We start from the raw sequence: 277,975 nt of genomic DNA, 5'->3' as shown, positions 1-277,975 counted from the left end.
GAGAGTTCTGATAGCGGCCTGTGCGTGTCATAGGAGTGGTCTGTTTGTGGCTGTTGCGGGTAGCCCATCCAGAAACCTGTTGTCTAGTTGGGGGGGAGCCAGTCTGCAGACTGGGAGTTCTGCAGGGATTTAGCAAATGTCAAGCAGATCTGTTCCCGTCTACTCTCCAGGGACATGATTCCCAGTGTTTCAATGGCTTCCCGGTGTAAGGGTGTAAGGGATAGTGCACCCAGATTACAAAATTACATATTTCCTTACCCTGTAAGCAGTCTAGGGACAAGGTATGACAGCATTCCATGCTTTGGTTTAGTTTCTCTGGCACTGTTTCCAAAGGCAAATGTATTAGCATTTGTGACACAAATCCAATTCAAGTCACGGGAACGATATGAGCAATTATCATGTCCAAATCATCCAAAAGTATCTAAAATGATAGTGAAGTTCACCAAATTCACTTATAGATAATTTAATCATGATGCACGAAAACTGCTAATATTGGTCCCATGACTAGAATAGGATTTGGGCCACAAATGCTAAAACGTTAGCATTTGGAAACAGTGCCAGGAAAACTAAACCAAAGCATGGATTGCTGTCTTACCTTGTAAATAGACTGCTTACATGGTAAGGAAACCAATGTGTATTTTTTTATTTGAATGAACTATCCCTTTAAGACTGGATCAAAATAATACTAGGAATACACTACACACTTTATACTGGACGGAAATACACTACAATACTGGAAATATACTACACACTTTATACTGGATGGAAATACATCACAATACTGGAAATATACTACACACTTTATACTGGATGGAAATACACCATAATACTGGAAATATACTACACACTTTATACTGGATGGAAATACATCACAATACTGGAAATATACTACACACTTTATACTGGATGGAAATACACCATAATACTGGAAATATACTACACACTTTATACTGGATGGAAATACATCACAATACTGGAAATATACTACACACTTTATACTGGATGGAAATAGTATTGTTACAGTATATTACATAGAGCAGTTCAAAGACTAATGTGAGGTTCGATAATGATGCTGTGCATGCAATATCTCTATCTCTGTCTATAGGCATTGTCCAGAGGATAACCAAGACAGACTATAACACCTCTTGTTAGAATGAGGAAGACCAGACCTCTAGCTCTCATTTGCCCTGCAGAAGGAAGGGCTTGATTAGATTTACAATCCTACCTGGAATGTCAGATCCGCAGTGTCATACTGGTACCCAGTGTCATACTGGTTCAGCAGTGTCATACTGCCAGGATAGAGCCTGAGGAATACAACCAGTTGTATTAGCCAACCAGCCACTGGAGAGCTGGTGTGTGCGTGCTGTGTGTGACGTATCGGTGGCTGTGTTTGTTTCTCCAGGCTGTCTCAGCTTGACAGCTCTCCTGCTAGACGTCAACCCTAAAGGCTGCCTGTCACAAACATAAACTGCCTATTGTCTCACTACCCATCTGGGGGAAAACTCCATTTGTAAAATCCACTCTACGCTTCTACCGTGCTTCTACACCTGCATTGCTTGCTGTTTGGGGTTTTAGGCTGGGTTTCTGTACAGCACTTTGAGATATCAGCTGATGTACGAAGGGCTATATAAATACATTTGATTTGATTTGATTTAATTTGAAGGCACCATGTCAGCATAGTCCAACGGTTATTGTGACTTTATATTTTTACTGCTACATTACCTTTTCTTACCCAGAACACCCTGTGTTTGTGTATTAGCCTGTTCACTTCCTGTTCGATGCAGTCATGTCATGTGAAAGATACAAGGCTGCTTGTATTTCCTTCTATGACACATGATTGACAGTTGGCCTCTTGCCCACTCCACTAATATTAATCACTTATTGATTTCCTATCACTGACTCTCACATGCTGTGAGTTCCAGACCTCTAGGAGAAAACAACCAACACACACACTGTGTCAGAGAGCGGTTTGTATGTGTCTGTTTAGCTGAAAACAAATATTTTGACGAAAGCAACATCTTCCTGTTGGCTTGGCTTAATGTTGATGCTAAAACACATACAGACCATGAACCAGTTGAGATGAGAAATGTCTGTGTTCTTCTAAATGACAGTGTCTACCTAATGAGTTCTGTACCGGTGTTTATTACCTTTATATGCATGGGTTGTTTTAAGCAGTGGTGGTGTATTGAGCTGCGGTAGAGGAGTAATGAATATGGTGTGTGTCCAGCAGTGGTCCTACCATTGATCTCATCAATACTAAGTGGCCTAGGGCCTATTTAGACCTGATGGGGGGAGGAGAGGAGAGACTTACTGAAGAGATGGTGATTGGGTCTCAATAGGCATTTGGTGATTGGGAGGCTAAATTCATTGTACTTCTCTTTAACTGCCATTTCCTGAATGTCAGACTCTTCCCACACGCCATCAGATTTTTCTCAGCCTCAGAAGCATCTGCGTTCACAAGATTTTGTGTGGTTACCCTTAGATATATTATCTAGACTTGTATAGAGAGAGTTGTTGTTATATTGTCAGATTTGGATTCTAGATAACATTTTATTTGGAAATATGCAGTGGTGTAAAGTACTTAAGTAAAAAAATACTTGAAAGTACTACTTATGTCGTTTTTTGGGGCATCTGTACTTTACTATAAATATTTTTGACAACTTTTACTTTTACTTTGGGCTTCTGAGTGGCGCAGCGGTCTAAGGCACTGCATCTCAGTGCTAGAGGTGTCACTACAGAATCGAAGCTGTATCACATTTGGCTGTGATTGGGAGTCCCATAGGGCGCCACACAATTGGCCCAGCATCGTCTCAGTTTGGTCGGTGTAGGCCGTCATTGTAAATAATAATTTGTTCTTAACTGACTTGCCAAGTTAAAGGGTTAAAAATAAAAAATAAATATACTTTACTACATTCCTAAAGAAAATGATGTACTTTCTACTCCATACATTTTCCCTGACACCCAAAAGTACTATTTTCATGTTGAATGCTTAACAGGACAGGAAAATGATCTAATTCACACACTTATCAAGAGAACATTCCTGGTCATCCCTACTGCCTCTGATCTGGCAGACTCAATAAACACATGCTTCGTTTGTAAATTATGTCTGAGTGTTGGAGCATGCCCCTAGCTATCCGTAACTTTAAAAAATAAGAAAATTGTGCCGTCTGGTTTGTTTAATATAAGGAATTTGAAATGATTTAAACTTTTACTTTTACTTTTGATACTTAAGTATATTTAAAACCAAATACTTTTACACTTTTATTCAAATAGGATTTTACTGGGTGACTTTCGCTTTTACGTGAGTCGTTTTCTATTAATAAGATACTGCATTTTTACTTTTACTCAAGTATGACAATTGGATACTTTTTCCACCACTGGAAATATGCGCCAAAAATTCAGTTTCCGTACATGTCTTTAGTATTTTACAGATAGAAAGATGAAAAAAGTATACTGTATATCCTCAATCTGCTCTATACAAATCCCGATCCTGGAGTGTCCAGAAAAATGTATTTGTGGTATATGCAAATATGCACATATTTAATGAGATAACGCCTAATTTGCATATTGTTATTGTAACGTCCGTCGTTAAATGTAGACTAAGGTGCAGCATGGTAGGTGTACATTTTCTTTTCATTTTAAATGTTCCACCAAAAACAATAAACAACTCAACGAACGTAAAGATTAGGAGTGTAAACACATGCAACACACAAAGACAAGATCCCACAACAGAAGGTGGGAAAAATGGCTGCCTAAGTATGATCCCCAATCAGAGACAAGGATAGACAGCTGCCTCTGATTGGGAACCATACTCGTTAAAAAAAGAAATATAAACATAGATTTCCCACCCTAGTCACACCCTGACCTACAAAATAGAGAATTTAAAGGATCTCTAAGGTCAGGGCAGGACAATTATACAATATTTCAAAAAAGTTGTGATACAAAAAAGTATTATATTGCTGTCTGTATTCATCTGGTTCATTGTGTTATGATTAAGGGCAAGAAATTACCCTATTCGGGTGTGGTACCTTACCTTGCTGGTGACTGTAGATGGTTTGTTAGGGTCTGTTAGGGACTCAAGGTAACGTCCTTTTCAATTAGGTTTTATTTAGCATTGTAAATAGATTGTTTAAACATCCACTGTGTCGAATAATACAATGATACAATGAAAACCGATGCATATAGTGAGCCTCCTCCAACGTCATGACACTCCCTTTCAGTAAAATAAACTCAACCATTGAATCGAAATCACTGAATTGTTAACACTAGTTGAAATAAACATCCCTCCCTATATCATCGGTCTCTGTTTCCATCTCTAACAGGCGCTGACTCGTCACGGCAACAACACTAGCAAGAGTAATGACTTGCCATGGTGCTGAAATCAGCTGACCTTCAATGAACAAATTACATTACGCAGGAGAGAGGAGGGGGCGGCCATCTTGGAAAGTGATTTAGGTAATGCCCGGCAGGCCAACTGGGAGGTGAGGGGGGGGGGGGGGGGGGGGGGGTAGGCCTTGGAGCGATGCCTGAGACATAGTGTTGGGAAGGAGTCTGTAGTAAATCAGATCACTTTCCACCTCACTGGTTCTGATAAAAAAATATAGCAGTTCTGGCAGCCAGGGGAATCAAATGTTTCCTAAAGATTGTGTCAATTTCTTCTTGTCTAACTCTACACTATCAAAAACAATAACATCACACAGTTGAGTCTCTCACACCGTTGATACGTCTCATTCATTCTCTCTCTCTCTCTCCTTCCTATCTCTTTCTTTCTCTCTCCTTCCTCTCGCTCTCTTTCTCTCTTCTTCCTCTCTCTCATTCCTCCCTCCCTTTTTCCTCTTTGCTCCTCTATACTCACCCTCTCTTTCTCTTTATAGTTCCAGGAGAGAAGAGAGAACCTGTTGCCAAAGTCGCTGTCTGTGTACTTACCTGCATCTGTAACTGATATTGGCTTCCTAGTCATTCTGTTCCAAGGGAAACACATTGTGAGAAAGCCTCATCCATCACACTAACAAACCCCTGGCAGCAGCGCAGCTCTCCGCACACTCGTAATGCTTTACGACATTGTCATTTAAAGATGACACATGATAGGGCAGGATTTAGCAGGATTTAGCCGGACAATACTCCCCTACACACTTACACTAGCACACATGCACACACACACTGTTGGTGCTGCTGAGGAGGCAGAGATTGATGGGCAGCTGCAGTGTGTGTGTGTGTTTGTGTGTGTTTGTGTGTGTGCTTGTGTGTCTGCGTGTGTGTGTGTGCACTGACCATTATAAGCGTGAAAAAGCTCTGTCTATTTCACACTGTGAGCTTCTTTACATAACAACCGGCACTGGTTATTTATTTGATTATTTTTGTCTCTCTGTTCTGTCAGAACTTACAGAGAGAGAGAGAGAGAGAGAGATAGAGAGAGAGAGAGAGAGAGAGAGAGAGAGAGATAGAGAGAGAGAGAGAGAGATAGAGAGAGAGAGAGAGAGAGATGGAAGTAGAGAGAGAGATAGAGAGAGAGAGAGAGAGAGAGAGAGAGAGAGAGAGAGAGATGGAAGTAGAGAGAGAGATAGAGAGAGAGAGAGAGAAAGATGGAAGTAGAGAGAGAGAGAGAGAGAGAGAGAGAGACAGAGAGAGAGAGAGACGGAAGGAGAGAGAGAGATACAGAGAGAGAGAGAGAGAGAGACAGAGAGAGAGAGAGAGAGAGAGAGAGAGAGAGAGAGAGAGCGAGAGAGAGAGAGAGAGACGGAAGGAGAGAGATGGAAGTAGAGAGAGAGATACAGAGAGAGACAGAGAGAGAGAGAGAGAGAGAGAGAGAGAGAGAGAGAGAGAGAGAGAGAGAGAGGCACAACTATGACAACATAACCAACAAAAACGGGTCACAACTCCTGCAGCTCTGTCGCACGCTGGGTATGTACATAGTCAACGGTAGGCTTCGAGGGGACTCCTATGGTAGGTACACCTATAGCTCATCTCTTGGCAGTAGTACTGTAGACTACTTTATCACTGACCTCAACCCAGAGTCTCTCAGAGCGTTCACAGTCAGCCCACTGACACCCCTATCAGACCACAGCAAAATCACAGTCTACTTAAACAGAGCAATAATCATTCATGAGGCATCAAAGCCAAAGGAACTGAATAACATTAAGAAATGCTATAGATGGAAGGAATGCAGTTTGGAAACCTACCAAAAAACAATTAGGCAACAACAAATTCAATCCCTTTTAGACAATTTCCTGGGTAAAACGTTCCACTGTAATAGTGAAGGTGTAAACTTGGCAGTAGAAAATCTTAACAGTATATTTGACCTCTCAGCTTCCCTATCAAATCTAAAAATCTCAAATAGAAAACCGAAAAAAATGAACAACAATGACAAATGGTTTGATGAAGAATGCAAAAATCTAAGAAAGAAATTGAGAAACCTGTCCAACCAAAAACATAGAGACCCGGAAAACCTGAGTCTACGCCTTCACTATGGTGAATCACTAAAACAATACAGAAATACACTACGGAAAAAGAAGGAACAGCATGTCAGAAATCAGCTCAATGCAATTGAAGAATCCATAGACTCTAACCACTTCTGGGAAAATTGGAAAACACTAAACAAACAACAACAAGAAGAATTATCTATCCAAAATGGAGATGTATGGGTAAACCACTTCTCCAATCTTTTTGGCTCTATAACAAAGAATAAAGAGCAAAAACATATACATGATCAAATACAGATCTTAGAATCAACTATTAAAGACTACCAGAACCCACTGGATTCTCCAATTACATTGAATGAGTTACAGGACAAAATAAAAACCCTCCAACCCAAAAAGGCCTGTGGTGTTGATGGTATCCTTAATGAAATGATCAAATATACAGACAACAAATTCCAATTGGCTATACTAAAACTCTTTAACATCATACTTAACTCTGGCATCTTCCCCAATATTTGGAACCAAGGACTGATCACCCCAATCCACAAAAGTGGAGACAAATTTGACCCCAATAACTACCGTGGAATATGTGTCAACAGTAACCTTGGGAAAATCCTCTGCATTATTATTAACAGCAGACTCGTACATTTCCTCAATGAAAACAATGTACTGAGCAAATGTCAAATTGGCTTTTTACCAAATTACCGTACAACAGACCATGTATTCCCCCTGCACACCCTAATTGACAACCAAACAAACCAAAACAAAGGCAAAGTCTTCTCATGCTTTGTTGATTTCAAAAAAGCCTTCGACTCAATCTGGCATGAGGGTCTGCTATACAAACTGATGGAAAGTGGTGTTGGGGGTAAAACATACGACATTATAAAATCCATGTACACAAACAACAAGTGTGCGGTTAAAATTGGCAAAAAACACACACATTTCTTCACACAGGGTCGTGGGGTTAGACAGGGATGCAGCTTAAGCCCCACCCTCTTCAACATATATATCAACGAATTGGCGCGGGCACTAGAAAAGTCTGCAGCACCCGGCCTCCCCCTGCTAGAATCCGAAGTCAAAATGTCTGCTGTTTGCCGATGATCTGGGGCTTCTGTCACCAACCAAGGAGGGCCTACAGCAGCACCTAGATCTTATGCACAGATTCTGTCAGACCTGGGCCCTGACAGTAAATCTCAGTAAGACCAAAATAATGGTGTTCCAAAAAAGGTCCAGTCACCAGGACCACAAATACAAATTCCATCTAGACACTGTTGCCCTAGAGCACACAAAAAACTATACATACCTTGGCCTAAACATCAGCGCCACAGGTAACTTCCACAAAGCTGTGAACGATCTGAGAGACAAGGCAAGAAGGGCATTCTATGCCATCAAAAGAAACATAAATTTCAACATACCAATTAGGATTTGGCTAAAAATACTTGAATCAGTCATAGAGCCCATTGCCCTTTATGGTTGTGAGGTCTGGGGTCCGCTCACCAACCAAGACTTCACAAAATGGGACAAACACCAAATTGAGACTCTGCACGCAGAATTCTGCAAAAATATCCTCCGTGTACAACGTAGAACACCAAATAATGCATGCAGAGCAGAATTAGGCCGATACCCACTAATTATCAAAATCCAGAAAAGAGCCGTCAAATTCTACAACCACCTAAAAGGAAGCGATTCACAAACCTTCCATAACAAAGCCATCACCTACAGAGAGATGAACCTGGAGAAGAGTCCCCTAAGCAAGCTGGTCCTGGGGCTCTGTTCACAAACACAAACACACCCTACAGAGCCCCAGGACAACAGCACATTAGACCCAACCAAATCATGAGAAAACAAAAAGATAATTACTTGACACATTGGAAAGAATTAACAAAAAAACAGAGCAAACTAGAATGCTATTTGGCCCTAAACAGAGAGTACACAGCGGCAGAATACCTGACCACTGTGACTGACCCAAAATTAAGGAAAGCTTTGACTATGTACAGACTCAGTGAGCATAGCCTTGCTATTGAGAAAGGCCGCCGTAGGCAGACATGGCTCTCAAGAGAAGACAGGCTATGTGCTCACTGCCCACAAAATGAGGTGGAAACTGAGCTGCACTTCCTAACCTCCTGCCCAATGTATGACCATATTAGAGATACATATTTCCCTCAGATTACACAGATCCACAAAGAATTCGAAAACAAATCCAAATTTGAAAAACTCCCATATCTACTGGGTGAAATTCCACAGTGTGCCATCACAGCAGCAAGATTTGTGACCTGTTGCCACGAGAAAAGGGCAACCATTGAAGAACACACACCATTGTAAATACAACCCATATTTATGCGTATTTATTTTATCTTGTGTCCTTTAACCATTTGTACATTGTTAAAACACTGTATATATATATATAATATGACATTTGTAATGTCTTTACTGTTTTGAAACCTCTGTATGTGTAATGTTTACTGTTCATTTTTGTTGTTTTTCACTTTATATATTCACTTTGTATGTTGTCTACCTCACTTGCTTTGGCAATGTTAACACATGTTTCCCATGCCAATAAAGCCCTTGAATTGAATTGAATTGAGAGAGAGAGAGAGAGAGAGAGAGACGGAAGGAGAGAGATGGAAGTAGAGAGAGAGATACAGAGAGAGACAGAGAGAGAAAGAGAGATAGAGAGACAGGGACATAGACCGTAGGACTGACCAGAGGTCTATAAGTCTGTGCTACCAGACAGGACATGTTGGCTCTAACTAACAGGACGTCTGCTCCTCCACCTCTCATTTACATATCTGACAATAATTAAGCTTCAAGAGACTACAGAGTTAGTGGCTGATGTCAGCTTTGCTCTGTAGAGGAGGACTGGACTGTTTTCATTTGTCATTGTGGTGTCAGAGGCAACTAGCTGGATTTATATGAAACAGAAAGTCCCAAGTCAATCTCTGTTTGATGGTTAAGGGCTGTTGTCTACAACTAGATCTCACAGTCTCAGTCAGAATCAGACGTTCATCCATGTTTCTTAAACGTCAAATTTCGAACTTCTTCCAATTTTGAAGTTCTTCCAAACGTTAAATTCTAAAAGTTTTTTAGGTTAAATTTAGGCATTAATTCCAAATCTCTAAAATCTCAAAAACAACAATATATCGCTGCATTCGAACATGCAACCTTTGGCACCAGAGGCAGATGCTTAAGTTTAGGCATGAACTCCGAATGGTTATGGTAAGGGTTAAAGTTTTGGATATGCTTAAAACAAAAATCTCGGGGGCCTCTCAAGTGGCGCAGCGGTCTAAGGCACTGCATCGCAGTGCTAGAGGCGTCACTACGATCCCGGGCTGTATCACAAGTATAGTAAAACAAACATGTGTGTGTTTGTTTTGGGTGTGGGAGTGGGCGTGTGTGTGTGTGTATTAGGGGACTCTATGAAGGAAGAATTCATTTTTCAGGTCCAGCTGCAGTGAAACATCTGGGCCCCTAGTGCCTCACCCCCTGGCCCCCCTGGCCACCAGTCCCTTAGATGATCTATAATTGATTAGACCATTAATTATGGATTCATTAATGAGAGAAAACGGAGCCCAGGTGCACAACACATTAACACACACTAATTATAAAGCTCAGCTGGAGGGATACACAAGGGAGGTAGCCCAGGGGTTAGAGCGTTGGGCCAGTAACCGAAAGGTCATTGGTTCATATACCGAAGCCGACAAAGGGGACAATTTGTCGATGTGACCTTGAGCAAGGCACTTAACCCTAATTTGCTTGAGGGGGTGTCGTACTACTATGGCTGACCCTGTAAAACAATATATTTTACTGCACCTATCTGGTGTATTTTACAATAAAACACACCCACCTACATATAATAGAAAGATACTGTTAATGTAGCCTCTCTGTATGCCAACTGTATTGCAGCCAATAGGTGGTAGTCCACATATCCCATAAATGCAGTCGTTGGTTAAACTAATGGGTTCTGAGGCTAATACAGTCTGATACCGTCTTCAAGCATGTTCGTGAAAGCAACATCATTAACTTCACTATAATAGGGAATAGAGCCATGCTACTGTCTTATGTAAGGCTCCGTTAGCTTGTTGGTGCCAGCCTAACCTCCTCCCCTCAGCCTCTTACTCTGACACTGCCAGGGGGGCAGTAACAGCTATGCAACTGTCGCTGACTCAAATGACATTCCCCATGTAATGGTCTTCTTTTGAACAGAGCCCATAGCCTTTACAAACATTATCCAGCCCTTTTCATACAGCCTTTACAAACATTATCTAGCCCTCTTCATACAACCTTCACAAACATTATCCAGCCCTCTTCATACAGTCTTTAAAAACATTATCCAGCCCTCTTCATACAACCTTTACAAACATTATCCAGCCCTCTTCATACAGCCTTTACAAACATTATCCAGCCCTCTTCATACAACCTTTACAAACATTACCCAGCCCTCTTCATACAGGCTTTACAAACATGATCCAGCCCTCTTCATACAGCCTTTACAAACATTATCCAGCCCTCTTCATACAACCTTTACAAACATTATCCAGCCCTCTTCATACAGCCTTTACAAACATGATCCAGCCCTCTTCATACAGCCTTTACAAACATGATCCAGCCCTTTTCATACAGCCTTTACAAACATTATCCAGCCCTCTTCATAAAACCTTTACAAACATTATCCAGCCCTCTTCATACAGGCTTTACAAACATGATCCAGCCCTCTTCATACAACCTTTACAAACATTACCCAGCCCTCTTCATACAGGCTTTACAAACATGATCCAGCCCTCTTCATACAGCCTTTACAAACATTATCCAGCCCTCTTCATACAACCTTTACACACATTATCCAGCCCTCTTCATACAGCCTTTACAAACATTATCCAGCCCTCTTCATACAGCCTTTACAAACATGATCCAGCCCTTTTCATACAGCCTTTACAAACATTATCCAGCCCTCTTCATAAAACCTTTACAAACATTATCCAGCCCTCTTCATACAGCCTTTACAAACATTATCCAGCCCTCTTAATACAACCTTTACAAACATTATCCAGCCCTCTTCATACAGCCTTTACAAACATTATCCAGCCCTCTTCATACAACCTTTACAAACATGATCCAGCCCTCTTCATACAGCCTTTACAAACATTATCCAGCCCTCTTCATACAGCCTTTACAAACATTATCCAGCCCTCTTCGTAAAACATTTACAAACATTATCCAGTCCTCTTCATACAATCTTTACAAACATTATCCAGCCCTCTTCATACAGCCTTTACAAACATTATCCAGCCCTCTTAATACAGCCTTTACAAACATTATCCAGCCCTCTTCATACAGCCTTTACAAACATTATCCAGCCCTCTTCATACAGCCTTTACAAACATGACCCAGCCCTCTTCATACAGCCTTTACAAACATGATCCAGCCCTCTTCATACAGCCTTTACATACATTATCCAGCCCTCTTCATACAAACTTTACAAACACTCTCCAGTCCTCTTCATACAATCTTTACAAACATTATCCAGCCCTCTTCATACAGCCTTTACAAACATTATCCAGCCCTCTTAATACAGCCTTTACAAACATTATCCAGCCCTATTCATACAGCCTTTACAAACATTATCCAGCCCTCTTCATACAACCTTTACAAACGTTATCCAGCCCTCTTCATACAGCCTTTACAAACATTATCCAGCTCTCTTCATACAGCCTTTACATACATTATCCAGCCCTCTTCATACAACCTTTACAAACATTATCCAGCCCTCTTCATACAGCCTTTACAAACATTATCCAGCAATCTTTATACAACCTTTACAAACATTATCCAGCCCTCTTCATACATCCTTTACAAACATTATCCAGCCCTCTTCATACAGCCTTTACAAACATTATCCAGCCCTCTTAATACAGCCTTTGCAAACATTACCCAGCCCTCTTCATACAGCCTTTACAAACATTATCCAGCCCTCTTCATACAACCTTTACAAACATTATCCAGCCCTCTTCATACAGCCTTTACAATCATTATCCATCCCTCTTCATACAGCCTTTACAAACATTATCCAGCCCTCTTCATACAGCCTTTACAAACATTATCTAGTCCTCTTCATACAATCTTTACAAACATTATCCAGTCCTCTTCATACAGCCTTTACAAACATTATCCAGCCCTCTTAATACAGCCTTTACAAACATTATCCAGCCCTCTTCATACAGCCTTTACAAACATGATCCAGCCCTCTTCATACAACCTTTACAAACATTATCCAGCCCTCTTCATACAGCCTTTACAAATATTTTCCAGCTCTCTTCATACAGCCTTTACATACATTATCCAGCCCTCTTCAAACAACCTTTACAAACATGATCCAGCCCTCTTCATACAGCCTTTACAAATATTATCCAGCCCTCTTCATACAGCCTTTACAAATATTATCCAGCCCTCTTCATACAGCCTTTACACACATTATCCAGCCCTCTTCATACAACCTTTACAAACATTATCCAGCCCTCTTCATACAACCTTTACAAACATTATCCAGCCCTCTTCATAAAGCCTGTACAAACATTATCCAGCCCTCTTCATACAGCCTTTACAAATATTATCCAGCCCTCTTCATACAACCTTTACAAATATTATCCAGCCCTCTTCATACAGCCTTTACAAACATTATCCAGCCCTCTTCATACAACCTTTACAATCACGATCCAGCCCTCTTCATACAACCTTTACAAACATTATCCAGCCCTCTTCATACAACCTTTACAAACATTATCCAGCCCCCTTCATACAACCTTTACAAACATTATCCAGCCCTCTTCATACAGCCTTTACAAACATTATCCAGCCCTCTTCATACAGCCTTTACAAATATTATCCAGCCCTCTTCATACAGCCTTTACAAACATTATCCAGCCCTCTTCATACAACCTTTACAAACATTATCCAGCCCTCTTCATACAACCTTTACAAACATTATCCAGCCCCCTTCATACAACCTTTACAAACATTATCCAGCCCCCTTCATACAGCCTTTACAAACATGATCCAGCCCTCTTCATACAGCCTTTACAAACATTATCCAGCCCTCTTCATACAGCCTTTACAAACATTATCCAGCCCCCTTCATACAACCTTTCCAAACATTATCCAGCCCTCTTCAGCCAAACTTCCTCAATGTCATAACACACAGAAGAGTGTATCTAAAGTGGTGCAGCAACCATCCATTTTATTAAGACAGTTTTCTGCCTGGTATAAAAACATATTGATTCAGAGTCATCTCATTCTGAGAAGCGGCCCATGCAGGGATGGAGAGAATATTTATGGTTTCCGTAAGTGATGTCTCCTATAATGTAATTACTGCATGGAGAGATAGAGAGAGAGAGCGACAGAGAGAGAGAGAGAGAAAGAAAGCGAGAGATAAAAAGAGAGAGAGGGTGGGTGGGTGGGTGGGTGGGACAGAATAGTTTGCACTCTCATGACTTCCACTCCTCTCTCATCCATCTCTCTCTCCTCTCTGTTCATCCCTCTCTCTTTTCGTTTACAGGAAGCCATGGATGTTAATCTGATTGCTGGTTCTGAACACAGAGAGATAATTCAATCTAACAGGGGCTAACCCAGTTACACGCATTGTTACGTATTGGGATAGCCTCCAGTCTGGCAGGTCCACGCACACGCACGCTCGCACGCACGCACGCACGCACACACACATGCAGAGGAATGGCTGTTTTTGCGTGTGTGTGTCTGAGGCAGACGGGGACACTGTAGGGGTGTGTGTGTCTGTGAGAGAGGGAGAGAGAGAGAGAGAGAGACAATGGGGGGGGGGGGGGGGGGGGGGTCCGGGATGGGGCTGCTCTAGATTTCTGCCTGTAGGGTTCTAATATTTGATGATATGTAGATAATGAGTACAAAACGACAAAGACTGGAAACCAGTTTAGGATATTTTATAACGACGTGGTTGTGGAACAGAACACTTATAAGCATAGAGTTCAAGATGTTTTTGTTTCAGCACACTATCTGAGCAGAACCCTATAGACCCAGGTAGTTAAAATTCAAATCACATTTTATTTGTCACATGCCGAATACAACATACCTTACCGTGAAATGCTTATTTACAAGTTATGACCAAGTAGAAAGGGCCCTGACATCTTCAGAAACCCACCATAGACAGGTTTGCATTGGACTGACAGGTCTGCTTCAAATAAACCAACAACAAATGTCTTCAAACACACAGAGAATAGTATTTACTGTCTCAAACCTTGTTATCCAAAGAAAGAGGAAGTGCTTGGTTTCCAGAAGCAGAGTGATACATCAACCAAATTGAATATGTAATAAAATCTACTTGTGTTTCATCAGCCTGTCAATGGTTTTTAAATATTTAATAGATAAACATGTCGTCTGAGCATTGATTTATTTGACAAAATGGCAAACATAAAAGAAAAGACGTCAAGGAGAGAGGGATGATGTTACATAACAGTGGTAGAAAAAGATGTCAGTATAATTCATACAGTACACACACTTTACCATGCATAACAGAGGGAACGCAGGGGAGAGAAAAGAAGAGAAGAAAATAAAAGAGAGGAAGGGGCAATCAAAGACATTGATCCAGGACTAAGATAACACTGGAAGCCAATGGGACCCCTTGCTGAATGAAACTCAATGGAACTAAATGAAACTACTGGACCAGTTGGCTCTAATGTCTACTTCCTGGTCTCTTTATGACACAAGCTACTGTCCAATCCCTCTTTGTATAATTTTATCTCAGGCCAAAGTAATACAGACTCAGTTGTGTCAATGAAAACATCAGTATGACACTCTTAGTATGTAGCTGTCTCTCTCTCTCTTTCCCTCACCATGCGAAATGAAATGAATTCCTTGAGAAAGGTGAAAGAGCTATTAGTCTCTCAGTCTAAAAATCACACGCACACACAGACACACACAGAGACTCACACAGCGACACACGCAGAGACACAGCGACACACACAGCGACACAAACAGGCTATTTGTGTCTCAGTCTAAAAATCGCACACACAGACACACACAGAGACAGAGACACACGCAGAGACACAGCGACACACACAGAGACACAAACAGGCTATTTGTCTCTCAGTCTAAAAATCACACGCACACACAGACACACACAGAGACTCACACAGAGACACACACACAGAGACACACACACAGAGACACACACGCACAGAGACACACACACAGAGAGACACATGCAGAGACACACGCAGAGACACAGCGACTCACACAGAGACACAAACAGGCTATTTGTATCTCAGTCTAAAGAGGCAGAGTAGGACTAGCAGATCAATACAGATATCTTTAGGCTGCTTATTGGAATAGATTTGGGCTGTGTGTGCACAGCGGTTTCTCTCGAACACAACACACTGGGGAGACAGACGGTGGTTAGGGATACACTGACAGGACGCCTTATGACTCATATACAGCTGCAGATAGTTATTATGGGTTACACTGAATGGCATGCCAAGATGATATATTGCAGGTATTATAAAAATGACTTATTTGTTCAATGAGAGGGACCCTGGCCACCCAAACCAACATTTCAGGAGCAATGAGCCTTCCATGAGCACAGCAGCTGCTCACAGTACAGTAGTGCCACATATGGGGAACCATACACAACACATCCGCCTTCTCTCATTATCTTTACCTGAGTGAAATAGTAACTAGAACTAGAATTCTCTTCAATAGGAAAAAGTAGGTGGTCAATTGGCCCAGACAAAGGACACACACACACACACACACACACACACACACACACACACACACACACACACACACACACACACACACACACACACACACACACACACACACACAGTTAGAAGACAGTAATGTACTGAACAAAAATGTAAACGCAACATAGAACAATTAACAAGTTACAGTTCATATAAGGAAATCAGTCAATTGAAATAAACTCATTAGGCCCTAATCTATGGATTTCACATGACTGGGCAGTGATGCAGCCATGGGTGGGCCTTGGAGGGCACAGACCCACCCACTGGGGAGCCATGCCTGGCCAATCACAATGAGTTTTTCCCCACAAAAAAAGGGCTTTATTACAGACAGAAATCATCCTCAGCACCCCACTGGATGTGAAGGTCCTGGGCTGGCGTGGTTACGTGGTCTGCGGTTGTGATGCCGGTTGGACGTCCTACCAAATTCTCTAATATGACATCGGAGGTAGAGAAATTAACATTAAATTCTCTAGCAACAGCTCTGGTGGACATTCCTGCAGTCAGCATGCCAATTGCACACTCCCTCAAAACGTGAGACCTCTGCGGCTTTGTGTTTTAATTTAATTTAGCTCATGAAACATGGGACCAACACTTTACATTTTGCGCTTATATTTTTGTTCAGTGTAGATAGATTCAGTGAAGGGAGAGCTCTGTTCAGCTGCTACTTATCATTGGCTGTTGATGCTAATTGGTGTTTCTGCCCGAGCACGTTCAGACAAACACAATAAGGAGCGGACATCATTATTTACCCAACACTAAGGTTCTCTTACTGACGTTCACTGGTGCTTAACAAATTCTCTGCGGTAGATAATTATGGAATCTATCTGTCCAACCACTACCAATGATACCATTGGATTACCACTACACAATGAGTCACAACAGATACTGTAGATTGATAATTTTTTTAAGGAGGACTGATTTTCACTCTCCCTCCCTTTACGGTTTCATCCATCTCTCTCTCCATCGCTCTCTTTTTATCCCTCCCTCCCTCCATCCATCCCTCCCTCCCTCCCTCCCACACTCTCTCTCTCTCTCTCTCTCTCTCTCTCTCTCTCTCGCTCTCTCTCTCTCTCCCTTTCTCTCTCCCTTTCTCTCCCTCCATCCATCTCTGTCTCTCTCCATATCTCTCTATCTATCAGGGTAATTTCACTAATGGAATGGTTTGTATTCAGGCCAGATTCCTGCCAGCCAGTAAGCGATGCTCCTTAACTGTATAAAGCAATATTGAATCCCTCTCCTGCTGAGGGGAAGTATACAGCTGTAGAAAAGTGGTGCAGGACCTTCCATTACAACTCGGTTATACCCCTGTATTTCCTGCTGGGTCATGAAGGGGTCGTGGTGACTGTGTGCATGCGTGCGTGAGTGTGTGTTAGGAGAGTCACTGGTCAGGAGAGTCACTGGTCAGGAGAACCACATGTCAGGAGAACCACTGATCAGGAGAGCCACTGGTCAGGAGAGTCACTGGTCAGTAGAAACACTGGTCAGAAGAGCCACTGGTCAGGAGAGTCACTGGTCAGGAGAGTCACTGGTCAGTAGAACCACTTGTCAGGAGAGTCACTGGTCAGGACAGTCACTGGTCAGTAGAACCACTGGTCAGGAGAGTCACTGGTCAGTAGAACCACTGGTCAGGAGAGTCACTGGTCAGTAGAACCACTGGTCAGGAGAGCCACTGGTCAGGAGAGTCACTGGTCAGTAGAACAACTGGTCAGGAGAGCCACTGGTCAGTAGAACCACTTGTCAGGAGAGTCACTGGTCAGGAGAGTCACTGGTCAGTAGAACCACTGGTCAGTAGAACCACTTGTCAGGAAGTCACTGGTCAGGAGAGTCACTGGTCAGGAGAGTCACTGGTCAGTAGAACCACTGGTCAGTAGAACCACTTGTCAGGAGAGTCACTGGTCAGGAGAGTCACTGGTCAGTAGAACCACTGGTCAGTAGAACCACTTGTCAGGAGAGTCACTGGTCAGGAGAGTCACTGGTCAGTAGAACCACTGGTCAGTAGAACCACTTGTCAGGAGAGTCACTGGTCAGGAGAGTCACTGGTCAGTAGAACCACTGGTCAGGAGAGTCACTGGTCAGTAGAACCACTGGTCAGGAGAGCCACTGGTCAGGATAGTCACTGATCAGCAGAACCACTGGTCAGGAGAACCACTGGTCAGGAGAGTCACTGGGCAGGAGAGTCACTGGTCAGGAGGGTCACTGGTCAGGAGAACCACTGATCAGGAGAGCCACTGGTCAGGAGAGTCACTGGTCAGTAGAACCACTGGTCAGGAGAGTCACTGGTCAGCAGAGCCACTGGTCAGGAGAGTCACTGGTCAGTAGAACCACTTGTCTGGAGAGTCACTGGTCAGGAGAGCCACTGGTCAGGAGAGTCACTGGTCAGGAGAGTCACTGGTCAGGAGAGTCACTGGTCAGTAGAACCACTGGTCAGTAGAACCACTGGTCAGGAGAACCACTTGTCAGGAGAGTCACTGGTCAGGAGAGTCACTGGTCAGTAGAACCACTGGTCAGTAGAACCACTTGTCAGGAAGTCACTGGTCAGGAGAGTCACTGGTCAGGAGAGTCACTGGTCAGTAGAACCACTGGTCAGTAGAACCACTTGTCAGGAGAGTCACTGGTCAGGAGAGTCACTGGTCAGTAGAACCACTGGTCAGTAGAACCACTTGTCAGGAGAGTCACTGGTCAGGAGAGTCACTGGTCAGTAGAACCACTGGTCAGTAGAACCACTTGTCAGGAGAGTCACTGGTCAGGAGAGTCACTGGTCAGTAGAACCACTGGTCAGGAGAGTCACTGGTCAGTAGAACCACTGGTCAGGAGAGCCACTGGTCAGGATAGTCACTGATCAGCAGAACCACTGGTCAGGAGAACCACTGGTCAGGAGAGTCACTGGGCAGGAGAGTCACTGGTCAGGAGGGTCACTGGTCAGGAGAACCACTGATCAGGAGAGCCACTGGTCAGGAGAGTCACTGGTCAGTAGAACCACTGGTCAGGAGAGTCACTGGTCAGCAGAGCCACTGGTCAGGAGAGTCACTGGTCAGTAGAACCACTTGTCTGGAGAGTCACTGGTCAGGAGAGCCACTGGTCAGGAGAGTCACTGGTCAGGAGAGTCACTGGTCAGGAGAGCCACTGGTCAGTAGAACCACTGGTCAGGAGAGTCACTGGTCCGTAGAACCACTGGTCAGTAGAACCACTTGTCAGGAGAGCCACTGGTTAGGAGAGTCACTGGTCAGGAGAGTCACTGGTCAGTAGAACCACTGGTCAGGAGAGTCACTGGTCAGAAGAGTCACTGGTCAGGAGAGTCACTGGTCAGGAGAGTCACTGGTCAGTAGAACCAATGGTCAGGAGAGTCACTGGTCGGAAGAGTCACTGGTCAGGAGAGTCACTGGTCAGTAGAACCACTGGTCAGGAGAGTCACTGGTCAGTAGAACCACTGGTCAGGAGAGTCACTGGTCAGGAGAGTCACTGGTCAGTAGAAACACGGGTCAGTAGAGCCACTGGTCAGGAGAGTCACTGGTCAGGAGAGTCACTGGTCAGTAGAACCACTGGTCAGGAGAGTCACTGGTCAGGAGAGTCACTGGTCAGGAGGGTCACTGGTCAGGAGAGTCACTGGTCAGGAGAGTCACTGGTCAGGAGGGTCACTGGTCAGTAGGGTCACTGGTCAGGAGAGTCACTGGTCAGGAGAGTCACTGGTCAGGAGGGTCACTGGTCAGGAGAGTCACTGGTCAGGAGGGTCACTGGTCAGTAGAGCCACTGGTCAGGAGAGTCACTGGTCAGGAGAGTCACTGGTCAGTAGAACCACTTGTCAGGAGAGTCACTGGTCAGGAGAGTCACTGGTCAGTAGAACCACTGGTCAGGAGAGTCACTGGTCAGGAGAGTCACTGGTCAGGAGGGTCACTGGTCAGTAGGGTCACTGGTCAGGAGAGTCACTGGTCAGGAGAACCACTGGTCAGGAGAGTCACTGGTCAGGAGGGTCACTGGTCAGGAGAGTCACTGGTCAGGAGAACCACTGGTCAGGAGAGTCACTGGTCAGGAGGGTCACTGGTCAGGAGAGTCACTGGTCAGGAGAACCACTGGTCAGCCAAGGTCTCAGTCTGATGAAATGCCTTTCACCAGCCAGACCAGCTGGATATATGAATACCTTCTGAATCATATACAAAATGTGTGTATGGAACTCTTCCAACACCACACCCACTCACATCCACCTCCTCTGCTCGTGTCTGTCAGTTCAACATCTTGGCTGGCAGAGTCCGTTTCTATACAAGAAGGACGGGATGGGGGCTTCCTGAGGCAGCTTACTGGCAGCACTTGGTTGGGGGGTTGGTCTGGTCTAGGCGCGGAGGGCTGGGAGGGGGGTGCTGGTGTTACTGAGACTGAAGTGAGTGTGTGCCAGTGGCTCCATTAACTGATTGAAGGTGAGGCAACACAGATTAAACTTTCAGTGAAGGTGAAGAGTTTCTGTCTGAGCTCATCAGACAGACACACACACACACACACACAAACAAACACAAACACACGTGTCTCTCACACGTGTCAGACACACACAGAGTTATGGGCTGACAGTCACATGCCAGCGCTTCATTGGATTGATGAAGAGAGAGAGCGAGAGAGAGGGGGGAGAGAAAGAGAGATGGAGAGAGAGAGAGAGAGAGAGAGAGAGAGAGAGAGAGAGAGAGAGAGAGAGAGAGAGAGAGAGAGATGGAGAGAGAGCGAGAGAGAGGATCTAAGCTCAGGTCTGTCAGGGCCCAATCCAGTAAAGAGAGCTACCCCCCTCCCCATGTCTCTCAACACACGATAACAACCATTACTCTGTGTGTGTATGTGTGTGGGTTTGTGTGTCATTTCAGGGTTGCATCACAGAAGTTACATGTTTATATGATATGATATCACCAAGGTGAATACAGGGGGAGTAATATAAAACATGTCAGGGAGGATGAAATACTATACAGGGCACTCAGTGCATTACAACCACCGATCTCTGAATCTATTGCGTGTATGGTAAAGAACATGGGACCGAAAACTTGTTCACAGTTAATCAGTCGTAAGAGTCAAACAAGGAAAAAATAGCTAATGTATTTGTGGAGTTAACGGTTCTGTCCATTCTAGCCTAGCCTAATAGTGACAACCACTTGATCAACAGTAGTGTGTGAGAGTGGTGACAGGATACAGACAGAGTGTAATGGGATCCTTGCAGTGATCCTGTCAATGGGTTAGACTACTGAGACTCACAATAGATTTGGTGACTCATGCCTCCATCAGGCTATCAGTGGGTTCTGTCTGTAAATGGAAAGAATAGAGAATGAAGAAAGACGGGAGAATGGTGGATGAATGAAGAGGGGAGAATGGTGGATTGCAGTAGAGCGGAGAATGGTGGATGGCAGTAGAGGGGAGAATGGTGGATGGCAGTAGAGGGGAGAATGGTGGATGGCAGTAGAGGGGAGAATGGTGGATGGCAGTAGAGGGGAGAATGGTGGATGGCAGTAGAGGGGAGAATGGTGGATGGCGGAGAAAATAAGAGGAACGTAGGAGGAACAAGAAAGATGGTAAGAAACTAGACAGTGTTTTTTACAATCAGGAAAGGGAGAATGGAGAAGAATGGAGCAGATGGAGGAATGTGAGGGGGAAGAGAGGATACGAGTAAAGGAAGTAGGGAAAAAGCTAGCCACAGGATGCCCTGTGTGTGTGCATGTGAGAAAGCGAGACAGCGTATGTGTAACACTCCAGTACTGCCCTAATTTGTTTGCAGAGGTGTCCTGCAGTCCACACGCCTCTAATGTCACATGGTCGCCTTCACACAGACAGCCTAGAGTTGATATAGCTGCTACCTTCCTTCTCCCAAATAGGTGAACACAACAGTGAGGATTTTTGACGGTTAAGTTTAGGCATTAATTCTGATTTGTTAAGGTTTAAGGTTTGGGATAGTGTTACGGTTTTCTTCTGTCGAAAAAGAGGACAAAAATGCAGCGTGGTTATTCATAAACATCTTTAATGAAAGATGAAAATACAAACAGTATACAAAAACAATAAACGTGAAAAACCAAAACAGCCCTATCTGGTGCAACAAACACAGAGACAGGAACAATCACCCACAAAACACTCAAAGAATATGGCTGCCTAAATATGGTTCCCAATCAGAGACAATGATAAACACCTGCCTCTGATTGAGAACCACTCTAGGCAACCATAGACTTACCTAGAATACTATACTAAACACAACCCCATTAATCTACAAAACCCCTAGACAAGACAAACACATAATCACCCATGTCACACCCTGGCCTAACCAAAATAATAAAGAAAACACAAAATACTAAGGCCAGGGTGTGACAGATAGGGTTAAGACTAAAATGACTGGATGGTTAGGTTTAGGCATTAATTCTGATTTGTTAAGGTTTAAGGTTTGGGATAGGGTTAAGACTAAAATGACTGGATGGTTAGGTTTAGGCATTAATTCTGATTTGTTAAGGTTTAAGGTTTGGGATAGGGTTAAGACTAAAACGACTGGATGGTTAGGTTTAGGCATTAATTCTGATTTGTTAAGGTTTAAGGTTTGGGATAGGGTTAAGACTAAAACAACTGGATGGTTAGGTTTAGGCATTAATTCCGAATGGTTAAAGTAAAGGTAATACATTTTTTTTTAAACGAACAGTGCCTAGCACTGGGATTGAACCCATGATCCTTGGAGCCGATCCCCACCCAAAACACCTTAGCAAGACATGAGCCTACTTGATGGTAATAGCGCTCACCGTTGCCCCCTAGTGGCCAGTATTTAAATAATCTCCGGAAGTCCCGAGGACCTGGACAAACCTCAAATATTGCATTGGATCTGAGATGCAGCTAGTTGCCAAACTACTGCCCTGTGGAAAGCCTCACCTGTGGTAACTTCTAACACCTTTGTTTCACATAGAGAAAAAGAGAGAGAGAGCTCTTTCTCTATCTCTTCATCTCTCTCCCTCTCCTATTTCCTCTAACTGCTGCTGCCTTGCTTATTAATAAGACCAACTGAATGGATCTTTAGAATTAGGATCTATCAGCAGAGAAAAGATTAGATAGTCCAGGAGAAGACCATCAGTAGTCTCCAGGGAGGGATATTGTGATCATTCATTACAGTAACATTCTCTCAGAGTGGCTATTGTGGGACATAAACCGTCTGAGTGGTTCAATTCCCTAGAAATACATTAAAATGTCACGACATAGCCAATTGGTTATTAATGGTCCTGCCAGGCGCAGGAAGAAAAATGCCAAGCTGGGAATAAATACAGAAGGCTTCAGAAAGAAAAGCATAGTTAGTTCTCAAGGAAAGTTCAGCGACGCCATACTGGGTAATGGAGTGAACGATGTAGCGATACTGGGTAATGGAGTGAACAATGTAGCCATACTGGGTAATGGAGTGAACGATGTAGCCATACTGGGTAATGGAGTGAACGATGTAGCCATACTGGGTAATGGGGTGAACGATGTAGCCATACTGGGTGATGGAGTGAACGATGTAGCCATACTGGGTAATGGGGTGAACTATGTAGCCATACTGGGTAATGGAGTGAACGATGTAGCCATACTGGGTAATGGGGTGAACGATGTAACCATACTGGGTAACGATGTAGCCATACTGGGTAACGGGGTGACGATGTAGCCATACTGGGTAATGGGGTGAACGATGTAGCCATACTGGGTAACGGGGTGACGATGTAGCCGTACTGGGTAACGGGGAGAACGATGTAACCATACTGGGTAACGGGGTGAACGATGTAGCCATACTGGGTAACGATGTAGCCATACTGGGTAATGGGATGAATGATTTAGCCATACTGGGTAACGATGTAGCCATACTGGGTAATGGGATGAATGATGTAGCCATACTGAGTAACGGGGTGAACGATGTAGCCATACTGGGTAACGGGGTGAACGATGTAGCCATACTGGGTAACGATGTAGCCATACTGGGTAACGGGGTGACGATGTAGCCATACTGGGTAACGATGTAGCCATACTGGGTAATGGGATGAATGATTTAGCCATACTGGGTAACGATGTAGCCATACTGGGTAATGGGATGAATGATGTAGCCATACTGAGTAACGGGGTGAACGATGTAGCCATACTGGGTAACGATGTAGCCATACTGGGTAATGGGATGAATGATGTAGCCATACTGGGTAATGGGATGAATGATGTAGCCATACTGGGTAACGGGGTGAACGATGTAGCCATACTGGGTAACGGGGTGAACGATGTAACCATACTGGGTAACGATGTAGCCATACTGGGTAACGATGTAGCCATAGAGGGTAATGGGGTGAACGATGTAGCCATACTGGGTAACGGGGTGACGATGTAGCCATACTGGGTAACGGGGTGAATGATGTAGCCATACTGGGTAACGATGTAGCCATACTGGGTAATGGGGTGAATGATGTAGCCATACTGGGTAACGATGTAGCCATACTGGGTAACGATGTAGCCATACTGGGTAATGGGGTGAACGATGTAGCCATACTGGGTAACGGGGTGAACGATGTAACCATACTGGGTAACGATGTAGCCATACTGGGTAACGATGTAGCCATACTGGGTAATGGGGTGAACGATGTAGCCATACTGGGTAACGGGGTGACGATGTAGCCATACTGGGTAACGGGGTGAATGATGTAGCCATACTGGGTAACGATGTAGCCATACTGGGTAATGGGGTGAATGATGTAGCCATACTGGGTAACGATGTAGCCATACTGGGTAACGATGTAGCCATACTGGGTAATGGGGTGAATGATGTAGCCATACTGGGTAATGGGGTGAACGATGTAGCGATGCTGGGTAATGATGTAGCCATACTGGGTAACGATGTAGCCATACTGGGTAACGATGTAGCCATACTGGGTAATGGGGTGAACGATGTAGCGATACTGGGTAATGGGGTGAACGTTGTAGCCATACTGGGTAATGGGGTGAACGATGTAGCCATGCTGGGTAATGGGGTGAACGATGTAGCCATACTGGGTAATGGGGTGAACGTTGTAGCCATACTGGGTAATGGGGTGAACGATGTAGCCATACTGGGTAATGGAGTGAACGATGTAGCCATACTGGGTAACGGGGTGAACGAATGTAGCCATACTGGGTAAAGGGGTGAACGATGTAGCCATACTGGGTAACGGGGTGACGATGTAGCCATACTGGGTAATGGGGTGAACGATGTAGCGATACTGGGTAATGGGGTGAACGATGTAGCCATACTGGGTAATGGGGTGAACGTTGTAGCCATACTGGGTAATGGGGTGAACGATGTAGCCATACTGGGTAATGGGGTGAACGATGTAGCCATACTAGGTAATGGAGTGAACGATGTAGCCATACTGGGTAATGGGGTGAACGATGTAGCCATACTGGGTAATGGGGTGAACGATGTAGCCCTACTGGGTAATGGAGTGAACGATGTAGCCATACTGGGTAATGGGGTGAACGATGTAGCCATACTAGGTAACGGGGTGAACGATGTAGCCATACTGGGTAATGGGGTGAACGATGTAGCCATACTGGGTAATGGGGTGAATGATGTAGCCATACTGGGTAAAGGGGTGAACGATGTAGCCATACTGGGTAATGGGGTGAACGATGTAGCCATACTGGTTAATGGGATGAATGATGTAGCCATACTGGGTAATGGGGTGAATGATGTAGCCATACTGGGTAATGGGGTGAATGATGTAGCCATACTGGGTAATGGGGTGAACGATGTAGCCTAGTGTTGCTGTACCAACACAAGTGAGTCTTTAGATTTCAGTCTAATTGACTACCATTCTCAGTAAAATAATGTTAAATTTCAACGTGTAAATTAAACATCGGCCTGCTGGTATAATAATGGTCGACCTTATTGTAGTCAAGAGCAACTCAATTACAATTAACCGATTTAACAATGAAACGAAAGTCAGTTAGGCTAATTTCTCATGGCTCGTCATAAGAAGATGATATTCAATGTCAAGAATACCAATCTAAGAAAAGACCCCTGGCAGTCCAGGATAGTACATGCTGACTGATTAACACTACAATCAGTGGATTGTGTGTGTTTCTGATTAAACCCCCAGCTAAGAAGAGTTGTTCCAATCACACAGCGTGGGGTCTGCTGTACCCTCTCAGGGGGAGAGGTTGGAAGGAGGGAGATGGAGGGGGGGAGGGGGGGGGGGGGGGGTCAAGCCCATCCATATACAGTGGGGAGAACAAGCATTTGATACACTGCCGATTTTGCAGGTATTCCTGCATGTAGAGGTCTGTAATTTTTTATCATAGGTACACTTCAACTGTGAGAGACGGAATCTAAAACAAAAATCCAGAAAATCACATCTACTGTTTGCTGATGATCTGGTGCTTTTGTCCCCAACCAAGGAGGGCCTACAGCAGCACTTAGATATTCTGTACAGATTCTGCCAGACCTGGGCCCTGAACAATAAATCTCAGTAAGACCAAAATAATGGTATTACAAAAAATATCCAGTTGCCAGGACCACAACTACAAATTCCATCGAGACACCGTTGCCAAAAAACTATACATACCTCGACCCAAACATCAGCGCCACAGGTAACTTCCACAAAGCTGTGAACGATCTGAGAGAAGGGCCTTCTATGCCATCAAAAGGAACATAAAATTCAACATACCAATTAGGATCTGGCAAAAAATACTTGAATCAGTTATAGAAGCCATTGCCCTTTATGGTTGTGAGGTCTGGGGTCTGCTCACCAACCAAGAATTAAGAATTCTACAAAAATATAATCTGTGTACAACGTAAAACACCAAATAATGCATGCAGAGCAGAATTAGGTGTTAAATTCTACAACCACCTAAAAGGAAGCGATACTCTAACCTTCCATAACAAAGCCATCACCTACAGAAAGATGAACCTGGAGAAGAGTCCCCTAAGCAAGCTGGTCCTGGGGCTCTGTTCACAAACACAAACAGACCCCACAGAGCCCCAGGACAGCAACAGAATTAGAACCAACCAAATCATCAGAAAACAAAAAGATAATTACTTGACACATTGGAAAGAATTTTAAAAAACGGAGTAAACTAGAATGCTATTTGGAGAATAGAATACCTGACCACTGTGAGTGACCCAAACCTAACGAAATCTTTCTATGTACAGACTCAGTGAGCATAGCCCTGCTATTGAGAAAGGCCGCCCAAGGCAGACTTGGCTCTCAAGAGAAGACAGGCTACGTGCACACTGCCCACAAAATGAGGTGGAAACTGAACTGCACTTCCTAACCTCCTGCCAAATGTATGACTATATTAGATACACATATTTCCCTCAGATTACACAGAGCCACAAAGAATTCAAAAACAAACCGCATTTTGATAAACTCCCATATCTACTGGGTGAAATGCCACAGTATGCCATCACAGCAGCAATATGTGAGACCTGTTGCCACAAGAAAAGGGCAATCAGTGAAGAACAAACACCATTGTAAATACAACCCATATTTATGTTGACTTATTTTCCCTTTTGTACTTTAACAATTTGCACACAATATGACATTTGAAATGTCTTTATTCTTTTGGAACTTTTGTGAGTGTTATGTTTACTGTCAAATTGTGTTTTATTGTTTATTTCACTTTAGTTTATTATCGATTTCACTTGCTTTGGCAATGTAAACATATGCCATGCCAACAAAACCCGTAAATTGAAATTGAGAGAGAGAGAGAGAGAGAGAGAGAGAGAGAGAGAGAGAGAGAGAGAGAGAGAGAGAAGGAGAGGAAAGGTAGGAGACTATATTTACTGAAGCATTAAATACACTACCAGTATGCTACTGTCTCAACTCTTAACAGTATAAAACACACTGCTTTACGACTCACAGCAGCGTACTGTCTACCAGAAGGGCTGCTTCCATTCCTCCATCTGCCTGAGCCTCTTCACTTAGAGAGAAAGTGTAGCCTTCCATGATGTTAGACACATAGCTGTTTGAGGAGACTAAAGTGCATCTCAATCTAAGCTGAAACAACTTCAACGCTGCCACTACTGCTGAGTGAGGAGCAGAGAGAAACACGTAGAGTGTCTGCTGCTACGGCTGATAGACCCAGGCACTACAGGCAGGGCCCTTCATTACACTCTAAAGACACAAACTGTCACTTCTATTACAGCCGACCACAGCCTGCCTGACTGAGTGGACAGAGAAAAATGGCACCAAAACATTATGAGTTCCTTGGAGATGGTGGGAGGGTGGGTGGAGCGGGATGGGGGAGAGAGGGGGTTGTGATGGATGCCTGTGTGACACAGGCGGACGGGGTGAGGAGGGGGTAAGGCAGGCGTGGGCTTTAATAGTTGAAAGCCGGTGTGTGTGTTCAGACTGTCGAGTCCAAGTCCATACGCGCACACACATGCAGACACCACCCCTTGACCCACCGACCAGAGCAGAGCGAGAATGAACACACACACTGAGCGAGACCATGCAGCCCAGTCGTGTCAAGCTGAGAGCGGCTCACTAAGGAGGTTCTGTCAGTGCTCCTTCGGCTCCATGTCAAAACAGACAGCCTCCATATTCAACAGATAAAGAAAGCTGCCCACGCAATGGGAATACACAAGCAGAGCCAGCCTGCCAATCTACTGAATTTAGCCCAGATTTGTCCAGCGACGTAATTTCAACAAAAATAATCAATGTGATGATGTCAAAGTGGAAAACTGATTGGATTTACAAAAAGTCTGCAATTTAAGGGCATTTCGTATTTTTTTCAGCAAACTTAACATTTTTATTTTATTTTACAGATACCCACAAGGAACATCCTACTGCATCCCTGTCTTCTAAGGTCTTTGAAAGCCAAGTTAACAAACAGATTACCGACCATTTCAAATCCCACCGTACCTTCTCCGCTATGCAATCTGGTTTCAGAGCTGGTCATGGATGCACCTCAGCCACGCTCAAGGTCCTAAAAGACATCATAACCACCATCAATAAGAGACATTGCTGTGCAGTCGTATTCATTGACCTGGCCAAGGCTTTCAATTCTGTCAATCATCACATTCTTATTGGCAGACTCGACAGCCTTGGTTTCTCAAATGATTGCCTCGCCTCGTTTACCAACTACTTCTCTGATAGAGTTCAATGTGTCAAATCAGAGGGCCTGTTGTCCGGACCTCTGGCAGTCTCTATGGGGGTGCCACAGGGTTCAATTCTCGGGCCGACTCTCTTCTCTGTCTCTTCTCTGTATACATGATGTTGCTCTTGCTGCTGGTGATTCTCTGATCCACCTCTACGCAGACGACACCATTCTGTATACTTCTGGCCCCTCTTTGGACACTGTGTTAACTAACCTCCAGACGAGCTTCAATGCCATACAACTCTCCTTCCGTGGCCTCCAACTGCTCTTAAATGCAAGTAAAACTAAATGCATACTATTCAATCGATCACTGCCTGCACCTGCCCGCCCGTCCAGCATCACTACTCTGGACGGCTCTGACTTAGATTACGTGGACAACTACAAATACCTAGGTGTCTGGTTAGACTGTAAAGTCTCCTTCCAGACTCACATTAAGCATCTCCAATCCAAAATGAAATCTAGAGTCGGCTTCCTATATCGCAACAAATCATCCTTCACTCATGCTGCCAAACATACCCTCATAAAACTGACCATCCTACTGATCCTCAACTTCGGCGATTTCATCTATAAAATCGCCACCAACACTCTACTCAACAAATTGGATGCAGTCTATCACAGTGCCATCCGTTTTGTCACCAAAGCCCCATACACTACCCACCACTGCGACCTGTACGCTCTCGTTGGTTGGCCCTCGCAACATACTAGTCGCCAAACCCACTGGCTACAGGTTATCTACAAGTCTCTGCTAGGTAAAGCCCCGCCTTATCTCAGCTCACTGGTCACCGTAGCAGCACCCACTCGTAGCACGCGCTCCAGCAGGTATATCTCACTGACCCCCGAAGCCAATTCCTCCTTTGGTCGCCTTTCCTTCCAGTTCTCTGCTGCTGATGACTGGAACGAACTGCAAAAATCACTGAAGCTGGAGACTCATATCTCCCTCACTAGCTTTAAGCACCAGCTCTCAAAGCAGCTCACAGATCACTGCACCTGTACATAGCCCATCTGTAAACAGCCCATCTATCTACCTCATCCCCATACTGTATTTATTTATCTTGCTCCTTTGCACCCCAGTATCTCTACTTGCACATTCATCTTCTGCACATCTACCATTCCAGTGTTTAATTGCTGTATTGTAATTACTTTGCCACCATGGCCTATTTAGTGCCTTAACTCCCTTATCTTACCTCATTTGCTCACACTATATGTACAATTTTTGTTTTATTTTTTTCTACTGTATTATTGACTATCTTTTGTTTATTCCATGTGTAACTCTGTGTTGTTGTATGGCTCGAACTGCTATGCTTTATCTTGGCCAGGTAGCAGTTGCAAATGAGAACCTGCCGAACTAGCCTACCTGGTTAAATAAAGGTGGAAAAAAAATCTTCCCCTCTCCGATGGACAAGAATTTAACATGCATAACCACGGAAGCATAACTGAAATGCAATTTGGAAACCAGTATTATTCTCTTTAACATGTTACTTCACATCCTGAAACATAATGAAAGCATGAAATTAAATAGTCTTTACTTCTTTGTGTTAACTTAGAGACGTACAGTCTCTTTTTGCTGGGAATGGTCCCCAACAGTATGTATTCTATTCACGTAACATAGTCTTTCAGCCACTCTGGTGGATTCACATCCCTTTTTGGGCGAGCTTGTGGCTCTGTGAGCATTCTCTCTCCTTCTCCCTCTTTCTGTGCGTTGTCTGTGGCCACCTCAGCCTGTGTGGCTGTTAGATCTGGATGACCTCTGAGGTGTTTTTTGTTCCTCCATGCCTCTTCTGAACCTGTGTCCACCACATAGGCATCTGAAGGGCATCCGCTTTTCTCAGCACTGTTGCTGGTGTCTTTGAATTTGTAATCCACACACGTTGATCTTCTGTCAGCTCTGGCCTCTCAGTAGCACGTTGTCTGCAATTAAAGTCTCCAGTTTGTGTTTGTTTCAGCCATTTGTCCCTCTCAGCGAAGGCCTTCTTGTTAGGCCATTGGGGTTTAAACTGAGCCGGCGAGACAGGCTATGGGGAGCGCAGCCTCCTGCTCATCAGGAGCTCGGCAGGTGACGGCCCATGATGCTGCGGTGTGACTTTGTAAGCTAATAGAGCCCTGTACGGATCCTTTTTTTCCAGAAATCTCTTGACTGTTTCCACACCTCTCTCTTCCTCACCGTTGCTCTGTGCATGGTAGGAAGAGAGGGAGGAGAGAGGGAGGGGGTATGGAGAGAGGAGGGGTGGAGGAGGGAGGTGGAGGGAGGAGAAGTCATATTCTGTGGCAAAAGCAGAAAAGGAGCTTGCAGAGAACTGGGGAGCGTTATCTGTAACCAGGCCCTCATCGACCACTTGCCTGGAAAGAATCAGATGTTATTGGTCACATACACATTTTTAACAGATGTTATTGCGGGTGTATCAAAATGCTTGTGTTCCTAGCTCCAACGGTGCAGTAATATCTAACAATTTACAGCATTACACACAAATCTAAAAGTAAAGAATGGGATTAAGAAACATAAATATTAGATTGAGCACTGTCGGAGTGGCATGGACTAAAATACAGTAGAATAGAATACAATATATACATATGAGATGAGTAAAGCAGTATGTAAACTTTATTTAAACATTATTAAAGTGACTAGTTTTCCATGATTAAAGTGGCCAGTGATTCCAAGTCTATGTATATAGGGCAGCAGCCTCTAAGGTGCAGGGTTGCGTAACCGTGTGGAAGCCGGCTAGTGATGGCTATTTAACAGTCTGATGGCCTTGAGATAGAAGCTGTTTTTCAGTCTCTCGGTCCCAGCTTTGATGCACCTGTACTGACCTCGCCTTCTGGATGACAGCTGGGTGAACAGGCCATGGCTCGGATGGTTGCTGTCCTTGATGATCTTTTTGGCCTTCTTGTGACATCGGGTGCTTCAGGTGTCCTGGAGGGCATGTAGTTTGACCCCAGTGATGCATTCGGCAGACCGTACCCCCCTCTGGAAAGCCCTGCATTTGTGGGCGTTTCAGTTGCCATACCAGGCTGTAATACTAATATTCTCAACTGTGCATCTGTAAAGGTTTGTGAGGATTTTAGGGGCCAAGCCAAATTTCTTTAGCTTACTGAGGTTGAAGAGGCGCTGTTGCGCCTTCTTCACCACACTGTCTGTTTGGGTGGACCATTTCAGATCGTCAGTGATGTGTACGCCGAGGAACTTGAGGCTCTTCTACCTTCTCCACTGAGGTCCTGTTGATGTGGATATGTGGTGCGTGCTCCCTCTGCTGTTTCCTGAAGTCCACGATCAGCTCCTTTGTTTTGTTGACATTGAGTGAGAGGTTATTTTTCTGGCATCACTTTCCCAGGGCTCTCACCTCCTCCCTGTAGGCTGTCTCCTCATTGTTGGTAATCAGGCCTACTATTGTTGTGTCGTCTCCAAACTTGATGATTGAGTTGGAGGCGTACATGGTCATGCAGTCATGGGTGAACAGGGAGTACAGGAGAGGACTGAGAAGGCACCCCTGTGCGGCCCCTGTGTTGAGGATCAGCGAAGTGGAGGTGTGGTTTCCTACCTTCACCAGCTGGGGGTGGCTGGTCAGGAAGTCCAGGACCCAGTTGCCCAGGGTGGGGTTCAGACCCAGGGCCCCAAGCTTAATGATGAGCTTGGAGGGTACAATGCTGTTGAATGCTGAGCTGTAGTCAATGAACAGAATTCTTACATATGTATTCCTCTTGTCCAGATGGGATAGGGCCATGTGCAGTGCAATGGCAATTGCATTGTCTGTGGATCTAATGGGGCGGTAAGGAAACTGAAGTGGGTCTAGGGTATCAGGTAAGGTAGAGGTGATATGATCCTTAACTAGCCTCTCAAAGCACTTCATGATGACAGAAGTGAGTGCTACGGAGCGATAATTATTTAGCTCAGTTAGCTTTGCTTTCTTGGGTACTGGAACAATGGTGGACATCTTGAAGCAAGTGGGGACAGCAGACTGGGATAGGGAGAGATGGAATATGTCCGTAAACACTCCAGCCAGCTGGTCTGCGCATGATCTGAGGACGTGGCTAGGGATGCCGTCTGGGCCGGCAGCCTTGCAAGGGTTAATACGATTGAGCCGTGTGTAGTCTTAACATTCTGTATACTGACCTGCCTTCACTAAACCCCTAAAATAAAGCAGCTTAATTGAATTTTAAACCCCAAATCTATTTTTCATGAAGAAACAACCTGTGATTCATCAAACTTTATGAATATCTGGGGTTTTCCTCTTTACATTGCAGAAAGACTGATCAGTGGACACCACTCACTTTGATTTCAACACACCTGTCATCATTGTTTTCTTTACTAAAGTAGAGCTTTATTATTATTATTGCCAAAGGTACTGCATAGGTGTAAACCATTTTTTTGCAAGAGATAGCGCCTGAATAGCCTAAGAAAGTAGTATGAATGTGCAGAAAGTTGTTTTGAATGCATTTTTTATTGAAGGGAAACAGTCAAGAACTTTATTTGCAACATAGTGATATATTCTTATATACTGTACAATGAGGAATTCAACTACAAAATACTAGTCTGCTCCCATTTTTTTTAACCATTGCCCCCACCTACAAGTTGTATAAGCAACAACAATAAATAATAATAAAATAAGATAATAGATACAAAACAAAAATGTGAAGAACAAAAATCAATCAACTCTAATTATCACATGTAGGACAGTATGCAAGTGTGTGTGCATGGACTTTGCAACTGTTTCCTCACATGTGAAGCACATAGTATTTTTTACAGTCCTTCTTGGGGGGGGGGGGGGGGGGGGGACAGAATTGGCATATCCTCCTCTTGCCTGCCCCAGCTGCAGCCTCAGGTAGATCAGGACAAGATTCAGCTCCCTGAACAGCTTTCACAAGTGCTGCAGAGGCTGCAAGGCGGGGGAGGCGCTCCATTCTTTGAAATTGTGGGGTTACAAGTGCCTTTCCCAGCTGCTCCAGGAACACCCTCTTGTTCCTCTTATCAGGCATACAGGTAGGGTTGATCTTGTTCCATATCACGAAGGCATTGTATGAGGACTCATCAATTATGTCATGGAAGATGACCAGGGGCCAGAGGGCAGTCATCCTCCTGCAGCTGTACGTTCCAAGCACCTTGTCCAGGTTGTCCACGCCTCTTTTGTTGTGGTTGTAATCCAGGATGATGGCTGGCTTCCTGTCCTCACAATCACTGATCTCAGCCGTTTTGTGCAGTGTGCTCAGGCAGACCACATTCTTGTTCCTCTTTGGGAGGTAAGAAACTAGAGTGGTGGTGGGGGTGAAGGCACACTTCGATGAGAAGGCCTCTCTCCCGCTTGTTACGAGGAGTGCAGGGGGGAGCTCAGGCTTGTTCTTTCTAACTGTGCCAACCATGGTGATCTTCCTCTTCAGGAGCTGCTGGCTGAGTTCATAAGAGGTGAAGAAATTGTCACGTGACATTGTGCCCCCTCAGTCCATGTGTCACATCAAACACAACCTGTATTCCCTGGTTCATCCGGGCCTCCAAGGATCAGCTTCCCTGTGTAGACTTGCATCTTCCAAGCGTAGCTGGATTGTGCGTCACAGGCCACCCATATCTTGATGCCATACTTTGCTAGCTTGCTGGGCATATACTGCCGGAAAGGACAGCAACATTTTGACAAAAGAGATTACTATCAGTAATTAGTATCAGCGTCACAATACTTTTGCACGCCCAATTTTTCAGTTTTTGATTTGTTAAAAAAGTTTGAAATATCCAATAAATGTCGTTCCACTTCATGATTGTGTCCCACTTGTTGTTGATTCTTCACAAAAAAATACAGTTTTATATCTTTATGTTTGAAGCCTGAAATGTGGCAAAAGGTCGCAAAGTTCAAGGGGGCCGAATACTTTCGCAAGGCACTGTAGCTGTCGTCTATATTAGCCTACATGCTACACTAGTAAAGTTATAAATGATATAACTGTCTGCTATATTAGCCTACATGCTACACTAGTAAAGTTATAAATGATATAACTGTCGTCTATATTAGCCTACATGCTACACTAGTAAAGTTATAAATGATATAACTGTCTGCTATATTAGCCTACATGCTACACTACTAAAGTTATAAATGATATAACTGTCTGCTATATTAGCCTACATGCTACACTAGTAAAGTTATAAATGATATAGCTGTCGTCTATATTAGCCTACATGCTACACTAGTAAAGTTATAAATGATATAACTGTCTGCTATATTAGCCTACATGCTACACTAGTAAAGTTATAAATGATATAGCTGTCGTCTATATTAGCCTACATGCTACACTAGTAAAGTTATAAATGATATAGCTGTCGTCTATATTAGCCTACATGCTACACTAGTAAAGTTATAAATGATATAACTGTCTGCTATATTAGCCTACATGCTACACTAGTAAAGTTATAAATGATATAGCTGTCGTCTATATTAGCCTACATGATACACTAGTAAAGTTATAAATGATATAGCTGTCGTCTATATTAGCCTACATGCTACACTAGTAAAGTTATAAATGATATAGCTGTCGTCTATATTAGCCTACATGATACACTAGTAAAGTTATAAATGATATAGCTGTCTCCTATATTAGCCTACATGCTACACTAGTAAAGTTATAAATGATATAGCTGTTGGCTATATTAGCCTACATGATACACTAGTAAAGTTATAAATGATATAGCTGTTGGCTATATTAGCCTACATGATACACTAGTAAAGTTATAAATGATATAGCTGTCGGCTATATTAGCCTACATGATACACTAGTAAAGTTATAAATGATATAGCTGTCTGCTATATTAGCCTCGACTTACCGTTCTTTGTGCAGCTTCTAATATAGAACAAAGATGGAAGTTGTTGCGCCTCCGTCTGTCATTTTCTTCCCACATGGTTTACAAGTTGCAGTCCGTTTTTTGTTGATACAGGTCATCTTCATATCCCAAAATAATAATTTGGGGTATCATCTTTCCAAGAGGTCCATCTGAATTCACCTGCCAACATTCCTCTGCACTGCCACGCACAACTCCAATTCAAACTGTAATCCATTAAATGAAGAGTTGATGCACTGCACACTTTTTTTAATAGCATAATTTTTATATTTGTGCTTGGGGAGGGTATCAAGTCAGGTCGAGTCATAAGGCTCAAGTCCAACTCAAGTCACAAGTCATTGGTATTAAAGTCAAAGTCGAGTTGCAAATCATCATATTTGTGACTCGAGTCTGACTCGAGTCCAAGTCATGTGACTTGAGTCTACCCCTCTGCAGATAGCTGTATGGGGGGGACAGTATATCCCGAGAGAGACATATTTCTATGAAACAGGGTATGTTACAATCCCTGATGTCTCTCTGGAAGGAGATCCTCATCCTGAGCTCTTCTACTTTATAATCCAGAGACTTAAGTAATATACTCTGAAACGGTGGATGGTGTGTACGCCACCTGAGTCAGACTAGAAGTCCACTCTGAATACCTTTTATCAGTGTTTTGGAGCAGCCTCTGGAATAAGTTCAATTGTCCAGGGGGGTACCAACAAAGAATACAATTCAGGAAAGTCGTATTCCTGGTCGTAATTCTGGTGAGTTACCGTCGCTCTGATATCCAAAAGTTATTTCCGGCTGTATGTAATAACAAAACAAAACATTCTGGGCTAATAATGTAAGAAATAACACACAAAAAAACAAAATACTGCAAAGTTGCTTAGCAGCTAGAAACAGAGCTGCCATATATGTCGGCGCCTTCTTACTTAACTGATAACACCAGCTGATGTGGTTATGGACGTCTTTGCTATTTCAATGTTCCACTAGCAGATACGTGTCATTTTTCCAATAGAATATATCTGTCCTTACCTTTTGCCATGGCCGTTTTGGCAGCTTTATTACCATCATTGGTTCAGGATGACAAGGTTGACATTTTGCACACGCCTCACACTGGGCCACCAGCTTGGCAATCTGAGTACTCAGACCATGCCACCACACCGACTGCGGAGCCCTCTGTCTGCATTGTGTTATCCCCATGTGTCTCTCATGCACTCTGTCTAGCATTTCCGGTTGTAGTGGAAGTCATTTCGGTTCACTCAATAAGGCTTCAGTAGCTTAGGCAGTTCCTCCTGCATGGGACATCCCTTTTTGCACTGCTGTACTATCTGTTGGCAGATGGGATCTCTCTGTTGCTCCTCTGCAATATGCTGCAGTTTGGTCTGAGATGCAGGAATAGGCTGTCTCTTACTGCATTAATGGACACATGTACCTCACCCTCTAGTCTAGAGATTGCTCCTCCTCTGTTAAAACCGCTTTAGTACCTGCCTCATTTTTTTGTTCTCTCCTAAAATGACATACTCAAATCTAACTTGCTGTAGCTCAGGACTTGAAGCAAGGATATGCATTTTCTTGATACCATTTGAAAGAAAAGTGTGTGGAAATGTGAAATTAATGTCGGAGAATATAACACATTTCTCTGACATGCACTGTAAACTGTGGGACCTCATTTTTTTGTTCTCTCCTAAAATGACATACTCAAATCTAACTGCCTGTAGCTCAGGACTTGAAGCAAGGATATGCATTTTCTTGATACCATTTGAAAGAAAAGTGTGTGGAAATGTGAAATTAATGTAGGAGAATATAACACATTGCTCTGAAATTAAAACATTTCAAATAAAATACAGTATAGCTTTACTCTGTGAACAGACAACACTGACCTTTTCTTGTATAGGTTACCCAGTGGTAATACGTAGTGACTGGATCGAGTGACTTCACTCCTGGAGCCTGCTGAATAGCATGTGTGACATACAGACAGGAAATGATTTAGTAGCTACAGTAACATAGTCATTTATGTGGAACATGTACCAATTCTGTTTAGCCTGAGAAAAAAACAGACCCTTTTTTAAAATTAAAACCTAGTCCCGTGTACAGAACATCAATAGTTTCTCGCATCCCAAACAATTACACACCTTCACTGATTGAATTGCACTAACGACTTAAAGTTAAAATAAAGTTAAGTTGTAGGAGTACTGTATTTAATGGGAATATTTAGGATGTACAGTATATGTTTAGCATATTACATATTGTCCCTTTCTGTAATTTACATGATTTCCAGTGTTCTGTTTGTAACACTCGATTCGATGGTCACTAGAACATATGCTATATGTTATGAATTAAACTAATATCTGTTTATACTAGTTATTTATGCCACACTGGATGCATAAAAACCCAGGACACACTGATTATTATTGTATTCTGTGTAACACTGTGTGATTCTGTAGCAGCTGACAAAGTCATTGCCTTTTGTTTTGACTTCCTACAAGCTTTTTGGCTGGTGATTACAGTATACTTTGTGCTGTCTGATTAGGACATAACGGGCCTGTTAGACATTTTCTCTGCTTCTGTGCTGGAGGTTATTGCTGGAGGTGTCTCCCTGTAGCAACTTGTAATTAATCTGATTGATTTATGATTGACTTTATCTGCGACTGCTCTTCTATTTTGTTCACCTGGAAATGGCTATTACAGGGTATAATTAACTAATGTTACTTTGAAACTAACTCAATTCTGCACTTTTTACTATTTGGTGAATTTGGTGAAGACTAATGTTCTGAATGGACAACAGTAGTATCGAAAACAGGAACAAAAAGGACATTGTCTGAAATTGGAGTGGATGCATTTGTTGAGAAAAGATGCATAAGTGGGAAACTCATTTGAGGTGTCAAAAATTGTGAAGTATGAGCTTGGAAAAGTGGGGTCTGTCGAGCAACCAGTAATGGTCTTATTTTTATTAATTGTATTGATTCATTGTATTTCAAAAGAATTCAGACAACAGTAGTTTTCTGTTTTGAACTTTGGAGTAGAGCACCCCTCAAAGGAGTCATCTCAGGGGTGACGACAGATGTTCAGGTTGAATACCTGAAGAGAATTCCTGGTGTGGTGGTGCCCGGTTATTGACCCGCTCGGTGAATGAAGAAATGCCACTTTAAAAAAAAAAACTGTGCAGCACTAGCTCTGGCTGCTGCAGAAATGTTTTTGGGACTCAAGGATTCTACACCTGAAGACATGCAAAAAGTACTGGCCCGGAAGACCCGCCCTACATATTTTTACAGAAAAGTTGTTTGATTTAGCTTATTTTATTTATCGATTTTTGGGGTCGTTTTTTTGTAGTTTATTTCGTTTTTGGGGGAATCCTGTTTCCATCCTGCATAGTAGGTGGCGGGATGCACATTCAATTGTGTGATCGCCAATATACCATCGATGAAGAAGATTTGACCTACGTTCGTTGTGACGTATGTACGTACGGACGTTGGTTGAAGCGGAAATGACCTGAAGCTTTAGACAGCACCAAAATATTGAAATCCTTTCGTTTTCAAATCGTACAGTAACACAGATTACCGATTTCGTTAACGATTGGGTACTTAAATTGCGTCGATCAAGATGGAGGTAAGTTTGGTCCAACGACAAGGAAGTGTTTGTAGCATGTTTGGCTAGCTGGCATAGCTAACACTAGAGATGAGAACTTAATCGCCATTGTAATAAACTATATGCGATACTACTGCCTACTGAGCTGCTAACAATACTTTTTAGTTCTCATACATCTTACCAAAATTACTGGCATAGTTAGCTAGCTATTAAGGTACTGTAACGTTAGCCATGGACAACTAACTAGTTGTTTCCTTATCCAGAAGTATTCACATGCTTTCAAATCACCAGGCAAAGAAATCTAGCTAACGTTAGATGAGTTTAGTTACGTGATACCTACTCGTCGCTTCTTTTAGGGGTTGCCTAAGCTGCAAAGGTGAGATTAGTGTGTGTGTGTGTGTGTGTGTGTGTGTGTGTGTGTGTGTGTGTGTGTGTGTGTGTGTGTGTGTGTGTGGCATTGTTCGAGAGCAGTGTCAAATCCGTAATGCATTGTAGTTAAATTATAGCTGACTGATTGATCTAGAAAATAATAATGAGTAGCTAGTAATGTATGATCAAATGTGATATGTAGATAATTCAGTTAGTTGGCAGTTGTATGGTGTGTATGTGTCATACCTGTATCCTGTTTTATGTCATTTTTTTCTCTACAACAGCAGGACACCAGCCCAGAGTCTGTGACCTCACCTCCTCCAGGTGCCGCCGCTAAGTCAAAGGTGCAGCACATAATGCTTTCTATGTCTTACTTTCTATGTGCTACCTCTTTGTCTTACTGGTACCTCTTTGTCTTACTGGTACCTCTTTGTCTTACTGGTACCTCTTTGTCTTACTGGTACCTCTTTGTCTTACTGGTACCTCTTTGTCTTACTGTTACCTCTTTGTCTTACTGGTACCTCTTTGTCTTACTGGTACCTCTTTGTCTTACCTCTTTGAAGTTGGACACGTTGTCCAAAGATGACCTCATCAAGTTTGCCAAGAAGCAGATGGCTGCCATACAGAAGATGAAGTCCAAATGTGCAGGTATTTGATGCATCTGTCATACATTGTTTAAATCAAATCACATTTTTATTGGTCACATAGACATATTTAGCAGATGTTATTGCAGGTGTAGCAAAATGCTTGTGTTCCTAGCTCCAACAGTGCAGTAGAATCTAACAATTCATGACTATAGACAAATCTAAAAGTAAAAGAATGGAATAAAGAAATATATAAATATTAGGATGAGCAATGTCGGAGTGGCATTGACTAAAATACAGTAGAATAGAGTACAGTATATACAGTTTTTAACATTTTATTTCACCTTTATTTAACCAGGTAGGCTAGTTGAGAACAAGTTCTCATTTGCAACTGCGACCTGGCCAAGATAAAACAAAGCAGTGTGACACAGACAACAACACAGAGTTACACATGGAGTAAACAATAAACAAGCCAATAAAACAATAAACAAGTCAATGACACAGTAGAAAAAAGAAAGTCTATATACAGTGTGTGCAAAAGGCATGAGGAGGTAGGCAATAAATAGGCCATAGGAGCGAATAATTACAATTTAGCAGATTAACACTGGAGTGATAAATGAGCAGATGATGATGTGCAAGTAGAGATACTGGTGTGCAAAAGAGCAGAAAAGTAAATAAAATAAAAACAGTATGGGGATGAGGTAGATAGATTGGGTGTGCTATTTACAGATGGACTATGTACAGCTGCAGCGATCGGTTAGCTGCTCAGATAGTTGATTTTTATTTCACCTTTATTTAACCAGGTAGGCTAGTTGAGAACAAGTTCTCATTTGCAACTGCGACCTGGCCAAGATAAAGCATAGCAGTGTGAGCAGACAACACAGAGTTACACATGGAGTAAACAATTAACAAGTCAATAACACAGTAGAAAACAAAGGGGGAGTCTATATACAATGTGTGCAAAAGGCATGAGGAGGTAGGCGAATAATTACAATTTTGCAGATTAATACTGGAGTGATAAATGATCAGATGGTCATGTACAGGTAGAGATATTGGTGTGCAAAAGAGCAGAAAAGTAAATAAATAAAAACAGTATGGGGATGAGGTAGGTGAAAATGGGTGGGCTATTTACCAATAGACTATGTACAGCTGCAGCGATCGGTTAGCTGCTCAGATAGCTGATGTTTGAAGTTGGTGAGGGAGATAAAAGTCTCCAACTTCAGCAATTTTTGCAATTCGTTCCAGTCACAGGCAGCAGAGTACTGGAACGAAAGGCGGCCAAATGAGGTGTTGGCTTTAGGGATGATCAGTGAGATACACCTGCTGGAGCGCGTGCTACGGATGGGTGTTGCCATCGTGACCAGTGAGCTGCGATAAGGCGGAGCTTTACCTAGCATGGACTTGTAGATGACCTGGAGCCAGTGGGTCTGGCGACGAATTTGTAGCGAGGGCCAGCCGACTAGAGCATACAAGTCGCAGTGGTGGGTGGTATAAGGTGCTTTAGGGACAAAACGGATGGCACTGTGATAGACTGCATCCAGTTTGCTGAGTAGAGTGTTGGAAGCCATTTTGTAGATGACATCGCCGAAGTCGAGGATCGGTAGGATAGTCAGTTTTACTAGGGTAAGCTTGGCGGCGTGAGTGAAGGAGGCTTTGTTGCGGAATAGAAAGCCGACTCTTGATTTGATTTTCGATTGGAGATGTTTGATATGAGTCTGGAAGGAGAGTTTGCAGTCTAGCCAGACACCTAGGTACTTATAGATGTCCACATATTCTAGGTCAGAACCATCCAGGGTGGTGATGCTAGTCGGGCATGCGGATGCAGGCAGCGATCGGTTGAAAAGCATGCATTTGGTTTTACTAGCGTTTAAGAGCAGTTGGAGGCCACGGAAGGAGTGTTGTATGGCATTGAAGCTTGTTTGGAGGTTAGATAGCACAATGTCCAATGACGGGCCGAAAGTATATAGAATGGTGTCGTCTGCGTAGAGGTGGATCAGGGAATCGCCCGCAGCAAGAGCAACATCATTGATGTATACAGAGAAAAGAGTCGGCCCGAGAATTGAACCCTGTGGCACCCCCATAGAGACTGCCAGAGGACCGGACAGCATGCCCTCCGATTTGACACACTGAACTCTGTCTGCAAAGTAATTGGTGAACCAGATGTTTAAAGTTGGTGAGGGAAATAAGTCTCCAACTTCAGTGATTTTTGCAATTCGTTCCAGTCACTGGCAGCAGAGAACTGCAGGTCGCAGTGGTGGGTGGTATAAGGTGATTTGGTAACAAAACGGATGGCACTGTGATAGACTGCATCCAGTTTGCTGAGTAGAGTGTTGGAAGTTATTTTGTAGATGACATCATCGAGGATCGGTAGGATAGTCAGTTTTACTAGGTTAAGTTTGGCGGCGTGACTGAAGGAGGCTTTTAAAAAAAATAGAAAGCAGATTCTAGATTGGATTTTGGATTGGAGATGTTTAATGAGTCTGGAAGGAGAGTTTACAGTCTAGCCAGACACCTAGGTATTTATAGTTGTCCACATATTCTAGGTTGGAACCGTCGAGGGTGGTAATGCTAGTCGGGCGGGCGGGTGCGGGCAGCGAACGGTTGATAAGCATACATTTGGTTTTCCTAGCGTTTAAGAGCAGTTGGAGGCCACGGAAGGAGTGTTGTATGGCATTGAAGCTCGTCTGGAGTTTAGTTAGCACAGTGTCCAAGGAAGGGCTAGAAGTATACAGAACCCAACGGAGCTAGTGTAACTGAGTCAGGTTTGTAGGCCTCTTTACTCACACACACTTTTTCAAATGTTCTATAGGATTGAGGTCAGGGCTTTGTGATGGCCACTTCAATACCTTTACTTTGTTGTCCTTAAGCCATTTTGCCAGAACTTTGGAAGTATGCTTGGGGGTCATTGTCTATTTGGAAGACCCATTTGCGACCAAGCTTTAACTTCCTGACTGATGTCTTGAGATGTTGCTTCAAAATATCCACCTAATTTTCTTTTTTTATGACGCCATCTATTTTGTGAAGTGCACCAGTCCCTCCTGCAGTAAAGCACCCCCACAACATGATGCTGCCACCCCCGTGCTTCACGGTCGGGATGGTGTTCTTCAGCCTGCAAGCCTCCCCCTTTTCCCTCCAAATATAACGATGGTCATTATGGCCAAACGGTTCTATTTTTGTTTCATCCGACCAGAAGACATTTCTTCAAAAAGTACGATCTTTGTCCCCATATGCAGTTGCAAGCCGTAGTATGGATTTTTTTATGGCGGTTTTGGAGCGGTGGCTCTTCCTTGCTGAGCGGCCTTTCATGTTATGTCGATGTAGGACTTGTTTTACTGTGGATGTAGATACTTTTGTACCTGTTTTCTCCAGCATCTTCAGAAGGTCCTTTGCTGTTGTTTTGGGATTGATTTGCACTTTTTGCACCAAAGCACGTTCATCTCTAGGAGACAGAACGCGTCTCCTTCCTGAGCGGTATGATGGCTGAGTGGTCCCCTGGTGTTTATACTTGCAGATTATTGTTTTACAGATGAACATGGTACCTTCAGGTGTTTGGAAATTGCTCCCAAGGATGAACCAGACTTGTGGAGGTCTACAATATTTTTTCTGAGGTCTTGGCTGATTTCTTTTGATTTCCCATGATGTCAAGCATAGAGGCACTGAGTTTGAAGGTAGGCCTTGAAATACATCCACAGGTACACCTCCACTTGACTCAAATGATGTCAATTAGCCTATCAGAAGCTTGTAAAAGCCATGACATAATTTTCTAGAATTTTCCAAGCTGTTTAAAGGCACAGTCAACTTAGTGTATGTAAACTTCTGACCCACTGGATTTGTGATACAGTGAAGTAATCTGTCTGTAAACAATTGTTGGAAAAATTACATGCACTAAGTAGATGTCCTAACCGACTTGCCAAAACTATAGTTTGTTAACAAAACATTTGTGGAGTGGTTGAAAAACAAGTTTTAATGACTCCAACCTAAGTGTATGTAAACTTACAATTTCAACTGTACATATAAGATGAGTAAAGCAGTATGTAAACATTATTAAAGTGATTACTGTTCCATTATTAAAATGGCCGGTGATTCCATATCTACGTACAGCACCAGGTTTAAAAAAACAAAACTATTTTCTACATTGTAGAATAGTAGTGAAGACATCGAAACTATGACATAACACATGGAATCATGTAGTAACCAAAAAGGTGTTAAATGTATCAAAATATGTTTTATATTTGAGATTCTTCAAAGTAGCCACCCTTTGCCTTGAGGACAGCTTTGCCCACTCTGTGACAAGGTAGCAGAAGAGAGCCATATTTGGTCCAAAAAAACCATGTCCATATTATGACAAGGATAGCTCAAATAAGCAAAGAGAAACAACAGTCCATCATTACTTTAAGACAAAGGTCAATACGGAAAATGTCAAGAACTTTGAAAATCCATCAAGCGCTATGATGAAACTGGCTCTCATGAGGACCGCAATAGGAAAGGAAGACCCAGAGTTACTTGTGCTGCAGAGGATAAGTTCATTAGAGTTAACTGCACCACAGATTGCAACCCAAATAAATGCTTCACAGAGTTCAAGTAACAGACACATCTAAACATCAACTGTTCAGTGGAGACTGCGTGAATCAGGCCATAATGGTCGAATTGCTGCAAAGAAACCACTACTAAAGAACACCAATAATAAGAAGATACTTGCTTTGGCCAAGAAACACAAGCATTGGACATTAGACCGGTGGAAATCTGTCCTTTGTTCTTACGAGTCCAAATGTGAGATTTTTGGTTCTAACCGCCGTGTCTTTGTGAGATGCGGAGTAGGTGAACGGATGATCTCCGCATGTGTGGTTCCCACCGTGAAACATGGAGGAGGAGGTGTGATGGTGTGGGGTGCTTTGCTGGTGACGCTGTCTGATTTATTTAGAATTCAATGCACACTTAGCCAGCATGGCAACCACAGCATTCTGCAGCGATACACCATCCCATCTGATTTGGGCTTAGTGGGACTATCATTTGTTTTTCAATAGGACAATGACCCAAAACACACCTCCAGGCTGTGTAAGGGCTATTTGACCAAGAAAGAGAGTGACGAAGTGCTGCATCAGATGACTTGGCCTCCACAATCACCCAACCTCAAACCAATTGAGATGGTTTGGGATGAGTTGGACCGCAGAGTGAAGGAAAAGCAGCCAACAAGTGCTCAGCATATGTGGGAACTCCTTCAAGACTGTTGGAAAAGCATTCCAGGTGAAGCTGGTTGAGAGAATGCCAAGCGTGTGCAAAGCTATCATCAAGGCAAAGGGTGGCTACTTTGAAGAATCTGACATTTTAAATTAATTTTTATAACTTTTTGTTGTTGTTGGTTACTACATTATTCCATATGTGTTATTTCATAGTTTGGATGTCTTTATTCTATAATGTAGAAAATAGTAAAAATAAAGAAAAACCCTTGAATGAGTAGGTGTGTCCAAACATTTGACTGGTACTGTATATAGGGCAGCAGCCTCAGGTGCAGGGTTGAGTAACCGGGTGGTAGCCGGCTAGTGATGGCTATTTAACAGTCTGATAGCCTTTAAACAGAGAGACTGAAAAACCTGTCTGAGCTTTGATGCACCTATACTGACTTCGCCTTCTGGATGATAGTGGGGTGAACGGGCTGTGGCTCGTGCCGTTGATGTCCTTGATGATCTTTTTGGCCTTCCTGTGACATCGTGTGCTGTAGGTGTCTTGGAGGGCAGGCAGTGTGCCCCCAGTGATGCGATGGGCAGACCGTACCACCCTCTGGAGAGCCCTGTGGTTGCGGGCGTGGAAGTTGCTGTACCTGGCGGTGATACAGCCTGACCGGATGCTCTCAATTGTGCATCTGTGAAAGTTTCTGAGGGTCTTAGGTGCCAAGCTGAATTTCTTCAGCCTCCTGAGGTTGAAGAGGCGCTGTTGCGCCTTCTTCACCACACTGTCTGTGTGGGTAGACCTTTTCAGATCGTCAGTGACGTGTACGACCAGGAACTTGAAGCTTTCCACCTTCTCTACTGCGGTCCCTTTGATGTGGATAGGGGCGTGCTCCTCCCTCTGCTGTTTCCCGAAGTCCACTTCGTTTTGTTGATGGAGAGTTTATTTTCCTGGCAAGACTCTGCCAGTGCCCTCACCTCCTCCCTGTAGGCTGTCTCCTCATTGTTGGTAATCAGGCTGTTGTGTCGTCTGCAAACTTGATGATTGAGTTGGTGTGCTTGGCCACAGTCGTGGGTGAACAGGGAGTACAGGAGGGGGATGAGCACACAACGTCATGGGGCCCCTGTGTTGAGGATCAGTGAAGTGGAGGTATTGTTTCCTACCTTCACCACCTGGGGGTGGCCCGTCAGGAAGTCCAGGACCCAGTTGCACAGGGCGAGGTTCAGACCTAGTGCCCCGAGCTTAATGGGTACTATGGTGTTGAATGCTGAGCTATAGTCAATGAACAGCATTCTGACGTAGGTATTCCTCAGATGGGATAGAGCAGTACAATGGCGATTGCATCGCCTGTGGATCTATTGGGGCGGTAAGCAAATGAGAGTGGATCTTGGGTGTCAGTGGAGGTGATATGATCCTTAACTAGCCTCTCAAAGCACTTCAAATCAAAGTTTATTTGTCACGTGTGCCGAAGTGAAATGCTTACTTACAGACTAACCAATAGTGCAAAAAAGGTATTAGGTGAACAATAGGTAGGTGGGTAAAGAAATAAAACAACAGTAAAAAGACAGGCTATATACAGTAGCGAGGCTATAAAAGTAGCGAGGCTACATACAGACACCGGTTTGTCAGACTGATTGAGGTAGTATGTACATGTAGATATGGTTAAAGTGACTATGCATATATGATGAACAGAGAGTAGCAGTAGCGTAAAAGAGGGGTTGGTGGGATACAATGCAGATTGCCCGGTTAGCCAATGTGCGGGAGCACTGGTTGGTCGGCCCAATTGAGGTAGTATGTACATGAACGTATAGTTAAAGTGACTATGCATATATGATAAACAGAGAGTAGCAGCAGCGTAAAAGAGGGGTTGGGGGGGTGATGACAGAAGTGAGTGTTACGGGGCAATAGTCTTTTAGTTCAGTAACCTTTGTATTCTTGGGTACAGGAACAGTGGTGGACATCCTGAAACAAGTGGGGTCAGTTGTAAAAACACTTCCGCCAGCTGGTCTGCACATGCTCTGAGGACGTGGCTAGGGATGCCGTCTGGGCTAGTGCATGCTTACATTTCTTACTCACATCGGCCACGGAGAACGAGAGCCCACAGTCCTTGGGGGCATGCCGCGTCGGTGGCACTGTGTTGTCCTCAAAACAGGCGAAGAAGGTGTTTAGCTTGTCTGGCAGCAAGAAGTTGGTGTCCGCGACGCAGCTGGTTTTCCCTTTGTAGTCCGTGATTGTAGACCCTGCCACATACAGTGGGGCAAAAAAAGTATTTAGTCAGCCACCAATTGTGCAAGTTCTCCCACTTAAAAAGATGAGAGAAGCCTGTCATTTTCATCATAGGTACACTTCAACTGTGACAGACAAAATGAGAAAAAAAATCCGGAAAATCACATTGTAGGATTTTTAATGAATTTATTTGCAAATTATGGTGGAAAATAAGTATTTGGTCACCTACAAAAAAACACTCATGATGAAATTACAGGCCTCTCTCATCTTTTTAAGTGGGAGAACTTGCACAATTGGTGGCTGACTAAATACTTTTTTGCCCCACTGTATGTCTCGTGTCTGAGCCGTTGAATTGCGACTCCACTTTCTCTCTGTACTGACGTTTTGCCTGTTTGATTTCCTTATGGAGGGAATAAATACATTGTTAGCATTCAACCATTTTCCCAGTCACCAGTCACCTGGGTAAATGCGGTGGTTTGCGCTTTCAGTTTTGTGCGAATGGTTTACCATTCAATGTTGTGATCGTTGATAATATTAATACAGTAGCTGGTTGGATTTCCTTTTTTAATAATTGCTGTCCTTTCTGTTTCTCTTTTTTTTTTTTTTTTTTTTACAGTTTTGGAAAAGGAGGTTGATACTCTCAAGTCTCAGCCAAAAGGCAATTCAGGTGACTCCATCATACAGGTTTGTGGTCTTAAAATCTTACATGAGAAAATGTATAATCTCATGCTGCTGAAGTGCAAAGGTGTTCTGCTCATTTCTATTTTATTAATGAGTGATTGTCAGTAATGTGTTTTCCATTCTGTTCTACTAGGAACTGACCGAGAGGATGAGTGCCTTGTTGCTGGAAAAGGCTGAGACCCAGCAGAGTGCGGTGTTGCTGCGGAAGGAGAATGAGAAGGTCAAGCACCGGGAACAGGTGAACTATAGTAGACCATGTCATCTGTCTGTGTAGGCCAGACCAGTAGTCACCCACCCTGGCCCTTGATAACTACAGGGTGTTTAGCCTTTTGTTCCAGTCCAGTTCTAACTTTGTTTTCTGTTGAATATGACCAGGATGCAGTAGAGAAACTGGCCACCCTGCTGGGAGAGTTGGACCAGGCCAAGGAAGACCACCAGAAGAAAATTGCAGCCTTGGAGAAGAGCTTAGACTCATCCCAAGCCAAACACAAAGAAGAAGTTGAATTTTTCCAGAGGCTTCTGAGGAAGAAAGAAGAGAATGACAGAGAGAAAGAGAGCGAAAGAGAGAAAGAAAAGCAGAGAGAAAGGGAACACACAAACCAGAGTGTAGAAGCCGTTAGCTGCAGCCTGGAGTCACAGATCCTGAGTCTGCAGACAGAGCTAGCTGCAGCCTTGGAGCGAAGCACCCAGGTGGCTTCAGCGCTGCAAGAAGACCACCAGAGGGCGCTGACAGAGGTTAGTTAAAAATTAGTGTATAAAAAATGTCACAAAAGAAAAACCGTTACACTGTTGTAAGCTGATAGTTGATGAAGACCACCTGCTTTAAATGTTGCAATAAAGTGTGTGTGTGTTTATTTTCCTTTCAGGCCCAGCAGGAAGTAGAGAACCTGAGAGAGGAGTTGGCTCAGCATAGTGTGCAACATGAAGAGGAGCTGAGAGCTCTGGAAGAGGACTTTGAGATGGAGAAAGAGAGACTGCTACTCCTCCAAGAGGAGCTCAGTGAGCAGCTGGCTCTCAAAGACAGGTGGGGCCTAGTGCTACACATTGGTGATGGATGAGCTAAGTCATACAATGTACAGTAAAATACTTTGAGCAGCTAGAAAAAGTGCTTTATTAATCCAATCTTCTACCTCTTGTTATGACAGCTTCCTGCAAGATGTGCAGGAAGGTGAGGAGGAGCCTAGCGGCCGCAGCTCAGGAATAGCCAGGATGTTGGAGCTGTCTGGTTTAAGTCTGATTGATGCCAGTGATGGAGAGACAGAGAGCGGACAGCTACGATCTGCCCTGGAGGACCAGCAATCCCAGAATACCATGCTGCAAGACGAGCTGACCTTCCTGGGGAATGTAAAGACTAAACTGGAGGCGGAGCTTGAGAGGGTGAGGGAGGAGTTTCATACAGAGAAGGAGGAACTACAGTTTAAAATCGAAGAGTTGCTGATGACCCGGGAGGTTGCGACCCCTAACCGTGACCTTCAGGAGGCTCAAGCTTTCACTCAGCTCCAGCAGAGCGGCCCACAGAGAGATTCAGTGGACGGCCTACCTGCCAGTCCTGCTAGCCCTTCCAGCCTCAGACAGAGCCTGTCCTGCCCTGTCCCTGGTGCAGCCCACCAGAGCCTGACCCTGCAAGAACAGCAGGGTCAGGCTCAGGAGCTGAGGTCCCAGTGTGAGTACCTAGACAGGAGCCAGGCGGTGGCTGAGTACGAACACACCAGAGACATCCTGAGAGGCCTGGAGACTGAGCTAGGTCAGAGGACCGGGGACGTCACCAGACAGTATGAAGCTATGAAGGAACATGCGGCTTCTGCAGTCCAGGAGCTACAGGAGAGCGTCAGAAGGCTTACTGAGGAGCGAGATGGTCTGGTGGAGAGGGTGAAAGGGTTCGATGAAGACAGAGACAGCCTGTTGGAAAAGGTCCAGGGCCTGGAGAAGAGGCTGGAGAGCTTCCTAAAGCAGACACAGGCAGCCGAGGGGCTGAAAGAGCAGCTGCAGACGTCTATGGAGGAGAAGACTGCGTTAGCCCTCAAGCTAAAGAACTCAGTAGAGGCGCAGACAGTGTTAGCGTCTGAGCTAAAAGCATCTCTTGAGGTGCAGACAGTGTTAGCTGTAGAGCTAAGGGCTTCAGTGGAGGATCTGAGCAAGCAGAACGGGGAGATCCTCTCTCAGCTACAGATGAAGGAGAGTGCTGTTCAGGAGTTAGAGGAAACAGTCGATGTGGTGAGCACAGAGAGAGACAGAACACTGTCAGCACTGCAGGACAGAGAGATGGAGGTGATGAGGCTGTGGGAGGAAAGAGAGAGGGAGGTGGAGGAGAGTCAAGGCCAAAGAGAGGAGGTGGTTGAGCTACAGGCTCGTATAGAGGAGTTAGAGAAGGAGAGGAGCCTGCTGAAGAGTAATCTAGAGGTGGTGCAGAGGGAGAGTTCTAAGAATGTGCAGGGGAGCCCAGGGGAGGAGGTGGAGGAGCTACAGGCTCGTATAGACGAGCTGGAGAAGGAGAGGAGCCTGCTGAAGAGTAATCTGGGGGAGGTGGTGGGAGATACTGAAGCTCTACAGAAAGACCTAAGAGAGATGAAACTGGCCAATGAGAAGATGAGAACAGAGAACCAAGAACTACTGACACAGGTCAGCCAGGCTACAGAGACACTGGTAGACAGAGAGAGGGAGGAAAAGGAGGGGAGAGAGACGGAGAGAGAGGAGGAGGAAGAACAGGCGAAGAAGGAGAGGAGAGAGCTACAACAGCAGCTAACAGAGAAGGACACAGTGATATCTCAGCTGAGAAGTGAGATGGCTGGCTTACTCGTAAGTACTTCTTCTGGCTTCTTTCCTTCAAAACATCTACACAACATCTAAAGGACATAAAGGGATTGCTTTTTTGCCCACCGCTTTTTTCTTAAGCCATGGTTTGTCAAAGTGACTGCTGTGGTATTTTTCATTAGTTCTACAGATTGACTTTTTCCTCCCTCTCTCTTTCCCCCCACCAGTCTTCAGCCCCGTCTCCTGTCTCAGAGGAGAACACAGCCAATGAGTTCACTGAGAAAATCGGTATGTTCCTAATTACTACTGTCCAATGTAGAACAGGAAACGCTGTGTAATAATACTATGACAGATGAGCAATACAAAACATGTAATTATTGTTTGTTTTGAGATGATCTTCCTCAATGTTTATTAAGCTCATTTAAGAATGACAGATACAAAGTGCCAATCATTGAGGGATACTGATTCCTCCAATGATCTGTGTGTGATGATGTCTCCTCCCTCCATCTCAGCCCTGCTGGAGAAGGAAAGCAAAGAGAAGGATGAGAGGATGAATAAGATCAAGGCGGTGGCTGTGAAAGCCAGGAAGGAGCTGGACACCAGCAGGAAAGAGGCTGTGTCGCTGAAGGAGGAAGTGGAGGTGTTGAAGGCTGAGAGAGAGAGAGTGACCAGCTCAATGAAAGACATCATCCATGGAGCAGAGGGATACAAGGTACTACTCACCCCTGACCCCTAGCCCAGACCCCTCACTACATCCCTACCGTATACAGAATGAACAACACAGAATAGTGAATTGCTTATTTAGCCGGTGGTACAAATCTGTTTTATTACAAAAAACACTTGAAGAGATGATGAGGAAAATAACAGTGGCTTTTCCCCCAATGCTCTAGCTTTCTGGCCATAGCTGCTAAGTGTGTCTGTTCAGCAGAGAGCTTTCTGTTTGTGTTTCAGTTAGTATAATGCACAACAGCCACATTAAATGGGATCAGACGGTTGTCTTTATGAATTGGCTCTGGAAGCCATTAGAGATCAAATCACTCTGCTGTGTTTAATGGGAGTTTTGTTCTAGACCTGAATGGATGACCGAAAATAACTTCTGGACATCAGAACAGCGATTACTCACCACGGACTGGAAGAAACGTTTTCCTTTAACGAGTCCGACGAGAAGGATATCCTGCTTTCACTGGATCGGGCCCAGGTCCCTGCCTTTTGCGTGAAGAAAAGACGCAGGAAAAGTGGCCGCAGATTGGGCAGCCTTCTGAGAATCCGTAGGCGAGCGAGTAAACTCCCACTGGCAGCCGTTCTTCTTGCTAACTTGCAATCATTGGAAAATAAAATTGATGACCTACGATTAAGATTATCCTACCAACGGGACAAAAACTGTAACATCTTGTGTTTCACCGAGACGTGGCTGAACAATGATACGGACAATATATAGCTAGCGGGATTTTCCATGCACCGGCAGAACAGAGACGCTACCTCTGGTAAGACAAGTTATTTGTCAATAACAGCTGGTGCTCGATGTCTAATATTAAAAAAGTCTCGAGGTATTGCTCACCTGAGGTAGAGTACCTTATGTTAAGCTGTAGACCGCACTATCTACCAAGAGAGTTCTTATCTATATTATTCGTAGCCGTCTATTTACTACCACGAAGCTGGCACTAAGACTGCTCTCAACCAACTCTAAGGCCATAAGCAAAGAAGAAAATGCTCACTCAGAAGTGGCTCTCCTAGTGGCCGGGGACTTTAATGCAGGCAAACTTAAATCGGTTTTACCAAATTTTTACCAGCATGTCACATGTGCAACCAGAGAAGAAAAAAATCCTAGACCACCAACACCATCATTAAGTTTGCTGACGACATAACAGTGATAGGCCTGATCACTGACAACGATGAGACGGCCTAGAGGTCAGAGAACTGGCAGTGTGTTGCCAGCACAACAATATCTCCCTCAATGTGTGCAAGACAAAGGAGCTGATCGTGGACTACAGGAAAAGGCGGGTCGAACAGGCCCCTATTAACATCGACGGGGCTGTAGTTGAGCGGGTCGAGAGTTTCAAGTTCCTTCGTGTCCACATCACCAATGAACTATTATGGTCCAAACATACCAAAACAGTCGAAGAGGGCACTACAAAACTTTTTCCCCCCTCAGGAGACCGAAAATATTTGGCATGGGTCCCCAGATCCTCAAAAGGTCCTACAGCTGCACCATTGAGAGCATCCTGACCATTTGCATCACCACCTGGTATGGCAACTGCTCGGCATCTGACCGTAAGATGCAACAGAGGGTAGTGCGAACAGCCCAGTACATCACTTTGGCCAAACTTCCTGCCATCCACGACCTATATACTAGCCGGTGTCACAGGAAAACCCATAAAATTGTCAGAGACTCCAGTCACCCAAGTTATAGACTGTTTTCTCTGCTACCGCACGGCAAGCGGTACCGGAGCGCCAAGGTTCGGAACAAAAGGCTCCTCAACAGTTACTACCCTCAAGCCATTAGATTGCTGAACAATTAATAACATCGCCACCGGACAATTTGCATTGACCCCCGCCCCCCTTTGTACACTGCTGCTACTCACTGTTTATTATCTGTGCATAGTCACTTCACCCCCACCTACATGTACACATTACCTCAACTAGCCTGTACCCCCGCACACTGACTCAGTACCAGTGCCCCCTGTATATAGCCTCGTTATTCTTATTGTGTTACTTTTTTACATTTTTTTTTTTTACTTTAGTCTACCTGGTAAATATTTTCTTAACTCTTCTTGAACTGCACTGTTGGTTAAGGGCTTGTAAGTAAGCATTTCAGGGTAAAGTCTGCACTTATTGTGTTCGGCGCATGTGAAGTTTGAATACCCTGTCGCTGTAGAACAGGCAGCTTGACATTCGAGCCCTGAATGCTGATTTTGCTGCATGCCGTGGTATATCAGACCCGATTTATAGAGAGAACATGTATTTTTAATGTTCTAATTACGTTGTTAACCAGTTTATAATAGCAATAAGGCTCCTCGGGGGTTTGTGTTATATGGCCAATATACCACGGCTAAGGGCTGTGTCTAGGCACTCCGTGTTGTGTCGTGCATAAAACATACCACACCACCTCGTGCCTCATTGCCTAATTAAGCTGCACAACGCCTATTCAATAGTGAATGTGTTTAATACTAAGTGTGTGTGTTGCAGAACTTGCAGCTGGACTACGACAGGCAGACAGAGCAGCTGGATAAGGAGAGAGAGACGGTGGAGGGAGCTGAGAAACAGATCTCTGAGCTGACCAAACGACTAAACAACGCAGTACAACAGGTAACACAGACACACACACAAATCATGCTCAGAAGTCATCCAGCGTGCTCAACCAAACTGACAATTTCCCCCTCGGTCCAAATACAAACTGTCCATTAGTTCATTATTTTCATTCCTCCTCTTCTTATGATTATATTTTCCTCTTCCTAATTGTCTGTTTCTTGTGAAGTAACGGAGTGTGTGTAAATTAACCAGTGGCTGGTTCCATCTGCTGTTGTGGTGTTGTCAGTCTACTGAGACAGATGCTGGTCTTGGCTGTGTGAGCCGAGAGCTCCCCTGGGACAATACAGACAGAGAAACTCATAACAGTGTCTGAGACATCCCTGGATGTCTTTATGTTAGATATGTTTACGTGATGTGATGTTATTGTTGAAGTGTTCTGTATCCCTGGTTGGCTGATTTATATGGCCAAGGGGACTGGTGTTTGCCAAGAACTCATGAGTGAAGTTTGATTGTGTGTGTGTTCTGTGTCCAGCATGAACAGCTGTGGTCGGAGAGAGAGGACCTGATGACCGAATTGGAGACTCTGAGGAATACGGTGAGACAGATGGAAGGACAGACAGCAGAACTACACAGACAGACAGACACCCTGAACAGAGACCTGCAGGCTGAGCGACTACTGAAGGAACAGAAGACAAAGGTGTGTGTGTGTGTGTGTGTGAGAACTATTTTTGTTCAATGCACTGATTGTAAGTCGCTCTGGATAAGAGCGTCTGCTAAATTACCTAAATGTGTGTACACGTTTTACTATTCTTCTGAGTACCAGAAGTCCTCACAAGAATTGTAAAGTAACAGAAATTCAGTGAGGACATTTTTTCCAGTCATCGCTTCTAAAAAGGCTATTTTAGACTTAAGGGGTATGTTTAAGGTTAGGGAAAATAGGATTTGGAATCAGTTGTTGGTCACCCAAAAATATAACCGTGTTTTGTGTCTCCAGGAGCTGTCATCGTTGCAGAAGGAGGTGGAGGAGTTGACAGTTCAGCTCCGCAGACAGAAGCAGCAGTCTCAGCAGACAACACAGGAGCTGGAGCAGCTACGCAAGGTACACAGTACCCCGCACACACACGCACAAACATGGCAAGGCCACTTAAATAAAGAGGTGGTAAAGCTCTTACTTATAACCTTCACTGGGAGCTGTGTGTCCTGATGTTGTGATGTGTGTCCTGATGTTGTGATGTGTGTCGTGGTGATGTGATGTGTGTCGTGATGTTGTGATGTCGTGATGTGTGTCGTGGTGTTGTGATGTGTGTCGTGGTGTTGTGATGTGTGTCGTGATGTTGTGATGTTGTGATGTGTGTCGTGATGTGTGCCGTGATGTTGTGTGCCGTGATGTCGTGATGTGTGCCGTGATGTTGTGTGCCGTGATGTTGTGTGCCGTGATGTTGTGTGCCGTGATGTTGTGTGCCGTGATGTCGTGATGTGTGCCGTGATGTGTGCCGTGATGTTGTGTGCCGTGATGTTGTGTGCCGTGATGTTGTGTGCCGTGATGTCGTGATGTGTGCCGTGATGTTGTGTGCCGTGATGTCGTGATGTGTGCCGTGATGTCGTGATGTGTGTCGTGATATTGTGTGTCGTGATGTTGTGTGCCGTGATGTCGTGATGTGTGCCGTGATGTGTGCCGTGATGTTGTGATGTGTGCCGTGATGTGTGTCGTGATGTGTGTCGTGATGTGTGTCGTGATGTTGTGTGTCGTGATGTTGTGTGCCGTGATGTCGTGATGTGTGCCGTGATGTGTGCCGTGATGTCGTGATGTGTGCCGTGATGTGTGTCGTGATGTTGTGTGTCGTGATGTCGTGATGTGTGCCGTGATGTCGTGATGTGTGCCGTGATGTGTGCCGTGATGTGTGCCGTGATGTCGTGATGTGTGCCGTGATGTGTGCCGTGATGTGTGTCGTGATGTGTGTCGTGATGTGTGTCGTGATGTTGTGTGTCGTGATGTCGTGATGTGTGCCGTGATGTGTGCCGTGATGTCGTGATGTGTGCCGTGATGTGTGCCGTGATGTGTGCCGTGATGTGTGCCGTGATGTCGTGATGTGTGTCGTGATGTGTGCCGTGATGTTGTGATGTGTGCCGTGATGTGTGCCGTGATGTCGTGATGTGTGTCGTGATGTGTGTCGTGATGTGTGTCGTGATGTGTGTCGTGATGTTGTGTGCCGTGATGTTGTGTGTCGTGATGTGTGTCGTGATGTGTGTCGTGATGTGTGTCGTGATGTGTGTCGTGATGTTGTGTGCCGTGATGTTGTGTGCCGTGATGTTGTGTGCCGTGATGTTGTGTGCCGTGATGTTGTGTGCCGTGATGTTGTGTGCCGTGATGTTGTGTGCCGTGATGTTGTGTGCCGTGATGTTGTGTGCCGTGATGCCGTGATGTTGTATGCCGTGATATTGTGTGCCGTGATGTTGTGTGCCGTGATGTCGTGATGTGTGCCGTGATATTGTGTGCCGTGATGTTGTGTGTCGTGATGTTGTGTGCCGTGATGTCGTGATGTGTGCCGTGATGTGTGTCGTGATGTGTGTCGTGATGTGTGTCGTGATGTTGTGTGTCGTGATGTTGTGTGCCGTGATGTCGTGATGTGTGCCGTGATGTGTGCCGTGATGTCGTGATGTGTGTCGTGATGTGTGTCGTGATGTTGTGTGTCGTGATGTTGTGTGCCGTGATGTCGTGATGTGTGCCGTGATGTGTGCCGTGATGTCGTGATGTGTGTCGTGATGTGTGCCGTGATGTGTGTCGTGATGTGTGTCGTGATATTGTGTGCCGTGATGTTGTGTGTCGTGATGTTGTGTGCCGTGATGCCGTGATGTGTGCCGTGATGTGTGCCGTGATGTCGTGATGTGTGCCGTGATGTGTGTCGTGATGTGTGTCGTGATGTGTGTCGCGATGTGTGTCGTGATGTGTGCCGGGATGTGTGCCGTGATGTGTGCCGTGATGTGTGCCGGGATGTGTGTCGTGTTGTCGCGATGTGTGTCGCGATGTGTGTCGCGATGTGTGTCGCGATGTTGTGTCGCGATGTCGTGATGTGTGTCGTGATGTGTGCCGTGATGTGTGCCGTGATGTGTGCCGTGATGTGTGCCGTGATGTGTGCCGTGTTGTCGCGATGTGTGTCGCGATGTGTGTCGCGATGTGTGCCGCGATGTGTGCCGCGTTGTTGTGATGTGTGTCGCGATGTGTGTCGCGATGTTGTGTCGCGATGTTGTGTTGTGATGTTGTAATGTGTGTCGTGTTGCCTCTAGTCCGAAAAAACAACACTCAGAATCTAGCAGGATGTCAAAGTAACACTGGAAGCTGCTTTTCCATTACTCATACTAAGATGTGTGTAGAAATGGGATTGTGTGTTTATATGTTACGATGCAGACAGTGTGTATCTTTATTTCACCTTTATTTAACCAGGTAGGCTAGTTGAGAACACCTTTATTTAACCAGGTAGGCTAGTTGAGAACACCTTTATTTAACCAGGTAGGCTAGTTGAGAACAAGTTCTCGTTTGCAACTGCGACCTGGCCAAGATAAAGCGTAGCAATTCAACATATACAACAACGCAGAGTTACACATGGAATAAACAAAACATACAGTCAATTATACAGTAGAACAAAAGATAACAAAAAGTCTATAAACAGTGAGTGCAAATTAGGTAAGTTAAGGAAATAAATAGGCCATGGTGGCGAAGTAATTACAATATAGCAATTAAACACAGGAATGGTAGATCGGTAGAAGATTAATGTGCAGGTAGAAATACTGGGGTGCAAAGGAGCAAAATAAATAAATAAATACCAGTATGGGGATGAGGTAGGTAGATAGATGGGCTGTTTACAGATGGGCTATGTACAGGTGCAGTGATCTGTAAGCTGCTCTGGTGCTTAAAGCTAGTGAGGGAGATTTTTGCAATTTGTTCCAGTCATGGGCAGCAGAGAACTGGAAGGAAAGACGACCAAAGGAGGAATTGGCTTTGGGAGTGACCAGTGAGATATACCTGATCTATATTGATCTGTTGTGAATGTGTGTGTGTCATTCTTCCAGGAGGCCCAGCAGAGCTCGTTGTTGGACATGGAGATGGCAGACTATGAACGCCTGGTCAAAGAACTCAACACCAAACTGTCAGAGAAGGACGTGTGTGTGGAGGAGCTGAAAACACAGATACACACACACACACAGAAAGAAGACACACTCAACCAGGAGATCGGTACCCACAAACACTGATCCCTACCATTTGCCCCACTGACATACTTTTACTTACTTTCCTAACGAAAGCACTAAATATTTTTTTACATTTAGTCAGTTGAGAACAAATTATTATTTACAATGGCAGCCAAACCCTCCCCTAACCCAGACGACCCGGGGCCAATTGTGCGCCACCCTATGCGAATCCCGATCATGGCCGGTTGTAATACAGCCTGGGATCGAACCCGGGTTTGTAGTGACGCCTCTAGCACGCCTTAGACTGCTGTGCCACTCAAGGAACCCCTAACAATCTAAGTTTACTGAAAATCAAAAGTGTATATGTCTCTATAATATGTTTAATTCATTATAACAATGGCCTTTCTACTGTTATCCATTCTTCTAACCTGTTTCTGTGTGTTCTCCCAGAGGTTCTGAAGTCCCAGATGGACCAGGGGGAGGATAAGAGCTCCAAGATGAAACAGCTGCTGGTGAAAACCAAGAAAGACCTGGCTGATGCCAAGAGACAGGTCAGACCCAAGGGACCTGGTTACCCGGACTACAGAGAGGGTTCCAGTGGACCTCTTCCTACATCACTACTTTAGTCAAATGAGTGTTTACAGTGTTCTGTAATACATTGGAGTTGGGGTTTCCTTGAATGTGTAGTGGCTGTGAAGGTAAGTAGTGTATTAAGTGTGTGTTTGTGTGTGTGTGTGTGCAGGAAGCCATTCAGATGATGACGCTGGCCTCTCTGAAGGGAGAGCTGGAGGCACATCAACAGCAACTAGAGAACAACAAGGTAAGATGGCAGACCCTGAACCCATTCAGACAGACTTAATCTGTTGTGAATGTATTGTAATGTTTTTAAAATTGTATAATTGCCTTAATTTTTCCTGGACCCCAGGAAGAGTATCTGCTGCCTTGGCAGCATCTAATGGGGATCTATAATAAATACAAATAGACATCTGAGCCTGCAACAAGACTGTGCTTTCAATGAAACACCTTCTGTCTGAAAGGGGTAATGGACGAGTACGTACTGTGTCACAATGTTATCTGTCCCTAAGTGTTGTATCAGTTATCAGTGGTTCTTGTATAGATCCAGTGCTGTGACCTGACTGCGGAGCGCCACAGACTACAGGAGCAGCTGAGGACTCTGACTGAACAACAGCAGAGAACAAGCAGCTCCCTGCAACAGAGACTGACCACACTACAGCAGGAGGCTAACACTGCCAAGGTAGGTACACGCATAATCATCATCCAGTTCTCTCCTCCCTCTCTCATCTTATTTTCTCTCTCTGCCTTCCCTTTATCTCTCGTCTCCGTTCCTCTACCCTAAACCCCATCTCTCTCTCTCTCATTCTCCCTCACCTTCTCTCTCAACTTCTCTCTCTCCTTCTCCCTCTCCTTCGCACTCCCTCTCCTTTCCTCTCTCCCTCTTCCAACCTCTGTCTGAACCAATGTCTCTCTCTTTCTCTCTCTCTCCATCCCCTCTCTCAGCTCAGGCAGTAGAAATGTCGCTATGGATTTCTCATCAGTTAAGTGTTAGTGTGCAGCTTTGCTAAATGGTTGGAACCAAACATTTTATTATGTGGGTGTCCCCCTGGGGTCCAGTGGGTGATGATGAATGGTACGGTCTGGCTCCACGTTAGAGGAAGTGCTGCTGGGTTTCCTACCTCAGGGACGTACACACTAACACTGTACTATTCATTACAATACTGATACATTGGCACACAATACACCATCATGTTAATGTACTGCTGGTCTGCAGAAACACAACTACATGCAGTTCAGGGTGAAAATAGAGATGTAATATGAAAACCGCTACCACCTAATATGTGCTTCTAAAATGTGTGCTTACAAACAGTTTGTTTGGCTTTTAATTAAGTAAAACATGAATTAATGTGTGATGTGAATGTTATTTCAAAGGCTGAGCTGTCATCTGTCACTGCTGAGTTTGACAGCTATAAGGTCAGAGTTCACAACGTCCTCAAACAACAGAAGAACAAAACCTCAGCACAGAGCGATGGAGACGCCACTAAACAGGAGAGGTATATCTACAGATACTGTGTGTGTCATATGATGATAATGTGTGTGTGTGTGTGGTGTGTGTCATATGATGATAATGTGTGTGTGACAGAGAGCAGACGGAGTCCTTGGTGGACCAGTATAAAGCCAAGCTGCAGGACAGTCAGCAGAGTCTGGCGGTGAGCACTGCAGAACTACAACAGCTCCAGATGGAACATGACACACTGCTGGAACGACACAACAAGATACTGCAGGAGACCGTTGCTAAAGAGGCCGAGCTCAGAGAGAGGTACGGGTTTATGTGTGCCTGAATACTTGTATTACCTCTCAGAGCTAATAGATTTTATCTCAGTCTGTTAACATTCAAGTCCACAGTAACAGCCTTAATCTGTTTGCCCCTCTCTCCTTTAATTCATACTCTCTCCCTCTCTCCTCTCTTCCCCTTCCCCCCCAGATTCATGTCTCTCCAGGCTGAGATTATGTCACTGCGAACAGAGCATGCTCAGACGGTGGGTCAGCTGACCTCGCAGGCCGTGGCCCAGCGCTCCGGGTTCAGGGAGCAGATCCGCCACCTTCAGGATGAACACAGAACTACAGTAGAGACCCTGCAGAACCAGATGACCAGGCTGGAGAACCAACTGTTTACACTGCAGAAACAGACCAGTAAGACGGGAGGGAGAGGAGAGTAGAGAGAGAGAACAGGATTGGGTTGATAGACGGAAAGAGGAGAGTGGGGTTTTGGAAAGGAGAGGAGACGGGGTGAGTGTTGGGTTAAAGAGGGAGAGTGGGAGATAGATAGAGACCAGGGGAAAGGTAGAGCAGGGGTGGTGAGTAGGGCTGTGGCAGTCATGCAGAAGACTGCCGGTCTCAAGGTAGTTGACCGTTAATTAACATAAACATGTTTTGCATCTCCAGACCTCCACACATACAAGCTACTGAGGTGCGCCTTTGGAACAAATCCATTTAATATACACCACCACAATAAATCCATTATTTATTTTAGTCAGGTCTAAAGAAACATGATATGAAGAAAATGTATTTCAAAACAACAGAATATGAGTTGGCCTACTGTGTTATCTGGCTATGCTCCATGCCATAGGCTATAGGATTGTACATTAAGCTGGCTAGATACTGTATGTTATCTGGCTATGCTCCATGCCATAGGCTATAGGATTGTACATTAAGCTGACAAGATAGGCTTATAAGTCCCGTGTCATTATTTTATAGTAAGAATATAATTGAACATAGCTGAATAAAAATATGAAGGATATTTGTCCCATTCCGGATCGAGTTCACATATGAAGGCTATGTTGAACATAAAAGTGATCATTTGAAACAGGTTCTATAGACAACGCTAGATTTAGAGTTATTTGGCAACTTTAGTTGTTAATGATACAAACCTTAGAATGTCTTAGAAATCCAAACATATGGGCTGCATGGTGCGACTATATGCTATTGATGATTTGAGAAAGTAGCAAAGAACTTCCGACTGTTCCTTTCCTCAGACTGCACAGCTGTTCTCTCAAGTGATTTTTACCCATCAGACTATTGTCTTTACTAATATGTAAAATTAGTTTTGATTTAGAATGGCCCCTTATCAAATGGTCAGGAACAGGGGCAGAGGAAGAATCCATGTCATCTGTATGCACTGGAATAGAGAATGAAGGCAGCACGCTTTCCTACCGTCTGGTTTTCAATGATGCCTGGTAGGCTACTTCGTTTTTATAGCAGATCATGTGCTTAATACATACTTCCGGTGCCGACAGAGATGGCCGCCTCGCTTCGCGTTCCTAGGAAACTATGCAGTTAATTTTTTTTTTACGTGTTATTTCTTACATTGGTACCCCAGGTAATCTTAGGTTTCATTACATACAGTTGAGAAGAACTACTGAACATAAGAGCAGTGTCAAGAATATGACTTTCGCGAAGCGGATCCTGTGTTCTGCCTTTCACCCAGGACAACGGAATGGATCCCAGCCGGCGACCCAAAAAAACGACTTCATAAAAGGGGGAAACGGAGCGGTCTTCTGGTCAGACTCCGGAGACGGGCACATCGTGCACCACTCCCTAGCATTCTTCTCGCCAATGTCCAGTCTCTTGACAACAAGGTTGATGAAATCCGAGCAAGGGTAGCATTCCAGAGGGACATGTTCTTTGCGTCACAGAAACATGGCTCACTGGAGAGACGCTATCGGAGTCGGTGCAGGCAGCTGGTTTCTCCACGCATCACGCAGACAGAAACAAACATCTTTCTGGTAAGAAGAGGGGCGGGGGCGTATGCTTCATGGTTACCGTGACGTGGTGTGATCATAACACCATACAGGTACTCAAGTCCTTCTGTTCACCTGATTTAGAATTCCTCACAATCAAATGTCGACCGCATTATCTACCAAGGGAATTCTCTTCGATTATAATCACAGCCGTACATATTCCCCCCCAAGCAGACACATCGATGGCTCTGAACGAACTTTATTTGACTCTTTGCAAACTGGAATCCATTTATCCGGAGGCTGCATTCATTGTAGCTGGGGATTTTAACAAGGCTAATCTGAAAACAAATTTTATCAGCATATCGATTGCGCAACCAGGGCTGGAAAAACCTTGGATCACTGCTATTCTAACTTCCGCGACGCATATAAGGCCCTGCCCCGCCCTCCTTTTGGAAAAGCTGACCACGACTCCATTTTGTTGATCCCTGCCTACAGACAGAAACTAAAACAAGAAGCTCCCGCGCTGAGGTCTGTTCAACGCTGGTCCGACCAATCTGATTCCACACTCCAAGACTGCTTCCATCACGTGGACTGGGATATGTTTCGTATTGTGTCAGACAACAACATTGACGAATACGTTGATTCGGTGAACAAGTTCATTAGAACGTGCGTTGAAGATGTCGTTCCCATAGCAACGATTAAAACATTCCCAAACCAGAAACCGTGGATTGATGGCAGCATTCGCGTGAAACTGAAAGCGCGAACCACTGCTTTTAATCAGGGCAAGGTGACCGGAAACATGACCGAATACAAACAGTGTAACTATTCCCTCCGCAAGGCAATCAAACAAGCTAAGCGTCAGTATAGAGACAAAGTAGAATCTCAATTCAACGGCTCAGACACAAGAGGCATGTGGCAGGGTCTACAGTCAATCACGGATTACAAAAAGAAAACCAGCCCAGTCACGGACCAGGATGTCTTGCTCCCAGGCAGACTAAATAACTGTTTTGCCCGCTTTGAGGACAATACAGTGCCACTGACACTGCCCGCAACTAAAACATGCGGACTCTCCTTCACTGCAGCCGACGTGAGGAAAACATTTAAACGTGTCAACCCTCGCAAGGCTGCAGGCCCAGACGGCATCCCCAGCCGCGCCCTCAGAGCATGCGCAGACCAGCTGGCTGGTGTGTTTACGGACATATTCAATCAATCCCTATCCCAGTCTGTTGTTCCCACATGCTTCAAGAGGGCCACCATTGTTCCTGTTCCCAAGAAAGCTAAGGTAACTAAGCTAAACGACTACCGCCCTGTAGCACTCACTTCCGTCATCATGAAGTGCTTTGAGAGACTAGCCAAGGACCATATCACCTCCACCCTACCTGACACCCTAGACCCACTCCAATTTGCTTACCGCCCAAATAGGTCCACAGACGATGCAATCTCAACCACACTGCACACTGCCCTAACCCATCTGGACAAGAGGAATACCTATGTGAGAATGCTGTTCATCGACTACGGCTCGGCATTTAACACCATAGTGCCCTCCAAGCTCGTCATCAAGCTTGAGACCCTGGGTCTCGACCCCGCCCTGTGCAACTGGGTACTGGACTTCTTGACGGGCCGCCCCCAGGTGGTGAGGGTAGGTAACAACATTTCCACCCCTCTGATCCTCAACACTGGGGCCCCACAAGGGTGCGTTCTGAGCCCTCTCCTGTACTCCCTGTTCACCCACGACTGCGTGGCCATGCACGCCTCTAACTCAATCATCAAGTTTGCGGACGACACAACAGTGGTAGGCTTGATTACCAACAACGACGAGACGGCCTACAGGGAGGAGGTGAGGGCCCTCGGAGTGTGGTGTCAGGAAAATAACCTCACACTCAACGTCAACAAAACTAAGGAGATGATTGTGGACTTCAGGAAACAGCAGAGGGAACACCCCCCTATCCACATCGATGGAACAGTAGTGGAGAGGGTAGTAAGTTTTAAGTTCCTCAGCGTACACATCACAGACAAACTGAATTGGTCCACCCACACAGACAGCATCGTGAAGAAGGCGCAGCAGCGCCTCTTCAACCTCAGGAGGCTGAAGAAATTCGGCTTGTCACCTAAAGCACTCACAAACTTCTACAGATGCACAATCGAGAGCATCCTGTCGGGCTGTATCACCGCCTGGTACGGCAACTGCTCCGCCCACAACCGTAAGGCTCTCCAGAGGGTAGTGAGGTCTGCACAACGCATCACCGGGGGCAAACTACCTGCCCTCCAGGACACGTACACCACCCGATGTCACAGGAAGGCCATAAAGATCATCAAGGACAACCACCACCCGAGCCACTGCCTGTTCACCCCGCTATCATCCAGAAGGCGAGGTCAGTACAGGTGCATCAAAGCTGGGACCGAGAGACTGAAAAACAGCTTCTATCTCAAGGCCATCAGACTGTTAAACAGCCACCACTAACATTGAGTGGCTGCTGCCAACACACTGACTCAACTCCAGCCACTTTAATAATGGGAATTGATGGGAAATGATGTAAAATATATCACTAGCCACTTTAAACAATGCTACCTAATATAATGTTACATACCCTACATTATTCATCTCATATGTATATACTGTACTCTATATCATCTACTGCATCTTTATGTAATACATGTATCACTAGCCACTTTAACTTTAACTATGCCACTTTGTTTACATACTAATCTCATATGTATATACTGCACTCAATACCATCTACTGTATCTTGCCTATGCCGCTCTGTACCATCACTCATTCATATATCTTTATGTACATATTCTTTATCCCCTTACACTTGTGTCTATAAGGTAGTAGTTTTGGAATTGTTAGCTAGATTACTTGTTGGTTATTACTGCATTGTCGGAACTAGAAGCACAAGCATTTCGCTACACTCGCATTAACATCTGCTAACCATGTGTATGTGACAAATAAAATTTGATTTGATTTAATATGAGCAGCTGACAAATAAATACAAAAACACTGACTTCACTCCACACATTAACCACCGTTTGAGGAGTCGGAGGATGCTCTCACTGCTATTCCACGCAAACTCTGTATGCAATGGGCTCTCCAGCCTTGTTCCTGCAGCTACCCAGTGCTTACTTTGGGAAACCAAGTGAAATCTGTTCAGGAACATCGATAGTAACATGTTTTTGCAACTAAACTGTTGACAGCCCCTCTGCATGTTGCAGAAAGGAATAAAGGAAAGGAGGAGATGGGATATTCATTATAGCTAAAGATCATGTGTTACCCAATTAATTATGAAAATATAAAATAAATCCCTATTACTCGGCTTTTCAAATACAAATTGACTAATTGTAGGCTAACTAATTGTAAGCCGTCCTGCACAATGAATCAACAGCAACCCCTAGGGTTATATGTTCTCTCCCAGACTCATGCGTTGACATGTTGGAGCGTAGCATAAGGTAACCAGTCCATCCAATATGCATAATTATACAGTCCTCACTCAAAGGCTAGACCAATTATGTATCAAAGACATCTTAAATCAGTTTAGTTTTATGTTTTTCTGCCATGCGTAATATGCGGTAGGCTATGTATTGTATAATGGCACAATCATCATTTTAATTAAGTGTTTTCTGGGGAGCCTATGCATGTGCTCTAATATGCATATGGGTGTTCTGAATGAATCATCACCTTAGAAAGCTCTGTCCATTTCGTTTACATTGTTTCAACCTGCTGTTGAACTTCTTTCTTCAAATTGATCATCACTGTGAGGTCAGTTTTAAAAGTATAATGGACTGCTTTGATTGTTTGTGATTTTCGATTGCATTTGCACTGTACTTAAGTGACTGCAAATGCAGTTATGCATGTAGTGCATCAAATCAAATCAAATTTTATTTGTCACATACACATGGTTAGCAGATGTTAATGCGAGTGTAGCGAAATGCTTGTGCTTCTAGTTCCGACAATGCAGTAATAACCAACAAGTAATCTAACTAACAATTCCAAAACTACTGTCTTGTACACAGTGTGAGGGGATAAAGAATATGTACATAAGGATATATGAATGAGTGATGGTACAGAGCAGCATAGGCAAGATACAGTAGATGGTATCGAGTACAGTATATACATATGAGATGAGTATGTAAACAAAGTGGCATAGTTAAAGTGGCTAGTGATACATGTATTACATAAGGATACAGTCGATGATATAGAGTACAGTATATACGTATGCATATGAGATGAATAATGTAGGGTAAGTAACATTATATAAGGTAGCATTGTTTAAAGTGGCTAGTGATATATTTACATCATTTCCCATCAATTCCCATTATTAAAGTGGCTGGAGTTGAGTCAGTGTCAGTGTGTTGGCAGCAGCCACTCAATGTTAGTGGTGGCTGTTTAACAGTCTGATGGCCTTGAGATAGAAGCTGTTTTTCAGTCTCTCGGTCCCAGCTTTGATGCACCTGTACTGACCTGGCCTTCTGGATGATAGCGGGGTGAACAGGCAGTGGCTCGGGTGGTTGATGTCCTTGATGATCTTTATGGCCTTCCTGTGACATCGGGTGGTGTAGGTGTCCTGGAGGGCAGGTAGATTGCCCCCGGTGATGCGTTGTGCAGACCTCACTACCCTCTGGAGAGCCTTACGGTTGAGGGCGGAGCAGTTGCCGTACCAGGCAGTGATACAGCCCGCCAGGATGCTCTCGATTGTGCATCTGTAGAAGTTTGTGAGTGCTTTTGGTGACAAGCCAAATTTCTTCAGCCTCCTGAGGTTGAAGAGGCGCTGCTGCGCCTTCTTCACGATGCTGTCTGTGTGGGTGGACCAATTCAGTTTGTCTGTGATGTGTACGCCGAGGAACTTAAAACTTACTACCCTCTCCACTACTGTTCCATCGATGTGGATAGGGGGGTGTTCCCTCTGCTGTTTCCTGAAGTCCACAATCATCTCCTTAGTTTTGTTGACGTTGAGTGTGAGGTTATTTTCCTGACACCACACTCCGAGGGCCCTCACCTCCTCCCTGTAGGCCGTCTCGTCGTTGTTGGTAATCAAGCCTACCACTGTTGTGTCGTCCGCAAACTTGATGATTGAGTTAGAGGCGTGCATGGCCACGCAGTCGTGGGTGAACAGGGAGTACAGGAGAGGGCTCAGAACGCACCCTTGTGGGGCCCCAGTGTTGAGGATCAGAGGGGTGGAAATGTTGTTACCTACCCTCACCACCTGGGGGCGGCCCGTCAAGAAGTCCAGTACCCAGTTGCACAGGGCGGGGTCGAGACCCAGGGTCTCAAGCTTGATGATGAGCTTGGAAGGCACTATGGTGTTAAATGCCGAGCCGTAGTCGATGAACAGCATTCTCACATAGGTATTCCTCTTGTCCAGATGCGTTAGGGCAGTGTGCAGTGTGGTTGAGATTGCATCGTCTGTGGACCTATTTGGGCGGTAAGCAAATTGGAGTGGGTCTAGGGTGTCAGGTAGGGTGGAGGTGATATGGTCCTTGACTAGTCTCTCAAAGCACTTCATGATGACGGAAGTGAGTGCTACGGGGCGGTAGTCGTTTAGCTCAGTTACCTTAGCTTTCTTGGGAACAGGAACAACGGTGGCCCTCTTGAAGCATGTGGGAACAGCAGACTGGTATAGGGATTAATTGAATATGTCCGTAAACACACCAGCCAGCTGGTCTGCGCATGCTCTGAGGGCGCGGCTGGGGATGCCGTCTGGGCCTGCAGCCTTGCGAGGGTTAACACGTTTAAATGTCTTACTCACCTCGGCTGCAGTGAAGGAGAGTCTGCATGTTTTCGTTGCAGGCCGTGTCAGTGGCACTGTATTGTCCTCAAAGCGGGCAAAAAAGTTATTTAGTCTGCCTGGGAGCAGGACATCCTGGTCCGTGACTGGGCTGGATTTCTTCCTGTAGTCCGTGATTGACTGTAGACCCTGCCACATGCCTCTTGTGTCTGAGCCGTTGAATTGAGATTCTACTTTGTCTCTGTACTGACGCTTAGCTTGTTTGATAGCCTTGCGGAGGGAATAGCTGCACTGTTTGTATTCGGTCATGTTACCAGACACCTTGCCCTGATTAAAAGCAGTGGTTCGCGCTTTCAGTTTCACGCGAATGCTGCCATCAATCCACGGTTTCTGGTTAGGGAATGTTTTAATCGTTGCTATGGGAACGACATCTTCAACGCACGTTCTAATGAACTCGCACACCGAATCAGCGTATTCGTCAATGTTGTTGTCTGACGCAATACGAAACATGTCCCAGTCCACGTGATGGAAGCAGTCTTGGAGTGTGGAGTCAGCTTGGTCGGACCAGCGTTGGACAGACCTCAGCGTGGGAGCCTCTTGTTTTAGTTTCTGTCTGTAGGCAGGGATCAACAAAATGGAGTCGTGGTCAGCTTTTCCGAAAGGGGGGCGGGGCAGGGCCTTATATGTGTCGCGGAAGTTAGAGTAACAATGATCCAAGGTCTTTCCACCCCTGGTTGCGCAATCGATATGCTGATAAAATTTAGGGAGTCTTGTTTTCAGATTAGCCTTGTTAAAATCCCCAGCTACAATGAATGCAGCCTCCGGATAAATGGTTTCCAGTTTGCAAAGAGTCAAATAAAGTTCAATCAGAGCCAACGATGTGTCTGCTTGGGGGGGGGTATATACGGCTGTGATTATAATCGAAGAGAATGCTCTTGGTAGATAATGCGGTCTACATTTGATTGTGAGGAATTCTAAATCAGGTGAACAGAAGGATTTGAGTTCCTGTATGTTTCTTTCATCACACCATGTCACGTTAGTCATAAGGCATACGCCCCCGCCCCTCTTCTTACCAGAAAGATGTTTGTTTCTGTCTGCGCGATGCGTGGAGAAACCTGTTGGCTGCACCGCCTCGGATAGCGTCTCTCCAGTAAGCCACGTTTCCGTGAAGCAAAGAACCTTAGTCTCTGATGTCCCTCTGGAATGCTACCCTTGCTCGGATTTCATCAACCTTGTTGTCAAGAGACTGGACATTGGCAAGAAGAATGCTAGGGAATGGTGCACACACCGTGCACCGACTCCCGACTCCCGACTCCGGAGTCTGACCAGAAGACCGCCTCGTTTCCCTCTTTTTCGGAGTCGTTTTTTTTTTAAGGCATGCGCTGCTTTATTATAAAGGTGTGTGTTTATGGTGAAAATTGTCTTCCCCAAACTTGAAACTCACCTGCAACCTATGTATGCCAGTTAAGCTCTACACCATTAGAAATCAGATGAATGTCTTTCATTTTAAGAAGTTATTTGGCCACTTTAGTTGTGATACAAACCTTATCAAAACGTATACTATAGGTCTATGGGCTAGGCTACATGAGGTGTGATACAAACCTTATCAAAACGTATACTATAGGTCTATGGGCTAGGCTACATGAGGTGTGATACAAACCTTATCAAAACGTATACTATAGGTCTATGGGCTAGGCTACATGAGGTGTGTGACTATGATTTGAAAACGTCGCAAAAAAAAGGCATGCGCTGTTTTTTTCCTTACTGCACAAGCTGGGCATCATTCACAAGTGATAATACATCATTCACTAAAATTGTCACCCATCAGACTATTCTTCAGTTAGTGTTGTCTTTACATATACTAAATAATATATGTGTGGAATTTGTTTTGATTTAGAATGGACCATTATCATGCACCAGTCTCGGGAACAGGGGCATGATTATTTAAAAATAACAAAAAATAAAACGACATCTGTGCACTTAAATAACAACTGGAGGACACTTTTCCCGTGGTTCATGTGCCAGCCAGGTAGGCTATACTGCTGTTGTAAAGTGAAGCATTGTGCTTAATATTAGGAAAGTTGATAAATAAATATAGTAAGCTGATGGGATGCTCCTCACTTTAATAGAGGCCATCAAAACTGTTTTTTTATCAAGCAAATGCATAGCCTATAGAAATGTTGCGCAACATGAGCTCATGGGCTCTCATGAAGTGTTTTGATTAGATTTTCAAATACATTTAGAGTGCCTATTACCAGGCAGTTAGAAAGTTTGGTAGGCTTCTAATGACCATCAGCAGCATCAGAGCTTGGAGAAGCCTAATTACCATGACTAAACGGTCACATAGAATTTGACTGCCGTCATGACTCGTGACCTCCGGTGTGGCACTAATACTGTCACCGTAACAGCCCTAGTTATGAGTTGAGTATGAGAGAGCAGAGCTGATAGCGATAATATATCACCTCCCATACACCTGCTCTCTGGAGCCACTTAGAGTAAACACATGCACTCTATTTTTGTCTCGCTCCCTCCCCCTCCCTCCCGCGGTCTGTCTTTTCATCTTACTCATCCAGTGTTGTAGTGCAGCTGTGTAAAGATGGTACACACTTCATCTCAGCAGCCTAGCCAGGTGTTAGTTAGTGTGAAGGGTACAGAGAGCCCATCCAGCCTTAACCAGCTCTGCTCTGCCCACCCCTCTGGGTGGCACTAGCACACTGGCATCTGGAGAACCTGGTCATTAGTGCCACCCTAACACACAGAGTTGGGCCAAGCAGTACTTCTGGAGACAGCAGGGCTGGATGCCTTCCTATAGTCATAAAAAGCTTCCTCTCCTTGTCTCCCTTCATCTGAACTGTAAAATGTTCTAGATTTGATTGAATCTGAAAGTACAGATTATAGTCAAAAGGTTCCAGAGACTGTGTGTGTGTGGGCACATTTTACTATACTTGTGAGTACCAGAAGTCCTCACCAGAAAAGTAAACCAACTAAAATTAAAAGAAGTGAGGACATTTTGCCGATCCTGACTTGTAAAAAAGCTATTTTTAGGTTTAGGGAAAATAGGATTTTTAATGGGAATCAATTGTTGGTCCCCAAAAAGTCCTAACAAGTATAGTAAGACAAAGCTGTGTGTGTTCTCTATGGTGTGAAGGGCAAGGTAGGCTGCAGGTGGTTCTACCCACAGGTTTCTCATGCTCTGTCCATCAATCAGACACTGTCTGCCCACCAGCACCTGCCATTTCTCTGCCTCTGTCTCTCACACACACACTCAAACACACCTACCTGTGGAATCTGCTCTTTTTCAGCACCTTTAAAAAAAATTTTTTTGTCTGTTTATAAATGTATCCCCCGGTCTTCTACACTTCTGGATTTCACACTTGTGAAATATGGAATGACATTGTTGCTCTCTGCCCCGCATGACTGTATGATATGTGTTGTCTCCCTCCAGGTCCAGCTCCAGTCCAGACCAGTCGTAAGTCAGCGGTGGACCGCCGGCCCGTGGACCAGGGGGGAACGGGGGGGCTGGGCCTCGGTGATCTCCAGTCCATGGCTAGAGAGGAGGGGGAGGGCATGGAGACCTCCGAGACAGAGTCCCTGTCATCCACATACCTACCCTCACTGGAGCAACTACTCACCTCCCCAGACCCCAAACAGGGTACGTGTGTATACATGCATGTCTCCAAAGGCTACGGAGTTGTTGGATTGATTCCCACAAGGGATACTTTTTTTATATACTGTGAACTGTCTTCGAATACAACTGTCTGCTAAAGGACCATTTTGTTTGTGTGACTGGTTGCAGAGCCGTTTGTGTGGCAGGTGGAGCCGACTAAAGAGGAGTTGAATCAGAAGTTGACCACAGCTACACGCAGTATGGAACACATGAACAGTCTACTGCATGAGACCGAAGCTACTAACGCTGTTCTGATGGAACAGGTTAATGTACGTACACACACACACAGTACTGATGAAACAGATATGCTCTCTTTCACAGATGCTGTCCCACTTTCAGACAGTGGTGATTTTAACTTATTAATCTTGAATCCAATCATTTGGATAAAGACATTAATGAGTGAGCTAGGACGGACGTAGTCAATATAACTATTTGTTCACCACTTTTGAAATGTACAGTGACATTAAGAACATGGGGGGGGGGGGGGGGGGGGTTGAATCATGATGACGTCCGTGATCTTCAGGTCGTAGCTCTAGAAAGAGGCCCACGTTCCGAATTGGATGAAAGTTCAAAGCGTATTTTCCCAGTCGTAGCTCATTTTTTTCCGAGTTCCCAGTTGTCTTGATCTCAGATTTTGCAGTTCTGTGTTAACAGTTGTTTTGAGCACGGCACATCATGCTTCACTGACAGCATGGTCAATGTTGAATGTTTATCATTTTAAACTCTGAAAAAATACCCATAATCTTATACTTTGGACCACACAGCCACTCCACTGAATAGCAGGCCAATGATTGATTTGCAATGCTTGCAGTTAGCCTCACTGATTCCTTCCAATCCACTCATTGTTGAATTTGCAATTTCCAACTTGTTGTGTAATGTTTATGTCCAATGGCCGATGAGCACTGAGACGTTTTATCTCAAATTTCTCTTCATTATTTATCTTCATATGACGAGGATTAAAAAGGATTTGCCAGTAGATTGTCGACTTGATTCATGATGATGACTGCTAGCTAAGATTTTGAAAGTATGATGGTGACATGATCAGGGCAATCAATGCTACTGTAGATATAATGTGATTTGATGTAATTTTATCTGTGGCCTATAACCTTGATCCTTCTCGGATGGACACTTCTAATGTAACTCTATGGCAGCACCCAATTTTCTAGTTCTACTTAGTGGAGACGTAGTGTCCCCATGAGTGACAGAACACTGAGCCAATCACTGCTCAAATACGGCTCAATCCGTATTTTCTGCTGGCTTGCACCACCGCCACAGAAAGCACTGAGCTAGCCTGAAACACCTGTATTTGGAGCTGCTTTACTCAAAACAAAAAAAGAGACCATGTTTGTATGCGGCTTTATTAACTCAGCGATATATATATATATATATATTTTTTTTTTTTTTTTTTTACATTATTGGCAAACTGATATGTGACACATATTAATGCCAAAATAACATGCAAAACATTGTTGCTAAAAATGTGGGGCTCAAAACAGGTGGGGCTCTGCCCTGAAAACGTACATATACAGTGCTCACACATTCATTCTTGTTTCTTTGTGTACTTGTTCGTTCTTCTGTAGCTGTTGAAGTCTGAAGTGCGTCGTCTGGAGCGTAACCATGAGAGAGAGAAGAGTGTAGCCAACCTGGAGTATCTGAAGAATGTCCTTTTACAGTTCATCTTCCTGCAGTCAGGCAGCGAGAGACAGGCTCTACTCCCTGTCATACACACCATGTTACAACTCAGCCCTGAGGAGAAGAATAAACTGGCTGCTATCGCAATGGGTAGGTACACACACACTGTAAACAAACACACATACACATACACTGTAAACAAGCAAACACACACACTGTAAACAAGCAAACACTCACACTCTGTAAACAAACAAACATATATACATACACACACACTGTAAACAAATACACAGACACTGTAAACAAACACATATATATATATATATATATATACACATACACACACACTGTAAACAAACAAACATATATACATACACACACACTGTAAACAAATACACAGACACTGTAAACAAACACACACACACATATATATATATATATATACATACACACACACACACTGTAAACAAGCACACACACACACACACACACACACACACTGTAAACAAACACACACATATATATATATATATATATATATATATATATACACACATACACACTGTAAACAAACACACATATATACATACACACACACTGTAAACAAACACACATATATATATATATATATATATATATATATATATATATATATATGCACACACACTGTAAACAAACACACATGCACACACCTTAAACAAACACACATATATACACATACACACTGTAAACAAACACACATATATACATACACACACACACTGTAAACAAACACACATACACATACACTGTAAACAAATACACATACACACACACACTGTAAACAAACACACACATATATACACACACACACACACACACACACTGTAAACAAACACGCATACACACACTGTAAACAAGCAAATATATATATATATATATATATATATATATATATACACACACACACTGTAAACAAACACACATACACACACTGTAAACAAACACACATATATACATACACACACACTGTAAACAAGCACATATACATACACACACACTGTAAACAAACACACACACACACACACTGTAAACAAGCACACACACATGTACACATACACTGTAAACAAACACACACATATATATATATACACACACACACACACTGTAAACAAGCACACACACACACACACACACACACACACACTGTAAACAAACACACATATATATATATATATATATATATATATATATATATATATATATATATACACACACATACACACTGTAAACAAACACACATATATACATACACACACACTGTAAACAAACACACATATATATATATATATATATATATATATATATATATATATATATATATATGCACACACACTGTAAACAAACACACATATATACATACACACACACACACTGTAAACAAACACACATGCACACACCTTAAACAAACACACATATATACACATACACACTGTAAACAAACACACATATATACATACACACACACACTGTAAACAAACACACATACACATACACTGTAAACAAATACACATACACACACACTGTAAACAAACACACACATATATACACACACACACACACACACACACTGTAAACAAACACGCATACACACACTGTAAACAAGCAAATATATATATATATATATATATATATATACACACACACACTGTAAACAAACACACATACACACACTGTAAACAAACACACATATATACATACACACACACTGTAAACAAGCACATATACATACACACACACTGTAAACAAACACACACACACACACTGTAAACAAGCACACACACATGTACACATACACTGTAAACAAACACACACATATATATATATACACACACACACACACTGTAAACATAAACACACACATATATACATACACACACACACACTGTAAACAAACAAACAAACATATATATATACACACACAGTGCTTTGCGAAAGTATTCGGCCCCTTGAACTTTGCGACCTTTTGCCACATTTCAGGCTTCAAACATAAAGATATAAAACTGTATTTTTTTGTGAAGAATCAACAACAAGTGGGACACAATCATGAAGTGGAACGACATTTATTGGATATTTCAAACTTTTTTAACAAATCAAAAACTGAAAAATTGGGCGTGCAAAATTATTCAGCCCCTTTACTTTCAATGCAGCAAACTCTCTCCAGAAGTTCAGTGAGGGTCTCTGAATGATCCAATGTTGACCTAAATGACTAATGATGATAAATACAATCCACCTGTGTGTAATCAAGTCTCCGTATAAATGCACCTGCACTGTGATAGTCTCAGAGGTCCGTCAAAAGCGCAGAGAGCATCATGAAGAACAAGGAACACACCAGGCAGGTCCGAGATACTGTTGTGAAGAAGTTTAAAGCCGGATTTGGATACAAAAAGATTTCCCAAGCTTTACACATCCCAAGGAGCACTGTGCAAGCAATAATATTGAAATGGAAGGAGTATCAGACCACTGCAAATCTACCAAGACCTGGCCGTCCCTCTAAACTTTCAGCTCATACAAGGAGAAGACTGATCAGAGATGCAGCCAAGAGGCCCATGATCACTCTGGATGAACTGCAGAGATCTACAGCTGAGGTGGGAGACTCTGTCCATAGGACAACAATCAGTCGTATATTGCACAAATCTGGCCTTTATGGAAGAGTGGCAAGAAGAAAGCCATTTCTTAAAGATATCCATAAAAAGTGTAGTTTAAAGTTTGCCACAAGCCACCTGGGAGACACACCAAACATGTGGAAGAAGGTGCTCTGGTCAGATGAAACCAAAATTGAACTTTTTGGCAACAATGCAAAACGTTTTGTTTGGCGTAAAAGCAACACAGCTGAACACCATCCCCACTGTCAAACATGGTGGTGGCAGCATCATGGTTTGGGTCTGCTTTTCTTCAGCAGGGACAGGGAAGATGGTTAAAATTTATGGGAAGATGGATGGAGCCAAATACAGGACCATTCTGGAAGAAAACCTGATGGAGTCTGCAAAAGACCTGAGACTGGGACGGAGATTTGTCTTCCAACAAGACAATGATCCAAAACATAAAGCAAAATCTACAATGGAATGGTTCAAAAATAAACATATCCAGGTGTTAGAATGGCCAAGTCAAAGTCCAGACCTGAATCCAATCGAGAATCTGTGGAAAGACCTAAAAACTGCTGTTCACAAATGCTCTCCATCCAACCTCACTGAGCTCGAGCTGTTTTGCAAGGAGGAATGGCAAAAAATGTCAGTCTCTCGATGTGCAAAACTGATAGAGACATACCCCAAGCGACTTACAGCTGTAATCGCAGCAAAAGGTGGCGCTACAAAGTATTAACTTAAGGGGGCTGAATAATTTTGCACGCCCAATTTTTCAGTTTTTGATTTGTTAAAAAAGTTTGAAATATCCAATAAATGTCGTTCCACTTCATGATTGTGTCCCACTTGTTGTTGATTCTTCACAAAAAAATACAGTTTTATATCTTTATGTTTGAAGCCTGAAATGTGGCAAAAGGTCGCAAAGTTCAAGGGGGCCGAATACTTTCGCAAGGCACTGTATACACACACACTGTAAACAAACACATATATATATATACATACACACACACTGTAAACAAACAAACACACACACACACACTGTAAACAAGCACACACATTTACACATACACTGTAAACAAACACACATATATACATATATACACATACACTGTAAACAAACACACATATATACATACACACACACTGTAAACAAACACACACACACACACACACTGTAAACAAGCACACACATATACACATACACTGTAAACAAACACACATATATACATATATACACATACACTGTAAACAAACATACATATATACATATACACACACTGTAAACAAACAAACAAACACACACACTGTAAAACACACACACACACACACATACCCATTGATTTCTCAGTGTTGTAAGTAGTAGTAAGGTCAGTGAAATTGCAAAGATATCGTCAACATTCTATGTAGGTCAACACTGGAGTTGAAATCGGAAGTTTACATACAGTTAGGTTGGAGTCATTAAAACTTGTTTTTCAACCACTCCACAAATTTCTTGTTAAAAAACTATAGTTTTGGCAAGTCGGTTAGGACATCTACTTTGTGCATGAATCAAGTAATTTTTCCAACAAATGATTTACAGACAGATTATTTCACTTATTCACTGTATCACAATTCCAGTGGGTTAGAAGTTTACATACGCTAAGTTGACTGTGCCTTTAAACAGCTTGGAAAATTCCAGGAAATTATGTCATGGCTTTAGAAGCTTCTGATAGGCTAATTAACATAATTTGAGTCAATTGGAGGTGTACCTGTGGATGTATTTCAAGGCCTACCTTCAAGCTCAGTGTATCTTTGCTTGACATCATGGTAAAATCAAGAAATCAGCAAAGACCTCCAAAACAAAGTGTAGACAAGTCTGGTTTATCTTTGGGAGCAAACGCCTGAAGGTACTACGTTCATCTGTACAAACAATAGTACGCAAGTATAAACACCATGGGACCACGCAGCCGTCATACCGCTCAGGAAGGAGACGTGCTCTGTCTCCTAAAGATTAACGTACTTTGGTGCAAAAAGTGCAAATCAATCCCAGAACAACAGCAAAGGACCTTGTGAAGATGCTGGAGGAAACGGTACAAAAGTTTCTATCCACAGTAAAACGAGTCCTATATCGACATAACCTGAAAGGCCGCTCAGCAAGGAAGAAGCTACTGTTCGAAAACCGCCATAAAAAAGCCAGACTACGGTTTGCAACTGCAGATGGGGACAACGATCGTATTTTTTTGGAGAAATGTCCTCTGGTCTGATGTAACAAAAATAGAACCGTTTGGCCATAATGACCATTGTTATGTTTGGAGGAAAAAGGGAGAGGTTTGCAAGCCGAAGAACACCATCCGAACTGTGAAGCACGGGGGTGGCAGCATCATGTTGTGGGGGTGCTTTGCTGCAGGGGGGACTGGTGCACTTCACAAAATAGATGGCGTCATGAGGAAGGAGGATGAAGGAAAATTAGGTGGATATATTGAAGCAACATCTCAAGACATCAGTCAGGAAGTTAAAGCTTGGTTGCAAATGGATCTTCCAAATGGACAATGACCCCAAGCATACTTCCAAAGATGTGGCAAAATGGCTTAAGGACAACAAAGTCAAGGTATTGGAGTGGCCATCACAAAGCCCTGACCTCAATCCTATAGAACATTTGTGGGCAGAACTGAAAAAGTGTGTGCGAGCAATGAGGCCGACACACCTGACTCAGTTGCACCAGCTCTGTCAGGAGGAATGGGCCATAATTCACCCAACTTATTGTGGGAAGCTTGTGGAAGGCTACCCGAAATGTTACACCCAAGTTAAACAATTTAAAGGCAATGCTACCAAATACTACTTGAGTGTATATAAACTTCTAACCCACTGGGAATGTCATTAAAGAAATCAAAGCTGAAATAAATCATTCTCTCTGCTATTATTCTGACATTTCACATTCTTAAAATAAAGTGGTGATCCTAACTGACCTAAAACAGGGAATTTTTACTCTGATCAAATGTCAGGAATTGTGAAAAACTGAGTTCAAATGTATTTGGCTAAGGAGTATGTAAACTTCCCACTTCAACTGTATATGAAATACTGTGTTGATACTGCAGTGTCTTCCCTGTATTTCTAACCCGGTCTCTTTCTGCTGCAGGTGAGGAGGAGGTGGGAGGAGCTAGAGGCTCAGGATGGACCTCCTACCTACACAGTTGGTCAGGCATCAGATGAACACACACACACATCAACCAATGTCCTCTTTCTACCTGCCTTCACTTTCATCTGGTCCATATGTCTGATCAACTGAGTAATTAAAAAGTCTTAATATATTGATGATCATCCATCTACTTGAAAAAAAGCCAGTAGTCAGCAATGCCAGTACTCTTTTGTTTTCTTTAGCTGATGGTACGTTACTGAACCATTTATGGTGGGTTAATTCACCAATACCTCAGTCATTACTGGGATTATTTTTATGAGATAGATTTTGTTGCTTGTAACAATCAATTCCAAGCAACACTTATGTTTTACAATAATTCATGAAGTGAACTATGACTGTTACAGATTTGACCATCTGTTTTCATTGCTCACTCATCATAGGTCTGATACAGGGCAGCGGGTAGCCTAGCAGTTACAAGGCGCTGTATGGTCAATCTGACATCTACATTTGCCTTGCAGCATTTATGGTGATATGGCCTCTGCAGAAGTCAGGTATTCATACTCATACGCTTCATACGCTTCGCAGAACTGTTGTGAAGGAAGTTGTCAATGAAGTGAGTTTGTGTTTATACAGGACCTACCGTCAACCAATTATGTCAATGCGGAGCTATACTGAGCCCTCCACATTGTTAATACATTTGGCAGGTGCACGGAAATGTGGTACGGAGCTCAGTTTGGCCTTTTCATGCCTCCGGAGGCTCTGCAATTGCATCACACCCTACATACGGAGCCTTTGGATCAACCACAAATTTGCTTTAAGAGTGTTGTGCCAGTAACCAAAAGGTCGGTGGTTCGAATCCCTGAGCCGACTAGGTGAAAAATATGTTGATGTGCCCTTGAGCAAGGCACTTAATTCGAATTGCTCCTGTAAGTCGCTCTGGATATGAGTGTCTGCTAAATTATAAAAACATATGTGATGAATTGACAATATTCACATGTTCAAATTCACACCTATTTAATTTATTTTGATGTATCAATATTACATACCAAAGGATGCTCTGGTAATATATAGGTACATAATCTGTAATTGGGAACAACTTAAATATATGTAAATATACATTGAGTGTACAAAACATTAAGAACACCTTCCTAATATTGAGTTGCACCATTTTTTGCCCTTAGAACAGCCTCAATTCATAGGGGCATGGACTCTACAAGAGATGCTGGTCCATTTTGACTCCAATGCTTCACACAGTTGTGTCAAATTGGCTGGATGTCCTTTAGGGTAGTGGACCATTCTTGATACACACGGCAAACTTGAGCGTGAAAAATAACAGTAGCGTTATTTTTTTACAATAACCCGTTCAAAACCTCTTAAATATTTTGTCTTACCCATTCACCCTCTAAATGGCACACATACACAATCCATGTATCAAGGCTTAAAAATCCTTCTTTAACATGTCTCCTCCCCTTCATCTACACTGATTGAAGTGGATTTAACAAGTGACATCAATATGAGATCATAGCTTTCACCTAGATTCACCTGGTCAGTCTGTCATGGAAAGAGCAGGTTTTCCCAATATTTTGTACTCTGTGTATATAGTAATTACTATGTATTTACTGTGTAATTACCATGTTTTTACAATGTGGGGCTGCGTCTTTTCCAACTTAACCAAACATGCAGAAATGGTTCTGGATATCAGTGGTTGGGTAAAATGCCAGTCTCTGCTTTGCTCTGTAGTCATATGGGAGTGCTTTATATCTGAAATTGCATCCTATTTCCCATATATTGGGAATAAGGGGGCAAACATGAACTGGCACATCTCTTACCCAGGGTGACATGCTAATATCATTGTTCTGTATCATTCCTAAGGCAGCTGCTTCTGCTTCTTATTAACGAACGAGGGAGGAATGGGGGGACCAGTAATACATGGGAATAACTGAATGTACTTTTAATTCATCATTAGGGAAAGTATTGTGTTAATGATGAACATTTTATTTTAAGAGATTTATTAGGCTATAGCCTAAGATTAAACATGGTTACTGATTTTTGTAGTACACTGGTGAGGGTTTCCAGTCCTCACAGTTTGGTTGAAGTTGATGTCTTGTAGTATTCTGGGTAAGAAGTGTTTTTACAAAAGGACAAATAAGTCCAAATATAAGCTTACGTTTTAGACCTACCATTTTATGAAGAGGAGACCTGCAATAAGGAGCCTAACCACAATCCTTATTATTTAACTGTGAATACACACGTCAATTGAAATAAATATTTACTGTGTTAAAGATTTTAGTTGATTAAATAAAGTGATCTGGAGTGAAAATGTCCCCATTATAACACACACTCATTATGTATCCTCTGTATTTCTAAGGGATAGCCTAGAGAAAGACCTTTCAGATGTTTTCCTCTTTTCTCATCCGGGAAATACTTCCTTTTAAGGAAATATATTCCCAGTTACATGACGTAAGCACAATGAGCACTAGTAGGCTATGTAGTTCAAAGTTATAGTCTACATTGGTGTCTATTTTATGGTTGAATTTCCTTTTTTGTTAATTTGATCGAACGCTTTTTAAAACATAAAATAGGCTACACTTTCGAGGAGCGCCCAACTGAGCCCCCGATGGCACACAATAATTATAACTTTGTAGCTCAAATTCCTGTGAAGTAGTTTGCCAAATATAATGTATTGTTTTACTGAAGGTGCTTCTGTGGAAAACCGGTGCTGCTCGGGAAGATTTCATCGCGCCATGTTTAGCGGGAAAATATGTTGGAAATAGACCTAAACAGCGCAATGAAATAAGAACAGTTAGTGCATGAGGGTTGACGGTTTCCATGAAATGTATTTCTAGGTAGGATATTAACCCCCTGATATGCATCTGTCTCGGTATTTACAGTAAAGGCTAGCCTACTGTGGTCCCAACATGGATGACTTGACTAAAATGTGAAGTTCCCGAGAGGGCGGGTCTAGTCCGGTTAAATGACATTTTAGCGCAGTAGCCAGATTGTACACTGATAGAGAAACAGGCGAGGCTCATTCGCCATTACAAAGAAAGTGTCTCTTGTTAACAGTAGTCTATCTAAAATACATCCCCTCGAGACCCAAACATCTGGGGGGAGAAAGGCCGGTGGAGACGAAACCCCTGCAGTCCAGAAGATGTTGGGGGTGGTAGAAGAAATGACCAACGGCAACGGGTGAGCACTGGACAGAAAATAACTGTATGATGGACCAAATCTGCTTCTATAAAGAGTTTGTAGAGTATCATTCGCCGTCTGTTGACTCTTGACAAACGAAATTGCAGCCTGTTGCATTCAATGACCTGGATCAGCGCTGTCTGCAGTCGCGCACAGAAGAATTGATGCCGTGTAGGGTGTGACCACTGGTGAAGTAATGTAACAATCACAACGCGGCCTACTTTCGTTTATAGGATAGACTACTGAACAACATGGAGTAATCTTAATCAATCTGGTTAGGCCTATTCACAATGAGATATATGAACAAACGTATTTTATTTGCTGCTCTGCAGGGGGCTACTTTGCTGACATTTATTCAAGCCTGAATTAGATTTTACAGTTGTAGACCTACTTGTTGCAAACTTCGGATGATATGTTACGAATTCATACAATATGTTAATAATTGAAATTAGTACAATATTTTAGGGAATTTGCTAAACGTAAGATATGTTACGAATTCCAATTTGTTGTCACGAACTTTAGCTAGGAGGCTAATGTTCGCGAGGGTAGGGGTTAAGGTTAGGCGTTAGGTTGAAGGCTTAGCTAACATGCTAAGTAGTTGCAAAGTAGAAAAAAAATGAAGTAGTTGCTAATTAGCTAAAGTTTACAGTGATGACATAAGAACACGCAACCTAGACGTTCACGTTATACGCCCACCCAGTCACCCCGACCAACCACCATACTTTAATTTTTGCCATAAATAGACTTCTGTTTTATGTAACCATACCACATGCAACATATACTAATTTGAGTGTCCCGGATTAACATTTACTATGTTACGTCTAGTATATGAGACTAGACTGAAGTAGCCTAGGCCTGGGACCATTTGACACCTTGTTGTGGTCATTAGGACAACAGTGTTTAGGCTGTGTTTACACAGGCAGCCCAATTCTGATTTTTTTTTTCACTAATAGTTTTTTTTGTCAATCAGATCTGATGTGATTGGTCAAGAGGGAAAATGTAAATGCAACCATAAAGGTCCAGACCTATGTCCATAGTATACTTACATACAGTACAGGGCAGGAGCTTCATATCCATGCTGTTCAGGTTTGACTCAGTGAATATGATGATGCTATCTCCCTCCGTCCAGTTGTTAGTGGTTACTGTACTTCCATTCTGCCCCATGAGACACGTTTCAGCAGATCCACTTCCTGGCTTGTTAATTCCCCCCCCCCCCCCCCCCATGTGTGTGTTACTTTATTTAGATCTGGGATCTCTGCTCCCATCAGGAAGGACAACGTTTTATACCGTACTCGTTCACCGGGCCACATTCACCCAACATAAGTACAACAGGCTCTGTGATGCATTTTGTCTCCCCTGCACTGTCTGCCCCCACAAACAAACATTCACACTCACTCCATATATAACTTCCTGTCCTGAGCTGCTGTTGGGGAGGGAGGGGGAGAGAGAGAGATCATGATGTGGAGAGCGGATGTCTCTAGTCTCCTGAGTCTCTCTCTCTGTCTTTCAGTGCTCCATCCTGACTAGGAATGAGCTCTGTGGGAACATTGGACATCAGAGCTACTGTCAATCAGATAGCTTCTGTAGCTGTCACACATATTTGTACATTTACACATTTGGTATACCTAGTTTTTTTACTGGAATTGTGCGTATTTGTACTTTCCCTGCCCAATTTATTAGCAGTTTTGACCTTTTAATATAGTAGAATTTCTGGCCAGAGCCTGAATAAACTAGGGCCATAGTAGTATGACAAGTCTTATCAGATTGTGGATTTAGACTGAATCATGTCTTTTTACACAATCAAGGCTTACCAGGCAGGTTCCCAGTCTCTGTCTTGCATTGGAATGGCATATAACATTATTGGTCACAAGTTTCTAGCATGACATTGAGACAATTGTATGAAATATTTCTGATGGTTTACCAAACCGTTTCATTTGCACTTACTTGGCTAACTCCCACATTTCAGTCTCCTATTCCGTCTGTGTGGGTTCATGTGTATATCGCCCTCTGGTGGTCACAGTAGACAACAGCAGTGGTGAAATGAGTTGAGAGGAGCAGTGGCTCTGCTTCCCAAATGTCTGTGTGGTATTGTGAGTGATCCAACACAAACCTATTCCTGGTATCTTCCTGTGACACACACAATAAACAAAGACAATATTTTGTAATGCACACAGCCCACTCCCTCCCTAGCCCCGACCCTACTCTAGCCCTGACTATGGCTGCAGTGATACATACAGCCAGCCCACTCCCTCCCTAGCCATTCTACTCTAGCCCTGACTATGGCTGCAGTGATACATACAGCCAGCTCGCTCCCTCCCTACCCCCTACCCTACTCTAGCCCTGACTATGGCTGCAGTGATACATACAGCCAGCTCGCTCCACCCTTATTCCTGTCCTCAATCACTGAACAGACTGCACCCTATGAGTCAGTCAGCCACCAACACTCAGCCACACACACATGAATGTATACACACAAACACACACGCTCCATCATCACGCCAACCACTGACAGGCCTTCCAGGCAGCCACATAGGAAGTGATGTGGGTGAGCAGAGGCAGAGATAACAACAGACACAGTAGGGACAGAGCAGTGACAACAACAGCAGCAACCTCACAGCAGCCTAACAAAATACTTTGGTAAGACATTAATATTTTACATTGTTCTGTTTCTTCAACATGCAACCTACACAATCTGCAGTATCAGATCTTCAGATCTTGATGGTTCAATAAAGTATTAGTGGGTTTGTAGCTCAGTAGCCCACTCTACATCTTAGTTATGTTAATTCAATGTCTCTTTGAAAGAAATGAACAAAAAAAATTCAATATTTTTATTTCAATATTTTATGGCTGCAAATCTGAGGGCAGCGTTGGTCTATAAGACTGCAGTACCTGTGATATCCAGAAAGTTGCAGTATCTTCATGTTTTGGTGGATTTGGACATTCATTTACTTGGCTTTCCTCCTCTGGCTGATACCACTCTTGTTTGTCTTGGGAAATCAATGCAGAAATCATGTGTTGTTCCATAGAAATAATTAATTATATCAACCAAGTAAATCTCACGGACAGTTGATCACAGTACTCAAATGTGTCAGTGTTGCAGTCAGTCAGTTAGAAAGTGGCTGGCGGCCTACACCCCAGCTCTACCCTCTAAACTAGGACTGGAATGTAGTGGCTACAAAGGCAGCATTAAGAGGACCCTAAGGGGAGGTGTGTGTGTGTAGTGAGTGTCTTTCAGCCAGTCGTCACATTCCTGCTGAACATGCTTCATTTTCGTACACAGCTGATATCCCTATAGCCTCTGGCCTCTCAGGATACTAAAGAGACTCTCACTAACTGTGAATGTTATTTTGGGCATTAGCCTACTCGAAAATAACGATCATAAGACACACTTTTATTATGATCAAATTACAGCAATCATCACCACCATCACATCTTCACCCCACAGGTTAGATATTTTATAGTGAGCCTGTTGCAGCTAGTTTGTCATATAAATGTAATAGTTGCATTCATGTTTGAATTTCATGTAATGTTGTGTGTGTCTGCTGGGTGTGTTGACTCTAGAGACACCCATGCCCTAAAGATAGAACTATCTCTTTACACGCACGCATTCACACACTTACCTCTCTCATTGTATTAGCCAATAACATTCTCTGAGCAAGAGGAACAATATCAAATGAAAGCATTTAGTCATAATGTGCTGAAGGCAGACTCACAAATCACATCAACACTGAGTAAAAGGCAAGTATACCACTTTATGGCATTTCAATATTCATTTTGGACAGTTGTGTTTTCCCTGTGTGGGTCATTTAGTTGCTGTAGACCCATACCGTCAAATGTTTTAGCCTTTCTAGTAGTCTGCTACACCAGGACCTGCCTGTGTCTCTGTCCTCTGTGTAGAACTATCTTTGCTCCTCTCTCTGTCTGTGTGTTTATTTGTTTGTGACAACTCTTTATTTGCTGTGATGTTACAGGTCGTGTATGGCTCTCTTACCCTAATGCAAGTGTTTGATTGGGTTGTTCTCATGTTGGTGTAGAGATTGACACTGGTCTGATATGGGTGGGGTTAGGGACTGTGATATTGGCTGCAGTAACATGAATGGACACACACACACACACACTAAAGTCCCAAACAGGAAGAGGAAAAGGTGTTATTGTGGGGTCAGAGCAGCCATCACTCTGTCACCACACCATAGTGACCATGTAAACTCTGAACTCTTCAGGCAAGGCTCTGGCCGTGTGTGTGTGTGTGTGTGCCCTGTGTGAAGAGTTCAGTGTACAGTTTTACAAATGTGCTTTGAGGGTGTGAATACATAGGAAGCTGAATACACAGTACACACACAGGTTGGATTGGTTCATTACTTGGGGCTCCAATGGCGCTGTTTGGTATCCTGAGGAAATCTGAGAGGATGAGAAGTTCTATTACGTAATAGTCCTTAGGAATAAATCTATATTGTCAGTTTAGTTCACCTCTGCTGATATTTATTAGTATTTAGTACAGATCCCAGGTCTGTGAAGGGGCCACTGACTGTATATGCTTTTATCAATTAACTGAACAATGGGCAGGAAACACACTGCCCTCTTCTATCACAGAGACTTCTCTCTTAGGCAGACTGATGCAGAGAGAGACTGGGGACAGAGAGAGAGAGAGAGAGAGAGACAACAGGAAAATAGAGGCTGAACTGTAGACAACTTATCAACAAGTTATCAACATATCAATATCAACTAAGCGTCATGTTGGATTGATCAGTGGAAGGGATCTCTTACGAAAATGAGTTTCTCTATTGGACAAGTTCAGTTAGGTCCCTCCCCGTTTCATTCCGTTTAAGAAATGTTTTGCAACGGAATCGGCGTAATGAATACGCACCTGCCTTAAGGCTGAGAATTTGGGCGGAGCGAGGAGCTGATAGGTGTGTTGGATCAGAGCCACACCCCTGATAGGTCATTCCTCTAGATGTGTGCCTTGAGGTGTGTGTTTGTCAGAGATAAAGGGAGTGTGGAATGTAGTAGCCGGCTGTTCCAGGAGAGCGTGTGGACTGTTCTGCCAAGGGCTTCCCAGGTGTGAGCTGCTGTTCTGGGCTTGGAGAGGAGACTGGTGGGGCTCAGTGCTGGTTGTCGTCCTGTCGAGCTTTGGAACTTACTGATCACACGAGGATTACTGACTGAGTTTGTATCCGTGCCCCGGTGGACGGTGGGAGGGAAGGAGGGATGAACTCTCTGCGGCTGAAGGAGTTATCTAACTCAGACCTGTACAGACGCAGACAGGAGAGACCTGACAGCTATGGAAGCATAGCTAGTAACAGCCTCAGGTGAGACTCCTCTCTCTCGCTCTGATTTCTCTCTATTTGACCAGACTGCAGAGAGAACAGACAGTAGGTCAGCAAAGTGTACTGTAGTGGGGGATGGTTAAGGTTAATACTGGGTACATTTGACAAGTCACCATCTGTTGGTGTCCTTTGTGTTGTAGAGAGGCAGACAACCTGGTCTGTGAGTATGAATGAGGTGAAGCCTGTGTATGTTAGCCTCAAAGATATCCGAGAGTGGAAGACTCCTTGTCTCTAACATGTAGGCTCACTTTTTGTGAACAGTCCCATCACTAGTCAGACTGTTGAATAAACTTCAAATGAACTTACTTTACCTGTTGTCTGCTGATTTTGTCCATATGTACGAGGTACACAGACAAAATATCCACAGAGTAGTGTTTGTAACCTAACTTTCAGTACGCTGGTCTGTATGTCGGTTTGTATTTCCAATGCTGACGTAATTCGCATGCGACTTGGACAATAAGTCAAAAATGGGCGAGTTTAACCGAAGCACAGTCCAAAGGCTGTCCCACGCAATCAGCTGGCAAATTTACCAAGCACTTCCAGCTGATTGTGAAGGAACACGCTTTGGTCCACAACTGTTGGTTACATTCGGCTATTGTTTACATATTGTTAATCATGTGAAATGCACCAGGAGATAAAAAAAAACAAGCAACAAAACTTACCGGCTCTGTAAAAAGTTGGGTAAGCATTACTTTCCTGTGGTTACCCTATATCTTCACTTCCTATCGCCAGATCCCAGGCCTGTAAAGGGGCCACTCTCCATATTCTGGTATATCGACTTTTTTACAGCGCCTTATTTCAGACTGATATTCATGGAGTAACCATGGTAACCGTCTGTTTAGACAACGTGTATGTACATTTTGGTAATGGGTTGTGTGCGGATCCTGTCTGAGGGGGGTTTAGAACAGCAACACGTTTTTCAGCGGAAACCGTTTACTCCAAACCTATAACATTTGCAAACAAAACAAGAGTTTCTATTGGACAAATTCGGGTAAGTCCCTTCCCGTTTTGTTCCGTTTGCTATGTGCTTCTTTTTGGTTCATAAAGTAAACGGTTTCCATTGCCAACCATTTTTCAACAGATAAAACATTTTGCATTGGAATGAGACTAATGAATGTCCTCACTGTTCCAACAACACCTACCGATAGGCATGTTCAAAGGGATGTTTTTAAAACAGGCTTCTACCTTCCCATAGAGTGGCAGGTGGCCTAGGGGTTAGTGTTGGGCCAGTAACCAAAAGGTCACTGGTTCAAATACTTGCGCCGACAAGGTGAAAAATCTGTCGATCTGCCCTTGAGCAAGGCACTTAACCCTAATTTGGTCCGGGGGCACCATACTACTATGGCTGACCCTGTAAAAAACGAATTTCACTGCACCTATCCTGTGTACGTGACGACAACACTTTTTTCCCTCTCCTTCAGTCTCTCTACCCACCCTCCCCCTTTCTTTGTCCCTGATCCTGCTGTGATTAGAGGTCTGCATCTCTCCCAAGGGTCAGAGAGACGTGTCATATCACAAACACACACACCAGCCTTCACCGCTAAACATGATGCACTGAAGTGCTTTGTCAGCAGAACTGAGCTAGTAACAGAACATGAGGTCACCTGGTCTCTATACTGTGACATCATTGGTTGTAGTGGTGTGTCCCTGCTATGTGTCCTTCACATATGACCCACAAACACACGGATCACATCCCAGGCTGCCACACATCCTCCCAAACCCTCCCTCCTCCTTTCGCTCAGCCCTCAGCAGGAAATTAAACTCTGAAATTATGCCAGTAGGGCAGAGGGGCAGGGCTGATGTTTTATGGACGTTGGGAACAATAGCAAAACAGGGAGGTTAATTTGTGAGATACTTTGCACAAAAATAACTAACATGTCTAAAAAGACCACCTACATTCTACTTTCTTCCACTTTTCTGTTCCGTTGGTTTGAGGTGCACAGCCACAGGTTTTTAACTTGTTGTGTAGCATGTAATGCCACTACAGCCTTTACATTTCTCCATTAGGGGAGAGTGGAGAAAGTTGAGACGCACTCGTTTCTAGGAAACCGTCCACCAAATTAATAATTTGACCAAATATTTATAAAGAGGTCATGATTTCACGGACTAAGTTGAGCTAGTGGCAAGTTGAGCAAATGTGTTTTCTTCCCAGGTGTAATGCAAGGGGCCTGGCCTGTGTTAAAAGTGTTTCAAAAAGTACAAAGTGTTTGTTAGGCGTTAAGCCTGTGTTCAAATTATTAAAAGACCAAAAAGCGATTATGTTGAATTGTGTTTGGGAAAAAAAGGTAGTGGTAATACTTAGAGTAAGTGGGAAGTTTACATACACCTTAGCCAAATACATTTAAACTCCATTTTTTCACAATTCCTGACATTTAATCCTAGTAAAAAGTCCCTGTATTAGGTCAGTTAGAATCACCACTTTTTATTTTAAGAATGTGAAATGTCAGAATAATAGTAGAGTGATTTATTTCAGCTTTTATTTCTTTCATCACATTCCCAGTGGGTCAGAAGTTTACATACAATCAATTAGAAATTTGGTAGCATTGCCTTTTTAAATTGTTTTACTTAGGTGAAACATTTCAGGTAGCCTTCCACAAGCTTCCCACAATAAGTTGGGTGAATTTTGGCCCATTCCTCCTGACAGAGCTAGTGTAACTGAGTCAGGTTTGTAGGCCTCCTTGCTCGCACACACTTTTTCAGTTCTGCCCTCAAATGTTCTATAGGATTGAGGTCAGGGCTTTGTGATGGCCACTTCAATACCTTGACTTTGATGTCCTTAAGCCATTTTGCCACAACTGTGGAAGTATGCTTGGGGTCATTGTCCATTTGGAAGACCCATTTGCGACCAAGCTTTAACTTCCTGACTGATGTCTTGAGATGTTGCTTCAATATATCCACATAATTTTCCTTTCCTCGTGATGCCATCTATTTTGTGAAGTGCACCAGTCCCTCCTGCAGCAAAGCACCCCCACAACATGATGCTGCCACCCCCGTGATTCACAGTTGGAATGATGTTCTTTGGCTTGTAAGCCTCCCCCTTTATCCTCCAAACATAACGATGGTCATTATGGCCAAACAGTCCTATTTTTGTTTCATCAGACCAGAGGACATTTCTCCAAAAAGTACGATCTTTGTCCCCATCTGCAGTTGCAAACCGTAGTCTGGCTTTTTTATGGTGGTTTTGGAGCAGTGGCTTCTTCCTTGCTGAGCGGCCTTTCAGGTTATGTTGATATAGGACTCGTTTTACTGTGGATATAGATACTTTTGTACCTGTTTCCTCCAGCATCTTCACAAGGTCCTTTACTGTTGTTCTGGGATTGACTTTTCGCACCAAAGTATGTTCATCTCTAGGAGACAGAACGCGTCTCCTTCCTGAGCGGTATGACGGCTGTGTGGTCCCATGGTGTTTATACTTACGTACTATTGTTTGTACAGATAAACGTGGTGCCTTCGTGGCTTTGGAAATTGCTCCCAAAGATGAACCAGACTTGTCTTGGCTGATTTCTTTTGATTTTCCCATTATGTCAAGCAAAGAGGCACTGAGTTTGAAGGTAGGCTGTGAAATACATCCACAAGTACACCTCCAACTGACTGAAATTATGTCAATTAGCCTATCAGAAGCTTATGAAGCCATGACACAATTTTCTGGAATTTTCCAAGCTGTTTAAAGGCACAGTCAATTTAGTGTCTGACCCACTAGAATTGTGATACAGTGAAATAATCTGTCTGTAAACAATTGTTGGAAAATGACTTGTGTCATGCACAAAGTAGATGTCCTAACCGACTTGCCAAAACTATAGTTTGTTAACAAGAAACCTGTGGAGTGGTTGTATGTAAACTTCTGACTTCAACTGTAATTCAGTTCTGAAATATGTAGGTGGCTTAACTTACCCATACCCAGGGTAATGTGTTACAAGCTATGTTTTTAGAAATGTTTACATGAATTCTGATTATTTCCATGGATACACAACATCCTGAAATATATGTAGATATTTTTGTTAGAAAGAATACTATATTTCTCTTAATGAAGTGATGCTTAATGTAAAAAATATTGCTCAACTTACCCCACTCTCCCCTACCATGTCTACTGTTGACACAGCCAGGGGAAGAGAGGGGTTTGTTTCGTTATCGTTCCCCTTAGTGCTAGCAGCCTTATTAGCCTGTAGCTCCAGTCTCATCTGTGTACGGAGCCCTCGCTTAGACATAACTGCCTCAGCTTTGTCTAGGAAACATACCTGTCAAACTCAACGTTCGCCTCTGGCAGGGAGGTCAAAGTACACAGTTACAGTTGTTTACAGTATGGCTATCGCAACTAAACAATAACTTTTGGTTTTAGAAATAATTAGCCTGGAAGATTCTTAGAGGATTCCTTGGGAGCCAGGGTTTGTAAGGTGGCCCGGGCCGACTGGGGAGGGGGCCTTGGGAGATCTGTGGCTGGGGTAGTTTGGATGGCCTGGCCTGGTGTTGCCAGGGAGTGTGTTTTGAAGGTATGGCATAACCCTGTCTCTGGCCCTGACCCAGGTGTGGAGTATTCTGGTTGAGCAATGAAACCTTGCAGCTGTGCTGTTGCACCAATTTCTCACCAACAGGAAATACCATGACCATAGTGATTTATACTGCTATTCGGTGTGACTTCGTAATACCATGCCTGTCTGACAACACATCTGTAAAATAATGTAGTTCCTTTATTCGTCCTACCAGTGCTGTGTGTGATCCTGTGTTACGTTGGCAATCAGAGTATTTACTCTAGAGCTTGACAAACTAAACCCAGAGAGACTGTTTGTAATACCTTCCCCTTCAAAATACCTAACTAAGCCTCTGTCTAAACTGTTATTCATCATGTATCCACAGCCTGGGTTAGTTTATATAGCCCAGAGGAGAAATGTTTATATTGGCTGTAAGATCAGACTGTCCCTATTCGGTCACAGCAAAGTCTTCCTTTGGCATTATCAGATGGTTGTATTATTGTATTATCTCTGTATTGATGTTAAACGCATCTAAAGCTGCTTTTCTCCATCATCATCATCATCATCATCACAACAAGATGCATTTTCTCACAGTGCAGTCTAAACCACTGCATCCTGTAATGTTTCTTGTCATCTCTCTTTACTGCAGACCCCCAGGTGGCAGGGTTTCTCTCTGTACTCCAGACCCCCAGGGGGCAGGGTTTCTCTCTTTACTGCAGACCCCCAGGTGGCAGGGTTTCTCTCTGTACTGCAGACCCCCAGGGGGCAGGGTTTCTCTCTGTACTGCAGACTCCCATGGGGCAGGGTTTCTCTCTGTACTTCAGACCCCCAGGGGGCAGGGTTTCTCTCTGTACTTCAGACCCCCAGGGGGCAGAGTTTCTCTCTGTACTTCAGACCCCCAGGGGGCAGGGTTTCTCTCTGTACTGCAGACCCCCAGGGGGCAGGGTTTCTCTCTGTACTTCAGACCCCCAGGGGGCAGGGTTTCTCTCTGTACTGCAGACCCCCAGGGGGCAGGGTTTCTCTCTGTACTTCAGACCCCCAGGTGGCAGGGTTTCTCTCTGTACTTCAGACCCCCAGGGGGCAGGGTTTCTCTCTGTACTGCAGACCCCCAGGTGGCAGGGTTTCTCTCTGTACTGCAAACCCCCAGGTGGCAGGGTTTCTCTCTGTACTTCAGTCCCCCAGGGGGCAGGGTTTCTCTCTGTACTTCAGACCCCCAGGGGGCAGGGTTTTTCTCTGTACTGCAGACCCCCAGGGGGCAGGGTTTCTCTCTGTACTTCAGACCCCCAGGTGGCAGGGTTTCTCTCTGTACTTCAGAACCCCAGGGGGCAGGGTTTCTCTCTGTACTGCAGACCCCCAGGTGGCAGGGTTTCTCTCTGTACTGCAGACCCCCAGGTGGCAGGGTTTCTCTCTGTACTTCAGTCCCCCAGGGGGCAGGGTTTCTCTCTGTACTTCAGACCCCCAGGGGGCAGGGTTTGTCTCTGTACTGCAGACCCCCAGGGGGCAGGGTTTCTCTCTGTACTTCAGACCCCCGGGAGGCAGGGTTTCTCTCTGTACTTCAGACCCAGGTGGCAGGGTTTCTCTCTGTACTGCAGACCCCCAGGGGGCAGGGTTTCTCTCTGTATTGCAGACCCCCAGGGGGCAGGGTTTGTCTCTGTACTGCAGACCCCCAGGTGGCAGGGTTTCTCTCTGTACTGCAGACCCCCAGGGGGCAGGGTTTCTCTCTGTATTGCAGACCCCCAGGGGGCAGGGTTTCTCTCTGTATTGCAGACCCCCAGGTGGCAGGGTTTCTCTCTGTACTGCAGACCCCCAGGGGGCAGGGTTTCTCTCTGTACTGCAGACCCCCAGGGGGCAGGGTTTCTCTCTGTACTGCAGACCCCCAGGTGGCAGGGTTTCTCTCTGTACTGCAGACCCCCAGGTGGCAGGGTTTCTCTCTGTACTTCAGTCCCCCAGGGGGCAGGGTTTCTCTCTGTACTTCAGACCCCCAGGGGGCAGGGTTTCTCTCTGTACTGCAGACCCCCAGGTGGCAGGGTTTCTCTCTGTACTGCAGACCCCCAGGGGGCAGGGTTTCTCTCTGTACTTCAGACCCCCGGGGGGCAGGGTTTCTCTCTGTACTTCAGACCCAGGTGGCAGGGTTTCTCTCTGTACTGCAGACCCCCAGGGGGCAGGGTTTCTCTCTGTATTGCAGACCCCCAGGGGGCAGGGTTTCTCTCTGTACTGCAGACCCCCAGGTGGCAGGGTTTCTCTCTGTACTTCAGACCCAGGTGGCAGGGTTTCTCTCTGTACTGCAGACCCCCAGGGGGCAGGGTTTCTCTCTGTATTGCAGACCCCCAGGGGGCAGGGTTTCTCTCTGTACTGCAGACCCCCAGGTGGCAGGGTTTCTCTCTGTACTTCAGACCCCCAGGTGGCAGGGTTTCTCTCTGTACTTCAGACCCCCAGGGGGCAGGGTTTCTCTCTGTACTGCAGACCCCCAGGGGGCAGGGTTTCTCTCTGTACTGCAGACCCAGGGGGCAGGGTTTCTCTCTGTACTTCAGACCCAGGGGGCAGGGTTTCTCTCTGTACTCCAGACCCCCAGGTGGCAGGGTTTCTCTCTGTACTGCAGACCCCCAGGGGGCAGGGTTTCTCTCTGTACTTCAGACCCCCATTGGGCAGGGTTTCTCTCTGTACTGCAGACCCCCAGGGGGCAGGGTTTCTCTCTGTACTGCAGACCCCCAGGGGGCAGGGTTTCTCTCTGTACTGCAGACCCCCAGGGGGCAGGGTTTCTCTCTGTACTTCAGACCCCCATTGGGCAGGGTTTCTCTCTGTACTGCAGACCCCCAGGGGGCAGGGTTTCTCTCTGTACTGCAGACCCCCATTGGGCAGGGTTTCTCTCTGTACTTCAGACCCCCATTGGGCAGGGTTTCTCTCTGTACTGCAGACCCCCAGGGGGCAGGGTTTCTCTCTGTACTGCAGACCCCCAGGGGGCAGGGTTTCTCTCTGTACTGCAGACCCCCAGGGGGCAGGGTTTCTCTCTGTACTTCAGACCCCCATTGGGCAGGGTTTCTCTCTGTACTGCAGACCCCCAGGGGGCAGGGTTTCTCTCTGTACTGCAGACCCCCATTGGGCAGGGTTTCTCTCTGTACTGCAGACCCCCAGGGGGCAGGGTTTCTCTCTGTACTGCAGACCCCCAGGGGGCAGGGTTTCTCTCTGTACTGCAGACCCCCAGGGGGCAGGGTTTCTCTCTGTACTCCAGACCCCCAGGGGGCAGGGTTTCTCTCTGTACTGCAGACCCCCATTGGGCAGGGTTTCTCTCTGTACTGCAGACCCCCAGGGGGCAGGGTTTCTCTCTGTACTGCAGACCCCCAGGTGGCAGGGTTTCTCTCAGATAAGTAATGTGCATGGATCTCAGGTCAGGATTCAGCACATTTAGTTTGTTTGTTAGAGGGTAAGACACTGTTCTTCAAGCATATTTGTTTTGTAAAATTTTCAGTAGACATTTTTGAAAGTAGTCCTGGTGCGTAGAGTTGTATGTTTTTTGTTAAATATTTGGTTTTTGTTTGCTCTCACCTTTTTAAAGTGAAGAATTGGAGTCTCATCATCATTCTGTTACCATGGCATCTCGTTAGAGTCCTGCAAAGCCATGTCCCAATGCAGAGAATGCACTCCAGAGCCACCCTGTCTGCTGGTGACAGTTGCTGAGGACATTTTTAGGCCCTAGCCCCTCTGGGTGGCCTCATTAATTGAATGCTACTGGTGAGGCCACACACACACTGATATCAAGTGAACACACAGACATTTATACATTCGCACACATCTTGGCTCATTCACACACACTCTCCCAGTCTGGATGTGTGTCAGTCAGATGCTGTATTTGTTTACTCTCCCCTATTGCCTCAGAAGAGGCTGTACTACAGGCACTAGCACAACGCAGGAGGTTGGTGGCACCTTAATTGGGGAGGGCGTGCTTCCGGTTACTAGTCCAACCCTCTAACCACTAGGCTACCCTGACGCCCCATATAGGCTTCATGGGAAATGCAGTGATTTGGCCCGCTGGAGGCTTTCTCTCTCTGTCCCTTTTCTCGCTCTCATTTTCCTCTCACCATCTTTCTGTCTCTCCCTCTCAGGAAACAGTCAGCGAGAGAGACGCTTCACCTGTTGTTGTAGAATGTAAACTGTGTTTTCAGGAATAGGCTAGGGCCTGAATGATGGAGACATGACCACATGGGAACACTCCTCTCTAGTCCTCTCCTCAGTATAATCCGTATGCTGTAATCAGGGTGGCAGCTTAGTGTTTCCTGTTTTGGTCCCGCCCTCCGTCCCATTGTCCTGTCAGTCAACACCAGTAGTTTCCTATGACCATTGTAATCCATTCTTTATCTGGATCAGTGGTGAGAATAGAAGGACCCATGTTGTGTATGAGTCTGAACCTGCTAGCAGTAAGTCACACACCAGCCGCTCTCACCAGGGACAGGAGGAGGTAAAGCTGGCCCCCCACATACACTGGGGCTGGCGCGTCAGCTGCCAGAACCTGGTTTGGAGATGAGACTTTCCCGGGCATCTATTTGTAGAATAATGGAAACACGCAGAAGATTTGAATAGCAGAGAGGAATGCCCTCCTGGTTTATGGTCTGACACTCTGTGGAGAGACACATGTCCACAGTACTCCATGCTAAAGTGACACAGGCTTACTACACACAGCATTGAGATTTGGAGCTGGGACACTGCCTTGGTTTTAAAGTCATTGAAGAGGTTTTCAGCTGGACATATAGTTTTTCTTACAGAGGATGAATAGTGTCTCCAGTAGATTTATTCTCCTGATCTTTTGGTGGTGTAGGAGTGTCATTCATTTAAGGAGGGCAGTCAGCTAGCTGTAAGATGTGATGAATTTAGCCACATAAACAACTATTAATCACTCTGATGGCATAGAGCAGATAATAACAATAACAATAATACTTAACATTTTTACAAGTGTTTATTCACAAGATTAGAAATGGCAGAGATGACTTTTATCTGTTCATAATGTTTTCATATGACAGAGCTCATCTCCCTTGAGCAAAACATTGAGTTTCTCAACTCCGCCTGTAGCGTTTCTGACTCGGATCCATGTGGTGAGCCAAACCACCTGTATCTCTCCTGGAACTGTGAAATCACAACGTATCTCTAGGTGACAATGTACAGAGAGAATGTGTGTGTTACGACCGGCCATTGTGTGGACAGTGTCAATGAAAGGAATTGCAGGACCACGTTGTCTCATGCGAATGTTGAGGGATATTTATTACAAATCCATGGCCCTCAGGCTGAAAATAACACACATTGTACACACACACACAGAGAGAGAGAACAAATGACAACACAAGATTATAACTCCCATTCATATTTAAGAAGAACAGATCAGGGTGTAATGATGAAAGTATGCATGTAACTGTATGATGATGAAATATGTATTATGATACCAATTTAGCAACTGAGCAGTGGAATAAAGGATAAACACTTAATAATATAAATTCATACATCAACTCATACTCTGCCCCTTTTAGATAGAGCTGACAGGCACCCCGTGAAGCCTCCCCTTCACTGTGTGTGGGTGTGTGTCCAGTCACCTCTGTCTGCTCTAGTCCACTGGCTGGATGAGCTCTTAGTTTGAAAGATACACCCCTTAATGGAGAGAGGGAGGGAGGAAGGGTGACACAGAGAGGTAGGGCAAGAGAGAGAGTATCTAGAGACAGGGTGTGTGCGTGAGAGAGTTGAGGGAGGGTGAAAGGGAATGAGAGAGAGTGAGCAAGGGAGAGAAAAAGAGGGAGGTAGATCAGGGATCTGTGTGAAGTCAGGTCAGTCAGTCTCAGTCTCAGTGCTGCTCAGACTCTCTGGATTAGTAATCCTGCCCTTTGGATTGGATTGTTCTGGGAGTGTTTGAGAAAGAGCCTGTATTTGAAGAATAGGCCTGGGGCAGGGTGTCTTGGACTGGGAGCGTGTACTAACTAGTATTTGGACTACCGAGTCGTGTCCTATGGAGGTTCAGGTCCAGAGTCGGCCACTGCCACCCACCATCCTGGAGAATGGGGCGGCCCCTGGCCCTGTACCCCACTCTGTTAACGGTCATCGTCATGCCAACAGTGGGGAGGCAGAGCTGCCTGTCTCCAAGTCTCAGAGGAGACGAAGCGATGTCAAAGTCTACAAGGAGTTCTGTGACTTCTACGCACGCTTGTAAGTCCTGGAGCCAAGATACATGTTACACACTGGGGAGGAGCTGTGTAACAGGATATAGTGATTCAGTGATAACATCTGACTAGGATACATTATTTTGGGATTAAACCCACTCAGTTTATTTATGGTTTAAGGTTATCACAATTAACTGTCATTGACCTTTGTTTGTGAAAGCGTATTAGAAATGTTAGGAATGAGAATAATTCTGGTATTAGGAACAGTTTGATAAGGAACAATTCTGGTATTAGGAACAGTTTGATGATTAGGAACAATTCTGGTATTAGGAAGTGAATAATTCTGGTATTACAGCAGTCTAAGGAACAGTTTGATGATCTGAATTCTCTAAAGTGTTATTTGACATGAACACACAGTTGGCTGGTTTCATGCTCCAGGTCATGGTACCATGGTGAGGTAGTAGACAGTGGCTCAGAGACCCTGTGCTATTTTAATGTTGGGGGAGTTTGTTATGCAAAGTGAAATATGCCAGAAGGCATGATAACTATGTGCCAGTGTGTGCGTGCATTCGTCTGTGTGTGTGAAAGGAAGGGATCTAGGGGATGAGGGCAGGCTAAATATATGTGAGCTTTTTTATGTTGTGCCCCTGTGAATAGTGAGAATGGGGGTTAGTCAGATAATGTTGGCCATTGGGGGTAATGTTGTCAGCATTAAAAGTATATTATCAGTGAAAATGTTTCACATTTCAAACAAGCTTAAGTCAGCGAATATGTCTGGAATGCTAATCATTAGCAAGTCTATAAGGAAGTGAGGGTCTCAGTTTGAAGCTTTGACTTATATGGGGAGGCTAAGTCGGATCCTTAGATGCCTCAGATACTCCAGCACAGACCATACAGTATCTTTCAACCATTGGGACAGAATAGCCATTAATACTCTAGTATGGCTAATCAAACAGAAGCTCTGACTTGTCACCCTCTGATGTGTGATGACAACCTGGTCATTTTATAAACATGAGCACTAGAGACAACGGGTGGGGGGGTGTCATAAGATCAAAACCCAGTGAAACATCATGATACTGCTCTGTCTCCCTCTCTCTCTCCCTGTGACACAAACTCACTAAGTTAGTATCATGAAGTATTTACCACTTAATAGTCGTTCTGTCTATGGGGAAATGCTTGAGTCTTTTGTCTCTTCCTTCCAGCAGGGCCAGAACAGGGAGTCTGAGTCCTTCCTTCTGTCACGTCAGGGTCCTGACAGTATGGCCCCCAAACGTACATACATTACATCAGACAGTGTGATGATAGCTGTAGAATAGCTTGACTGAGAGTCTGCATTGATTCCACATCTTGTGACAATACGTTCTGTGTGCTCTGGAATGTAGTGAGTTACTGTAGTGTTGATCCTGCTGTAGGATATACAGTTACTATATAATGAGAGCGGGAGGAAGAAAGACACGAGAGGGACACGAGATTGAGAGAAATAAGGTCAGGTGTCTCTCTGAGGGGAGAGCAGTGCCATATACACTGAACAAAAATAGAAACGCAACGACTTCAAAGTTACAGTTCATATAAGGAAATCAGTCAATTGAAATTCATTAGTCCCTAATCTATGGATTTCACATGACTGGGAATACAAATATACATCTGTTGGTCACAGATACCTTAACAATGTAGGGGTGTGGATCAGAAAACCAGTCAGTATCTGTTGTGACCACCATTTGCCTCATGCAGCGTGACATATCTCCTTTGCATAGAGTTGATAAGGCCCACTTCTCTTCGATGGATGTGTGAAGTTGCTGGATATTGGTGTGAACCGGAACACGTTGTCATACGCGTCGATCCAGAGCATCCCAAACATGCTCAATGGGTGACATGTCTGGTGAATATACAGGCCGTGGAGGAACTGGGACATTTTTAGCTTCCAGGAATTGTGTACAGATCCTTACGACATGGGGCTGTGCATTATCATGCTGAAACATGAGGTGATGGCGGTGGATGAATGGCACGCCAATGGGCCTCAGGATCTCGTTATGGTATCTCTGTGCATTCAAATTGCCATCGATAAAATGCAATTGTGTTTGTTGTCCGTAGTTTATGCCTGCCCATACCATAACCCCACTGCCACCATGGGGCACTCTGTTCACAACGTTGACATCAGCGAACCACTCGCCCACACAATGTCCTACAAGCTGTCTGTCATCTGCCCGGTACTGTTGAAACCAGGATTCATCCATGAAGAGCACTCTTCTCCAGCGTGCCAGTGGCCATCAAAGGTGAGTATATGCCCACTGAAGTCGATTACGACAACGAACTGCAGTCACGTCAAGACCCCGGTGAGGACAACGAGCACGCAGATGCGCTTCCCTGAGACGGTTTCTGACAGTTTGTGCAGAATCTGACCCGGTTGGCTGGTCTCAGACGATCCCTCAGGTGAAGAAGTTGGATGTGGAGGTCCTGGGCTGGCGTGGTTACAGGTGGTCTGCGGTTGTGAGGCCGGTTGAACGTACTGCCAAATTCTCTGGAGTCGGCTTATGGTAGTGGCATTTCTTTTTTTCAGCTCATGAAATATGTGATCATCACTTTACATGTTGCATTTATATCCACATTCAAAAGTATGGGGACACCCCTTAAAATGAGTGGATTCTGCTATTTCAGCAACACCCATTGCTGACTGGTTTATTGAAGAGCTCAGTGACTTTCAAAGTTCCTAACTTTTCTGACAATCTGTCCAAAATGTCTGCCCTGCTAAAGCTGCCCCGGTCAACTGTAAGTACTGTTATTGTGAAGAGGAAACATCAGCCGCAAAGTGGTAGGCCACGCAAAGCTCACAGAACGGGACCGCTGAGTGCTGAACCGCGTAGCGCGTATAAATAGTCTGTCCTCGGTTGCAACACTCACTACCGAGTTCCAAACTGCCTCTGGAACTAGCACAAGAACTATTAGCACAAGAACTGTTTGTCGGGAGCTTCATGAAATGGGTTTCCATGGCCCGAGAAGCCGCACACAAGCCTAAGATCAACATACGCAATGCCAAGTGTCGGCTGGAGTGGTGTAAAGCTAGGCGCCATTGAACACTGGAGCAGTGGAAACGTGTTCTCTGGAGTGATGAATCACGCTTCACCATCTGGCAGTCCGACGGAAGAATCTGGGTTTGGCGGATGCCAGGAGAGCGTTACCTGCCCCAATGCATAGCGCCAACTGTAAAGTTTGGCGGAGGATAAATAATGGTCTGGGGCTGTTTTTCATGGTTTGGGCTAGGCCCCTTAGTTCCACTGGAGGGAAATCTTAACGCTACAGCATACAATGACATTCTAGATGATTCTGTGCTTCCAACTTTGTGGCAACAGTTTGGGGAAGGCCCTTTCCTGTTTCAGCATGATAATGTCCCCGTGCACAGAGCGAGGTCAATACAGAAACGATTTGTCGAGATTGGTGTGGAAGAACTTGACTGGCCTGCACAGAGCCCTGACCTCAACCCAATCGAACACCTTTGGAATTAATTGGAATGACAAGTGGGAGCCAGGCCTAACCTCCCAGCATCTGGACCCAACCTATTGTGGCTGAATGGAAGCAAGTCCCCACAGCAGTGTTCCAACATCTACAGTTGAAGTCGGAAGTTTACATACACCTTAGCCAAATACATTCAAACTCAGTTTCACAATTCATGAAATTTAATCCTAGTAAAAATTCCCTGTCTTAGGTCAGTTAGGATCACCACTTTATTTTAAGAATGTAATGTCAGAATAATAGTAGAGAATGATTTATTCAGCTTTTATTTATTTCGTCACATTCCCAGTGGGTCAGAAGTTTACATACACTATTAGTATTTGGTAGCATTGCCTTTAAATTGTTTAACTTGGGTCAAACTTTTGGGTAGCCTTCCACAAGCTTCCCAAAATAAGTTGGGTGAATTTTGGCCCATTCCTCCTGACAGAACTGGTGTAACTGAGTCAGGTTTGTAGGCCTCCTTGCTCGCACACACTTTTTCAGTTCTGCCCACAAATGCTCTATAGGATTGAGATCAGGGCTTTGTGATGGTCACTCCATTACCTTGACTTTGTTGTCCTCGCCACAACTTGCCAAAACTTTGGAAGTATAAACCATAGTCTGGCTTTTTTATGGCGGTTTTGGAGCAGTGGCTTCTTCCTTGCTGAGCGGCCTTTCAGCTTATGTGGATATAGATACTTTTGTACCTGTGTCCTCCAGCATCTTCACAAGGTCCTTTGCTGTTGTTCTGGGATTGATTTCTACTTTTCGCACCAAAGTACATTCATCTCTAGGAGACAGAACGCGTCTCCTTCCTGAGCGGTATGACAGCTGCTTGGTCCCATGGTGTTTATACTTGCGTACTATTGTTTGTACAGATGAACGTGGTACCTTCAGTTATTTGGAAATTGCTCCCAAGGATGAACCAGACTTGTGGAGGTCTTGGCTGATTTCTTTAGATTTTCCCATGATTTCAAGCAAAGAAGAACTGAGTTTGAAGGTAGGCCTTGAAATACATCCACAAGTACACCTCCAATTGACTCCAATTATTTAAATTAGCCTATCAGAAGCTTGCAAAGCCATGACAATTTTCTGGAATTTTCCAAGTTGTTTAAAGGCACAGTCAATTTAGTGTATGTTAACTTCTGACCCACTGGAATTGTGATTCCGTGAATAAGTGAAATAATCTGTCTGTAAACAATTGTTGGAAAAATGTATTGTCATGCACAAAGTAGATGTCCTAACTGACTTGCCAAAACTATAGTTTGTTAACAAGAAATTTGTGGAGTGGTTGAAAAACGAGTTTTAATGACTCCAACCTAATTGTATGTAAACTTCTGACTTCAACTGTAGTGGGAAGCCTTCCTTGAAGAGTGGAGGTTGTTATAGCAGCAAGGGGGAGGGCAACTCCATTTTAATGCCCATGATTTTGGAATGAGACGTTCGACAAGCAGGTGTCCACATACTTTTGGTCATGTGGTGGGTGAGTTTGCGTTCTTGTGTGAGCATGTGTTTCTCCTGGACACACATTGGAATTCTGACCTTTTAAACAAAGCAGCCCTCCCTCCTCCTCTTGCCCCTCTCTCTGTCCTTTCATTTTGTTAAGTCTGACTAATAACAACAGGCTGTTTGGAGAGACAACTCCCTGGCTGTCATTGAAAACCCCCTAATTTACCCATTAAGTCTGGTGACATGAACGTGGGCTTGAGTTTGTGTGTGACCAGGAGTAACAGGCTGCCCTGTAGCTCTGAGATGGAGAGAGATGCCCTTATTTGAACTAATTCTCTCCTCTCTCCTCCCTGCACACACATACTGTACACAGAGTCTCTCACATACCTTTCACTATGGCTAAAAGTTTTTCAACCTGGTGTTCCTTGGCAGGGTTTGTGCAATATTGGCTCTGCTTGGGCCACTCACTCACTCACTCACTCACTCAGTGCTGTGACTATACAGCGTGCATCTCTGTTGATACAGTATGTGTTAATTAAGGACACATGGGAGGGCGCGTCTCCCTGTTTCTCAAAACACAGCATCTAGATTGTCCTGCTTTTCCTTCTTCGCCTGAAGCGATGGTGTGCAGAGACGGACCAACAAACACCAGGGGTTACTGTGGGAACTGACCTGAGAATCCATATGTGTGTGTGAGGGAATGTGTGTGATCTCAGCTCACTCATTTCCCCCACCCTGATATCCAAACCCTGAATACAGCCTCTAGCTGGGTGTGTTGTGTCAGAGAAAAACTATTATTTCTGTACGATGGGTGATGGATGTGCTTCAGCCGTGGTGTGGCTGCTGACAAAACCTTGCCAAGAGGGTTCTACATTGTGACTTTACTCAATTACCTGTTCTTTCCCTTTATTAGAAAAGAGAAAAGGGATACTCAAGATAACTCTCGCCCCCTTTCTCACCTCTCTCAGCAACATGGCCAATGCCCTGGCCAATGCGATGTGTGAGCGCTGTAAGAGTGGCTTTGCCCCGGCGGAGAAGATCGTCAATAGCAACGGGGAGCTGTACCATGAGGGATGCTTCGTCTGTGCTCAGTGCTTCCAACAGTTCCCCGAAGGTCTCTTCTATGAGGTGACATTCTCTTACGTTACCCCTCTCACCATCATACCCTCTCTCCCTTCTCCCCCTCTCACCATCATACCCTCTCTCCCTTCTCTCCCTATCACCATCATACCCTCTCTCCCTTCTCTCCCTATCACCATCATACCCTCTTTCCCTTCTCTCCCTCTCACCATCATACCCTCTCTCCCTTCTCTCCCTCTCACCATCATACCCTCTCTCCCTTCTCTCCCTCTCACCATCATACCCTCTCTCCCTTCTCCCCCTCTCACCATCATACCCTCTCTCCCTTCTCTCCCTCTCACCATCATACCCTCTCTCCCTTCTCTCCCTCTCACCATCATACCCTCTCTCCCTTCTCTCCCTCTCACCATCATACCCTCTCTCCCTTCTCTCCCTCTCACCATCATACCCTCTCTCCCTTCTCTCCCTCTCACCATCATACCCTCTCTCCCTTCTCTCCCTCTCACCATCATACCCTCTCTCCCTTCTCTCCCTCTCACCATCATACCCTCTCTCCCTTCTCTCCCTCTCACCATCATACCCTCTCTCCCTTCTCTCCCTCTCACCATCATACCCTCTCTCCCTTCTCTCCCTCTCACCATCATACCCTCTCTCCCTTCTCTCCCTCTCACCATCATACCCTCTCTCCCTTCTCTCCCTCTCACCATCATACCCTCTCTCCCTTCTCTCCCTCTCACCATCATATACATTGCCCAGCCTGAAATAAACCCTAAGCCCCTTGTCTTAGAGACAATTATTGCATTAGCCTCCCTCCTGTCACAAATTCGATATTAGGTATAGTGTATTAGCTGGATCGACTCCTAAACTCACAGCACTCCGCCCAATGCATTACTGGCCCATTAGAGGCTTGTCTGGCTGGTCAGTGGCCAGCAGAATAGACAGGAGGCCAGACACATCCAGCTGACCCTAGGGATCCCAGAGCTCTTCCCTGAAAGGGAGATCAAAGCCACAGACAGATCTGTAGAGGTACAGGTGTATCTATGCCTACCGTATGTTCTAATCAATGACTGGTTCTGATGCTTATGTTCTGTATTGATTGATCCAGAAACACATAGACTGTGACTACTAAAATAAGATGATCATGTATTTTCTGACTGTAAGACAACAGTTGCCTTCCCGGCAGCCCATCCAGACTACACCTAAACTACACTGCTCAAAAAAATAAAGGGAACACTTAAACAACACAATGTAACTCCAAGTCAATCACACTTCTGTGAAATCAAACTGTCCACTTAGGAAGCAACACTGATTGACAATAAATTTCACATGCTGTTGTGCAAATGCAATAGACAACAGGTGGAAATTATAGGCAATTAGCAAGACACCCCCAATAAAGGAGTGGTTCTGCAGGTGGTACCACAGACCACTTCTCAGTTCCTATGCTTCCTGGCTGATGTTTTGGTCACTTTTGAATGCTGGCGGTGCTTTCACTTTAGTGGTAGCATGAGACGGAGTCTACAACCCACACAAGTGGCTCAGGTAGTGCAGCTCATCCAGGATGGCACATCAATGCGAGCTGTAACAAGAAGGTTTGCTGTGTCTGTCAGCGTAGTGTCCAGAGCATGGAGGCGCTACCAGGAGACAGGCCAGTACATCAGGAGAGGTGGAGGAGGCCGTAGGAGGGCAACAACCCAGCAGCAGGACCGCTACCTCCGCCTTTGTGCAAGGAGGAGCACTGCCAGAGCCCTGCAAAATGACCTCCAGCAGGCCACAAATGTGCATGTGTCTGCTCAAACGGTCAGAAACAGACTCCATGAGGGTGGTATGAGGGCCCGACGTCCACAGGTGGGGGTTGTGCTTACAGCCCAACACTGTGCAGGATGTTTGGCATTTGCCAGAGAACACCAAGATTGGCAAATTCGCCACTGGCGCCCTGTGCTCTTCACAGATGAAAGCAGGTTTCCACTGAGCATGTGACAGAGTCTGGAGATGCCGTGGAGAACGTTCTGCTGCCTGCAACATCCTCCCGCATGACCGGTTTGGCGGCGGGTCAGTCATGGTGTGGGGTGGAATTTCTTTGGGGGGCTGCACAGCTCTCCATGTGCTCACCAGAGGTAGCCTGACTGCCATTAGGTACCGAGATGACATCCTCAGACCCCTTGTAAGACCATATGCTGGTGCGGTTGGCCCTGGGTTCCTCCTAATGCAAGACAATGCTAGACCTCATGTGGCTGGAGTGTGTCAGCAGTTCCTGCAAGAGGAAGGTATTGGTGCTATGGACTGGCCCGCCCGTTCCCCAGACCTGAATCCAATTGAGCACATCTGGGACATCATGTCTCACTCCATCCACCAACGCCACGTTGCACCACAGACTGTCCAGGAGTTGGCGGATGCTTTAGTGCAGGTCTGGGAGGAGATCCATCAGGAGACCATCCGCCACCTCATCAGGAGCATGCCCAGGCATTGTATGGAGGTCATACAGGCACGTGGAGGCCACACACACTACTGAGCCTCATTTTGACTTGTTTTAAGGACATTACATCAAAGTTGGATCAGCCTGTAGTGTGGTTTTCCACACATTTTTGTGTGATTTTGTTGTAAACGATTCAACTATGTAAAGAACAAAGTATTTAATAAGAATATTTCATTCATTCAGATCTAGGATGTGTTATTTTAGTGTTCCCTTTATTTTTTTGAGCATTGTATATTGAAACTAACTTTTTTCTTGCAGTTTGAGGGCAGGAAGTACTGTGAGCACGACTTCCAGATGTTGTTTGCTCCCTGCTGCCACCAATGTGGTGAGTACAGGAACTGCACCTACACAGCATCATTTGATTTGATTTTTATGTAGTCCCATGCACAGGGTTGCAGATGTAGTTGCAGTGTACAGTGAAATTCTTAAGCTCCAACAGTGCAGGTGTGAATGAAACAAAATAATATACAGTGGGGCAAAAAAGTATTTAGTCAGCCACCAATTGTGCAAGTTGAGAGGCCTGTAATTTTCATCATAGGTACACTTCAACTATGACAGACGAAATGAGAGAAAAAAAATCCAGAAAATCACATTGTAGGATTTTTAATGAATTTATTTGCAAATTATGGTGAAAAATAAGTATTTGGTCACCTACAAACAAGCAAGATTTCTGGCTCTCACAGACCTGTAACTTCTTCTTTAAGAGGCTCCTCTGTCCTCCACTGTATTAATGGCACCTGTTTGAACTTGTTATCAGTATAAAAGACACCTGTCCACAACCTCAAACAGTCACACTCTAAACTCCACTATGGCCAAGACCAAAGAGCTGTCAAAGGACACCAGAAACAAAATTGTAGACCTGCACCAGGCTGGGAAGACTGAATCTGCAATAGGTAAGCAGCTTGGTTTGAAGAAATCAACTGTGGGAGCAATTATTATGAAATGGAAGACATACAAGACCACTGATAATCTCCCTCGATCTGGGGCTCCACGCAAGATCTCACCAGGACCAGGACGACTGATCCGTGTAAAGGAAAGAATGAATGGGGCCATGTATCATGAGATTTTGAGTGAAAACCTCCTTCCATCAGCAAGGGCATTGAAGATTAAACGTGGCTGAGTCTTTCAGCATGACAATGATCCCAAACACACCGCCCGGGCAACGAAGGAGTGACTTCGTAGAAGCATTTCAAGGTCCTGGAGTGGCCTAGCCAGTCTCCAGATCTCAACCCCATAGATAATCTTTGGAGGGAGTTGAAAGTCTGTGTTGCCCAGCAACAGCCCCAAAACATCACTGCTCTAGAGGAGATCTGCATGGAGGAATGGTCCAAAATACCAGCAACAGTGTGTGAAAACCTTGTGAAGACTTACAGAAAACGTTTGACCTCTGTCATTGCCAACAAAGGGTATATAACAAAGTATTGAGATGAACTTTTGTTATTGACCAAATACTAATTTTCCACCATAATTTGCAAATAAATTCATTAAAAATCCTACAATGTGATTTTCTGGATTTCTTTTTCTAATTTTGTCTGTCATAGTTGAAGTGTACCTATGATGAATTACAGGCCTCTCTCATTTTTTTAAGTGGGAGAATTTGCACAATTGGTGGCTGACTAAGTACTTTTTTGCCACACTGTATATACTACCATTCAAAAGTTTGAGGTCACTTAGAAATGTCCTTGTTTTTTGTTTTTGTCAATTTAAAATCATATCAAATTGATCAGAAACACAGTCTAGACATTGTTAATGTTGTAAATGACCATTGTAGCTGGAAACGGCTGATTTTTAATGGAATATCTACATAGGCACACAGAGGCCCATTATCTGCAACCATCACTCCTGTGTTCCAATGGCACGTTGTGTTAGCTAATCCAAGTTTATAATTTTAAAAGGCTAATTGACCATTAGAAAACCATTTTGCAATTATGATAGCACAGCTGAAAACTGTTGTTCTGATTTAAAGAAGCAATAAAACGGGCCATCTATAGACTAGTTGAGTATTCTTTAGACTAGTTGAGACCCCGGTGCACAACTGAGAAAGAGGACAAGTACATTAGTGTCGAGTTTGAGAAACAGACACCTCACAAGCCCTCAACTGGCAGCTTCATTAAATAGTACCCGCAAAACACCAGTCTCAGCGTCAACAGTGATGGGATGCTGGCCTTCTAGGCAGAGTTGCAAAGAAAAAGCCACAGACTGGCCAATAAAAAGAGAAGATTAAGATGGGCAAAATAACAGACACTGGACAGAGGAACTCTGCCTAGAAGGCCAGCAAGGACTGTGTGTGTGTGTGTGTGTGTATGTGTGTGTGTGTGTGATATATATTACACACGTTTGTGTTGTGTGAAGGTCATGTTTGGTCTCCTTTTAACCCTGCTTCCCTCACCTTGAGCTCTAGACACAACTGTGTAGACTTCTACAGCCAGTTGTTTTTCTCTCTAAATGAACTTGGGCCGGGACAGTACCAGTATCGCAATATTTTTTTACTTGGCAAAAATGACAACACAAAGCAGACCAAACTTTTTGGTAATTTTAAAAGTCTGCTGTATGTAAAATAGTGTGTGTGCTTTAGCTTGGGGTAAAAATGGTTTGTTTCCAACATTAGGGCTGTTTTCCTAAATACATTTTCTACCATACTAACGTTTATTGCGATACTGGTATTGTCCCGGCCCTAACATTTACAGGTGGATATGTGTGTGAACGGGGGATGTTATAGCCTTGCCAGTGTGTTGTCCCTGACTTCCTTCTTCTCTTCCTCCTCCTCCCAGGGGAGTTTATCATTGGTCGTGTGATCAAGGCGATGAACAACAGTTGGCACCCTGACTGTTTCTGCTGTGACCTCTGCCAGGCCGTGCTGGCTGACGTGGGCTTCGTCAAGAACGCCGGCAGGTCAGTCCAGAGACTTGGGCTGGATCATTGATCAGCCATTACTGATCTAACACCAGGGGACAGCAACCTTTCCACTTCATAGCTTTTAGAAAGCAAGGAGAAATCCACACACTGTTTACACCCCACTATAGTTTTAATGTGGCCAGTAGCGGTGCGTGGGTGTAATCACTGGGGAATAGCCCCTGTATATAGCCTCGTTATTGTGTTACTTTTTTTTTGCTTTAGTTTATTTAGTAAATATTTTCTTAACTCTATTTCTCTAACTGCATTGTTGGTTAAGGGCTTGTAAGTAAGCATTTCACGGTAAGGTCTACCTACACATGTTGTGGTGCAACAATGTCATACTCTTTTGGACCAGACAGCATCAGATAGATGACCTACACATACAGAAACAGATGGGCGCTGTTTCGCTCGCTCAGATGCCTTCTCTGGTCAGATACATTGTCTCTTATGAATTGAAGGATAATTTTGAAACACACAGAGAGGAAGCCTGGCTTCCCTTGATATCCATGAATAAACACCACTGAGTGTAGCAACATAATTTCTCCCTCTGGGTCAGGCTGATCTCATTCTTTATTATCATGTATCTCTCTCCCTCAGACACCTGTGTCGCCCGTGTCATAACCGTGAGAAGGCCCGTGGTCTGGGGAAGTACATCTGTCAGAAGTGCCACGCCATCATTGAGGAGCAGCCGCTGCTGTTCAAGAACGACCCCTACCACCCCGACCACTTCAACTGCAACAACTGCGGGTACACATGCAAACAATATAGAAACAACCAGTGGTGAAAAAATTACCCAATTGTCATACTTGAGTAAAAGTAAAGATAACTTCATAGAAAATGACTCAAGTAAAAGTGAAAGTCACACTCCAACACTCTGACATCCATTTAGGGATGTTCTCTTGATAAGTGCGTGAATTGGACCATTTTCCTGTCATGCTAAGCATTCAAAATGTAATGAGTACTTTTGGGTGTCAGCAAAAATGTATGAAGTAAAAAGCACATTATTTTATTTAGGAATGTAGTAAAGTAAAAGTTGTCTATATAGAGTAGAGTAGAGTAGAGTAGAGTAGAGTACAGGTACCCCAAAAAATTACTTTAGTATTTTTACTTAAGTACTTTACACCACTTGAAACAACTCCACAAACTTTATATACAACCACTACACAACCAAAACACAATATTTATACAAGCTAAATCACCACACTAACTTAACACACCTGCTACAGAAACCTAGTGGTCTGTATATAACCACTAACTTATCTTTACTCAACTTCTACACAACCTAGTATAAACACAACTTCTACACTAACGTCTATGCAACCTATACATGTACTGTAGCCTGTCAGTGGTAGAAACTCAAGAGCTGTTATAGACAGGGTTTGTTCTCTGTTGCAGGGTGGGACTCCTCCGGGTTGGGTTCACTAGTGTTTACCCTTGTAAAGTCAGCCAAAGGGGAGACGAAAGGGAGGAAGAGGGCAGGGAGAGAGGGAGGAAGAGCAGAGAGGGAGTGAGTGACGATAGAAGAATGATTATCTGAGTAGCTCTTTTAGATGGCAGTTGAGAGGCAACTCCAATCTAACCAAACCTTTCCTGTAAGACTGTCTGTTCTTAAACAAACCTACAGCTGTCAGCCTGTCCCATGCTTGAGGCAGAGGTTGTGATAATGAGTGTTCAGTCAGGAAGTCAGTGCAGGCGACTCATTCCCCTCACTGCCACTGGGTTTGTGTTTTGAATACAGTGCACTTACTATCCCCTAGTAAGGTAGGACTCACCAAGACCAGAAAGCATAGAGGGGCACACTGTTGGCAGGATGCTAAACAAAAGAATCATAGTCAGCATCACACACAAACACACACCAGGGAACACCAGATTAGGCAAGGAGCTGGCTCTGTAATGACTCATACTAACACATTGAATATCACAAATTGAGAAGAGAGGTGTGGTCAGCAGCATTCCACTGTTACAATTCTTCACTACTCCGTTACTCAGGGGCTGCAATATCTACTGGTTTTAGATTTTATCACTTGCTTTTAGTCTTAATTTGAGCTATTCTACCTGGGTAACCTGGTGTCTCAGGTCACTAACATTAATTGATTGATCACTGTCAGTATTCAAAACGGAACTAGCTAAAGCAATATCTTTGTTCTCCAAAACGATGGGAAAGAGTGATGTAGTTAGTGATGATGTAATGGTCCCTCCTCTCCCCTGTAGTAAGGAGCTGACTGCTGATGCCAGGGAGCTGAAGGGAGAGCTGTACTGCCTGCCCTGCCATGACAAGATGGGTGTTCCCATCTGTGGTGCTTGCAGGAGACCCATCGAGGGCCGCGTGGTCAATGCCATGGGCAAGCAGTGGCACGTCGAGGTATGATGACATCACTCCTACAATATGGACCTATTCAGTAGTGATGGGAAGTTCGGCTCTTTATACTGACTCGTCTTTTCAACTTGTTATAAGAACAAATCTTTCGACTCAGTTGTAGGTCGGAGCACATCTCTGGAGCCGCAGGACCGGAGGAGTGTGTTTCAATCCTGCTGTAGGAGTCATTGCAGCCAGAAGGTCAAACCAATGCCAATTGAACAAGTTACTCTGAAAACGAATCATGGCTTTTGAGTCAGTAAAAAGAGTTAAAGGACAAATCGTTCACAAACTGCACATCACTACTGTTCTGAAGGTTGCAATGTTATAGAACAGAACATTTAGATTTAAATGTATTGTATATGATTATAGTATTTTGTAGCCATGACGTGATTATTACAAAGCAGAATACTTTTATATTCTTCGGTATGCCCTGCTTTCTTTCATTGTCTCTGAATAACTATAATTGCTCAGAACATCAAAGTAGAAATGTATTCAAGGGAGTTTGTATGTGGAATGAATGTTATTCTAGCCTCCTCTGTGGTATTTCTACCCTGCTCTCATATCATCTCTGTGGTCATGTTTAGACTATCTCAGAATGGAGGACATCCTTCCTCTTTCTTTCCCTCTGCCTCTCCTCTATTCATATCTCTGCTGCCTTCTTTCCTCTCTACTTTTCTCCTACTTGCTATCGCTCCTCCCTCCCTCCTGCAGCACCATGTGTGTGCTCTGTGTGAACGTCCATTTCACGGCCACCCGTATTATGAGCGTGGGGACCACGCCTACTGTGAAAAACACTTTAACATGGTAAGGGGTTAGTTAGGAGACCTGTTCTGGCTGCATCCTGTCCTGCTCTGTCTGTGCTCCATTCTGCCCCCTGGTGGAACCCCCCTCACACACAAACAAGGCTCCTGTCTGTCTGTAGGGGTGAGTGCTTCACAGGGGGGGCGCTCCTGCCCTGCTGCTGCCCTCTGAACCCACTAATCTCAGACTAGACTGGTCTGGTCTGACTCTTAATAGGTCTGAACTGAGCTAGACAGAACTGGATTGAACTGACCTGTGCTGGTCTGTCTGTACTAACCTGTTGTGTGGGGCCATGTTGTGTGTGTGTTTGCAGCATTTTGTGTGTGCTAAGTGTGAGAAACCCTTCCTGGGCCATCGCCACTACGAACGCAAAGGACTGGCCTACTGTGAGACTCACTACAACCAGGTAATGTAGGGGAAGGCTGCACAGCCCAAGGAAAGATAAGTCACACAATCACATCTCTACTCAGTAACTTTATCCAATCCAGGCACTGTAGTCTATTTATCTTTGAACAAATCTTTGAACATGAATAAGAGCCTGAGGAGAATGATTGCATCTTGCTGTATGTAATGTGAATGAGACCTCCAGTCTTGTTTAGTTCTATGGGACCATCTAGTGGTAGATGTATAAATGTACAGTATTTAGCTCTATATTATTGATACTAATGCATCAAAATACTGTAGACATTTAAGTCAATTGCATGGTTCTATTGAAAACACAGTAAAGAAATTGTCATTTGTAAACAAGTGATTTGTGAGGCCTTTGACTCCTCCCCTCCTCTTCTACAGCTCTTTGGAGATGTCTGCTACCACTGCAACCGTGTCATTGAGGGTGATGGTAGGATATTATGTTTCATCATCTAATATTGTTATATTAAAAATATTGTATAAATATTGTATGTCATGTTAGTGTATGCATTACTTGTTTGAAGTGCGTGTTTGTGTTGTGTGTTCCAGTGGTGTCAGCCCTGAACAAGGCATGGTGTGTCAACTGCTTCGCCTGCTCCACCTGCAACACCAAGCTCACCCTAAAGTAAGTCAGGCTGACTGTGTTAACATAGCAAAAACATCCTGTGATCCCACTGTTAAATTCTAAATAACACAGTTAAACTCAAACCAAGTTCATTCATCCACTGGGTCACACAGCTGCATAAGACAAAGACATGTTTCCACCAGCACAAGTATATATACTCTCCTTTAGGCGGAGTCCCCTGCTTTTCTCTGAACACTATCTTTGTTGCTAGGCAGGAAGTTCAGGGATGTGGGTAATAAACTGTTCCTTCTCCCTTCATATGACCTGACCTCGGCCCACCAGCTAATCCACAGCTACCCTTATTAGTGACTGCAACCATGTGATTGCCTTTTCCCTTACTTAGTAACGTTCCAGGCCCATGGCTCTTATCCAGCCTCCATTGACCCCACCATATACATTCCTCATACATGTAACCATTAACTTCTAGTATAGCAAGTATTTGAAACTAGAACCCAACACCAGACAGTGTAAAACCATGTAAGACGATATTTGAGAGGTTTCTGAAGCGTTAGCACTGTCCTTCTCTGTCTCTCATCTGTCTCTACTATACCTGTTACACTGTACCTGTAGCTTTTCCATCTACCTGTGTATTCCTATATTCTCTCTGTCCCTCTGTTTCACTTGTCCTGTTTGTCTGTCCATATCCTTCCTCCTCCTCTCTCCTTCCTCCTCCTCTCTCCTCCTCCCTCCTGGTCCTACCAGGGATAAGTTTGTAGAGGTGGATCTGAAGCCTGTGTGTAAACACTGCTACGAGCGCCTGCCAGACGACATGAAGCGCCGTCTTGCCAAACAAGAAAAAGAAAAGAAGAAGAGAATGCCCATGTGTCTGTAAACCCTTGCCCTTCCTTTCTCCTCACTTCCACTTTCCATTCATTGGTTAGTTTTTTTCCCATGTGTTGTGATTTTACTTTTTATGTTTTCATGTTTCCTATCTGTTTTTCATTTGTCCATTCTGACAAGTCAGTTGAAGGTTTTAGACACAGAGATCAAACATGTGTTAAACACTATCTTTGAATCATGCATTTTTGATTACATCACTTTCACCATCTCTGTAATTGATCCATTTTAGCGTAAGAACAATCAACAGAAGTAGAGATTAGCTACAGATCATAAATAATTGCCGGTACCGGTTGGTAAAATCGCCTAAGCTGTTCTTTGCGTCAGTTCCGGTTTCCCGTGCAATGTTGACCATATTTAGAAACTCTGCAGGAAATGGTTATTCTATATGGCCAGACACACTCATGGTTTATCGTAATGCTGTAATAATTGGACCAGAAGTTCAATCAGCTGGTCGAGGCTAGAGGCATGTACAGTATGGTAGTGTGTGTTTCCTCAGATCAGTGTAAAGATGAGGCTTTGTTCACCAGTTCCTGGTTGATGGTTAAAACACTAATCCTTTCCTGTCTCTGTGTACTGGATGTTTGACTTGCTGTCTGATTTTTTTCAGACGCCAATGTGTTTCACATGTGCTCTCCCTGCTAAAGCCTAAAACACTGTAGAGTTGAATATGCTCAAATGACCTCTTTCCAGGAGTAAGAGGGAGAGGGGGAAAGAGCATGCGGGAGTGGAGGGGAGGGAGTAGAAGGGGAAGAGAGGGAGCAGGAGAGAAAGTAGTGCTGGAGTGGAGGGGAGGGAGTAGAAGGGGAAGAGAGGGAGCAGGAGAGAAAGTAGTGCTGGAGTGGAGGGGAGGGAGTAGAAGGGGAAGAGAGGGAGCAGGAGAGAAAGTAGTGCTGGAGTGGAGGGGAGGGAGTAGAAGGGGAAGAGAGGGAGCAGGAGAGAAAGTAGTGCTGGAGTGGAGGGGAGGGAGTAGAAGGGGAAGAGAGGGAGCAGGAGAGAAAGTAGTGCTGGAGTGGAGGGGAGGGAGTAGAAGGGGAAGAGAGGGAGCAGGAGAGAAAGTAGTGCTGGAGTGGAGGGGAGGGAGTAGAAGGGGAAGAGAGGGAGCAGGAGAGAAAGTAGTGCTGGAGTGTAGGACTCTTTTTATTTCACCTTCACCTCTTGATATAGATCAATGAAAGTCAGAACCCTGCTCATACAGTATCTTTGTCTCTCCCTTATAGGAACAAGTTTGTGGAGTTTGACATGAAGCCGGTGTGTAAGAAGTGTTACGAGAAGTTTCCTCTGGAACTTAAGAAGAGGCTGAAGAAGCTGGCGGAGACGGTGGGCCGGAAGTAGACACAGACTGACCGAGAGAGACTGACCGAGAGAGACTGACCGAGAGAGACTGACCGAGAGAGACTGACCGAGAGAGACTGACCGAGAGAGACTGACCGAGAGAGGCTGACCGACAGACCCAGACAGACTGACAGACAGACCCAGACAGACTGACAGACAGACCCAGACAGACAGACCCAGACAAACTGACAGACAGACCCAGACAGACTGACAGACAGACCCAGACAGACTGACAGACCCAGACAGACTGACAGACAGACCCAGACAGACTGACAGACAGACCCAGACAGACTGACAGACAGACCCAGACAGACTGACAGACAGACCCAGACAGACCGGAAGCCTATAGTCACTAGATGGCCATGCTAGAATGGACAAAAGTGATATCATCAGAATGTTTGAGCAACCACATGAGCTATTTGTTCTTGGTGTAAGGTTAGGGATTAGGGTTATGTTGTTGATAAATTACATTTGCAGTTTCCTTCAATCTTTTCATGCTTGGCCAAATAGTGACAACCCATGAGCAGAGAGACCGACAGTACACAAAGAAGAGTCCTCGCCAAATCAGTGCCTTTGTCTAAAGACATATTCATATTATATTCATATTTATCCTTGATGCTAATATCATATATTTAATTGTTATTTTAGCTTAAAATGTCACTTCAAAACCCAACTTGTTTATTTAAGTATGCATCAGTGTCCTGGTATTTCATCATAAGAATGAAGAGTATTGATAAGGTTGTTACTGCCAGTGTGCTGGTCTGTTTCTGCCTTAGCCAACTACTTTATCATTGTCATGCCAAACAGACAGACACCTGGGCTATGTTACTGATGCTACTCTCAATCACATTACTGTGCAGCAGAACTGGGTTGAGAGTACCAGAGTAGAGAGTACCAGTCAAAAGTTTGGACACACCTACTCATTCCATGGTTTTTCTTTATTTTTACTATTTTCTACATTGTAGAATAATAGTAAAGACATCAACTCTGAAATAACACATGGAATCATGTAGTAACCCAAAAAAGTGTTAAACAAATGAAAATATATTTTATATTTGAGATTCTTCAAAGTAGCCACCCTTTGCCCTGATGGCAGCTTTGCACACTCTTGGCATTCTCTCAACCAGCTTCATGAGGAATGCTTTTCCAACTATCTTAAAGGAGTTGCATGGTAAATTGGAACGATTGGAATTGTGCCAAAAGTGCAAATTCTTGGCACCCTGCATACCGGTAAGCTAAATCAAGAACATGTCAAGTATTTTAAAGTATCTAATGTATGTACAGTGCTATTTGAGCCAGATCTGCTAGGCAGCTTCTTGAGCGAGAGAGTAGCCTCCATCCCAGCAGTTGAGGTCATATAGAGAAGTCAGATTCGTACCAGAGGTTTGTGTACATTTTTCAGGATGTATTGAAATATTATCCAAAGATAGTACTGAATAAGGTGACACGTGTATGCATATCTCATATAGAGCTTTTTGTGTGTCCACAACATTGTGTGTGGTGTTTATATTGTTCTATTCATATTATTTCACAATTGTTACATTTCCTTTGTGCTTTTATCACACAGACAGTAAAAATGTAAGACGTTATGTCACTGAAGGGTGTTTTGTAAACTTGGATAACAGATGTTTGTATGTTTTTGACAGTATTTTCAGAATAAACATAACCCACTTTTATCAACAGTAATGGAATCAAATAATATCTGGAAAATACTTTTCTCCATTCTTTACATGTCATGCATTACATTGTCTTTTAAAAGGGGGGATAAACATAACAGATACAAACAATTCCATTGATTTAGGATCTGCTTGTAACTGCAATGTTAATTTTTCCTTTTACTTTAGATGAAAGCGCATGTATGAGTACTGTAAGATGTGTGAATGTGTGTTTTTCCTAGGTGTAAGCTCAGCTATCCTCTTATGGCAGTGTGACTTCTATCTAGATGCTCCATAGGAAGTAGAGATCTGCCGGTTAGAGAGAAGCATTCTATCCCTGTAGAAAACATGAATTTAGAGTTTTAGTTTTCCGCGGTGTTAAACTTTACTTGGAAGAAATGTGTTTGGCATAGAGTGATACAATTCCACATTCCACTGCTAAATGGGAATTTTAAAACCCTGTTTTTCCTCTGTCGTACTACAATATAATATGCTATGCTACATTCAAAGCCTTGATTAGTGTTCGCCTTATGCTTGTTACTTTAATTTTGGTTTGTTTCTAATGTCATCATATTCAACTTATTGACTTCTGAATAATAAAAAAATCCTGCTACATGTTTCTTTGTGCATTTGATGTTTTAAAAAAAAGTATTTTCTTAATGTCTGTCTAAAAACGTATACGAAATCAAATATTGACCATCACATGAGATCCTACAGTAATTATATTTATTTAACCTTCAAGTCCGTTAAAGAACACATTCTTATTTACAATGTCGCCTACATCGGCCATATGGGATTCCCAATCACGGCCGGTTGTGATGCAGCCTGGATAACTACAGCCTACTAACGCGATTGTTTTTGTGCAATAACAAAAACAGATTGCATCTTTTCTCTATTTGTATTCAATATACTGAATTAGCCTTCGGCTAGTACACGTTCAGTGTGTACTTTTTCAAATGTGATTGGCTAAGTCTTGACCAATCACAGCTCGTGGTTGGAATCCACGTGAGTACCGCTGCCATTTGACGTTCTCATGGCTAGAGTGGAGAATAGGATTCCTGCCGATTTTTGTAATTCTGTGCAATTCTAGTTTTGAAATAACAAGAAAATACGCTTTACACAGCCATGCGGCGAAGTAAGGCCGAAGTGGAACGCTATATTTATTCAGTACAGAGTTCCTCTCCTTCACTCAAAGAGGTGAGTCCAACCGGCTTCACTTCATCCTGCGTGTATTAGCTAGCTAAGCTAACGGCCATGATGGCCTGGTATGATAGCTAGCAGTACTGCAAGCATTGAAAGTAACTAGCTAGCCACAGACTAAATCTGAAACAACAAGTAGCTAACGGATCCTTCATTTTGGATAACTAACGTTCGCTAACTACGCTGGCAAATGTGACACTTCTCAAGTTCATCCATCGCAGTGAAGAATTCCGTGTGTGGAAAACGCGCGGGCAACAGGGCTGGCTATATTTTGAAACATCTCATACATTAGTTGTGTCACTCTTCCTATGAAGATAGCCATGATCGCCTTTAAAAATAAAATTCTAGTTAGTTAGCAATTTTATATTTGAATGGATCTGACTAACAGGAAGCTGGTACGATTTTCGTATGCATTAGGCAACTAAGTTAGTTGGCTACCTAAGTTTTTAATGAACTTTAAAATACAATAGGTAACCATGTCTGTCTTCAGTAGTTGGCTAACTAGCTGTTATAACTATATATGAGTTTAACCTTATTTTAAACTAGGCCTTCATATGTTCTCTTTCCACAGAAACCAATTAAAGGATTTTTATTTGCTAAATTATACTTCGAGGCTAAGGAGTATGAACTTGCAAAAAGGTATGCCCTGAACACATTGACATATTGAAGTGGGATTCTACATATTTTGTGTGTTTATTCAGAATGTCTGGTCCCCTTTTTTTTAGACATGTTTCGGAATATCTGACTGTGGCTGAGAGAGATCCCAAAGCACACAAGTTCCTGGGCCAGCTTTATGAGAGGGAAGGAGATATCAACAAGGCCGTAGGATGTTACAAGGCAAGCTGATATTCCTGCCAGTTGCTCACTTACTTATTAATGTTCTAGTATCTTATTAGTCTGTCCATTAGGCTTTGTCAGTCATCCAGTTTTATATAATTTATTTGAAGAAACAGCTAAAGAAATGGGGTGATTGGAAATTATTACATTGATAGAAGTCATACTCTATCTGTAATATTAAAGCTAATCCCTAAAAAACAAAAACCGGCTATGCCGATTGCAAACCTAACTATCTGACAGTGTAAAGATGCTTTCAAGTCTTTAATTGTGTGTCCAGCGGTCTGTGGACCTGAACCCAGCCCAGAGGGACCTGGTTTTGAAGGTGGCTGAGCTGCTGGTCAGTAAGACAGAGAGAGACAGCAGAGCAGAGTTCTGGGTGGAGAAAGCTGCCAAGTTGCTGCCTGCAAATCCTGCTGTCTTCAACATCAAGGTAAGAACTCTAACACTGTATTGATTTCCTGTATTAAAAGCATTTTGGGCTTTTTGTAAATGGTGTGGCTAACCTGAAATAGTGTGTCAAGGTTAAAGACCGCCTGCATTGTGACTGGAGGATTGTTTAGAAACTTGTGGCACAGGGTTGACCTAAGATCACTACCTGCCTGTTGAGTTGGCAGCTGTTTGATGCATATTCCCTCCTCTCTCTCCCCTCAGGAACAGTTGTTGAGCAGCAGACTGGTCCTGGGGACTAGAAACTTCTGTTCAAAAAATAATCAGCTGTTTGATGCATATTCCCTCCTCTCTCTCCCCTCAGGAACAGTTGTTGAGCAGCAGACTGGTGCTGGGGACTAGAAACTTCTGTTCAAAAAATAATCAGCTGTTTAAAAAAAATCTGCTCTTTAACAATCCTTGCTAACTCTCCTTCTACCCCCTATAGGAGCGGCTACTGAATCGACAGGGCCAGCAGGGACGGAACCAGTTGTTTGACCTGCTGCAGGCAGAGCTGGCTATGAGACCTGGCGATGCCCATATCAACATAAAGCTGGTTCAGCTGTTCTCCTCTGATGGCAGGCTGGAGGAGGCTGTCAAACACTGTCTGGCTACAGAGAAGAGAGGCCTGCTTAGATCCAGCTTGGACTGGTACTCTACTGTAGTACACACTCTACAGGTCAGCAGGATGCTCACAAAATACAATATACACTTATGGAATTACATGTACAATGGTAAAGTGCTTAATTTGGTGTTTCTCAGGATTTCCTAGCCCAGCCCAGTGTTTCATCCAATGAGGAGATGAGTAGACATCTGCAGAGAGAGCTACTTTTGGCCCACTGCAGCCTGCTGAGACTGACCCTGTCGGGAAAAGGACTGCAGCCTAGCATCAAGGCCCTTGGGAGGTGTGTTTGTCAGAACCAGGCTAGGCAGGGAAACATGACTACTGGTACTGGCTATAGTTAATCCATGCTTAGTCTACCAACAGAGTTTCTGCATTAGAGCGTCACTCTGTAGAGTCCTACTAGATTAGTAGCAGTGTGTTCGAACCTTATTTAACACCTGTCTCGCTCTGTGTAGTTTTGACTGTGCGATGCAGGGCCTGAAGAAGACAGCGGGCAGTGTAACAGATGATCTGTCTGAGGTCTATGTGGAGATGAGGGGACATCTGTACCTGCATGCTGGCACTCTGCTGCTGAAGATGGCTCAGGAAAGAGAACAGCAGTGGAGGGCTGTCATTGACCTGGCTGCTCTCTGCTATCTACTGGCTTACCAGGTAATGCACACAAACTAGAAGCTTTGTATTTAGCAAATGACAGTGTCTTTCATGTTGTATCCAACTTCTTTTCATTCTTCCTATTTAGGTCCCGGGGCCGAAGAGCAAGGTGATTAAAGGGGACCAGTCTTCTCTTCAGCATCTGGAGCTGCTGGCCAGTGACAGACAGAGCCAGGCTGGACACATGCTGCTTAACCTCAATCCTGACACTCATACCTTTGTCAGAGACGTGGTGGAGGCGTTTGGTAACCGTAGTGGTCAGGGCTCTCTGTTTGAGCTTTTGTTTGGGCTTCAGGCTCCGGCCGGTACTTCCTTCATCGGCAACGACGACATCCGCTCCATCAACACACAGGCTCCAGCGATATCTGACCTCATCAAACGGGACAACGGTATGTGTGTGGGTCTACACAACCGGAGACAAGCTGATCTCACAAGTTCCCTGTGTAACCCTGCTCCTCCTGTCTTCAGGCTCCATCCAGCTCAAAGGAGGTGACCTCCAGCAGCTGTGTTGGCTGGGTCTCCAGTGGTCTCTCATGGCCCAGAGGCCTGCTCTGAGGGACTGGCTCAAACAGCTGTTCCCCAGGCTCATCCTGGAGACCTCCAAACTGGACACCAACACACCTGAGTCTATCTGCCTGCTAGACCTGGAGGTGGGTGTGGCTGGGGTGGCTCTACAATATCTGTCTCTACAAGGCTCAACAGCCTTGTAACAATCTTCTAATACTGTCCTTCGAATGATATCGTTTGTTTTCTTTTGCTTAATTTTTAATTTATACAAAGACCTTGAATGCTCTGAGACAGTGGTCACCAACCTTTTCTGAGTCAGGATCACTTTCTGAGTCAATGCATGCCGAGATCTACCACTGATTTTTTTTTATTTTTATTAACATAAAAAATGTAAGCCTATGCAAAATTAACCAATTAAAACAGTACTTTAGCAATGAGGTTTGTGGAGTATTGGGTCTACAGCTTACATTTTCACTGCATATTGGCTTTGCTTGAATTTACCTGCCAATGCATTGTTGTTCGGACATTTAAAAAAAATCATATTTCAAAATTTGAGGTAGGCTATATGATCACACCAGTAATAGATCAGTTGTTGTATTACTTGTGAGGCACAGCTGAGTAAGCATACATTTAAATCATTAGCTTTTTTATTTTACTGGGCTGATGGTGCCTGCATCTGCTGGTCAGTCTTAGCGGAGGGAGAGAGCAGCAGACTGAGGGTCCAACTGTCAACATCCCTCCGCTGACACTGACCAAAAAGGGACACCGTCTTCCAGCTGATGGCGGAACTCGAGTCGCACCACATTATTTCGGCCTCATGCACAAATTCATGTTGTGAACAGAGAAAGTAAAATATTCCTCAACGTAAAAAAAGACTCAAGCCACTAACAATAACGCAAGCTTATCGATACACTTTCCTACTCATTCATTACTGCTGCGCTGCTTGTTGTATCCCTGAGTGGTAAAAAGAACGCACGTTTTATTGGTTATAAAAGTGTCGAATACAAAGTGTTGACAGTGCTGAGTAAGAACTTAAACAACAACTCATAAAACCAGCAGCTCTGCTGTATTCGTTGACAGTCTCTCTCTAGTCATGGTTTTAAACATTTTGAAATCTCAGTATCAATTTTGCCGAGGATTTATATTATGCCTGCTACGTTACTGCAGACTCGGTCATCTGAGCAATCTGATTGGCCAGCGGTAGCGTAGTGCACTTTATTTCCTCTCCAGGCCCACCGGGAAGGCAGTTTGTACCTTCAGACACATGAAATGGCAACCGTTTGCCTACCCAGTGCGCAGGGCAGCTGAATTGGCTGCACCTACCACCAACAGCCCGAGACTAATAAAAAAGAAATAGGAACACAAGGATTAGTTGTTGGATTTTTTACAGAAATGTTTGGCGATGGACTAGAAATGCCTTGGAGATCGACAAGTCGAACGCGATCGACCGGTTGGTGACCACTGCTCTAAGAACTAATGCAATACACTGGGGTGATTCTCTCCTCTCTAGGTGTTCCTGTGTGGGGTGGTGTGGTGCAGTCACACACAGCTCCAGGAGAGGGCCAGGATCACTTCTACTGGTCAACAGCAACTCCATGAGCCCCGCTGCCTGCCCCTGCCCCTCCTCCGCCTCCTCTCCACAGACAGACAGAGGGAATGGTGGGACGCCGTCTACAGCCTCATACACAAACAAGCTGCGTGAGTCACTACGGGTTCATCGCTATACTTATATGATAGATGGCTGAAATCAAGCGTTTTACTACCCAAGCTAGCTCTGTAAAAGTTACCCAGACACCATTCCCTCCTCCCTCACTTGAACTGATCACAGATATTATATAAGTTGTGTTAAAATGTAAAGGCCCATGATGGAGAAATCAAGCTGACTGGTGACTCTGTGGTTAACATGACAATGATTCTGCTTCTGTCTTTTAAAAAAAAATATATATATTTTTTAAAATAGGCCTGGCATGTCAGCCAAACTGAGGATGACCGTTCAACATGGACTAAGCACCCTTCGAGCTGGAGAGAAACATGGCCTTCAACCAGCCCTGCCCATACACTGGGCCCAGCACCTCAGCTCAACGGTATGCACCTCGGCCAGACGGCAGACCTGCCTTTTTCTGTCACACACTACAGAAGTCTACATGCTAGGCGTCTGTCTGAAATGATTTCCCCCGCCATTAACTCAATAGTATTTATAACTTCCAATTAGTGTATGGTCATTATTTATAACTCTTGGTCTAGTCAGAATAGTACACATCAGCAATTTCCCTTTGGTACAGTAAATTATGTCTGCTTTAAACTACCTCTGAGAATGCGACTCAGAACGATGAGTGCTTCGTTATAATGGATGATTTGAAGCAATGCCATTTCTGCATTTAGATTTAACACCTGCTGTGTTGTTCCCAGGGGGTTGGTGTGAACTCCTACTATGACCAGAAGGAGTACATAGGGCGTAGTGTCCACTACTGGAAGGTGGTGCTCCCCCTGCTGGACAAGATCAAGCAAAGACGCAGCATCCCTGAACCCCTGGACCCTCTCTTCATACACTTTCCCTCGAGAGACATACAGGTGAGCGACCAACACAGCTGCTTCTCTGACCGACTGGATTAGAACCTAGCTTTCCACAATACTTGTTAGTCTGCTGAGTTAAAGCATTGACACGTGTAGACTTTTCATATCACTGATGCCAATTGTGAAAGTTGACAAGTCCAGGCTTAATCATGCATTGCTCTATTTTCATTGGTTAGTGAGGTTGCGTTTGTGTGTTAATCTCAGATCCCATCAGTGAAGGGCTTTGAGGAGGAGGCCATGATAGCATTTGCAACCCTCTTGGATGTCGAGGGGAGGACAGAGGAGGCTATTACTACTCTGGAGACCATCAACAACATCTCTTCTAACTGGCACCTAGCTAGGGTATGTAGTGAGGGGTTCACTGCTCTACCTTGCTCTGGTAGTCAATCCCCTGCACTTCTCCCACTCTGTGCTTTAGTGCCATGCCTTCTAGTGCAGCTGCCAGTAAAAAACAAAGTGTACAGGCAGCATTTGTTTTTTAATGTCTTACCATAAATGCATTTGTTATGAATTGTGCCTTTTGATATATCTGTGTGTGTAGATCTTCCAGCGTCTGTCTGAGGAGGCTGGTAGTGGGGTGGAGGAGACTCGGGACAGGTGTGTCATGTTCCTCAGGAAGTTCAGAACTTACCTGTCCAAGATCTACAATGCCAATGCTGACGACATGGACAAGGTTACACACTTCAATATACGGCATCCATACACATGACTATTTGCCAAAAATATGTAATCGAAGATTTAAGAGTTGGAAGCATGACATTCAATCATATTCACTGTGTGTTGTCCCAGCTGCCCGTCTCAATGGAAGCGGTGATGGATCTCCTGAACGATGTGAACCAGCAGCTAGGGGAGATTGGAGAAGCGATGGATGAAGAGGGCAGACCGGTCCACTTCAGCCCTCAGTTTACTGAGCCTGCTGCCTCAGTCGCTCACATCAAATTCGCCCCTTTAACCCCTTCCCCCAGCAAGAGCTTTGTCCCTTCCTCCAAAAGACACATGGTATGATAAATGTTGACTTGTAAACATACACTGAGTGTACAAAACATTAGGAATACCTTCGTAGCATTGAGTTGCACCCCATTTTGTCTTTAGAACATCCACAATTTGTCAGGACATGGACTCTACAAGGTGTCACGCGTACCACAAGGATGCTGGCCCATGTTAACTCCAATGCTTTCCACAGACGCAAGTTGGCTGGATGTCCTTGGGTGGTGAACCATTTTTGATACATACAGGGAAAGTGTTGAATGTGGAAAAACCCAGCGGCGTTGAAGTCCTTGACACACTCAAACCGGTGCACCTGGCTCTTACTACCATACCCCGTTCAAAGGCACTTAAAAATGTTATTGCCCATTCACACACCATCTCTCAATTGTCTCAAGGCTTAAAAATCCTTATTTAACCTGTCTCCTCCCCTTCATCTACACTGATTGAAGTGAATTTAACAGGTGACATCAATAAGGGATCATAGCTTTCACCAGGTCCGTGTGTCATGGAAAGGGCTGGTGTTCCTAATGTGTTGTACACTGAGACACTGATGCTCTTCCTATAGTTTTTAAACATGGACATTCATGTACTTCAGTTTTAGATTTACCGTACAGGTTTTTTTCTCATCTAAATAATAGAAATACTTTGACATGAAAAATATAATGGAAATGTTATTTTTCTCCTCCGCTTCCTGATTTCCCCAAGACACCACCTCATTGGGCAGAGCACCAGAAGTCCCTCCTGCAGATGCTCTGCCAGCAGGTGGAGGCCCTTAAGGTCAGCCCCTGGCTTCATTGTCTTTGATGATATGGGAGATGTTGCCCATGTCAAGTGTGCCTATTAATTAAATTCTAGATGTCCATGCATGGTTTCTGTGTTAAGTATTGTGTGGTTGGGTTGCAGAATGAGGTCCATGACCTGAGACATAACTCGTCAGACAGCATGGCGTCACCCCACCAAAGGATGTATGGAGATGGGTATGGGGCTGAGAGCATGCAGGAGGGCTACCCCCCAACACAGACCTTCCATGTAGCACCCCTCACCGGTAGGAACGCAGTACACAACTGAGTTGTGTAGTTTCGGGCTGTATTATTAGGAATACTGAAATAGCAATGTTGCTAGGATATTAAATTATGACTGTTGATTTGAACCTTTTCGCTTTTTGTTTACAGTTGCCACCACACAGGCCCCATCTATGTATTTCAATCAATCCCCTGCTTATAACTCCGGACAGTATCTCCTTCGTCCTGCAGCCAATGTTACCCCAACAAAGGTCGGTGTTTATACCTTGATTTTTTTTTTGAGCATTCAGAATGGTTTAGATACTTGGAAGTGGGGGAGTATTTTCCGTGACAAATTTGAATTAGGTTTGAATTAATTTTCCTTTTGTCTCAGGCTCCTGTGTATGGAGTCAACCGCCTGCCACCCCAGCAGCACATGTATACCTACCAGCAGCCCACTAACACTCCTCCCCTGCAGTCAACACCAGCCTGCATCTACCCTCCTCAAGACCAGGTCTTCGGCACCCCCCTCCACTTCGAGTCACCAGCAACCAGTCTACTCTCCCCATACAGCGAGGAATACTACGGCCACTCTCAGCCCACCACCAACCCTCCCCTCCCAGAGCCTGGCTACTTCACCAAGCCCTCAGTCGTACCTGTCCAACCACCAAAGAGCATTGAGGGGAAGCCTGTGGACTTTGGGAAGATCGCCTTTGGCCAGCAGGTCCCTGCTGAGCCTCTTAAGGTGCCTGGCTTTGGTGCTGGAGTAGTAGCCCAGTCCACTCCATCATCTGCTGCCTTTAAATTCAACTCCAACTTCAAATCCAACGATGGGGACTTTACCTTCAAAGCCAAAAACAGTGAGAACCTGTTGGGGCTTCTGACATCAGACATTCCCACCAAATCGGAGGGCCCCTCAGAGGTTGAGTCTCTTAGCCAGGGAGGGATATTTAGCTTTGGCACTAAAAGTGTGGCAGGCTTCTCCTTCACTGATGCATCCCAGAGTCGGGACAAACCAAACCTGTTTGAAAAAATTGAACAGCCATTTAGTTTCACTGATCAGACCAAGCCGGTATTTGGGCTGGAAAACACAGCGGTGGAGAAAGGACCGGAGAGCGATAACGACAGCACACATGTGGAGGAGGATGAGGATGGGCCTCACTTTGAGCCCATTGTGCCCCTCCCTGACAAAGTAGATGTGAAGACTGGAGAGGAGGAAGAAGAGGAGATGTTCTGTAACAGGTCCAAGCTATTCAGATTTGACGCAGAGACAAAGGAGTGGAAAGAGAGGGGGATCGGCATAGTCAAAATCCTAAAGCACAATACATCAGGGAAAGTGCGTCTGCTGATGAGGAGGGAGCAGGTTCTGAAGATCTGTGCTAACCACTACATCACGCCAGATATGCTCCTGAAACCAATTGCTGGCTCTGACAAGTCCTGGGTTTGGAATGCCATTGATTATGCAGATGAGGAACCAAGGCCTGAGCAACTGGCCATCCGGTATAAAACGGCAGACGAGGCATTGCTCTTCAAAACAAAGTTTGAAGAGGCTCAGAAGATAGTTCCCAAATCTCCAGAAAAGCAGCAAGATCAGCCAGATAGGAAAGCAACTTCTCCTAATTCATCTGCTCCTCAGGTGACAAACTTTGCTGCCCAGTTTGCAAAGAAGGACGGGGAGTGGCACTGCAATGTGTGTTATGTAAGAAATGCTGCTACAATTATGCAGTGTGTTGCCTGTCAGACTGCCAACCCTAATTCCCTGTCAGAGACAGACAGCAAACTGGCTACTGAAACCAAAGGCTTTACTAGTGGGGCAGCTTCAGTGAGAGGATTTACTTTTGGATTTGGAGCTGACTTGTCAAAAGACACCAGCAGCGCAGGATCTATTGGAAAGGGATTTGGGGCTTTTGGAGCTCAGATACCCTCCTCCTTTACATTTGGAACCAGTGGCACCACTTCTATACCTGTTGTTGGTTTTGGAGCCCAGTTTGGTAAGAATAAAGAAACCACAGCAGAAGTAGCAGCAGAATCAAAGCCCTCAACCATGCCATTTGGCTCTGGATTTGGTGCCCAGTTTGGCAAAAAGCCAGGGCAGTGGGACTGTGACGTGTGTGCTGTAAGAAACCAGGCCTCCTCAAACAGTTGTGTTTCTTGTCAAACTCCAAACCATGCAGCCAAAACTGTTGTAGATAGTGCAGCAGCATCAAAGCCCTTAACCAATCCATTAGGTTCTGGATTTGGTGCCCAGTTTAGCAAAAAGCCAGGGCAGTGGGACTGTGACGTGTGTGCTGTAAGAAACCAGGCCTCCTCAAATAGTTGTGTTTCTTGTCAAACTCCAAACCATGCAGCCAAAACTGTTGTAGATAGTGCAGCAGCATCAAAGCCCTTAACCAATCCATTAGGTTCTGGATTTGGTGCCCAGTTTAGCAAAAAGCCAGGGCAGTGGGACTGTGACATGTGTGCTGTAAGAAACCAGGCCTCCTCAAACAGTTGTGTTTCTTGTCAAACTCCAAATCCCTCAGCAAAATCAACAGTTGAGGTAGCACCACCACCAAAGCCAACAGTGTCGGGATTTGGTGATCTTTTTGCTAAGAGGGACAGACAATGGGACTGTGACACCTGTCTAGTGAGGAATGATGCATCAGTTTCTAAGTGTGTTTCCTGCCAGACACCCAACGCTAGCAACACCTCCTCTCTTGGGGCCATGTTTGCCAAACAGGGGGGACAGTGGGACTGTGACACATGTCTAGTCAGAAACGACAGCTCTGCTAGTCAATGTGTCTCCTGTCAGACACCCAACACTAAGAGCACAGCCACCCCCTCCAGCTCATCCTTCAGCTTTAGCCTTGGGAGTCAAAGTACATCTACTCAGCCTGTAGGCAATGTGTTTAAAGCAAACTTCAACAATGACAGCTCTTTTCAGTTTGGCACAAGCAAAGTTGATACATGTGCCCCTGCATCCTTCAAGTTTGAGACCCCTCAGGCTGAAAGCAGTGGCTCCAGTGCTGCAGGCTTCTCTTTCAATATGCCCGTCCCAGCAGGTGGCTTTAAGTTTGGCACACAAGATTCGGCAAAGGAAACCCCACCAGATGAAACTCAGACTCCTGCTTCAGGGTCTGCGTCCATGTTCCTGAAGAATATCGCAGAGCAGCACAGAGAAAAAGAGAAGGAATCTGGCGTCGGTATACCTGCATCAGTGCCTTCAGTGGACAACACCGATGAGAATGGCAAACCCAATGACTTCAGTTTTGCAGATTTGGCTAAGAACTCACAAGGAGACTTCAAGTTTGGACAGACCGATTCCAATTGCAAAGACTTCACCCACGGTGGCGAGCAGCTGTTCACATCCCTTCAGTCAAACCAGTGGGCAGACACTTCCGCTGACCAGGATGAAGAGGATGTATACAAAACAGAAGAGAATGATGATATCCAGTTTGAACCTGTGGTCCAGATGCCTGATAAAGTGGACCTGGTCACAGGAGAGGAGGATGAACAGGCACTTTACTCACAGAGAGTAAAGCTCTTCAGGTTTGACGGAGACATCAGCCAGTGGAAGGAGAGGGGTGTTGGAGTCCTCAAGTTCCTGAAGAATGCCACCAACGGCAGGCTGAGGGTGCTGATGAGGAGAGAACAGGTCCTGAAGGTGTGTGCCAACCACTGGATCACCACCACCATGAACTTGAAGCCCTTGGCTGGTTCCGACAAAGCTTGGATGTGGCTTGCTAATGACTTCTCAGAAGGAGATGCCAAACTGGAGCAACTCGCTGCCAAGTTTAAAACCCCTGAGCTGGCTGAGGAGTTCAAGCTTAAGTTTGAGGAGTGTCAGAGGCTCCTGTTGGACATCCCACTGCAGACTCCTCACAAGCTTGTTGACACAGGCAGAACTGCACATCTCATCCAGAAGGCAGAGGAGATGAAATCCGGTCTGAAAGACCTTAAATCCTTCCTGACTGATGACAAAACAAAGATCAAGGAGGACGACAGCCAAGCTAACATCACAACAGCCAGTAACACCTCAGGTCTGATCATCAAGCCCCACGTGGAGAGCACTGGTCCTACCTTAGAATGGGACAACTATGACCTGAGAGAGGAGGCTCTGGACGACAGTGCTGACACATCTGTCTACACCTCACCCCTAGCAAGCAGCCCTATCAGGAAGAACCTCTTCTGCTTTGGAGAATCCACAGCTGGCTTTAACTTCAGCTTCCAGCCTGTCATCAGTCCTACCAAGTCACCGGCCAAGCTGAACCAGAGCGGGGTGTCTGTGGACGAGGAGCAAGACATGACCCAGGAAGAGGAGAGGGATGGCCTGTACTTTGAGCCTGTGGTTCCCCTGCCAGACCTGGTGGAGATCTCCACTGGAGAGGAGAATGAAAATGTGTGTTTCAGCCACAGAGCAAAGCTGTACCGCTATGACAAAGACCTGAACCAGTGGAAGGAGAGGGGCATCGGAGACCTTAAGATACTGCAGAACTACGACACCAAACAGGTCAGACTTCTCATGAGGCGGGACCAAGTCCTGAAGATCTGCGCCAACCACTGGGTCACGTCTTCTATGAAGTTGGAGCCCATGAAGGGTGCTGAGAAGGCCTGGGTCTGGAGTGCCATTGACTTTGCTGAGGTAGCTGAGGGAAACGTGGAGCAGTTAGCAGTGCGGTTTAAACTGCAGGATGTGGCCAACTCTTTCAGAGACATCTTTGACGAGGCTAAAACCGCCCAAGAGAATGAGATTCTGGTCACGCCCATAGCCTCATGTGAGACCCTTCCTCAGGAGGTAGAAACAGCTCCAGGGATGACAGTGTGTGGACAGGCTGCTGTGGCCATCCTGGAGGAGACCACCAGAGAACGGACAGAGCTGTCTTCTGAGACTTTCCACACCCCTGACAGCAAGGCCTCAACTTCTACACCACACAGCCCTCTCAACCCCTCTAAGATGGTGATGTCTCCTCCCAAGTTCCTCTTCGGAACCGACTCTCTCCAGAAGATCTTTGGCAGCAGCCTCCTGTTGTCCAAGGAGGATGGTTCTTCAGAAAGCTCCAAGGCTAAAGACAGCGGTTGGACCTCCCAGTCCTCACCTGCATTCAAAATCCCAGAAAAGGGTAAGCCTGTTATTGTTATCCTTTCTTAGTTGATTTTGTTGATCTGGTGAACTGCTTGTTTTTGAATGGTGATTTCCCCCCCCCCCCACGATGGAGTTTTCACACAATTTGACCCCGTTGTGATTCCAGTCATGTCCCATTGGTTCATCTCATTGCTTCTTCCACCAGCCCACACTGTTGTTAGCACAAACTTAACCCAGTCACTCCCATTAGCCTAATTTACATCTACTTCCTCTCCCTTGTAATTTAATGATATAGTTTAAATATGATAGCAGATGTCATCAATTATATAATCGAGTACACTTGTACTGTACACTTGCCTAGTAATCAAATCCCCTAAGGATAATGCAGTCACTCCATTTTCAAAGAATTATAGTGGGCTACATCTTCATGAAGGCAGATGGAGACAGGACAGAATATAGAAAGATTTTAGAATCCATTACACTTAGATAATGAAATGATGTTCAACTTGAATCTTACTGAAGACTCATTTCAATACACTTTAATTTATTAATCCAACCCCCCCCAATTCCAGCTTGTCTCACCTGCCAACCATTATTTTGTAGGATTGGATTTTAGGCTTTTCAAAGATAACCCAATGGCTTTTTGGACCAGCACCTCATCCACCCAATTTGAGCCCCCAGGTACTCTGTCACTGCACTGTGTGTGTGCTGTGACACGTCACCTACACATTTGTCACCTGGCTGGGCCTGCTTTGTAGCCGGTCTTAACCCGCATGCAACGAGTGGAACATACAAACCTTTAGTACAACAACCTAACGAGCTGCATGCCATCTGATACTCAAGAGTTACTGTTACTCTAAAGCAGGGGTATTCAACGCTTACCTTACAAGATCCAGAGACTGCTGTTTTTTTTTCTTCTTCTACCTGATAATTAATTGCATACACCTGGTGTCCCAGGTCTAAATCAGTCCCTGATTATAGAGGGGGACATTGAAAAAATGCACTGGAACTGGCTTTGAGGTCCAGAGTTGCATTCGAGGGCACTCCTTGACAAGTGTCACTAAAGCTACAAGAGGGTGGAACACATTTCAAACTTTGCTTGTTAGGCTTACTGCAAATAAAAGTTAGGCAAGCTGTTTAGCTAATAGAAAGGTGAAAGGACTAAGTTCCTGGTAGCGGCCAGTGGAGTGTTGGCGATGATAGAGTTCTTCTCCCTCTGTTGAAAGGAGACACGGGGAGATTCCAGCCATGCTTCCTGACAGGAATGTACTGTCACACACACTCTTAAACGTCACACACATTTTTAGTCCAGGATGGGTAGCAACAGTGTGAAAGGCAACACCTTGTCTGGTCCGGTTCGTTCCAGAGATTTCCAGTATGTCTCAGATTTCAAACCCAGGTACAATGTGTATGTTACGAGCGTTCGTTTTTCTACCACCGGATGGTCATCTATTAAGGTCATACCAAAGATCATTTTATTTGATTTAGAATTTTATGCATTAGCCCCATACAAACACATAGAATAACAACTTTACTACATGGAACAATGTCTGTCCTGTATCTGAGAGAGATATGGATACTTTATTTTTATTTTTACATCTATTTAAACCCCTTATTTTTGGCCATATACTAATATTATTATTTTTCAACTGGTACCAGGGGACCTTCAGACAAGTCTTGTAAGGGCTGTGGCCATCCTAGAGCAAAAAAAACATGTTCCTGTTTCACCTTTCCATAGAGGGGTATATACTAGTATGTAGCCCAAACTTTCCGGACGCTACGTGCCACGTTGAAAGTCACTGAGCTCATCAGTACGGACCATTCTACTGCCAATGTTTGTAAATGAAGATTGCATGGCTTGGTACTCTATTTTTATACACCTGTCAAATGGGTGTGGCTGAAATCGCAAAATCCACTAAGTTGAAGCGGTGTCCACTCACTTTTGGTCACATACTTTTAGTGTCTCTGGCTTAAACTGATAGATTTTTATGGGGATGTTTGTATTAAGCTAATTGGCATATGAATTGGTTTTAGAAAACCAGTAGGAAATGGTAACTGGAATCCTATATGGTTGGCCTCGTGTACAGTATACTGTAGATCCATGGTTCTGATGTTTGATACCTTTTGAGATTCACTTCTGCCATAGTTAACGCATTCTCAGAGATATGAGACTGCTTGCTTGGTGTGGTGAAATGCATGATGTCAATATTTTTGAGATGCATGTGTTACGGTTTGGAACTAACCCTAGACATGCAACTACCTCCTTAGTAAAATGGTTTTGTGACTTTTTTAGCAGGTGAACCATTTTTAGGATATTAAATGTTAGCCTGTCTGCCCTACAGTACCAAACAACCTTGCAGCATAGTTGAGTCAAGTCTTAAAATGTTCTGTAGATCCATTTATTGTACAGTAATTTGGGATTATGTTATGCAAATTCACCTTGTAGGTTAATAAAGTTGTATCATTCTGTTACTGCCTTCAACGTCTCTGTTCTGTATACTCCTCTGTAGGAAGGGGTCTCCTGAGTTGTCTCACTCTTTGTGTTGTGTTATAGCACCCCCCCAGGCAAAGGCTGATGATGACAGTGAGGTGGAGGTGGTGTACGAGAGGCAGCCGACTGCGGAGCAGGCTGCTTTGGCCAGGGAACTCTTGCTGCCTCTCACCTTCTTCTGCTACCAGAACGAACCAGGAAACACTAGTGACGACCAGACGGACGGTGAGAAATGACACCAATGCTCTCTTGCAAAACTTTTCTACTTGTATGAGCAAAGGTTTACGCATTGTAGTTGACCGTGTTGCTAACGTTAGTTTGTGTTGCAGATGAGGACTTTGAGACTGCAGTTAAAGCGCTGAATGGAAAACTGTACCCGGATCCTCCTGAGAGAAAGGCTGCAAATTCTGGTAAGTTTCATAGCCAAACTGGCTATAGAGAGAGGTATGAATAGCCATTGATAGGTTGGTGATATTTCTTGCCAAATGTTGCCTCTCCAATAACCTTCTCCTCTCAGCAGCTCAGGCCGAGATAGGTGCTGAGGGTCTGTACCCGGAGGTTGAGGTGGTGTTGGAGAAGAGGTCTACTCCAGATGAGGAGCAGAAAGCCAAGCCGCTGCAGCTGCCTCCAACTTTTTCTGATGTAGTCAGCAAGGCAGAGAAAGACAAGCCAGAGGACTTCAAGACAGAGGTATGCAAAGCACAAGAGACTTCTATAATACACTGCTCCAAAAAATAAAGGGAACACTAAAATAACACATCCTAGATCTGAATGAATGAAATATTCTTATTAAATACTTTTTTCTTTACATAGTTGAATGTGCTGACAACAAAATCACACAAATTATCAATGGAAATCAAATGTATCAACCCATGGAGGTCTGGATTTGGAGTCACACTCAAAATTAAAAGTAGAAAACCACACTACAGGCTGATCCAACTTTGATGTAATGTCCTTAAAACAAGTCAAAATGAGGCTCAGTAGTGTGTGTGGCCTCCACGTGCCTGTATGACCTCCCTACAACGCCTGGGCATGCTCCTGATGAGGTGGCGGATGGTCTCCTGAGGGATCTCCTCCCAGACTTGCACTAAAGCATCCGCCAACTCCTGGACAGTCTGTGGTGCAACACAGATGGAGCGAGACGTGCTCAATTGGATTCAGGTCTGGGGAACGGGCGGGCCAGTCCATAGCATCAATGCCTTCCTCTTGCAGGAACTGCTGACACACTCCAGCCACATGCGGTCTAGCATTGTCTTGCAGTAGGAGGAACCCAGGGCCAACCGCACCAGCATATGGTCTCACAAGGGGTCTGAGGATGTCATCTCGGTACCTAATGGCAGTCAGGCTACCTCTGGCGAGCACATGGAGGGCGGCCCCCAAAGAAATGCCACCCCACACCATGACTGACCCACCGCCAAACCGGTCATGCTGGAGGATGTTGCAGGCAGCAGAACGTTCTCCACTGCGTCTCCAGACTGTCACGTCTGTCATGTGCTCAGTGTGAACCAGCTTTCATCTGTGAAGAGCACAGGGCGCCAGTGGTGAATTTGCCAATATTGGTGTTCTCTGGCAAATGCCAAACGTCCTGCACGGTGTTGGGCTGTAAGCACAACCCCCACCTGTGGACGTCGGGCCCTCATACCACCCTCATGGAGTCTGTTTCTGACTGTTTGAGCAGACACATACACATTTGTGACCTGCTGGAGGTAATTTTGCAGGGCTATGGCAGTGCTCCTCCTTGCACAAAGGCGGAGGTAGCGGTCCTGCTGCTGGGTTGTTGCCCTCCTACGGCCTCCTCCACGTCTCCTGATGTACTGGTCTGTCTCCTGGTAGCGCCTCCATGCTCTGGACACTACGCTGACAGACACAGCAAACCTTCTTGCCACAGCTCGCATTGATGTGCCATCCTGGATGAGCTGCACTACCTGAGCCACTTGTGTGGGTTGTAGACTCCGTCTCATGCTACAACTAAAGTGAAAGCACCGCCAGCATTCAAAAGTGACCAAAACATCAGCCAGGAAGCATAGGAACTGAGAAGTGGTCTGTGGTCACCACCTGCAGAACCACTCCTTTATTGGGGGTGTCTTGCTAATTGCCTATAATTTCCACCTGTTGTCTATTTCATTTGCACAACAGCATGTGATATTTATTGTCAATCAGTGTTGCTTCCTAAGTGGACAATTTGATTTCACAGAAGTGTGATTGACTTGGAGTTACATTGTGTTGTTTAAGTGTTCCCTTTGAGCAGTGTATATTAATTTGTTGGCACATGTAGATGAACATCTTATGTGGCATTAGGATATAAGAAATTAAAACTACTATAGTTCTCTCAAGCAAATATTGATGTTTTGGTTATGTTTCAGGATGCAGAGAGAAGCGCACACCCTGTTTCATCTGAGGCTGTGTCCTCCAGCACCGGCGATACAGTGCCAGAACAACAGTTCCTAGACCAGTCCCCCAGCAGCCAGGTACAGGTTCCAGATCTGTCTGAGGCAGAGGTTCAGTCCTCTGCAGCAGAGGCGGAGTTCCCAGCTCAGTCATTAACCATCCAGGAGGCAGAGGTCCAGCAGACTCCAGATCAGTCAGACTCCACTCCAACACAGTCTCAAACTGCGGTCTCCAGCAGCGGGGAGCAGGCTCAAACTTCAAACCCTTCAGCAAAACCTGTTGCTAGTGCCCCAGCTTTAGTGACTGCCTCATTTGGATTTGGTGCACAGTTTGTCAAAAAGCCAGGGCAGTGGGAGTGTGACGCATGTCTTGTTAGAAATGAGGGGTCTGCAAGCAGTTGTGTTTCTTGTCAAACTCCAAACCCTGCAGCCAGCAGTGGTAAGCAGGCTCCAGATCAGTCAGACTCTACTCCTGCAGCTACCAGCAGCAGCCCTATAGACCTGTCTACCAAGAAGACCTCGGAGCCGGACTCCACATCGACATTTACGACAACCATTACTCAGGGTATGAGATATTTATCATTGCAGAGCCCTTTGCATTCTACACTGATCAGGAAGAGCATGTCCCTCTTGTGAATACATTCTATGTACTCACAGCAGCACAGTCTCACTTGTGACACCAGTACAGCAACCCGTCTTCTCATCCTTTATTCATTTTCTCGTTTACAGATGCTCCAAACTCATTTGGCTCCTTGGGCTTCAGTGATCTGGGAGGGGAAGGGATCTCCTTCGCTGATCTGGCACAGAACACCGGGGGTGAATTCGCCTTCGGAAAACAAGGTTGGCACTTCTACATTTTCTGAATACAGTTGACTGAAGGAAATTCAATATGTGCTTAATTTTAAGGTTTTACAAGTTTCCATGACACAACTGTGAGCTATGTTTTAAGTGAAAACAAACATTTCAGTTTTAAAATGCTTCCTTCTTAGATTCTAACTTCTCGTGGGCGAATGCCGGGGCTACGTTGTTTGGAGCTGCAGCCCCACCCAAAGCTGAAGGAGGGGAGGAGAGGAGTCATGAAGAGGACGCTAATAATGTGGAAATTCACTTTGATCCCATAGTCACCCTACCAGAGGTACTTATCAATGCACTGCTACTAATCTAATTCCACTTAACCTTACTGGGAATGTCATCATTATAAAGTAAAATATCCTTGGCTTGTGCGAGCCGGAACAGCTCATAGGTTACAGGAGCCTATCACCTGTTTTCTGAAGCGTGATGCAGCTTAATGAACAAGTACACCCCCTCAACAGGACGCTAGGCTATTGCAGGGCCTTGCCCCCAATCTATCTCCTGAATTCCAAGCTGAGACTCCACGTCGTCATTATAATTGACTGTAAATGTGTTTTAGGTGGAGGCTTGGTCTAGAGCTGTCATGACTCCACATTCTGTCTGTGACAGAGAATCTTGCCTGTTCTATTTGATACATTTCTATACAAGTTATGTAAACTTACACCCTCCTGATTAATCTGCACGTAACTGTGTTGTCTAGGTGGAGACTAAGTCAGGGGAGGAGGATGAGGAGATCCTGTTTAAGGAGCGTACCAAGCTGTACCGCTGGGAGAGAGACCTGGGCCAGTGGAAGGAGAGGGGTGTGGGAGACATCAAGATCCTCTTCCACCCCGATAAGAGGTTCTACCGGGTGCTGATGAGGAGGGAGCAGGTGCTGAAGGTGTGTGCCAATCACACCATCTGCCAGAGCATGGAGCTCAAACCCATGAACACCTCCAACCAAGCCCTCGTCTGGACCGCTACCGACTTTGCAGGTAGGTCTACACACAGCTCCGCCAAACACAGCGCTATGTAAATATATTGATTCTTATATAGTTGCTCAATTGATAAATGTATTGATCCTGTGTTCTCTCCAGAGGGTGAGGGTAAGGTGGAGCAGTTGGCAGCCAAGTTCAAGACAGCAGAGCTGGCTGAGTGTTTCAGGAAGACCTTCTGTGAGTGTCAGAGCCGTATGAGCCCATCAGAGGCCTCGGCCCTCTCCCCCCAGATGTCCAGGGTCCAGGAACATTCCAGAGACGCCAACCCCCAGGTCAGCGCCTAGCCTGCGACTTTTGTCCCCTCCACCTAAAATCATTTGTTGGGTGTTTTACTAATATTATGGCCTGTAAAATAATCTATATGAAACTGCCCCCAGGTGTACCTCTCCATCTCCGCTGACGACGAGCCGCTGGGAATGGTCACCATAGAACTGTTCTCTCACATTGTCCCCAAGACGGCTGAGAACTTCAGAGCGCTGTGTACAGGACAGAAAGGCTTCGGGCTGCGCAACTCTGTCTTTCACAGGATCATACCGGACTTCATGTGTCAGGTGAGGGGGGAGTGTGGGGTTGGAAGGTTTCCATTAAATAACACAGCCACAAAGTCTAAATTGGCTATATTGTAAAAATTCATGGGAAAAAACATGCTTTTTTTTGTCTTAATATACGGTTGTTGTTGGGTTTAAAATCAGATTTTAAGAAGATGAGTTGTAGGAATATGTGTGGTTTATGACTTTGTCTGTTAACTAGTGATGACCAGGTTAAACTGAAACCAGACAATACTCAGAACCACCAATGTGCTTTCATAATCTTCAATACCATGTTTCCCAAATAGGTCAGTCAGTGCCTCTTGGAACACAAAACAGTTTGTAAACCACAGCTATATCTAATTTAGCTTGTATCTGTATCTTGATAGGGACACATCAGATAAGTCTTTGCTAACATCTTTCTGTCTGTACTCAGGGTGGCGACCTCACCAACCAGGACGGGACAGGAGGGAAGTCCATCTACGGGAACAAGTTTGAGGACGAAAACTTTGATGTGCGCCACACGGGTCCGGGGCTGCTGTCCATGGCCAACCATGGCCGAGACACCAACAACTCCCAGTTCTTCATCACATTGAAGAAGGCTGAGCACCTGGACTTTAAACACGTGGCCTTTGGCTTCGTCAGAGAGGGCATGGATGTGGTCCGCAGAATGGGAGAGCTGGGCACCAAGACTGGCAAACCCAGCAAGAAGATTGTCATCACCGAATGTGGACAACTGTAGAGCTTGAGCTTTGGTCACTGACTGGACAACTCCACTGTAGGGCTGAACATGTAGTCACTGACTGGATGGCAATGGGCCTTCACTCTGGTCATGGACTGGGGAGTTATAGCATTTCAAACTGAGCACAATTATAGTAGGCAGATATCAAATGATACCCTATTCCCCATATAGTGCACTCCACTTGGGGCTCAGCTTAAAAAGAGTGCACTGGTAGCCCAATATGGGGAGAATAGGCTTTAATTTAAGACCGGCCCAGTGTCTCCTTCTGATGAGTGTTGCACTTTCTCCCTGCCGCATCCTGAGGGTTGCATGTCCCAGTGTGAATCCCCAGACTCTTTGTGTGTGTATAATGTACATGGACTACATTTAGTCTTTTTTGTGCATGTGTTCCAATAAGAGTTGACAGCGCTGGTTCCTTCATAAGCTCCCTAACCCAATTTGTTTTGTGTAATTGTCTTAAGATTATTGCAACCTTTTTTTAAAACCAACCAATGTTCGTTTGGTACTGTGTTCCTCTTGCTGCCTGTGTATACTTTTTTAGGTGTGTTTTTTTGTTGTGTGTAGGCTATACATTGATTTCATAATGTGCAAATTGAGACTCTACACCTGTTTTAAACTAAAAGGTAGGAATATGAAGTCTGACAATTTGGGAGAGGTGACATACTAAATATATTTTATGGTCGGGTCACAATTGGGGTTAACAATTCTTATTGTCAATAAATAAATACAGGATGCTGGAGACTGTCTTTAAAAATAAAGTTGCTTTATAACTGAACCTTGTTCGATTTCAAATATACAGTACCAGTCAAGTTTGGACACACACTCATTCCAGGGTTTTAATTTATTTGTACTATTTTCTACATTCTAGAATAATAGTGAAGACAAACTATGAAATAATACATGGAATCATGTAGTAACCAAAAGTGTTAAACAAATCTACATTTTTGAGATTCTTTGACGTAGCCACCCGTTCGTTGCCTTGACAGCTTTGCCCACTCTTGGCATTCTCTCAAACAGCTTTGAGCTAGTTACCTGGAATGCATTTCAATTAACGGGTGTGGCTTGTTAATTTGTGGAATTTCTTTACTTCGTAATGCGTTAGAGCCAATCAGTTTTTGTGTGACACGGTAGGGTTGTTATACAGAAGGTATTTTACCAAATAGGGCTAAGTCCTTATTATGACAAGAACAGCTCAATTAAGCAAAGAGAAACGACAGAGTGCTGCATCAGATGACCTTGGCCTCCACAATCACCCAACCTACTTTAAGACATGAAGATCAGTCAATCTGGAGATTTTCTTCAAGTGCAGTTGCAAACAAAAGCGTTATGATGAAACTGTCTCTCATGAGGACCGCCACAGGAAAGACCCAGAGTTACCTCTGCTGCAGAGGATAAGTTCATTAGTTACCGGCCTCAGAAATTGCATCCCAAATAAATGCTTCACGGAGTTAAAGTAACAGACACATCTCAACATCAACTATTCAGAGGAGACTGTGTGAATTGCTGCAAAGAAACCACACCAATAAGAAGAGACTTGCTTGGGCCCAGAAACACAAGCAATAGACCACTGGAAAGCTGTCCTTTGGTCTGATGAGTCCAAATTTGAGATTTTTGGTTCCCACTGCCATGTCTTTGTGAGACGCAGAGTAGGTGAACAGATGATCTCTGCATGTGTGGCTCCCACTGACGTATGGAGGAGGAGGTGTGATTGAACTAGGCAAGTCAGTTAAGAACAAGTTCTTATTTACAATGACAGCCTACCCCAGCCAAACCCTAAACTCCGATGACGCTGGGCCAATTGTGCACCGCCCTATGGGACTCCCAATCACAGCCGGTTGTGACATAGCCTGGAATCGATCCTGGGTCTGTAGTGACGCCTCTAGCACTGAGATGCAGTGCCTTAAACCGCTGCGCCACTCGAGTGATAGTGTCATCAGCAAAGCATCCCCACACCGTCAGTGATTTATTTAGAATTCAAGGCACACTTAACCAGCATGGCTACCACAGCATTCTGCAGCGATACGCCATCCTATCTGGTTTGCGCTTAGTGGGACTATCATTTGTTTTACAACAGGACAATGACCCAAAACACACCTCCAGGCTTTGTAAAGGCTATTTGACCAAGCAGAGTGATGGAGTGCTGCATCAGATGACCTTGGCCTCCACAATCACACAACCTACTTTTGACTGGTACTGTATATTTAACGTATTTGTATTACAAGTGAACAGCTAAAGAGGTGTTTCAGAATTAAGCTTATTCACTTTTTTTACTGAACTTTACAAATGGGCCAAGTTGACGATAGGATGCACATAAAAGGCTGGCTGCCTGCAAAAAAATATATATCTGTATAATTAAAATACTGTTTGTCTATATTTTATACATGTATTTTATAAATGTGTTTAAAAAAAGCTATTGTGCTTGCGTTTTAATGAGCAACATGAATATCAAACAATGATTTGGAAATAGCTACTAGGGCTAGGTGAATACTGGTATGAAATCTGAATATAGCTACATTGTTTAGCTAGCTAGCTAGGCTAATATTTTAGCTAACATGCAACTAGGATATTGAGCAAGATGGTCAGCTAGCCACCAACAGCATTGACCCCGAGCCTAGCTAACAAACCTTGTCTGCGAAACTTTTTCAATTTTGGAGTCGGGGCCTAAAATAACATTTCTGGTCCATCAGCCACTGTATCAAGTAGATAATAATTTTTACCAGCCAAAATATTTTTGTTCACTAAAATTACACCAACAAAATGGATGAGCATGCTTTGTGATGTTTATAAAACAAATGTATAACGAGTAAAAAGTAGTGGTATATTGTTTTTTTGTTTTTTTAAATAGTATTTTACCCGAAAAATACTCACCTACCCCTTTAAGTTTTGGGAGGTTACCGTGGTAACGTGACTCGCGGAGGGTTGCCATGTTCCTGGTTTCACTGACATATTAGACTAAGATGCTGCAGTTGAAAATGTGTTGGTCGCGGGAGGCAGGTTTTTGGGCTACTTCTAAAGTGCACCGCGGCCGCCATGGCATTTCACTTTAAAAATGTGTATATATATATATATATATAATGATTTTTGATTGTCTTCAGCTGTTTTCGAATATTCATACTATTAGTGACGTTAATTTAGTATAGTATGCTTATCGGTCATAGTTAGTATGCCAAAAGTCCCCGTTTGACGAACTAAATTCGCCAAAATACGAAGTATACGTACAGTGGACACCAGTCACCACTAATACGCTGAGCTTCTCAGTCATTTTTATTTACCTCACAAAGTGGAAACATCATAAAATACCTTTCTTTCCCTTGCGCAAAAACAGCTGTCTGTACCGAGCTCACTGGCGCAGGGAACTCTGGACCTGGAATAGGCTAGTTGATCAAATGTTTCCTGTTCGCAAAAGACAGCTTCGGGAACAGATCCAGTTGATTGATTTGATACAATGTTGCACTTCACTAGTGATAAGTCAAATCAAGACAGATAGAGAGGAAGGAAGACAGGCTGAATAGAGACATGAATGTGATTGAAAGAACCAGGATTTACATCAGTATATTTTCTACTGTGTTTTTATTTGTTGGCTTGATAGGGTATTTTTTACTTACACCTGGATGTGCCTGGCCCAATCTCACCTGGCCCCACTCTACCTGCCTGTTGCGCCCCATGAAATCATTATAACAAAGCTACAGAAATGTGAGTGCACGTAGGCTACACACTACAGTTTGTCAAAGTTTACAGATTAACATGTTATATGCATTCAATGTAAACAAACCAAACTTGTGGCTGAACCCCCGCAGTTGTACCGAGGTAAAGACCGTTTAAAATGGGATATTCGACGGATATTTGCACTTTCAAACCTCAATAGCTTTCAAACCACTTGAGCCACAGACTGCAAATAAGTATCATGATGTTGGAAAAATTGCACACATCATTACACAGGTCTTATTTTCACGATTTTGACATTTATTCGCTTTCCAAAGATAACAAACATGTGAAAATGTGAGCAGCATTTTGTATTCCTAGTTGAATTAGTTAGGGAGCATAAACAAAGTACAAACTTTTTTTACATTTGAATTTCAATAGCTCCTTGGTCATGTGACCTAATGATCTCAAACAAGGTTCAGAATGTACACTCAGTGTGCCTACACATTGCGCACCCTTTATAGTTTGTCAATTTTTATCTCTCACGTTTTTACATTCATTTTTCAAACTTTTGAATTTCAATAGCTTCTTGGTCATGTAACCTGTCCCCAACCAAGGTTCAGAATGTCCACTGACTACCCTTCTATATTGCACACTCTTTAGTTTGTCCATTTTCATCTCATAAGATTTTACATGACTTTTTCAAACTTCCTAATTTCAATAGCTCCTTGGTCATGTGACCTACTGAACTCAACCAAGGTTCAGAATGTACACACAGTGGGCCTACACATTGCACACCCTTTAGTTTGTTAATTTTAATATCACGTGGTTTTACATGAATTTTTTTACTTTTTACATTTCAATAGTTCCCTGGTCATGTGACCTACAACCCTTAAACTACTTTCAGAATATCTACTGGCTAGCCTTATACATGGCAAACCCTTTTGTTTGTCCATTTTCATCTCACATGATTTTACATTAATTGCCTGCTGTTCCCCTGAAGGACAGTGTCACTCACACACCTATTCACTTGGGCCTTCTCCCTGGGGCCTTCCTGACCTCCAGGCAGGCCCCCATTGACCTGGTGACCTTTGACTCCAGGCCTCTAGGCCTACACTCCCTGCCCGCCTGCCTGCCCTCTCCCTGGGCCTGAGAGTGTATAGCTTACTCCCTGGAACTATAGACCTCCAGGCCTCCACACCTACTCTCCCTACCCAGTCAATACCCCTCTCACTGGGCATCACTCATCACCGCGTCCCGGCCGGGGCTCAGCCATCTCCATAACCTTGCCCACCAGGTAAACCAGGGCACCCGCACCCCTCCCCGGACACTAACACGTCTATATTCCTGCTGTCAGGAACCACATGCACCTGGTAACCCAAAACAGACTCTGTGCACCTGGTAACCCAAAACAGACTCTGTGCACCTGGTAACCCAAAACAGACTCTGTGCGCCTGGTAACTTGAAACGCACCTGGTAACCTGAAACAGGCTCTGTGCACCTGGTGACCCGCCCGCTTTATTCCACTCAGAGACTAAGTCCTCACTCCAACCCAGAGTCCGGCCGCCCTTGCTCGGACTCTGAGTTCCCCCCGCCTTGGAGGCTTCCTTGTGCACCTGGTGACCCTTTGACTTCTACAGAGAGTCCCAACCTGACTCACAGTCCCACCAGAGGACGGGCCCCGGCAGATGGGCGACCACCACCTAGTCCCCTACCTATCCAGAGCCCCATGTCAATGTCTTATGCCTTCTACCCGCCTGCCTGGGCTCTCTCACATTCTGTGTCTGGCCTCTGGACCCTGGCCCTTCTGCGTGCACCTGGTAACCCATAAGTAAAGAAGGAGGAAGATGCCTTCTGTCCCGGACAAAAGCTTGGACCGAGTGCTGACTTTCAATCGATCGCAGCGAGTGTGCTGCTCTGCTACGTACAAAACCCTGACCCAGAATCAGGTCGTCTACGAGTGATTTAGCACCAGGTTCCCCACAAACATGCAGTGCGCATCAGGAGAGGGGCGGCAAGAAGAGCTCCCACATAGAATGTGTAGAGTCCCGCACCCAGGCGGTGGTGAGACCTGGCAGTGTCCATAACTGCTAAGCACATTCCATCTCTTTTTAGTGCTCCACTGTTAGCGGGTCCAGCCGAAGCCAGCATTCGATTCAAACCTGTTAGCGGTTTAGAGTTAGCTAAATATACGAGTGATTAAACGTTTCACCACAGCTGCTCTGTGATCAGACTGATGCCAGTAGGACACTTTCATCAGCCGTCTCCCAGGACAACTCCTCCTCCCAGCCAAAGCCAGGGATGCGTTCGAGCCATAATTCTCTAATTGGCTTCCTGTCAAGGTCATGATTAATTTACAAGAGCCCCGCTATTAGCTTTGGAAATGTCCAAAATGTGGAAATAAGACCAGTGCAATTTTTCCAACATCATGACACTTATTTGGAGTCTGTGGCTCAAGTGGTTTGAAAGATATTGAGGTTTGAAAGCACAAATATCCGTTGAATATCCAACCTGAATCTGTCTTTACCTCGGGCGCGTTTGTCTAACATTGTGAGGTTATTTACACATATGTTTACATGCACAGTAATACTTATATTAAACTGATTATGGCAGTAAGCATCCTTTGTTTGCAGTGTCCCTTTTTGAGTTTATTCTTATTGTTTCATTTAATGCTAAAACAAACGTGCTGTATGATAGATAGATGGTGAACTGTTGACAGACTGCTGATATTAATGTATTTGTCAGAAGTCATTGGTTTTGTCTGTTATTTTCACAAATCCAGTACCTCCAGGAACGATGCATTCCCTACCCGGGGATATAACAGTGCTGAAAGTAAAAACAATCAGACATTGTCCCTTGTTTGAAAATAATTGAACTACTCACAATCAAATTATTGGCTCTTTGCAATGTCATTGCACAAAAATATCGGCCTAGAGAACATTTTATTGCAACAACGAAACAGAAGATTGGGCCAGCTAAAATACTCAGTATTCAAATGATGAAAAATATTCTGGTGGTCGTAAACCACCCAGTGGTCAATGGTGTAATTGCAACATGTTTTGCTGAGCACAGAACACTCGCTTCAGGAAGACGAAATACCTACAATTCCTTGAATACTATGAAACACCAGACATAGTTGGTGTCATTCGTTTGGATATATGTGCACGAACGTGATTTCAGCATTTTGGTGCATCGCATACGTTTGTGATAACAGACAAACGTGTAGATATTAAAACGTCAACGTAAACATAATTTCTACCGTGTTGCATGATGGGAAAATGGTCCGACAGTGATATAACCAAGTAAAACAAAAATTAATCGCTTCTCCACAACTGTATTCATAACCGTGATGCCTGATTATCAGAGGCCAAAGTGGTAACCGTCAGCCAAAAATATTTGCCCTAGAATGAGGCTAAAGTGGTAACCGTCAGCCAAAAACATTTGCCCTAGAAGCCTCCACCGGTGTATTTTAAAAAAAAATGTATTTCACCTTTATTTAACCAGGTAGGCTAGTTGAGAACAACTTCTCATTTACAACTGCGACCTGGCCAAGATAAAGCATAGCAGTGTGAACAGACAACACAGAGTTGCACATCGAGTAAACAATTAACAAGCCAATAACACAGTAGAAAAAAAAGAGAGTCTATATACATTGTGTGCAAAAGGCATGAGGAGGTAGGCGAATAATTACAATTCTGGAGTGATAAATGATCAGATGGTCATGTGCAGGTAGAGATATTGGTGTGCAAAAGAGCAGAAAAGTAAATAAATATAAACAGTATGGGGATGAGGTAGGTAAAATTGGGTGGGCTATTTACCGATGGACTATGTACAGCTGCAGCGATCGGTTAGCTGCTCAGATAGCAGATGTTTGAAGTTGGTGAGGGAGATAAAAGTCCCCAACTTCAGCGATTTTTGCAATTCGTTCCAGTCACAGGCAGCAGAGAACTGGAACGAAAGGCGGCCAAATGAGGTGTTGGCTTTAGGGACGATCAGTGAGATACACCTGCTGGAGCGCGTGCTACGATGGGTGTTGCCATCGTGACCAGTGAACTGAGATAAGGCGGAGCTTTACCGAGCATGGACTTGTAGATGACCTGGAGCCAGTGGGTCTGGCGACGAATATGTAGCGAGGGTCAGCCGACTAGAGCATACAGGTCGCAGTGGTGTGTGGTATAAGGTGCTTTAGTAACAAAACGGATGGCACTGTGATAAACTGCATCCAGTTTGCTGAGTAGAGTATTGGAAGCTATTTTGTAGATGACATCGCCGAAGTCGAGGATCGGTAGGATAGTCAGTTTTACTAGGGTAAGTTTGGCGGCGTGAGTGAAGGAGGCTTTGTTGCGGAATAGAAAGCCGACTCTAGATTTGATTTTAGATTGGAGATGTTGGAGATGGAGATTGGAGATGATATAAGTCTGGAAGGAGAGTTTACAGTCTAGCCAGACACCTAGGTACAGGCAGCGAACGGTTGAAAAGCATGCATTTGGTTTTACTAGCGTTTAAGACCAGTTGGAGGCCACGGAAGGAGTGTTGTATGGCATTGAAGCTCGTTTGGAGGTTAGACAGCACAGTGTCCAAGGACGGGCCGGAAGTATACAGAATGGTGTCGTCTGCGTAGAGGTGGATCAGGGAATCGCCCGCAGCAAGAGCAACATCATTGATATATACAGAGAAAAGAGTCGGCCCGAGAATTGAACCCTGTGGCACCCCCATAGAGACTGCCAGAGGACCGGACAGCATGCCCTCCGATTTGGCACACTGAACTCTGTCTGCAAAGTAGTTGGTGAACCAGGCAAGGCAGTCATTAGAAAAAACGAGGCTACTGAGTCTGCCGATAAGAATATGGTGATTGACAGAGTCGAAAGCCTTGGCAAGGTCGATGAAGACGGCTGCACAGTACTGCCTTTTATCGATGGCGGTTATGATATCGTTTAGTACCTTGAGCGTGGCTGAGGTGCACCCATGACCGGCTCGGAAACCAGATTGCACAGCAGAGAAGGTACAGTGGGATTAGAGACGGTCAGTTTGTATACAACACATACTTTTTTATTTATTTTACCTTTATTTAAACAGGCAAGTCAGTTAAGAACAAATTCTTATTTTCAATGACGGCCCAGGGACCTGTGGAAGGAACAGTGGGTTAACTGCCTGTTCAGGGGCAGAACGACAGATTTGTACAATGTCAGCTTGGGGGTTTGATCTTGCAACCTTCCAGTTACTAGTCCAATGTTCTAACCACTAGGCTATCCTGCTGTAACTGGAGTGGGATCATGGGGACAGTAAGACAGAGACTGGGTTTTTGGGGACCACGACAGCTGACTTTTGAGAGCAAGGTTTTAATCATTAAAGCTGTGATTTTACCTGTGCTTTTATTAATCAGTTCTGTTTTTATTCCCCCTCAAATGAGTATTTTAGCCCTGGAGCGGATGCTTTTTTACTTCCTGTGGGGAGGCAAGTAGGAGAGGCTCTCTTCTCTCTCTTGTGCAGGAACGGGAACCAGTGTGTCCAGTGCGCGAGCCCACAACGGTCTGGCGCAACGTGGCCCATCCTGCTCTCCTGAATCGGCATCGGGACCTGTCCTGGATGATTGCCCATGAGATCCTCCCGGTCAGGGTCGTTATGCACTCACAGGGCATGGTGAGGACATCCTCGTGCCCCCGACCAGGCTGCGGCCAAGAAGAGTTGGTGAGGCACATGCTCTGGGAGTGCAGAGCTGCCAGGGACCTGTGGAAGGAAGCAGGCCCCCTGATCACCCCGTGTCTGCCAGCAGGGGAGGACCTAACACCTCAGCTCGTGCTGTATGGGGTGGGCCGAAGGCCTATTCCATCAAAGGCCTTTACCAAGTTCTGGCCCACCCTCACGTGCTTGAAGGAAGCACTGTGGTCCTCCCGCAACCTGCTGGTAGCGAAAAGCGTAGAGACCACCCCCCAGGCAGTTGCCATGGTAGCCACGGAAGCCCTGGAGTGGTACGGAAGGAAGGGGGCCTCGACCCCAGGTGAAGGGTCCCCCACAACACCCTAGGTCCCGGCAGCCACGGCCTGACAGCGATGCAGCGCCTAGGGCGATTCGCCTAGGGGAGGGATCTCCTCTGGGCCCCGAAGGACGGGATGGTAATCTATTCAGAGGAGCAGGATGAGGCGAGTTTGAGAAGGACTCACCCCGTTCCTGTCCAGAGGATCGAAGACAGCTTTTTAACAAAGTGACCTTTTAACATGTTTTTCATGTCTTAGAACATTTCTATCTTGTTAAATCATTTGTACACATTTTAAATGGCTTTTACAGATTTCATGTTTTTTACAATGAAAAGTACTTTTATTCATGGTTGTTTTTATTGGTTTTGACAACATTTACTTTTTAACTAATTTAAATGTAATCGTCAAATGCTGTGTTTTTATGCTTGTATGCCGTTATGTGTAAAAAATGATGTAAAAAGTATATGAGCTGTTTTTAAAGGAAATGTGTCAACAAAACATTTCCAAAAGAAAAAAACTTACCTGGCAAGGGAGATACCGTGATCAAGAAGGCGGTTCACCCAGGGTGAATCGTCAATTTTCACCTCTGAAGGTGTCTGAGTAATCCTCAGTCATTGCACTCCCGCTGTGCTGACCCCTGCGAATTTCCCAAATGTGGAAATCTCGATTGCATAATTTCTGGTAGTGGGGGACTGCGTTCGCGCTCTCCCCTGATCTCGGTGTCTAATAACAATAGTTTTAATGTTTGTCACAGATCAGAGGTTTGAATCTGAGATGAGTTGAGCTATGTAGGGTATGTCTGCATTTACTTTGGCTTTCCTTCTTCATTGGATGAATGCTTTCAGAATTACAGATTTCAAAGCAAACTAGTCCTACTACTACCACTGTAGATTCATTTTCTCTTCGAAATAGGCTGAATGTCTGTGATTTGTTATTGTAGCACTTGTGGACGTCGGGCCCTCATACCACCCTCATGGAGTCTGTTTCTGACTGTTTGAGCAGACACATACACATTTGTGACCTGCTGGAGGTAATTTTGCAGGGCTATGGCAGTGCTCCTCCTTGCACAAAGGCGGAGGTAGCGGTCCTGCTGCTGGGTTGTTGCCCTCCTACGGCCTCCTCCACGTCTCCTGATGTACTGGTCTGTCTCCTGGTAGCGCCTCCATGCTCTGGACACTACGCTGACAGACACAGCAAACCTTCTTGCCACAGCTCGCATTGATGTGCCATCCTGGATGAGCTGCACTACCTGAGCCACTTGTGTGGGTTGTAGACTCCGTCTCATGCTACAACTAAAGTGAAAGCACCGCCAGCATTCAAAAGTGACCAAAACATCAGCCAGGAAGCATAGGAACTGAGAAGTGGTCTGTGGTCACCACCTGCAGAACCACTCCTTTATTGGGGGTGTCTTGCTAATTGCCTATAATTTCCACCTGTTGTCTATTTCATTTGCACAACAGCATGTGATATTTATTGTCAATCAGTGTTGCTTCCTAAGTGGACAATTTGATTTCACAGAAGTGTGATTGACTTGGAGTTACATTGTGTTGTTTAAGTGTTCCCTTTGAGCAGTGTATATTAATTTGTTGGCACATGTAGATGAACATCTTATGTGGCATTAGGATATAAGAAATTAAAACTACTATAGTTCTCTCAAGCAAATATTGATGTTTTGGTTATGTTTCAGGATGCAGAGAGAAGCGCACACCCTGTTTCATCTGAGGCTGTGTCCTCCAGCACCGGCGATACAGTGCCAGAACAACAGTTCCTAGACCAGTCCCCCAGCAGCCAGGTACAGGTTCCAGATCTGTCTGAGGCAGAGGTTCAGTCCTCTGCAGCAGAGGCGGAGTTCCCAGCTCAGTCATTAACCATCCAGGAGGCAGAGGTCCAGCAGACTCCAGATCAGTCAGACTCCACTCCAACACAGTCTCAAACTGCGGTCTCCAGCAGCGGGGAGCAGGCTCAAACTTCAAACCCTTCAGCAAAACCTGTTGCTAGTGCCCCAGCTTTAGTGACTGCCTCATTTGGATTTGGTGCACAGTTTGTCAAAAAGCCAGGGCAGTGGGAGTGTGACGCATGTCTTGTTAGAAATGAGGGGTCTGCAAGCAGTTGTGTTTCTTGTCAAACTCCAAACCCTGCAGCCAGCAGTGGTAAGCAGGCTCCAGATCAGTCAGACTCTACTCCTGCAGCTACCAGCAGCAGCCCTATAGACCTGTCTACCAAGAAGACCTCGGAGCCGGACTCCACATCGACATTTACGACAACCATTACTCAGGGTATGAGATATTTATCATTGCAGAGCCCTTTGCATTCTACACTGATCAGGAAGAGCATGTCCCTCTTGTGAATACATTCTATGTACTCACAGCAGCACAGTCTCACTTGTGACACCAGTACAGCAACCCGTCTTCTCATCCTTTATTCATTTTCTCGTTTACAGATGCTCCAAACTCATTTGGCTCCTTGGGCTTCAGTGATCTGGGAGGGGAAGGGATCTCCTTCGCTGATCTGGCACAGAACACCGGGGGTGAATTCGCCTTCGGAAAACAAGGTTGGCACTTCTACATTTTCTGAATACAGTTGACTGAAGGAAATTCAATATGTGCTTAATTTTAAGGTTTTACAAGTTTCCATGACACAACTGTGAGCTATGTTTTAAGTGAAAACAAACATTTCAGTTTTAAAATGCTTCCTTCTTAGATTCTAACTTCTCGTGGGCGAATGCCGGGGCTACGTTGTTTGGAGCTGCAGCCCCACCCAAAGCTGAAGGAGGGGAGGAGAGGAGTCATGAAGAGGACGCTAATAATGTGGAAATTCACTTTGATCCCATAGTCACCCTACCAGAGGTACTTATCAATGCACTGCTACTAATCTAATTCCACTTAACCTTACTGGGAATGTCATCATTATAAAGTAAAATATCCTTGGCTTGTGCGAGCCGGAACAGCTCATAGGTTACAGGAGCCTATCACCTGTTTTCTGAAGCGTGATGCAGCTTAATGAACAAGTACACCCCCTCAACAGGACGCTAGGCTATTGCAGGGCCTTGCCCCCAATCTATCTCCTGAATTCCAAGCTGAGACTCCACGTCGTCATTATAATTGACTGTAAATGTGTTTTAGGTGGAGGCTTGGTCTAGAGCTGTCATGACTCCACATTCTGTCTGTGACAGAGAATCTTGCCTGTTCTATTTGATACATTTCTATACAAGTTATGTAAACTTACACCCTCCTGATTAATCTGCACGTAACTGTGTTGTCTAGGTGGAGACTAAGTCAGGGGAGGAGGATGAGGAGATCCTGTTTAAGGAGCGTACCAAGCTGTACCGCTGGGAGAGAGACCTGGGCCAGTGGAAGGAGAGGGGTGTGGGAGACATCAAGATCCTCTTCCACCCCGATAAGAGGTTCTACCGGGTGCTGATGAGGAGGGAGCAGGTGCTGAAGGTGTGTGCCAATCACACCATCTGCCAGAGCATGGAGCTCAAACCCATGAACACCTCCAACCAAGCCCTCGTCTGGACCGCTACCGACTTTGCAGGTAGGTCTACACACAGCTCCGCCAAACACAGCGCTATGTAAATATATTGATTCTTATATAGTTGCTCAATTGATAAATGTATTGATCCTGTGTTCTCTCCAGAGGGTGAGGGTAAGGTGGAGCAGTTGGCAGCCAAGTTCAAGACAGCAGAGCTGGCTGAGTGTTTCAGGAAGACCTTCTGTGAGTGTCAGAGCCGTATGAGCCCATCAGAGGCCTCGGCCCTCTCCCCCCAGATGTCCAGGGTCCAGGAACATTCCAGAGACGCCAACCCCCAGGTCAGCGCCTAGCCTGCGACTTTTGTCCCCTCCACCTAAAATCATTTGTTGGGTGTTTTACTAATATTATGGCCTGTAAAATAATCTATATGAAACTGCCCCCAGGTGTACCTCTCCATCTCCGCTGACGACGAGCCGCTGGGAATGGTCACCATAGAACTGTTCTCTCACATTGTCCCCAAGACGGCTGAGAACTTCAGAGCGCTGTGTACAGGACAGAAAGGCTTCGGGCTGCGCAACTCTGTCTTTCACAGGATCATACCGGACTTCATGTGTCAGGTGAGGGGGGAGTGTGGGGTTGGAAGGTTTCCATTAAATAACACAGCCACAAAGTCTAAATTGGCTATATTGTAAAAATTCATGGGAAAAAACATGCTTTTTTTTGTCTTAATATACGGTTGTTGTTGGGTTTAAAATCAGATTTTAAGAAGATGAGTTGTAGGAATATGTGTGGTTTATGACTTTGTCTGTTAACTAGTGATGACCAGGTTAAACTGAAACCAGACAATACTCAGAACCACCAATGTGCTTTCATAATCTTCAATACCATGTTTCCCAAATAGGTCAGTCAGTGCCTCTTGGAACACAAAACAGTTTGTAAACCACAGCTATATCTAATTTAGCTTGTATCTGTATCTTGATAGGGACACATCAGATAAGTCTTTGCTAACATCTTTCTGTCTGTACTCAGGGTGGCGACCTCACCAACCAGGACGGGACAGGAGGGAAGTCCATCTACGGGAACAAGTTTGAGGACGAAAACTTTGATGTGCGCCACACGGGTCCGGGGCTGCTGTCCATGGCCAACCATGGCCGAGACACCAACAACTCCCAGTTCTTCATCACATTGAAGAAGGCTGAGCACCTGGACTTTAAACACGTGGCCTTTGGCTTCGTCAGAGAGGGCATGGATGTGGTCCGCAGAATGGGAGAGCTGGGCACCAAGACTGGCAAACCCAGCAAGAAGATTGTCATCACCGAATGTGGACAACTGTAGAGCTTGAGCTTTGGTCACTGACTGGACAACTCCACTGTAGGGCTGAACATGTAGTCACTGACTGGATGGCAATGGGCCTTCACTCTGGTCATGGACTGGGGAGTTATAGCATTTCAAACTGAGCACAATTATAGTAGGCAGATATCAAATGATACCCTATTCCCCATATAGTGCACTCCACTTGGGGCTCAGCTTAAAAAGAGTGCACTGGTAGCCCAATATGGGGAGAATAGGCTTTAATTTAAGACCGGCCCAGTGTCTCCTTCTGATGAGTGTTGCACTTTCTCCCTGCCGCATCCTGAGGGTTGCATGTCCCAGTGTGAATCCCCAGACTCTTTGTGTGTGTATAATGTACATGGACTACATTTAGTCTTTTTTGTGCATGTGTTCCAATAAGAGTTGACAGCGCTGGTTCCTTCATAAGCTCCCTAACCCAATTTGTTTTGTGTAATTGTCTTAAGATTATTGCAACCTTTTTTTAAAACCAACCAATGTTCGTTTGGTACTGTGTTCCTCTTGCTGCCTGTGTATACTTTTTTAGGTGTGTTTTTTTGTTGTGTGTAGGCTATACATTGATTTCATAATGTGCAAATTGAGACTCTACACCTGTTTTAAACTAAAAGGTAGGAATATGAAGTCTGACAATTTGGGAGAGGTGACATACTAAATATATTTTATGGTCGGGTCACAATTGGGGTTAACAATTCTTATTGTCAATAAATAAATACAGGATGCTGGAGACTGTCTTTAAAAATAAAGTTGCTTTATAACTGAACCTTGTTCGATTTCAAATATACAGTACCAGTCAAGTTTGGACACACACTCATTCCAGGGTTTTAATTTATTTGTACTATTTTCTACATTCTAGAATAATAGTGAAGACAAACTATGAAATAATACATGGAATCATGTAGTAACCAAAAGTGTTAAACAAATCTACATTTTTGAGATTCTTTGACGTAGCCACCCGTTCGTTGCCTTGACAGCTTTGCCCACTCTTGGCATTCTCTCAAACAGCTTTGAGCTAGTTACCTGGAATGCATTTCAATTAACGGGTGTGGCTTGTTAATTTGTGGAATTTCTTTACTTCGTAATGCGTTAGAGCCAATCAGTTTTTGTGTGACACGGTAGGGTTGTTATACAGAAGGTATTTTACCAAATAGGGCTAAGTCCTTATTATGACAAGAACAGCTCAATTAAGCAAAGAGAAACGACAGAGTGCTGCATCAGATGACCTTGGCCTCCACAATCACCCAACCTACTTTAAGACATGAAGATCAGTCAATCTGGAGATTTTCTTCAAGTGCAGTTGCAAACAAAAGCGTTATGATGAAACTGTCTCTCATGAGGACCGCCACAGGAAAGACCCAGAGTTACCTCTGCTGCAGAGGATAAGTTCATTAGTTACCGGCCTCAGAAATTGCATCCCAAATAAATGCTTCACGGAGTTAAAGTAACAGACACATCTCAACATCAACTATTCAGAGGAGACTGTGTGAATTGCTGCAAAGAAACCACACCAATAAGAAGAGACTTGCTTGGGCCCAGAAACACAAGCAATAGACCACTGGAAAGCTGTCCTTTGGTCTGATGAGTCCAAATTTGAGATTTTTGGTTCCCACTGCCATGTCTTTGTGAGACGCAGAGTAGGTGAACAGATGATCTCTGCATGTGTGGCTCCCACTGACGTATGGAGGAGGAGGTGTGATTGAACTAGGCAAGTCAGTTAAGAACAAGTTCTTATTTACAATGACAGCCTACCCCAGCCAAACCCTAAACTCCGATGACGCTGGGCCAATTGTGCACCGCCCTATGGGACTCCCAATCACAGCCGGTTGTGACATAGCCTGGAATCGATCCTGGGTCTGTAGTGACGCCTCTAGCACTGAGATGCAGTGCCTTAAACCGCTGCGCCACTCGAGTGATAGTGTCATCAGCAAAGCATCCCCACACCGTCAGTGATTTATTTAGAATTCAAGGCACACTTAACCAGCATGGCTACCACAGCATTCTGCAGCGATACGCCATCCTATCTGGTTTGCGCTTAGTGGGACTATCATTTGTTTTACAACAGGACAATGACCCAAAACACACCTCCAGGCTTTGTAAAGGCTATTTGACCAAGCAGAGTGATGGAGTGCTGCATCAGATGACCTTGGCCTCCACAATCACACAACCTACTTTTGACTGGTACTGTATATTTAACGTATTTGTATTACAAGTGAACAGCTAAAGAGGTGTTTCAGAATTAAGCTTATTCACTTTTTTTACTGAACTTTACAAATGGGCCAAGTTGACGATAGGATGCACATAAAAGGCTGGCTGCCTGCAAAAAAATATATATCTGTATAATTAAAATACTGTTTGTCTATATTTTATACATGTATTTTATAAATGTGTTTAAAAAAAGCTATTGTGCTTGCGTTTTAATGAGCAACATGAATATCAAACAATGATTTGGAAATAGCTACTAGGGCTAGGTGAATACTGGTATGAAATCTGAATATAGCTACATTGTTTAGCTAGCTAGCTAGGCTAATATTTTAGCTAACATGCAACTAGGATATTGAGCAAGATGGTCAGCTAGCCACCAACAGCATTGACCCCGAGCCTAGCTAACAAACCTTGTCTGCGAAACTTTTTCAATTTTGGAGTCGGGGCCTAAAATAACATTTCTGGTCCATCAGCCACTGTATCAAGTAGATAATAATTTTTACCAGCCAAAATATTTTTGTTCACTAAAATTACACCAACAAAATGGATGAGCATGCTTTGTGATGTTTATAAAACAAATGTATAACGAGTAAAAAGTAGTGGTATATTGTTTTTTTGTTTTTTTAAATAGTATTTTACCCGAAAAATACTCACCTACCCCTTTAAGTTTTGGGAGGTTACCGTGGTAACGTGACTCGCGGAGGGTTGCCATGTTCCTGGTTTCACTGACATATTAGACTAAGATGCTGCAGTTGAAAATGTGTTGGTCGCGGGAGGCAGGTTTTTGGGCTACTTCTAAAGTGCACCGCGGCCGCCATGGCATTTCACTTTAAAAATGTGTATATATATATATATATATAATGATTTTTGATTGTCTTCAGCTGTTTTCGAATATTCATACTATTAGTGACGTTAATTTAGTATAGTATGCTTATCGGTCATAGTTAGTATGCCAAAAGTCCCCGTTTGACGAACTAAATTCGCCAAAATACGAAGTATACGTACAGTGGACACCAGTCACCACTAATACGCTGAGCTTCTCAGTCATTTTTATTTACCTCACAAAGTGGAAACATCATAAAATACCTTTCTTTCCCTTGCGCAAAAACAGCTGTCTGTACCGAGCTCACTGGCGCAGGGAACTCTGGACCTGGAATAGGCTAGTTGATCAAATGTTTCCTGTTCGCAAAAGACAGCTTCGGGAACAGATCCAGTTGATTGATTTGATACAATGTTGCACTTCACTAGTGATAAGTCAAATCAAGACAGATAGAGAGGAAGGAAGACAGGCTGAATAGAGACATGAATGTGATTGAAAGAACCAGGATTTACATCAGTATATTTTCTACTGTGTTTTTATTTGTTGGCTTGATAGGGTATTTTTTACTTACACCTGGATGTGCCTGGCCCAATCTCACCTGGCCCCACTCTACCTGCCTGTTGCGCCCCATGAAATCATTATAACAAAGCTACAGAAATGTGAGTGCACGTAGGCTACACACTACAGTTTGTCAAAGTTTACAGATTAACATGTTATATGCATTCAATGTAAACAAACCAAACTTGTGGCTGAACCCCCGCAGTTGTACCGAGGTAAAGACCGTTTAAAATGGGATATTCGACGGATATTTGCACTTTCAAACCTCAATAGCTTTCAAACCACTTGAGCCACAGACTGCAAATAAGTATCATGATGTTGGAAAAATTGCACACATCATTACACAGGTCTTATTTTCACGATTTTGACATTTATTCGCTTTCCAAAGATAACAAACATGTGAAAATGTGAGCAGCATTTTGTATTCCTAGTTGAATTAGTTAGGGAGCATAAACAAAGTACAAACTTTTTTTACATTTGAATTTCAATAGCTCCTTGGTCATGTGACCTAATGATCTCAAACAAGGTTCAGAATGTACACTCAGTGTGCCTACACATTGCGCACCCTTTATAGTTTGTCAATTTTTATCTCTCACGTTTTTACATTCATTTTTCAAACTTTTGAATTTCAATAGCTTCTTGGTCATGTAACCTGTCCCCAACCAAGGTTCAGAATGTCCACTGACTACCCTTCTATATTGCACACTCTTTAGTTTGTCCATTTTCATCTCATAAGATTTTACATGACTTTTTCAAACTTCCTAATTTCAATAGCTCCTTGGTCATGTGACCTACTGAACTCAACCAAGGTTCAGAATGTACACACAGTGGGCCTACACATTGCACACCCTTTAGTTTGTTAATTTTAATATCACGTGGTTTTACATGAATTTTTTTACTTTTTACATTTCAATAGTTCCCTGGTCATGTGACCTACAACCCTTAAACTACTTTCAGAATATCTACTGGCTAGCCTTATACATGGCAAACCCTTTTGTTTGTCCATTTTCATCTCACATGATTTTACATTAATTGCCTGCTGTTCCCCTGAAGGACAGTGTCACTCACACACCTATTCACTTGGGCCTTCTCCCTGGGGCCTTCCTGACCTCCAGGCAGGCCCCCATTGACCTGGTGACCTTTGACTCCAGGCCTCTAGGCCTACACTCCCTGCCCGCCTGCCTGCCCTCTCCCTGGGCCTGAGAGTGTATAGCTTACTCCCTGGAACTATAGACCTCCAGGCCTCCACACCTACTCTCCCTACCCAGTCAATACCCCTCTCACTGGGCATCACTCATCACCGCGTCCCGGCCGGGGCTCAGCCATCTCCATAACCTTGCCCACCAGGTAAACCAGGGCACCCGCACCCCTCCCCGGACACTAACACGTCTATATTCCTGCTGTCAGGAACCACATGCACCTGGTAACCCAAAACAGACTCTGTGCACCTGGTAACCCAAAACAGACTCTGTGCACCTGGTAACCCAAAACAGACTCTGTGCGCCTGGTAACTTGAAACGCACCTGGTAACCTGAAACAGGCTCTGTGCACCTGGTGACCCGCCCGCTTTATTCCACTCAGAGACTAAGTCCTCACTCCAACCCAGAGTCCGGCCGCCCTTGCTCGGACTCTGAGTTCCCCCCGCCTTGGAGGCTTCCTTGTGCACCTGGTGACCCTTTGACTTCTACAGAGAGTCCCAACCTGACTCACAGTCCCACCAGAGGACGGGCCCCGGCAGATGGGCGACCACCACCTAGTCCCCTACCTATCCAGAGCCCCATGTCAATGTCTTATGCCTTCTACCCGCCTGCCTGGGCTCTCTCACATTCTGTGTCTGGCCTCTGGACCCTGGCCCTTCTGCGTGCACCTGGTAACCCATAAGTAAAGAAGGAGGAAGATGCCTTCTGTCCCGGACAAAAGCTTGGACCGAGTGCTGACTTTCAATCGATCGCAGCGAGTGTGCTGCTCTGCTACGTACAAAACCCTGACCCAGAATCAGGTCGTCTACGAGTGATTTAGCACCAGGTTCCCCACAAACATGCAGTGCGCATCAGGAGAGGGGCGGCAAGAAGAGCTCCCACATAGAATGTGTAGAGTCCCGCACCCAGGCGGTGGTGAGACCTGGCAGTGTCCATAACTGCTAAGCACATTCCATCTCTTTTTAGTGCTCCACTGTTAGCGGGTCCAGCCGAAGCCAGCATTCGATTCAAACCTGTTAGCGGTTTAGAGTTAGCTAAATATACGAGTGATTAAACGTTTCACCACAGCTGCTCTGTGATCAGACTGATGCCAGTAGGACACTTTCATCAGCCGTCTCCCAGGACAACTCCTCCTCCCAGCCAAAGCCAGGGATGCGTTCGAGCCATAATTCTCTAATTGGCTTCCTGTCAAGGTCATGATTAATTTACAAGAGCCCCGCTATTAGCTTTGGAAATGTCCAAAATGTGGAAATAAGACCAGTGCAATTTTTCCAACATCATGACACTTATTTGGAGTCTGTGGCTCAAGTGGTTTGAAAGATATTGAGGTTTGAAAGCACAAATATCCGTTGAATATCCAACCTGAATCTGTCTTTACCTCGGGCGCGTTTGTCTAACATTGTGAGGTTATTTACACATATGTTTACATGCACAGTAATACTTATATTAAACTGATTATGGCAGTAAGCATCCTTTGTTTGCAGTGTCCCTTTTTGAGTTTATTCTTATTGTTTCATTTAATGCTAAAACAAACGTGCTGTATGATAGATAGATGGTGAACTGTTGACAGACTGCTGATATTAATGTATTTGTCAGAAGTCATTGGTTTTGTCTGTTATTTTCACAAATCCAGTACCTCCAGGAACGATGCATTCCCTACCCGGGGATATAACAGTGCTGAAAGTAAAAACAATCAGACATTGTCCCTTGTTTGAAAATAATTGAACTACTCACAATCAAATTATTGGCTCTTTGCAATGTCATTGCACAAAAATATCGGCCTAGAGAACATTTTATTGCAACAACGAAACAGAAGATTGGGCCAGCTAAAATACTCAGTATTCAAATGATGAAAAATATTCTGGTGGTCGTAAACCACCCAGTGGTCAATGGTGTAATTGCAACATGTTTTGCTGAGCACAGAACACTCGCTTCAGGAAGACGAAATACCTACAATTCCTTGAATACTATGAAACACCAGACATAGTTGGTGTCATTCGTTTGGATATATGTGCACGAACGTGATTTCAGCATTTTGGTGCATCGCATACGTTTGTGATAACAGACAAACGTGTAGATATTAAAACGTCAACGTAAACATAATTTCTACCGTGTTGCATGATGGGAAAATGGTCCGACAGTGATATAACCAAGTAAAACAAAAATTAATCGCTTCTCCACAACTGTATTCATAACCGTGATGCCTGATTATCAGAGGCCAAAGTGGTAACCGTCAGCCAAAAATATTTGCCCTAGAATGAGGCTAAAGTGGTAACCGTCAGCCAAAAACATTTGCCCTAGAAGCCTCCACCGGTGTATTTTAAAAAAAAATGTATTTCACCTTTATTTAACCAGGTAGGCTAGTTGAGAACAACTTCTCATTTACAACTGCGACCTGGCCAAGATAAAGCATAGCAGTGTGAACAGACAACACAGAGTTGCACATCGAGTAAACAATTAACAAGCCAATAACACAGTAGAAAAAAAAGAGAGTCTATATACATTGTGTGCAAAAGGCATGAGGAGGTAGGCGAATAATTACAATTCTGGAGTGATAAATGATCAGATGGTCATGTGCAGGTAGAGATATTGGTGTGCAAAAGAGCAGAAAAGTAAATAAATATAAACAGTATGGGGATGAGGTAGGTAAAATTGGGTGGGCTATTTACCGATGGACTATGTACAGCTGCAGCGATCGGTTAGCTGCTCAGATAGCAGATGTTTGAAGTTGGTGAGGGAGATAAAAGTCCCCAACTTCAGCGATTTTTGCAATTCGTTCCAGTCACAGGCAGCAGAGAACTGGAACGAAAGGCGGCCAAATGAGGTGTTGGCTTTAGGGACGATCAGTGAGATACACCTGCTGGAGCGCGTGCTACGATGGGTGTTGCCATCGTGACCAGTGAACTGAGATAAGGCGGAGCTTTACCGAGCATGGACTTGTAGATGACCTGGAGCCAGTGGGTCTGGCGACGAATATGTAGCGAGGGTCAGCCGACTAGAGCATACAGGTCGCAGTGGTGTGTGGTATAAGGTGCTTTAGTAACAAAACGGATGGCACTGTGATAAACTGCATCCAGTTTGCTGAGTAGAGTATTGGAAGCTATTTTGTAGATGACATCGCCGAAGTCGAGGATCGGTAGGATAGTCAGTTTTACTAGGGTAAGTTTGGCGGCGTGAGTGAAGGAGGCTTTGTTGCGGAATAGAAAGCCGACTCTAGATTTGATTTTAGATTGGAGATGTTGGAGATGGAGATTGGAGATGATATAAGTCTGGAAGGAGAGTTTACAGTCTAGCCAGACACCTAGGTACAGGCAGCGAACGGTTGAAAAGCATGCATTTGGTTTTACTAGCGTTTAAGACCAGTTGGAGGCCACGGAAGGAGTGTTGTATGGCATTGAAGCTCGTTTGGAGGTTAGACAGCACAGTGTCCAAGGACGGGCCGGAAGTATACAGAATGGTGTCGTCTGCGTAGAGGTGGATCAGGGAATCGCCCGCAGCAAGAGCAACATCATTGATATATACAGAGAAAAGAGTCTGCCCGAGAATTGAACCCTGTGGCACCCCCATAGAGACTGCCAGAGGACCGGACAGCATGCCCTCCGATTTGGCACACTGAACTCTGTCTGCAAAGTAGTTGGTGAACCAGGCAAGGCAGTCATTAGAAAAAACGAGGCTACTGAGTCTGCCGATAAGAATATGGTGATTGACAGAGTCGAAAGCCTTGGCAAGGTCGATGAAGACGGCTGCACAGTACTGCCTTTTATCGATGGCGGTTATGATATCGTTTAGTACCTTGAGCGTGGCTGAGGTGCACCCATGACCGGCTCGGAAACCAGATTGCACAGCAGAGAAGGTACAGTGGGATTAGAGACGGTCAGTTTGTATACAACACATACTTTTTTATTTATTTTACCTTTATTTAAACAGGCAAGTCAGTTAAGAACAAATTCTTATTTTCAATGACGGCCCAGGGACCTGTGGAAGGAACAGTGGGTTAACTGCCTGTTCAGGGGCAGAACGACAGATTTGTACAATGTCAGCTTGGGGGTTTGATCTTGCAACCTTCCAGTTACTAGTCCAATGTTCTAACCACTAGGCTATCCTGCTGTAACTGGAGTGGGATCATGGGGACAGTAAGACAGAGACTGGGTTTTTGGGGACCACGACAGCTGACTTTTGAGAGCAAGGTTTTAATCATTAAAGCTGTGATTTTACCTGTGCTTTTATTAATCAGTTCTGTTTTTATTCCCCCTCAAATGAGTATTTTAGCCCTGGAGCGGATGCTTTTTTACTTCCTGTGGGGAGGCAAGTAGGAGAGGCTCTCTTCTCTCTCTTGTGCAGGAACGGGAACCAGTGTGTCCAGTGCGCGAGCCCACAACGGTCTGGCGCAACGTGGCCCATCCTGCTCTCCTGAATCGGCATCGGGACCTGTCCTGGATGATTGCCCATGAGATCCTCCCGGTCAGGGTCGTTATGCACTCACAGGGCATGGTGAGGACATCCTCGTGCCCCCGACCAGGCTGCGGCCAAGAAGAGTTGGTGAGGCACATGCTCTGGGAGTGCAGAGCTGCCAGGGACCTGTGGAAGGAAGCAGGCCCCCTGATCACCCCGTGTCTGCCAGCAGGGGAGGACCTAACACCTCAGCTCGTGCTGTATGGGGTGGGCCGAAGGCCTATTCCATCAAAGGCCTTTACCAAGTTCTGGCCCACCCTCACGTGCTTGAAGGAAGCACTGTGGTCCTCCCGCAACCTGCTGGTAGCGAAAAGCGTAGAGACCACCCCCCAGGCAGTTGCCATGGTAGCCACGGAAGCCCTGGAGTGGTACGGAAGGAAGGGGGCCTCGACCCCAGGTGAAGGGTCCCCCACAACACCCTAGGTCCCGGCAGCCACGGCCTGACAGCGATGCAGCGCCTAGGGCGATTCGCCTAGGGGAGGGATCTCCTCTGGGCCCCGAAGGACGGGATGGTAATCTATTCAGAGGAGCAGGATGAGGCGAGTTTGAGAAGGACTCACCCCGTTCCTGTCCAGAGGATCGAAGACAGCTTTTTAACAAAGTGACCTTTTAACATGTTTTTCATGTCTTAGAACATTTCTATCTTGTTAAATCATTTGTACACATTTTAAATGGCTTTTACAGATTTCATGTTTTTTACAATGAAAAGTACTTTTATTCATGGTTGTTTTTATTGGTTTTGACAACATTTACTTTTTAACTAATTTAAATGTAATCGTCAAATGCTGTGTTTTTATGCTTGTATGCCGTTATGTGTAAAAAATGATGTAAAAAGTATATGAGCTGTTTTTAAAGGAAATGTGTCAACAAAACATTTCCAAAAGAAAAAAACTTACCTGGCAAGGGAGATACCGTGATCAAGAAGGCGGTTCACCCAGGGTGAATCGTCAATTTTCACCTCTGAAGGTGTCTGAGTAATCCTCAGTCATTGCACTCCCGCTGTGCTGACCCCTGCGAATTTCCCAAATGTGGAAATCTCGATTGCATAATTTCTGGTAGTGGGGGACTGCGTTCGCGCTCTCCCCTGATCTCGGTGTCTAATAACAATAGTTTTAATGTTTGTCACAGATCAGAGGTTTGAATCTGAGATGAGTTGAGCTATGTAGGGTATGTCTGCATTTACTTTGGCTTTCCTTCTTCATTGGATGAATGCTTTCAGAATTACAGATTTCAAAGCAAACTAGTCCTACTACTACCACTGTAGATTCATTTTCTCTTCGAAATAGGCTGAATGTCTGTGATTTGTTATTGTAGCACTTGTTTTAATGCCTATAAATGTGCTGATAATATATGGGACAAGGTGTACTTGTGAATACAGGGCCGGTCCTAGCCTTTTGGGGGCCTGTCATGCCAAATAATGTCCCCCTCTACGTCACAATGGGATTACATGAGTCCTAATTTCTGTTGCTAGGGGTGTTGCTAGAACTTGCAACATTATGATCTGTTTACGTAATGAACCAACGCGTCCGTTGCTATGCTGGTTGCTCGGCTACCTTGTAGAGGTAGGAGGACGCAGGAAGTTATTTTTCACCTCAGAAGCGCTAGCTCAGTAGCAAGCGGTAAATTGCCGCTTAGGCCGGCCAGAGTGGCTCGCTTGTGGGCATGCTGGCATCATATGGGAGCATATAGCAACACCATCAGTTGTGCGTCAAGAATTGAGCATAGCAAGTCTGTATGGAGGTCTCAAATCAAATCAATCAAATCAAATGTTATTTGTCACATACACATGGTTAGCAGATGTTAATGCGAGTGTAGCGAAATGCTTGTGCTTCTAGTTCCGACAATGCAGTAATAACCAACGAGTAATCTAACTAACAATTCCAAAACTACTACACTGCGTGAGAAAAGGTAAGAAGGTGGCCCGGTGCAGGAGATGCGGCAAGCATTTTCATGTGTCTTGTTTGTCTCATGTTGTCAATGTGCATGAATTTGTCTGTTCATCGTGTCTATCGTCTGTCATCTGTTTTGTCTGTTTTCCCCACCCTTGTTTCCACTGCTTGGCCGGCTCCCCACCTCAACACGGTAGGTATTTTACTACATTGCATCTTGTTGTATATTTTATATGTTATTGTAAATAACCTGTTATACAAATTTAAAACAATATTACAAATACGTTTTTTTGCAGACATTGGCTGTGAAGTTGGTAAGTATATAGAATATGTATTTGTCTTGTATTCCAAGTCACGTTTACAAGCATGTAAATATTTGTATATTTTTTCCATTTGTTTGCTGGCAAATATTTGAAACTTGTCAGCTGACATGGCTAATTGAGTGACTGTCAGTGACTGACAAAGATCTTGTGTATTCTACTATTTTAACTCTCAACAGTAAGTAACACTGAGTTTCTATTTTTTATAGATTTTTTGGGGTCAGGCCCTAAGCGACTGTTTATCAAATGTTATTGGTCACATACACATATTTAGCAGATGTTATTGGTCACATACACATATTTAGCAGATGTTATTGGTCACATACACATATTTAGCAGATGTTATTGGTCACATACACATATTTAGCAGATGTTATTGGTCACATACACATATTTATCAGATGTTATTGGTCATATACACATATTTAGCAGATGTTATTGGTCACATACACATATTTATCAGATGTTATTGGTCATATACACATATTTAACAGATGTTATTGGTCACATACACATATTTATCAGATGTTATTGGTCATATACACATATTTAGCAGATGTTATTGGTCACATACACATATTTAACAGATGTTATTGGTCACATACACATATTTAGCAGATGTTATTGGTCACATACACATATTTATCAGATGTTATTGGTCATATACACATATTTAACAGATGTTATTGGTCCATACACATATTTAACAGATGTTATTGGTCCATACACATATTTAACAGATGTTATTGGTCATATACACATATTTAGCAGATGTTATTGGTCACATACACATATTTATCAGATGTTATTGGTCATATACACATATTTAACAGATGTTATTGGTCATATACACATATTTAGCAGATGTTATTGGTCACATACACATATTTAACAGATGTTATTGCTTACATACACATATTTAACAGATGTTATTGGTCCATACACATATTTAACAGATGTTATTGGTCATATACACATATTTAGCAGATGTTATTGGTCACATACACATATTTATCAGATGTTATTGGTCATATACACATATTTAACAGATGTTATTGGTCCATACACATATTTAACAGATGTTATTGGTCACATACACATATTTAGCAGATGTTATTGGTCACATACACATATTTATCAGATGTTATTGGTCATATACACATATTTAGCAGATGTTATTGGTCACATACACATATTTATCAGATGTTATTGGTCACATACACATATTTAGCAGATGTTATTGGTCACATACACATATTTAACAGATGTTATTGGTCCATACACATATTTAACATATGTTATTGGTCCATACACATATTTAGCAGATGTTATTGGTCCATACACATATTTATCAGATGTTATTGGTCCATACACATATTTAGCAGATGTTATTGGTCATATACACATATTTAACAGATGTTATTGGTCACATACACATATTTAGCAGATGTTATTGGTCCATACACATATTTAGCAGATGTTATTGGTCATATACACATATTTATCAGATGTTATTGGTCCATACACATATTTAGCAGATGTTATTGGTCCATACACATATTTAGCAGATGTTATTGGTCACATACACATATTTAACAGATGTTATTGGTCCATACACATATTTAACAGATGTTATTGGTCCACACACATATTTAACAGATGTTATTGGTCCATACACATATTTAGCAGATGTTATTGGTCCATACACATATTTATCAGATGTTATTGGTCCATACACATATTTAGCAGATGTTATTGGTCATATACACATATTTAACAGATGTTATTGCCGGTGTAAACTGCTGTTACTCATCTCATAAAGCAGTATGTAAACATTATTAAAGTGACTAGTGATCCGCTCCTGTTTTTCCCACTTTTCATTTAAAATGACATACCCAAATCTAACTGTCTGTAGCTCAGGACCTGAAACAAAGATATGCATGTTCTGGATACCATTTGAAAGAAAACACTTTTAAGTTTGTGGAAATGTTAAATGAATGTAGTAGGAGAATATAACACATTAGATCTGGTGGCTTATTTAACAGTCTGATGGCCTTGAGATAGAAGCTGTTTTTCAGTCTCTCTGTCCCAGCTTTGATGCACCTGTACTGACCTCACCTTCTGGATGATAGCGGGGTGAACAGGCAGTGGCTCGGGTTGTTGATGTCCTTGATGATCTTTTTGTCCTTCCTGTGACATTGGGTGCTGTAGGTGTCCTGTAGGGCAGGGTAGTTTGCCCCCAGTGATGCATTGGGCAGACTGCACCACCCTCTGGAGAGCCCTGCGGTTGCGGGTGGTGCAGTTGCCGTACCAGGCAGTGATACAGCCCGATAGGTTGTGCTCAATTGCGCATCTGTAAAAGTTTGAGGGTTTTAGGGGCCTGTGTGAATGGATTGTTTTGGATCTCAAACTGAATGGATGGATTGGGGTGTTTTATTTGCTTAGATAAAATATAGAACCGTTTGTAATTGAAACCCACAAAGAATAGATTAATGTTCATTCTAACAGAAATTCATTACATGTGTATACTGCTATGGTTAGTTCATTTGATTTTTTTAAATGAGGGAGAAAATTGAATTGAACACAATTTGGCAGCGATGACACCATAGAGTCTTCTTGGGTATGATGCTACATTTTTATTTATTTAATACATTTTAGAATAAGGCTCTAATGTAACAAAATATGGAAAAAGTCAAGGGGTCTGAATACTTTCCAAAATCACTGTATTTCCATATTGGCTGTTATTGTTCACTTAATGATCATTCAAATGAAATGATACAATCCATATTGCTCGTCTTGGTGTTAAGGTTTAGTTTTATTAGAAACACTTTACTGACAATTCACTGATAACCAATATCCGTTGCTGATATTTACTGAAGTACTGCTGCCACATTGCAGCCAACTCATCCAAATCTGATAATTTGATGTCCTACATTAAGAACAAATTAAGTTCAGCCATTATCATTTAAGTAGAACTACATGAAATAAGGCTTCCCATCCACTGTATTAAGTGACAGCTCCACTTCTGGGAACTGCACCTTCTTAGTGACTTATCGAATTTCAAATGCATTGATCCTAGAACTAGATTCATTAGTCCTAGGCTCTCCAACCCTGTTCCTGGAGAGCTACCTTCCTGTAAGTTTTCAATCCTACCTCAGTTGTAACTAACCTCATTAATATTAATATATGAATATTAAGCAGGTAATTATTCCTACGTTCAAAATGAATGACCGTGTTAAATTATTATGTGACGTGGAGTCATATTCAGGTCCTGATTGGTAAAGAAGCTTATTTGACGTGTCAACTAGTGTTATTTGACGTGTATCTTTTAGACACGCAAAGATCCAAACGGTGTTCCATACTGAATAGACAAGTGTAACGTTAGTGTTTGTAATGCAAGATTGAGGAGAATCGATCTCATTAGAGATCACTTTTATTTTGGGAGATTTCAAAATATGACCTTTTCATTCAAGACAGGATAAATATATTGTTTCAGATGATAATAAAACATGTTTTGTTTAGTTACTTTTTTTCTCACATCGACCTAGCTAAAGTTAGCTAGCTAAAAGCTAGGTTGAATACACAACTGTAGCTAGTGACCTCCATCACAATGAACTTAAACGGGAGGCAACAGTCATATAATATAATTGGCTTAGCATTTAATGTGTAATAATTAACATTACCAATAAAATAGTACTCACTTATAGTAATAGGTAATTGTTTAGAAGTTGCTAGTATGAGGATTCTGTGTTATGCACTATAGCCCGTTACCATATACGTGATTGACTATTATCTGCTGTTGGCTTATTACCAATAAAATAGTACTCACTTATAGTAATAGGTAATTGTTTAGAAGTTGCTAGTATGAGGATTCTGTGTTATGCACTATAGTCCGTTACCATATACGTGATTGACTATTATCTGCTGTTGGCTTGTGTGGATGTATGTGTTATGCAACATAGCTGACTTGAAACATTGTTAACAGTTTCAGGGCCATGGGCCTTACTCATGATGGAAAAATACAGAATAACATAAATACGGACACGTACAGAACGTAGTGTAGCAAACCACAGACTGTTTTTTTGTTAGAACTCAAACTTAACAATAACAGAAACCAGATATGTGATAACGGTATCTAGGGAATGAGCGCATAGATACTCGACAGAGCAAGTTACATCTATCAATTGGAGCGCCCGGGGGCACCACGCCCAGGCTGGGTGAGTCAAGAACAAGTTAGTTCTCTGTTTGCCCTGCGAGGTGGGACAGAGAGCCGTATATACGAAAATTGCATTTACCACTTATTGCTTAGCTAATAAAAAATACATAGTATACAATCGGTGACTCTTTGTCATATTTATCCTGATACCAGATCCCCTCTCGACTTTTCATAACTAAATGAACTTGGCAAGCTTTTGCCAGTTGATGTATTGTTAGTGACAGAGCTGGCCAAAAGTTGGCTTACATAAGCCATTATTTTTGCCTCAATCAAACTAGACCTCAATACAACCATCGGCCAAACAATTGAAGATTGATATTACGTTTTTTCATTGCAATGTGCGTTGTATTAGTCAGTATGTCAATATAACGTGATTGATCTGTCAATTTCCCTAGATAATTCCCTACTTTTCACACTGACACAGTAATAAACAGCTCAACATTTTACAGGCTTCACTGTCATGGTGCACAGTAGAAGTCTGTGCGGGACCGATTTCTTCATGCAGCTCCACCCGCTACCGCAAGAACTGGTCCCTAACCCTACCGCATTTATTTTCGGCGTATGTGACGCAGCTCATTTGCAGCCGTAGTCCAAGCAATTTTGCGCCATATAAGCAATATCAAATCCGCACACATAATGTAAGAAAATCGTTATATTACCAGATTCACAAATGGCCCTTACATAGTATTACTGGGTTGTATCAGCCAATATGCTATATGTAGTTTGAAGAGAGCAGAATTGGAGAGACTTGCAATTTCTCTTGAGCTTTTTTTTTTATAGTCTACCTTTTAGGAGTGGGATAACGGAGAAAATGGGTGATCAATATTTGGGCCTATTTCTAGGAAATATAATAAACTATAGCCTAGACATAGGCATATTTAGGAAGTGCATTTCCCAGGAAAGATAACTGGCCCGTGATTCTCCGCCCATGTATACATAGGCTATAGCCAACTCTATTTAATTGAGACCACATGCGCAGCTGATATCGCGGGTATGGCTACTGAACTGGAGGCAGCAAGAATGATGACAGCGACCCTTGCTACGTTTTGCATAGTCCTATAGGATGTAGCCTACCTTTCAGGAGGACGATTTGCAGGCAGAGACAAATCAATGGATAATCTATACTCTTTGAAAATGAAAAGGCGCAACGCTGTCTCACCATAGTAGCCTATGTGGGCGTTGTGCCTTTTCCTTTTAAATTATGATTATGTTTTGATTGCACTTCGATTCACATTAGTTGAGCGCCCTACACTTCTTTTCATTATCAATATTTATTTACAGACACTGTAGTAAACTACAGTCTAATCATATTAAAATTATTTTCATATTCAAGTTAACTTCCACGTGATTCTTCGCCCAAGTAGACAGCCTACTATATTTCAATGAGACCACACATACTAGCCGCACTTGAACGCTCACGCCCAACAAAGACAGGTGGGCTACTGAAGTTGAAGCAGCGAATTCTGTGTGTAGGAAAAATGTGATTTTAATACAATAGGTAGGCTAACGCATAGAAAGCAGAAAGAGGACCGTTTCAAAATAAATAGTGTTCATGTCTTAGCAGGATCAGATGGTGACAGCACAGGGTCAGACAGCCAGGGAAGACAAGTCTACGGAGCTCAGGTGAATTTTGCAGTATATTCAGTGAATGATCAAAGTTCCATCTTGATTTGATGGGTTGACCTACAGGACAGCAGCTTAAAGCTACAGTCTGGGATCTGGAAATAATGGTCATTTTAATTATTGAACCATTGATTCTATTCTCGGATAATAAAATGTATCAATGTACACCAAGGTAATTCTTTGACATGCCTCCTTTTAGGGGGATCAGATTGTGACAGCGGTCTCAGCAGGGTCAGGCAGCCAGGGAATACCAGTCTGACAGAGGTGAGGTGAATTTTTGCAGATACAATTATTATCTCGGTCCAGCAAACACTGAACAAGCCAGATGTTATTTTAAGGCTGTCTGACAAACCCCCAAAGTTGATTTCCAAACTGTATCAAGGGTTGATTGAGGTTTTCCCGATTACATAACATGATGAATGGATACAGATATGTTAGAATGCTCCATCATGTTCATATAATCTCAGACATAAATGACTGCAGTTTAAGACCATCCATAGAACGTACTATATGCCTGTGAAACTGAATATCATGCACTCAGAAGTTGTATTCTGTTGGAGGTGTAAAGCACAAAAGGGGACATATTTGCATATGTTGTCTTGTGAAGGCTGGCTGAATTCTGGCAAAGAGGATGTTCTTTTATCTCAGCAATTCTACAGATTCTCCATTCTTGCTGTCTTTGTTTGCTTGGAAATGTTCATACTGGAAACTTATCAGAGGAAACTGTGTAACCTAGCATTTATAGTGGCTAACAAATGCATTGGCCTTAATTGGAAGGTTGATTATCCTCCCACAATGTATGGAAGAAATGTCAAGTTATGTTCAGCATCACTAGATTTGTTTTAAGATTAAGGGTATATTGTGCAACTTTCATAAGGTTAAAAAACAAGTTTTAATGACTCAAACCTGTGTTTGTGAGTAAAAATACTTTCAATTACTACTTAAGTAGTTTTTGGGGGGTATTTATATTTGACTACTTTTACTCCACTACATTCCTAAAGAAATTAAGAAAATTGTGCCATTTGGATTTCCTAATAAAGTCATTTGAAATTGTTTATACTTATATACACAAATATATATATATATATTTACAAAAAATATATGGGTGATTGGAAATGATGCAGACAATTACATTGATGGAAGCCACAATCTGCAATATTAAAGCTGATCTACCCCCCGATTTGTTGTAAATGCATTTTTATTATGTCCCCTCCACTTCCAAAACCAACGTTGCGCGCCTGTAGGTGTATAACTTTACCATAATGACCAGCAACTTATTTGTAATGTGGAACCCATTAAACATAATGAGTTCATATCTACTGCATTGTCTCTAGAGCTGGAGGAGGGAGATGTGGTCTACATGCGTTTCCCCTTAGGCCATGGACTTTGTAATGATTCTCTTAACCATAACATATTCAGTGGCTTCCTGCTCTTCCCTATGTGAAGAGAACAACCATTTTAATTCTGTAATGATGAACTCTGCTTTCTGATGTAAGCTGTACCTGGGCTAAACTCGTACAATGTTCCTTTCTAACCAATAAATTGAAAAGCAAACATGACTCCAGTCTCAGTTGTATTAAGACAAAAGGTTACAAAATGTTTGAAAATTAACTAGTTGGAATTTTACAACATAGCATCTATCATTTGAATCATTGAAATGCATTTATCGTTCTGTAGATATATTTCTCTCCGCCAGAGGGCACAAACATAAATTAGATCATCACCAAACAGCACAGAAGACCGCGTAGGACACGTGATGCTATTTTCTGATAAATTCCAAACTTCAAACCGACAAAATTATCATCTACAAGGACATCATCACTGGTATGGACAAATATATCGAATGCCAATGAATGTCTTTCCTTGAAATTATGCTGTATCATGGTATCTATTCAGAATTAACTGATGGGGTCTTTCATGGTTCCCAGTGCTGTGAAACCAAAGGCAAAGGCCTTGCACAGGCCCACACGTAACCTCAGTTGTGTATGATTTTACCATAACCTATTTTACACTAATACACCAGCTGACTACAGGAAAAGCAGGGCCGAGTACGCCCCCATTCTCATCGACGGGGCTGTAGTGGAGCAGGTTGAGAGCTTCAAGTTCCATCAGCGAAATGTCATGGTCCAAACACACGAGAGAGCACGACAACGCCTATTCTCCCTCAGAAGACTGAAAAGATTTGCCATTGGTCCTCAGATCCTCAAAAAGTTATACTGCTGCACCAGAGATCACCCTGACTGGTTGCATCACCGCCTGGTATGGCAACTGCTCGGCCTCCGACTGCAAGGCACTACTTTAGGGTAGTGGTAAGGCCCAGTACATTCCTGGGACCAAGCTTCCTACCATCCAGGACCTCTATACTAGGCGGTGTCAGAGGAAGGCCCTAAAAATGGTCAAAGACTCCAGCCACCCTAGTCATAGACTGTTCTCTCTGCTACTGCACGGCAAGCGGTACCGGAGCGCCAAGTCTAGGACCAAAAGGCTTCTTAACAGCTTTACCCCCAAGCCATAAGACTCCTGAACAACTGACTAAATAGCTACCCGGACTATTTGCATTGACCCCCCCTCCCCATTTTTACGCTGCTGCTACTCTCTTTTTATTATCTATGTATAATCACTTTTCCTCTACCTACATGTACATATTTAGTGGTGTAAAGTACTTAAGTAAAAATACTTTAAAGTACTACTTTGGGGTGGTGTCCGTTTTGGGTGTCTGTACTTTACTATTTATATTTGACAACTTATACTTCACTACATTCCTAAATAAAATATTGTACTTTTTACTCCATATATTTTTCTTGACACCAAAAGTACTCGTTACATTTTGAATGCTTAGCAGGACAGGAAAATTGTCCAATTCACGCACTAATCAAGATAACACTCACTCAGTCATCCCTACTGCCTCTGGGCTGGCTGACTCACTAAACACAAATGCATTGTTTGTAAATATTGTCAGTGTTGGAGTGTGCCCCTGGCTAGCCGTACATTTAAAAAACAAGAAAATAGGCCCGTCTGCTTTGCTTAATATAAGGATTTTTAAACGATTAATACTTTTACTTTTGATACTTAAGTATATTTTAGCAATTACATTTAGTTTTGATACTTAAGTATATTTAAAACCAAATACTTTTAGATTTTTACTCAAGTAGTATTTTAATGGGTGACTTTCACTTTTGTGAGTAACTTTCTATTAAGGTATCTATATTTTTACTCAATTATGACAATTGGTTACTTTTTCCACCACTATACATATTACCTAAATTACCTCGACTAACCTTTGCCCCCGCACATTGACTCTGTACCAGTACACCATGTATATAGCCTCGTTACTGTTATTTTATTGTTGCTCTTTAGTTATTTTAAATTTTTCTATTTTATTAATTTTTATTTATTTATTCAAATTTACGCTTTTATCAAAGATAAACTTCACTGTAAGGTCTACACTTGTATTCAGCGCATGTGACAAAATGTGATTTGATTTTTGGGGCTTTTAATAAAGGGGACCCATTTGGTTTGGTAATGTAAACGGTGAATATTTACTTATCGTGAAGGCTAGGAGCTAGGTCGTGCACGTCCTATAATAAACTAAACAGGTGCAGCTAACGGTACAAGGCATACCGGTATGTGGATATTAGCTTGTTCAGTAGCCAGTCTGCAGCTGCTTTCCATGTGCACGCTGTCAAAAGGCACTGTCAACTAACACCAAAACACTCAATCGCTGTACTTTCGACTTTCCACCCACAGGTCATTTGCACACATACTATTAGTTTAATGGTATGCTTCTAATCCAGTTATGTTAGCTTTGCAAATCTAGCAGCTCTTGCTAGTACCACAGCAGCGTCTGTAGTCTGTCTGTCAGCCATCTAACAAATAGTGGGCAAGCTCAGCTATGTTACCGGCGGCAGCAGGGCTTGGCCCTAGCCTGGGGAAAGTTTGTACAAGGTCTGAGGCAAACCAAATGTAACTTTAACTGTGAACTATTAATGTGGTTTCAATTCATTCTGTTCTTATTGCAGGGGATGAAATGTTCAGACATTTACAAGATCAAATAATCACCAAATGGGATCGTGTTCGAAGTTCAGGGAAAGGATGCGTCTCCAATGCAGGTATGTGCTCTATGAGATTTGGGGCTGACAGATGAGGTGTATCAGGATTTGGAGCCAGTAATTAAGTTGGGTATTGTCTCATAGCTTTGCACTAAAACAGAGTTTATGAAGACTAGTACAATAAGGTGTTTTATTTCGTGGTATCCAATTGGTAGTTACAGTCTTGGCTCATCGCTGCAACTCCCATATGGACTCGGGAGAGGTAAAGGGCCCGGTCCTCCACAGGAGTCGCTAGAGTGAGATGGGACAAGGACATCCTTGTCAGCCAAACACTGCCCTAACCTGGACGACGCTGGGCCAATTGTGCGCCGCCCCATGGGTCGTGGCCGGCTGCAACAGTGCCTGGACTCAAACCAGGATCTCTAGTGGCACAGCTAGCAACTGCAATACAGTGCCTTAGACCCCTGCGCCACTAGGGAGGCCACAATAAGGTGTTTGACAGTATTGAGACCCAACCACTGAGTGACTCAGCACTCACTCTCTTCCCTTCCCTCCCTCCCCCCTCCCTCTCTCCCCTCCTATCTTCCTCCGGTCCTCCCTTCAGATGGTCAGTAGAACATTGATGACTCTTTGCTGGGGGTGAATGCGTCGGCAGAAGTGCAGGATGACGTCTGTGAGTCCAGGACGGTCAATGGAGTGGACATCGTTCTCAACCACAGACTGCAAGAGACATCCTTCACCAAGGACTCATACAAAGGATATATCAAGGACTACATGAAGGTGTGAGTGTGTTAGTAAGGGGTGTATGTGTGATGTTAGGTTAGCCCTATCAATCCCCCTTTGCACCCCGCAAAGCTGTAATTGTACATTTAAAACAGTCACTATTTGAAATTAAACACAGTTTAAGGTGCGTGTGTGCGCACATGATCAAGGCTAAGCTGGAGGAGAACAACCCAGATGGAGTGAAGCCCTTCACGACTGGAGCTCAGGAGGAGATCAAGATGATCATGGGCAACATGAAGAACTACCAGGTAACCAACTACATCTACTACCGCCTAATAGCCCAGTTAGTTACACATGTTCTACCCGAGCTTGCTGGGTATTCCTAGACTTGAGGAGAACCTGGGGTGTATTCATTATGCCGATTCTCTTTCACTCATTTGGTCTCGCCCTTATCTCCTTGTTTCTGTTTACCCAATCTCCCTCCCTCACTCTCCACCCCTCTCTACCCTCCTGCTCCCACCCCTCACTCTGCCCTCCTGCTCCCACCTCACCCTCCACCCCTCACTCTACCCTCCTGCTCCCACCTCACTCTACCCTCCTGCTCCCACCTCATTCGCCACCCCTCACTCTACCCTCTTGCTCCCACCTCACTCTCCACCTTCCTGCTCCCACCTCACTCTACCCTCCTGCTCCCACCTCACTCTCTACCCTCCTGCTCCCACCTCACTCTCCACCCCTCACTCTACCCTCCTGCTCCCACCTCACTCTACCTTCCTGCTCCCACCTCACTCTACCCTCCTGCTCCCACCTCATTCTCCACCCCTCACTCTACCCTCCTGCTCCCACCTCACTCTCCACCCCTCACTCTACCCTCCTGCTCCCACCTCACTCTACCCTCCTGCTCCCACCTCACTCTCCACCCCTCTCTACCCTCCTGCTCCCACCTCACTCTCCACCCCTCTCTACCCTCCTGCTCCCACCTCACTCTCCACCCCTCACTCTACCCTCCTGCTCCCACCTCACTCTACCCTCCTGCTCCCACCTCACTCTACCCTCCTGCTCCCACCTCACTCTACCCTCCTGCTCCCACCTCACTCTCCACCCCTCTCTACCCTCCTGCTCCCACCTCACTCTCCACCCCTCACTCTACCCTCCTGCTCCCACCTCACTCTACCCTCCTGCTCCCACCTCACTCTCCACCCCTCTCTACCCTCCTGCTCCCACCTCACTCTCCACCCCTCACTCTACCCTCCTGCTCCCACCTCACTCTACCCTCCTGCTCCCACCTCACTCTCCACCCCTCTCTACCCTCCTGCTCCCACCTCACTCTCCACCCCTCACTCTACCCTCCTGCTCCCACCTCACTCTACCTTCCTGCTCCCACCTCACTCTCCACCCCTCACTCTACCCTCCTGCTCCCACCTCACTCTCCACCCCTCTCTACCCTCCTGCTCCCACCTCACTCTCCACCCCTCTCTACCCTCCTGCTCCCACCTCACTCTCCACCCCTCTCTACCCTCCTGCTCCCACCTCACTCTCCACCCCTCACTCTACCCTCCTGCTCCCACCTCACTCTACCTTCCTGCTCCCACCTCACTCTACCCTCCTGCTCCCACCTCATTCTCCACCCCTCACTCTACCCTCCTGCTCCCACCTCACTCTCCACCCCTCACTCTACCCTCCTGCTCCCACCTCACTCTACCCTCCTGCTCCCACCTCACTCTCCACCCCTCTCTACCCTCCTGCTCCCACCTCACTCTCCACCCCTCTCTACCCTCCTGCTCCCACCTCACTTTCCACCCCTCACTCTACCCTCCTGCTCCCACCCCACTCTACCCTCCTGCTCCCACCCCTCTCTACCCTCCTGCTCCCACCTCACTCTACCCTCCTGCTCCCCACCCCTCACTCTACCCTCCTGCTCCCACCTCACTCTACCCTCCTGCTCCCACCTCACTCTACCCTCCTGCTCCCACCTCACTCTACCCTCCTGCTCCCACCTCACTCTACCCTCCTGCTCCCACCTCACTCTACCCTCCTGCTCCCACCTCACTCTACCCTCCTGCTCCCACCTCACTCTACCCTCCTGCTCCCACCTCACTCTACCCTCCTGCTCCCACCTCACTCTCCACCCCTCACTCGACCCTTCTGCTCCCACCTCACTCTACCCTCCTGCTCCCACCTCACTCCACCCTCCTGCTCCCACCCCTCACTCCACCCTCCTGCTCCCACCTCACTCCACCCTCCTGCTCCCACCTCACTCTCCACCTCTCTCACCATCCTCCCTCCCACTGTAGTTTTTTTATTTTACAGGTGAGTCTATGAACCCAGATGGTATGGTTGGTCTGCTGGACATCCGTAAGGACGGCATCACTCCCTTCAAAGACGGCCTGGAGATGGAGAAATGCCCAAGACCCTTTAGTTCAGTCTACTTGTGTAATAATAACACTTGTTATAACCACTGCCCTTCCTCCTCTCTTTCATAGTAATACTCAGGTCTCAGAACTTTGTTTCTATTAGCTGCTGCATCTCACCTGACCCACGACCAGGGACCAACCAGACCACGACTCTGCATTACGTTTGGAATGGAAGTATTATATGATGCCCAAACCAAGTCATGTCTATGGGGTTGACAGAAAGGGTGCTGTGACAGTGTTAAGGTATGGATCTTATTGATTATGGTGTTCAACTTTGAGTATTGCAGTGTTCTGTTAACTGGTATCAAATTTGCAGCTGCACACAAGCCTAACTGACTTGTTGGAAAGGTGGCATCCTATGACGGTCAGAGCTCTTCAGTAAGGCCATTCTACTGTCAATGTTTGTCCGTGGAGATTGTATGGCTTTCCACTTCATACATCTGTCAGCAACGGGTGTGGCTTAAATGTCAGAATCCACTCATTTGTATGCATGTATATATGTGTAGTTTACCTCAAAAGCTTGTTGTCACATTCATTGAAAGAAAATGTCAAATATTCCAAAACCGGTAGTTACATTATTTTATAAATGATTTACAAATGATAGTGCAAACTTTCAGCTTCTGTAAGTAGAGTGAAGAAAACAAATATTACAATTTCTATAAGCTGCACCAAACAACATAAAAAAGAAGCCATCCAAAAGAGTGTTGCTTTAAGGCAAGTGTTTCACACAGTCTGGTTCATAGTGCACGATCCCCACACACCATCCCACCAACAGCTGATGAAAGGTAGACCCTTTGTGATCATGTCGTTTTGGGTATCAGAATTAGATAAAGTGAAAGACAAAATAACAAAGACTTCTGTGATGGTAGGCCCTCAGGTCAATGTCTGTATCCCAGCCAGGGTGCTCTGTTCTGGGCTAGTCACCCTTTATCTCCTCCTCTCCTCCCTGGTAGTGGCGGTACTCTGGCTTCAGTTCCCATGTACTCTTGTGCGTCCCTTTAGTGTTGTACACTCCTATCTCCCTCAGGATCTCCTTCAAGTAGGTCTACAGGAAACACACAGACAAACATCTCTCAGAATCTCCTTTATATATGTCTATAGGAGAGAGGCTCTTTCTACAGTGTCCATTGTCACACAGCTACAGCCTGCACCCTTACTCTGAAAACTAGAAGCATCTACCAGTGAGGCGAGTCTACCTGTTATTCTTAGTGTCAAAAGCCATTTGTTGTAGTTGATAATGTCCACCAGATGTCAATAGTGGGTAATGGTTGACATTCCTCCTCCAGATACAGGTCTACAGTATGTGTTCTGATCCTGTTCAACTTATTAAGTATGACTAATCAGGCCTCAGGTTACTATAGTTCACTCTGACATGCTGTTCTCCCTGTGAAGCACCCTGGAGAAGGTTACAGTGGTGGAGTCTAATCGATCCTAGAGAGAGAGAGGGTTACAGTGGTGGAGTCTAATCGATCCTAGAGAGAGAGGGTTACCGTGGTGGAGTGTAATCGATCCTGGAGAGAGAGAGGGTTACAGTGGTGGAGTCTAATCGATCCTAGAGAGAGAGGGTTACAGTGGTGGAGTCTAATCGATCCTGGAGAGAGAGGGTTACAGTGGTGGAGTGTAATCGATCCTAGAGAGAGAGGGTTACTATGGTGGAATGTAATCGATCCTAGAGAGAGAGGGTTACAGTGGTGGAGTCTAATCGATCCTGGAGAGAGAGGGTTACCGTGGTGGAGTGTAATTGATCCTAGAGAGAGAGGGTTACAGTGGTGGAGTCTAATCGATCCTGGGGAGAGAGGGTTACAGTGGTGGAGTCTAATCGATCCTGGAGAGAGAGGGTTACAGTGGTGGAGTCTAATCGATCCTGGAGAGAGAGGGTTACCGTGGTGGAGTGTAATCGATCCTGGAGAGAGAGAGGGTTACAGTGGTGGAGTCTAATCGATCCTGGAGAGAGAGTGTTACCGTGGTGGAGTGTAATCGATCCTGGAAGGAGAGGGTTACAGTGGTGGAGTCTAATCGATCCTAGAGAGAGAGGGTTACAGTGGTGGAGTCTAATCGATCCTGGGGAGAGAGGGTTACAGTGGTGGAGTCTAATCGATCCTGGGGAGAGAGGGTTACAGTGGTGGAGTCTAATCGATCCTGGGGAGAGAGGGTTACAGTGGTGGAGTGTAATCGATCCTGGAGAGAGAGGGTTACAGTGGTGGAGTCTAATCGATCCTGGGGAGAGAGGGTTACAGTGGTGGAGTCTAATCGATCCTGGGGAGAGAGGGTTACAGTGGTGGAGTGTAATCGATCCTAGAGAGAGAGGGTTACAGTGGTGGAGTCTAATCGATCCTGGGGAGAGAGGGTTACAGTGGTGGAGTCTAATCGATCCTGGGGAGAGAGGGTTACAGTGGTGGAGTCTAATCGATCCTGGGGAGAGAGGGTTACAGTGGTGGAGTCTAATCGATCCTGGGGAGAGAGGGTTACAGTGGTGGAGTCTAATCGATCCTGGGGAGAGAGGGTTACAGTGGTGGAGTCTAATCGATCCTGGGGAGAGAGGGTTACCGTGGTGGAGTCTAATCGATCCTGGGGAGAGAGGGTTACAGTGGTGGAGTCTAATCGATCCTAGAGAGAGAGGGTTACAGTGGTGGAGTCTAATCGATCCTGGGGAGAGAGGGTTACAGTGGTGGAGTCTAATCGATCCTGGGGAGAGAGGGTTACAGTGGTGGAGTCTAATCGATCCTGGGGAGAGAGGGTTACAGTGGTGGAGTCTAATCGATCCTAGAGAGAGAGGGTTACAGTGGTGGAGTCTAATCGATCCTGGGGAGAGAGGGTTACAGTGGTGGAGTGGTGGAGTGGAATCTATCCTGGGGAAAGAGGGCTACAGTGGTGGAGTGGTGGAGTGGAATCTATCCTGGGGAAAGAGGGCTACAGTGGTGGAGTGGTGGAGTGGTGGAGTGGAATCTATCCTGGGGAAAGAGGGCTACAGTGGTGGAGTGGTGGAGTGGAATCTATCCTGGGGAAAGAGGGCTACAGTGGTGGAGTGGAATCTATCTTGGAAGGCTGAGCAGAACCGCTCGCAGCGCATACTCACTTATGGTAATGAAATCAGACAGGACAGTGAACAGGTTGCTGTTTGTGTGACTAACCACAGGTTGCTTGGTGACCTCCACCAGGTCTTTGATGTTGTAGTACTGGTGTTTCTCAAAGGCGGAGAAGAGCATGTCCATCACCTGCTGTCTGTCTGCCCTCACCATCCTACCTTCAGCCCTCTTCTTCTTCTCATACTCCACCTACACAAAACAACCCACGGAAAACCCACACAGGGGCAAGGAGGGAGCATGGTAGAAGTGCACATTACAGTTCCAAATGTATATTGATCCAACACTACAAAGATATGGAACCTTCAGGAGCATGCAAGTAGACACGCACTGATTTTAACATGTGATATGGTAGTGTTCTTACGTTAGCAACATGGTTGGACACAGGCTTGAAGTTGTTAGTGACAGCCCTGTCCATCTGCTCGGTCAGACGCTGGGGCTTGGTAGACACCTCAATCTGTAATCTGAGGAGAGGAGGATACATTCTAGAACACTGTCACAGAACTGTTTGAGAGAACCTGAGAAATAATTAAAATGAATGAAGACAGGGTCTTATTGAGAGAAGCAACCCAGTGGGCAGAGCACTGAATATAACAAAAGGCAGAACAGTAGTATCCACTATGCTGTACAATGGTTGAATAACACATATAGCCATTCAGTATAATGTACAGTACTGGCACTGCTGTGCACATACAGACACCAAGGCAGACATGCATGTGCTCAAACACACAGGGAGAGGCTCTACCCAAAATTACAATCAACTAATTGCACCATTACCGCAAAAATGGAAGAAGCAAGTTGAAGGGGGAACAGAAAAGAACTTGTCGGTATATCAGTTTAATATAAAGGTACTTTTTTTTGTAAGTTTTTTAAAAATTTTTTTACAGCTGTGCCAATTAGATGGCAAAATAGTTAGGAAGAGATTTTTGATGCCACATGGTTTATGAATTGATACGCAAAATGGCAACTTAAAAAGAAGATTTTTCAATTTAAATGATTATAAAAATTATTGCAACCAATAGAATGTATATACAGTTGAAGTGGGAAGTTTACATACACCTTAGCAAAATACATTTAAACTCAGTTTCACAATTCCTGACATTTAATCCTAGTAAAGATACCCTGTTTTAGGTCAGTTAGGATCACCACTTTATTTTAAGAATGTGAAATGTCAGAATAATAGTAGAGTGATTTATTTCAGTTTTTATTTCTTTCATCACATTCCCAGTGGGTCAGAAGTTTACATACACTCAATTAGTGTTCGGTAGCGTTGCCTTTAAATTGTTTAACTTAGGCCAAACCATTCAGGTAGCCTTCCACAAGCTTCCCACAATAAGTTGGGTGAATTTTGGTCCATTCCTCCTGACAGCTGGTGTAACTGAGTCAGGTTTGTAAGGCCTCCTTGCTCGCACACACTTTTTCAGTTCTGCCCACAAATTTTCTATAGAATTGAGTACAGGGCTTTGTGATGGCCACTCCAATACCTTGACTTTGTTGTCCTTAAGCCATTTTGCCACAGCTTTGGAAGTATGCTTGGGGTCATTGTCCACTTGGAAGACCCATTTGCGACCAAGCTTTAACTTCCTGACTGATGTCTTGAGATGTTGCTTCAATATATCCACATAATTTTCCTTTCCTCATGATGCCATCTATTTTGTGAAGAGCACCAGTCCCTCCTGCAGTAAAGCACCCCCACAACATGATGCTGCCACCCCTTCCTTCACGGTTGGGATGGTGTTCTTCGGCTTGCAAGCCTCCCCCTTTTTCGTCCAAACATAATGATGGTCATTATGGCCAAACAGTTCTATTTTTGTTTCATCAGACCAGAGGACATTTCTCCAAAAAGTATGATCTTTGTTCCCATGTGCAGTTGCAAACCGTAGTGGCTTTTTTATGGCGGTTTTGGAGCAGTGGCTTCTTCACAAGGTCCTTTGCCGTTGTTCTGGGATTGATTTGCACCAAAGTACTTTCATCTCTAGGAGACAGAACACATCACCTTCCTGAGCCGTATGACATCTGCGTGGTCCCATGGTGTTTATACTTGCGTACTATTGTTTGTACATATGAATGTGGTATCTTCAGGGGATTGGAAATGGCTACCAATGGTGAACCAATGTTGTGGAGGTCTAGAATTTCGCTGATTTCTTTAGATTTTCCCATGATGTCAAGCAAAGAGGCACTGAGTTTTGAAGGTAGGCCTTGAAATACATCCACAGGTACACCTCCAATTGACTCAAATTATGTCAATTAGCCTATCAGAAGCTTCTATAGCCATGACATAATTTTCTGGAATTTCACAAGCTGTTTAAAGACAGTCAACTTAGTGTATGTAAACTTCTGACCCACTGGAATTGTGATACAGTGCATTTTAAAATGAAATAATCTGTCTGTAAACAATTGTTGGAAAAATTACTTGTGTCATGCACAAAGTAGATGTCCTAACCAACTTGCCAAAACTATAGTTAGTTAACAAGACATTTGTGGAGTGGTTGAAAAACGGGTTTTAATGACTCCAACCTGAACTGTATATGGGGGATACAACCATCCCAGCTCTGCAGAGTTTGCTGCGAAGAGACAATCCTTAAAATAATTTGTTTTGGTGCTGTCCACATGTAGCTTTTTTTGGTCACAGGTCCAGGAATGGCTGAAGAATTGCAACATTTACCTGGAGCTAACTGAAAAGTCATAGTCAATCGATCAATAATACTTTTAGCAAAATTGTTATCTTTAATTTACAATCTGTAGAAACTATGAGAATAGAAAGGTTCAGAACTTTTGTGAAACATCACAGCACAGTTGAAAAATATATAGCAAATAGAAATCCAAACTGGATGGTGTTAAGAGATAGACGGGAGGGGTTGAGTGGAGCTGAAGGGTGGGAATAATAACAACAAGATAACTGTTGTAAAATATACTGTGTCCATAAAATGTATAAAGGTTCAGAACTTTTGTGAAACAGCACATTTTAAAAAATATGGCAAATAAAAATGTAACTGGATGGTCTTCAGAAATAGAAGGAAGGGGTTGAGGGTAGCTTAAAAACAAACAAAACATAACTGTCTGGAAAATGTATTAGGCATGTATAAGCTTAAGAGTTGTTGTCCATTAGTTTACTCCAATTAGGGTAGGGTTAGGGGAAAATAATAAAGGAAAATATTTTTTTTAATAAAAATGTATATATACAGTGCCTTCGGAAAGTATTCAGACCACTTGACTTTTTCCACATTGTTACATTAGACTTATTCTAAAATTGATTCAATGTTTCCCTCCCCCCCCCTCAATCTACACACAATATCCCATAAAAAAAACAGGTTTTTAGAATTTTTTGCTAATTTATAAAAAGTAAAACCCTGAAATAATGCATTTGAGACTATCAGTTGAGTTGTGACAAGCTATGCATGGTATACAGAAGATGACCCTATTTGGTAAAAATCCAAGTCCATATTATGACAAAAACAACTCAAATAAGCAAAAATAAACAACAGTCCATCATTACTTTAAGACATTAAGGTTAGTCAATCCGAAACATTTCAAGAACTTTGAAAGTGTCTTCCAAGTGGAGTCGCAAAATCCATCAAGCGCTATGATGAAACTGGCGCTCATGAAGACCACCACAGGAAAGGAAGACCCAGAGTTACCTCTGCTGCAGAGGATAAGTTCATTAGAGTTACCAGTCTCAGAAATTGCAGCCCAAATAAATGCTTCACAGAGTTCAAGTAACAGACATCTCAACATCAACTGTTCAGAGGAGACTGTGTGAATCGGGCCTTCATGGTTGAATTGCTGCAAAGAAACCACTACTAAAGGACACCAATAAGAAGAAGAGACTTGCTTGGGCCAAGAAACTCTCAGCAATGGACATTAGACCGGCGGAAATCTGTCCTTTGGTTTGATGAGTCCAAATTTGAGATTTTCGGTTCCAATCGCGTGTCTTTGTGAGACGCAGAGCACGGATGTGTGGTTCCCACTGTGAAGCATGGAGGAGGTGGTGTGATGTGTGAGGTGCTTTAATGCTAACACCGTCTGTGATTTGTTTAGAATTCAAGGCACACTTAACCAGCATAGCTACCACAGCATACTGCAGCGATACGCCATCCCATCTGGTTTGCGCTTAGTGGGACTATCATTTGTTTATCAATAGGACAATGACCCAAAACACCTCCAGGCTGTGTAAGGGCTATTTGACCAAGAAGGAGAGTGATGGAGTGCTGCATCAGATGTCCTGGCCTCCACAATCACCCGACCTCAACCCAATTGAGATGGTTTAGGATGAGTTGGACCGTGGAGTGAAGGAAAAGCAGCCAACAAGTGCTCAACATATGTGGGAAAGAAGGTTGGAAAAGCATACCTCATGAAGCTGGTTGAAAGAATGCCAAGAGTGTGCACAGCTGTCAGCAAGGCACAGGGTGGCTACTTTAAAGAAACACTTTTTTGGTTACTACATGATTCCATATGTGTTATTTTATAGTTGATGTCTTAACTATTATTCTACAATGTAGAACATTGTGAAAATAAACAATGAATGAGTTGGTGTCCAAACTTTTGCCTGGTACTGTAAAAAAAAAGAAGATATATATATATATATATATATATAAATAAATAAATAACTAACTAACTATTATATATATTTTTTGTTTTGTTTTATATATATCTATATATATATATATACATATGGAAATACATACATATGGAGGATTGGAAATGATGCAGACAATTACATTGATGGAAGCTACACTCTATCTGCAATATGAAAGCAGATCTACCCCTAATACATAAAAAAATTAAAATAACACACAGGAGAGAGAATAGTTGCCATAGCACACAAGGAACAGTTGCTATAGCAATCCCTGCCAACCTCTGCTCCCATAAAACTGAATTGAGAACAGTTATACGCCATTATTAGATATTATCTTGGAGTTCGCTATGGCTACTGTTCCTCCCACATCTACTAATCTCACTCAGAAATGAAACCAGGAGAAATAGCCTATTGGTGATGCTTTATTTTACTGTCACCTAATTACAGTACCAGTCAAAAGTTTGTACACACATTCTCATTCAATGGTTTTTATTTATTTTTACTATTTTCTACATTGTAAAACAATAGTGAAGACATAACTATGAAATAACATATATAGAATCATGTAGTATATTTGATATATTTGAGATTCTTCAAAGTAGTCACCGTTTGCCTTGGTGTCAGCTTTGCACACTCTTGGCATTCTCTCAACCAGCTTCACGTGGAATGCTTTTCCAACAGTCTTGAAGGAGTTCCCACATATGCTGAGCACATGTTTGCCGCTTTTCCTTCACTCTGCAGTGCAACTCATCCCAAACCATCTCAATTGGGTTGACGTTGGGTGATTGTGGAGGCCAGGTCAGCTGACGCAGCACTCCATCACTCTCCGGCTTGGTCAAACAGTCCTTACACAACCTGTAGGTGTGCCTTGAATTCTAAAGAAAATCACAGACAGTGTCCTTAGCAAAGCACCCCCACACCTCCTCCTCCATGCTTCACGGTGGGAACCACACATGCAGAGATCATCTGTTCACCTACTCTGCATCTCACAAAGACACGGCGGTTGGAACCAAAAATCTCAAATTTGGATTTCCACCAGTTTAATGTCCATTGCTCGTGTTTCTTGCCCCAAGCAAGCCTCTTCTTATTGGTGTTCTTTAGTAGTGGTTTCTTTGCAACAATTTGACCATGAAGGCCTGATTCAGGTAGTCTCCTCTGAACAGTTGATGTTGAGATGTGTCTGTTACTTGAACTCTGTGAAGTATTTATTTGGGCTGCAATTTCTGAGGCTGGTAACTCTGGGTCTTCTTTTCCTGTGGCGGTCCTCATGAGAGCCAGTTTCATCATTGTTTATTTGATTTATTTAACCAGGAAGGGCTCATTGAGATTTAAAATCTCTTTTTCAAGAGCGTCCTGGCCAAGATAGGCAGCACCAAGTCATTACAAAAATTACAGACAAACATGAAAAACTACAAGTAATCTAGTAAAAACCATAGAATTCACAAGAGTATAACAAAATCAAAAACATCAAATTAAAAACATTGACAGGTCAGGGAATCAGTCTCAAGATCATTCATCAGTGATTTAAAAACACCAATTGGGACAAGTTCTTCCAGTTTAAAAGTATTTTGTAAGGCGTTCCAAGACGATGGCGCAGAGTACATAAAGCCCTTTTACCAAATTCAGTTCGGACATTTGGAACAGTTAGCAGTCCAGCGAACGAAGAGAGTACCCACCACATTTCTGAACAATAAAAATGCCCAAATAAAAAGGTAGTAAACCCAAAATGGCTTTGTAAATAAAAGTATACCAGTGCCTGAGCCTACGAGTGACTAGAGAAGGCCAGCCAACCCTCGTATACAAAGTGCAGTGGTGCGTAAGGGTTTTGCAGTTTAAAATAAATCTTAAAGTGCCATGGTAAAGGGTGTCAATTGATCTCAAACACTTCATATATAAAATATCCCCATAGTCTAGTAAAGGCATAAATGTAGCTGATACTAGCCTCCTGGCTTCAAAAGAAAAACAGGCCTTATTCCTAAAATAAAATCTCAATGTTTTTTGTAAGTTGTTGAATATGCAATTTAAAAGAGAGGCCGTCATCAATTAAAATTCCAATATATTTATATGAGGTTACAACCTCAATCTCCTTGCCCTGACAGGTAGTAATAGGTGAAAGGTTCAGAGGTCTATTTCTTGCTTTAGAAAACACCATAAGTTTAGTTTTGTCAGCATTGAGGATAAGCTTCAATTGACACAAGGTATGTTCAACAGTATAAAAAGCAGTTTGCAAGTTCTGGAACGCTTTTGTAAGAGACGAGGCACAACAGTAAATAACAGTATCATCAACATAAAAATAAGTTGCGCATTTTGGACTTTTTTGTCTAAATCATTTATATAAATAGTGAATAAGAGAGGGCCAAGTACAGAGCCTTGGGGCACACCATTATTAACAGACATAAGCCCATCAAATTGAGTTGTATATAGACAGATAGTTAGCAAACCATGCAACTGCATTCTCTGAAAGACCTACACTCGACAATCTCTGCCTTAGTATAGCATGATCAACTGTATCAAAAGCCTTAGAGAGATCAATAAAAAGTGAGACACAGTGCTGTTTTTTTGTCAAGGGCTTCAGTGATATAATTTAAAACCTTCATGGCTGCTGTAATTGCATATTTGAGCTGTTCTTGCCATAATATGGACTTGTTTTTTTACCAAATAGGGCTGTGTTCTGTATACCACCCCTACCTTGTCACAACACAACTAATTGGCTCAAACACATTAAGAAGGAAAGAAATTCCACAAATTAACTTTCAATAATGCACATCTGTTAATTGAAATGCATTCCAGGTTCATGAAGCTGGTTGCGAGAATGCCAAGAGTGTGCAAAGCTGTCATCAAGGCAAAGGGTGCCTACTTTGAAGAATCTCGTATATGAAACATATTTTTCATTTGTTTAACACCTTTTTGGTTACTACATGATTCCATGTGTGTTATTTTATAGTTGTTACGTCTTCACTATTATTCTACAATGTAGAAAATAGTCCAAATAAAGAAAAACCCTGAAATGAGTAGCTGTGTCCAAACTTTTGACTGGTACTGTATATTGAAATTGTAATGCATTTAGTTTCACTCACTTCTTCAGTTTCATATAGTTTTCATTGACGGCTGGTCTGCACTCCGCTCTCTGTACCACCATGCCCTCCAGACTGATCTTATCTGAAACAAAGACAATACGTTTCCTTTAAGGACCCACACACATCAATAGCAGAATGCTGTTTTAAATCACAGTCTATTATTTTTTTCAATACAACAGGCCTAAGTGTTATTTCATATTCTTCAGCACAGTACTAAACATGCAGCCCAAATTATATTTGACTGAACTGAATCACTTGACTGAATCAGTAGAGAAACAGGTGAAATAGGTGGAACCACCCAAGTTGAGTACTCCACAGCCCACACTCCAAATCTCCATTAACTGCCACTGGACTGCTCATCAACAGCTTGCCATTTCAAAATGTAGTGATTCATCTATTTGGCGTTTTCTTTGTCATTGTGTGTGTGTTTGTGTAACTATCCTTGTGGGTACCAGAAGTCCTCACAACGATAGTAAAACAAGGAAAATTCAGACAAATAGGGAGGCATAGTTTTATGGGGTTAAGGTTAGGCTTAAGGTTATGGTTAGGTTAAGAAAAATTTGATTTTGGATGGGAATCAATTATTTGGTCCCTACAAGGATAGCAAAACAAAATTGTGTGTGTGTGTGTATGTGTGTGTCTAACAAGGGGGCCAGGATAGGTTCACACAATTGTATTAGACACGGTCATACAGAGATAAATAGTACACTCTGTCCAGACTGTCCAACAAACGCCAAAGAACAGCCAACAACCACTGAAGTCCAGTTGGTTGGTGTCTGTTTGTTGGCTAATCAGGTTTTGTTCTACTGAGAAAATGTCCAGTTAGCGTTTGTTGGTGCAATTAAAAATCTGTGCACTTTTACCAAGTGGCTCCAGAGAAATCACGTCAGTCAATCCAATGTCACAGATCTCACGCACTCACTAATATCCATTCCTCATCTTTTTTCACAAATGGATGCATTATGTGCAATTATTGCATGATAAGGGCTGAAACACTTGTCGGCGCATCTCCCTAAACACACTTACACACAAACGCATTTCTCAACTTCAGAGCAGCCTGCCTCCATCTCCCCCTCTAGTCACTCACAGGCCCCTGGCAGGGATCATCTGGGTCAGGGCCGTATGGGAGAGAATAGTATACTGTAGATCTCCCCTCTATCTCCCTTACTCTCTTCCAGTTCTCTTTTTCAACCTATCCCCTACTCTATACCTCTCTCACCAGTCTGCTCATGCCTCTTCTCCTGTAGGGTTGTATAAGACTGGGAGTGTTGAGGGTTTATGTCTGTTTAGTGTGGAATGAATTAGGATAAAACTTGCAGGTCCCAAGGGACACTGGTATGTAGGAGAGCAAAGCTGCACATGCAGAGATGGAGACAGAGATGGAAGGAAGCAGAAAGAGAAGAGAACAGAATGAGAGGAGGAGGAGGGCACAGTGAGAGGTGGAATGGCCACAGCATTTGTTGCTCAAGGCTGTCGTGCTAAGAGGGAGAGGAACAGGAGGAAAGAGAACAGGAGGAGAGAGGAGGAGAAAGAAGGGTGAGAAGGTCAAGCTACCGCCCACTCATCTTCTCCCACCATCTCTAACCTCTTACCTTCTATAAGGACCCTCCATCTAAAAAGCACACACACTCACCCCCCACTCCCACTGATATTCCCTAGACACTTCCCTCTGTATCTGAATATTCCAGGAGCCTTCAGATTTCTCAAGCCTCTGGTGAATTTCAGATAGACGCTAGACTACCAAAAACCCTCAGATAGAAAAGTGGCTATGGGAGGAGGAATGTGTTCGTAAATTGCAGTCCTCATCCTTGAGGGGACAGAACAGCGACAAAGCCTGTAAAAAAAGAAAAAGAGAGACAGAGGAGAGAGAAAGAATGGAGAGTGAGAACCTGCGAGGAAACCTGTTGACTAGATCGACTACTACTATCAGCCTGCGTACAGGAATCTTTCAGACCACCACGGTAGTCTCTAAACTTAACCTTACGTCAAAAACAAACACCTTATGAACCTGCTCATTAATGATGGCCCCATTGCGGTTTTTGTCCTATTGATAATCCACACCACACTTTTACTATACCACACAACACAGCCTTGGAAAAGCAGCCAAACATGTCTCAATAGTGGAGGAGATGTAAGCTGACTGCATGCCCAAAGCCATCTCCCTGTGACCACCAGATCTATAAATGACTTCCCATGTGGGGGGGGGGGGTATGATTAGATATGATGAGGATACGTAATACTATAGAACCACTAATCTCTCCACAGCCTGGTAGGGCATTCAGCAGGGAGAGAGAAGACATCTTTATCAACAATCTGTTGTGAGGGGTTATTCATTTACTTCATTACCTGTATAAAACCCACCGGAGGATATTTTCAGCACCGTTAGTGGAGATATTTGCCCAAATATAACCAACATCAAAGTGTTTTGACATAGAGAACACATGTGACTAATTGGGTTTGAACCCGGGTTGTCTGTACAGCCCTAAACCATGTTAGCCTGCTGAGCTAAAGGCCAGGCATTAGCTTAGGGAGCCTTATGCAAGTCTACAGGTCTCAGGCAAGGTTACCTAACCACCTCTGCCACACACACACCATCTATGTTCCTCAAGGCTACTGTTGCTATGCCAGCTTCACTGCAGTTTGTGATATAACGTTACAGCTCTGACTTGGCCAGCAGCATTATGAATAACTCAACATCTTTAATGAATAGAGACAGTGATTTTACTGATGGAAATCCCCATTACTGCGCTCATTACTGCTCTCATTAAAAATAAAAAGAAATCAAATAGATTCCGACATGATGTTGAACAATTATCTCAGGTAATGATGGTGTGGATAGGGCTGAGAAGGAGCGCAGGTCATCCACCCACCCACCCACCCACCCACCATCCCCTCTCCGCTGTTCCACTGCCTCGTTTGCAATTCTAATGCAGGGATGATTCCATTAATCACATCATGATTAAAAAGCACCACGATACGGTCGAGCCGCCTCGTTGATCGCCGATGTGTCACAGACGTCACCGTGGTGAGCCATCACTCTGGGATCATAGGCTCATTTGCTACTTTCAAGACAACTCGGAACCTCCCAATTAAAATTAAATGTTTTTTTGCATAATGCTTCCTATTGGTTGATTCTGATACTCTGAGCTAAATCTTTCTTCAACGAGTTTAAGTCGAAAATGTCACCGTTATCGATTTATACACACACACAATTAACTGAATGGAAAGGTTTGTCAGACTGCCACACTGATTGTCCACAGGTACATCTATTTAAGGGGTTGAGTGAATGGAAGTTGTGCCTCCACTTCTGGAGACAGCAGAGAGTGGTATTCTATTGGATAGGTTGTCTCTCTGTCGAGAGTGTGTGGGGAATGCTCTACACCTGGATTCTGGGGTGATTGCTTGGTTTAATTTAAATTTGAACACCAGCATTCACACACCAGAGCTTTATGTATAACTATAGACAGCCCCCCAAAACAGACTTCACACTGAGAGAAAATACATCCCCCTTGTTAGATACACACACACACAACCTGACATCGATGTCACTATTTACTTCAATTAGACTTCTGCCCCCAAGGTAGAGTGTATGTGTGTGATAGATGAAGGAAGAGAGAAGAGGGGGTCCAGTAACATCACTGTCTGACTGACAGCCCATCACCTGCAGGACACACGCACTCCCTCTGTTTCTCTCTCTCCCTCTCCTCAGGGACCAAACTGTCAATAAACACCCCCCCCCCCCTACACTCTTAGATACCATGAGTGACATGAGTATACATTGTCCAGGCAGTTTGCCACAGTCAGCCCATGTAGAAAGAAACATTGTACTTACTTTTGGTCATGTAGTGTGTAATACAGTATGTGGACACCTGCTCGTTGAACATCCAAAATCATGGGAATTAATATGGCGTTGTTCCCCCCTTTGCTGCTATAACAGCCTCCACTCTTCTGGGAAGGCTTTCCACTAGATGTTGGAACATTGCTGCGGGGACTTGCTTCCATTCAGCCACAAGAGCATTAGTGAGGTCAGGCACTGACGTTGGGCGATTAGGCCTGGCTCACAGTCGGCATTCAAATTCATCCCAAAAGGTGTTCGATTGGGTTGAGGTCAGAGCTCTGTGCAGGCCAGTCAAGCTCTTCCACACAGATCTTGACAAACCATTTCTGTATAGACCTTGCTTTGTGCATGGGGGCATTGTCATGCTGAAACAGGAAGGGCCTTCCCCAAACTGTTGCCACAGAGTTGGAAGCACAGAAACGTCTAGAATGTCATTGCATGCTGTAGCGTTAAGATTTCCCTTCACTGGAGATAAGGGGCCTAGCCCTAACCATGAAAAACAACCCCAGACCTATATTTCTCCCCTACCAAACTTTAAAGTTGGCACTATGCATTGGGGCAGGTAGTGTTCTCCTGGCATCCGCCAAACCCATATTCGTTCGCAGGACTGCCAGATGGTGAAGCGTGATTCATCGCTCCAGAAAACTCTATCCACTGCGCCAGAGTCGAATGGCGGCTAGCTTTACACCACTCCAGCCGATGCTTGGCATTGCGCATGGTGATCTTAGGCTTGTGTGTTGTCGCTCCGAGACATTTCCACTCCACAATAACAGCACTTACAGTTGACCGGGGCAGCTCTAGCAGAGCATAAATTTGAGAAACTGACTTGTTGGAAAGGTTGCATCCTATGACGGTGCAATGTTAAAAGTCACTGAGCTCTTCAATAAGGCCATTCTACTGCCGATGTTTGTCTATGGAGATTGCATGGCAGTGTTCTCAATTTTATACACCTGTCACCAATGGGTAGGGTTGCAAAGGGTCGGAAATTTTCCGGTAAATTTCCTGAATATTTCCGGCAATTTTCCATGGGAAGTTAAGCACAGGAATTTGGGGAATTTTGTTTAAATTCATCCAAAAAGTTAGCTTATAACAGTGAACCTTTTTTATGGGATACACATCAGGCAATTCTAGGTCTTGTGGCATATTTTGGTTAAACAATCCCCAATTCAATGGAATTGCAACTCTCTGCATGCACAGTGCATTCTTCCATCACATGTACAGTTGATTCTCAAGCTCTTGCACACTAATGAGACGCTATCGAGCCCACACTACCACACTGTCTGTGCCAAGGACTATATGCTTTCTGCTAAGTTTGATTGCAATACTGGGTGGGGTGAATATATTTTATAGGACATACATTATTTTTTGTTAACTAGTAAATAGTAGCCTACAGCAAAGTGTGTTTAAATCATTTCTAACTTGTTAACAATTTCTGCTAGTTAGTTTTTGCTACCATGTGGGTTTTAGCTTGCTTGATTGAGCCTGCTAACTGAGGAGTGTTAATTCACCTGTTTCCATACATGTTTTATTTTAAAACATTTAACTTACAAAGGAGTTGTTTAATCTAACTGATTAGCTATTTATATGTACATGGAATTTTATTTGTTATTTTTTTTACAAAAAATATATTCTAATCTTTATAGGAAAATGCAACGGGGACTATCTGATATGTGGAGACATTTCACTGCAGCTATTGTAGAATGAAAAGCTGTGTACATCTGCAAATACTGTGCCAAATCATATGTGAAGAATGCAGTATCATCTGGCCAAATGCATAAAGTTCCCTCAGTGCTCACAACACGCAACCTCTGACAAAAGTCCCTCTACTTTTATTCGAGGTGAAAATGATGAATCAGACACCTTATCGATAGCAACAACTCATGGTCCTCCTGGAATCAGAAGTATTTTTGACTCAATGGAGGAACGTAGTCAGAGAAATGCTGATGAATGTCTTGCTCGAGCTGTGTATGCAACTGGTTCACCTCTGATGCTCACAGGCAATGTGTATTGGAAGAGATTTCTGAATGTTCTTTGCCCAGCATACACCCCTCCAACCCGACATGCTTTATCTACTCATTTGCTGGATGTAGAGTTCAACAAAGTTCAAGTGAAGGTCAAGCAAATCCTAGAGAAAGCAGACTGTGTTGCAATCATCTACGATGGGTGGTTGAATGTTTGTGGGCAGGGAATAATTAACTACATAGTCTCCACCCCTCAACCAGTATTCTACAAGAGCACAGACACACCGGTCTCTACATTGCAGATGAGCTGAAGGCAGTCATCAATGACCTTGGACCACAGAAGGTATTTGCACTGGTGACAGACAATGCTGCAAACATAAAAGGCTGCTTGGTCTAAAATGGGAGTCCTACCCTCACACCACACCCAATGGCTGTACTGCTCATGCATTGAATCTGCTCCTCAAGGACATCATGGCACTGAAAACAATGGATACACTACAAGAGAGCCAAGGAAATGGTTAGATATGTGAAGGGTCATCAAGTTATAGCAGCAATCTACCTCACCAAGCAAAGTGAGAAGAATAAGAGCACCACATTGAAGATGCCCAGCAACACCCATTGGGGTGGTGTTGTCATCATGTTTGACAGCCTCCTGGAGGGGAAGGAGTCTCTCAAGAAATGGCCATATCACAGTCTGCCGATATGGACAGCCCCATCAAGAGGATCCTCCTCGATGATGCATTTTGGGAGAAAGTGGTAAGCAGCCTGAAACCTATAGCAGTAGCCATTGCACGGATTGAGGGAGACAATGCCATCCTGTCTGATGTTCTGATTCTGCTTGCATATGTATGAGAAGAAATCTGTACCTCCCTGCCCACTTCACTGTTGTTCCAAGCAGAGGAAACTGCAGTAATGAAACACAGTGGGGCAAAAAAGTATTTAGTCAGCCACCAATTGTGCAAGTTCTCCCACTTAAAAAGATGAGAGGCCTGTAATTTTCATTATAGGTACACTTCAACTATGACAGACAAAATGAGGAAAAAAATCCAGAAAATCCCATTGTAGGATTTTTAATGAATTTATTTGCAAATTATGGTGGAAAATAAGTATTTGGTCAATAACAAAAGTTTACCTCAATACTTTGTTATATACCCTTTGTTGGCAATGACAGAGGTCAAACGTTTTCTGTAAGTCTTCACAAGGTTTTCACACACTGTTGCTGGTATTTTGGCCCATTCCTCGATGCAGATCTCCTCTAGAGCAGTGATGTTTTGGGGCTGTTGCTGGGCAACACGGACTTTCAACTCCCTCCAAAGATGTTCTATGGGGTTGAGATCTGGAGACTAGCTAGACCACTCCAGGACCTTGAAATGCTTCTTACGAAGCCACTCCTTCGTTGCCCGGGCGGTGTGTTTGGGATCATTGTCATGCTGAAAGACCCAGCCACGTTTCATCTTCAATGCCCTTGCTGATGGAAGGAGGTTTTCACTCAAAATCTCACGAAACATGGCCCTATTCATTCTTTCCTTTACACGGATCAGTCTTCCTGGTCCCTTTGCAGAAAAACAGCCCCAAAGCATGATGCAACTCAGCATTCTTTGTCCTCCAAACACAAGTTGAGCTTTTACCAAAAAGTTATATTTTGGTTTCATCTGACCATATGACATTCTCCCAATCTTCTTCTGGATCATCCAAATGCTCTCTAGCAAACTTCAGACGGGCCTGGACATGTACTGGCTTAAGCAGGGGGACACGTATGGCACTGCAGGATTTGAGTCCCTGGCGGCGTAGTGTGTTACTGATGGTAGGCTTTGTTACTTTGGTCCCAGCTCTCTGCAGGTCATTCACTAGGTCCCTCCGTGTGGTTCTTGTGATCATTTTGACCCCGCGGGGTGAGATCTTGCGTGGAGCCCCAGATCGAGGGAGATTATCAGTGGTCTTGTATGTCTTCCATTTCCTAATAATTGCTCCCACAGTTGATTTCTTCAAACCAAGCTGCTTACCTATTGCAGATTCAGTCTTCCCAGCCTGGTGCAGGTCTACAATTTTGTTTCTGGTGTCCTTTGACAGCTCTTTGGTCTTGGCCATAGTGGAGTTTGGAGTGTGACTGTTTGAGGTTGTGGACAGGTGTCTTTTATACTGATAACAAGTTCAAACAGGTGCCATTAATACAGGTAACGAGTGGAGGACAGAGGAGCCTCTTAAAGAAGAAGTTACAGGTCTGTGAGAGCCAGAAATCTTGCTTGTTTGTAGGTGTCCAAATACTTATTTTCCACCATAATTTGCAAATAAATTCATTAAAAATCCTACAATATGATTTTCTGGATTTTTTAATCATTTTGTCTGTCATAGCTGAAGTGTAACTATGATGAAAATTACGGGCCTCTCTCATCTTTTTAAGTGGGAGAACTTGCACAATTGGTGGCTGACTAAATACTTTTTTGCCCCACTGTACATCAAAAAGCGTGAAGACTTCTGCCTGAAGCCCATTCACGCTCCAGCGTACATGTTGGAACCCAAGTATGCTGCAAGAGCATCCTGTCTGGTGCAGAGCTCAACAAGGCCTATGGTGTCATCACTACCGTGTCTCGCCACCTTGGCCTGGATGAGGGCAAGGTTCTTAGCAGTCTGGCGATGTATACTTCCAAGCAAGGGCTTTGTGATGGAGATGCAATATGGCAGTCGTCCCAACATAGCTCATCAGCCACCTGGTAGAAGGGACTTTGTGGGTCTGAGGCTCTTTCCCCTGTTGCCTACATCATCCTCCAAATCCCACCAACATCAGCCGCCTCACAGCGCAACTGGTCCTTGTTTGGGAACACACACACCAAAGCACACAACAGGCTGACCAATACAACGGTTGAAAAAATGGTGGCCATCCGGGCAAATTCTAGGCTTTTTGAGCCTGACAACGAGCCATCCTCAACAAGGTTGTTAAGTGACAGTGAAGATGAGGCCTCAGAGTCTGATGTTCAAGAGGTGGACATTGAGGAGGTCCAGGGAGAAGACATGGAAGCCTGAGAGGAAAACAACCAAAGCTTTAGTTTCTAGACTATCATTTTACAGATGTTGAAAATGTTTTTGGGAGATGCGATGGATCATTGGGGATCATTCAATATTCCCTTTCTCTTGTTGTTCAGTGAAATCATCCCATGTGAAGAGTCAACTCATTTAATTAAAGTTAAATTCGTAACTAAATTGTTTCTCTAAATGTATTTATATTGGAAGGATTTAATAATTTGCAATTATGTCTACTTAAGATAAGGTAAAAGGTTTATGTTTGTCTCCATATGATATACTTTTGATATATATAGTGTACATTACTGATTAAGCCCCTTGCTCCATGCTCTGGAGGCTAACACTACAAGTCTATGACCATAATAACAAACAAGCATCGGTCTTCCTTATAGAGCAGTAACAGAGACTGTTGGCATAGTAACAGAGACACGACACTCGGTTTAGACCCAATTACCTTCCAGTCAACTGGATACAAGGAAGATGTGGACAAATCAAAGACCCTGCCTGCATTCACCAGTAATTGGGCTGTTCCCACAAAAACACACAGGGAGATCTTAACCAACTGTACGCAATCTTGGAGAGAGAAATCAGGTCATCTGCCCACTTATCCCTATCTCTCCATCACACTGCCAGCGAATGTGCCCACCATGCTGCCAGTAATGCCACCCTGAACAAAGCTGTAAACACAGTCTAACATATATCTGACTGCAGTAAGTCTCTATAACAGAGATACTGCCACCTCCCCTCTCTCAGTCTAGGGGTTGGGGAGAGAGGTTTGTTATCCAAGTTCCCAGCCAGGACAACGTCATGTGTGTGTGTGTGTGTGAGAGTGTGTGTGTGTGTGTGTGTGTGTTGGTAGGAGGTTGGTGTGTATCTGCAAGCGTATATAAAGCGTGTGTGTTCAGGGCCTCCTTTGCTCTCACGTGCAGAAGCACAGCTGAGGAAACTTTTCATCAGCGAGAGGAGAGGGCTAATTATGAAGACTGGGAGAGAGAAGAGTAGAGAGAGTTGGAAGAAAGAGAGAGGGGGGCTGGATGAGAGGTGGGATAAGGGAAGATGGAGAGAAATAGAAAAAGAGAGGGGGATGAGAGGAAGGAGAAAGAGGGGAAAGAGAAAGGACAGGGAGATTTAGAGAGGAAGGAGAGAGAGGGGAAAGAGAAAGGACAGGGAGATTTAGAGAGGAAGGAGAGAGAGGGGAAAGAAAGGACAGGGAGATTTAGAGAGGAAGGAGAGAGAGGGGAAAGAGAAAGGACAGGGAGATTTAGAGAGGAAGGAGAGAGAGGGGAAAGAGAAAGGACAGGGAGATTTAGAGAGGAAGGAGAGAGAGGGGAAAGAGAAAGGACAGGGAGATTTAGAGAGGATGAGAGAGGGGAAAGAGAAAGGACAGGGAGATTTAGAGAGGATGAGAGAGGGGAAAGAGAAAGGACAGGGAGATTTAGAGAGGATGAGAGAGGGGAAAGAGAAAGGACAGGGAGATTTAGAGAGGAAGGAGAGAGAGGGGAAAGAGAAAGGACAGGGAGATTTAGAGAGGAAGGAGAGAGAGGGGAAAGAGAAAGGACAGGGAGATTTAGAGAGGAAGGAAAGAGAGGGGAAAGAAAGGACAGGGAGATTTAGAGAGGATGAGAGAGGGGCAAGGAGTGCACCTGCCACTCTTTCTACTCTGTTGTTTTCTCTCTCTCTAAAGCACACACACTCTCTCCTCCCACCCTATGACGGAGGATGGCACTGGCCCCCTCTCTTCCTCCAACACACAGAGAGAGAGAGAGTGAGAGAGTGAGGGAGGGATGTAGAGGGAGGAGAGAGAGACAAATAGAAGCAGACTCATTCTGTTACCAGTGCGCTCTGCACTCCTCTCTATGCCAGTACCTCTCCGTGACGCTCCCATACGCTAACACACACACACACACTTTGTTACTGCACGCTACACACTTATCCTGAGGACACACACACAGACAAAAAGACTGTGCGGTTGTTGAGCGGGAGCGGCATGGAATGGAACCTCAGAAGGATGGACAGTGAACTGAGACAGATCAACACAGACCTGCTGCAGCCCAGCAAGAGCATCAAGAAGCCCTCCTCAGGCACCATCACTCTCAACGTGGGGGGCTTTCTCTATGCCGCACACCGCACCACCCTCAGCCGCCACCAGGGGTCAGTGTTGGAGGAGCTGGCCAGCGGCAGGAAGCCCATCCAGCACACTGACTCCATGGGCAACCCCTTCATCGACCGCGACGGCCCCGTGTTCAGACACATCCTCAACTTCCTGCGGACCGGAGACCTGCAGCTGCCCGACGACTTCCGAGAGGTGGGCCTTCTGAGAGGAGAAGCAGAGTTCTACCGCCTCAGCGGATTGGTGGAGGCTATTTCAGAGTGGGAGGGGATGCGGGCGGCGCAACGGGAGCCCGCCTTCCTGGAGGTGACTGACGAGAGGTCGCAGGGCTTCAAGGTGTACTGCAGCGACCCCTCCTTCATCGACAAGATCAAAGGGCGCCTGGTTCAGATCTCAAAGAGCCGACTGGACGGCTTCCCGGAGGAGTTTGAGGTGTCGTCCAACGTGATCCAGTTCCGCCACTTCATCAAGTCGGACCCTGGCTCCAGGCTGGTGCTGAAACAGGACAGTACCTTCCTGTGTACCCTGGAGTGTCTGAAGCTAGAGACGGTGATGCTGGCCCTGAAGGCTGGCTTCTCTCTAATCAGCTCTCTGGACAGCAGCAAGGGATCTGTGGTGGCCGCAGAGGCTCTGCACTTTGTCAAGTAAGAGAGGGTGGGGAGAGGCAGGGAAGAGGGAAAGATGGGGGAGCAGGATCAGGAAGGGAATGAACAGGGAGGTGGATAGAGGGGAAGACTGGGAGAGAGGGGGGCAGGTACAGTAGGTAGTGAGGGAAACAAGAGGGAGACGAAGGGATGAGGGAAGGAGAAAGGTGTCTGATTCCAGATTGACACCTAGCCCCTAGATTGAAACTGACGCAGGACAGTCATTTCTGTGCACTTTGTCTGGAGTCCAACCTCAGAGTCAAGAGAGAGATCATCCACCCTCACTGCTGCAGGACAGAACACAACCTCTCAGAGGACCAGTCCCCTACTGAATTACGCATACATAAGCTGCTGTTTCCATCCAGGCTGCTTCCCCTTCAAACCAGCCTTAGTGCACCGTGAGGTATTACATTGTGTGTTTTCGGTTGCTGTGTTTTGAGTGGAGTTGTGTGACCAAGCCTTTCTCTGGATTCTGAGGGGAGACTGGGGAGAGGTACAGTTGAACACTATACCTCTGACTGACTGTTGCTGATCATTGGACAAAAAAACTATTGTTTAATTGCAGTAACTTGCCTGACTAGATGGAAGGGAGGTCAGTGTGAATGCCCTGCAGCAGAGAAGCACAGAGAGTTTAGACCCAAAGGTTCAAATCTAGCATGATGCATGTGCAGTGAAGATTTTCAAATCAGACACCAACATTGTGATTGTAAGTGCTGTGAGTGAGTATGTGACAATGTGTGTTATTTTGGAAATGTGAATGTTTTGTTTCACACAAAATAAAAGTCATGAATATCGGCATGATTATATTATCTAATATTTTCCACAAGTCATGCTGGCATTTGTGTCTACTCTATTATATACAGTACAAGGGGACTTGTATATCATATTTAATTGCATCAACATTATGACAGTTGATTAAGGCAGACAGAGCTGACCATAGCGCTTTAATAGAATAGACTGGGAACTAATGTATCAGACGTAGAACTGTAACAGAGTTAGCTTAGTTAGTTAACTTAGAAAGTCAGCTTAGTGTACTGGAACATGCATCCGTGCCCAACATCCCAGAGCAGTCACCTCAAACCAAACATACAGATTTAGGATCTTAATCACCGTTGCAGAACCTTCTTTCATTCAGGAAAAGTAAAACATGAAGTGTATTTGAGGCTTAAAAAAAAGCTTCTGAAGTTTATAATTTCCACTTTGAAATTTCAGACTTGTATCAACCCGTACAAAAATGTAAATTATTTATAATCCATATAATAATTCACATTTCCTGTTTCTAAAGGATTATTTTCCTGCTGTAGCAAACTGGCTCAAATTAAGATCCTACATCTGTAATGTAATAACCTACCAGGAGGGATCATAATCAAATCTGAACTCCTATATTAAATCTCTTTTCCCATTTCACTACATTTATCATTTTTTTACATTATTTTTATTTAACCTTTATTTAACTGGGCAAGTCAGTTAAGAACAAATTCTTATTTACAATGACGGCCAAACCCGGCCAAACCTGGATGACGCTGGGCCAATTGTGCACCGTCCTATGGGACTCCCAATCACGGCCAGACATGATACAGGCTGGACTCGAACCAGGGACTGTAATGACGCCTGAAATGCAGTGCTTTAGACCGCTGCGCCACTCGGGAGCCCAATGTTATAAGCCAACATTTCATATAGGAAGTGATCACTGGTGAGTGAGGTTAGTGATTGACAGCTGTGCAGGTGTCTTCATCCCAGGGCCTCTAGGATTTATGCTCCCCAGACCATGGAGACTATTGATATTTTAAGAAGTGGGTCAGGAAGGTAATTCAATAAACACTGCTCTCTTCCCTCAAGGTGTACCTCTTTTTACAATCATATCTCAACCTTTTAAATGTGTAGTACTATCAATTATTTCACTATGCATTTAGGCTAATACTACATTCCACAACAAGACTAAACATATTGAATCAATAATTGTGTAGTTATTTCCCAAAACTCTGCTAAAGGGGTTGTTGTTGAGCAGTGGGTCAGTATTCCATGAAATGTTTGTACCGAGTACTGGTGGTAGAGTATGATACGGTGCACCTCTGACTAAGCAGACACGTTTCCTTTAGTTTGGACAGAGTCCCCTGCCTCCCAGGCTAATTGTTTTACCACCTTGTAATTCATCTCTGACAACAAGGCAACAGATGGTGCGAGAACAGAATATTAGTTACTAAAACAACCAAACTCAGTCTATGCTTTAAGTACAGTAGCTGTAGTGTTGACCACATTATACACCCACCTCGACTTAGCCTGTGTCTCAAACCCCCCGGAAACCATCTGTTGTAGCACACTCCTTCTTCAGACCTACAGCCCCCTACTCATGACACACACAGTGAACACTGTCTCTATGTTTCATACTACTGAACACATCCCTTCTGATCGACCACAGCAGACTCAAGCTCCACGCACGCACGCACACTCTCTTCTGGCATTGGAGAAAATACGAGGCTCCCAGAGCCAGCAGTATGCTGAGGGGGACATCAAACCTAAGAGCTTTTTAATTGCAGATAAGGCCCATCCATATTTGATAAGGTACCACTGTGCCTATTAGCTGTTAGCTCAGACTGGTGAACATCTCAGCCACAGGTGGCAGAGAGAGTGAGAAAGAGATGGAGGAAGAGGGGTAGAGGAAGAAGCAGTGGGATCAGGGAGAGAGGGGTGGGGATTAATACAGAACAAGAGAACAACAGAGAGAGGAAAAGACAGAAATACAGAGAGCATACAGCTTATTAAAAAACAGAGGCAACCCATTAACTGATTATTATTCAGATTAATATTCACTGTTTGTCTCCACACTGACTTTCTTCCCTCTAATATACACACACACACCGAGCTTGTTCCTTATGGCATTAGGTGTCTCCATGTCTATGCGTAACTAAGGGAAACAACTAACATTCCTAACTATCCTTTTACCCCTGGAATGATTCTAATGGACGGATCAACTACAGCCAACCTAGACTGACAAGAGGCCAAGGCTAGAGGGGGAAGAGGGCTAGAGGGGAAAGAGGGCTAGAGGGGAAAGAGGGATAGAGGGGAAAGAGGGCTAGAGGGGAAAGAGGGCTAGAGGGGAAAGAGGGCTAGAGGGGAAAGAGGGCTAGAGGGGGAAGAGGCAGAGAGAAAGAGGGGGCAGAGAGAAAGAGGGGGAAGAGGCAGAGATGGGAGAGGAGGCAGAGAGAAGGGAGAGGGGGAAGAGGAGAGAGGCAGAAAGAGGGTAGAGGAGGAAGAGGCAGAGAGGGGGGTGAGGGGGAAGAGCCCGAGAGAGGGAGGCATAGAGAAAGAGAGAGAAAGGGAGAGAGAAAAAGGCAAGGGGAGAGAGGAGCCATATGAATGGCAGAGAAAGAAAGGCAGATGAAGAGAAAGATGACAGGGAGAGAAAGAAAGGCAGATGAAGAGAAAGATGACAGGGAGAGAAAGAAAGGCAGATGAAGAGAAAGATGACAGGGAGAGAAAGAAAGGCAGATGAAAAGAGAAAGATGGTGATCTTAGGCTTGTGTGTTGTCGCTCCGAGACATTTCCACTCCACAATAACAGCACTTACAGTTGACCGGGGCAGCTCTAGCAGAGCATAAATTTGAGAAACTGACTTGTTGGAAAGGTTGCATCCTATGACGGTGCAATGTTAAAAGTCACTGAGCTCTTCAATAAGGCCATTCTACTGCCGATGTTTGTCTATGGAGATTGCATGGCAGTGTTCTCAATTTTATACACCTGTCACCAATGGGTAGGGTTGCAAAGGGTCGGAAATTTTCCGGTAAATTTCCTGAATATTTCCGGCAATTTTCCATGGGAAGTTAAGCACAGGAATTTGGGGAATTTTGTTTAAATTCATCCAAAAAGTTAGCTTATAACAGTGAACCTTTTTTATGGGATACACATCAGGCAATTCTAGGTCTTGTGGCATATTTTGGTTAAACAATCCCCAATTCAATGGAATTGCAACTCTCTGCATGCACAGTGCATTCTTCCATCACATGTACAGTTGATTCTCAAGCTCTTGCACACTAATGAGACGCTATCGAGCCCACACTACCACACTGTCTGTGCCAAGGACTATATGCTTTCTGCTAAGTTTGATTGCAATACTGGGTGGGGTGAATATATTTTATAGGACATACATTATTTTTTGTTAACTAGTAAATAGTAGCCTACAGCAAAGTGTGTTTAAATCATTTCTAACTTGTTAACAATTTCTGCTAGTTAGTTTTTGCTACCATGTGGGTTTTAGCTTGCTTGATTGAGCCTGCTAACTGAGGAGTGTTAATTCACCTGTTTCCATACATGTTTTATTTTAAAACATTTAACTTACAAAGGAGTTGTTTAATCTAACTGATTAGCTATTTATATGTACATGGAATTTTATTTGTTATTTTTTTTACAAAAAATATATTCTAATCTTTATAGGAAAATGCAACGGGGACTATCTGATATGTGGAGACATTTCACTGCAGCTATTGTAGAATGAAAAGCTGTGTACATCTGCAAATACTGTGCCAAATCATATGTGAAGAATGCAGTATCATCTGGCCAAATGCATAAAGTTCCCTCAGTGCTCACAACAAGCAACCTCTGACAAAAGTCCCTCTACTTTTATTCGAGGTGAAAATGATGAATCAGACACCTTATCGATAGCAACAACTCATGGTCCTCCTGGAATCAGAAGTATTTTTGACTCAATGGAGGAACGTAGTCAGAGAAATGCTGATGAATGTCTTGCTCGAGCTGTGTATGCAACTGGTTCACCTCTGATGCTCACAGGCAATGTGTATTGGAAGAGATTTCTGAATGTTCTTTGCCCAGCATACACCCCTCCAACCCGACATGCTTTATCTACTCATTTGCTGGATGTAGAGTTCAACAAAGTTCAAGTGAAGGTCAAGCAAATCCTAGAGAAAGCAGACTGTGTTGCAATCATCTACGATGGGTGGTTGAATGTTTGTGGGCAGGGAATAATTAACTACATAGTCTCCACCCCTCAACCAGTATTCTACAAGAGCACAGACACACCGGTCTCTACATTGCAGATGAGCTGAAGGCAGTCATCAATGACCTTGGACCACAGAAGGTATTTGCACTGGTGACAGACAATGCTGCAAACATAAAAGGCTGCTTGGTCTAAAATGGGAGTCCTACCCTCACACCACACCCAATGGCTGTACTGCTCATGCATTGAATCTGCTCCTCAAGGACATCATGGCACTGAAAACAATGGATACACTACAAGAGAGCCAAGGAAATGGTTAGATATGTGAAGGGTCATCAAGTTATAGCAGCAATCTACCTCACCAAGCAAAGTGAGAAGAATAAGAGCACCACATTGAAGATGCCCAGCAACACCCATTGGGGTGGTGTTGTCATCATGTTTGACAGCCTCCTGGAGGGGAAGGAGTCTCTCAAGAAATGGCCATATCACAGTCTGCCGATATGGACAGCCCCATCAAGAGGATCCTCCTCGATGATGCATTTTGGGAGAAAGTGGTAAGCAGCCTGAAACCTATAGCAGTAGCCATTGCACGGATTGAGGGAGACAATGCCATCCTGTCTGATGTTCTGATTCTGCTTGCATATGTATGAGAAGAAATCTGTACCTCCCTGCCCACTTCACTGTTGTTCCAAGCAGAGGAAACTGCAGTAATGAAACACAGTGGGGCAAAAAAGTATTTAGTCAGCCACCAATTGTGCAAGTTCTCCCACTTAAAAAGATGAGAGGCCTGTAATTTTCATTATAGGTACACTTCAACTATGACAGACAAAATGAGGAAAAAAATCCAGAAAATCCCATTGTAGGATTTTTAATGAATTTATTTGCAAATTATGGTGGAAAATAAGTATTTGGTCAATAACAAAAGTTTACCTCAATACTTTGTTATATACCCTTTGTTGGCAATGACAGAGGTCAAACGTTTTCTGTAAGTCTTCACAAGGTTTTCACACACTGTTGCTGGTATTTTGGCCCATTCCTCGATGCAGATCTCCTCTAGAGCAGTGATGTTTTGGGGCTGTTGCTGGGCAACACGGACTTTCAACTCCCTCCAAAGATGTTCTATGGGGTTGAGATCTGGAGACTAGCTAGACCACTCCAGGACCTTGAAATGCTTCTTACGAAGCCACTCCTTCGTTGCCCGGGCGGTGTGTTTGGGATCATTGTCATGCTGAAAGACCCAGCCACGTTTCATCTTCAATGCCCTTGCTGATGGAAGGAGGTTTTCACTCAAAATCTCACGAAACATGGCCCTATTCATTCTTTCCTTTACACGGATCAGTCTTCCTGGTCCCTTTGCAGAAAAACAGCCCCAAAGCATGATGCAACTCAGCATTCTTTGTCCTCCAAACACAAGTTGAGCTTTTACCAAAAAGTTATATTTTGGTTTCATCTGACCATATGACATTCTCCCAATCTTCTTCTGGATCATCCAAATGCTCTCTAGCAAACTTCAGACGGGCCTGGACATGTACTGGCTTAAGCAGGGGGACACGTATGGCACTGCAGGATTTGAGTCCCTGGCGGCGTAGTGTGTTACTGATGGTAGGCTTTGTTACTTTGGTCCCAGCTCTCTGCAGGTCATTCACTAGGTCCCTCCGTGTGGTTCTTGTGATCATTTTGACCCCGCGGGGTGAGATCTTGCGTGGAGCCCCAGATCGAGGGAGATTATCAGTGGTCTTGTATGTCTTCCATTTCCTAATAATTGCTCCCACAGTTGATTTCTTCAAACCAAGCTGCTTACCTATTGCAGATTCAGTCTTCCCAGCCTGGTGCAGGTCTACAATTTTGTTTCTGGTGTCCTTTGACAGCTCTTTGGTCTTGGCCATAGTGGAGTTTGGAGTGTGACTGTTTGAGGTTGTGGACAGGTGTCTTTTATACTGATAACAAGTTCAAACAGGTGCCATTAATACAGGTAACGAGTGGAGGACAGAGGAGCCTCTTAAAGAAGAAGTTACAGGTCTGTGAGAGCCAGAAATCTTGCTTGTTTGTAGGTGTCCAAATACTTATTTTCCACCATAATTTGCAAATAAATTCATTAAAAATCCTACAATATGATTTTCTGGATTTTTTAATCATTTTGTCTGTCATAGCTGAAGTGTAACTATGATGAAAATTACGGGCCTCTCTCATCTTTTTAAGTGGGAGAACTTGCACAATTGGTGGCTGACTAAATACTTTTTTGCCCCACTGTACATCAAAAAGCGTGAAGACTTCTGCCTGAAGCCCATTCACGCTCCAGCGTACATGTTGGAACCCAAGTATGCTGCAAGAGCATCCTGTCTGGTGCAGAGCTCAACAAGGCCTATGGTGTCATCACTACCGTGTCTCGCCACCTTGGCCTGGATGAGGGCAAGGTTCTTAGCAGTCTGGCGATGTATACTTCCAAGCAAGGGCTTTGTGATGGAGATGCAATATGGCAGTCGTCCCAACATAGCTCATCAGCCACCTGGTAGAAGGGACTTTGTGGGTCTGAGGCTCTTTCCCCTGTTGCCTACATCATCCTCCAAATCCCACCAACATCAGCCGCCTCACAGCGCAACTGGTCCTTGTTTGGGAACACACACACCAAAGCACACAACAGGCTGACCAATACAACGGTTGAAAAAATGGTGGCCATCCGGGCAAATTCTAGGCTTTTTGAGCCTGACAACGAGCCATCCTCAACAAGGTTGTTAAGTGACAGTGAAGATGAGGCCTCAGAGTCTGATGTTCAAGAGGTGGACATTGAGGAGGTCCAGGGAGAAGACATGGAAGCCTGAGAGGAAAACAACCAAAGCTTTAGTTTCTAGACTATCATTTTACAGATGTTGAAAATGTTTTTGGGAGATGCGATGGATCATTGGGGATCATTCAATATTCCCTTTCTCTTGTTGTTCAGTGAAATCATCCCATGTGCAGAGTCAACTCATTTAATTAAAGTTAAATTCGTAACTAAATTGTTTCTCTAAATGTATTTATATTGGAAGGATTTAATAATTTGCAATTATGTCTACTTAAGATAAGGTAAAAGGTTTATGTTTGTCTCCATATGATATACTTTTGATATATATAGTGTACATTACTGATTAAGCCCCTTGCTCCATGCTCTGGAGGCTAACACTACAAGTCTATGACCATAATAACAAACAAGCATCGGTCTTCCTTATAGAGCAGTAACAGAGACTGTTGGCATAGTAACAGAGACACGACACTCGGTTTAGACCCAATTACCTTCCAGTCAACTGGATACAAGGAAGATGTGGACAAATCAAAGACCCTGCCTGCATTCACCAGTAATTGGGCTGTTCCCACAAAAACACACAGGGAGATCTTAACCAACTGTACGCAATCTTGGAGAGAGAAATCAGGTCATCTGCCCACTTATCCCTATCTCTCCATCACACTGCCAGCGAATGTGCCCACCATGCTGCCAGTAATGCCACCCTGAACAAAGCTGTAAACACAGTCTAACATATATCTGACTGCAGTAAGTCTCTATAACAGAGATACTGCCACCTCCCCTCTCTCAGTCTAGGGGTTGGGGAGAGAGGTTTGTTATCCAAGTTCCCAGCCAGGACAACGTCATGTGTGTGTGTGTGTGTGAGAGTGTGTGTGTGTGTGTGTGTGTGTTGGTAGGAGGTTGGTGTGTATCTGCAAGCGTATATAAAGCGTGTGTGTTCAGGGCCTCCTTTGCTCTCACGTGCAGAAGCACAGCTGAGGAAACTTTTCATCAGCGAGAGGAGAGGGCTAATTATGAAGACTGGGAGAGAGAAGAGTAGAGAGAGTTGGAAGAAAGAGAGAGGGGGGCTGGATGAGAGGTGGGATAAGGGAAGATGGAGAGAAATAGAAAAAGAGAGGGGGATGAGAGGAAGGAGAAAGAGGGGAAAGAGAAAGGACAGGGAGATTTAGAGAGGAAGGAGAGAGAGGGGAAAGAGAAAGGACAGGGAGATTTAGAGAGGAAGGAGAGAGAGGGGAAAGAAAGGACAGGGAGATTTAGAGAGGAAGGAGAGAGAGGGGAAAGAGAAAGGACAGGGAGATTTAGAGAGGAAGGAGAGAGAGGGGAAAGAGAAAGGACAGGGAGATTTAGAGAGGAAGGAGAGAGAGGGGAAAGAGAAAGGACAGGGAGATTTAGAGAGGATGAGAGAGGGGAAAGAGAAAGGACAGGGAGATTTAGAGAGGATGAGAGAGGGGAAAGAGAAAGGACAGGGAGATTTAGAGAGGATGAGAGAGGGGAAAGAGAAAGGACAGGGAGATTTAGAGAGGAAGGAGAGAGAGGGGAAAGAGAAAGGACAGGGAGATTTAGAGAGGAAGGAGAGAGAGGGGAAAGAGAAAGGACAGGGAGATTTAGAGAGGAAGGAAAGAGAGGGGAAAGAAAGGACAGGGAGATTTAGAGAGGATGAGAGAGGGGCAAGGAGTGCACCTGCCACTCTTTCTACTCTGTTGTTTTCTCTCTCTCTAAAGCACACACACTCTCTCCTCCCACCCTATGACGGAGGATGGCACTGGCCCCCTCTCTTCCTCCAACACACAGAGAGAGAGAGAGTGAGAGAGTGAGGGAGGGATGTAGAGGGAGGAGAGAGAGACAAATAGAAGCAGACTCATTCTGTTACCAGTGCGCTCTGCACTCCTCTCTATGCCAGTACCTCTCCGTGACGCTCCCATACGCTAACACACACACACACACTTTGTTACTGCACGCTACACACTTATCCTGAGGACACACACACAGACAAAAAGACTGTGCGGTTGTTGAGCGGGAGCGGCATGGAATGGAACCTCAGAAGGATGGACAGTGAACTGAGACAGATCAACACAGACCTGCTGCAGCCCAGCAAGAGCATCAAGAAGCCCTCCTCAGGCACCATCACTCTCAACGTGGGGGGCTTTCTCTATGCCGCACACCGCACCACCCTCAGCCGCCACCAGGGGTCAGTGTTGGAGGAGCTGGCCAGCGGCAGGAAGCCCATCCAGCACACTGACTCCATGGGCAACCCCTTCATCGACCGCGACGGCCCCGTGTTCAGACACATCCTCAACTTCCTGCGGACCGGAGACCTGCAGCTGCCCGACGACTTCCGAGAGGTGGGCCTTCTGAGAGGAGAAGCAGAGTTCTACCGCCTCAGCGGATTGGTGGAGGCTATTTCAGAGTGGGAGGGGATGCGGGCGGCGCAACGGGAGCCCGCCTTCCTGGAGGTGACTGACGAGAGGTCGCAGGGCTTCAAGGTGTACTGCAGCGACCCCTCCTTCATCGACAAGATCAAAGGGCGCCTGGTTCAGATCTCAAAGAGCCGACTGGACGGCTTCCCGGAGGAGTTTGAGGTGTCGTCCAACGTGATCCAGTTCCGCCACTTCATCAAGTCGGACCCTGGCTCCAGGCTGGTGCTGAAACAGGACAGTACCTTCCTGTGTACCCTGGAGTGTCTGAAGCTAGAGACGGTGATGCTGGCCCTGAAGGCTGGCTTCTCTCTAATCAGCTCTCTGGACAGCAGCAAGGGATCTGTGGTGGCCGCAGAGGCTCTGCACTTTGTCAAGTAAGAGAGGGTGGGGAGAGGCAGGGAAGAGGGAAAGATGGGGGAGCAGGATCAGGAAGGGAATGAACAGGGAGGTGGATAGAGGGGAAGACTGGGAGAGAGGGGGGCAGGTACAGTAGGTAGTGAGGGAAACAAGAGGGAGACGAAGGGATGAGGGAAGGAGAAAGGTGTCTGATTCCAGATTGACACCTAGCCCCTAGATTGAAACTGACGCAGGACAGTCATTTCTGTGCACTTTGTCTGGAGTCCAACCTCAGAGTCAAGAGAGAGATCATCCACCCTCACTGCTGCAGGACAGAACACAACCTCTCAGAGGACCAGTCCCCTACTGAATTACGCATACATAAGCTGCTGTTTCCATCCAGGCTGCTTCCCCTTCAAACCAGCCTTAGTGCACCGTGAGGTATTACATTGTGTGTTTTCGGTTGCTGTGTTTTGAGTGGAGTTGTGTGACCAAGCCTTTCTCTGGATTCTGAGGGGAGACTGGGGAGAGGTACAGTTGAACACTATACCTCTGACTGACTGTTGCTGATCATTGGACAAAAAAACTATTGTTTAATTGCAGTAACTTGCCTGACTAGATGGAAGGGAGGTCAGTGTGAATGCCCTGCAGCAGAGAAGCACAGAGAGTTTAGACCCAAAGGTTCAAATCTAGCATGATGCATGTGCAGTGAAGATTTTCAAATCAGACACCAACATTGTGATTGTAAGTGCTGTGAGTGAGTATGTGACAATGTGTGTTATTTTGGAAATGTGAATGTTTTGTTTCACACAAAATAAAAGTCATGAATATCGGCATGATTATATTATCTAATATTTTCCACAAGTCATGCTGGCATTTGTGTCTACTCTATTATATACAGTACAAGGGGACTTGTATATCATATTTAATTGCATCAACATTATGACAGTTGATTAAGGCAGACAGAGCTGACCATAGCGCTTTAATAGAATAGACTGGGAACTAATGTATCAGACGTAGAACTGTAACAGAGTTAGCTTAGTTAGTTAACTTAGAAAGTCAGCTTAGTGTACTGGAACATGCATCCGTGCCCAACATCCCAGAGCAGTCACCTCAAACCAAACATACAGATTTAGGATCTTAATCACCGTTGCAGAACCTTCTTTCATTCAGGAAAAGTAAAACATGAAGTGTATTTGAGGCTTAAAAAAAAGCTTCTGAAGTTTATAATTTCCACTTTGAAATTTCAGACTTGTATCAACCCGTACAAAAATGTAAATTATTTATAATCCATATAATAATTCACATTTCCTGTTTCTAAAGGATTATTTTCCTGCTGTAGCAAACTGGCTCAAATTAAGATCCTACATCTGTAATGTAATAACCTACCAGGAGGGATCATAATCAAATCTGAACTCCTATATTAAATCTCTTTTCCCATTTCACTACATTTATCATTTTTTTACATTATTTTTATTTAACCTTTATTTAACTGGGCAAGTCAGTTAAGAACAAATTCTTATTTACAATGACGGCCAAACCCGGCCAAACCTGGATGACGCTGGGCCAATTGTGCACCGTCCTATGGGACTCCCAATCACGGCCAGACATGATACAGGCTGGACTCGAACCAGGGACTGTAATGACGCCTGAAATGCAGTGCTTTAGACCGCTGCGCCACTCGGGAGCCCAATGTTATAAGCCAACATTTCATATAGGAAGTGATCACTGGTGAGTGAGGTTAGTGATTGACAGCTGTGCAGGTGTCTTCATCCCAGGGCCTCTAGGATTTATGCTCCCCAGACCATGGAGACTATTGATATTTTAAGAAGTGGGTCAGGAAGGTAATTCAATAAACACTGCTCTCTTCCCTCAAGGTGTACCTCTTTTTACAATCATATCTCAACCTTTTAAATGTGTAGTACTATCAATTATTTCACTATGCATTTAGGCTAATACTACATTCCACAACAAGACTAAACATATTGAATCAATAATTGTGTAGTTATTTCCCAAAACTCTGCTAAAGGGGTTGTTGTTGAGCAGTGGGTCAGTATTCCATGAAATGTTTGTACCGAGTACTGGTGGTAGAGTATGATACGGTGCACCTCTGACTAAGCAGACACGTTTCCTTTAGTTTGGACAGAGTCCCCTGCCTCCCAGGCTAATTGTTTTACCACCTTGTAATTCATCTCTGACAACAAGGCAACAGATGGTGCGAGAACAGAATATTAGTTACTAAAACAACCAAACTCAGTCTATGCTTTAAGTACAGTAGCTGTAGTGTTGACCACATTATACACCCACCTCGACTTAGCCTGTGTCTCAAACCCCCCGGAAACCATCTGTTGTAGCACACTCCTTCTTCAGACCTACAGCCCCCTACTCATGACACACACAGTGAACACTGTCTCTATGTTTCATACTACTGAACACATCCCTTCTGATCGACCACAGCAGACTCAAGCTCCACGCACGCACGCACACTCTCTTCTGGCATTGGAGAAAATACGAGGCTCCCAGAGCCAGCAGTATGCTGAGGGGGACATCAAACCTAAGAGCTTTTTAATTGCAGATAAGGCCCATCCATATTTGATAAGGTACCACTGTGCCTATTAGCTGTTAGCTCAGACTGGTGAACATCTCAGCCACAGGTGGCAGAGAGAGTGAGAAAGAGATGGAGGAAGAGGGGTAGAGGAAGAAGCAGTGGGATCAGGGAGAGAGGGGTGGGGATTAATACAGAACAAGAGAACAACAGAGAGAGGAAAAGACAGAAATACAGAGAGCATACAGCTTATTAAAAAACAGAGGCAACCCATTAACTGATTATTATTCAGATTAATATTCACTGTTTGTCTCCACACTGACTTTCTTCCCTCTAATATACACACACACACCGAGCTTGTTCCTTATGGCATTAGGTGTCTCCATGTCTATGCGTAACTAAGGGAAACAACTAACATTCCTAACTATCCTTTTACCCCTGGAATGATTCTAATGGACGGATCAACTACAGCCAACCTAGACTGACAAGAGGCCAAGGCTAGAGGGGGAAGAGGGCTAGAGGGGAAAGAGGGCTAGAGGGGAAAGAGGGATAGAGGGGAAAGAGGGCTAGAGGGGAAAGAGGGCTAGAGGGGAAAGAGGGCTAGAGGGGAAAGAGGGCTAGAGGGGGAAGAGGCAGAGAGAAAGAGGGGGCAGAGAGAAAGAGGGGGAAGAGGCAGAGATGGGAGAGGAGGCAGAGAGAAGGGAGAGGGGGAAGAGGAGAGAGGCAGAAAGAGGGTAGAGGAGGAAGAGGCAGAGAGGGGGGTGAGGGGGAAGAGCCCGAGAGAGGGAGGCATAGAGAAAGAGAGAGAAAGGGAGAGAGAAAAAGGCAAGGGGAGAGAGGAGCCATATGAATGGCAGAGAAAGAAAGGCAGATGAAGAGAAAGATGACAGGGAGAGAAAGAAAGGCAGATGAAGAGAAAGATGACAGGGAGAGAAAGAAAGGCAGATGAAGAGAAAGATGACAGGGAGAGAAAGAAAGGCAGATGAAAAGAGAAAGATGACAGGGAGAGAAAGAAAGGCAGATGAAAAGAGAAAGATGACAGGGAGAGAAAGAAAGGCAGATGAAGAGAAAGATGACAGGGAGAGAAAGAAAGGCAGATGAAAAGAGAAAGATGACAGGGAGAGAAAGAAAGGCAGATGAAAAGAGAAAGATGACAGGGAGAGAAAGAAAGGCAAATGAAAGAGACACACAAACACACACAGCCGAATCAATCACTTTGTAAAGGAGCTGAGCCACATGCTGCGGTCTCTCTCAAATAAATCACCAGCCTTCAGTAAGCACTAAATAACCTAGAAACCTTGATATTCGAAAGGAATCTGTACATTCTAAAGAATATTTTTATGTTCTACACAGGCCCAATATATACACACACTTGTACATTATCTATGTAGTACATACACTCCCCTCCACATGTATTTGGACAGTAAAGCTACATTTTAAAATGTGTCTCTACAAAGCATTTCATATTTTAGAAGTAACTGTTCATAATAGGTGACAGTTCAGAATGTCTGTTTTTATTTGAGGGTATGTTTATACACATGTTTTACATTTTTAGAAATAAAGCACTATGTATCTAGTCCCCCAATTTGAAGAAGTCATAAGTAAGCTAATTGGACAAATTCCCTTACAGTGTAGGATATTACGCTATGTACGGTGCATTCAGAAAGTACTCAGACACTTTTTTGTAAAAATTTGGATTGATTTACCAGTTTCCCCCCCCTCAATCTACACACAGTACCTCATAATAACAAAGCAAAATCAGGTTTTAGAAATTTTACAAAATGTATTCAGACCCGTTACTCAGTACTTTGTTGCACCTTTGGCAGCGATAACATCTTAGAGTCTGCTTTGGTATAACACTACAAGCTTGGCACACCTGTATTTGTGGAGTTTCTCCCAGTCTTCTCTGTAGATCCTCTCAAGCTCTGTCAGGTTGAATTGGGAGCGTCGTTGCACAGCTATTTTCAGGTCTCTCCAGAGATGTTAGATCGGGTTCAAGTCAGTGCTCTAGCTGGGCCACTCAAGGATATTCAGAGACTTGTCCCGAAGCCACTCCTGCATTGTCTTGGCTGTGTGCTTAGGGTCGTTGTCCTGTTGGAAGGTGAACCTTCGCCCCAGTCTGAGGTCCTGAGCACTCTGGAGCAGGTTTTCATCAAGGACCTCTCTGTACTGTGCTCCGTTCATCTTTTCCCTCGATCCTGACTAATCTCCCAGTCCCTGCCGCTGAAAAACATCCCCACAGCATCATGATGCCACCACCATGCTTCACCGTAGGGATGGTTTCCTCCAGACGTGACACTTGGCATTCAGGCCAAAGAGTTTAATCTTGGTTTCATCAGACCGGAGAATCTTGTTTTTCATGGTCTGTGTCCTTTAGGTGCCTATTGACAAACTCAAAGCAGGCGGTCATGTGCTGCAGAGATGCTTGTCCTTATGGAAGGTTCTCCCACCTCCACAGAGGAACTCTGAAGCTCTGTCAGAGTGACCATTGGGTTCTTGGTCACCTCCCTGACCTAGGCCCTTCTCCCCCGATTGCACAGTTTGGCCGGGCGGCTAGCTCTAGGAAGAGTCTTGGTGGTTCCAAACTTCTTCCATTTAAGAATGATGGAGGCCACTGTGTTCTAGGGGACCTTCCATGCTGCAGACATTTTTTGGTACCTTTCCCCAAATCTGTGCCTCGACACAATCCTGTCTCGGAGCTCTACGGACAAATCCTTCAACCTCATGGCTGAGTTTTTGCTCTGACATGTAGTCAAATGTGGGACCTTATATTGACAGGTGTGTGCCTTTCCAAATCCTGTCCAATCAATTGAAATAACCACAAGTGAACTCCAATCAAGTTGTAGAAACATCAAGAATGATCAATGAAAATAGGATGCACCTGAGCTCAATTTCAAGTCTCATAGCAAAGGGTCTGAATACTTATATAAATAAGGTATTTTTTATTTGTAATACATTTTCTAAAATCTGTTTTCGCTTTGTCATTATGGGGTAGTGAGTGTAGATTGATGAGGATATTTTTTTTACAATTTAATACATTTTAGAATCAGGCTGTAATGTAATAGAATGTGGAAAAAGAGGAAGAAAAACTCTGGACCACCTATACTCCACACACAGAGTATACAAAGCTCTCCCTCGCCCTCCATTTGGCAAATCTGACAATAATTCTATCCTCCTGATTCCTGGTTACATGCAAAAAATAAAGCAGGAGGCACCAGTGACTAGATCAATAAAAAAGTGGTCAGATGAAGCAGATGATAAGCTACAGGACTGTTTTACTAGCACAGACTGGAATATGTTCTGGGATTCCTCCGATGGCATTGAGGAGCACACCCCATCAGTCATTGGCTTCATCAATAAGTACATTGATGACGTCATCTCCACAGTGACCGTACGTACATACCCCAACCAGAAGCCATGGATTACAGGCAGCAGCGGCACTGAACTAAAGCCTAGAGCTGCCGCTTTCAAGGAGTGGGACTCTCACCCGGAAGCTTATAAGAAATCCTGCTATGCCCCCCTGACAAACCATCAAACAGGCAAAGCGTCAATACAGGACTAAGATCTAATCATACTACACTGGCTCCGACGCTCGTTGGATGTGGCAGGGCTTGCAAACCATTACAGACTACAAAAGGGAAGCACAGCCGAGAGCTGCCCAGTGACACGAGCCTGTCAAAACAAGCCAAACTACTTCTATGCTCACTTCGAGGCAAATAACACAAACATGCATGAGAGCACCAGTTGTTCCAGGAAGACTGTGATCACGCTCGCCGCAGCCGATGTGAGTAAGACCTTTAAACAGGTCAACATTCACAAGGCCGCAGGGCCAGACGGATTACAGGATGTGTACTGTGAGCATGGGCTGACCAACTGGCAAGTGTCTTCACTGACATGTTCAACCTCTCCCTGCCCAAGTCTAATACCAACATGTTTTAAGCAGACCACCATAGTCTTCGTGCCCAAGAACATTAAGGTAACCTGCCGAAATGACTATCAACCCGTAGCACTCACATTTGTAGCCATGAAGTGCTTTGAAAGGCTGGTCATGGCTCACATCAACACCATCATCCCAGAAACCCTAGACCCATTCCAATTTGCATACCGCAGATCCACAGATGATGCAATCTCTATTGCACTCAGGACCGCCCTTTCCCACCTGGACAAAATGAACACCTATGTGAGAATGCTATTCATTGACTACAGCTCAGCGTTCAACACCATTGTGCCCTCAAAGTTCATCAATAAGCTAAGGACCCTGGGAGTAAACACCTCCCTCCGCAACTGGATCCTGGATTACTGACGGGCCGCCCCCAGGTGGTAAGGGTAGGAAACAACACATCCGCCACGTTGATCCTCAACACAGGGGCCCCTCGGGGGTGCGTGCTCAGTCCACTCCTGTACTCCGTTCACTCATGACTGCACGGCCAGGCACAACTCCAACACCATCATTACGTTTGCCGATGACACAACAGTGGTAGGCCTGATCACCGACAACGACGAGACAGCCTATAGGAAGAAGGTCAGAGACCTGGCCGTGTGGTGCCAGGACAACAACCTCACCCTCAACGTGATCAAGAAAAAAGAGATGATTGTGGACTACAGGAAAAAGAGGGCCGAGCATGCCCCCATTCTCATCGACGAGGCTGTAGTGGAGCAGGTTGAGAGCTTCGAGTTCCTTGGTGTCCACATCCCCAACGAATTACCATGGTCCAAGCACACCAAGACAGTCGTGAAGAGGGCATGACAAAGCCTATTCCCCTTCAGGAGACTTGGAATGGGTCCTCAGATCCTCAAAAGGTTCTACAGCTGCACCATTGAGAGCATCCTGACTGGTTGCATCACTGCCTGGTATGGAACTGAGCGGCCTCCGACTGCAAGACTGGGGCCAAGCTACCTGCCATCCAGGACCTCTATACCATGTGGTGTCAGAGGAAGGCCCTAAAAATTGCCAAAGACTCCAGCCACCCTAGTCATAGAGTGGCTGGAGCTACCGCACGGAAAGCGGTACCGGAGCACCAAGTCTAGGTCCAAGAGGCTTCTAAACATCTAATCAAATGGCTAGCCAGACTATTTGCATTGCCCTACCCCCCCCCCCTCCCCCACCGCTGCTACTCTGTTATAATCTATGCATAGTCACTTATCTCTACCTACATGTACAAATGACCTCCATTACTTTGACTAACTGGTGCCCCCGCATATTGACTCTGTACCGGTACCCCCCTGTATATAGTCTCGCTATTGTTATTTTACTGCTGCTCTTTAATTACTTGTTACTTTTATTTCTTATTCATATTTTTTTTTAACTGCGTTGTTGGTTAGGGGCTCCTAAGTAAGCATTTCACTGTAAGGTGAAATACCTGTTGTATTTGGTGCATGTGACAAATACAATTTGATATACCATAGGTGGATGTAGTGTACCTGCTCTTTATATGACATAGACTGACCAGGTGAATCTATGTGAAAGCTATGATCCCCTTATTGATGTCAAATGTTAAATCCACTTCAAATCAGTGTAGATGAATGGACGGAGACAGGTTGAAGAAGGATTTCTGAGACATGGATTGCGTGTGTGCTATTCAGAGGGTGAATGGGTAAGACAAAAAATGTAAGTCCTCCCTTTGAACGGGGTATGGTAGTAGGTGCAAGGCGCACCGGTTTGAGTGTGTCAAGAACTGCAACGCTGCTGGGTTTTTCACACTCAACAGTTTCCCGTTTGTATCAAGAATGATCCACCACCTAAAAGACATCCAGCCAACTTGACACAACTGTGGGAAGCATTGCTGTCAGCATGGTCCAGCATCCCTGTGGAATGCTTTTGACGCCTTGTAGTCTATGACCTGGCGACTTGAGGCTGTTCTAAGGGAAAAAGAGGATGCAATTCAATATTAGGAAGTTGTTCCTAATGTTTTGTACACTCAGGGTATATCAACGCAGACAGCGCTAATTGCGTCCATTAATGATGTCATTCCTACAAAAGCCATGCGCGGAATGTCAGTAGTAGTTGGTTCATGTAATTTTATGTCTAAGTGTTTTATTTTTTTCTGCGTTCTGCACAGCTCTGGCATGCAGCAGGTATTGATTAAGAGGTTGCTTAGCAACAGGCTACAGAAGCTGGCAGTGAATAGGCTCAGCTGCAAGTACTGTTAGAAAGCCATTCCTCCCTCTTGCTCTCTTTCTCTCACCCCCCCAACCAGCTCTCTTTTTTCTCTTTCTCTCCCCCCCAACCAGCTCTCTTTTTTCTCTTTCTCTCCCCCCCCCAACCAGCTCTCTTTTTTCTCTTTCTCTCCCCCTCTCCTCTCTCCCGCTTGCTTCCTCGCTCTTCGTCTCTCTCCCACTCCTACAGGTTGTGGTTCTCTCAGTAAGTTTTTAATTGCAATTGGTCAGGGGTGAAACTACTTCCATCTAATGTTCCAGTAGTTTCAGAAGCTACAGTAAACAGAGCAGCCAGGTCTGGTGAGCAGAGCATAGAGATTCTCCCTGTAGAGAAAGAGACAGATCATTTTTTAATAACACTCTGTACTCTGCTATTACTGCAGACACGCAGTCAGCCAAGACCCCTTTGACTCTGTCTGGAGATAATCATACTGCATTACACACAGCAGAAAGAGCCCACCTGTTGTGGAGTGGATGAGTGATGCTGATATACAGTACACAAATCCAGGCTGTCTCCTGAGTGCATCTAATTGCTTTGAGCAAAATTCCCCGCTGTCATGTTCTTTGTCGGTTTGTCTGTCTTCGCTGCCTCCATCTCTCGTAGGCTCATATGCAGCTTGTAAGAAATGTAGCAGTCTGAATCCGAGGCAGTGAGCACGTTTGGGCCATCAGAGAGGTTACATTTTAGAGGCAGCCATCTTGGCACTATAGAAAAAGCTAATTTCCTGCAATTATACACCTTTCTCCATGGAGCTGAGATTTTATTTAGCAGTTTTAAAGCAAATTTACTACAATTATATACATTTTGCCATGTAGCTGAGGAAATGTGACAGTTTTAAAGTTAGTTTCCTGCAATTCTATGCATTTTTCCTTGGATAATGCTGTGTTCTTTTGCTCAAACAAAATGAACACTGCTAAATGTGATTTTTCTATTCTCCCTGACAGTCAAGCTTTTCTTTAGGTGAAAAATCCCTGATAAAGTGATACCATTTCAAGCCCAAAGTTTCATGTTCTCATTTTGGACCGGATTCATCACCGTGCCTGTTGTGTACAGTAGCCTACAGTATTCTAGGAAAAGGTCTTACCTAGCCCCATTCACCAAAAGTTCTGCAGTCAACACAATTATATTAACTACAAAGATCAAAGAGAGCCAAACCCCCTCAGACCTGCTCAGTTCTCTCTCTCCAGTCTCTCTACTGGAGCTGTCATGTAATTATTGCCAGGCAGAGAACTGAGCTCTAGATAGAAGACCTCATTCAATTCATCAAGCAAGGGCTGTTGCTGGAATAGAACAAATATGCAGTGTCTGATGGGCTGAGAAGCTGGGTGGATGTGCCAAGGTTGGTGAGAAAGCTACCAGCCCAGGTCCAGATGGACATCATCCAGCCAGAAGTGGCAGCAGCGTATTGTTCAGGCAGGAAAAGTCCTTGTTTCTCAGAGAGACGGTCGCCTTTTGCTCTGCTCTCTCACAAAGGAGGCAAGTGTTGCCAGGAATAATCAGCAGGAAATGTTCACACACAGAGTCCGCTGACTGAATAACTGCCTGCCTACTGTTCCACTATGCCCTCGATGGAATGTACACAGACCTTTAGCATATACAGGTGAATTCGTAAAATATTCAGACCCCTTCACTTTTCAATTCAAATTTTATTAGTCACATGCGCCGAATACAACAGGTGTAGACAGAGTGAAATGCTTACTTACAGTGCCTTGCGAAAGTATTCGGCCCCCTTGAACTTTGCGACCTTTTGCCACATTTCAGGCTTCAAACATAAAGATATAAAACTGTTTTTGTTTGTGAAGAATCAACAACAAGTGGGACACAATCATGAAGTGGAACGACATTTATTGGATATTTCAAACTTTTTTAACAAATCAAAAACTGAAAAATTGGGCGTGCAAAATTATTCAGCCCCCTTAAGTTAATACTTTGTAGCGCCACCTTTTGCTGCGATTACAGCTGTAAGTCGCTTGGGGTATGTCTCTATCAGTTTTGCACATCGAGAGACTGACATTTTTTCCCCATTCCTCCTTGCAAAACAGCTCGAGCTCAGTGAGGTTGGATGGAGAGCATTTGTGAACAGCAGTTTTCAGTTCTTTCCACAGATTCTCGATTGGATTCAGGTCTGGACTTTGACTTGGCCATTCTAACACCTGAATATGTTTATTTTTGAACCATTCCATTGTAGATTTTGCTTTATGTTTTGGATCATTGTCTTGTTGGAAGACAAATCTCCGTCCCAGTCTCAGGTCTTTTGCAGACTCCATCAGGTTTTCTTCCAGAATGGTCCTGTATTTGGCTCTATCCATCTTCCCATCAATTTTAACCATCTTCCCTGTCCCTGCTGAAGAAAAGCAGGCCCAAACCATGATGCTGCCACCACCATGTTTGACAGCGGGGATGGTGTGTTCAGCTGTGTTGCTTTTACGCCAAACATAACGTTTTGCATTGGTGTGTCTCCCAGGTGGCTTGTGGCAAACTTTAAACAACACTTTTTATGGATATCTTTAAGAAATGGCTTTCTTCTTGCCACTCTTCCATAAAGGCCAGATTTGTGCAATATACGACTGATTGTTGTCCTATGGACAGAGTCTCCCACCTCAGCTGTAGATCTCTGCAGTTCATCCAGAGTGATCATGGGCCTCTTGGCTGCATCTCTGATCAGTCTTCTCCTTGTATGAGCTGAAAGTTTAGAGGGACGGCCAGGTCTTGGTAGATTTGCAGTGGTCTGATACTCCTTCCATTTCAATATTATCGCTTGCACAGTGCTCCTTGGGATGTTTAAAGCTTGGGAAATCTTTTTGTATCCAAATCCGGCTTTAAACTTCTTCACAACAGTATCTCGGACCTGCCTGGTGTGGTCCTTGTTCTTCATGATGCTCTCTGCGCTTTTAACGGACCTCTGAGACTATCACAGTGCAGGTGCATTTATACGGAGACTTGATTACACACAGGTGGATTGTATTTATCATCATTAGTTATTTAGGTCAACATTGGATCATTCAGAGATCCTCACTGAACTTCTGGAGAGAGTTTGCTGCACTGAAAGTAAAGGGGCTGAATAATTTTGCACGCCCAATTTTTCAGTTTTTGATTTGTTAAAAAAGTTTGAAATATCCAATAAATGTCGTTCCACTTCATGATTGTGTCCCACTTGTTGTTGATTCTTCACAAAAAAAAATACAGTTTTATATCTTTATGTTTGAAGCCTGAAATGTGGCAAAAGGTCGCAAAGTTCAAGGGGGCCGAATACTTTCGCAAGGCACTGTACGAGCAACCAACCAACAATGCAGTTTCAAAATATACGGACAAGAATAAGAGACAAAAGTAACAAGTAATTAAAGAGCAGCAGTTAAACAACAATACCGAGACTATATACAGGGGGGTAACCAGTACAGAGTCAATGTGCACCGGTTAGTTGAGGTAGTATGTACATGAAGGTAGAGTTATTGAAGTGACTACGCATAGATGACAACAACAACAGAGAGTAGCAGCGGTGTAAAGAGGGGTGGCAATGCAAATAGCCTGGGTAGCCATTTGATTAGATGTTCAGGAGTCTTATGGCTTGGGGGTAGAAGCTGTTTAGAAGACTCTTGGACCTAGACTTGGCGCTCTGGTACTGCTTGCCATGCTGTAGCAGAGAGAACAGTCTATGACTAGGGTGGATGTAGTCTGACAATTTTTACGGCCTTCTGACACCGCCTGGTATAGAGTTCCTGGATGTCAGGTTGCTTGGCTCCAGTGATGTACTGGGCCGTAAGCACTACCCTCTGTAGTGCCTTTCGGTAGGAGGCCGAGCAGTTGCCATACCAGACAGTGATGCAGCCAGTCAGGATGCTCTCGATAGTGCAGCTGTAGAACCTTTTGAGGACCTGAAGACCCATGCCAAATCTTTTCAGTCTCTGAGGGGGCAATAGGTTTTGTCGTGCCCTCGTCACGACTGTCTTGGTGTGCTTGGACCATGATAGTTTGTTGGGGATGTGGACACCAAGGAACTTAAAGCTCTCAACCTGCTCCATTGCAGCCGCCAGGATGGCGGCGTGCTCGGTCGTCTTTTATCTGTGGTCCACAATCATCTCTTTTGTCTTGGTCACGTTGAGGGAGAGGTTGTTGTCCTGGCACCTCTCTGACCTCCTCCCTATAGGCTGTTTCGTCGTTGTCGGTGATCAGGCCTACCACCGTTGTGTCATCGGCAAACGTAATGACGGTGTTGGAGTTGTGCCTGGCCGTGCAGTCATGAGTGAACAGGGAGTACAGGAGGGGACTGAGCACGCACCCCCGAGGGGCCCCTGTGTTGAGTATCAGCGTGGCGGATGTGTTTCCTTCCCTTACCACCTGGGGGCGGCCCGTCAGTAAGTCCAGGATCCAATTGCGGAGGGAGGTGTTTACTCCCAGGGTCCTTAGCTTATTGATGAGCTTTGAGGGCATTATGGTGTCAAACGCTGAGCTGTAGTCAATGAATAGCATTCTCACATAGGTGTTCCTTTTGTCCAGGTGGGAAAGGGCTGTGTGGAGTGCAATAGAGATTGCGTCATCTGTGGATCTGTTAGGGAGGTATGCAAATTGAAGTGGGTCTAGGGTTTCTGGGATAATGGTGTTGATGTGAACCATGACCAGCCTTTTAAAGCATTTCTTGGTTACAGACGTGTTCAGCCTTTCAAAGCATTTCTTGGTTACCTTAGTGTTCTTGGGCACAAAGATTATGGTGGTCTGCTTAAAACATGTTGGTATTACAGACTTGGGCAGGGAGAGGTTGAAAATGTCAGTGATGACACTTGCCAGTCAGCGCATGCTCGCAGTACACATCCTGGTAATCCGTCTGGCCCTGCGGTGTTGTGAATGTTCACCTGTTTGAAGGTCTTACGCACATCGGCTGTGGAGCACATGATCACACAGTCTTCCGGAACAGCTGGTGCTCTCATGCATGTTTCAGTGTTATTTGCCTCGAATCGAGCATAGAAGTAGTTTAGCTCGTCTGGTAGGCTTGTGTCACTGGGCAGCTCTCGGCTGTGCTTCCCTTTGTAGTCTAATGGTTTGCAAGCCCTGCCACATCCGACGAGTGTTAGAGCTGGTGTAGTACGATTAGATCTTAGTCCTGTATTGATGCTTTGCCTGTTTGAAGGTTCGGCAGAGGGAATAGCGGGATTTCTTATAAGATTCCGGGTGAGAGTCCCACTCCTTGAAAGTGGCAGCTCTAGCCTTTAGCTCAGTGCAGATGTTGCATGCAATCCATGGCTTCTGGTTGGGGTATGTACGTACGGTCACTGTGGGGACGACGTCAGTGATGCACTTATTGATGAAGCCAGTGACTGATGTGGTGTGCTCCTCAATGCCATCGGAAGAACCCCGGAACATATTCCAGTCTGTGCTAGAAAAACTGTCCTGTAGCTTAGCATCGGTTTCATTTGACCAGTCACTGGTGCTTCCTGCTTTAACTTTTGCTTGTAAGCAGGAATGAGGAGGATAGAATTATGGAACAGATTTTGCCAAATGGAGGGTGAGGGAGAGCTTTGTATGCGTCTCTGTGTGTGGAGTATAGGTGGTCTAGAGTTATTTTCTTCTGATTGAACATTTAACATGCTGATAGAAATTTGGTAAGACGGATTTAAGTTTCCCTGCATTAAAATCCCCAGCCACTAGAAGCACAGCCTCTGGGTGAGTGTTTTCCTGTTTGCTTATGGCGGAATACAGCTCATTGAGTGCAGTCTTAGTGCCAGCATCAGTCTGTGGTGGTATGTGGACAGCTACGAAAAATACAAATGAAAACTCTCTAGGTAGATAGTGTGGTCTACAGCTTACCATGAGATACTCTACCTCAGGCAAGCATTACCTTAAGACATCCTTAGATATCATGCACCAGCTGTTATTTACAAAAATACATAGTCCGCTGCCTCATGTCTTACCAGATGCCGCTGTTCTATCCTGCCGATACAGCATATAACCAGCCAGCTGTATGTTGATAATGTTTTCGTTCAGCTACGACTTCGTGAAGCATAAGATATTACTGTTTATATTGTCCCGTTGGTAGTTTAACTTTTCTTGTGTATGTGGGACGCTAGCGTCCCACCTGGCCAACATCCAGTGAGATTGCAGAGCGCCAAATTCAAATACAGAAATACTCATTATAAAAATTCTGAAAAGATACAACTATTTTACATTGGTTTAAAGATTAACTTCTTGTGAATCCAACCACGGTGTCAGATTTCAAAAATGCTTTACGGCAAAAGCATACCTTACAATTATTTGAGAACATAGCCCAGCAGACAAATCATTACAAACAGTAACCAGCCAAGAAGAAGAGTTACACAAGTCAGAAATAGAAATAAAATGAATCCCTTACCTTTGATGATCTTCATATGGTGGCACTCAGAAGACATTCATTTATTCAATAAATGTTCCTTTTGTTCGATAAAGTCTCTCTTTATATCCGAAAACCTCTGTTTTGTTAGCGCATTTTCTTCAGTAATCCACAGGCTCAAACACAGTCACAACAGGCAGTCAAATCCAAATTGTATCCGTAAAGTTCATAGAAACATGTCAAACGATGTTTATATTCAATCCTCATGTTGTTTTTAGCCTAAATAATCTATAATATTTCAACCGGACAATAACGTCGTCAACATAAAAGGTAAACAAGAAAGGCACTCTCTGGTCGCGCGCATGAAAAAGCTCTGTGACACGGCAGGGTCCACTCATTCAGACTGCTCTTACTCCCTCATTTTTCAGAATACAAGCCTGAAACAATTTCTAAAGACTGTTGACATCTAGTGGATGGCATAGGAACTGCAATTTGAGTCAACGGATAATGTAATGGCATTGAATAAAACATAATTTTTTAAAATCCTATTTCCTGAATGAATTTCTCTCAGGTTTTCGCCTGTCAAATCAGTTATGTTATACTCAGACATTATTTTAACAGTTATGGAAACTTTAGAGTGTTTTCTATCCAACTCTACTAATTATATGCATATCCTATCTTCTGGGCCTGAGTAGAAAGCTGTTTAATTTAGGCATGCTTTTCAACCAACGTTCCAAATGCTGCCCCCTACCCTAGAGAAGTTAATCTTCCGTGTAGGTCATCGATTTTATTTTCTTAAGATCGCACGTTTGCTAGCAGAACGGAAGGTAGTGGGGGCTTATTCGATCGACTTCAAATTCTCAGAAGGCAGCTCGACCTCCGGCCCCTTTTTCTCCACCTTCTCTTCACGCAAATGAGGAGGATTTGGGCCTGTTCCCGGGAAAGCAGTATGTCATTCACGTCGGACTCGTTAGGGAAAAAAAGGATTCTACCAGTTCGTGGTGAGTAATCACTGTTCTGATGTCCAGAAGTTATGTTCAGTCATAAGAGACAGCAGCAGCAACATTATTTACAAAATAAGTACACAAATAAGTTACAAACAACGCAAAGAAACAACAAAACAAAAAAACACAATTGGTTAGGAACACCGGCGCCATCTTAAATCGACCTGTGGATGTGCCCTCTCTGTGTTCTTTGAGAATCCTCCAATAGATCATTAACTTGTTTGGGATAGGGTGCAGCATTTTCACTTTTGGATGAATAGCATGCCCAGAGTGAACTGCCTCCTACTCAGTCCCAAATGCTAATATATGCATATTATTATTAGTATTGGATAAAAAAAAAACACTCTGAAGTTTCTAAAACTGTTTGAATGATGTCTGTGAGTATAACAGAACTCATATGGCAGGCAAAAACCTGAGAAAAAAATCCAAACAGGAAGTGAGAAATCTGAGGTTTGTAGTTTTTGAACTCACCCCTATCGAATACACAGTGGGATATGGGTTATTTTGCACTTCCTAAGGCTTCCACTAGATGTTAACAGTCTTTAGAACGTTGTTTCAGAACGTTGTTTTTAGAGTCCAGACTTGAACCCGATGGAACATCTCTATGTAGCGTCATACCCAAGAAGACTCCAGGCTGTAAATCGCGGGCAAAAGAGCTTCAACAAAGTACAGGCTAAAGGGTCTGAATACTTATGTAAATTTGATTTAATTTTAAATTTGCTTAGACATTATGGAGTATTGTGTGTAGATTGATGAGGGGGAAAAACGATTTAATCCATTTTGTAATAAGGATAACGTAACAAAATGTGGAAAAAGTCCCTGCCCACCCTAGGTTAACGTGCTACTACACGTTACCAAAAGTCCACAAGGTTCCTCATAAACCTCCTGGAAGGCCCATCAGCAACAATAACATTACATCAGAGCCTGCCTCCAAGTATATTGATTTCTACATTAAGCCTTTTTGTGGCAAACTTCCATCTTTCCTTCAAGATACCACTCATACTCTTAACAAGCTATCTGAGCTCAAAGATGTTGGATCTTCCTACTTGGTAACGATGGATGTTGAATCCCTTTACACCAATATTGTACACAATGAAGATCTGGAAGCTTCAAAGCATTATCTCAAACATAGGCCATAGGAAAATATGCTCCCTGCTGACTTTCTTCAATTAACAGAGTGGAACTAAACAAGAGAAGGAGACTGCTATGAGGGCTTGCTTTGAACTACCCAAACTTATTATGGGGACTTTGGGAAGAGAAGTTTATTCTCTGTTCTGCTAAGAGAGTGAACATTATTTATAATAAAGGGTTACATGGAGAAAATCGGACTTCTCTGAAATGAAAAAGTATATTTTACCTAAACCCCCCCCTGAAAGCTTAAAAAAAAAACAGGTGAACCTCCCCTATACCTAAAATAATAATTAAAACAAGTGAACCTCCCCTATACCTAAAATAACAATTAAAACAAGTGAACCTCCCCTATACCTAAAATAATAATTAAAACAAAGTAGATAGCAGAGAACATGTCTACAGCTTCAGCTCACTTCTTGCACAGACCTGAGCCTTAGATATGCAGTTTTAGAAACTGTTCTTCATCCTGTAAGCATTACATGGCAACACAGGAATTTTGATAGCACACAGGGCTGCGGGTCAGAAGGTTGTGGAATCGCAGACCACTGTGGACAAGAGTAGGGATGGAGAGATCTCCTTTATAGTAAACGCATTGCATGAATCTATTATCCTATTTGCAGTTCTGAGGAAAAATATTGCCTTGTATAAAAATGTCAAGCAATTCTACGTCATTTTATGTAGATTTAGCAGAATATTTTTTAGCATCACACAAATGACTGAAATTACAGGCCAAGAATTTCATCATCTTTCTCCAATGCCAAATCAATTTGTCTTGTTTGCCCACGAAACTGTCCGTTTGCAAATAATTTAAAATCGGCGACGTCATTAGGAATCTGAACATGGCACTTTCACAAGTTATGCCTACCTTTCCTCCCCAGACAGAGTAGGCCTACCTTTCCTCCCCAGACAGAGTAGGCCTACCTTTCCACCCCAGACAGAGTAGGCCTACCTTTCCACCCCAGACAGAGTAGACCCTACCTTTCCACCCCAGACAGAGTAGGCCTACCTTTCCTCCCCACACAGAGTAGGCCTACCTTTCCTCCGCAGACAGAGTAGGCCTACCTTTCCTCCCCAGACAGAGTAGGCCTACCAACGCAGAACACTGTAGGCTTTAACTGCTGGCTACTCGTCTTCCGTGGCTTAACCCAACGAGAGAAGGTCACAAGTGATCCCCATAAAGCTGTCTGGGTTTAAACATCCACTCTACAGAAAGTGAATAGTTTAATCAATTGATAGTGACAGATTTCTTCAAAGTCTTAAGCTAACAAGCAGTAGGTCTGTGCTTTTTTGCCATTTTCTTTCAGAAAAGGCAGGCCTATGGCATACCCTTGCATACCCCCTCAGTTCGAGTCTTGATTTTAACATAACAGCCCTTCACTGACACGGAGGTAGGCTATTTAAAAAGTGCATGGTGGGTGGAGTTGACCAACAGATCTATGGATATAGTAGCCTATAGCCTAATTTAGTCTGTCAAACAGGTAGGCCCATCTAATTTCTTAAATAGGAATAATCAGGCTCTAACACAAAGCCCACTTGTTGTTAGTAAAGTCTAATTAAAATAAAGACTTGAAATTAATTATGCCTACTCGAATTTGCCTACTTTTAGCACAGCCATTGATTAGGCAGCACATAAAAAAGTTTGATCAACAAGAGACGGGGCAAGACGGGGCTCAGGGTTGGAATATCCACTGCAGTGTGTAATGCAGCCTAGTTTAATTTACACCAGCCCAGCAGCTGTCTTATAAATATAATTTTGATCTATGCTTCTCTGAGCATGGACTTCGTAGGCTATGGATCATTTGATTGAGACCACACTAAATAGCCTATAGGCGCACTTGAGATTGCGCGCCCAGCAGAGAATCACAGATGAGGTGCCGCATCGGGCACACAACGATATATAGCCAAAAAGCGAACTCATTCTAAAACACTGACAAATATTAAACATTTCATCAATTACATGACCCTCCGCTGGACTAGATAAAAAAATGTTTTAAATAAACCCTCCCTTGACTGAAATTGAGAAAGCATGACCCTCCCGCATTTCCTACAGGTAACCATTCCGTAAATATTGATCCATCCCCAACCGTTTTTTAAATTGTATGGTATGGCAGATACATTGATGACATCCTTTTAGTGCTATCTAGATTAGAAAGCTAATTATTAGAATTCAAATCTGTCAATTCCCTCAATGAGAATTTGAAGGCGAGTTTTCTGGATTTGAAAATCTTAACTCAGAATGGCTCACTCCACATCACCATTTACAGGAAACGTACGGGCCACAATATCCTCAGGGTGGACAGTTTTCACTCCGCAACGCCGTATTTTTGACAGGAAGGAGGATTTTGAGGAAAAAGCTGTGAAAATGTATTCTAGGTCTCAGCAACGGGGATACAAACCAAGAATGTTAAACCAGTCTCTCACCAAAGCAAAATCTCTGGAAAGAGAAAGTCTTCTCAAAACACACCCACAGGCCTAAAAAACCCAAGCAAAATTATTCTGTGCAGATCCTCTCAAGCTCTGGCAGGTTGGATGGGAGCATTGCTGCACAGTTATTTTCAGGTCTCTACAGAGATGTTTGATCGGGTTCAAGTCCTGGCTCTAGCTGGGCCACTCAAGGATATTCAGAGACTTGTCCCGAAGCCACTCCTGCATTCTTTTGGCTGTGTGCTTAGGGTCGTTGTCCTGTTGGAAGTTGAACCTTCATCCCAGTCTGAGGTCCTGAGCACTCTGGAGCAGGTTTTCATCAAGGACCTCTCTGTACTGTGCTCCGTTCATCTTTGCCTCAATCCTGATTAATCTCCCAGTCCCTGAAAAACATCCCCACAGCATGATGCTTCCACCACAATACTTTACAATAGGGATGGTGCCATGTTTCCTCCAGACATGACGCTTGGCATTCAGGCAAAATAGTTTCATCTTGGATTCATCAGACCAGAGAATCTTGTTTCTCATGGTCTGAGAGTCTTTGGGTGCCTTTTGGCAAAATGAAAGCGGGCTGTCATCTTCCTTTTATTGAGGAGTGGCTTGTGTCTGGCCACTCTACCATAAAGACATGATTGGTGGAGCGCTGCAGAGATGGTTGTCCTTCTGGAAGGTTCTCCCATTTCCACAGAGGAAATCTAGAGCTCTGCCAGAGGGACCATCGGGTTCTTGGTCGCTTGGTGGTTCCAGTCTTGGTGGTTCCAAACTTCTTCCATTTAGAATGATGGAGGCCACTGTGTTCTTGCGGACCTTCAATGCTGCAGAAATGTTTTGGTACTCTTCCCCAGATCTGTGCCTTGACACAATCCTGTCTCAGAGCTCTACGGACAATTCCTTTGACCTCCTGGCTTGGTTTTGCTCAGACATGCACAGTCAACTGTGGGACCTTATATAGACAGGTGTGTGCCTTTCCAAATCATGTCCAATCAATTTAATTTACCACATGTGGATGCCAATCAAGTTGTAGAAACATCTCAAGGATGATCAATGGAAACAGTATGCACTTGAGCTCAATTTATAATCTCATAGCAAAGGGTTTGAATACTCATGTAAATAAGGTATTTCAGTTTTTTATTTGCAAAAAAAATGTAAAAACCCATTTTCATTTTGTCATTATGGGGTATTCTGAGTAGATTGCTGAGGATTTGTATTTTATTTTTTAAATACATTTTAAAAGAGTGTAATGTAAGGGGTCTGAATACTTTCTGAAGGCACTATGTGAAAATGGTGTGTTTCTATGTTTCTCTGTGACATCACAAGGTAGGATTCAGTAAATAAAAAAAAATATTCACTTTTGATGATGTCATTGGGTAGAACTTTTTAACGTTATTTTTTTTCTTCTACAAAACGTAAAAATGCAAATTTTTACATAGTACCAGTCAAAGGTTTGGTGTGAGTTGGTATATACACACCTGTTTTTCCACTATTCTTTGTCACCCTGATGAAGGCCGTTGTAGCCGCAACACATTGGTGCGTTTTTTTATTCTTGCATAAGCAGAAAACAAAGGCTTTCAAAATGTTTCACTACATTGTTTACTATCCAGCTGACAAAGGTCGTTGTAGTCGCAATGCATTGGTGCACCACAAGCCTATGTCTCATGAGGGCAGCAGGTGGCCTAGCAATTAGAGAGGCGAGCCAGCAACCGAAAGGCTGCCAGTTCCAATCCCAGGTCTGACGGGGAAAATCTGTTGGGAAGTGAGTTGGCAGGCAGAAGGGTTGCTGATATCAAATCCTATACACCACTACCTGTTGTTGTGCCCTTTAACAAACCCCACACAACAACAGCCCAATGGGAGCCCAGTGTGGCAGCCCCCTGCACCTTTACAAAAACCTGAAACTGTGTCTTTCAGGGGTTAAAAGTACAAGTCAAATGTCAGTTTGACCAACAAAGTGATCTTAATCAATTTATCTTTGTTCTATATTATTTCATCCAATGATCAAAGAGAACCTCATGGATTAACTATAAACCAAAGAAGCACACCTCTCCTGTGTCTCTACAGTAGGCTGTTTAAAATAAAGTTGGGTATATCTATTTGATGAGCATTGTTTTATATAACATTTTAAAGGGTTAAAACATTAATAAGTCAGTGCATTAGAGTAATCGTAATAACTCTGTCTACAATAGAGCAAGGCAAAAACAGGAGTATAAAATAGTCTGTCGACATTTCAGCTACAGCTTTTAAGACAAGTCAACTGAAATAGGCCAAACGAGAAGTCTTGATGATGAATCTCTCCATTGCTTGAGAATGACGACCCAAAACTAATCCGATTAATCTCAAGGAGTCTCATCTCTTGAATATTTATGATTCACCAACCCAAAAGGCACCATATACCGTCAACTCAAAATGAAACATATCTCCATGGTGTTTTACCAGTACTAGAGCAGAGCAGGGCAGTAGTCTTACCTGCAGAGGTCTCAGTGAACACAGCCAGGGTCTGCCCCCCCACACTATGCATGGTGAATGGGTGGTCCCGGGGAGCTCGTACAGACGCTGCCTTCTCTCCCAGGGCAGACAGGCTGGTTAGGTCCTCATTCAGGGTGAACGACACCTAAAGGAAACACCACAGATCTTTGGATCCGCTAACATCCCAGCATGGATGCAGGCTTTTGTTCAAACCAAGCAGTTAAACCTCTGATTCAACTAATCATAGTCTATGAATCTATAAACATGACTTCCAATAATGAAAATTATGTTCTAATAATACAGCTACTGTTTTCTAGAATGCTTCCAAAAGTTTGAGGTATTACTGAGGACAAGGAACAGTGTATGGGTTTACAGTGACACCTTGTGGCAACAAATAACATACTTACATCTGCTTTTCCTTGTTTCCTATGAGGGGGGGAAATGCATTTACTTTCAGTTAACTACAACATAGGCTACACTAATTGTCTCATTAGACAGCTGATTCCTGAAGAACCATGTTACTGAATTTCGGACCATTTATAACTAGCATCACCAACTACAAAATTGAGCATGATGTCCACTGCAAAAGTCAACATTTCTATGTCTGGTAGTGTTGAACCCCTCTGAAAAGCAGTCATATGTTTTCAGTAATAAACAGATGTGGAGTTATAGCTAATGGTCAGTGTTTACTTTACAATCTTGAGCTTTCCAATTTCTCCTTTTCCGGATGCTTTGGCCCACTGCTGGGCCAAGTACTTGGGAACCTGATCAGGTCAAACAAAAGTTAAAAAGAGACCGGAGGTTTTAATTTAGCTAGCCAAATGCTAGGCTATTCCTCAACAAAACCGTCAGGTGTGACCAATATGTGTATGGATATGACTTACCGTTTAATTAGATTTTAGGCAACATACCTTTACCAGCCATACACCGGTGTTTTGCTTAACTCCGGTTAAATCAACCTCCGTTTTTTCAGACATAGCGGCAGAACCTTTGATGAGGTTCTTCAGGACACGTGAAGTTGCTAACAGTGGAGTCACAGACAGGTAGGTTACAGGAAATACAACGCATGAGAAACCTCACTTCGATCAATGAAGAGCACACTACACAGCGGTGATGGATAATACAATCTGAATAACATTGTGCAAATGTGAAATTATTTTATGGTGAATTTTGTAAATTTTATTTATTAGCCTATTGGTAAGGTTGTAACTATACGTGGCCCAGAATATTTGATCCCACTGGAATTCACAAATGTTTTATAAAAATATAGTATAAATCAGAGGTGGCACCAAGTCACTATTATTCGAGTCACACGCAAATTTCAAGTGACAAGGTCCCGAGTCTCAAGTCGAGTCCCAAGTAGAACGGGTCAAAAAAAAGTCAAGTCCAAGTCGTGCATTCTAAGAGCCCAGTCACAAGTTTTCAAGTCAGGTCTCAAGTCAAGTAAAAAAAAATCTATACATGCAACAACTTGTTCAACTACAAAACATTGTTGTCTATTTACTGAGGCTACCAGACAGCCCTTTTCATTATTTTGTCTACAACACATTTTGATTTGCCTATGTTATTGTAAAATAGGGACCTTGTGGCAGTTGTAAGGGCATGAAATCAGCAGAAGGCAAGGCAGGTTGACATGCTCAGTGTATATTTATTTACAGGTCTTGGTGAACACGGGTTATATTTAATTAAGCAATAAGGCCCGAGGGGGTGTGCTATATGGCCAAAATACAAGGTCTGTTCTTGATTACGAAGCAACGTGGAGTGCCTGGACACAGCCCTTAGCCATGGTATATTGGCCATGTACCACAAACCCCCGGGGTGCCTTATTGCTATTATAAACTGGTTACCAATGTAATTAGAGCAGTAAAAATGGTCATACCTGTGGTATACGGTAGATTGACCAAATATACAGAGCCAATAGACCAAAATAAATAGCCTCTGTATCAGGCTTAACCTGTTCTATCTGAGCAGACACAAGTAGAGGGCAAGACTGTAACCTCCCATTGAAAAACCAAATCAAGTCAGGCAAACAGGTAGGCCTAAATAATATAAGCTCATGGCCCCCAGGACCATACAATTACCCAATTGGCAATTACAACCAATAACCTGGTACTACAATGTAAAAGGCAATTTCCACATCCATTGTTACATTCGTCTTATTCAGACTTAATGATTATTCATGATATTTCAACACCATACATCATTTTCTCTTATTCAACGTTCTGACTCCAAAGCGTGGAGCGCAGGCCACGTAGCCTATTTGGGCGCGCGCGCTCCTATTACGCACAACCAGAATGACAGAGACATAGGACAAATGCCACGTTCAAAACAACTGGAAACTCGGACGTCATGGTTTGATTTCGTATTTTTCCGAGTTCCCAGTTGTTTTGAACGTAGCAACGGAACTCCGACATAACCTGTGAAACATGAACAAAGCAGTGGCGGTGTTGCCATTTATGATGTGGGAGGATGATCATGAGCATGGCCTTATTTATATTACAGCATAATGGATGACTGTCATTCATATTCCATTCACCCAGGTTAACATAACATCGATAGGTTTAAGGTACTACATGATAATCAAATTTTCCCTATGCCCATCATGAGGTTGCTAGCTACAACTTAGCCTATGAATCGAAGTTTACAACGTAGGTTGATAGAAATTTGAGTAATCAAGATGACAGACATTGACACATTCAATACCGCCTTGCACACTCTTGCCAGCATATAGCTGATCTAGGGTGTATTCATTAGTCTAACAGTTGGAAACAAGAGATTCTACTGGACAAATTCAGGTAAGTTTATCCCCGTTTCGTTACGTTTGCTTCTATTTCAAAATCGTTAGCAGAAAATATTTATCAAATAAACTAAAGTAAAAAATAATAAAAAGTAACAATAAAATAACAATAACGAGGCTATATACAGGGGGTACTGGTACAGAGTCAATGTGAGGGGGTGCAGATTAGTCGAGGTAATTTGTAGTTAGGGGTGAAGTGATTATGCAAAGATAATAAACAGCGAGTAGCAGCACTGTACTTAACAAATGGGGGGGGGCGATATAAATAGTCTGGTGGCCATTTGATTAATTGTTCAGCAGTTTTATGGCTTGGGGGTAGAAGCTATTAAGGAGCCTTTCGGTCCTAGACTTGGCGCTCCGGTACCACTTGCCATGCGGTAGCAGAGAAAAGAGTCTATGACGGGTGACCCAATTTTTGGGTCTGACACCGCCTAGTATATAGGTCCTGGATGTCAGGAAGCTCGGCCCCAGTTATCTACTGGGCCGTACGCACTCCCCTCTGTAGCGCCTTATGGTCAGATGCCGAGCAGTTGCCATACCAGGTGGTGATTTAACCGGTCAGCATACTCTCGATGGTGCAGCTGTAGAACTTTTTGAGGATCTGGTGACCCCTGCCAAATCTTTTCAGTCTCCTGAGGGGGAAAAGGTATTGCCATGCCCTCTTCATGACTGTCTTGGTGTGTTTGGATCACAATCGTTCGTTGGTGATGTGGACACCAAGGAACTTGAAACTCTCGACCCGCTCCAATATAGCTCGTCGATGCTAACGGGGGCCTGTTCAGCCTGCCTTTTTCTTTAATACACGATCAGCTCCTTTGTCTTGCTCACATTGAGGGAGATGTTGTTGTCCTGGCACCACACTGCCAGGTCTCTGACCTCCTCCCTATAGGCAGTCTCATCGTTGTCGGTGATAAGTCCTACCACTGTTGTGTCGTCAGCAAACTTAATGATGGTGTTGGAGTCGTGTTTGGCCATGCAGTCATAGGTGAGTAGGGAGTACAGGAGGGGACTAAGTACACACCCCTGAGGGGACCCAGTATTGAGGATCAGCGTGGCAGACGTGTTGTTGCCTACCCTTACCATCTGGGGGCAGCACAGCAGGAAGTCCAGGATCCAGTTGCAGAGGTGTTTAGTCCCAGGGTCCTTAGCTTAGTGATGAGCTTCATGGGCACTATGGTGTTGAACGCTGAGCTGTAGTCAGTGAATAGCACTCTCTCATAGGTGTTCCTTCTGTCCAGGTGGGAAAATGCAGTGTGGGGTGCAATTAAGATTGTGTCATCTGTGGATCTGTTGGAGCAGTATACGAATTGGTGTGGTCTAGGGTATCCGGGAGGATGCTGTTGATGTGAGCCATGACCAGCCTTTCAAAGCACTTCATGGTTACCGACGTGAGTGTCACGGGGCGGTAATCATTTAGGCAGGTTACATTCGCTTCCTTGGCCACAAGGACTATGGTGGTCTGCTTGAAACTGTAGGTATTACAGACTCGGTCATTGAAGACACTTGCCAATTAGTCTGCGCATGCTTTGAGTACACGTCCTGGTAATTAATCTGGCCCCGCCTCTTTGTGAATATTGACCTGTTGAAAGTTCTTGCTCAAAGAGAGAGTTGTCAGACAGTCATCCAGAACAGCTGGTGCTCTCGCTGCTTCAGTGTTTCTTTCCTCGAAGCGAGCAAAAAAGGTATTTAGCTCGTCTGGTCGGCTCGCGTCACTGAGTAGCTCGCGTCTGGGTTTCCCTTTGTAGTCCGTAATCGTTTTCAAGCCCTGCCACATCCGAAGAGCTTCAGAGCCGGTGCAGTAGGATTCAATCTTAATCCTTTATTTACGCTTTGCTCGTTTGATGGTTCGTCTGAGGGCATAGCGGGATTTCTTATCGCTTATAAAAAGCGGCAGGTCTGGCCTTAGTTCGATGCGGATGTTGCCTGCACTCCATGGCTTCTTGTTCGGGACATATAGGTACGGTCACTGTGTGGACTACGTCGTAGATACACTTACTGATGAAGCCGATGACCGAGGTGGTGTACTCCTCAGTGCCATTAGATGAATCCTGGAACATATTCCAGTCTGTGCTAGCAAAACTGTCCTGTAGCGTAGCATCTGCGTCCTCTTACCACTTCTGTATTGAGCGAGTCACTGGCACTTCCTGCTTTAGTTTTTGCTTGTAAGCAGCAATCAGGAGGATAGAATAATGGTCAGATTTGCCAAATGGAGGGCGTGGGAGAGCTTTGTATTCATCTCCGTGTGTGGAGTAAAGGTGACCTAGAGTTTTTTTCCCCTCTGGTTGCAAATGTGACATGCTGGTAGAAATGAAGTAAAAACGGATTTAAGTATGCCTGCATTGAAGCCCCCGGCCACTAGGAGCGCCGCGTTTGGATGAGCATCTTCTTGTTTGCTTATGGCCTTATAGTTGGTTGAGTGCGGTCTTCGTGCCAGCATCGGTTTGTGGCGGTAAATAGATGGCTACGAATAATACAGATGAGAACTCTCTTGGTATATAGTGTGGTCTACAGCTTATCATACGGTACTCTACCTCAGGCGAGCAATATACCTCGAGACTTCTTTTCTCTTCGCTTGTGGATAGCTTTCTGTGACCAGGCGAAAAATTGCTTTCCAAGCCAAACCTTCATATCATAACTGCTACACACAGCTTACATCATCCTACATTGTTGTCACCATATTAACATTGTAGTCAACATAACTACTAGAACTAACGCGCTTAAACCCGCTACAATCAGTACAGTATACAGTCAGCAGCAAGCAGTTTAGCAGTTACACCGGCGGGTCCCGGTGGCAATAAATTATTCACAGAGGAGGATGGTCCTCCCCTTCCTCCTCTGAGGAACCTCCACTGGAACAAAGGAAACCATGCATTGAATGAAATAAACAGAACTTCTACCTCATGAGTCTTGTGAATATTCATGAGCACAATAAAAAAAGCACTCTCCACTGGCGGGAGTTTGTAGAGCGCAGGTGAAAAGCCGCGCCTGTGGTGCATCTTTGCCACAGTGATAATTCATTTGAAACCAATTCCAAATGCATTAAATGATCAATTTCAAGCAGTTGTTACATACCAAAATACCAGTAGACCTATGCTAGTAATTGTTGCCCTATTGCTGATGAGCTTGCAAAGTATTCTTGATCACCAAACAGTTTTTTGGCGCTGCATATTAATTTATTATGGCAATCCTTTCGTCCTATAATTTGAAGTTTGCGCTGCACCCGATCGATCCTATATCCGTACAGCAAATCATCAATCTGTTTGCTTGTTTACCACCCTACCTGTGTTGATTGACAGTTTATTGGTCCAATCAGAGTGCAGAGTGTAAGTTTCACTAGCCAATTTGTTTCAGTTTTGTTGCAAGGGCATTGCTGCGGCTACTGTCTTTGGCAGCATATGGAGTATTCCACGTTGACTGTGTGCAACAAAATGAGTGATAAAACATTACAAAACATGGACAGGTAAATTAAAGTAATCAGTCTCAAGTCAAAGTTAAGTCCCAAATCTCGAGGCTCCAAGTCCAAATCAAGTCTCAAGTTATGTTATTGTCTATCAATTCCAGTCTCATCAAAACATTTGTGACTGGAGTCAGACTCCAGTCCAAGTCATGTGATTCAAGTCCACAACTCTGGTATAAATACAGTTCAACTCCAGATGTTCACTCTGATTTAAGGACATTAGCTAATTTACCACTAGATAGAGCTGTTCCACATGACTAGATTAAGGGAAGGGAGCAACTTCAATCACAATTGGGTTACTGAGGCAGATATGTAGGCCTGCCTGTATGTCTGTAGGGTATTTATGTGGATAACCTGAACATTGGAGTTCTCAACTATAACTATTTTGAGCTTAGACCACCAGGTCAACACTATCACCTGTTGCTCCTGATGTTGTTGACTAGGCACATTTCCTCTATTCCTCAGAGATCTCTCACCACATTGTGACCCAGTAGCACCATGTCCTGGTCCACACAAACCTCTGACTCCTAAAGGACTGATCTCAGAGCCTCTCGCCTGCCTACCTTTCACCACCTTAACATTTACCTCAGAACCCTTCACCACATCAGGGCACTTCCCCCACAGACTTCCCTCAGCCTGGCAGGTCTTACCTTCGTTATGGGAGTGTGTCGAAAGGCTATAAACAAGGACAGAGGCCGACAGATCATGCAGTTACTGTACAGTAGCATCCACACAGGCACACACTCAAGCTCAAGCACATACACATGAATGTATGCACAAACATGCATACATACAGTACAATTGCAAGATACACGCTTTCAGGACCAGTCAGGGTTATACAACATAGTGTGATTGGCAGTACTATGGAGAATACCTGGCGTATACTCAAGAGTTCCTACTCAGTAGATTCTCCACACCTTATTCTCAGGGCTCAGATTTCACTCTGGCTGTCTCTGTGGTTTTTCTTCAGACCTGAGAGAAGTGTTGAAAGACCTCCTCTAACCCTAAATTAACACTGCCATGGTCATGACTCAGGGCTTTGATTCCCCTGTCAGGGTCAACGTTACTTTGAGGTTTGCATTTATGTAATTGCGAGAGAGAGCGAGAGGATTTTGCTTCATTCACCACTCTATTGTTGCTTCGGTTCATAAACTCTCTATTTTCCTATCACTCACTGCAGGATGAGAAGGATTGACCATTCATAAACATGATTAGATTCAGTTAGCTAGGCAGTGTAGCTACATGATGCAATACTTCCCAGACTCATAAATCTATATATGAAGGGCCAAATGAAATCATACTATGGTCGCTTAACTTACTGTTAAGTTTTCAAAGAAAGAGAGCAATGTTGTTTTACACAGAACTGCATATTTGTGTAAAGTACGCTGGTTGGCACTGTATACTGTAGTAGTCTTGTTAATTTGAAAGACTATCAGTCAGATATTTTTTTATTTTTCCTTGCTGTCAAGTCAGTGATATCTGTGAAATGTATAAGTGCTACTCTATCAGCTGTAACTGAGATGTGTGTTTAGGAAGTGGCGCCACGGAGGAGCTTGAACAGGTTGTTTCAGATGTGTTTAACATACCTCTATTGATTGATCATCTAACAGAGATGTAATATGTCCCTGTCTCTGTCACTCGGATCAGCCTCTGCCCTCCTTTCTCCTCTGGACTAGAAAGACAGGTCCAAGGAGCAGGATCAGAACAGTATGGCTAACTGACTGGTCATGTACTGGTGATCACTGTGGGGACAATAGACTCCACAATAGCATAAGTATTGGTTGAAACTCAATGTCAAATTCAAATCTCCCTACCATCATATCTAAACCAATGTGACAACAATGTCGATGAACATTTGCAAATCAACTAGACTGGAGGTACACAACACACCCGCCTCTCGCTATAAGCCATCCGTCCGTTACAGAGAACCACATACCAGATTATTGAACAGGATTTTGAACAGGGTCGTTAGCATTAGGAAAAAATGACAATTCTTGCCCGACCTAGCTCAATATCTAAACTTCCGATAAGGACACTACAGCATCTGGTGACTACAGTGACCGAAACATGAACGAATACAAACAGTGTAGCTATTCCCTCCGCAAGGCAATCAAACAAGCTAAGCGTCAGTATAGAAACAAAGTAGAGTTGCAATTCAACGGCTCAGACACGAGAGGTATGTGGCAGGGCCTACAGTCAATCACGGACTACAAAAGGAAAACCAGCCCCGTCGCGGACCACGATGTCTTGCTCCCAGACAAACTAAACAACTTCTTTGCTCGCTTTGAGGATAATACAGTGCCACTGACACAGCCCGCTACCAAAACCTGTGGGCTCTCCTTCACTGCAGCCAATGTGAGTAAAACATTTAAACGTGTTGACCCTCGCAAGGCTGCCGGCCCAGACGACATCCCCAGCCGCGTCCTCAGAGCATGCGCAGACCAGCTGGCTGGTGTGTTTACGGACATATTCAATCAATACTTGTCCCAGTCTGCTGTTCCCACATGCTTCAAGAGGGCAACCATTGTTCCTATTCCCAAGAAGGCTAAGGTAACTGAGCTGAATTACTATCGCCCCGTAGCACTCACTTCCGTCAACCTGAAGTGCTTTGAGAGACTAGTCAAGGACAATATCACCTCCACCCTACCTGACACCCTAGACCCACTCCAATTTGCTTACTACCCCGATAGGTCCACAGACAACGCAATCACACTGCACACTGCTCTAACCCGTCTGGACAAGAGGAATACCTATGTAAGAATGCTGTTCATCGACTACAGCTCAGCATTTAACACCATAGTACCCTCCAAACTCATCATTAAGCTCGAGACCCCGCCCTGTGCAACTGGGTCCTGGACTTCCTGACGGGCCACCACCAGGTGGTGAGGGTAGGAAACAATATCTCCCCCCCGCTGATCCTCAACACTGGGTCCCCACAAGGGTGCGTTCTCAGCCCTCTCCTGTACTCCCTGTTCACCCATGACTGCGTGGCCATGCACGCCTCCAACTCAATCATCAAGTTTGCAGACGACACTACAGTGGTAGGCTTGATTACCAACAACAATGAGACAGTCTACAGGGAAAGGTCAGGGCCCTCGGAATGTGGTAATAACCTCACACTCAATGTCAACAAAACAAAGGAGATGATCATGGACTTCAGGAAACAGCAGAGGGAGCAGCCCCCTATCCACATCGACGGGACAGTAGTGTAGAAGGTGGAAAGTTGAATTTTTTGGGGGGCTTCCTCTGACACCGCCTAGTCTTTAGGTCCTGGACAGCAGGAAGCTTTGCCCCAGTGTAGTACTGGGCCATACGCACTACCCTCTGTAGCTCCTTATGGTCAAATGTTGAGCAGTTGCCATAACAGGCAGTGATGCATCAGGTCAAGATGCTCTCTATGGTGCAGCTGTAGTACTTTTCAGTCTCCCCTGTCGTGCCATCTTCACAACTGTCTTGGTGTGTTTGGACCAGGATAGTTTGTTGGTGATGTGGACATCAAGGAACTCTCGACCCGCTCCATTTCAACCCCGTTGTTGTTTGTCTTGCTCGCATTGAGGGAGAGGTTGTTGTCCTGGCACCACACTGCCAGGTCTCTTACCTCCTCCTTATAGGCTGTCGCATCATTGTCGGTGATCAGGCGTGTCGTCAGCAAACTTAATGATGGTGTAGGAGACGTGCTTGGCCACGCAGTCGTGGGTAAACCGGGAGTACAGGAGGGGACTAAGTACACACCCCTGAAGTGCTCCAGTGTTGAGGATCGGGTGGCAGATGTGTTGTTGCCTACCCTTACCACGTGGGGGAGGCCCGTCAGGAAGTCTTGGATCCAGTTGAAGAACGAGGTGTTTAGTCCCAGGTCCTTAGCTTAGTGATGAGCTTTGTGGATACTATGGTGTTGAACACTGAGCTGTAGTCAATGAACAGCATTCTCACATACAGTGGGGAGAACAAGTATTTGATAACCTGCAAAATCGGCAGTGTTTCCTACTTACAAAGCATGTAGAGGTCTGTCATTTTTATCATAGGTACACTTCAACTGTGAGACGGAATCTAAAACAAAAATCCAGAAAATCACATTGTATGATTTTTAAGTACTTTATTTGTATTTTATTGCATGCCATAAGTATTTGATACATCAGAAAAGCAGAACTTAATATTAGGTACAGAAACCTTTGTTTGCAATTACAGAGATCATACGTTTCCTGTAGTTCTTGGCCAGGTTTGCACACACTGCAGCAGGGATTTTGGCCCACTCCTCCATACAGACCTTCTCCAGATCCTTCAGGTTTCCCATTCCTCCTCTGGATCATCCAGATGGTCATTGGCAAACTTCAGACGGGCCTGGACATGCGCTGGCTTGGGCAGGGGGACCTTGTGTGCGCTGCAGGATTTTAATCCATGACGGCGTAGTGTGTTACTAATGGTTTTCTTTGAGACTGTGGTCCCAGCTCTCTTCAGGTCATTGACCAGGTCCTGCCGTGTACTTCTGGGCTGACCCCTCACCTTCCTCATGATCATTGATGCCCCACGAGGTGAGATCTTGCATGGAGCCCCAGACCAAGGGTGATTGACCGTCATCTTGAACTTCTTCCATTTTCTAGTAATTGCGCCAACAGTTGCCGCCTCCTCACCAAGCTGCTTGCCTATTGTCCTGTAGCTCATCCCGGCCTTGTGCAGGTCTACAATTTTATCTCTGATGTCCTTATACAGCTCTCTAGTCTTGGCCATTGTGGAGAGGTTGGAGTCTGCTTGATTGAGTGTGTGGACATGTGTCTTTTATACAGGTAACGAGTTCAAACAGGTGCAGTTAATACAGGTCATGAGTGGAGAACAGGAGGGCTTCTTAAAGAAAAACTAACACGTCTGTAAGAGCCGGAATTCTTACTGGTTGGTAGGTGATCAAATAATTATGTCATGCAATAAAATGAAAATTAATTACTTAAAAATCATACAATGTGATTTTCTGAATTTTTGTTTTAGATTCCGTCTCTCACAGTTGAAGTGTACCTATGATACAAAATTACAGACTTTGTAAGTAGGAGAAAATGCTAAATCGGCAGTGTATCAAATACTTGTTCTCCCCACTGTAGGTCTGTAGCAGTTGGGGTCTAGACTGTCTCCCCTTTGAAGAGGGGGATGACCGCGGCAGCTTTCCAATCTTTGGGGATCTCAGACGATACGACAGAGAGGTTGAACAGGCTAGTAATTGGGGTTGCAACAATTAATTTTAGAAAGAGAGGGTCCAGATTATCTAGCCCGGCTGATTTGTAGGGGTCCAGATTTTGCAGCTCTTTCAGAACATCAGCTTTCTGGATTTGGGTGAAGGAGAAATGGGGGAGGCTTGGGCAAGTTGCTGTGGGGGTGCAGGGCTGTTGACCGGGGTAGGGGTAGCCCGGTGGAAAGCATGGCCAGCCTTAGACAAATGCTTATTAAAATTCTCAATTATCGTTGATTTATCGGTGGTGACGTTGTTTCCTAGCCTCAGTGGGCAGCTGGGAGGAGGTGCTCTTACTCTCTATGGACGTAACAGTGTCCCAGAACGTTTTTGAGTTTGTCCTACAGGAAGCAAATTTCTGTTTGAAAAAGCTAGCCTTTTCTTTCCTATATGCCTGTGTATATTGGTTCCTAACTTCCCTGAAAAGTTGCATATCTCGGGGGCTATTCGATGCTAATGTAGTACACCACAGGATTTCTTTGTGCTGTTCAAGGGCAGTCAGGTCTGGAGTGAACCAAGGGCTATATCTGTTCCTGGTTCTACATTTTTTTTGCTTATTTAAGATGGTGAGGAAAGCCCTTTTAAAGAATAACCAGGCATCCTCTACTGACAGAATGAGGTCAATATCCTTCCAGGATACCCGGGCCAGGTCGATTAGAAAGGCCTGCTCTCTGAAGTGTTTCAGGGAGAGTTTCACAGTGATGAGCGGTTGTTGTTTGACCGCAGATAATATATCAAATTTCCCGTGGGCATCCACAGACACATCAGGGATGCAACTGTGTGGGTCCTTATCCAATTCCGAGGCGCATATTGAAGATGTCGGAAGAAATGTCCACATTTACTTTTCGTCAGCCAACAAGATGAGTAGGCCTAACGAACAGCAAAATCACTAGCCTATGACAATCTACTATCCCCCATAGTACAACAGTTGACCTATTCTATACTGTGCGAGAAATAAATATTCCAAACATAGACTGGGACAGTTTTGGGATGCGATAGATCCCAAATGAATACAACCACTAGCATCAAAAACAGATGCAACAGATCAGAACGCATAGCTGAACATTTTTGTAAACTATTAGGTTATTTCTTCACATTATAGGCGCAGCAATGCGCAAATGTTCCATTAGAGGAAAACACAATTTTTAAAAGTGACAGAAAATGCGATTATGCATGTAATGCTTTATTATAAAGGTGCATTTTATGGTGAAAATTATCTTCCCTAAATTTTAAACTCACTCACCGCCTATGTTGGCCAGTTAGGCTCTACACACATTGTAAAGCAGATTAATGTGCTTTATTTTAAGAAGTTATTTGGCCACTTTAGTTGTGACACAAACCTTACCAAAACATATAGGCCTATGGGTATGTGACTATAATTTGAAAAAGTCACAGAAAAAGGCAAGTGCTGTTTCTTGCCTTACTGCATACAAGCTGGGCATCATTCATTCATCATTCAAGTCATTCAAGTCATTGGCTAATATTGTCACCCATCAGAAGACTATTCTTGATTTAATCTTGTCTTTACATATTCTAAATAATATATGTGTGAAATTTGTTTTGATTTAGAATGGACCATTATCATGCACCTGCCTCGAAACAGGGTCAGGGGGAAGAAATACATGTCATCTATGCACTTAAATAGCAAATGAAGGACGTGTTTTCCGTGGTTCATTTTCATGCCAGTCAGGTAGGCTATACTTCTGCTGTAAAGAGAAGAAATGTGCTTAATATTAGGAAAGTTGAGAAATAAATATAGTGTAGCACCCCGTATTATTGGCAATTTCAACAGCCTTTAACAAATACAGTGGGGCAAAAAAGTATTTAGTCAGCCACCAATTGTGCAAGTTCTCCCACTTAAAAAGATGAGAGAGGCCTGTAATTTTCATCATAGGTACACTTCAACTATGACAGACAAAATGAGAAAAAAAATCCAAAAAATCCCATTGTAGGATTTTTAATGAATTTATTTGCAAATTATGGTGGAAAATAAATATTTGGTCAATAACAAAAGTTTATGTCAATACTTTGTTATATACCCTTTGTTGGCAATGACAGAGGTCAAATGTTTTCTGTAAGTCTTCAGAAGGTTTTCACACACTGTTTCTGGTATTTTGGCCCATTCCTCCATGCAGATCTCCTCTAGAGCAGTGATGTTTTGGGGCGGTTGCTGGGCAACACGGACTTTCAACTCCCTCCAAAGATTTTCTATGGGGTTGAGATCTGGAAACTGGCTAGGCCACTCCAGGACCTTGAAATGCTTCTTACGAAGCCACTCCTTCATTGCCCGGGCGGTGTTTGGGATCATTGTCATGCTGAAAGACCCAGCCACGTTTCATCTTCAATGCCCTTGCTGATGGAAGGAGGTTTTCAATCAAAATCTCATGATACATGGCCCCATTCATTCTTTCCTTTACATGGATCAGTCTTCCTGGTCCCTTTGCAGAAAAACAGCCCCAAAGCATGATGTTTCCCCCCCCATGCTTCACAGTAGATATGGTGTTCTTTGGATGCAACTCAGCATTCTTTGTCCTCCAAACACGACGAGTTGAGTTTTTACCAAAAAGTTATATTTTGGTTTCATCTGACCATATGACATTCTCCCAATCTTCTTCTGGATCATCCAAATGTTCTCTAGCAAACTTCAGGCGGGCATGGACATGTACTGGCTTAAGCAGGGGGACACATCTGGCACTGCAGGATTCGAGTCCCTGGCGGCGTAGTGTGTTACTGATGGTAGGCTTTGTTACTTTGGTCCCAGCTCTCTGCAGGTCATTCACTAGGTCCCCCTGTGTGGTTCTGGGATTTTTGCTCACCGTTCTTGTGATCATTTTGACCCCACGGGGTGAGATCTTGCGTGGAGCCCCAGATCGAGGGAGATTATCAGGGGTCTTCCATTTCCTAATAATTGCTCCCACAGTTGATTTCTTCAAACCAAGCTGCTTATCTATTGCAGATTCAGTCTTCCCAGCCTGGTGCAGGTCTACACTTTTGTTTCTGGTGTCCTTTGACAGCTCTTTGGTCTTGGCCATAGTGGAGTTTGGAGTGTGACTGTTTGAGGTTGTGGACAGGTGTCTTTTATACTGATAACAAGTTCAAACAGGTGCCATTAATACAGGTAACGAGTGGAGGACAGAGGAGCCTCTTAAAGAAGAAGTTACAGGTCTGTGAGAGTCAGAAATCTTGCTTGTTTGTAGGTGACCAAATACTAATTTTCCACCATAATTTGCAAATGAATTAATTAAAAATCCTACAATGGGATTTTCTGGATTTTTTCCCCACATTTCGTCTGTCATAGTTAGTGTATCTATGATGAATTTACAGGCCTCTCTCATCTTTTTAAGTGGGAGAACGTGCACAATTGGTGGCTGACTAAATACTTTTTTTGCCCCACTGTATGTTACCTTCAACAGTGTTCTCGTTATCAAGCCATCAATGTTTTGTGATTATTGGTGTCGTAAAAATGGTTAGCTAACGGGTTAGCAATTAGCATGTTTGACATTTAAGTGGAAATACTACTACTATCAGCTGTTTGATAAGCGGATTATCAAAAAAAATATGTCCCGTATTATCGACACAGTTATTGGCCACCTTACTATTTTGTTCAAAAAAGAGACACCGACCTTGTATCCGAAGTGTTTACTAGATACAGTGCCTTGCAAAAGTATTCATCCCCCTTGGCATCTTTCCTATTTTGTTGCATTACAACCTGTAATTTAAATAGATTTTTATTTGGATTTCATGTAATGGACATACAAAAAAATTGTCCAAATTGGTGAAGTGAAATGTTAAAAATAACTTGTTTCAAAAAATGATATATATATATATATAAAAAAAAAATGGAAAAGTGGTGCGTGCATATGTATTCACCCTCTTTGCTATGAAGCCCCTAAATAAGATCTGGTGCAACCAATTACATTCAGAAGTCACATAATTAGTTAAATAAAGTCCACCTGTGTGCAATCTAAGTGTCACATGATCTGTCACATGATCTCAGTTTATATACACACCTGTTCTGAAAGGCCCCTGAGTCTGCAACAACACTAAGCAAGGGGCACCACCAAACAAGCGGCACCATCTCCAAACAGGTCAGGGACAAAGTTGTGGAGAAGTACGGATCAGGGTTGGGTTATAAAAAAATATCAGAAACTTTGAACATCCCATGGAGCACCATTAAATCCATTATTAAAAAATTTAAAGAATATGGCACCACAACAAAACCTGCCAAGAGAGGGCCGCCCACCAAGACTCACAGACCAGGCAATGAGGGCATTAATCAGAGAGGCTGCAAAGAGACCAAAGATAACCCTGAAGGAGATGCAAAGCTCCACAGCAGAGATTGGAGTATCTGTCCATAGGACCACTTTAAGCCGTACACTCCACAGAGCTGGGCTTTATAGAAGAGTGGCCAGAAAAAAAGCCATTGTTTAAAGAAAAAAATATGCAAACACGTTTGGTGTTCGCCAAAAGGCATGTGGGAGACTCCCCAAAAATATGGAAGAAGGTGCTCTGGTCAGATAAGACTAAAATTGAACTTTTTGGCCAAAAAGGAAAACACTATGTCTGGCGCAAACCCAACACCTCTCATCACCCTGAGAACACCATCCCCACAGTGAAGCATGGTGGTGTGGGGATGTTTTTCATCAGCAGGGACTGGGAAACTGGTCAGAATTGAAGGAATGATGGATGGTGCTAAATACAGGGATATTCTTGAGGGAAACCTGTTTCAGTCTTCCAGAGATTTGAGACTGGGACGGAGGTTCACCTTCCAGCAGGACAATGACCCTAAGCATACTGCTAAAGCAACACTCGAGTGATTTAAGGGGAAACATTTAAAGGTCTTGGAATGGCCTAGTCAAAGCCCAGAACTCAATCTAATTGAGAATCTGTGGTATGACTTAAAGGTTGCTGTACACCAGCGGAACCCATTCAACTGGAGCAGCTTTGCCTTAAGGAATGGGCAAAACTAGGCAAGTTAACTAGGCAAGTCAGTTAAGAACAAATTCTTATTTTCAATGACAGCCTAAGAACAGTGGGTTAACTTCCTTGTTCAGGGGTAGAACAACAGGTTTTTACCTTGTCAGCTCGGGGATTCAATCTTGCAACCTTTCGGTTACGAGTCAAGCGCTCTAACCTGCCGCCCCAAGACACATATCCCAAGAGATTATAGAGACATACCCCAAGAGACTTGTGGCTATAATTGCTGCAAAAGGTGGCTCTACAAAGTATTGATTTAGGGGAGGAGTGAATAGCTATGCACACTCAAGTTTTCTGGGTTTTTTTTGTCTTATTTCTTGTTTGTTTCACAATAAAAAATATTTTGCATTTTCAAAGTGGTAGGTGTGTTGTGTAAATCAAATGATACAAAGTCCCCAAAAATACATAAAGAAATATATATTTAAAATACCTAGTACAGCATATACATTTTCTGGTAGGAGTACTGTCCAACAAAAATAAGCAATTGGTTCCCATTAGGAGCGAGGAAACACATACACACAGGGGGCTGAGTGGACAAAAGGCCCAGATAGAGGGCCTGGGACCGGCACAGACACTCCACCCCACATCATTGGGCATGGCCCACTCCTCTACTGGCCCTAAGCCCCTGTTGTTTCAGTAATTCCTGCTCTGTTCACCTGTCACCAGCATGCTGCACTGAACTACATTTACATCAGCCTCCTTAATGTCAAGAGCTGTGAAACACAGCATGGCCTATTGGTTTGCTTTTGAGTTAGGGTTTTATTATGTTATACACCATCCAATGAAATGCTGAGTCTTCACAGTGTTTGGAAAACATATAACAAGTTGTTACAATTTGAATATCCGTGACTGATTTCTATGAATTTATGTGCCAGATTACGCCCATGTGAATGCATATTGATCAATAGCGGCCATGTTGTTTTAGTTACAAGTCTGGAAAATATTGGGTTGGGAGAACTTTGTCCATAGATGCCACATATCACATTTCGTGGCAGAAGGGTCATTCAGTGCCAGAAGAGTAGCGTTTTAAGTGTTTTTCACAAAATTCAAAATGGCAAAAAATCCATCATGAGGGGCATAACCTTTCAAAGCTTGCATTTTCAATTGCTTTGTTATAGCGCCACCATCTGGCCAATTGTCATGGCATTGCATGAGAGGGTGTGGCCCTTGGCCCTTGGCCCTTCACCGTTATGCAAGTTGCACCTTGCGCCTTTCCATTTCATGGGAATTTGCATGTGAATGTGCCATTACGGAAGAAGAGGAATAATAATCAACGGCAACAAATACAGCTTTGCTGTTGAACCCCTAATAATAAAATATAAGAATACGAACATAAAGTAAATGGCTCAGTAGAATAGAGTAAATATTTTGGCATAAATACACTGAACGAAAATATAAACACAACATGTAACGTTGTAACGGAGAAGCAGGATGCAGGTGCAGTCGGTGAGTTTAATAGGAACGAATATGGAGTGAATACAAAAACAGGAGAAGCGTCAGGCTTCCAGAGTGGCACATCGGCAGTGCTTGATGTGTCACTACAAACCGGGTTCGATCTCAGGCTGTGCCGCAGCCGGGCATGCCCAGGAGACCCATGAAGCGGCGCACAATAGGCCCAGCGTCATCTGGGTTAAGGGAGGATTTGGCCGGCTGGGATGTCCTTATCCCATGTTTTTTTTTTTTTTTTACCCCTTTTTCTCCCCAATTTCGTGGTATCCAATTGTTTTTTAGTAGCTACTATCTTGTCTCATCGCTACAACTCCCGTACGGGCTCGGGAGAGACGAAAGTTGAAAGTCATGCGTCCTCCGATACACAACCCAACCAAGCCACACTGCTTTTTAACACAGCGCGCATCCAACCCGGAAGCCAGACGCACCAATGTGTCAGAGGAAACACCATGCACCTGGCAACCTTGGTTAGAGTGCACTGCGCCCGGCCCGCCACAGGAGTCGCTGGTGCGCGATGAGACAAGGATTTCCCTACCGGCCAAACCTTACCTAACATGGACGACGCTAGGCCAATTATGCTTCGCCCCACGGACCTCCCAGTCGTGGCCGGTTACGACAGAGCCTGGGCGCGAACCCAGTCTCTGGTGGCACAGAAAAAAATTACAGTTGACAGGAATATGTTAGTTAATGTAGAGAGAAACGATTAAGCATATTTTTTTATCATAAAGTTAATTTACAAAAATTGCGATTTAGCAAGCTAGCTGACTAGCTAACATTAGCCAGCTAGCTGGCTAGCTTTGTGGGTGTTGTGACATGAGAATGAAATTGTAATTCTGGATGTTTCATGTTTTAGGGACTCCTGAAACAACCAGCAAACCAGGCTGTTGTCTTGTAAAACAGTGGATGTAAAGAATCTAGCTAGCTAAAGCATTTACTGTAAATAGAATTTACAATTTTGTAAGCTTGCCTTGCTGATATTTGCCATGCAATGCAGATAGATTAAATAACAGAGCTAGCTAGCTATGTTCTTTCTTATGGTGCAGTGGAGGATAAAAATACCTGTATGCCTATGGATGTGTAGCTAGCTATCTAGCCGATCTGTGTATAGACCCAAGCGTTTGGTATACATATTAGTTCAGAACTTGGCTATGAACCTCCGCTATCATAGCCTTTGTATCAACTTCAGAGCAGTCTGAATGACATTAATGATATCTATGGATTGAGTAGAATATAATATAACTTTGTGCCAAGAATGCAAGACGTATATACATGTAGTTATTACCATGCATGAGGTCCCCACATTGTAGTCCGTACATTAAATATATTCACTGATCATGTACTCTACCTTGGCAAATAAAGGTGCAGTTCAGGTATGGATGTCTTTGAGATAATTTTTCAGTCATATCCAATACCAAGAGTATCAATTTCCAGTCTTTGAATGATGCTGTGTCTGCATGTATGTATTACAACTATACACTTCAACAGTGTTTACCAATCTTGGTCCTGGGACATCAATGGTTACACATTGTAACCAATAGACTTGAAACAAGATTTAACTAGTTAAAGGCTGATTTGTAATTCATATAAACAGTACACTACACTTCCTATGCATCATGTAAATACTCTAAAACCGGTTCATCTCAATATCTAATGCCCTTCATCTGCATTGATCTGATAATCACAGGATAGCTTCAATGCACATCTGTTGTGCATTATAAAGACAGAGGAAGAAAGAGGTGGCAGCGAGAAAGGTGTAAAAGACAGAAAGGGTAAGAACATAGGAGCAGGGAAGGGAGCATATGATTAATGAATCAGTGCTACCCGAATATTCTCTCAGTTCATCACAACTACATAATAGTGTCTCTGGTCGGCCCGAAGGTTATCTTAAAAGCGGGTGAGGTGGTGAGGATGGGACTGGGGGTTGGCATCCTCTCACATCAAAACATACAGTATCTGCAGACGAGAGAGAGAGAGAGAGCATGTTTAAGCCTTGTTTTTATTTTTTATTCTAACATTGTTAGTCATCATAATAATCAGGAGGAGAAATTCAAAACTGACCTTGGATCATTAACTCTGTGACTATTGCATCTATATCTGTATTTCAATTTAAAGACTTTCTTTAATAATACTTCCTGTTAATCTGACCAAGTGACCTCTCTCCTCTGATCATGCTGTGCACTCCATGTAGCCAGTTCAGATGTGGGAGGGATTCACCGACACAGCTGATTTAACCTAGAGGATTTAGGGAGAAGAGGAGAGAGGGATGAAGTGAAGGAGAGAGACTGTTATTGAGAAAATAAGGTCGTTAAAGTGACAGTGTTCAACAGAAATCTGTGTGTGTGGCCTCACCTGGTGTCCACACCACACTAAGTGGCTGCAGAGTACTTTATGCCGAAAAACATGAACGGACACATGAGGACAAACAATATAGCGTAGTTATAGAAATAATGAAGTGTTATACTATTCTCCATGGTTGGTCCTCTTGCCTATTCTTTGAAGGTGGAAGGAGCCAGTTATACACCGAGCCTATTAAATTCCTTTATGTTTTATTTAACCAATTCAATGAAACACTCTGCCCACTCCTAAGAATTTGTAAGATCCTTATTTGCATAAAATGGACAGAGACCAGTCTCAAAATCAATCTGTAGCGTTTATTCTCGAGAGTACTGAACACGATACAATTTACCAGAGGTTATAAACTGAAAATGACGTCATTCGTTTTCGAACTGTCCCGTCTCTTCTCCACTCTGGTACAATGGCAGTATAGTTCTCAAGCCTTCCCGCATCGTCACCCACCAATTTAGATAATTTATGACCGAGCCAAGGTCTTCCTGTGTAGATAAGCATTCTAGCCAGTCTGACGATAAGTTCATTCATTTCTACCAATGAACAGACAGTCTTTGTTCTAATTCTTTATTATAATTACACACATCATATTCAGTACTGGGATTACATCTATACAGTAACATAATAGTATTCTGATTAGTCAGTCCTGATTGAAATGTATACATAATTAGTCATTATTGATAAAACAAATCCCTTAACAGCCTGCTTAGGTGCACAATCCATAAATCAGATTGATATATGAGTGTGTAGATGTGGGTTATAGGGTGTCCAATTGTTATTTTTTTAAATGTTTATATGGTTGATGTAAAGTAGCCTGTTTTGTTTTTGTACAGACATCACACCCTTACCTAAACAGCACCCTCACCTGAGAGGTAGAAATCAAAGGGAGATAAACTGGAAATGTATAACTGCAGTTGACATAGCTAAGTAAATGGAAGTGTACTCTTACAGCAATACGAATGGCTCTTAAAATAGCCTTTGGTCGTGCACAGTGTTGTCTATGGTGTTGCCAGGGAACAGCACCCTCTTCAAAGAAGTAGGAGGTGAAGATCTCCCGCACACGGACTGCCTCTCTTGCTGCATTGTTGGACCCCATCCTTGAAACATCCTGCAGAGCAGCAAACTTCTCATCTGGCACATGGCGGCGAGCTGCAGAACCCCTCCTGGTCCTCCTGTGTATCCTCATGAAGTTATGCAGGACACCAGTAGCCTTCACACACATGAATTCCTCCAGGAGGCAGTCCCAGATGGCCCTGGTCACCCAACCTTGCAGTGCCCTACATGTTAACTGTAGGCAATCATTTTGAAGGAATTTCCAGTTACAAGGTAACTGTAGGAATATGGAAGACAATGTAATTGTTAGACGTTTAAATCACCAGGTCATTGTGGAATAGTAATGTATAATATCCCTGATAACAAATCATGGTAACATTGGATTGATAGATGCATGGGCACACATACAGTGCCTTGCGAAAGTATTCGGCCCCCTTGAACTTTGCGACCTTTTGCCACATTTCAGGCTTCAAACATAAAGATATAAAACTGTATTTTTTTTGTGAAGAATCAACAACAAGTGGGACACAATCATGAAGTGGAACGACATTTATTGGATATTTCAAACTTTTTTAACAAATCAAAAACTGAAAAATTGGGCGTGCAAAATTATTCAGTCTTCTCCTTGTATGAGCTGAAAGTTAAGAGGGACGGCCAGGTCTTGGTAGATTTGCAGTGGTCTGATACTCCTTCCATTTCAATATTATCGCTTGCACAGTGCTCCTTGGGATGTTTAAAGCTTGGGAAATCTTTTTGTATCCAAATCCGGCTTTAAACTTCTTCACAACAGTATCTCGGACCTGCCTGGTGTGTTCCTTGTTCTTCATGATGCTCTCTGCGCTTTTAACGGACCTCTGAGACTATCACAGTGCAGGTGCATTTATACGGAGACTTGATTACACACAGGTGGATTGTATTTATCATCATTAGTCATTTAGGTCAACATTGGATCATTCAGAGATCCTCACTGAACTTCTGGAGAGAGTTTGCTGCACTGAAAGTAAAGGGGCTGAATAATTTTGCACGCCCAATTTTTCAGTTTTTGTTTTGTTAAAAAAGTTTGAAATATCCAATAAATGTCGTTCCACTTCATGATTGTGTCCCACTTGTTGTTGATTCTTCACAAAAAAATACAGTTTTATATCTTTATGTTTGAAGCCTGAAATGTGGCAAAAGGTCGCAAAGTTCAAGGGGGCCGAATACTTTCGCAAGGCACTGTATGTGCATGTGTAGCATGTGACAATAACAGGATCATATCAGGGATAGCATCACAAATGAATATATAAATACCACTTGAAGCTTGATGATGAGTTGGTCATTTGAATCAGCCGTGCAGTGCTAAGACAAAATGTGCACCCCTTTGAGTTCCCACGACCAGGACTGAGAACCACTGCTCTTCATTGGGACCTCTTCATATGTAGACAGGCTTTCATAGCCCTCTTTATCTGAGGACAGAAAACCCGGATGTGGAGGTCCTGGGCAAGTCGTGGTTACACACGGTCTGCGGTTGTGAGGCAGGTTGGACGTACTGCCAAATTCTCTAAAATGACATTGGAGGTGGCTTATGGTAGAGAAATTAACATTAAATTCTCTGCCAACACCTCTTGTGGACATTCCTGCAGTCAGCATTGCAATTGCATGCTCCCTCAAAACTTTAGAAATCTGTGGCATTGTGTTGTGTGACAAACTGCACATTTTAGAGTGGCCTTTTATTGTCCCCAGCACAAGTTGCACCTGTATAATGATCGTGCTGTTTAATCAGCTTCTTGATATGCCACACCTGTCAGGTGGATGGATTATCTTGACAAAGGCCAAAACGCTCACTAACAGGGATGTAAACAAATTTCTGCACACAATTTGAGAGAAATAGTATTTTTGTGCATATGGAACATTTCTTGGATCTTTTATTTCAGGTCATGAAACATGGGACCAGCACTTTACATGTTGCATTTATATTTTTGTTCAGTGTAGATAATGACTGTTAGTACTTGGTGGCCAATAGCAACACCCCAAAATAAAAGGCTTTAGATATGCCAGGTGCACCTGCAACCACAACAATTCAATAACACTTGACATAAGATCTTCCCTAAGCATTACAGGAATAAGGCTCTGAATATATACAGCAACATCTCCTGCGTAAGCATTCCTGTCTCTTCTATAGATGTTATGTCTTTGTATTGCTACTGCTGTATCATCAAATAAATTATCTAAGCAAGTCTCAGAAATGTATAATATATGAATGTTATCTGATGTTAGCAAGTTATTGATTTCATGAACCTTACTTCTAAGACTACATATATTGTCATAGCGGATGTAAGCAATGTCCCCACACGCTCTGGCAGGTAAGTTCTTTCCTCTTCTGGCGCACAGCTTCTGAGTCGCCCTCGTTGAGGAAGATATACATTCCTCTCAAGTTCTTGGCTCTTTCCAGAACAGCTACCTTGTCCTTGAACCTCAGGAACTTGACCACTATCGGCCTGGGATTGTTACCTGGGCCGGTGGTGGGTTTAACAGTCATGTTGGCGTGCTCCACCTCAATCTGCTGTCCCTCTTCAGTTTCTCAGAGATCATTTCCCTCACTTTGTCCTCAGACTCCGTCCAGGTTTCAAGTGGAGATTTTGCAATTCCGTCCACAACCATGTTGTTCTGCCTTCAAATTGTATTGGCCACATACACATGGTCAGCAGATGTTATTGAGAGTGTAGCGAAATGATTTTGCTTCTAGTTCCGACAGTGCAGTAATATCTAACAAGTAACCTAACAATTCCACAACAACTACCTAATACACACAAACCTAAGTAAAGGGATGGAATAAGAATATATACATATATACATATGCTCCCTCTACTGTTTCCTGAAGTCCACGATCATCTCCTTTGGTGAGATTTTATTTTACTGACACCCCACTTTGAGTGCCCTCACCTCCTCCCTCGTCGTTGTTGGTGATCAAGCCTACAACTGTTGTGTCATCTGCCAACTTGATGATTGAGTTGGAGATGTGCATGGCCATGCATTCATGGGTGAAAAGGGAGTACAGGAGGGGGCTGATTGTCCCTCGGGAAAATCAGATTTCTCTGCCATTGTTATCATGGATTCACATACAGAACTGACATCCTCTCTCAATGACTTACAGATTGCTGTCATCGTGCCTTTTCACGTTTAAACTTCTTGAACTGATCCTGGGAGAACTGAGAGGTCCTGGACCTCTGTTGAGGTTGTCCATTCTTGTAATAGTTGACTCCCAACAGTATTTGGACAAAACACTTGAAGCTATTTTCTTGTTGTTGTAACAACTGCTTGTAGAACTCATTTTGTTTGTTTAAAAGATACTTCACCTGTGATAGAGACACCATTGTCCTCAACGGCACTCCCGCTGGCTTTGGTCTTTGTCATAGTAGCAACTTAAGTTACGCTGTTACTCCTCGCAGTTCCAGGCGCGGCAGGTCGCAGGGAAGTTTGAAAACAACAACAACAAACAGCAGGGATCTAGACAGCCACAAGCTCGGGACAATCCGTGGTCCTAGCCACAATGGCTAACTGCGTTGCGGGCTGCGTTCAAGCCCTCATGAAAGCCCTGCTAGCTTGATAAGCTGCTAGCTAGCAGCTAGGTTAGCTGTTACAACAAACAGCTCCTCAGACCTGGCCTTGGTCAGCAGGATCACTGGACAGACAGTAGTGGTCACAGCAACTGATGCCAACTGCAGCGTGGGATCCAAATTCAAAAGGTAGATAGCTAGTAACCAAACTTTTTCAATAGACTTTTAAAACTTTCCAAAACTACAAACTTTCCAAAACAACTAACCGAGCTCTCCCTCATTGAAAGTTCAAGAGGAAGTGACGAGCGCCGCTGGACATAAAAACTGAAGACGAGGAGGGAAAGATTTTTTTTGTCATTCCCATCAAAGAAATGAGTGTTTACAAAATGACAGTCTGTGTATAAATTGAGTATTATTGTTAGGGCAGAACAATAGTGCTCAGTGTGTTTTGTTGTGGAGTGCCAGAGTGATTTAAAGCTGCTGACTGTACCAGACGCTTACATTGCGCTCGCCTCTCGCTGGCTCTCTCTCCCTCCGTCATTTGTATGGATGAGCACAATCTGTCTGCCTGCACGGTCTGGTCACAGCCTGCTGCTGCCTGCCTGCCAGTCACCCACAATGGGCACATGCTCTCATTCGCTCTCTCTCAATTCAATCGTCTATTGCTCCCTCTCTGTACTGTCTATCTCCCCCATAGCCCCTCTCTCTGATTCTTTCTATTTCATTCACTTAATCTTCCTCTGTCCTCTCCACAAACACATCTCTCTCTCTCTCCCTAACTCCTCTCATACAGCGTCCCACCTGAGTGTAACAGTCCTGAGGGCCTCCTGGTGTTTTAATTAACTATCTGGTGGCTGTGACTGAGCCAATGACTCAGGGATGAGAGGAGGTGAGAGGAAAGTAGAGGAAATAGTATGAGAGGAGAAGAGAGAATAGGAGAGAGGAGTATGTCATGACAACGATAGTCAGAGAAGTTGGCCAAACAAAGCACATTCAGATGGTACCAGACTATCTGCTGTTATTCACTAAGACATTCACAACAACAGGTGGGTCTGGTCTCGATGGCAGCCAACAGTGATAAAACAGAAGGCACCAGAATACAGGGAGGTGGAGGTACACGCACACATCCAGAACAGACTTCGTGGCAACGGGAGGGGTTACTGACCTGGAGTACCCACCACAATAAACACACTCTCACAATACATGCATGTAGAATAATCGTCAGTGCAGTGAACACGTCTGGCCGGCTCCATTCTGTCTGCAGAATATTCTGTCTGCATGCCTTTTGTTTCACAGTAAAAACACACAACTGATCTTGTTGTTTGTGTTGTTAAAGTTTTGTTCAGACCAAAACATTTCCTTTTGTTGTTTTTGTTAGAAGTTAAAGGTAAAACAGAACTCTGATGCCCTACGAAAACGACATAACAATATGGCTGATGGAATATACATTTTTTTGAGTGATTTATCCTACCATATTGCTACTCTTGTCTACCGTTCATGAAAATAATGTGATTGGCATTATGACACCCATAACACATTTCCCTATCCATCTCTCATAAGCCTATTTAAAATCATGGCAAGCTGCAAGCATTTATGATTTTATCCAGTTGGGTTGCACAAGGGTAAAGGAATGGGAATATTCTGTAAGAGTCGTTTTGTCCCACCGTCTCGGTCGCTTGGTATTTTTCGAAACATGATCTAGGCCTACTGAAACTATTTTTTGTCCGTTGCCTGCCTCTCCCCTGTTGTTCTCTCAGTCTCTTCTCTCCAGACTGCTTTTTGTCTGACTCGTCTGGGCATCAATAGAGCATGCGTGGTCGCCATGTTAGCAAGTTTTCTCCTCCCCCGTCGTCACTAGTTACCACAGCCACACATTCATAAACCACGCCCATTTCTGACAATTATTTTCATATTTTAAACCTAACCTCAACCGTAACTACACTGCTAATATTATGCCTAACCCTAACCTTATGTCAAGACCAAAAAGCATTTTTGTTTTCAAGAATTCTTACGATATAGACAATTTTCACTCTGTCGCTGTGGTAACTAGTGGAAACCCTCCTCCCATCGGTCTCGTCACACTTCAACGGTTCGAGCCACAGTGCAAGAACAAGAAGGCGGACTGGCTGTGAATAGCTTTTGGAAGAGGGAGTGATACAGCAAACATTGGACTAGCTAACGTTAGCTATAACAAAGACTTTTCAGAATGGATTAACCCGTTTTGCGAGATAATTAAGTGGTTATATTCTCCTAAGGACAACCTTATATCGGTAAAGGATTGCTTGTTTTCATTTTTTGCTTCTGAGAAATTCAATAATGCAACTCACCACAGTGTGTGGATAGTGATGGAGCTAACGTTGCACTTCTGTATCAGCTCTCGCTTTGGATGCTTACTGCTTACTCAGTTTGTGTTATAACAATTTATCAATTATAACAATTTACCTATTGAGATAATATAGTACAACGACGAAATGCTGGCTTGTATGTGAGAACATACGCGTCTGTAACTGGCTAGCAAGCCCATACGCTTATGTTAGACTAGCTAACAAGCTAGTTAGCTTGTTAGCATTTCGGCTCGTCAACTGATTGTCAAACGCGAGCATTTTCCGTCACGAGGGAAGACGTTTAGAAATCCCAAAAAGCTAAATGTTTGAACCTTGTCTTTAAAACAGATTTATTTATTGTCGGTTGATATTAAGTTATTGTTAAATATCAGTTTTTGCCAAAACGGCTGCCCTAACGAAGTGTAACGTTATCCCCTGGAATCTTTCAAAATGCACCATCCTCATTCTGCAGGAGACTCTGGCAGCGTCAGAAAGATGGCGCACCCGGCGAATTTTCCTAGAAGGGGTAATGTTAGCAACATTAACACCGGCGCCGGGAGTGTTCCCACGTTGTCAACACCGACTAGTCCAGCTGTTAGCAAATGCCACGTTCCCACTGAAGACTACCAATCCCCCCTATTGATGCAGTCTCAACCTCCTGTTGGATCATCCTCCCCTGGGCCTCAGCACCCTCCCCACAGCCTTAACCTGCACTCCCAGCCACAGCCCCAGGCTCTCTCCTCTGGGTCTCAGATGATGATGAAGAAGAAGAGTGGCTTCCAGATCACCAGTGTGACTCCAGCACAGATCTCTGTGAGCACCAACAACAGCATAGCGGAGGACACAGAGAGCTATGATGATCTGGATGAGTCTCATACAGAGGATCTGTCCTCTTCAGAGATCCTGGATGTCTCCCTCTCCAGGGCCAATGACATGGCTGGGGGTGCAAGGAGCTCCTCAGAGGAGACGCTGAATAACTTTCATGAGGCGGACACCCCCGGGGCTATCTCCCCCAACCAGCCCCCCCACTCCTTGCCCCAGGGTCCCCAGCACGGAGGGATGGTGAACGGAAATGTGCACCACTACCATCACCAGAGGCAACATAATCACCCTCAGCAGGCCCTGGCTCAGCCTCCTTCCTCTGACCCCCACTTTACTCCCACCTCTGGAGGGGCTGGGGGTGCCCTAAATATGCCTTCTACAATGGAGGTACCTCTGGAGAATGTTTCAGTGGGTTCTGCCAGTGTTGCTACTCAGCCTGTAGCAGCTGTCTCTCTCCCTGGAATGCACAGCTCTGCTGCAGTAGCTACTGTTAGCATAGCTAATCCCCTGACCAGCAATGTTTGTAATGTGAATATGTACAGCTCTTCCAATGTATCTGTGATGGGAGGTGTTAGCACCAGCGCTAGCAGCAGTGGTGGTGGCTTCCCCCCTAGTGTGATGAGTTGCAGTGGGAGGGTTGGAGGTTTGATGGGGAGTAACTTTGGCAACCCCAATGTCAATCTGATCCAACACCAAAGCTCTGGAACTGTGAACTCGAGCATCACTATGATTTCTGCTGCTGCCAGTGGCTCTGTGGTGTTGGGGCCCTCCAGTGGCACACAGGGTGGAGGAGCTGCCATACCTCAGCCAGGGATGAGCTCCTCAGGCATGGCTCTAGCCTCAGTCCCCTCCTCCCATCCCCCCCCAACCCCAGCTCCTGCCACCACTAGCTCCCGTTTCAGAGTGGTCAAGCTTGACTCCAGCTCAGAGCCATTTAAAAAGGGCAGATGGACATGTGCTGAGTACTATGACAAGGAGACCCCAGCTTCGGCCCCTGCCCCCTTGTCCTCTGAGGCTACTGCCCCTAGTGGCCGGGTTGTGGACAGCATGCGGCCGTGTGGGCCTGAGTGTGTGAAAGTGGGGTCGGAGAGGGAGAACACCAGTGGGAGTTCAGTGAGCAGCACAGTCAGCACACTGAGTCACTACACAGAGAGTGTGGGAAGTGGAGATGCTGGAGGCCCCCCATTACTCCAGCCCCACCCCCACTACCAGGACTACTCCAACCCCCCTCCGTCCTTCCAGACCTCCCGCCCAGGTTTCCCCATGGTGGTGTCCCAGTCTCACCTGCTGCCCACCGTGGCTCCCTCAGTCCCTGCCAGCGTTCACCAGCCTGCCCCCATCAACATGGTGGGCCTCCAGACCACCATAGGCCACCAAACCACTCCTATGCCCCAGCAGCCGCTCACCTACGCCCAGGCAGCCTCCATCCCGGCTCCTGGCTCAGCTCAGAGCCTAGTGGGGGTGCTCCAGAAGCAGATGGGCTATGCTCTTACACAGCAGCCTTCTGCGACTCCCCAGGTAGCCCCGGTGCACAGGCTGAGCCAGGGAGGGGGCATGCCTCCAGACTACCCCCAGCCCAAGGCAGGCTTACCCCAACCTGCTGTTCCACAGGCCCTGCCTGGTTCCGGGCAGATGATGGGAGTCTCGCAGCAGCAGGTGGTTGGCTCCATGCCCCAGCTCCAACCCCAGGGTCTCGTCCAACAGCAGCCCCAGCAGACCTCAATCCAGGCCTCTGTTGCAGGAGGGGGGTTAATGCCTCAGATGGGCCCAGGAGGAGTGACTGGGTTTGGGCAGCAGCCACAAGGACACTCTCTCCCCCTGGACCACCAACATCAGCAACAACAGCAGTCATTCCCAAGCAAAGCCCAAGGACTTGCCACCCAGCTGTCTAACACTGCCCTCCCTAACCAGGGCTGTCTAGTCTCCAATGTGCTTCCTCCTAACCCACAGAGTGACTCCCAGCCCCAAAACGGCAGTGGCCTGGCCCAGTCTCACCCCCAGGCGCAGCCACCCGGGGTCAGCATGCCCCAGGACTTCAGCAGTGCACAGGCCCACACCCAGGCTGTGGCTTCCCAAGCCAGTGCCCTGTACGCCAGCCTGCCCTCCTTCACCACCACCCAGCTGGAGGATGCCCAGCGCCTGCTCTTCCAGGACCAGTCTGCCCTGCTGGCCCAGACCATGGCCAAGCTGGCTGGGGAGGGTGGCACTGCGGCAGGCACAGGCCTGGGGACTGAAAGTAACGCAGCCGCCGCCACGGCCGTCAGTGCCTTAACCTCTTCTGCCGGACTCTTCAAAGCCGTGGATGGAGACGATGATGGGTGAGTCCCAAATCAGTGCCTTTATGTTTTTGACCGATTGATTGATATTGGGGTATAAAAGTGACAGTATTTCCTACACTAGTAGGCCAGCTGATAGACACATCACTAAAGAGATTGTCCCATGTTGTCTCTTACCTTCAGCATGCTGCTTTTAACATTCCTTCCATAATGTTGTATCTGATGTGCTGAATGACATTTAGACCATTAATTGTTTAGTCAGCATTTGCCTTAAAACACAGTGTCCTGGACATGACCTTGCATGCGGGGGGAGTTCTTCCTAGTGGAGTGATGCAGCCGGCTGAGTGCCTGGTGGTGGTTAGGAATTGTTTGGATTGGGTGAATCCAGGTCGCCACGGCAGCACTGTGTGTGGGTGAGTGGGATGCCAGACAGTGTGTGTATGTGAGATGGCAGACACAACCATGTGTGCGCTCTCACTGTCTGAGAGCGCTCTATGCTACTCCTTAGACACTAGACAGGGCAGTGCTCAGCTGGAAGTGACATTTTGTATACTTTAGACTGCAGTGACTCTGCATTTTAAAACACACAGACTAGGGATTTTGCTTGATGTTTAAACTACAAATCGGTTTTCTGTTTTAAAAAAATCCACTTCAAAGCAGAATAATGGTCCTATTAGGTATGTATGACCGCTATAGCCGGGCAGTCATATGCCGTAACTGAGGCGCTTTCAAGGGTTTATTTGTCCATAAGGGTACACTACTTATTTTTAAATGCAGACACAAAACCTTGTCTGGAGATAGTTTTGAAGTGCAACTGAATGGGCATTTTACCTGTCTGTTAAGGAATGCCGCTTCTGAAGCGGGACTAACGTCCATCGCTAGGGGGGACAGAATTTTCCATCAAATGATCTAGACCTGCTTGCGCTTGCTACTACCACCTGCGTGCAGAGCAGACCACTCTATCCTAAAAAAGTACTAGCTTATAAAAAATAAAAAATAAATCTTAACATAATCACTAGTTAACTTCTTATGGTATAGGGGACAGTTGCGTCCCAAAAGCCAGGGAAAATGCAATGTGGCAAAAAATGTTTTTTTATATAAAAATCACACTTTCGTTAAATCACACATGTAAGATACTCAATTAAAGCTACACTCGTTGTGAATCCATCCAACATGTCATATTTTCAAAAGGCTTTTCGGCGAAAGCATAAGAAGCTATTATCTGATGATGGCACAACAGTCAACAAAGAGGGTAGCATATTTCAACCCTGCAGGCGCTACACAAAGCGCAGAAATAAAATTTTAAACATGCATTACCTTTGACGAGCTTCTTTTGTTGGCACTCCAATATGTCCCATTAACATCACATGGTCCTTTTGTTCAATTAATTCCGTCCATATATATCCAAATGTCAATTTTAAAGCGCGTTTGATCCAAAAAAAAACTGCTTCCAAAATGGGTAAGTCACTACAAAATATCTCAAAAGTTACCGAAATATTTCAAACTACTTTTGTAATACAACTTTAGGTATTTTTAAACGTTAATAATTGATCAAATTGTAGACTGGTCTATCTGTGTTCAATACAGGAAGACAACAAACCATGCTACTTTTCACGTCTTGCGCAACTCTCAACAGTGTTACGCAGTTCCTAGATGGCCTACTTCTTCATTGCACAAATGAATAACCTCAACCAAATTCCAAAGACTGGTGACATCCAGTGGAAGCGATAGGAACTGAAAACCAGTTCCTAAGAAATATAGTTTGCCAAGGAGAACTCACTGAACAGAAAAAAAAATATTCTGAACGGTTAGTTCTCGGGGTTTTGCCTGCTACATAAGTTCTGTTATACTCACAGACATGATTCAAACCGTTTTAGAAACTTCAGTGTTTTCTATCCAAATCTACTAATAATATGCATATCTTATATTCTTGGCATGAGCAGCAGGAAGTTGAAATTGGGCACGCTATTTATCTAAAAGTGAAAATGCTACCCCCTATCCCAAAGAGGTTGACTATACATGGTTGATATTACTAGTTTATCTAGCTTGTTCTGCGTTGCATACAATCGATGCGTTGCCTGTTAATTTATCATTGAATCCTAGCCTACTTTGCCAAACGGGTGATTTAACAAGAGCATTCACGAAAAAAGCACTGTCGTTGCACCAATGTGTACCTAACCATAAACATCAACGCCTTTCTTAAAATCAATACAATAGTATATATTTTAAAACCTGCATATTTAGTTAATATTGCCTTCTAACATGAGTTTCTTTTAACTAGGGAAATTGTCACTTCTCTTGCTTTCTGTGCAACAGAGTCAGGGTATATGCAGCAATTTGGGCCGTCTGGCTCGTTGCGAACTGTGTGAAGACTATTTATTCCTAACAAAGACAGCCAACTTCGCCAAACGGGATGATTTAACAAAAGCGCATTTGCGAAAAAAGCACAATCGTTGCACGAATGTACCTAACCATAAACATCAATGCCTTTCTTAAATTCAATACCCAGAAGTATATTTTATTAAACCTGCCTATTTAGTTAAAATAAATCCAGGTTAGGGAAATTGTGTCACTTGCTTTCATTGCACGCAGAGTTAGGGTATATGCAACAGTTTCGGCCGCCTGGATCGTTGAGAACTAATTTGCCAGAATTGTACATAATTATTACATAACATTGAAGGTTGTGCAATGTAACAGGAATATTTAGACTTATGGATGCCACCCTTTAGATAAAATACGGAACGGTTCTGTATTTCATTGAAAGAATAAAAGTTTTGTTTTCGAAATGATATTTTCCGAATTTGCCCATATTAATGACCGAAGGCTCGTGTTTCTGTGTGTTATTATGTTTAAGTATATGATTTGATATTTGATAGAGCAGTCTGACTGAGTGGTGGTAGGCAGCAGCAGGCTCGTAAGCATTCATTCAAACAGCACTTTCATGCGTTTGCCAGCAGCTCTTCGCTGTGCTTCAATCATTGAGCTGTTTATGACTTCAAGCCTTTCAACTCCCGAGCTAGTTAGCGGCGTACGCGGTAATATCGTTTCAATCGGTGACGTCACTCGCTCTGAGACCTTGAAGTGGTTGTTCCCCTTGCTCTGCAAGGGCCGTGGCTTTTGTGGAGTGATGGGTAACAATTCTTTGTGGGTAACTTTTGTCGATGTGTTCCTTGTTCAAGCCCAGGTAAGGGTGAGGAGAGGGATGGAAGCTATACTGTTACACTGGCAATACTAGAGTGCCTATAAGAACATCCAATAGTCAAAGGTATATGAAATACAAATAGTATAGAGAGAAATAGTCCTATAATTCCTATAATAACTACAACCTAAAACGTCTTACCCGGGAATATTGAAGACTCATGTTAAGAGGAACCACCAGCTTTCAAATGTTCTCATGGTCTGAGCAAGGAACTTAAATGTTAGCTTTCTTACATGGTACATATTGCACTTTTACTTCTCCAACACTTTATTTTTGCATTATTTAAACCAAATTGAACGTGTTTGATTACTTATTTGAGGCTAAATTGATTTTATTGATGTATTATGTGAAACTAAAAGTGTTCATTCAGTATTGTTGTAATTGTCATTATTACAAATAAATAAATAAAATAAAATAAAATTGGCCGATTAATCGGTATCGACTTTATTTGGGTCCTCCAATCGGCATCGGCGTTGAAAAATCATAATCGGTTGACCTCTAGTGTACACACACACTGCCCAAGTCATGTCAGCTTTTGACAGACAGACATCACAGACCGATTGATCCACCCCTGTCTGCTGCGCAGAGCAGTGTTTCTACTTCTACCGTATTGTTTTCACCTTTTCTGATCTGTGCAGATTAGCAGGGGGAAAATAGAGAGGGTGGATTGCCCTACACACTCTCAGCACTTTCTTATTCTACTGGAAAGGGGACACTTATGTTATGCTGAAGAATAAACGGTTCAATTGTTGAGATGGATGTAACACTTTGGCAGTGCTATGAATGGGAGTGAAAGCCAATGGAATTTCAGTCTTTATGTTTAGAAATCAGTATTTGAGGTTAGTGGGGAAGGAATTTTAAATGCTTGCCTTTGCAGCAGAAAGTTAACAGCGTTTAGGTTTCTAACCTCTTTTGTCTAGAATTTATGTGATGGTGTTGGAATATGGTGCCACCATATGATCTTAAATCCTACGTGTAGAGCATGTTTTAGACAAAGTGTAGTGAACCAGGGATATGGATCAACAAGAACTCATTTTGTTTCTCATTTTGAATATTCTACAGCCAGCTAGACGTGTTCATATGGCGGTCTTTGCCCCTTGGAAACCCCTGGGCCACGGCTCACCTCCACAGCCATAGCGATATTGGAGCTGAGGGATGGCTACTGTTGTCACATGATGGTGTACTCTGAGGAATGTATAATCTAGGAGGGTAATGTGGATTACAGTCTTCTCGCAACCCAAAGCCCTTCACAAATGAGCAGATCATCTTGGTGAATTAGCCTCCTAGTCAGCAGTTTACTTTTTTGTATGAAGAACTTTACATTGACTTGTATTGAGTTGAGCCTTAGCCACCAAAGGATAATCTATTAATATGTGAGAAGTACAATTTAAATGTTCTGCAAATGGAATGGAGATAGTATGATAATTGATGTTTGTGACATGTAGATGTATAGACCTAGTTTTCTCAGTACCTGACAGAGCGTGCTGTAGCAGATGTCAGTAAGATGATGTTGAGTAGCTGTGTCAGTGACACACCTATACTGCCCAGGCAGCTCCACTGTCAGAGAGTTAATCAGCGCAGGAATTAATGAATGCTTACTCCGTGTTAAACCCTCATTACACACACGGCTAGGCTGCACACTCAATCAGGGTGTTACGCCTCGGTCATTGCGTTTTGGTACACCAGAAGTACATTTGTTTCCAGTGGAACGCTGCGTTTGCCTTGCAGCATTGCGTCACAGAGGGAGTTGCAGTGCGTTCTGTGTTGGTTTTATCGAACGTGTGCATCAAACTGTATGCGTTGACAGCTTGACAGAAATGTTAGCAAAAGGTGAATGCTGTTTCCATTTTGCCCAATGACGCTGTCAGTATGATCTAGGTGTTAGTGTTTGGAGTGTTTGGAGATGGATAACTAATGACCGCTTTCTGCCTTCTAAATTTGGGTCTCTATTGTACTAGGCTAATTGACATCATGCCTTCCATCGTTTTCCCTTTCGTCCTTGTAATGTTGACAGTGGTCAGATTTTTTCCAGCCCTGAAATGCAAAGTATATTGAGTCCTATTGCTGACATAATTTTCTGTTTAGTTTTGTCCCAAAACACACAGGCCCAAGGTTTCATCACGCTAGCATCTTTGGTTGCAACCCCTATAAGTACCCACTGCACTCGTCCCTTGCCAATATTTCTCCTTGTTTTATTTTTTTCACAGCCCTAACTCTGTTGGACACTGATAAAAACCTCTCACAGTGAATTGTAATGTTACAATAGAAATTGGTTCTATTTGTGACACTCAATGCGCTGCAAGTCCGGCCTCCCATCTCCTCATTGGTTTTTAAGGTCATATACCCACAGGCCAGCTCCTCATTGGTGTTTAGGAGAATATACCCGCGGCGTGGGTGATTGAAAGATGAACTGGCGGTTGTAGTAATGCACCGTAAAGTTGGTTGCCAGCTGCCATGTAAAGTCTAAATAAGTAAAAAAAGAAGCCTGAGGAAGGAAGAGATGATGAGAGAGGAATTCGGTTTGCCGTTTAATCTGTGGATTAATTGGGCTCCCGAGTGGTGCAGCTGTCTCAGTGCATGAGGTGTCACTGCAGTCCCTGGTTCGAATACAGGCTGCATCACATCTGGCTGTGATTGGGAGTCCCATAGGGCAGCGCACAATTGGTCCAGTGTCGTCCGGGTTTAGCCGGGGTAAGCCGTCATTGTAAATTAGAATTTGTTCTTAATTGACTTGCCTAGTTCATTTTAAAAATAATAATTTGTCAGAGTAGAGGACATTGTGCATTTCAGGTAAAATAACAACCCAATGTTTTATATCCGAGTACAAATAAGCTAGCTAGCTAGCTAAATTGCCATAAATGTTTAATGCTTTTCGACCTGTCCCCAAAATAATATAATTGGTTCAGAGTTTTTGACATTTCATCCTGCGTGTCCTGATTGTGTCTGGTGTGGGGGTACAAAATCAACATGCGCGCTTCCGGTTTGGTCAGCACGTTACTGTGTTCGGAGTTTGTTTTTACCATTTTATTGATTAGATTATGATATAGGCTATACAGTGGGGCAAAAAAAGTATTTAGTCAGTCACCAATTGTGCAATTTCTCCCACTTAAAAAGATGAGAGGCCTGTAATTTTCATCATAGGTACACTTCAACTATGACAGACAAAATGAGAAAAAAAATCCAGAAAATCCCATTGTAGGATTTTTAATGAATTTATTTGCAAATTATGGTGGGAAAAAAGTATTTGGTCACCTACAAACAAGCAAGATTTCTGGCTCTCACAGACCTGTAACTTCTTCTTTAAGAGGCTCCTCTGTCCTCCACTCGTTACCTGTATTAATGGCACCTGTTTCAACTTGTTATCAGTATAAAAGACACCTGTCCACAACCTCAAACAGTCACACTCCAAACTCCACTATGGCCAAGACCAAAGAGCTGTCAAAGGACACCAGAAACAAAATTGTAGACCTGCACCAGGCTGAGAAGACTGAATCTGCAATAGGTAAGCAGCTTGGTTTGAAGAATCAACTGTGGGAGCAATTATTAGGAAATGGAAGACATACAAGACCACTGATAATCTCCCTCGATCTGGGGCTCCACGCAAGATCTCACCCCGTGGGGGTCAAAATGATCACAAGAATGGTGAGCAAAAATCCCAGAACCACACAGGGGGACCTAGTGAATGACCTGCAGAGCGCTGGGACCAAAGTAACAAAGCCTACCATCAGTAACACACTACGCCGCCAGGGACTCAAATCCTGCAGTGCCAGACGTGTCCCCCTGCTTAAGCCAGTACATGTCCAGGCCCGTCTGAAGTTTGCTAGAGAGCATTTGGATGATCCAGAATAATGTCATATGGTCAGATGAAACCAAAATATAACTTTTTGGTAAAAACTCAACTCGTCGTGTTTGGAGGACAAAGAATGCTGAGTTGCATCCAAAGAACACCATACCTACTGTGAAACATGGGGGTGGAAACATCATGCTTTGGGGCTGTTTTTCTGCAAAGGGCCCGGAACGACTGATCCGTGTATAGGAAAGAATGAATGGGGCCATGTATCGTGAGATTTTGATTGAAAACCTCCTTCCACCAGCAAGGGCATTGAAGATGAAACGTGGCTGGGTCTTTCAGCATGATAATGATCCAAAACACACCGCCCGGGCAACAAAGGAGTGGCTTCGTAAGAAGCATTTCAAGGTCCTGGACTAGCCAGTCTCCAGATCTCAACCCCAAAGAAAATCTTTGGAGGGAGTTGAAAGTCCGTGTTGCCCAGCAACAGCCCCAAAACATCACTGCTCTAGAGGAGATCTGCATCGAGGAATGGGCCAAAATACCAGCAACAGTGTGTGTGAACCTTGTGAAGACTTACAGAAAACATTTGACCTCTGGCATTGCCAAAAAAAAGTATATAACAAAGTATTGAGAAACTTTTGTTATTGACCAAATACTTATTTTCCACCATAATTTGCAAATAAATTCATAAAAAATCCTGCAATGTGATTTTCTGGATTTTCCCCAAAAAATTTTGTCTGTCATAGTTGAAGTGTACCTATGATGAAAATTACAGGCCTCTCTCATCTTTTTAAATGGGAGATCTTGCACAATTGGTGGCTGACTAAATACTTTTTTGCCCCACTGTAGGTGATGCATACATGTCACGTAAAAGAGCAAGTGTTGAGGGAATAGGGAATATTGTTCCTAAACAAATGAGGGTTTTTGGTATCGGAACCTTTCAGTCAGAAATGTCAGTAATCATGTTGCAGCTACAGTAACTCGGACAGCGTGATAAACACTGATGTTCTGCGGTGTCCCCTGCAGCAGCAGGGAGAAGTGAGTGAGACAACGGGTGCTAGTCACAAAGTGACTCGCTGTCATTTTAACACAGTGCAGCAAGTCTGAGCCCTCTAGTCATTTATATGTCTTATTTCATCAAACATTCTCATTATTTTCGTCACTGCATATAGTTGATTTGATTCAAAAACAGGATGTGTCTATATACAGAACGAGTCAAAAGTTTGGACACCTTATAAAACTTGACCAATCTATTGGTCAATGGAATACTCTGTCGACCAAGATTTTCTTTAGTCGGCAACAGCCCTAATATATATGCCACTGCTCGATTTTAAAAATAAAAAATATATAAATATATTTATTTATTTATTATTGGTCGACCAACAGCTGACAAGTCAAATAATTAGGGTCAGTCCTAAAACAAACTTAGCATGACCGGTGAAAGTTTCTTATGGATTAAGACCTTAATTATGTTTATGGATTTGACTTTTATTATGCCATGTGATCACACGCAATGCTCCAGTTAGCAGAACGTGTGATTGCAGTTCATGTAAGAACGTGAGTAATAACAGAAATGAATCAGTCACACAGAGTAAGATTGCCCGCTGGCTAGTTTGGTAACATAAACACACTTCAGAAGCAGTAGGAAGGGCATGAACATTTATCATGATCGCGTTGTGCAGTGATGCTAACTAGTCCATGAACACACTATGAAGTGTTCATAACGGTCTCAAACTAATAAAATTACAATTCACTGTGAGGTTTTTATTATTATGTCCAACAAAATCAGAGTTATATTAAAAAGAACATTCAATTTGGCAAATATAAAGGCCAAATGTAGCCTGTACTTCAAAATACACACATTCAAGGTAAATATGAAAGTAGTTTAACCGTTTCATACGTGAGTTCCAAATATCTCTAACGGTCGTCCCAGCATGAGTTGTTTAATGCACGTGATGTCAGAATGGATTATCTGTTCCAAAATGTGATTGTTACGCATTTAACACGCGCTGGCTGCTAATTATGTATAGGCTATGTTTCAACTTGTCAATTTCAAATTATTTTCTAACAAGTTGTATTTTCTAACAGTTTCAATTGATGGTTGTTATGCCTCCTCATTCGTTCACATAGCAGTAGCCCATTTCAGTGTTGCGGACAATTTGTTTGATGCCTTACTGGACCGGACAAACTTCACACTTCGAGAAGAGCCCTTCCCCATTTTTTCCGCACATTTGCTCATTCTTGCATGAACTGGCACATTTTCTGGTTTGTGCTCACATTGCCTCCATTGTTGTTTTCCTTACTAATAATAACTTTGGACTTGTGTGTGTTCCTATCAAAGTAAGTGCCTTATTTTCTTTATATAGTGTTGTTTCTACTGTAGCGTGAAGTATGTGTGTATGTATGCACAGTTGAAGTCGGAAGTTTACATAGCCTTAAGTTGGAGTCATTAAAACTAAACCATGGGACCATGCAGCCGTTATACCGCTCAGGAAGGAGACGCATTCTGTCTCCTAGAGATGAACGTACTTGGGTGTGAAAAGGGCATATCAATCCCAGAACAACAGCAAAGGACCGTGTGAAGATGCTAGCTGAAGAACACCATCCCAACCATGAAGCACATGGGTGGCAGCATCATGTTGTGGGGGTGCTTTGCTGCAGGAGAGACTGGTGCATTTCACAAAATAGATGGCATCATGAGGAAAATTGTGTGGATATATTGAAGCAACATCTCAAGACATCAGTCAGGAAGTTAAAGCGTGGTCGCAAATGGGTCTTCCAAATGGACAATGACCCCCAAGCATACTTCCAAAGTTGTGGCAAAATGGCTGACTTCAGATAGCTCTGGACTGAACCAACGGCAAGACTGATTTTTTTAATTCAACATTTTTTAAAGGGAGCATGTTTTATCTATAATATAATTGAAAACATTTTAGAAGTGGTTCAGAGCCAACGTTGGGTCAGGTATAGATGCAATACATTCAAAGTGACCCAAATAAAGGTCACAAAAGGCCTGTTCACTGAAATGGTTAAAATTTATATTTTTGATAAATCGAGGTTTGAATCGAGGCATCCGTATATTCCTGGCACATGCAATGGGACAGTGGTCACTAATGTTCAAAGCAAATACCCCACTCCCAGCATATTTTTCTGGAGTATTTGTAAATATGTGGTTAATCAAAGTCGATTTCGTAGGGTCCTTTAAGTTTGGACGAGTGGGCTTTAATCAGCTGTGTCAAATTTAAATTAGTACAAAAATCATTTAGAAAATCAGCATCCTGCGTTTCCCATGTAATGTTTAAAATCTCCAAAAATCAACACCTGTGGGGTAATAAAAGTTGCAATTAAATCAGTGCATTCGTTTAGTACACACTTCTTGGCGGAAGGTGGACGTTAGATTCCTAGAACTGTTATTCTTGAGTTTGAACACATCTGAAGACTTAAAGCCAGCAATACAAATGGTTTAGGACTGGATGTAGCCTTTAACAGTGACACAGAAAGAAGATTCTTTGCCTTTCCCATCAGCCCTAAACACATTGTAACCATCCATAGCAACTTCAGTCTAGGGTTTTATCAGTTAGCCAATACAATATAAATATCAGGCTCTGCCTGAGATACCCAGATCTTGACATTATTAATTTTAGGTAATTCACTACGTTCTAATCAATTACGTTCTGTCTCACTTAATTGAGAGGATCAAGTCTGTCAGTGCAGCCCCTTGAATAATGAAACATGGTATGTATATATGTTGAAACTGTTCATTACTGTTCACAAAGACAATGTCCATATAGTTTTACAATGCAAGACGATACCAGTAGCTTCCAAATTTGATTGTAGTCTAACTTTCCTTGCTAGTTTACAGCTGAATCCACTACCTTGTAGTACTCCGTTTGCGATAATATGCAAAATGTGCTAATTTCAAAGCTGACTGTCACCAAAAACTTTATTAATTCACTTTGTCTTCCTCACTACCAAAAATCATTCACTGACTTCCTTTGCCCCCTGTCTGGTTTCAACTAGATTCCATAGCCCAAAATTCTAATTCCATAGCCAAAGCCAAAGTCTAGTGCTATTGAATAACCGATTCATTACATGGATCAACAGACCCCCCCCCCCCCCCCCCACACACACACAAAAGGATGTTTGTTCTGAAGTGTCTGTCCTTTATCTGAGAGATGTAAGAAAGATCAGGACATCTTGTTTTGTTTTTGGCAACAACAAAAAAGGACAAAGGTTTAGACGTAATGATATTGAACTCAAAAGATGCCCAAAGATTGAACACAACAGTAGCTGAGTTTGTCTGGATCAAGTGCCATTATGTGATTGGCTAATATAAATAAACACACACACACACACAGAGGGGGGAAAAGTATTTGATCCCCTGCTAATTTTGTACGTTTGCCCACTGACAAAGAAATTATCCGTCTATAATTGTAATGGTAGGTTTATTTGAACAGTGAGAGACAGAATAACAACAACAAAAAATCCAGAAAAAGTCATGTCAAAAATGTAATAAAATGATTTGCATTTTAATGAGGGAAATAAGTATTTGACCCCTCTGCAAAACATGACTTAGTACTTGGTGGCAAAACCCTTGTTGGCAATCAGAGGTCAGACGTTTCTTGTAGTTGGCCACCAGGTTTGCACACATCTCAGGAGGGATTTTGTCCCACTCCTCTGCAGATCTTCTCCAAGTCATTAAAGTTTCGAGGCTGACATTTGGCAACTTGAACCTTCAGCTCCCTCCACAGATTTTCTATGGGATTATGGTCTGGAGACTGGCTAGGCCACTCCAGGACCTTAATGTGCTTCTTCTTGAGCCATTCTTTTGTTGCCTTAGCTGTGTGTTTTCGGTCATTGTCATGCTGGAATACCCTTCCACGACCCATTTTCTTTCTTGGGTTCTCACCCAAGATTTGACGGTACATGGCCCCGTCTATCGTCCCTTTGATGCGGTGAAGTTGTCCTGTCCCCTTAGCAGAAAAACACCCTCAAAGCATAATGTTTCCACCTCCATGTTTGACGGTGGGGATGGTGTTCTTGGGGTCATAGGCAGCATTCCTCCAAACACAGCGAGTTGAGTTGATGCCAAAGAGCTCCATTTTGGTCTCATCTGACCACAACACTTTCACCCAGCTGTCCTCTGACTCATTCAGATGTTCATTGGCAAACTTCAGACGGGCATGTATATGTGCTTTCTTGAGCAGGGGGGACCTTGTGGGTGCTGCAGGATTTCAGTCCTTCACGGCGTAGTGTGTTACCAATTGTTTTCTTGGTGACTATGGTCCCACCTGCCTTGAGATCATTGACAAGATCCTCCCGTGTAGTTTTCGGCTGTTTCCTCACCGTTCTCATGATCATTGCAACTCCACGAGGTGAGATCTTGCATGGAGCCCCAGGCCGAGGGAGATTGACAGTTCTTTTGTGTTTCTTCCATTTGCGAATAATCTCACCAACTGTTGTCACCTTCTCACCAAGCTGCTTGGCGATGGTCTTGCAGCCCATTCAAGCCTTGTGTAGGTCTACAATCTTGTCCCTGACATCCTTGGAGAGCTCTTTGGTCTTGGCAATGGTGGAGAGTTTGGAATCTGATTGATTGCTTCTGTGGACAGGTGTCTTTTATACAGGTAACAAACTGAGATTAGGAGCACTCCCTTTAAGAGTGTGTTCATAATCAAATACTTATTTCCCTCATTAAAATGCAAATCAATTTATAACATTTTTGACTTGTGTTTTTCTGGATGATTTTTTTGTTATTCTGTCTCTCACTGTTCAAATAAACCTACCATTAAAATTATAGACTGATCATTTCTTTGTCAGTGGGCAAATGTACAAAATCAGCAGGGGATCAAATACTTTTTTCCCTCACTATATATATATATATATATATATATATATATATATATATATATATATATATATATATATATATATATATATATATTTATTTATTTATTTATTTATTTATTTATTTATTTATTTATTTATTTATTTATTTATTTATTTATTTATTTATTTATTTATTTATTTATTTATTTATTTATTTATTTATTTATTTATTTATTTATTTATTTATTTATTTATTTATTTATTTATTTATTTATTTATTTATTTATTTATTTATTTATTTATTTATTTATTTATTTATTTATTTATTTATTTATTTATTTATTTATTTATTTATTTATTTATTTATTTATTTATTTATTTATTTATTTATTTATTTATTTATTTATTTATTTATTTATTTATTTATTTATTTATTTATTTATTTATTTATTTATTTATTTATTTATTTATTTATTTATTTATTTATTTATTTATTTATTTATTTATTTATTTATTTATTTATTTATTTATTTATTTATTTATTTATTTATTTATTTATTTATTTATTTATTTATTTATTTATTTATTTATTTATTTATTTATTTATTTATTTATTTATATTTATTTATATTTATTTATATTTATATTTATTTATTTATTTTATGGTATTGAGTATTGTGATACTAAACTTGGTATCCGTATCGACGTTAAAATTCTTGTATCGTTAAAACACTAGTGTGTCTGTTCCTGGAGCTCTAAGATAAATGACTGCTTTAGCAGGACTGAAACATGATCTGGAAGCCAAAACGGCATCAGCAGAGTCAGTCTCACTGTCACCTGCCTGTCTTGTCCTGTCCTTACACAACCCCAGCGGTCTGTGTGGACAGCAGTATTGAGTTTATTTTGCTGACGTATGTGGTTAGCTACCTCTTGTGTTTAGATCCCTGGCTTTATACTAATTATTCCCCTCT

General features: G+C 43.9%; 8 protein-coding genes and 3 pseudogenes across 30 annotated transcripts in view; 10 read left to right on the top strand and 1 right to left on the bottom strand.

Annotated features, from left to right (window-relative positions):
* The first annotated feature begins 39,469 nt into the window (after positions 1 to 39,469).
* On the top strand, positions 39,470 to 82,177 carry LOC110520377 (GRIP and coiled-coil domain-containing protein 2). Of its 4 annotated transcripts, none has more exons than XM_036974904.2 (24): positions 39,470 to 39,653; positions 40,286 to 40,345; positions 40,565 to 40,649; positions 48,594 to 48,644; positions 48,792 to 48,896; positions 49,034 to 49,393; positions 49,525 to 49,682; positions 49,804 to 51,454; positions 51,637 to 51,697; positions 51,922 to 52,121; positions 54,596 to 54,715; positions 55,191 to 55,355; positions 55,653 to 55,757; positions 58,727 to 58,889; positions 59,294 to 59,394; positions 59,586 to 59,663; positions 59,961 to 60,098; positions 60,791 to 60,912; positions 61,002 to 61,178; positions 61,344 to 61,552; positions 72,268 to 72,474; positions 72,619 to 72,758; positions 74,070 to 74,271; positions 79,858 to 82,177. In XM_036974904.2, the coding sequence occupies exons 5-24, from the start codon at positions 48,807 to 48,809 to the stop codon at positions 79,929 to 79,931; spliced, it is 4,521 nt and encodes a 1,506-aa protein (XP_036830799.1). In that variant the 5' UTR covers positions 39,470 to 39,653; positions 40,286 to 40,345; positions 40,565 to 40,649; positions 48,594 to 48,644; positions 48,792 to 48,806; the 3' UTR covers positions 79,932 to 82,177. The 4 variants fall into 4 exon arrangements, with proteins under 4 accessions (XP_036830799.1, XP_021453329.2, XP_021453330.2 ...); XM_021597654.3 differs by having other exon boundaries at positions 39,481 to 39,653; positions 48,594 to 48,661; XM_021597655.3 differs by having other exon boundaries at positions 39,497 to 39,653; positions 40,289 to 40,345; positions 48,594 to 48,661.
* Positions 82,178 to 82,310: 133 nt separating this feature from the next.
* LOC110520376 (LIM and senescent cell antigen-like-containing domain protein 1) lies at positions 82,311 to 118,990 on the top strand. Of its 15 annotated transcripts, none has more exons than XM_090230162.1 (11): positions 82,336 to 83,046; positions 104,874 to 105,033; positions 107,717 to 107,783; positions 110,230 to 110,350; positions 110,951 to 111,100; positions 112,565 to 112,715; positions 113,827 to 113,919; positions 114,303 to 114,351; positions 114,471 to 114,546; positions 115,249 to 115,422; positions 116,604 to 118,990. In XM_090230162.1, the coding sequence occupies exons 1-10, from the start codon at positions 83,009 to 83,011 to the stop codon at positions 115,376 to 115,378; spliced, it is 1,035 nt and encodes a 344-aa protein (XP_090086288.1). In that variant the 5' UTR covers positions 82,336 to 83,008; the 3' UTR covers positions 115,379 to 115,422; positions 116,604 to 118,990. The 15 variants fall into 15 exon arrangements, 14 of the variants coding, with proteins under 14 accessions (XP_090086289.1, XP_090086288.1, XP_090086287.1 ...); XM_090230161.1 differs by lacking the exon at positions 113,827 to 113,919 and adding an exon at positions 113,424 to 113,516 and having other exon boundaries at positions 82,346 to 83,046; XM_090230157.1 differs by lacking the exon at positions 82,336 to 83,046 and adding an exon at positions 85,502 to 85,683.
* A 362-nt stretch (positions 118,991 to 119,352) lies between these two features.
* LOC110520375 (E3 SUMO-protein ligase RanBP2) lies at positions 119,353 to 140,994 on the top strand. 4 transcript variants are annotated; one of them, XM_090230151.1, is made up of 30 exons: positions 119,353 to 119,570; positions 120,145 to 120,212; positions 120,299 to 120,410; positions 120,688 to 120,840; positions 121,285 to 121,515; positions 121,599 to 121,741; positions 121,917 to 122,112; positions 122,201 to 122,501; positions 122,581 to 122,762; positions 124,130 to 124,317; positions 124,580 to 124,703; positions 125,029 to 125,190; positions 125,398 to 125,535; positions 125,735 to 125,866; positions 125,983 to 126,192; positions 126,886 to 126,957; positions 127,084 to 127,225; positions 127,353 to 127,453; positions 127,576 to 132,280; positions 132,847 to 132,924; positions 134,798 to 134,959; positions 135,064 to 135,144; positions 135,255 to 135,424; positions 137,098 to 137,686; positions 137,851 to 137,961; positions 138,111 to 138,256; positions 138,674 to 138,947; positions 139,050 to 139,222; positions 139,328 to 139,501; positions 139,914 to 140,994. In XM_090230151.1, exons 1-30 carry the CDS (start codon positions 119,499 to 119,501, stop codon positions 140,217 to 140,219), a joined length of 9,696 nt encoding a protein of 3,231 aa, XP_090086277.1. In that variant the 5' UTR covers positions 119,353 to 119,498; the 3' UTR covers positions 140,220 to 140,994. The 4 variants fall into 4 exon arrangements, with proteins under 4 accessions (XP_090086277.1, XP_021453318.2, XP_090086279.1 ...); XM_021597643.3 differs by having other exon boundaries at positions 135,252 to 135,424; XM_090230153.1 differs by lacking the exon at positions 132,847 to 132,924.
* A 9,356-nt stretch (positions 140,995 to 150,350) lies between these two features.
* LOC118964357 (U1 spliceosomal RNA) lies at positions 150,351 to 150,549 on the top strand (annotated as a pseudogene).
* A 950-nt stretch (positions 150,550 to 151,499) lies between these two features.
* Positions 151,500 to 155,420, top strand: LOC118964310 (E3 SUMO-protein ligase RanBP2). The gene is made up of 7 exons (XM_036974903.1): positions 151,500 to 152,112; positions 152,277 to 152,387; positions 152,537 to 152,682; positions 153,100 to 153,373; positions 153,476 to 153,648; positions 153,754 to 153,927; positions 154,340 to 155,420. The coding sequence occupies exons 1-7, from the start codon at positions 151,515 to 151,517 to the stop codon at positions 154,643 to 154,645; spliced, it is 1,782 nt and encodes a 593-aa protein (XP_036830798.1). The 5' UTR covers positions 151,500 to 151,514; the 3' UTR covers positions 154,646 to 155,420.
* Positions 155,421 to 164,776: 9,356 nt separating this feature from the next.
* On the top strand, positions 164,777 to 164,975 carry LOC118964356 (U1 spliceosomal RNA; annotated as a pseudogene).
* An 8,757-nt stretch (positions 164,976 to 173,732) lies between these two features.
* LOC110504432 (translationally-controlled tumor protein homolog) lies at positions 173,733 to 179,191 on the top strand (annotated as a pseudogene).
* Positions 179,192 to 179,684: 493 nt separating this feature from the next.
* gtf2f2b (general transcription factor IIF subunit 2b) lies at positions 179,685 to 235,934 on the bottom strand. 2 transcript variants are annotated; one of them, XM_021597641.3, is made up of 9 exons: positions 235,814 to 235,934; positions 234,846 to 234,955; positions 234,625 to 234,698; positions 234,342 to 234,360; positions 233,935 to 234,079; positions 189,859 to 189,940; positions 182,570 to 182,669; positions 182,254 to 182,397; positions 179,685 to 180,167 (listed from the first exon to the last, which is right to left on the bottom strand). In XM_021597641.3, the coding sequence occupies exons 2-9, from the start codon at positions 234,909 to 234,911 to the stop codon at positions 180,039 to 180,041; spliced, it is 759 nt and encodes a 252-aa protein (XP_021453316.2). In that variant the 5' UTR covers positions 234,912 to 234,955; positions 235,814 to 235,934; the 3' UTR covers positions 179,685 to 180,038. The 2 variants fall into 2 exon arrangements, with proteins under 2 accessions (XP_021453316.2, XP_090086276.1); XM_090230150.1 differs by lacking the exon at positions 235,814 to 235,934 and having other exon boundaries at positions 234,846 to 234,992.
* On the top strand, positions 200,430 to 202,224 carry LOC118964309 (BTB/POZ domain-containing protein KCTD4-like). The gene has a single exon (XM_036974902.2). The coding sequence runs from the start codon at positions 200,663 to 200,665 to the stop codon at positions 201,431 to 201,433; it is 771 nt and encodes a 256-aa protein (XP_036830797.1). The 5' UTR covers positions 200,430 to 200,662; the 3' UTR covers positions 201,434 to 202,224.
* Positions 210,951 to 212,745, top strand: LOC110520374 (BTB/POZ domain-containing protein KCTD4). Its single transcript, XM_021597642.3, has one exon. It carries the CDS (start codon positions 211,184 to 211,186, stop codon positions 211,952 to 211,954), a length of 771 nt encoding a protein of 256 aa, XP_021453317.1. The 5' UTR covers positions 210,951 to 211,183; the 3' UTR covers positions 211,955 to 212,745.
* Positions 235,935 to 258,674: 22,740 nt separating the features above from the next.
* The window catches only part of LOC110520372 (TSC22 domain family protein 1), a 75,460-nt gene continuing 56,159 nt past the window's right edge, over positions 258,675 to 277,975 (top strand). Inside the window, exons 1-2 of one of the 2 annotated variants that reach the window (XM_090230149.1) lie at positions 260,839 to 261,031; positions 261,558 to 264,225. In XM_090230149.1, the coding sequence (XP_090086275.1) occupies positions 261,581 to 264,225 (2,645 nt within the window). In that variant the 5' untranslated portion in view covers positions 260,839 to 261,031; positions 261,558 to 261,580. Of the gene's footprint in view, positions 264,226 to 277,975 lie in introns of both variants that reach the window. The other variant, XM_021597639.3, reaches the window with a different exon arrangement.

This window comes from Oncorhynchus mykiss, chromosome 3 (genome assembly GCF_057628025.1).
Source record: "Oncorhynchus mykiss isolate SJ-2025 chromosome 3, ASM5762802v1, whole genome shotgun sequence".
In the NCBI taxonomy this organism is placed as follows: domain Eukaryota; kingdom Metazoa; phylum Chordata; class Actinopteri; order Salmoniformes; family Salmonidae; genus Oncorhynchus; species Oncorhynchus mykiss.
This window is presented reverse-complemented; position numbering and strand designations above follow the sequence as displayed.

Coding starts and splice junctions, on each gene's coding strand:
- LOC118964309 (XM_036974902.2), top strand. CDS start 200,663: ATGGAATGGAACCTCAGAAGGATGGACAGTGAACTGAGACAGATCAAC.
- LOC110520376 (XM_036974907.2), top strand. CDS start 98,820: ATGGAGGTTCAGGTCCAGAGTCGGCCACTGCCACCCACCATCCTGGAG. Junction 113,920..114,302: donor GTGAGACTCACTACAACCAG/GTAATGTAGGGG, acceptor CCTCTTCTACAG/CTCTTTGGAGATGTCTGCTA. Junction 114,547..115,248: donor AACACCAAGCTCACCCTAAA/GTAAGTCAGGCT, acceptor TGGTCCTACCAG/GGATAAGTTTGTAGAGGTGG.
- LOC110520374 (XM_021597642.3), top strand. CDS start 211,184: ATGGAATGGAACCTCAGAAGGATGGACAGTGAACTGAGACAGATCAAC.
- LOC110520377 (XM_021597654.3), top strand. Junction 40,346..40,564: donor GTGCCGCCGCTAAGTCAAAG/GTGCAGCACATA, acceptor ACCTCTTTGAAG/TTGGACACGTTGTCCAAAGA. Junction 72,475..72,618: donor CTCCCCAGACCCCAAACAGG/GTACGTGTGTAT, acceptor GACTGGTTGCAG/AGCCGTTTGTGTGGCAGGTG.
- gtf2f2b (XM_021597641.3), bottom strand. CDS start 234,911: ATGTCTGAAAAAACGGAGGTTGATTTAACCGGAGTTAAGCAAAACACC. Junction 234,699..234,845: donor CCGGTGTATGGCTGGTAAAG/GTATGTTGCCTA, acceptor TGACCTGATCAG/GTTCCCAAGTACTTGGCCCA. Junction 182,398..182,569: donor TGTCCAACCATGTTGCTAAC/GTAAGAACACTA, acceptor TGTTTTGTGTAG/GTGGAGTATGAGAAGAAGAA.
- LOC118964310 (XM_036974903.1), top strand. CDS start 151,515: ATGTTTCAGGATGCAGAGAGAAGCGCACACCCTGTTTCATCTGAGGCT. Junction 152,388..152,536: donor ATTCGCCTTCGGAAAACAAG/GTTGGCACTTCT, acceptor CTTCCTTCTTAG/ATTCTAACTTCTCGTGGGCG. Junction 153,374..153,475: donor GACCGCTACCGACTTTGCAG/GTAGGTCTACAC, acceptor TGTTCTCTCCAG/AGGGTGAGGGTAAGGTGGAG.
- LOC110520375 (XM_021597643.3), top strand. CDS start 119,499: ATGCGGCGAAGTAAGGCCGAAGTGGAACGCTATATTTATTCAGTACAG. Junction 121,742..121,916: donor AGCATCAAGGCCCTTGGGAG/GTGTGTTTGTCA, acceptor CGCTCTGTGTAG/TTTTGACTGTGCGATGCAGG. Junction 126,958..127,083: donor AGCAGGTGGAGGCCCTTAAG/GTCAGCCCCTGG, acceptor GTTGGGTTGCAG/AATGAGGTCCATGACCTGAG.